The sequence below is a fragment of the Pantherophis guttatus genome, chromosome 7, assembly GCF_059756535.1.
Source record: "Pantherophis guttatus breed Tessera chromosome 7, ASM5975653v1, whole genome shotgun sequence".
NCBI classification, from domain to species: domain Eukaryota; kingdom Metazoa; phylum Chordata; class Lepidosauria; order Squamata; family Colubridae; genus Pantherophis; species Pantherophis guttatus.
This window is the reverse complement of record NC_142069.1, coordinates 2,714-243,868: the sequence shown is the minus strand read 5'-3', so window position 1 is coordinate 243,868 and position 241,155 is coordinate 2,714. Positions and strand designations below refer to the sequence as shown.

The following is a 241,155-nucleotide window of genomic DNA, read 5'->3' as shown; positions in this document are numbered from 1 at the left end:
AGAGTAAGTGGGGAGCGATGAGCCCCCCCACCCTCCCTGGGGGAGCTCCCCCACCGCTTCCCGCAGGGCTCCGCTCTGCCCCGAAGGCCCCCTCCCCCCCCCTCGGCTGGGTGTGCCGCCTCCGGCTTTTGCGTCACTGCGAGGGATCCTCGGAGGACCCCAAATCCCATCCGTCATGGATCCCCCTACTGTCGCCGGGGGAGGGGGGCCGGTTGCATTGCTTTTATGGCTGTAATGGGGGGGGGGTTACTTTTTGTAAACCGCCCAGAGTCACCGAGAGTTCAGTGTAAATGCAAATTTCCTAAATAAATACTCCAGATCGTACCAATTGTAGCTACCGATGCGCATTTCAAACTAGTTATTAAGTCTCCTCTACTATTCATCTTCTCATCGTTCCCATTACCCATCTCCTCCCACTTATGACTGTAACTGTGTTGCTGGTATCCTTAAGATTTATATTGACTGTTTCCTAATATGATTTGATTGCTTATTTGTTCCCTATGACTATCATTAAGTGTTGTAGCTTATGATTCTTGACGAATGTATCTTTTATGTACGCCGAAAGCTTATGCACCAAAGACAAATTCCTTGTGTGTCCAATCACACTTGGCCAATAAAGAATTCTATTCTATTCTATTCTATTCTATTCTATTCTATTCTATTCTATTCTATTCTATTCTATTCTATTCTATTCTATTCTATTCTATTCTATTCTATTCATTCACCCCTTGCGAGCTTCTCCTGTGTTGTTGCCGTGGCTGCTGCCCCTGTGACGCCCAGAAAAAGGAGATGGCTAAATAAATCAAATCATTGGGGAGGGAAGGCAAGGAAGGTCTTCGGGTCCCATATTGCTCCTCAACCCTCACCCGCCGCCGGTTTCCGAACCGGAGGGCAGCTCAAGGTGTCGCCTTTGACCTTGAAAGCCCTGAACGGCACAACTCCAGGCTACCCGATGAACCGCCTGGTCCCGCTAGGACGGGGGCGTCCTACTCCCGCGAATCCCGTCTTCCAAAGAAGTCCGAGTGTGGGGATCCTCTCTTGGGAACATCCTGTGGGGGGTGGGGGTGGCTTTGCTCTGCTGGTTGGCCTGGGGACCAAATTGGGGGGGGGGGGTATTCCACCCTGGAGGTGGCTGCTGAATTGACAGGAAACTCCCCCTCCCCCTCTCTTGCTCTCTGTGTTCCACCCACCCATCTTTTTGTCCTCTTATTGATATTTGCTTGCTTTCTCATTGTTTATTCTATTATTTTACTTATGTTTTTGTCTTTTAATTTATTCCTTTATTGTTGTGAGCCATATAGGGTAGCCCTACCTTGAAATAGGCACAAATAAATTTAAGGAATAAATGAACCTCTTGGCTGAAGTGACTTCTCTTGTATAGAGACATGCTGAGTTCAAAGGCTCTTCCCCAGTTCTTTTTTTTTTTTTTATTGAAAGAGTTTTACAACAAACACAATTTCCCCACAACCCCCCCTCCCAACCCCCCCTCCCCGACTTCCCAGAGCAGAACACAAGGTATTTCTATTAACCTTTAACAATAAACTAAATTGCATAACCAATCATTAAACTAACACCCCTAAAAAAAAATTTCTTAACCCCCCATATATAAAATCCTATTTCTTAAACATAATATTTCTAATATCATATATAACGCTTATACAAATAAAAGAAATCATTCATAAGCTATTTGATATTTTTTGGTCTGATACTTATTTTGTATATAATCAATCCATCTTCTCCAGTCCTGTATGTATCTTTCTTGTGTGTGATCCTTCAGATATGCTGAAATTTTAGCCATTTCAGCTAAATTAGTTACTTTCAATATCCAATCATCAATAGTAGACAAAAAGTCCTTCTTCCAATGTTGTGCTACCAACAATCTTGCTGCTGTTATCAAGTTCAAAATCAATTTAGTCTCTGCAACTGTACAGTCTGTAGTTATACCCAATAAAAACAACTGTGGAGTAAATTTCAGTCTCTTTTTAAGAATATTCTGCATCACCCACCAAATCTTTATCCAGAATGCTTTGATTTTTCCAGAAGTCCACCATATATGATAATAAGTTGCATCATCACAGTCACATTTCCAACATTTAGCTTGCACATTAGGATACATACATGATAACTTTTTGGGATCTAAATGCCATCTATAAAACATTTTATAAAAATTTTCTCTTAAATTTTGTGCTTGTGTAAATTTCACATTTCTAATCCAAATCTTTTCCCAAGTCTCCATCATCATTGGCTCTTGAAAATTTTGTGCCCATTTAATCATACAGTCTTTAACCAGTTCCGTCTCAGAATCTATTTCCAATAAAGCATTATACAACCTTTTAATATGCATTTGTTTCTGATCTCTAATTTGTTTTACCAAATTCTCCTCATTTTGCACAAAGCCAGTTTTTTGATCTTCCTTCCATCTAGCTTGAAGTTGACCAGCTCTTCCCCAGTTCTTGAGCCAATGCAAACTGGGACCAGGATTGCTACAAGAGGCAGTCTATCCCCCTAAAGCAGTCTAGGACCGCAGTCTGGGACCGGCCTGATGGTCTTGTTCCCAACAGCAAATCTCTCTAGCCCAAGTTGACATGTGAAATCCTGGGTGCTCTCTGAACTTCAGGGCATTTCCCTACCAACTAGGTAACATCATCAGTCTCCTGCAAGCCACTAGCAGCATCGAGGGGCACCACCTGCCCCTCCTTTCAAATGCCACCAGCCTGCAGAAACTTCTTCACGGGGGGGGGGGGGGAGAGGAGGGACTGGTGCATGGAGTGAGTTTAGCCTACTTTTCACTGGAGCCTGATTATTGGCTTTCTGGCTCCGTTGGGGCAAGGTTGGCACCATTCGTTCATCTGGGGATCATCTCAGAGAACTGGCTGGACTTTCTGGCATCAGCCCCACAAAGTTTTCCGGAAGCCCCTTTCCTGCTCCCAGCTCCCAAAGGCCGATTCATAATCTACCGCAGTCTCCTAAACGCTCTGATGGCAGGGCTGGGAAAGGCTGCTGGCCAAGGAGCCAAGGCTGTGCAAGAGGTCTGCTGCTCTGGCCTTCTTTCGTGGTCTCTCGCCGGGCACAGGAAGGGCAACAATTGGGATGTCCTCTCCGTTCATCGGGCTTCCCACCGCCCGCACTCCCTGCTGAGGCCACGGAAGCGATTTGGGGGCCCACGCGCTCCTTCAGCTCTCTTCCTTCGTGCCGAAGCGCCCATCGGGAACAATCCCGAGCGCCTCCTCAAAACAAGCCTGCTGCCTTCGGGGTCGGAGAGTGGGGCGCTAGCCGAGAGCATCGGGAGGCAGCCGAAGTACAGGAGGCTTTGCCCCGACTCGCCTCCTTCCTTGGAATGCAACCGCCTCCGTGGTTGCTGGGCTGCGGGATCAAGACCGGCGCCCACGGCAAGGTCCTGCCGGGGGAGCTAGAATCTGGCGACGCCAAATCCAAACACTGATGGTCCCCAGAACCGCGCGCTAGGCTGGGAAACCTGACAGGCTTCTCTGGCTTCTTGTCCAGTTCAGCGGGCCCCTCGGGGCCAGGGATGGCCGGCCGGGGAAGCTGATGGCTCGAACTTGCCTTCGACACACACACCTCCTTGCTGGAGGACAACTTGGAGCGGACTGAAAGGGGGGCCGGCTTAGAAGCCCCACCTCCAGAGTTGTGGTTCCTAAGAGAACTAGTCGGGTGTGGGGGAACAGCTGTGGAGCACCCGTTCTGAAAAGGCGCAAGGCGATCCCGAGCCAACAGAAAGGAGTGTTTAAATAGGCAGCGCAAGTGGGTCTGCCAGGATATTTTTTCCCCCGCAGCCGGTTTTGACGGTGCAGTAAGAGGAAGGCTGAGGAGGGTCTCGATACCTCTGAAAGCAGCGCTGTTTCCCCTCTCCTGGCTCCAGGGCAATGGCCGCTGGCACAACAGGACCAGAGGAAGAAGGGGACCTGTTCCCGCAGCTCCACTGAGACAATTGGGAATTCTTCCATTCTGGCTTTCGGGCGGCCAACGGGCAGCGCTCGGGTGAGACTCTGCCCAGAACTGGGAGCAGCCATTTTCCACTCCCCAGCACAAAGCCCCGAACCAAATCAACCAGAGCGCAGCTCCTCTTCCACTCTTCTTTGCGAAGCTCCAGCGCTTTATAGTAGAGCGCAAGCCACCACCCCCTACTCCCCCATCTGGCGCCCAAAGAGCTTCCAAGGATGCTAGGAGGGAGGAGGGCTCAGTTGTGCTGCAACGGTATTCTCCAGGCAAGTTTCTTCTCTCCCAGCGGCCAGGAAGCGCCTCCAAGGAGGGCAAGCGAGCCACCCGCTGCTTCACTTGGGTACCGGCTGCTGACGCTGGAGGGGGAGGCTCGTCTGCCTGTTGCAGGGAAGAGCAACAGCATCTGGACCAGATTTGCAGACTAAGGAAAAGTCTTCCCGCTAGTAAGATCTGCCCAACGATGCAACTTCTCTCTGGGGAGGTGATGGGTCCTCTGTCCTGGGAAACTTTTAAGGAGGGCTAGACAATCCCCCTCCAGGGTGGTGTGATTTTTTTTTTGCTTTAATTTATATGCCGCCCTTCTCCGGAGACTCAGGGCGGCTTACAATGCGTTAAGCAATAGCCTTCATACTTTTGTATATTTATACAAAGTCAGCTTATTGCTCCCACAAACTGGGTCCTCATTTTACCTACCTTAGAAAGGATGGAATGCTGAGTCAACCTTGAGCCTGGTGAGATTTGAACTTGCATTAATTGCAAGCAGCAGATGTTAATCTGTTAATAACAGTGCTTAAGTCCACTGTACTACAGGCTCTTCCTGCATACTGCAAATTAAATGACCTTTGCGGTGATTTCAAGTGTACCCATTGGATGAAACTAAGAGAGTTACAGCTGGATCAGGGGTTCCTTCTGATTCAGTGTCCCCTGGAAGCCCAAAAGCAGGGGACTCCTGTCGTTGATGAACCAGCCAATGGCAAGTCTCCACAGAGAGTGAATCACTTGGAGGGTAGCTTTCCCCCGTCCCCCAGCTTGCTAGCCATTCCTACCGCTTATGGAGGCAAATGTGAGTCTCCACCAGGATGAGAGAATCCGCAGGCCTTCCTAGTATCTGCCCTTGATCTCCCGGCGGGAATCCCTCCACTCCCCGACAGCACAGGCTCCATTTCCTCAGGAAGACCCCAAAGCGCAGAATTGCAGCTGTACACACTGTGCCAAGGAGAAGGGGGGGGGGGCTCTTCTTTCCTCAATCAGAGTGTATCCCTTGGGTCTCCGCTTGCCCTGCTCTCTCCCTTCCCAAGAGCCTGGATTCAGTCCTCCACCTCTTCCTCCTGCTGCTCCCAGCCCTCTTCTTTCTTTCGGCTCCCAGGCTCCCCCTCACTTCTCTGCTGGTTTCCGAAGTCCTGTGCTTCACTCCTCTCTGCCTGCCAGATTCTGCCCACTTTTCCCTGACAGGAATCCTCCAGGAGAGCCATTCTGAATTTCAGAATTTGCTTAGTGAGCGCACATCTTTCCCCCCACTGCCAGCTAAAGAGGCTGGCCGAAGGAGAGCTGAGCTGCCCTCAAGTCTGAGCTATAGCCCAACGGGGAAAGGCTGCCTGAGGCGAGGGCATTATCTTCTAGGTGTGGGTTTCACTGGTAAGCTTTGCTCAGCCCGCCACCCAGAGAGAGAGAAGCAGGGAGGCGCCTTCTGCTGTGCGCCCTAGAGAAGCCTCAACGCCGGCCCGGGATTTCAGATCCCACCCTGGGAGAGGGGATCCTGCCATCCTCATCTTGAGCTTGGATCCGGTGCAGGCTCAGGTCCTTCTGAGGGAGGCCACGGGAGCTGAAGGCCATAGCAACTTGGTCCTCCGACAGGCGAGGGAGAAACCGGTCCCAGCGATTGCCAACTGCCCTGAGCATCCTTGCGCGCGCACGGCTCCCACGCTGTGCGGCTCCTCCACTGCCCCCTCAGCAAAGGAAGTGTGGGAGGCTCCGAAGCTCGAGGGTCGTTGGGCCTACAACCTCCCCTCCACACTCTTGTGGGTCCAAGGCGAGACAGAGACTGGGAGGTGCTGCGACTCTCAGCAGCCGTCGGGGATGGCGAGGCGGGAGGGCTCCCTGGTTAATGTGTAATTGGGGCCAGATGGTCGCCTGGGAGGCAGCCTGTTCGGTGGAGAACCCTGGCGGGAGGGGCGGTTGGGGGGGGCAGTAATGAGGGTCAATTGCTGGGCACCCGGGGCCTCAGGAGAGACTCCTGGCCCCACTATTTGCTCATCAAATATTTTCTCGGCCGGCTTGGCAGCGAGTTGATCCGTCGGCCGAGCCCGAAGCCATCTGGGCAAGTTCAACGGGGGCAGGACGCCCCCGCCCCCGAGCCAAATCAAAATTACCTCTGTTTGCACAAAGCAACTGCGGATAGAGCGCAACAATAAAGGAACCTCGTCTTGATTCTCCTGGGCCGCCGCCGCGTTGATGTTTCTGCGACGGTGCCGGGAGGCGCGGGTGAGTGTAGAGGGGGAGCCTTCCCGCTGGGTCGCCCCAAGGGAGAACTGCGAGCGAGCTCCGGAAGGTGGGTAAGGGCCAAAGGGCTGGCAGCTGGTGGACTGTCTGGGTCTTTGGCAGAGAAGGGGAGGCCGGAGGAAGGCCGTCTCCAGAAGCGCGTGCTCCTGGCCAGTTGAGGCCCTCGGCCCTCGGGGGAAGGAAAGTAGCTGCGGGCGCCGCGCCTCAAAGGGCCGCGGGTAAAGATGCCGGGGGGCCGGGAAGGCGAAGACTCCGGGGTTGCTGTCCGCGCCGCGCTGGTGCTGAAATGCCAACTGCCGCTCGCCCGGCGGAGCACCTCTTGGTGGCAGCAGGAGAGCAGCCTGGAGGCTTGGCGCAGAGCGGGAGAGAGGGAGGGAGGGGGCGCCTGGGGGCTTGAGGAGGCGGAGGCGCTCCCGCTCAGGTACCAAATTCCCAGGACCGCATCCTGTGAGGTGGGGAGGTTTAAACTTTGCTCAGGATGGTGCCTCTCCACGTCCCCGTTTCCCCCTCGCAGCCTGGCTTCTCCAGATTTCAGAGGCTCCCATCCCATCCGCGCTGCTGTTGGCCTGAAAGGCTTCCTCGGCTGCAGAGCAGGAGCTCCTCTAAGAAGGTGAGTGTCTCCCTTAGCTCTGTGGGAAGAAAGGGAGTTTAGAAAGGACCAGCACAGGTCAGTGGGCACAAAGGTGGGGGGGAGGAGATAAAAGTACAAAGCTGGTGGAGTCTATGGGCGACAGTGGTGCCCGATTATCCAGGTGCCACATCAGAAGGCAAGAGGGACAACAGGTTCGTGGCGCCCTCACCCTCACTCCCGGCATCCCTTGGCCTGTGGGGACATGGGGGGTGGGGGTGTTGCTGATTCACCCTTCCTCTTGAAGGCCCAGAACCGATGGCCCTGTGGTGTCCAGATGCCGTCCTACCCTGTGGTAAGCAACGCTTTTCTGATCAGTTGAAGCCCTCTGCTGTGCAGAAGAATCGGGGAGGCTGCTTTGGTCTCTGGCAGGAGCAGCGGGGCTGTTGGTCATTGCAGCCAGGAGGCAGCCCTGGGAGGGGGGCTTTGGGGTGTCGCCCAGGACAGGTAGCTTCTCCCATCATTTCTCCACCCAGCAGTGAGTTTACTTTCTGGAGGAAGGATAGAGCAAGCGAGGCAGATAAATATCAAGGATTGGTAGAGGCAACACCTGTCCAAGGTCTAAGGGCCTTCCCAAGCCTGCCCAGACACATGGAGAGGAGCAGCTTGTCACCACAGGTGTGGCATCAGAGGGGACCGATTCAGCTGCAGCTTGCCCTGGCAGTTGGGGACAGGTTCAATGCTGACCCCACAGCAATGTGGCTTCATTCTCCAGTGGAAAAGCAAAGAAACCAGCCTCAGCTACAATGCTTCAGTGGACACAGGAGAGTGTGGGAGAGGCCTGTATTTGGCTCTGAGTGATCTGAGCTGAGCAGGATCTTTGGCCCAAATGGGCTGGTGGTCTGATCTGGCTCTCCTGCTCCTTGCAGAGCTCAGGAGAGTGAATCAGTTGGGGGGATTCTTTGTGACCGGCTGCCCTCTGCCTGATGCCAAGAGGAGGAAGATTGTGGAACTGGCCCTGTGTGGGCTGCGGGCTGCTGACATCTCACACCAGCTGAAGGTAGCGGCATGTGAGGGTGCGTGAGGAGGTCTGGGGTCCTCACGGTGGGAGGCAGTGCAGACTTAAAAGGAGAGACTGCCTGGTCCAAGTCTTCCTCTTCATTTCCCCCCCTCTGACCTTCCCAACGTGCCTCCAGGCAAAGGAACACCCAGGCCTGCCCCCTTCTCTTTACATGATCCAGGTCTCCAATGGGTGTGTCAGCAAGATTCTCACCCGCTACTACAAGGTGGGCATTGTCCAACCAAAGACAAGGGGGGGCAGCCGGCCCCAGATCACCACTCCTCAGCTGGTAGCTGGGATTGCCCAGCTGAAGCAAGAGCGGCCGTCTCTCTTTGCCCGGGAGATCAGGGAAAAGCTGGAGGCAGCAGGAACCTGCGCTGCAAGCAGGATACCCAGTGTGAGTTGTGGAGGGTGCATTGCTAAGACGGGAGCGCTCTCTCTTTCTCTCTTTGTGTGTGTGTGTGTGTGTGTGTGTGCATGCCTACCTGCAAGCAAGAGCAAGCACATGCAGTCACGCATCTATGTTGGGCAAAGAGAGCGAGCTGAACCCAGTCACATTTCCTCCCCAAAAAACTTGTTTCACCTTCTCTCACCAACCACAGGGACCATCCTCCCCTTCCTCCTCCTATGCTGAAGCCAAATTTGCTCCTGAGTGACAGCTCCTTTTGTCAGCGCTGGCTGGGTGCCACTTTTGCTTGTCTTGCTCTCCACTGAAAAGGGAGCTAACCCCTCCCTTTCTGGAACAAGCCAATTGCTTTTAAGGAAAAAGGGGCGAGAGAGCAATGCTAGGCTGGGAATGACAGAGCCTGGCTGGCTTGGCCAGGAGGGGAAAGTGCCCACACAGTGAGGCTCAGTGGCTCTGCCAGTGTCTGCCTGGCTGCCACTTGTCCTCAAGTAGGGTCTTTGCCAGGTGTCTAATCCCCGTGAGGCTTCCTGAGCCCAGAGAATTCAGAAAGTGGTTGCAGCCAAGAAGTGAGCAGGGCTAGGCTGAGCAGTGAAAATCCTTTGGGGCAGAATTCTCTCCCTGGAGAGCCAACACGCTCTGTAACCCAGAGGGTTACAAAGAAATGCCTCAAGAGAGTTGCAATCATTTATGGCAATTTCCTTCCTTCCTTCTTTCCTTCCCCCTTTCTTTTCTTTTCTCTTTCACTCACTCACTGACTTGCTCGCTCACTCAATCTCCATCCTTCCTGTCCATCCCCCAATCCACATTCATTTCCAGATATTCATTGCCTTTAAAATCCACCAATGTACTGGTAGACACACATGCACACACACATACACGAACACCCCCCCACACACATGCACACAATATCCTCCCACCCTTATTGCCATAATCGCTTCCTTCCCCAGAAGGAAACTGGACTTGGGGGCAGTTTAGGACACTAGGCTGGATGAGAGTGACACTACAACCCCAACCCCAGCATTTCCCCAGAGGCTTCTCCTTTCACTCCATGCCCTCCCACCCCCCAGCCATCAGAGGGATCTGCCTGGGGGTCCCTGCCTTTCTGGGCTCTGCATCCAGGCCTTCTGCTCCTGCTGCTTCCCGGAGTGGAGCCCCATCACTCTGGGTGCAGCCTCATTCTGCCAGCTCCTGCTAAACGTTGAGGGGCTCGGAAGTAAATTCCAGCAGCCAACAGCACCCCCCTTAACAGAATCTGGGCTTGTTATCCACTCCCTTTTCTTCTGTTCCTTCAGGTCTCTTCCATCAACCGCATTCTGAGACGCCTGGAAGCCCCAGGTGGGTCCCCCTTCCTGAGGAAAGTCCCACAGCCAGGTAAGAGGGGGGGAGGCTTTGTTTGGGGGAGGAATCTTCTTTATCTACCCTATGCAAAGGAAAATGTGCCTCCTCCTCCACCACCACCACCATCACCACCATGGCCTTGGTCAGTGGGATGGCCCTGTCTCCTTGTGGGATCTGCTCCACAACTCAATCTGGAGGAGCTCCTGCTGGCCTTGAGGGACAGGAGCACTGGGAGTCCTCCCGCTTCACACAGAAACTGCCCCACTGGCCCTCTTCTTGCTTGACCAAGAAAGGTCCAGGTTTCAGTTTTGGTTTCGGGTCTGACCATGTAAAACCTCTTGAGCCTCTTATTTGGAATGGCAAGGAAATGTGGGTCCCAGTTCATGAGTCACTGGGCGGGCACAAAGGCAATAAGGACCTAAATGATGGAGGCAGGTCTTGAGAATGTTATCTGGGAAGAGTTTGACCCTGTGACTCCTGAAGACGTGGACAGGATTCTGGGTAGACTGAGCGCGGCCACATGTTTATTGGACCCGTGTCCCTCCTGGTTGGTGCTGGCCTCTCGGGAGGTTACACTAGGCTGGCTCCAGGGGATTATTAATGCTTCATTGAGTGAGGGTGACTTTCCCGCCGTCTTGAAAGAGGCGGTGGTGAGGCCTCTCCTCAAGAAGCCTTCCCTGGACCTGGCAGTGTTAGCAAATTATTGTCCAGTCTCCAACCTTCGCGTTGTGGTGAAGGTTGTTGAGAGTGTGGTGATGCGACAGCTTCCTCAGTACCTGGATGAAACGGTTTATCCAGATCCGTTCCAGTCGGGCTTCAGGCCTGGGTACAGCACGGAAATGGCATTGGTCGCATTGGTTGATGATCTCTGGAGGGCTCGGGACAGGGGTTGTTCCTCTGTCCTAGTCCTATTAGACCTCTCAGCGGCTTTTGATACCATCGACCATGGTATCATGCTGCACCAGTTGGAAGAGTTGGGGGTGGGGGGCACCGTGTTGCGATGGTTCTCCTCCTTTCTCTCCGACCGGTCGCAGTATGTGTTGGCAGGGGGGCAGAGGTCGACCCCGAGGCGCCTTATATGTGGGGTGCCACAGGGGTCGGTCCTCTCGCCCCTTCTGTTCAACATTTATGTGAAGCCACTGGGTGAGATCATCCGTGGTTTTGGGATGAAGTATCATCAGTACGCTGATGACACTCAGCTGTACATCTCCACCCCGGACCACCCCAATGATGCCCTTGAAGTGATGTCCTGGTGCCTGAAGGCCGTGTGGATCTGGATGGGGAGAAACAGACTCAGGCTCAACTCATCCAAGACCGAGTGGCTGTGGTTTCCGGCGTCCTGATTTAGTCAGTTGGTGCCATCACTGACTATTGGGGGCGAGTCGTTGGCCCACACGGAGAGGGCTCGCAACTTGGGTGTCCTCCTGGATTCATGGCTGTCTTAGAAGAGCATTTGACGTCTGTGGCCAGGAGGACTTTCTATCAGGTTCGCCTGATTCGCCAGTTGCGTCCCTTTCTGGATCGGGACTCCTTACGCATGGTCACTCATTGCCCTCGTCACTTCCCGCCTGGACTACTGTAATGCTCTCTACATGGGGCTCCCCTTGAGGAGCACCCGGAGGCTCCAACTGGTCCAGAATGCGGCCGCGCGAGTGGTAATGGGAGCGACGTGGCATTCCCATGTAACACTCTCCTGCGCGAGCTGCACTGGCTCCCGGTGGTCTTCTGGGTGCGCTTCAAGATCTTGGTTACCACCTTTAGAGCGCTCCATGGCTTAGGACCTGGGTACTTACGAGACCGCCTTCTGCCACCAGTAGCCTCTCACCAGCCAGTACGCTCCCATAGAGAGGGGCTCCTCAGGGTGCCGTCGGTCAAACAGTGTCGACTGGCGGCCCCCAGGGGGAGACCCTTCTCTGTGGAGGCACCTGTCATTTGGAACGAGCTCCCCCCGGAGATATGGAGGATCCCGGATTTATGCACTTTCCGCCATGCCCTCAAGACCTTTTTATTTCAACAGGCTGGCCTGGCCAATTATTCCTTTTAATTGTTAATTTTAAATGTTTTAAAACAATAGGCGTGTTTTAATCTGTATGGGCCAAATTATTTAATGTGCTTTTACATTGTTTTTAAATTTTGTATTATGTGTGTTTTATCTTTTGGCTGTTCACCGCCCTGAGTCCTTCGGGAGTAGGGCGGTATATAAATCCAAAATAAAGTAAAAGTAAAGTAAAGTAAATAAAGGTCCTGGAATGGCTGAGTCCTGAAGGTGCCTATCCCGAGGGCTCAAATCTCCCTTCCAGGAGTCCCCAGTCTGGACTCCCCCTCCCTCTCTCCAGCATTGGGTGAGCAGCCTGGAGGTCCCGCTGCCATCACTTTCTGCCTGGTCAGTGACAGAAAGAGAGTCTTGGCTCCCTCCTGGCAAGGGAAGGCAGATTTACATTGCAAATTCCTGCCCCTGTGGCTTACAGGTGTGAAATGACTCTTTCTTCCATTCTTGGGCTAATCACACCAGAGATGAGCAAATGCAAACTGTGTCAGAGAAAAACTTTTTTTTTTAAACTTGCACATTCAGAGGCAAATTTTCCATGTTGCATTAGACACTAAAATGCAAAACTTCTGAGAATCAGCAATGAAACAACAACAAAATCACCACTAAAAAAAAACAGATTTTTTTTTGCTCCAGACCAGCCACAAGGTGGTACTGATCTGCTATAGATAAGAGGGAAAACTCTTTTTAAAGAAATGGGAATGGAATTCAAGTTATTGCTGGAGAGTACAAGATTCTAGGGAAATATTGTAACTTTATGAATACAGAGAAATATACTGTAAGACAGAATTGAGCTCAGCAGAATAAACAAAGATAAAACCCAATATTTCTAGCAAGCTGTTTCAGGAAACAATTGTCTATCTCGGGGACTCCGGGTTTTTCCCCATTTGTACCCCATTCTTCCCATTGTGCCTCTAGAGCTCTCCTTTGGCTTTAAAAGGCTCCAAACTCCCCCCTCAATGGCTGGAATTCTTCATGGGGGGTGAGACAAGATGCTAAAGAGGCAACTTTGCCAATTCTTTGGAAGGTCTGCTGGTCACCCATCCTTCGCAGCCACACTGCATCTGGCTGTGTCCTCATCCTATGGAATCCATAGATGCAACCAGGGCCATGCCCATGCCTCTGATGCATCATATTGCCTGTGATAAGCGGAGGGTGTGTTTCCTTGGCTGTAAAGGCCCGGGGCACCCACTGTTGCCCTGCCTCTCTCTTCCTTCCCCCCCCCCATAGGTTCCCCCTTGGCAGGGGAAGGGGAGAGGAAAATTTCGGCAGAGGCTCCTACCTTCCCATCTTCCTCTCGGTCTGGGCTGCCCAGAACTCGGAGCAGGACTGTCTTCTCTAAGGAGCAGCTGGAGGCCCTGGAGAGCGGTGAGTCAGGAAGGCATCGAAGGAGGGGAGGGGGCAAAGGTTTGAGGGGAGCACTTTATAAACTGCCTTCTTTTGCTTGATTTCTAATGTTGCCATAGAAGCTCTCCCGTAATAAGTAACAAAACACAGCAGATTAAAATAAAGAAATTGATTACTGCGAAGCCACAAAATAAAAATCATTAAAATCATGGCTCTAGGCTAGATTAAAAGAAATGTCCTGATGCCCTCTGACACTCCTGCCCCAAAGAACTGGGGCCTCTCACCTGAAGGTAAAGGCTTCTTTGATAAAGGCTCTTCTGCTTCTGAAGACGGGGGAAGAGGATCTGGCAGGGGCTCTCAAACCAGATTAGTTGAATTTTGGGGAAGGGGGGGATTGCACTTCATCATCCAGAAGCATCACAATTTTGGTCCTGTCACCTCAGGAAGAGCTTCATAGACATGTAAAATAGAGGAAGGAACAACTCAAATGATAAAGAGTCAGGGAGCAAGAAAAGGGTAACCCGTTTAGGGGGAAAAGCAGCAGCCCTGAGATCATTTAAGGCAGGGGGTCTCCAAGCTTGGCCACTTTTAAGACTTGGGAACTTTGTAGTTGGCTGGGAGGTGAAGTCCACAAGCCTTAAAGTGGCCAAGGTTGGAGACCCCCTGCCTTTAAGACATGGATGATGCAGATGGGAGAGAAGGAAGCTTGCAAGGGATGCCAGCCACGATCACATTTCTGGGAGCAAAGAGTGATGTGGCCCCTGCAAAACTCCGGCCTTGGCCTTTGCAGCCACTGGGCAGGACAAGGGCCCCTGGCTGTTCTTTGATCTGCTCACTCCCTCTTCCAGCTTTCCAGAGAAGCCAATACCCAGAAGCAGCCACCCGGGCAGAACTGGCTAGGCAGTCTGGACTGCCTGAAGCCACCCTTAGGGTGAGTCGAGGGAGGCCCTCATGCACCGCTGAGCTGGACAAGTCCCCTGATCTGGACAAGGCTCTCCTTTGGTTTGGGAGGGGGTGCATTTCCCAAGCAGGAAGAAGCCCCCATCTGATCCTCTTTGTCTTTATTTGGATTAGATTTGGTTCTCCAATCGGAGAGCGAGATGGCGACGGGAAGCCACACGGGCACAGCACACTGGCTCTGGGCTGACACCTGCAACCCCAGGTACTTATTTAGGATTGCAACAGAGACCCACCAATCCTAGAAAGAGGCTGCCCCAGGACCCCTACCCATAGGCCCATGCCCGTCTGGAAAGAGAAAGTGGCCCCATGCCCAACAGAAACTGTTAGGAGCCTTAATGCCAACCCCAGGCTGCTGCCACGGTCTGAGTCAATGCCCAGCCTTGGAGGGCAGCTGGTGGGCTGCCTCTTTTACTCTTTGCCCCATCCCAGCCCTCAGTGGGACAGCGTGGTTCCTCCTCCTCCTCCTCGTCTCTTCCCAGGGGCTGCGTGTGAATGGCGGCTGCCCACCAGGGTACCAAGTCTGCAGCCTCCCTGCAGCCCTCCGTGGCCAAGTAGGTGGGCACCAGCCAAGCCTGCCACTGCTGCTTCCCCTGCTGGGGATTGCTGAGCCTGACGGGGCTGTCCTGGCACCCTCCAACCTACGGCCCTGGTCTCTGACGCCCGGGTCACCGGACCGGCCATCTTTCCCTGGCCGCCCCTCCGGCCGGTGTGAGGAGGTTCGGCCAAAGAGAGAGAAGCCGCCTCTCTATTGAGTGCCGTTGAAGGAAAGAGCGGCGCGGAGCAGCAGAAAGGCCGACCTTCTCAGAGGTTTTGGAGTCGAGGCGGGACAGCGGGGAGAGGGGGAGGGAGTGAAGTTTTGGGGAAGCGAGGTGGGGTTAAAAGCGGGGAAAGCATTTCTACGCCTGCAGCAGACGGAGGCTCCCGGCTTCCACCCTCTGCCAACCGGGATGAAGCGGGCGATCAGCGGCGGCGCGCTCCAGTAGAGGGAAGGCCAGCGCGACAGCTGTAACCTCCCGGCGCCCGCCTCAGCTCCGGCTCTCCTCGTCGCCCGAGCGCAGAGCTCCGCCGCCGCCGGCCCAACTCGGCCTTCGGACCTCCTGGCCTGCCGCGCGCAGCCGCTCCCGGTTACCAGGGAAGCCCTCGCACGCGGGACCCCGCAACATCTCCCGCTTGGGGCGCCTGAGGTGTTGGGATTTGAGCAGCGCGGCTTCCTCCCTTCCAGGAGCGCGTCCCGAGGGCGGGCCTGTGCGCGGCGCGTCCCCCCCCAGGCTGGGGGAAGCGGCGACCTTGGCCCGCAAGGGCTCTGCGGCCGGCCTCCTCCCTGTAACCGGGCTTCGGTGAGTCCTCCCGGTTTAAATTCCAGAGGAGGGCTGGGTGGGGGGCTCCAGCCCCAATCCAGGCCCGCTGCACCGTAAGGGAGGCGGCCTGAATTGCAGTCTTTTAGGGCCCTGCTTGTGATTCTTTCTAAGCTACGGGATGAAAGCTAATGAGCGAATTTGATTTTTTTGTTCAGGGAGGGGGGAGGGGCAGACGGAGCTGTTCCACCGAACCTCTTTTCTGCCTCCGGATGGGAGAACCCAAAGATTCCCTTCTCAGGTCTGGGGGTAGCAGGGAAACCAAATCCATCCCGAGAGAGCCTCTAGATGATTGGGGACAAAAAACATCAAAATGGTTTGATTTTGAAGACCTGAATATACATTTTCAGGAAAGTAAAATTGCAGGTTAACTTATGAATAAAAGGCTAAACCGACGTTATCTGGGTTGCTGTGGGCGCATACGGAAATGATGTTTTCTGCTTCCTGCCACTGAACTGTGATAACACAACAGCTTATACTTCAGAAAAGGCAATTTGGTCACCGGAAGATGCCAGAATTAGTAAGAATGGTGACTCTTGAATGAATGTTCACTTAAAAAAAGGTGTATATGAAGTCTGTTTATGCCCAACTAAAATCCCGGCTGATGGGATTTTCCAGAAGGACTGAGCCCTGCAGCGAAGGACAGAAGGTGGGGCAGGCGGTTGCTGTGCAGCGTCAAGAAGGAGATTTGGGGGAAATGAAGAGAAGGAGGAGGAGGAAAGAAAGCAGGACCATTGGAAGAGAAGGACGAGGAGGCCCATGCAAGAGTCCCAGAGGGACAGAGTGTGGGTGAGGCAGCTCAAGAAGAGGCTGATGCATGGAAGAGGCAAGGAAAGAGGTTGGAGGGGCCTGAGGAAAGATAAACATGGGGAAATTACAGCCACAGCAATGGGGGGAGGCTCCCAGAGGGAGCAGAGCAAACCCAGAGGGAATGAAACGCATGGACAGGGCCGCTGGGAAAGCAAAGGCAGGGGGTTTATTAAGGCATGGAAACTGAGGGTAGGGTGGATCAGATTCTGCCAAACAGAAAAAACAAGCTAAGGGCTGGGGAGGGGAATAACTAAGGTTGACAACTGCCCTTGATCCCCTCCCCATGGGAAAAGGGGGAGAAAATTTGCCCTGTCCTTTCCAATAATGTTTGTAGCCCTTGACCCAGGCCAGGAGAGAGGCCCACTGGCTTCCTGAACCCCGGGGAAGGCAAACCCTAGGCCTCTGGGCAGAAGACAGGGGGCCCTGCACACACACAGCCCGGGGCTTTCCAAGGCTCAAATGGAATCTTTCTTTCCTCCTCTGGACCGGCAGCACCCAAGCCCGCTGTAAAGCTGGGCTGGGAAGCGCAAGGACCCTCGGGGCCGCTCAGAGTGGCCCTGCTTCCCAGGCAGAACAAACAGCCTGGTTTGGATTCATTTACAGCTCCCTGGAAGCCGCTTCGTCCCCTCCATGTGAACCCAGAGCAGAGACCTCTGCCCCACTTCCCAAAGTCAGGAGGCAAAGGAGAAAATGCAACAGGGGCCCAAAAGGGGTGAAGCTACTTCATTGGTGCAAAGAGCTCACAAGTGGCTCCCCACGGGATTTCGGAGGCGAGTGGAGGGACCCCTTTGGCTCATGGGGAAGCAACAAGCTCCTCCTCAGCTGCCGGGCAGCCTCCACTGAAGCATCTGGACAAATAATGGCGGAGCGCCCTAGATAGTGTGTCCAGACAGCCGCTCGGCAGGGGCACTTCTTTCAGACAAGACCTGTGGACAAGGAGGGAAAGTTAGCAATGTGCCCATGGCAGTCCTCTGACCCACATGGGACCCATGGGTGGGGGCCCCAAGAGCAAGGTGGTTGGGCCATCTCTTCCTCCCCCTGCATCCCCTCCATCCCAGGAACGTTTCTGGCCTTCCTTACCTTTCCTAGGCTAGAACTCCCAAAGACAGTCTCGGGCGATCTCCTCACTGTCAGCCACCAGGCAACCGCCCCGGTCTCCACGCACGTAGTAGCCATTGGGGGCTATGATGGCCAGCAGGTTGTTCCCCTGGATCTCCAGGTAGAAGTTCAAGGCAAACTTCCCCCACGGACTGAAGGTCCTTTCTGGGGTCAGGGACCAAAAGCTCTTTCCTCGGCCTGTGGGACGGAGGGAGGGGAAGGGGAAGGGGTTAGTCTCCCATCTCTCCCATCAGCAGCCTCTGGCTTCAAGGGAGGGGAGGGGATAGGAAGGAGTGTATTTCTGAGATGTTTGTACTGAAAGTTGTCCAAAACAGACCAAGATGGTTTCTGTGCGGATGTGATCACTAGGCGAGCAGCCAGAGAGAAGGAAGCCCCGCCTGGCCTGGCTTCTTTGGGGAGGAAGCCCCTGAGGGTTTCCCTGTGAAGCGGAAGGGGGACCCCACCCCCACTTACTTTGAAGGTGGTAGACGCCATGCTTGCAAGGCAGGATCTCCACAGGCTCCGGCTCCAGAAGGTTGCCCTGCAGGGTCTCTCGGCAAGGGGAGCTGCCCACGTAGCCGTAGTGCCCACGCAGCACCAGGAAGGAGCGATTGGCAAAGCGCAGCACAAACTCTTCGTTGGGCCCTACAGCAGAAAAGAACTGTGGAGGCCTGGGGGGGGGGGGGAGGGCTGGCCCAGAGACCGGGAGGCGGAGGGGAAGGAGGACTGGCACACAGAGCCTGGTGGGGCACCCAAAAGCTCCCATCAGCTAACCGTCGGCCTATGCAGAATCCCCCCCTCAGGTGGTGGTTTCAAAAGTTGGTAAATAAATGAAACAACAAATCAGTTGATGGACAGGAAAGTGGGTGGCCTATCAATTTAATAAATACAAACATTGTAAAAAAAAAAACATTTGTGCTGATGTTTGACTATGCTATGCAGACTTTCAAGTTAAAGATACATTTCTTAATGTATACCTGAATTTTTAATATGGGTAGTCCTCGACCTACAACCACAATTGAGCCCAAATTACCATTGTTAAGGAGACAGTCATTCAGTGAGGTTTGTCCCACTTTACAATCTTTTTTGCCACAGTTGTTAAGTGAATCATTGCAGTTGTTAAGTTAGTTACCCGGTTGTTAAGTGAATCTGACTTTCCCCATGGACTTTGCTTGTCAGGTGGTTGCAAAAGGGGATCAGGTGACCGCGGGGCCACTGTGGCCATCATAAATGCGAGTGGGTGGCCAAGATTCCCATGAAGAGATTCAAATTCAGCGGCTGGAGGGGCGTGCAGGGAGCCAGAAGGCACAGTGGTGGGTGGTTGATTGATGGCTGCTGTGTGAGGCGATCTGCGCTGTGATTGGCCGCTGCAGGTGTGGAGGTGCGGTTCCCTGTCTTCCCACCTTTTCCTCCTGTTGCGATTTACCCCAGGGTGCTCCGCTTGCCTGGCTCTCTTCTCTGCTCTGCTGCCGTGAGCAGAGGTTGGGTAAAGCTACTTCTTGAGGCAAAGCTAGAAGTTCCTGTCAGTGTCTCTGGCTTCATTTGGACGCCTGCCGCCCAAATTCCCTGGCCCGTTTGAATTTTCATCCCGCGACCCCAGGGATGCAGCAGCGCTTGTGTGTGTGTGTGTGTGTGTGGGTCATAAGTCTCTCTTTTCGGTGCTGTTGTAACTTTGAACGGTCACTAAACGAACTGTTGTAAGTTGAGGACTAACTTCCCAAGTCCATTAGAAGCTCGGCCGTTGCTGAAGGCATCTGGTAAGCAGAGACCCCTGAAATGGCAAGCCGAGGGGGGCCCTGCGGGGGGCCCGGGGGGACTTCACTGCTGCCAGGGCTTTGGAGGGCCCCCAGGCAGCCCTCCCCTCACAACGGAAGCGGGAGGGGATTCCTCTCCTCAGTGGCCCCCCCAGCCCCCCCCTTCAACTGAATCCCACCGCGGTTAGGCCAGGCGGCACCCTGCCAGCTCCCCACAACCGGTCAGAGGAGAAGCGCGGGGGGGGGGGACAACAACATGTGGGGGGGCCCTAAGGGTGCCAAGGGCAAGAGGGGTGGAATCTGCTGGGGAGGCTGTGCGAGGAGCAGGTTGGGGAGGGTGGGTGAGGGGGCACCGCAGGGCTGAGGGAGGCGGATGCAAGGGAGTGGGGCTGGGAGGGAGTTCGGAGGAAAACCTTCCCAGGCCAAATTCTTCCCTCCCCTCCAAGGCCAGGAGGGGCCACAGGAGCAGCTTGCTTCAAGGCGCAGGTCCTTCTTACCTGGGTGCGTGGCTCGCGCTACCAGCAGCCCCACCGGCAGGGTTCCCAGGTAGCGCCCCCCAGGAGCTCTCAGGAAGACCCTCCCATAATGCCAGAGGACCTGGAACCTGGTCTCTGCCTCCTTGGCCGCCCCGTTGGCCAGCACGCACCGGAAGGGTCTCTGGGGAGGAGAAATGCCACGGTCAGGAGGGGCATGCTTACTGAAAGCTTTCCAGGAGCTCTGCCCCACTGGAGGGCGACAGGCAGGATCTGCTCTCCCTCTGAGAGCGAGGGTGGCATCCGAGGACTCGTTCCTGGGGCTGGCCTGGGCCAGGCAGGACAGGTCCCACTGTGTGAGCAGAGGGGGATGGAAGGGGAAATTAACCTCCCACTAGGGCCAGCAAGAGAAGCATCTTCCTAGCAGGAAAATCAAGGAAGGAGGAAAAGCCTGGCCAAGGGAGGCTTCTTCACAGATGTGCTAAGTGCTGAATGGGGGACAGAAACAACACCGTAGGAGCCATGCAGGCTCTCCCAAAGCTGGCCTCAAAGGTCGGGAATGGCTCTTCCCACCTCCCAAGGAGGGGCCGGAAACAGCCTGGATCGTCATCATGTTGCCTTACTCAGAGTCAAGCCCAAGCAGGCCACTCTGCCCTAGGCAGACTATTTCTACTGCTCCGCTATTGCTACCCAACCCAGCCGCCCCCCCCCCCCCCCCCCCCCACACACACACGAGACTCAGGCTGACTCCCCAGGGCTTCAGCTCGCCCCCTTCAGCCTGTCCTGTCTCAGTTCCAAAGGGTCACTGCTGGCCCGGCATGTATCCCCACTTGCTCGTGTTTGGTGGGTGGCTGCCAGGCCGCTGTCCGTCCCTGGCTCAGAGTCCAGTGCTGGATCTCCCTGTGTGCAGCCCTTTCCCTGGGGGCTTCATCCTGACCTCCCACTTGCTGTGGGGATGAGGCAGCAGCAGCAGGGGACTGACCTGAGCCAGGTACTTGTGATGGACACCTTTTAACTGCACCGTTTGTGTGATGGAGTCCATTTCAAAGAGGAACGTGGACATCGGGCTCAGCTTCTTAGGACCAGCGTAGACTTCGGAGTCTGAGGAGAGAGAGAGAGAGAAAGAATGAGAATTGTAAGGGGAAGCTTTGCCAATTGGCTACTCAGTTTGTTCCAAAAGCAGCTGAAAGCCTCTGAATGAAAACCCCCCTCCCTCACGAAAAACTCTGGGGCCAGTTCAGAGAATGCGGCTTTCAGAATAGCTTTCTTTATTCATTTCTTTATTAAATTTCTATGCTGCCCACCTCACTGATACAGCGACACCGGGTGACCTACAATATAATAAGTTAAAAAGTGCTTAAAAAAACAATTAGGATAGAGAAGTTAAAAGTTAAAAACTAAGATGACGGGCAGCTTTGGGCACGAATCTTCTCTATCCCAATATAGCAGGCTCCTCGTAGGGCCCAAGGCCAGGTGGCACAGCCAGGTTTTCAGGCTCTTCCAGAAGGATGGGGGTGTGGAGGTGGACCTCCCCTCTGATGGGAGAATATTCCAAAGGATGGGGGCCACAGCAGAAAAAGCTCTTCTCCTGGAACCTGCCAACTGAAATTCTTCGGCCAATGGGATCCAAAGTAGGTCTTTTCTGCTAGTGCAGTAGGTAATTCCACTGGGGTGAGCCAGTTTCTCAGGCAGCCTGGGCTTGTTTAGCAATGGGGTCACATGTGCCATCCTAGAGGCCCCAAGAACTGCCCACCTCGCTGCATTCTCTACCAGCTGCAGCTTCCAAACACTCCTCCCGGGCAGCTCCTTAGGGTGTCTCATTAGAGACACTCTGCATGCAGGGAGGCAGAGATATTTCTGAGGTCCCAGCAGTCAAACTCAAGGCAAAGCTTTTGACTTCTTATTGTCACAGGGTGGCAGGAGAGCCCTCCTTCTGTCCCCATCTGAATTCTGAAGTGGCTCAGGTTGTAGTGACCTGACCAGGTAAGGGTGGGATGAATCCCTGCTCTCCAGGCAGCTGTTCCTACCATTATTTCCTGGGCTGGAAAAACAGGGATTTACTTGCCAGAAATGATGCTGACGAATCTATTGGCTCTCGTCCTCAGACTGACCCACGGTGGGCACCGCTTGATGACAAACCACTCCTCGTTCTCCTCTGGGTGGTCCCCAAGGCAGAGGAGCCCCCGGCTGCCCTGCGGGTATAAGACGTGACCCTCCATGTCCGTGAGGAAGGCCAGGCAACCGGGCTTCAGGTTCAGGTGAAAGGCCGTCTCCGTGGAGGGCATCGTGGCCAGCTTCTCTGATCTGGAGACAAACTTATGGGTGGAAGTCTCCAAGTGGCAGGTCCCCTTCCTGAACCGCAGGAGGAAGCTGCATTCCTCCAGATAGGGCACGGGAGCATCCACCCAGACCCGATTCAGTTCCGGGTCAGTCCGGGCGTAGAGCTGGCTGCTGGGGTTGAAGAGGACCACGTGCACGTGCTCAGCCAGCTGGGGCATCCACAGGTGGTGAGCGGTCAGGCCTCGGGCCACACAGAACACATCCTCACCATCAGACTCCAGGAACTTCTGGCTCTCCAGCTGCTGGAGGGTCCAGGCCCCACTCGGATGGACCTCCAGCAGAAACCGGCTTTGCTTCTCAGCCACCGGCCGTCCACAACGCACCGTACCATCTGTTTCCACCAGGAGGTACTGCCCTTGATGCCCAACCAGTGCCACCACGTCCTGATTCCCTTGCTCTGTGGTCACCCTCAGCTTCCAGGTCTGGGAGAGCAAAAGTGGCCAGTCACCAGCCCAGCTGAGCAGTCAGGCAAAGCCCAATCGCCCTGACGCCCTTCTTTTGTTGGTCTGCTGTTGAGGGTGAGGGTCAACTGGCCAAAGGAGCCTCCCAGAGCAGAATCTCCCAGCTGCCACTCAGCCGAGAGGAGAACCAGGCCTTTCCCAGCCTGGGTGCAGCCTCCCTTGCTTTGGGCTCCAACCCAAGGCTGGAGCTCTTCCTTCTTAGCTGCAGGTAAACTGGCTCCTCCTCCCACCAGCTCAGCCTGGGCGCTCCATGGAACCCCAAAGGGAGGGTCCCCTTCCCTGCGCTCCTCGAGGATGCCGGCCTCACATTGGTGCTTGGGTGGGACTCTCCCAGCTCTATGCCCCAAAGGTGGTCCAGGAGCCTCAAGGCTCTTCTGAGGGCCCCCTCTGCCTATTCAGCAAGGCTCTCCCTGTGGGGATGGTGGGTTGTGGGTGGGAGGGGCAAACTTCAAGGCACCCATGGGTGGTTCCTAAGGAATGGAGAACAGCTGCCTCCTCCCAACTCCCAATTCAAAATAATCAAATTCAATAAACGAAAATAAACACCCCCCTTTTAATTCCTCTGGTGGCTGCGGGAGCAAAAGGGGCCACTGCCTGGTTTGATGCCAGGCAGGGAGCAAGCATTGCTGTCAGGGGGGCTGCCTTCCCACTGCCTGAAGGAGCTCAGCCCCTTCCCTCTGCCCCCAGAGCCAGCCATCGGGGCTGGCAGTTCCTTCCCTCCATACCTGTTTCTTTCCCAGCGAGCTCCCCAAGACACTGACATCATCCGCATAGCACTCGCAGGTGAGATACCCCCCCGTCCAGTTGATGAGCCCAATCTGCATGAGGGTGGAGAGCAGAGTGGGACTGGCAGATTCCCCACTTCCACCCCTGGGTCTCACTTGGTCCAGGCTCTGGTGTGTGGGCCCAGGCAAGCCCTCCGGGTGGCTCTTCCCAGCATTCCAGGGCTAGAAGCCCCTGGCAGCTCTGCCCTTTGTGACCCCCTGGTTACCTCACAATGCGGGCACTGAAGAACCGCCTGGCTTTCCACTGCCCTCCAGGCTCCCAAAGGGGATGCCCGCCCGCTCTCCCAGTGGAGCCCCTCCCCGTCTCCAGAAGCAGAACATCCACACCTCAAGGCTCATTAGCTGGCTTGCACTCTTGGGGGGCAGCAGCGGGGCCGATGTGGCAAGGCAGTATCCTTAGGTAATTCTACTATGGGTCAGGGGGTGAAATCGGCGGCAGCTGTGACCAGGCGGCCCTGGGGGGTCCCATACCTCCTGGTGGCCTGGGATGGAATTGAACCCAAGGATCCTTGATGCCTGCAGAGAAGACCTGAGCTCTTCCAAGGGAGGCCGACCGCCCAACTGACTTCACTCAGACTGGAAATTCAGTAAGTGGGCAAATTCAGCAACTGGACGGTATTGAGCGGACATGAGCGATGCGCCCAGGAGGCTTCTGATGAGAGACAGTTTCTTGCTGGAATGCATACTTCCACAGCTATTCCGCCCGGTGGCCCTTCAGGTACCTCCAGATGGACACCTGGGCCTCAGAACGCTCTTCAGCGCAGCTTCAGCCAGCCCTGCGCCTCCAACCGAGTTCCTCCTAAGCTTTCATTCCTGGTCTCTGATCATCAGGGCTGCCGTCCTCCAGCCTGTCACGGCCCTTCCCGGCTCTCCAACGCAGCAGATGGGCAACAAGGAGGCCTCTCCCTCTTGGCGCTCTGCGAGGCGGCCGAGGACCCCGCCGGCTTCTTTGGCAGCTGCCATCCCCCACGTCGACTTCCCCCCTCCTGCCGCCCAGGGCAGCAGCCTCCGTACGGGGCGGGCCCCGGAATCCCGGCTCCTTCGGGTCCTTCTGCGCCGGCGGCGATGTTGGCCAGACTCCGCCGCGCCCTCCTCCTGCTGCCTCCCGGCCCTGGCGGCGTCTCGGGGGCTCCCTGCGGATCCCATTGCAGCTGGCCGGCGCCATCCTGGAGGGAGATGCGCTGGCCCACCCGGAACGGCCCGGAGCGCCTGGTGGCTCTTGGGCAGCCGCCTCCGCTCCTGGGGCTCCTGGGCCGCTTCTCCCGCTCGCGTCGCGCACCTGGTTCTGAGCGCTGCTCTGCCGCCCGGCCACGCCCCGCGGCCAAGTGCGGACGAAGGCGGGCAGCGCCGGGCAGGGAGCCCGCCCCGCCCCGCCCCGCCTCCTCCCTGCTCGGGCTGCCCGAACGCGCCGCGTCCCGAGGGCCTGAGAGCCGGAACCGGCGGAGGGGCGGGGCGAGGGGCGGCGTCCCGGCTCCCCGGTTACGTCGCTGCCCCGCCCCTTTCGCTCCCGGCGCCCACCGCGCGCCAGGGGGCGGGCCCGCGCAGGCGCGTGAGGGCGCGTCTTCCGGGCCGCGCGGCGGGGCGATGGAGGCGGCGGCGGCGGCGGCGGAGGCGGAGGCGGGAGGTCCGGGCCGGCGGGAGCTGCTGGCGACGGTGGCGGCGCAGGAGGAGCAGCTGCGCGAGTACCGGGCGCGCCTGCGGGACCTGGTCCGCGCGCACAAGGGGCTGCTGGCGGAGCGGGCGGCGCTGGAGGCCGGCCTGGGCGCGCTGGCGGGGTCGGCGGCCGAGGGCCCGGCGGAAGCGGCGGCGGCGGCCGAGGCGGCGGCGGCGGGCGGCCCCGAGGCCCGGCTGGGCGCGGCGCTGGCCACGCTGGCGCGGGAGAAGGCGCGGCTGGAGGCGAGCTGGCAGGCGGAGCGGCGCGAGGCGCGGGCCGAGCGGGAGCGGCTGGAGGGCGAGGCGCGGGAGGCGCGGGCGCGGCTGGCGGCGCAGCAGCGGGACCGGGCGCAGGAGCAGGCCGACCACGCCGACATGCTGCGCGAGCTCCAGCGGCTGCTGCAAGACGAGCGGGCGCGGCGGCGCGAGGCGGAGCTGGGCCTGGAGGAGGCGCGCCGGGAGGAGCCGCGAGAGCTGCGGGCCGAGCTGGAGCGCCTGCGGGGCCACTTCCAGGCGCAGCTGCTGCAGGAGGCCGGCAAGGTGGGCGCGGGGGGACCCCCTCCCCTCCCCCCCCCGCGGGCCAGAGTGACCGCCTCTCCTCCTTGCCCCCCCAGGCCGCCCAAGCCGACGAGCACCTCCGGATGGGAGAGCAGCGTGGCGCCGCCCTGGAGGCCCGGATTTCCGAGATGTCGGAGCTGCTGGGTGCCTACGAGAAGGCCAGGCAGAAGGACCAGGCCGCCATCCGGAAGCTGAAGGACCGCGCTGTCCAGCTGGACCTCGAAAACAAGACCCTCGCTGTCGCCGCCTCTGGCCATGCCGCCGTGGGCCTCACCCTGGAGGACGGCCACCTGGATGCCAACGTGTTGAGAGACAAGGTGGAGAAGCTGACGAAGCTGGCGCGAGTGGCTGCCGAGCATGCCCCGTCTCTCGTGGGGGATGTCGAGGCCCTCTGCCCGGCTGAGCCCCCGAAGGACACAGAGTCTGGAGACTGCGAGAAGGCCACCGTGGCCTATTATCAACAGGAGCTCAAGCAGCTGAAGGAGGAGTTTGAGAGGTACAAAGTGAGGGCGCAGGTGGTCCTGAAAAGCAAATCGGCCAAGGATGGGAATTTGGCCAAGGAGCTGGAGGAGAGCCAGGAGCAGCTGGCGGAGCTGAAGGAGAAGTACGTTTCCCTTCGGCTGTCCTGCGAAGCGGAGGCCAAGCAACACCAGGAGCAGCTGGAGGCCAAGAGGCGAGAAGTGGCTCTCCTCCAGCAGCTCCACCGCCAGGAGCTGGAGCGATGCCTGTCGGAGGGCCAGGAGAAGGTCCTCCGACTGGAGGAGGAGATGCACAAGCAGCGCAATCGGGTCCTGGCCGTCCTGGCTGAAAAGGACCAGGAGCTGCAGCAACTGAGGGTCCTGGCCGTGCCCTTTGGGCTGCAGGCCCCCAAAGCAGCCACAGGGCCAGGTAGTGGTGGCAGCAGCAGTGCCCACAGCGACAGTGGGGTGGGTGACGATGCTTTGGAGCACCTGACCCTGCCTCTCCCTGCCCCCAACGAGCCTACCTTCCTGCTGTACACGGAGCAGCTGGCTCGGAAAGAGGTGGAGATCTTGGCCCTGAAGAAGCAGAAGCACCAGCTGGAGATGGAGGCTCACCAGTTGCAGGAGAAGCTGCTGGAGGAAGGTGAGAAGCACCGAGAGGAGGTCTCTCTGCTCCAGGGCCACATTCAGAAGACCTTCAGGGACCGGAGCAGAGAGGGAGCTAACCTGGAGTACCTCAAGAACATTTTCTACAGGTTCCTGACTTTGACAGATTTGTTGGGACGCCAGCAAACCCTGACAGCCATATTGACTATTTTGCATTTTAGCCCAGAAGAGAGACAGGCTGTCCTGAGCCACGTGGGCAGAAGCAGCAGTTGGTGGCTTTCGGGGAAGAGATGAAACCCCCGCCAGCTCTGCTTGCGGGGGTTGGTGGGGTTGGGTTCATAATGAGGCTGGCTTCCCCATTCTGGCCTCAAGGCAAGCAGTAGCCATTCCTAGCCATTGGGTGGGGAGGCCACAGGACCAGCCAGGGCTCCCAGTTCAGACTCCAGCCGGAGTGTAATGCCTCGCTGGGCTGCAGGGATTCAATTTGGGGTCTTTGTTCTTTTTAAAGGGCTCCTTTCAGGAGTCTGGCCAGTGTTTGTTCCAATATTTGTGCCAAATGTGGACGGGAAATCCTCCGGACTCTCAAGCCGGCAGTTGAGGCCAGCCAATAAAGCATCAGCAGTTGAAGCCTGTCCTGTGAGTGCCTGGGCTTGAAGCAGATCCTGGCCTTTAGATGAAGTCCCAGGGCGTTCCCTCAAGCACTGCTGTCCATCTCGGGGCATGGAGATGCAACAGTCCCTGGGGGTTGGTGAGCTGCTTCCGGCCACTCCGGGCCAGAAGATGCTAAGATTTCCCCTTCCTGATCTGTACGCTCCTTGCATGCCTTCTCCCAGCCAAGGATTGGAAGGCAGGCCAAGGGCCATGGTTCCCTCCTCTCCGTTTCTTTGTGGAAGTCAATCTCTATAGCCTCCCATCTGACAAGGGTAACTCTAGGTGGCCATATAGGGGTGGGGGGTTATAGGGCAGGGGTCCTTGACTCCCTTCACAGCTCAGAAAAGACAGCAGCCCAGGGTTTGATACCTCCAGGGTCATCAGGCAGTTTTAGTTTGCCTGCTGGGTCTAATATGCACTTTAGTATCGTGTGTGAAAGGATGGATCATTACTGGCCACCTCACAGCAGTCTTTGGCACGGGAACTCGGCCGTCGTCTTAGCCTCTTGGAGATTAGTCCATTATAGCACTAGCACTTTGTTTATTTGTTTATTTATTTATTTATTGGTTCGATTTATATGCTGCTCTTCTCCGGAGACTCAGGGCGGCTTACAATGCGTTAAGCAATAGCCTTCATAATTTTGTGTATACCTGCTTAGTAGGGCTTTCGCCCCCCCAGCGGTGGTTTTTTTTTTTTTTTTTTTTTTTTATACAAAGTCAGCTTATTGCCCCCACAATCCGGGTCCTCATTTTACCTACCTCAAAAGGATGGAAGGCTGAGTCAACCTTGAGCCTGGTGAGATTTGAACTTGAAGTAATTGCAGGCAGCTGGTGTTACTTAATAGTACTTTAGTCTGCTGCACCGCCAAGGCTCTTCCACTTAGACTTCTATACCACTTCACAGTGCTTTTACTGCCCTCTCTGAGCAGTTTACAGAATCAGCCTCTTGCCCCCAACTGGATCCTCATTTCACCAACCTCAGAAGGATGGAAGGCTGACTTAACCTTGAGCCGGTGAGGGCTAAACTGCTGGCAGTCGGCAGAGTCAGCCTGCAATCCTGCATTCTAACCGCTGTGCCACCATGGCTAAACTCTGTGATTTCTTGGGGCAACATAAACATAGTTATATTTTGTCTAGATGGGGTTAGGACTGCATGTCTTGTGTATTTGGATATGCAGACATGAAGGTTTTCTGAAAAAGGTAACGGTGCAGGTTAGAGCAACTGTGAGGTCAGAAGAGAGCCAGGCGCTCTCGTTGCTGGGAATCTTGACCAAGAACTGAATAGCTCATGTGAGTGATCCTGTCTGTCTCAGAAGCACCCTCACTGGGGTGCATCACCCATCACGCACCTTCAGGGTAAAGCTTTGCCCTTCTGCTCCTGATCTGCCTCCTCCCTTTCAAAGGCCAGCCAGTTGGCGGCTGTTCAGGGCACTTGAGCTGGTCAGTTCTGAAGGTGCTGCTCAAGTCCTCTTAGCCAGTGCTTGTCCACTCCTGTGGCAGCAGAGAACCTCTGGGCTACAGTTACCGTTTTGTGCTCCTTTCTTTAATGTTTGGGCTCCCGGTGCAGAAGCCTTAGCCATCCGTCCTTCCGCCTCTTGCCTGCCTTTCTGGGGAGGAAAGAAGGAGGGCCCAGAGCAGCTGCAGCTTATTGGGCTCCTTAAGAGTTCTGCATCTGGGTGCCAAGCCAGAATATGGCAGGTTTTTAGGCCTGTGTAGCTGGTCTTTTCATTCTTTCCAGCCCAGAAGTGGAAACAGGCTTGAAATTCTCCCTGTCCAGCCATGCAAAAAGAATGGAATGGGACTGAGCCTGCAGCAAGGGAGAAGCCTTTGGGGTGGGATGGGGCGGGGATGACTTGGAAAATCAGTTATGGGCTGTGGAAGGAGAATAGAAGTGAGCCCCCAGGGCATCCCTGTGGGCAGGGCAGCAGCCTGGACCCCTCTATTTTAAGGCCAATCACATGACCTCAAGTGGAGTTAGGGGCAGGGGGGGGGGAAACTATCCAGAATCCCAGCTCTTCTCCATGCTCTCCCACCACCAGGCAGAGGTTTCCAGCATGAAATCCCCACACGTCCCCCTGTGAGCAGCTTGTCCTTGGGCAGCCCTTCCCAATGTTGCAACCTGCCCTGTTGTCATCCCTCCCGGTCAACCCCCAGAGTGGAGCTGCTGCTAAGGCGCTGGGACAAACCAGGGCTGCTGCTCTGCTGGTAGGCCTGTGTTGAGGGAGCTCGCAACAGGTGCCCTTGTGGTTCAGAGGCAGAGAGGGGTTCCTTGGGAAAGGGGCCTCCTGGCTCCTGCGGGAGGAGGGTTGGGCTTAGGCTACTCTGCCCCACCATGTTCACTCCACAGATCTCCAGCCCCTGAGCTGCAGGGCCCCTTCTGATTGGCTCAGTTCACATCAGGTATTTTCCTTCAATCACCAGTTCCTAGGTTTGCTCCATGCTGGCCACATCTGCCAAAATGCCCAGCGGTGAATGTGCTTGAATGATCCCGTGAAAGACCTGACAGCTGGTCACGCTGCGGTAAGCCCACCTGTGGCTGGATTTAAGAAGCGACCCATTGAGAGAGGTTGGCAGACTCCCATCCATCGTGCTCAGTGGCCCAATGTGGGCACCGTTTCGGTCTCCCATTGTGCAGCTTTTTAACTGGATGGCTTAGTGCCGAAGGTGGGCTGGGCTGCAGCCTGGATCCAGATGGTAGCTTGCTGGGCACGTTCTCCTTCATGGGACCAAACTGTGCCGAGGCTGGGCAGGGAGCTGTCCAGAGAGCCCAGAGCCTCTGCTGGAAAGAGGGTGGGGAGCCAGAAGTTCAGCAGGGCAAGGGAGCTGAATGCCCCAGGGAAGGCTTGAGAAGCATGCCCCTCCCCTTGCATTTGCTCAGGGTCGTGGCCAGGTGAGGCCTCAGAGAAGGGGAGCGGCAGGCTGTCATCAGATGCCCTTGGGGCAGTCTCCAGCCAGGCCCCCTTGCGCAAAACAGCTCAGCTGAGAGGACAGGGCGAGGCCAGTAGCTGAAGCTGCAGCAGCCCCATGGCTGAAGAAAGCAAGCGGGGCTCAGCCCTGCCAGCTGACAAGGTATGCCCTCCGGGGGCTGAGTGCATTCCTAGGGAGAGGCAGTGGTTTTGGGGAGGGTAGAGGTTGCACATTTTGCCAAACCTGGATGGTGTTGGCTTGGCAAAAGAAAGATCCTTCAGAGCCAGCAGGAGTTTGGTGCCGGGCTATGCTCCCTCCCTCTGTCTGCATCTGGCCTTGCGCAACAGTCCGTGGGGCTGCAGATGCCTGCAAAGCAGGCAGTGTGGACGTGTGTGTTGCCCAGGTCGCCAAACAGTAGTACGGATTTGAGTGGAGGCCAGTGCGGAAAGATACTTTCAGCTGAATTTCTGACTCTGGCAGCCTGCCTCCACAGTGGCCTCCACTTTTTCCGGGGAGGCTTTGCAACTGCAAACAGGCTGTTCCCACAATGGCTGCCAATTCCAGATGCCCCGCCCCGCCTAGAGAAGCTGTGCTAGGAGAGGCAGTGGTAGCAACAAGATGGGTGGGACGTCCCAGACCGTGGGTACAGACCCACCCAAGAACAGTGTGGATCTGTACATTTAGGATGTCTAGGATGGAGGTTACTCCACCCACCCATCCCAGAATTGAATGGCTAGCCTAGGCAGGACAAACCAGGGCATCCCTCACCTTGCTGGGCTCCAAGACTTCCCCCCCCCCATCACCTACAGACAGGCAGAGCTCCTTCCTTTCATTCACACAGCCTTTTCTCAGGCCAAGTTGCTGCAAGACCTGGGCACTCGCCCTGCAGCACCTTCTGCCAAGGTGGGCCAGGAGCCCACATCTGCGCTGGCACTGCACAGGGGTGGGCGGTTCTTCCAGGCCCATCACTTGCTTTCCAGGGCAGTCAGCTGGCCTCGCTGATTTGCTGTACCCAAGAGTTGGGGGGGGGGATCTGGGAAAGGCAGACCCACGTTTCCAAAACTGCTGCTGCCTGCTGTGCCCTGCTCTCCACCAGCTTCCGTGCCTCCAAAAGAACTTGGGACAATAAGAACCAGGCAGCCATGGGCCTTGAAAACAAGGCAGGCTTTATTGCAGATCAGCTTGGCTTTGTCAGCAACACATTTTTGCAAATTAAGGACTCGGAGGGAAGGGCAGTGAAATGCTTTCTAGACTTGCTGATGATGCAGAATGAGCATCATTGAGTGAGAGTGAGCACCCTAAAATACAATACTCAAAATGATGTTAACAGGTTGGAGATATTAACCTAATGCCAGATTTAGTTGAGAAAATGCAATTTTTCAGTAACAATCCAGTGCGCAGGTTAGGGAAACACTGGTGCTGGCATTTCACAAGCTATGATTCCTCGTGCACATCTGAATTCTTTACCAAGAGTCAGAAATGGGAAGAGGTGTGCGGCCTTGGGAAAGGCTTGCCAGGGTCAGTGGAGCTGGCTAGCAGACTTTAGGAAGACATTAACCGGATGATCCCAGCCTGTTCTCTGCTCTGGGCAAAGAAAGGTAGCCCGTCCTGAAGGGAGGGAGAAGAAGGTGCTGAGGGGAGTTCCCTGGGGGCACCCCTGGCCCAGTTCTGGTGGGCCTTTTCTTCTGGGGTGCTTTGGTTTGGACTGGATGGCCCCTCCCTGAACTTTCTGCTTCTTCTCTAGATCCTGGTCTTGGTGTGCATCTACCTGGTGACCCTCTCCCTCAGGTGAGCAGAGGGGCTGGCTAAGCTCCCCTGCCGGACTCCCAGGGGATAGGGGAGTGTTGCTCACTTCCCCGTCTCCAGCAGCCTCGGGAATGTGGGTGACAATAAACCACTGGGTCTGAATCTGGTCTTGTCCTGCCTTCTGGGTGGGAAGCATGAGACAAATTAACTCTGGGGCAGGGCGGTAATTCTCTACATCTGGCTCCCCTGCGAAGGAGGGTGGGTGCCTGTGCTTGACCCAGCCAGTAGGGGCTTGCTTGTGGGCCTGCTGGGGGAGGGGGAGGAGAGCCCGGTAAGGTCTAAGGACCAAGGCATGGGCTGCAGGGCAGGTGTGGGAAGGAGGAAGGGTCTTTTTCTCCTCGCTTGTGAGTGACCCCCCCCTTCCTGCAGAGTCTATGAATGAGTACGCCTCCTCAGGTGCAGGGCTGGAGGGAGGCCACTGTTCTCAGACGATTGATGGTTGCTGTGGGGGGTGGGGGTGTAGAGGAAAGTCCTGGGACTTCTGCCTGCTCCCAAGCCAAACTTGACTGGGGAGCAGAGGGAGGGAAAAGCCCAGCCCTGGGTGGATCTGTGGGGGCAGCTGGGCCCGCTTGATCCCACTGGGTTTCTCTTTCAGCCTGCTGGGCAGTGGCTCCATTCTGGCCATGGCCGTCCGCCGAAGACAATGCTGCTGTGACCAGGTTTGATGGGTGACTCCCAATGGCCTCCCCGTGTTTGGCAACCTGCTTTATACCTCACTCTTTCTCTGGGTCTTCACAGGGCACTGAATTATAACACAAGCTGGCTGGGTTTGTGCAAGAACACGCACCAACTTCAATGAACACAGGCTTGGCAGGTGATAGATCTTTAAACAGGCTGGTGAAATGAGTTGTCCGGCTAGCCTGTTATAGTGGGACTGAGGCCTGAAAGTTTGGCAGGGCATCCTTGATGCCAAGATGCCAATCCCTGCCATGGGCTCAATTGAAGTGCTCCAGAAGGAAGCCGCCTATCCCTGAGGACTGCTGCCAAGGGCAGAGTGCGGTGCAGCCTGTTTTCCCTTTGCAGTCTTTCTATCCTCCTACACAACTCTGATGCTGTGTGGTAAAACACCATAGAGAACCGAAAATGGAGGTCAAAGTGCTGCGATTAAAGCACAAGCAATTCCACCTGGAGACCTAACTTCTAGGGAAGGCCGTCTGCAAAAATGCCTAAAAGGGCAACAGTGGCCACTGTCCCCCTGAAGATGGACAGCCCCTATTCACTGCCAGGTGTAGGGCACAGGAACCAGCCGCGTGCCCAGGGCCTCTTTTGGAAACGGGTCCATTTTTATTAACCATGGGGCAATTCTGCCTCCCATGACTGAGCCAGCAACCCTGACAGGCTGAGGCTGCTGCCCCAAGCTGAGCCGCATGGCAGCCCTGCTAAAAGCCTGGCACAACTGGCTAGTTCAGATTGCCAGGGACAGACACGGGTGCCTTGAAAAAATGGGGAGGTATCTTCGCTTGAGAAAGGCATAAGGTGTAAGGACTCCTGCCTTGGGTGTGTGGGGGGGGACTAGAAGACCTCCAAGGTCCCTTCCAGCCCTAGGGTAGTAGGGCAGGCTCCCCTGTGGATGTTTGTCTTATCCAAATGTGGCTGCATTCAGCTGAGATCCCCCCCCCCGCCCCCGAGTGGTTAGGGTTCTGCAGAGATTGAAATTGAAGTCCTGGCCATCCAGACCTGGGAGGCTGCCTCCGCCTGGGCTATGGGAGCAGCCAGAGAAGCACCGCTTTGGGTGCCAAGAGGGACCACCGCTGGACAAAAGCTGTGCTGCAAGGGGCACAGAAAGGAGGGTGGCTCTGCCTGCTGGGTGGCTAGCGGTGGCTTCTCACCTGTTGCTTGTCCACAGCTCCGGCCTCTCGTCCTCCTCTCACTCGCGGACTTCCTGGGCGCTGCGGTGCTGATCCCCACCATGGCCCTCCACCTCCTTCCCACCCAGCACTTTTGGGCGGCCCACAGCTTCTGCCTGTATGGGCGGATGTTTGGCATGGTAACTCAGCCCCTCCTGGGGTGACACTGGAGGGATGGCAGGTCTATGTGTGGGTGGGGGGGGGGGGCGATTCACTGTTGGCCCAGCCCAGTCTGTGTTGGAGAGGGTGGCTGGTGGGTCAGTCCCGAGTCCTCCAGCCGAGGGCAGAGGGAAGTCTCATCCGCAGGGGAAGAACCCTGCAGGGGAAGAGCCCCACCTAAGAGCCAGAATGGAAGGGGTGGGAGGGCCGGGCCGTCCAGAAGCCTAGGGAAGAGATGGTTCCGCAGGGAGAGCTGCCTCTGTTGCAGCCCATGTGTGCTTCCCCTCCTGCCCCTCAGATGTTCTACGCCATCTCTCTGCTGATGGTGCTCGTCTACGCCTGTGAAGTGAACCGGGCAGTCAGAGGCTGGAGAGTGACTCAGGTATGGAGGTCTTTGACAATGGTGGGATTCAAATTATTTTACTACTGGTTCTGTGGGCGTGGCTTGGTGGGGCGTGGCTTGGTGCACATGGCAGGGGAAGGATACTGCAAAATCTCCATTCTCACCCCACTCTGGGGCCAGCCAGAGGTAGTATTTGCCAGTTCTCCGAACTACTCAAAATTTCCGCTACCAGTTGTCCAGAACCTGCTGGATTTCACCCCTGGTCTCTGGGGTGCGGCCCCAGTTCCCCACACACACACTTCCTTCGCCCTGCTGCTGCTGCTGGAGCCATGTGCAGGCTTGCCTGCCTGAGTGTGTGGATGGGCAGAGGCTGGAGGGGGAGTTTGCATCATGCCCAGGTGGCAGGAGGGCTCAGCCAGTCGGCCCTAATCTTGGCCAAAAGCCCTTGTGGCACCTGGGCTCCCTGCACCTCCAGTTCTGAAGTCCCCATTAAAGGTGTCTGTGTGTGTGTGTGTGTGTGTACGCACAATCACGCGTGTCCCCCTGAGGAACTGCTTGACCCCCATGGGGTGGGATTGTGCCTGGCATTCCAGTTTAGATGGGAGCTAGGCTGCCTCCGCCGCCTTTTCCCAAGGCCAACGCTCTTCTTCGCCATGCCCACAAGGTCAGCCTTCTGTTGGTGCTCCAAATCTCTCTCTCTTTCCCAGGAGAACAGCTCCTACTGCCCCAGGTTCCAGCTGGCTCTGCCCTATACCCTGGCTTGGTAGGTAGAGTGCAAGGGAGCCTGTGAATGGCCGGAGGGAGGTCTCTGGCCCTCCAGGACCCCTCCCCAGAGATTTCCCTTTGCCTCCCAGGTTGCTCCCTTTTCTGGTAGTTCTGGCTCTGATGGTCCTAAGCAGCAGGCCCCTGAGTAGCGAGGCCTTCCTCCAGCCTTTGCCCCAGGCAGGCACGGACTCCTCAGGGGCCTCCAACCTCTCCTGCTCCAGGTGGGCATCTTCCCCTCCCCTGGGTCCCAGAGGGTTAGGGTGGGGCCTGGGCTGGAGATCCTTCTCACCTTCTTCCTTCCCCTTGCAGCTGCCTGATTCTCATCCACCTTTCCCACAACTCCTGCTATAAGGTATGGCAGTCTTGGCCCAGCTGTATCCTCCACTCTCCCTCTTTGTTGGGCAGATAATGGTGGTTCAAAGCATCCCTGACCATTGATGGCCCACCGTCTCTCTGAAGAGGTCAGTGAAGGGCAGCCTCCATTGCCCCAGGCAGTTGGCGTCACTGGTTGGTTGCTGTTATGAGTTGGAAATGCCTCCTCCTCGGACTTCTAAGTAAAGCGGAGGCTGGGACTGACCGCAGGGGAATGAACAGCTGGCAAGTAGACCTGCATTTTGTAATTCCTCTCCGAGATCCCCCTCAGGAGGTCCAGGCAGTTGCAAGACCAGAGTCTCCAAGGGGTTCTGAGGAAGCGGCCATTGTGCTCAAATTGTGGTCAGTGCCTTTAAAAGGATGCTGGGTTTCCTTGCTTCTTTTTCTACTCCCTTTTGGAAATTGTTCACTGCTTTTTAGCCATTACAAACCTTTGCAGCAACAAATTCTACACCACTGGGTAAATTTCCTTCAATACTTAGCAAAAGGAGGTTTAAAGACAATTTTGAGGAATTAAAATGTATAGGTTAACATAGGTGGGTTGTTATCTCCTGTTACCCTCAATGGTGACACCAGGTCTGAAATGACAAGGAGGGATGTGTTTGTTGAAGAGATGGGAGGAAGAAGGGATTGCTTGTTGTGCTTTAAGAAAGGGTGATGAGTAACTAAATAGTGAGTGTATACTCACTATTAGACGGGAATATATAATATATATATATATATATATATATATATATATATATAAAATATAAAGATACAACAGGAAAGCCATTTCTTAATATATGCTTTTCTTTACCGTATTCCAATGCTGCTGCCCAGGCCCCCAGGCAGCCAAGCCCCCCTCTTGCCTCCCAGCACTCGGGCAAGGACAGCAGCATCTTCTTCCTGGTGTTTCTGGCCTTGGTTGTGTCCGCTTGCGTGGTAAGTGATGCATGTGGCCGTCCTGTTCTGTGGACTTCTGGGGGTGGGAGAAACAAGACAATCCTGGCAGATACTTTGGGGAGGGGGCTTGCTTACCAACGAAGACAGTGAAGGGCACAAGAGCGAAGAAAGCAGAAGGGTTTGCTTTTTCTGAAGCTCCAGGGGCTGACCGGAAGGAGCTGGTTCCAGCACTAGATCTAGGGGCTGGGTTGAAACATCTGGCTGAGGCAGGGGCTTTTTTTTCCTTTTAAAGGGCTGCTGAGAGGCCAGGCCAGCTCGCCCGCCTGCCCACACTCCCTGCCTGAGCCCAAACCAAGCCAGTGGCAGAAGAGCCGCCATCTTGTCCCTGGCTTTTGCCCCTCCGGCTTTATTTCATGGCCAATGAAGCCATCTCTGGTGCCAAGAAAAGAAACTCTTGGTCTATCAAGCTTAAAACGTTATTATTGCCTGGACTTAAATTTTGAGAGTTTCTTTTAGGGTGGAGCTTTACAATCAGTGGCAGAGCTCTGTCGGCGAGGCGGGTGGTTTTGTGGGGGACGTCCGTCCTCTCCCCATTGGCTGCCAGGGTGGGCGTGGAGCCTCTGGCTCCCCCAAGACCCCACGGAGGTTGCCCTCTGTCTCCCCCAGGATTGGATGTGGCCTTCCTGATGCCACTGCCCTCCTTGGGCAGGTTCTCTACTGCAGGGTGAAGAGATGGCAATGCCGGGACCGCCACGGGCTGCGGAGCGAGGGTTTTGCCAGCAGAAGCCATGTCACCCGCAGCTTCCAGCTGGTCCTCGTGTTCTGCTGGATGCCAGGTCAGTGGCCTGTGCCCGTTTCCCAGCTGACCTTCTGAGTCTGGCCTGCCTGCTGCCAAGCGCTTCACCCCCCATGCAGACTAGGCCAGCAGGCTGAGCAGAGGCAGTGATCGGCCGGCTTTCTTGTCTACAGCTTGCCTCCTCGTGGTGCTATCATTCACCCGCCTGCAGCTCTCCACCCTTTTTCCTCTCTTGGTGGCCACGGTGAGTTGAGGGGGAGGAGAGGGACCACCTTTGGTGGTCAGCAGACACCTGCAAGAGAATCACGGCCAGCTTCTCTGCCCTGCCCAGGCCCTGACTGCCCCCCTCCAGGGCTTCCTGCACAGCCTGGTCTATGGCTGGTTGAGGAGCAGCTTCCGCCAGGAGGTTGCGGGTGAGCGGCTCCCGCTGTATTGCTCGCCGGACCTGAAGGCCTCCTTCGATGACTCCTTGGCTGCGTCTGGCTAGCCCCGAAAGCCTTTCTGGGTCCAGCTGCGCATGAGAGGCAGCAAGTACCCCTTGAATAAAACAATAGAATATAATAGAGCTAGAAGGGACCTCGGAGGCCTTCTACTCCAACCCCCTGCTTCAGCAGGAGACCCTGTATCGTTTCAGACAAATGGCTGTTCTGCTAAATAAAATGTGCAGGGAGCTTCACCCCACGGCCTCTCTTCAATGGGGGTGGTGGGCAGCCCTCTAGTTATGGATCATCGCCGCAAAGTCTCGGGGCCCGCTTGGCTCCAGCCAGCTAGCCAGGCCTCCCTTTGAAGCGGGGGAGGGTGGGGGACAAGGAATCCCACCCTCTGAACGGTCAGTGCAAGAGAAGCAAATGCTGCCTGTTTGGGCTCTGAATGCGCGTTCCGTCTGGCACCACCCAGATCCCAAGGCCAGAGACAGGGCTGCCCTGGTAGGGTCGCTGAAGCTCCGGTTCTCCAGTAACCTCAGACCTGTGGGCACAGCCAAGCCTCCCCCCTATCTTGAGGGGTATCCTGCTGCCGCCGAGACTCCTAAAAGGGTGAGGAGGTGGGAGAGCATCGACACAGCCCCCCTGCCCACCCTTGTTTGTTTATTTATTATTCATATTTCTATGCCGCCCCTCTCTCCGAGGACTCTGGGCGGCTTACACCAAAGACAGTATACTAAATAGCATATTGCCCCCAACAATCTGGGTCCTCATTTTACCCACCTCGGAAGGATAGAAGGCTGAGTCAACCTTGAGCTGGTGAGATTTGATCCGCTGATCTGCTGAACTAGCAGTCAGCTGAAGTAGCTGCAGTACTGCACCCTAACCACTGCGCCACCTCGGCTCATAGCCTCCGCTTCCTCCTCACCTCTTGGGGGCCAGAACGAGTCTTTCTAGTCAAGGCTGAGGGGGAGCTTTTCCTCCCCTGGCAGCTCAGCCAAGCAATTGAAACACAGGGTGGGGGGCGCTCCGCGCAGTTCCTCCCATGTAGGCCCTGTGGCCTTCCAGTAACCTACTTGGGCTGGACACAGGGAGAAGGAAAAACCCTTACTATCGCACAAGCATCCACTCTAGGCTTAAATTTGGTGAGCTTTTTATTAGCCATCTTTCTGCTGACCAACAGGCTTGTCCAGGGTGCTTTGAAGAGACGACGGCTTCTGCTGCCCTTCTCTGAACAGACGGATTCCGGAACTGTGAACTGTGGTGGGATAAAAAGTGTAACAAATCTCCAAAGGAAGCTCAGTTGAGGGCCCTTCTGATAATTCAGCTTTATTAGCCTCTCTCGAGAACACACCACCACTGTACATCACACAGCAACACGTCAACTGCATCGTTCCACTTCCACCCAGGCTTGGCACCTTCTCCATTCGCCTCCCAGGACTCCTGTGCTATAAAGAGCTCAAAGAGCCCCCACCCCCTTAAATTGGCCCCCAGTGAGCTGCCCCCTTCAGCTGGCACTGGCCGTTTCCTGGCCACACAGAATGGCTCGGAGGTCCTTGGGCAGTGACCGGACCACAAGACCGATGTGCTGACACACTCGCTGGAGCGTCTCCTCTCTGGCAGGGAAGCCTTGGCTCCTGGCTTGGACCTGCATGGAGGAATCAACCAGACAGTGAGCCCCCTCCTCCCAGTCAGCGATCCTGGCAGGAGCCCTCTGAACAAGCACCTGGAGCTGGAGGTCGACCAAAAAGACTTCCCAATACACTTCCCCCCCCCTCCCCAGCAGGGGAATCCCCACCTGGCTGCTTTCCATGCAACGGCTGTATTTGCCTAGGGGTGGGGGTGGGCAGTCATCATAGGTGGAGCCAGTATGTCTATTCCTGGAACGGCTGAGATGCTACAGGCTATCTTGTGCTGACCCCCCCGCCCCTTTTCTGGCTCCCCTGCACAGTGACCACGGGCTGTTGGTGGTGGTGGGGTAGCTGGGTAGGGCTGAGGGAAAGCCGCTTACCAGCTTCTCTTGGAGCTTCAGCACCAGGTCCACGGCCTCTGCCTCGGACTTGTCCACCATCCAGGCCCTGATATTCTAAAGGAAGAGGAGCAGAGGAGGGCCCCCTCCTGCTCTCGCTCTGCCCAGGAGCGCCCAAACAGGAGCACCTGGCCTGGACCCCGAGCCTGCTGAGACTGGGTTGCTTCACCTCCCTCCCCACCCTGTTCTAGAGCCTTGCCCTACAGAGAGTGGATAGACTGAGACTAGGGGGCCTCCCCCATTCAAAGGTGCACCCCCCCAAGCAGTCTTCCCACCCACCGCTTCAGCGATGGCCTCCAGGTGCAGAGCTTCCAGCTTATGCCTCATCTCTTGGTGCCTCTGACGAAACCAGCCGTCGAAGTTGGGAGACTTAAAGAATCGCCTGTTGTGGGGGAGGAGAGGACAGGAGGCGGTGTCAGTCCAGAGGAGCCTCACACTGGATGGGCTTGGCCAGATTTCAGTGGCAGGAGCTGATTTAGGCCAGTTTTAAAGAGCGTCATCATGCAACCTGCTTGGTGACTCCATTGTGCAGTGTCTGGCTCTTCCCTTGCGCAAGACCTTCGCTTAAGAAAGGTGAATCCCGCCAACAGGGCCTCTGTTTTTGTCCCAGGAGGAGGTGGGATTAGGGAGCAAGACAGGGGTGTCTTGTCTCTGGGATAATTTCCCGGATGGAGCGGGGTGGGTGGGTTGCTCTGTGCCCACAGGTCAGGCTCTTTGACCCAGAGGAGGGGCTGTGTGGGGGGCTCAGTGTACCTGTAAAGGGCCAGCCAGTCACCCTTGAGCGCACAGGTGAGCTGGGGCCCGGCCTGTTCCAAGCTCTTCAGGAAGTCTTCCTGATGGAAAGGGCGGATCCGAGGGGGAGTCTGAGAGTAGATAGAAAGGGAGAGAGAAGCAGTCATGCTGGGCAGCCACAGAGCGAGGCCCACCCCAGCACAGGCAACCGGGAAAGGCCGTACCTTCCACGGGGTGATGGTCCTTTGCAGAGGCATCAGGCTTGCCATGTAGTGCTCCTAGGGAGGAGGAGGAGGAGGAGGCAGATGGGAGTCGGGCGGGGGGGAGGGGAGTTTCTCACAGGGGACAGTGGGGAGCCGTTCCTCTCTATTGCCATGGCTCCTCTCCCAGCCCCCCACTTACCAGGGGGATGATGAAGCTCTGGGTGAGCTCCAAGAGCTGGCGTCTCAGCAGGGCGCTCTGGGCCTCGGACGGGCGCTTCTTCTGGATGCCCTGTGGAGCACGGCAGGGATCAGCCAAGATCCACCGGCCCTGCGCTGCCCAACAGCGAGGCCCCCCACTGCAAAGGGGGCACCCAGGGTGGCTCCTCTTGCTCATTGGTTCAGGAAACACCAGGGAGGGGGAAACCAACCAGGCCCCACCTGCCCGGGAAGGGAGGGAATGGCCTCAGGAGAGGATGCCGCAGGGCAGGGAGGTGAGGTCTGCTGAGGCTGAAGCCTCCTTTCAGGCCAGGCCTCCTTTCAGGAAAGGCTCTGCTGGAACCTTCCGCCTAGCAAGCCTACCAGGACCGTCCCTCCCCCACCGCCTGTGTTCCTGCTGAACTGCTCGGGGGGGGGGTCTCAGGAGCCCAAGCAGCTTTGGCCAGTGGCCCACTTTGTGCCTAGAGGAAGGGGGAGCAGGTGTCCCCTCCCCACCCCCGTGCCTCTGGCAGGGCAGCCTCCCCCCACCCTTTATTCTTCCGACTCTGCAAAGGGAGGAGGCCCAGGAGAGCCTGCAGCCCATTGCAGAATTTTGGCTCTGACTCACTTTCAGGAGTGTCTTGATCAGTATCTTGTCCTTGTGCAAAAATGCTTTGTATGATGTGTAAAGTCCTGAGACAGGGCCAGAAGAGCCAATCAGAGAAGAGGCAAGGAGAATGGGGTGGGGGGTGGGGGGGCACCCTCCAAGCCAGCTGCAGAACAGGCTCTGCTTGGCTGAGGTTCCCGCCTGGGCCTCCCTATCCAGCAGCAGGAGGAGCTGGGAAGAAAGAGGGTCAGCGGGAGGCTCACCTGGCTTGGTGTCCAAGGTTTTCAGCTTGGCAAGTTTCTTCAACTTGACCTGCTTGGGCAAGTCCCCTGCATGGTAGGATCAACACATGGGAGTATCAGGCTGGGCTGCCATTGCCAGACCCCTGCCCAGGCTCCAGGCCCAATGTGGCAGCTTCCTGCCTGGCAGTGGAGAATGCCGGGCTGCCCCCCGGGAGCCAACCCTCCTCTCGCCTCTGGTCTCAGGCTTGGCTGCCTCTCATGCCCACACTACGGGCAAGCTCTCTTAGTCATCCCCACAGCTGCACCAAGAGGGCCCAGCCCTGCCTTACCAGCCATCCGGAGCTCCCCGAGGCGAAGGATGTGGGGCCAGTGCTGCAGCACCTTGATAAAGAAGGGGTTCGTGACGCCCAAGAGCACGCTGGGGCTGAGGGGAGCAAGCAGAATGGTGAGGAAGGGCTTCCTCCCTGGAGCCCCAACAGGCACCCTGTGCGGGAGGAGACTCACGGGCCCTGCGTACGCGTCGTGTACTCTTTGAACTCGCTGTCGTGAATAGTAAAGTACGGGCGGAAATCGCAGCAGTACTTCAAGGGCGCCAGGCAGCTGGGGGGTGGGGGTGGGGGTTTGAAGAAAACAATTCCTGTTTGAGAGCAGCCAGAGCTGGGCTGGACTGTGGGGAGGCGGGGCTGCCTGGAGAGGTCCCTTGGCCAGGGCCTATCGACCACTGGCAGCTTTGCAGGGGACTGGGTGTGAGTCTGGTACCTGGCTAGGGCAAGGACCACCTCGGAGGACATGGCGGGGGAAGGGGCCACCACCACCAGAGGCTCCCCGAGCAGAACGAGCTCCCACAGCAGCTGAATGTGGACCAGCACCGACTGGAAGCACCTGTTCCAAGAGCAGAAAAGGGAAGATGGCACAGCTGGGCATCGAATGCGAATACACCAAAAGCCGCCCTCCAGCACTGTGCTGAACCCCGCAGCCTCTAGCCCCATCTTTGGCCAGGTTCTAGGAACTTAACAAGCGTTCAGCCCCTCAGGGTGTGGTGTGAACCCTGTCTTGAGCGCTCACAGTCTCTTCCTCCGTGTTACTGTGGCCGAGGCTTTGCCCCAGGCTCGTCTGAGGGTTTGGCCAGGCAGGTTTCCTCCCCACCCTGGCCAGGAGCTGTTTTTGCAAGGAGCAGGGAGAGCCCTCCTCACCTGAAGAGGTCCAGTTCAGCAACACTGGGGAGGACGAGGGGAGCTGGCAGGAGGTTCTAAGCGAGGAAAGAAAGACAAGAGGAAAAGGAGGAACACATTGCTTCTCTGTCACACCACGCTTGGGAGGAGAAGCAGCCAAGGTCTCCGAAGGAAAAGGCTCAACGCTCCGCCTGGGAAGAGCCCAATCCGGCCTCTTATGGCCTGGACGGAGAGGAGCATCCAGAAGTAGGTAAGCCCCAGAGAAACCAGACCCAATTCAGAGCGGAAGGGGTGACTGCCGGAGAGGGATGTTGTGGCTATGTTTAAGCAAAAGCAAGGATGCACTAACCCAACCCCCCCCCCCCCCCCGGGCAGAACATCATCACCGCACCACAGGACACATAGACCAGGGTTTGTGGGCTGTCTGGACAATGGACTTCCTAGAGGCCACAACCTTAAAACCAGACAGATGCCACCTCCAGCACAGGGACCCCCGGGAAGGGGGTCCAGAGGGCTTGATCAGCCATCTGGGAAGTCTTTCCAAAGGCCCGTCTGGTCCATGGGCAAGCCCAGGGGGCACATCCCCCCCCCCAGCCCCTGCAGGCTCAGCCTTTACAGCCGCTCACGTCAGGTGGATAATCAAGCCAAAGCCTGGAAGAGGATGACTTCTGAGGAAGGGCCTCGCAGCAGTGCTGCCAGCAGAGAGACACGCCAGCCTTCCCGGGCAAGCTCCACAGGAGATTATTATTATTATTATTATTATTATTTATTTAATTTGTATACCGCCCTTCTCCCGGAAGGGACTCATGAGGCTAGAGGAGCCACTTCTACTATGGTGTAAGGCTACATTAGCAGAATCTTGCCAATATGAAGGCACAAATGTCTGACCTCCTCTGAACAGCCTCTTTTTCCCTCCTCGTCCCAAGGCCACCCGCAGGGGCCCCTGCAAGAAGGCCGCTTTCCCTCACCTCCCAAATCAGCGGCTTGGCAGGGCAGGAGTCGGGCTTGTCCACCTGGGAAGGAATCCTCACCTGCACCACAAAGAGCAGAGCACCAAATGGAGGCCCCTCCCTGAACAGAGCTGCGCTCCTGGCAGGAGGCGGCCACGGAAAGCAGCAGCACCCGGCAGGAAGCTCCCCGGCCCATACCTGAATAACCACCCCCATCACAGGCAGGTTCAGCGTCTGGCCAGGCACCGGGGCCGGCCACTGGTCGATCTCGCTGCACACTGAAACAAGCGCAAAGGGAGCGGCGGCTGAGGGGGGGGGGGGGCTGATGCAGCTCTTCCCTCGCTTGGCCCCAGGAGCCCAGAAACAAAGGGGGTCCCCGGAGAACCCCCAGCTTTCCCTCCAAAAGGGCTCCCAGCCGCGCACAGCCAGCCGGAGAGGTCCCAGCCTTGTGGTGATCCTAGAGGCCCGCCCCGGCCCGCCCCCCTCACCTGCCTCCAGACACGGGTCCAGCTTCTCAAAGTACTCCGGGGCGATCAGGTGCAGCAGCGAGTGGAAGAGGGTCACGTAGGGCAGCCGAGTCACCAGGACCAGCGACTGGAGCGGAAAGGCAGACACCCTGAACGGCCCCCTCCCCCCTCCCTCTCCACCAGGAGGGGCCCGGAGGGGAGGGGGGCGCAGGAGCCCCCTCGGCTGGGGCAGCCCTCCCCCGCCCCCCCCCGCTCACCTTCTGGAAGTAGCCCCTCTGCACGGAGCGGTCGCGGACTTGCCGGAAGAAGACGTAGCCGAAGAGGTGCGCGGGCTCCGGCTGGGGAGAAGCAGGGGAGCCCCCTCACCTCCGCCCCGCCAGGGAAAGCGGGGACGGCGGGAGGCGCAGGCGGAGTCCCCCCCCCTCCGGACGAGGCGACCCCCGACCCACCTGCAGGCCCGGCGGGGCTTCCCGGGTGCACCGCCACTCGACCTCCGCCGCCGCCGCCGCCGCCCGTCTTCTCCCCGCCGACCGGCGGAAGCGGAAGCTGAACTGGGTGTCCCCGAGGGTCCCTGGGGGCGCAAGCGAGGGGGGGGTCAGCGAGGGGGCCGCTCCACCCCCAGCCCCTCCACCCCCAGCCCCACTGACCGGAGTAGGAGTCGGGGAAGGCCAGGTAGCAGACGCTCGTCCTCTGCGGGGGGGGGGGGGAGAAGGGCGTTAGAGGGGCGCGGGGCCGCCTCCCGCACTCCCCGCCCCCTCCCCCCCCGTACCTCCTTCTCCGTCAGGCGGCCCTCCGGCGGGTAGATGCGCTGCGGGAGGAGCAGAGAGACCGTCAGGGCCCCCCCCGATAGTACGGACCCCCGCCCCTCCCCCCGCGACCCACCTCCAGGGCCTGCCCCAGCTCCAGGTCGAAGGTCACTGCGCAGACGCACTCCAGCCAGGCCGACAGCCGCCCCCAAGGCAGCAGCGCCGGCGGGGAAGGGGCGCCGCCGTCCGGGGCCGCCATCGCCGCCGGCGGAGCACGCATGCGCAGGCCGGGCTCGCAGACCCCGCCGGTTGGCCGTCCCGCGCGTGCGCGCGTTTGCCCCCTCCCCCCTCCAGGCCGCCATTTTGCTTCCGGAGCGGCGGCGGCGGCGGCGGAGGAGCGAGCGAGGCGGCCGGTCCGTCAGCGCCGAAGGAGCCGCCTGGCCGGTGAGGGCGCGTCCCCGGTCTCGGTTTGCCCGGCCCTTCCCTCCGCCGTTGCCTCCCCCTCGGCCTCCCTGTGCCCCGCGGGGAGCGCCTTCCCCGCGGGCCTCGGAGGGAGGGAGGGAGGGAGGGAGGCCGGAGCCCTCCGTGCCCCGCTGTCCCTGGCCGGCCTCCCCCTCGGCGGCTGGGCTTTCCGGCCCGGTCGCGTCTGGTGGCCGGCAAGAGAGGAGCCAGCCGCGGCGGGGCTGCCGGGACCCTCCCGGGGGAGCCCGGCCCTGTGCCTGTCCCGCGGAGGCGGCGGCGGCCGTTGGCAGCGGGAGCCCCCCCCCCCACCGCCTCCCGTGGGACGGGGGCCGCCCCGTTGAACACCCCACCCCCCCGCCAGAGGGAAATCCCGGATCCTGGCGCGACTTCCGGGTGGAAGGGTGCCTGGCGGGGCTGCCGGGGGCGACGCCGGCGCCCCTCCGGAGCCGGTTCGGGTTGGCGGGTAGCGCCGCGGGGGCTGCCTGGGTGCCTCTCCTCACCCACCCACCCACCCGCGGCCCTTCTTCTCGGCCTTCCTCCTCCGAGGCGCCCTCCCTCCGGGGGTCTTTTGCCTTGGCCTTCATGGGGGTGACTGCCCAGGGCTGCCGGGAGCCTGGGGGCTTCCTCGTCCAAGGGCGAGTGGTGTGGCAGAGCCGTTTGTGGCCCACCCGGTGGGAGGGCAGGAGAGGCGGGGGGGGGGGGCTGCATTTTCTTCTGCTTCTGCCGGTCCTCCTTCCTACAGGAGGCAGGCAAGTGCCCCCCCCAGCCCCTTTCTTTTCATCTCCCCAAGACCCAAGTCCTCCTCTTCTCTGGCAGCTGCTTTCCTGCATGCCCATCTTTTTCTGCACTTGCTCTTCTTGGAATTAACCGTGTTTTCAATTTATTCCATTTCTCAGGAGATGATAAAAAGTACCTCGGGTTCACTGGAAGCCTTCTCTGAAGTCAAGCTCTCTGCTGAAGCGGGAAATCAAATATCTCTGCCTGCAGCAAAGTTCTGTCTCGAAAGCTAAAGGCTGATCTGGATGAGTCCATGAAACGGTTTGGCGATTTATTGGATGCCTGGGAACCGCAACCGTGCATGAAGGAGAGGAGATAAGTAGAAGGTGTGCCTTGGAGGCCCGTTTGTTTCTGAGAGGGAATGGTCAGGTGTGTCTGGGAGGTGACCAAAGAACCCCTGGGATACTCAGTCAGGAGAAGGTGGTCACCCGCCTTTTGTTATCACGAAGGTTCCCGGGAGAACCGGCCTCTTGGCTAGCGAACCCTGAATTTTAGGAAGCAGAGGGCTTCCCTGGGAAGCAGTGGCGGGAGGCTTCAACTTCCAAGCTTTTCTTTTGGTAATCGTGGGAATAGGAAGCTGGAATGTTTTTAGGTGAAATACTGGCTTTTTTAAATTTTGGGCCATAGACTGCCATAAAGGAGTCATGTTGTCTGCTTTGTTTTCTTAGGCTGGTTAGAATTTAGAACTTCCATTAGGTCTGTTTGCGGTTGCAGAGGTGACTTTGAAATAGAAAAATCAAAGGGTCTCGAGCAATACTGGAATTTACTTTTGGCCTAAATGGGAGCCTGATTTTGTCCCCAGTGGGACAACCGTGCCTCAGTAGTTAGAAAAATGAAACGACAGGAGGAAAGGGAAAAAAGCATAAGGGATACATTTGGGGTTAATGATCCATGTGTAATTTAAAGAAATAGAAAATATTTTGAACATCTATATCCCATAGGCCTATCAATTGTAAATTTTTAACGAACTATCTCTGGATATGCCTCAAAAAGGCAGTTTGGGTTTGCTTGGACAATATCACTAATTAAACATTACTTCAGGACTCTTTGTTTCTTTATAAATTTTTTAGTCCAGTGCTATTTTGCAAACTTATGAATAGAATTTATCCAAGCAAGATAGCTTTTTTGCTATTCAATCTACCAGGTAACCAAACAACTGAAGTTATAATACAGAACAATAGAGTTGGAAGGGATCTGGCGGTATTCTAGTCCAGCCCCCTGCTCTTATGGTACATCATTTTGTTAGTGTTGGGAAATGTGGGACACAGATTTACAATGGATTTCATAAAGAAAGGTTTTTAAACCAGTTTTCCAATTTTCTCAAGAATTAACCAAGATAAAGAACAGATATTCTCATTTAGAGAATATGTACCAGTTGGATGTCCAGCAGGGTAAGCAGTCTACAAAAGTGAAGTATAATGCTATTTCATAAAATCAAATTATTTTTACACGTGTGTATTTTATTCAATATTTTCTTGGAAATTTAAAAATACAAAATATATATATAGAAAAGTTATAAAAAGTTATGAAAAGAAAAATAGGAATAACAGAATAAGGAAAGAGAAGATGAACATATAGAACCAGAAAAAAGAATAGTTAAAGAAGCGTCCTCCAATCTTCTTTGCAGCAGTTGCAAACTATAACACTGTTTCTGCCCTCCCAAATAACACAACAGTTCCATTCTTCTACAAATAGCCCTTGACTTAGAACCCTTCATCAAAAAAAAGAAAAAAAGTGATTTACAGACCCAGCCTCTGAACAGCCGTCGCAGTGTGACACATTTGCAGTGATCATCACAGCATCTCCGACAGCCACGCCTTCCCAGTTGGCTCCCTGCCAGCACAGAGTCGGGAAGATTGCAAGTCGTGGTCATGTGATGCGTCTTTTTCTCTCTCCCCCCCCCAATAATTTTACATAGATATATACATAGATATATACATACCGACATCTATGAAAAAGTGTAAAAAAAAATAATCGCCCCTTCCGCAAAAGAGATAGAAAATGAACCTTCATCCCCGACATTAACCATTTATTGCTGTTTCTTAAATTGCAACCAGTTACATCTTCATTCCATGTTTCACCGCTTTTTCTAAAACTCATCTCTAAATCTTCAGCTCTTGATGCTGATCAACAAAGATCCAATAAAAAATAATGTAATATATTGCCAGAAATTAAAGCAAAATTACCCAAAAGAGGCTATAGAGCCAAGCTATAAAAATGTGAACCAAATGTGTGATATCTTTGTACCGTGACAGATACTCGAAAACGCTGCCACAGTTTCAAAACCAAGGCCAATACTAGAACAGTTACACAAAAAGTTAGGTCAAGTGGATGGGGCAGCGTACTTAGGACCGTAGAGAGGCGCTTCTTTTCAAGCATTTCCTTGACGCAGGGTAGCTGAAGCCAAGCACTGCTTGGCGGGAAGAGCCCAAATGGAGGACCCCTTCCGTGTAAACAGAAACCTTCCCGGGGTGGGAAGGAGGATGGGCCTCTGGCTGGGCAGTTGCTCCGATCCGGCCAGTGGCTCTTACCCTGCTTGAATGACTGAGAGCCTGAGCCTGTCAGATTATTTTTCTTATTTATTTATCTTTGCAACCCACCAGGTCTCCCCAGGTAGTTTAGGAGAGAAACAGGTTAGCAGCCTATTGATTTCTTCGCTATGTATGGGAAGTGTGAGTGTATCGGCCACCTGTGTTAGAAGGAGCAGTTTCACCTCCGGTTTCTTGGGCTGCACCATTTGAATCACTCTTAGTTCAGGGGATTCAAAGTTAGAGGGACAAGGTGGCCATGCTGCAGCTTTCTGTGAGTAAAGGCGGACTTCCTTGTGAGTCTCCACCTTGAGAATTGTTCCTCAGTCTAATGGAACAACCTGACAAGAGTGCATAGGATAGCCAGTTGTGTATCTTCACCCAATCATCGCTATTCCCCAAGCCTTGAGTTTAGTGTGGTTGTGCGGCTTTGTTGTCTTGCTTTTGGCTGCTGGTGGTGTTCCTTTCAAGGGATGTTATCTACTGGGTTTTACTGTTGACTTTATAGTTTTTCTATATGTTTAGCTGCCCAGAGTCATTTGAAGTTGGACAACCTAGAAATTTGATTAATAAATAAATGTTGCTGCATTACAAAATAAGACTTCCATGGCCCATTATTAATCAATTTTACAATTTTCAGCTGAAAAGATTTAAAAAATCCTAGAGATAATAAAGATTTGTTTAGTAGGCTTTATGGTTATAATATATCTATATGTATATTTGTACAGTCTTACTTCCATAGTAGTATGGCAAGTGGATGGCCATATAGAATGAGTGAATCACTCAATGAGAATATTTGTAGCTCAGGGTTGAAATGAGGGGTCCTTGGTGCTCTCTGAGCTTGGTTGTTTTCTTGCAAACATTTCATCACCCAAACTAGGTAACATCCTCAATACTAGTGACTGAGCTCTAGCTGGATATAATTTTAAAGGGATGAGCCTTGGAAACACCAGATACTTTAAATGTTAAATGTCTCTCTCCCCCCCCCCCCCATTCTAAACTGGGAAGCCATGGCTAATGGAGAGGTAGGGACTGCTGGCTGACTGCAATTTGGCAGTTCAAATCTCATACCAGGCTCAAGGTTGACTCGGCCTTCCATCCTTCCGAGATGGGTAAAATGAGGACCCAGATGGTTGGGGGCAAGAGGCTGACTCTGTAAACCACTTAGAGAGGGCTGTAAAGCTCTGTAAAGCAGTATATAAGTCTAAGTGCTATTGCTGCTATCTTGAATTGTGCCTGGAAAACAACCAGAAGCCAGTGCAACTCACGCAGCTATGGTGTTACACAGGCAAAATGTGAATTACCCAGAACTGTGGGTTCCACCAGTTGTATCTTTTGAGTACTCCTCAAGGGAAGCCCCGTGTAGGTCCGGAAGGATGCCAAAGTCAACAGTCCTGAATCCACCAAGAAATCTAGGAGGGCCAGAAGAAATGCCCCCACTTCATCTGAGCTTCTGTCCCCAAACACTTCCAGGGTCTTCCAGAATTGGGCCTGATTGCAGAGTGAAAAGGCTCAGAATGAGTCGGATTCATTCACGGCCTTCCAAAGCTGAGGGCCCACCACCCTCCCCACAACCTTCCCTTGGAGGCTCGGTGAAAGTTGGATCCAGGGATGGCTCCTCTTGAGAAGGGACCTGCCTCTGCCCCCGGCCCTGACCTTGGCCTGTCCAAGCGATGGAGTCCCAGGGTTTGAAGGGAGGAACTGGATGGGGAAGAATAGGGTGGTTCAATCCTAGCAGGACTGAAGGGTTGTGGTGGTTTGGATCCGCCAGGCCTGGAAAGTTCCCTCCTCTGGCCCGATGTTCTTGTTCAGGACTGCTTGGAGTTTTTTCCTGAACTTGTAGCGTCTGTTGAAAGATCAGGTGTCCATTTAGCAGGAAGAATTTGGTACAAATTCATCTTATGTACCAGTTGCACCGTTGGGTGGGGTGGGGTGTCCAGACTGTCACTCCCACCCTACTGATCTTGTGAGGGGCTGCTTTGAAGACCACCCCTTGGGAGGTAAAGCATCTCCCCAGACATTCGCATTGCTCCTAGCTTGGCTATTTTTGAGAAGTCTTTGAAAATCCAGTTAGCCTTTTATTTGAAGGCTTTCTTCTGAGGTGCACATTTTTTTTCTCCTCCTTTTAGCTTTTACTGTGTTTAATGTTGTATGCTGCCCAGTGTTGTCTTATGGAGCTGGACAGATCTCCCAATTTAGTCAGTCAGTGTGAAGTGGAGTAGCCATCGGTGGTACTTTCACGCAAGAATTTGTGCGGGGCCCTTTTGCAGACATTTATATTGTATTCAGTTGTATGAAGGAGTCTACATTTCCTTTTGGTGGGTTATCCAGCCTTCTAGCACGGTGGGAAAGAAGGAAGCAGCCTTCGCCTTCAGACGAAGAAGCGGTGAAGCCTCTTGATTACGGATCATGATGAAAGAAGCAAGATTCACCTGGAGCCCCTGTACTGTTTTAAAGCTGAGGAAAGGGAGGTTAGAGAGACGAAGATGGAGAGGGGTACGCTCCAAGCCAGTCTTGGGGAGTGAGTTCATGAAGGCTGAAGCTTTTGAATCTTTTGCAAGAAAACCTTCCAAAGCCTTTTCCTGGGAAGTCTGCATGATTTGAGAAGCCTTTAACAGGCTGTGGTGAGTCTCTTTCTTAGCCCCAACGTTGATTTATGATGTAAGCCATACCAATTGTGATAGGCCGCCTGCAAAAGGAACTTCTCTATTTCCCTGGTCAGTTGAGTTGTGACTTGCGATTTTTTTCTAGTTGTACAACTAGAAAACTTTTTTGTGTCATGGTTATCAAATTGCAAAAACTTTAGTAGATTTGAAATCTACTAGATCTGAGCGCTGTCCCAGAATATCTTTCAGTGCTTTTTCATTCTAAATCTCTCAACAATGTGTTGAATGGTAGGAAAAGTCCATCTTACATTATTGTGCATGCAAATAATAATCATTCGATAAAAGAAGAATAAGGAGTGACTGCTGTTCAGCCACCTTGGATCTGCAGAGCAGAACTTGCAGATGCTCCAGGCAATGAAGAAACCTAGCCTTGATTTTTCCATGTTTATTTCAGGTGACAAACTTGAATCCGATTGTAAAGAGAGCTCCATCCTCTGCTCAAGTGAGCCCCTCCCTCCCTCCCTGCGATGGGCGGGCGGGGGGGGGCAGCCTTCTGTCTGCTCAGTACCATCACCACCACCATCAGGTCATGGGCTGAGGGCAGCTGAACTCCCCTTACTGGCCAGGGGCCCCTCTCAGCAAGCACTGATTTACTAGGGGCTCCTCGATTTACAACAGTTCATTTAGTGACTGTTCAAAGTTACAACGGCACTGAAAAAATTGTCTTATGGCAGTTTTTCACAGTTACAATCTTTGCGGTATCCCCATGCTCATGATCCAAATTCAGATGCTCGGCAACAGGTTCATACTTATGACCATTGCCGAGTTCCAGGGTCACACAATCACCTTTTGCAATCTTCTTTCATGAAAGTCGATGGGGAAACCAGATTCACTTAACAACCAGGCTACTAACTTATCAACTGGAGTGATTCACTTAACCATGGCAAGAAATGTCATAAAATGGGGCAAAACTCACTTGACAAACGTCTCACTTAACAACAGAAACTTTGGACTCAGTTATGGTCATAAGTTAAGGAGTACCTGTATTAAACCCCCAGCTGATTTGTTCTCATTAATCAGAGGCAGGGATGTTCTGGGTTCCTGCTCAATTAACCAAAGATGGGAATTTTTCCAAGGAGAAATCCATCTGTTACGCCTAGTTTTTCCTGTGAGAAGCCAGAAAGCAGTGGAATGCAGGAGCTGCGTTAGTGTCAGCAGAGCAGGGATAATGCCGTGTCCTCTTCCCTCCATCAGGTAGGTGTGAGTGCGGTCCCATCCCCATCCCCATCATGTTTTGGAAGTTCGATCTGAACACAACGTCCCATGTCGACAAACTGCTGGAGAAAGAGGATGTGACTCTGCGCGAGTTGATGGACGAAGATGACGTTCTGCAGGAGTGCAAAGCCCAGAACCGGAAGCTGGTGGACTTCCTCTGCCGGCAGCCGTGCATGGAGGAGCTGGTGCAGCTGATCACCCGCCAGCCTCCCCTGGACGTGGATGAGAAAGTTCGCTTCAAGTACGTATCCTCCTTCCGGCCAGCCCAGGTCAGAGGTGGGGGAGGTCCCAGGTGCGTGGCTGCACTTCCGCAGGGAGACCCAGCAGGGGTCCCACTGTCAGGCCACCCCTCGTCCTTGTGCTGAAGCACTCAGAAGGCACCTCTTGACCTCTGAGCAATCGGAACAGTAAGAAAGGATCCACAGTCCTAAGGAAAAGTAAGTATGCCCCAGTGAAACCTTTGACTTTTCAACATACCTCACTGGGCAGAAATTGGATCGTTTCAAAATAGTGATAGGTAGTGGGATATGATAAATATCAGCCGCTATTTACACTTTGTATTATATTGGGTAATTTAAACATAAATACAGATTTTGCATGTGAACAAAACAAGTATGCCCTTGGCTCTAACACCTGGCTTCACCCCCTCTGGCAGAACCGACCGTCTCCCAGTCCCTGAGGTCGACGGAGGCCTTATTTCAGCTGGGTCGCGTTTGAGGCCTTTCCCTCTTCCTCTCCCCCCCCCCCTCTCACACACACACGATTTTGGTGGGACTCAGATCTGGGCTTTTGACACCACCACCCCCAGCCGCTCCAGGGCCTTCCATTTCTCCTACCCACATCTTTTTTTTAGCCATTCCTCGATGGGTTTACTGGAATGTTTTGGTCACAGTCATTTTGCAAGTCCAAGCTTCCGCCTTCTGGCAGACGGCCTCAGGTTCTCCTCCAGAAGAGCCCTCTGGTCCAGGGAAGGGTGTGTCCTGCTTTCTGTGAGCTGCCCAGATGCAGCGAAGCAGCTCCAACCCGTAACATTTCTGTCACCAGGCTTTACAGGGGCTTCCCTGGTGAGACGCTGTCTTTGGTGTTTGTCAAACATTGCCTTTGCCTTGTCTGTTGGGATGCACTGTAGCGGAAGTCCTGGTCTTTGCCTGGGGAGGCGGGTTCCATGGGCCAACTCTGGCCATTGCTGGACCACCAAGGGCTCCTCTTGGCACACCTCCCACGTGGATCTGGTCTGGGCAGTTTCTTTCTAATGGCTGAGTCTGCCCTTTGACCTGGATCGTGGCGAGAGCTACATGTGGGTCACAGGGTGAAATTCTCGGAGACTCTTCCAGCAAACTGGCTTATGCTCTCAGGTGGGACTCACTGGGATGGCCTGGCTTGGGCCGGCTGGCAGTTGTTGGAAACTTTCTCCACGTCTAGCAAATCTTCCAGAGAGTGGCCTGATTAATGTCCGGTGTTTTCCAACCCCTTTCCGGACCCGGAGGCCACCTCTAGCCTTCTTTCCCAGGTCTTGAGGGGGGCGGGGGCGCTCTTTTGGTCTAGGCACATAGGGGTGGTACCCATTTCAACCACAAAGAGCAAACCCCGCTGAGTGCCTAAGATTTCTCTCATAGATCCTCTCCCTTAATGATCGATTTGAACTATTGACAAACTGAGGCTGTACATGTGGAATCTGCATTGATGTTGTGCTCCAATGACACAAGGGGCTGCAAAACGTAAACAGTGCCTGGTACTCGTTCAGTTTTCTTCACCTGTCCATGCTGTGGAAGATTCCTGGGAATATCTGCATATTGACAGCCGTGTCGAAGAATTCAGGGGCTTCAGTGGGGCGAGCTTCCCCCCCCCCCGGGGCTCGGGGGTATACAGAGGAAAGCGGCAGAAGGCTCATCATTTGTGGGGAGCCCAGCTGGGAAGGGGAGAAGGGCGGAGAAGGTTCTGAAGGAGGAAAGGCGCAAAGAAAGTGGACAAGATTTGGGGCTATTCCCTGATACAGGTGCCCTCAGACTGTGACCGGTCGCTTAGCAACCATTCAAAATTATGACGGGCCATGCAAAAGGTACTTGTGACCCGGTTCTGAAGCCCCTGCAGTCCCATGGCTGCCTTTTCAGCCCTTGGCAACCAGCAGCTGCATTGAGCTTTTTCAGCTCCACCACAACCACAATTTATGACCTTTTGCTGCTTTATGACTTGTGTTCGCTTAATGACTGGCAAAGGAGGTTGTAAAGTGTGTCCAGTCACATGACAACTGATCTACAACCGTTATGACTTAACGTCAAAATGGGCAGGCTCCACGATGATTGTAAGTCGAGGACTAACCCTGCTCTGCTTTCATTATGTGCTACTCTTTCCATTTTTTAAACTTGTCCTTTTTGTGGTGTCCTTGGTGCTCTCTAGAGGTTGGTTAGTTTCTTGCAGATGTTTCATTACCAGACTAGTGTGAGCATCTCAACTCTCTTTGCTTTTTTTAGAATTTCTCAAATCTCCCTGAACTGAAGGATTTTCCATCCATGGAATCTTTTCCCCTTTGCTTATTGAGGGGAAATCTCGAACCCTGAGCTGGCTTCAAGGAGGTCCCGTTCTGATTGCAGGCAAATGAAACCTCCGCCCTGCAATGCAAGGCCCTCCTTTTTCTACATTAACCGTCTAATATTATCAAGGGCTGTTCTGGAAACCCCAAAGGCGCTTTGTCAAAATGGAGCTATAATGTTATTGGAGAGATAAGATGCCTTGTCTCTCCAGCAATTCAGACACAAAAGATGGGGCCATCAGAGCCTAGAGAGAAAAAGAATCGGAAAACCAGATGGGGAGGTTGGGGCAGCCCCACTTCTCCTTTCGTCCTTGGTTCCAGGCTGGAGCTCTTTCTCCGGAGCCAACCAAAGCCCAGGTCCAGCCCCCCTGCCCCCCGCCCCCCACTTCCCTGAGCCTTTTTTCCCCCTTTTCTTAACCCTGGATATGTACAATAAAAACATTTTCATTTCTTTTTCTTGAATCGGCTTACTCGTTCTCAAAATATTCTTCTCTGTTAAAACGTCCTCCTAAGTAAAGCACTGCAGAGAGAAATCCCCTCCCCCCCCATGAGTGATTGGGAAGGATTACGAGACACCCGCCCCCCCTCCCCATTTTCCCCATGCCTGGCATTTATGTCTACCAATGCCCCATCCCCAGAACTCGGTGCCTCCTCCTTTGCGTTGCTCGAGCGTGTTCTTGCTGTGTTCCACGTGGCCTTCAAACCATGGGTGGTGGGCCTTGGCAGTCCCCCCTTGCCCGCTCTTAGGGAGACCAGACGAGGCCCCGCTTGTCCTCAGCCTTGGCTTGGCTTCTGCTCCTGCAGGTACCCGAACACGGCCTGCGAGCTGCTGACCTCGGACGTGCCCCAGATCAGCGACCGGCTGGGGGGAGACGAGGCCCTGTGGGATGTCCTCTACGGCTTCTTGGACCAGGAGCCTCCCTTGAACCCCTTGCTGGCCAGTTTCTTCAGCAAGACCATCGGCAGCCTCATCGCTAGGAAAGCAGAGCAGGTGAGGGATTCTTTCCTCCCCATACCGGCTCCTTTTAAGCCAGCCCCCCACCCCACCCCACCCCGCTTGAACTTGTTGAGAGGTGGTTAATGAGAGCCTTTTCCTCTGTGGCAGAAGGAAAGTCAGATGCTAGATTCCCTTTCTCTTCCTCACCAAGTAAAAAGGCTTTTTCCCCCCTGGCAATTATTTTACATTGCCCTTGCATTTATTGTGTTCTTTGGCCAGAGCATCTGCTTGTGCCTTGCTGCCTTCTGCGAGCTGGGTTGGACAGAGAGTTCGTTCCGGGTGCCCAATGCCTGGGGCAGGGATTCTGAAAGGACTCTTCCTTCTGCTCTATTGATGGTTTCCCTAAAAGGTCGTGTCAGTCGGTCTTCCTATATTGCTGATTTAAAAAAGAACAACTGCGCAGTCGAACTGGACCAGATCCAAAGGAGCTGTGAAGTGGGGTGCAGACGGTTCTGCCTTTGCAGCTCAGCGTTTCCCTGCCAATCCTTGGGAAAGCCTGAAGCTGCCAGAGCTGTGGAGGCAGAAAGGGTCCTTCGGCCTGTTTTTTTTTTTTTTTTTTTTGCTTTAATTTATAGTCCGCCCTTCTCCGGAGACTCAGGGAGGCTTACAATGCGTTAAGCAATAGCCTTCATACTTTTGTATATTTATACAAAGTCAGCTTATTGCCCCCACAATCCGGGTCCTCATTTCACCTACCTTTGAAAGGATGGAAGGCTGAGTCAACCTTAAGCCTAGTGAGATTTGAACTTGCAGTAATTACAAGCAGCAGATGTTAATAACAGTGCTTTAGTCCACTGTACTACAGACTCAACCGCCACCGCTCTTCAGCTCCCAGCCCCTCCGGGCTGGTTAAAGCAGCCCCAGAAGTAGTGGTGTGTGAGTGGGCTCTAGTGGTGGGGAACGCTTCCTTGAGTGAGGGGGTTATTCCTTTGCTTCTTAAGGAAGCTTTGGTTTGCCCCCTCTTCAAGAAGCCATTGCTGGACCCACTGTGCTGGACCATTTCTGTTTGCTTTTTAACTTCCCCTTCCTGGGGAAGGTGGTTGAGAAAGTGATGGTGCTGCAACTTCAGGAGGCCTTGAATGGAAGAGATCTGGACCAAGACCCACAGCAAGAGACCCCTTTGGTTGCACGTTTGGATAATCTCTGGCAAGGACGGGGTGGAGATTGTGCTTCCACCCTTTCGCCACTTGACCTTTTGGTAGCTTTCGATACCGTTGTCCCAGGATCCGCCCAGAGGACCGGGGGGGGGCACAGGGGGGTGGTTCGGCTCCTCCTTCCAGGGCTGATTCCGGTTGGTGGGGGTTCCAGCCATTGGCCCCTGCTGGGATGGGGGGCCTGCATGTCCTCTGAATGTTAGCTGTAAGGTGCACTTGCTTAAAATTAAGAGCTTTAATGAGGCCTCGCTGTCGTGGTGGTTTTCCCCAGGTGATTTCATTCCTGAGGAAGAAAGCCGAGTTTATCGATCTGGTGCTGAAGCATCTTGAGACGTCCGCCATGATGGACCTCCTGTTGCGACTGGTCAGCTGTGTGGAGCCGGCTCCCCTTCGCCAGGAAGTGCTGCAGGTCAGGGCTGCTCCTCTGCTTTCCCTTCCCTTGACTCTGTGGCTGGGACAGGACGGGGGCCTGTGTTGGGAGATTGCCCCCTTTAAAGAGGCCAGGCTCTTGCTCCGTGCCCTGGCAGGCTTGGGTTGGCCGGGTGGTGGGGGATCTTCCCCTCTGGCATTCAGGAGGACGCAGGATCTCTCGGGGTTTGGATTGGGGCCTCCTTCCCTTGGACGGAGCAGATGTGACAGGAGGGGGACGCTCCATAGCAGGGGCTTTCTCTGTGTAGGATAATTCCCCTTTGCTGGCTGCCTTCAGCCTGATTGCTGGAAATGGCAGTCTGTGTGTGTGTGTGTGTGTGTGTGTGTGTGTGTGTGTGTGTGTGTGTGTTGGCTTTCTTGCAGGGCTCAGTCTGAGTTGCTGAGAAGTGCCTGTTCTGGGAGCCCCTTTTCTCCCAGCAGATCAGCAGACTCGGCTGGAGATTGTTTTGCTGGTGCTGGGGCCAGGAAGGGGGGCGGGAAGCCCTTCTTTAGTTGCTGTGGGACTCGGCCTCTTCCAAGCCGGAACTTCTTTGGAGGAGCTTCTGGGAATAAAGCCTGCAAGGGGGCTGTGGCCATGGTGGTGCGAGATACACCCAAGGTTCAGATGGGGCATCGGGAAAGGTGTTGCGTTTACTGGTTCTTTTCCCCCTCATTTTGTCCTGCAGTGGCTGAATGACGCAAAACTTGTTCAGAGGCTGCTGGAGCTGATCCGCCCTCACCAGGATGAAGATGTGAGTGTCCCTTGACCAGCGGTCAAGGAAGGGGAGTGGCCCCTTGGCCCTCTATCCAGAAGAGAGATGGGAGGCCAGCGTTCTGAGGGAGCCCTGAGGGAGCCTCATCCCTCCCCCTCTGACCCCGAGGGCTCCTTCACAGGGAGGGGCCTTTTGGAGAGGGTGGATCCTGCTCAGTAGAGCCTCTGGGCCGCAGGTGGTGGTTGAAAGGTTGCCAGGACTCCAGCTCCTGTCCTGGCTGGACGCCTGCCTTCTTCCCCCAGGCCTTGAGAGGTAGCTTTGCCCTCAGGGGTTTGTCCGTCGTCTTCTTTGGTGAAACGCTTCTTAACTGTCGGTGCCGGTTTCCCTTGTCACACTAAAGCTTTCCTGGTCTTACAGTGGTTTGCTGAACAAGCCCACATCTGGTTGATTCACGGAACAAAGGATGGCTGTTACTGAGCTTAAATACTTCTGTTGAATAATAAAGAGATACCAATTAATAAATACAGAAATGCAAAATTGACACATTTAAAAAGCAGGTGTAAGGAAATAGTAGAATACCAACTGGTTGATACTTTACGATAGAATAAATGCACCAGAGACTACAACTCATTGTTAAAGCCATCAAAATTAACTAATGCATAACATAACAGAGGAACTTAGGGCCAGTTCAGAAATCCCATGGAGCATAGTTGCACCAAAATCCTCACCACATTGAACAACGGTGGTGAGGATTTTGGTGCAACTATGGAGGGGACCTGCTGCTCTCCCCCACCCACTTCCCATTTCCAAGGGGTTGGGAGGAATTTCTCAGGCCTTTGAAGAACCCTCTTGCCAGGAATGACTTGTTGCCCGGTTTGCAGAGACAATCCAATGCTTCTCAAACGTTATGTGATATCATCAGGCTGAGCAGAGATCAGAGCAACCAATTCCAGGAGGTGGCTGACCTGGACCCTCTCCTGGCATCCCTAGAGTCGTAAGTTCCTGAGAAGGTTGGGCGGGAGGAGAAACGGGGAGGTTGGGGGGGCTGGGGAAGTCAGGCTGCAGCTTGGCTAAGATGGGCCTTCCGGGATGAGTTGGGCTTAGCTCGTGTTGGAAAAAGAGGGAACTTTGGTAGTGTGACGTGGGTTTGGGCCTTGGAGCTCCTGGGAAGAAAGTGCCAGAGATGGGCAGGGCAGGAGGGTGTGCAGTTTGTGTATTGTGTGTGGAGGGCCTGTCCAAGTGCCTTCCCTCTCCAGAGAGCCAGCCAGGGCTGGAAGCCAAGGCGATGGAGGTCAACAGAGGAGGGGATTGCATGCTGAGAGACTGGAAAACAAACTGCAATCCATTCAGCAGGCTGCCTGCACTGGGATTGCAGGAAGTCCTCAATTTACGACGATTCAAAATTGTGACAATGCTGGAGGAAGGGACTTGTGCCACTTGTACCGGAGGTTGAAGCCTGTGCAGCCCCTCCTGCGGTCATATGGTCACAGATTGGGTGCCCTAATGAATGACCCACCCGAGGGACGCTGCAGCTCGCCACCTACCTGTCTGCCCCCGAGTCAAGCCCCTTCGGCTGCCCTACACGGCGGCGTCCATTGGCAGCAGTGCCGGGGCCTCCGCTTCATCCCCTGTGGCCACTTCTGTGGAGAAAGGATACCTCAAGTCCCGTGTGGTGGCCAGCCACGCCAGCACCGTTGCCCGAAGCCCCGGCTGCCCTTGCTGCCCGCACACCACAGCCTCTGCTGTGCCCCACTGACCTCTGCCACCTTCTGCTTTTCTCCAGGCCACGCGGTCCACCCCTTCACCAATCCTTGAGTCTCATTTCTTTGAGCTTCCTGCTCCGTCCCCCTGATCCTTTGGAAGCCTTCTGGTGTTCTCCAGATCTTGGGAGAACAGATGGGCTCTTTGGAGTTTGACAGACGGCCTCGCTCCCCTGAAGCCTCGCGAGAATGGGCCGGAGCAGAGGCTTGGGAGCCGTCTGAGACTGATGGTGGTCCCAGGTCTCAGCCCCAGCACTGATGCCAACGAGTGCCCCCGTGCAGGGTGGCCCACAGGGTAGAGACTAGTGGAGGGAGACGGGCGGGAGGAGTGGTAGCTCTGCTGAGGATTCCTGGGCAGGGCTGCTTTGTGCTGCCTTGCTGGGGCAGCTGAGGCTTCCTGGGGTGGCTGCAATTCGCACAGCCCGCGCCAGGCCCCCTCCCACAGCCCCTTGCAGCACCCTCTGTGTTGCAGCACCCTCTGTGCTCCTTACCTGGGACCCTCTTCGCTTAATGACTGCAGTTCTCGGTCAGCGATGGCAGCCAAAATGCCAGGATTGCAGTCACTAAGCGATGTGACGCTTTCTGATCATGTCTCTTAGCAGTGGAAACTCTGGCCCTGTCTGAGCTCCTAAATCAAGGGCCGTCTGTGACACTTAAATGTACACCTGTTCCTAGCAGTGGTGGCATTGCAGTATCCCACGGTCGTGCAATCACAATTTGCACCCCTCACTGTTGGATTCCGAGAAGTGAGGTTGCCAGTGGCAAGTGTGTGGCCGTGGGATGCTGCGGTCTCTCAGGGGGTTCTAGTTGGAAGTGCCACTGCGACCATCCTGAGTTGGCGTGACGTGACGTCACCTGTGTCATTTAGCTACAGAGTGGCTAGCCCCAATTTCTCCCATGATGCTGACTTGTGTTTGGTGTCTCAGGCAGGAGTGCGTGGAGCAGCTTTTGAAGAACGTGTTTGACGAGGGATTGACGGAGACCTGCGTTGTGAACGGGACACAAGTTTTGCTGACGTTACTTGAGCCAAGAAGAGCTGGGTAAGGGGAACGGTTCTGCAAGGCTCCACTGTGCTCCTTCAAGTCCGAATGCCTTTGCGGTTGACCGCTTCCTTCAATTGGGCATGCCGCTTTATGAAGCCCTGAGGTGGTTCCTTGCTTGCGTTATGTGTGAGCACAGCGGTTGAGTTATGCTGAATTCAATTTAGGAGGAAGGCCTTTGGCATGAGCCAAGGCTTTGGGTCATGCAGGCCAGTGTGGAAATGAGGAGGACTTTCCTGACAGAACAGTTAATCAGTGGAACGGCTTCCCTTCCAGAGTTGCAGCTGTTCCATCACTGGAGGTTTTCAAGAATAGGCCGGACGACTGTTTGTCTGGTATGGTATAAGGACTCCTGCCTTGGGCAGCGGGATGGACTAGAAGAAGATCTCCGAGGTCCCTCCCAGCTGTGATTCTAGGCACAGCCATCCCCAATGGCTTAGTCAGGAATTCAGCGGTGGGTCCGATGTTCTGATATTTCTTGAATCGTGTCCACCTCGAACATCGCTGGCTCAGTTTCAGTTTCGCCCAGTGTGCAACCTCAGGCATTGGTTCGCTCTGCAGAATTTGTAGTTGAAGCGTACGGCTCCTTTTCCCCAGGCAGCAGCCCAACAACGCTCCTGTGGAAAAAGATCTGAACAGAAGCCATGCATAGCCTTCCCTTAAAGAGCGATGGGTCAGATCACTCTCTAGGGCTTTGCCGAAGGATCAGCCCAGTGGGCTGCCTTGTGCCCATCAGGGGCCGGGCAGACAGCAGGACGGGAGTTTTGGGCTGAGCAGAAGGCAGCCTCCTGGTAGAAGGAGTTCCATCTGCTGTTCTGAGTTCAGGTCTGATCCTGCTCTGATCTGAAAGCAGCATGTTTATGGCAAAGGCAGGTTCTTCCAATTTTGCTGATTTTACAGGCATTACAAGATTTGATCGTTTAGTTTAGTTTAGTTTAGTTTAGTTTAGTTTAGTTTAGTTTAGTTTAGTTTAGTTTATTTGTATACCGCCCTACTCCCGAAGGACTCAGGGCGGTGAACAGCCAAACAATAAAATACATAGATACAAAAAATTTAAAAAAACCAGATAAAAACGAATTAAACCATTTTGGCCCAGACAAATTAAAACACCCCAGTAATTTAAAAACAGATTAAAATTTACATATTAAAAGAGGGAAAAGATTAGGCCAAGCCCGCCTGGTGGAATAAAAAGGTCTTCACAGCGCGGCGGAAGGTGCGCAGATCCGGGATCCTCCGTATCTCCGGGGGGAGCTCATTCCAGACAGTAGGTGCCCCCACAGAGAAGGCTCTCCCCCTAGGGGCCGCCAGTCGACATTGTTTGGCTGACGGCACCTGGAGGAGTCCCTCTCTATGAGAGCGTACTGGCCGGTGGGAGGCTATTTCTCAGCTCCTTGTCCCGTACGCCACGGAGACAGCAATAAAACACAGCCGGACACATCAACTGAATGGTGAATGCTGGTTTAATGCCTTCGTCAGATACGAGACAATGCCAAGCTACAAAGTCTTTCAAAGTTGGCGCTACGAGCATCCCCCTCGTAGTTCTTTATATTTCTGTGCCCCACCCCTCATTACTCCCCTTCGTAATGATCGGGGCGTTGTCCCATCAGTTGTGCCGTTGTAGTTTGGGATTGCATATTTCTGGTTGCGTAGGTCTGAGTTCTGGGATAGCGACGAAGTCTTGTCCAGTAACTATTTGGAATGGCGTATATCCAGTGCTGCAATGTACCGCATTGTTATACGCCACTTCAGCGAAAGGTAATAGAGCGGCCCAGTCTGTCTGTTGGTACGAAACATAGCTTCTTAAATAGTATTCCACCATTGCATTAGTCCTTTCGGCAGCGTCATTGGTACTAGGGTGGAACGCTGAATTAAGTCCTTGAGTGGAACCTATTAATTGAAGGAAGTTTCGCCAAATCCATGCTGTAAATTGTACCCCTCTATCTGAAATAATTCTACGGGGTGCCCCATGAAGTCGATAGATGTGCTGGACAAATAGTTTAGTTAATTTTCGGGCTGACGGGAATCCAGTGCAGGGTATAAAATGGGCCTGTTTGGAAAAGAGATCGATAACAGTCCAGATAACATTACAGCCATTGCTTTGTGGTAGGTCCACTATGAAGTCCATAGCTATCTCTTCCCAGGGTCTCGTTGGATTAGCCACGGTTTGTAGTAGACGGAGAGGTTTTCCAGGTTTGGGCTTCGCTTTGGCGCAGATGTTACAGCTATTGACATATTCTTCTATTTCCTGTCTCATCCGAGGCCACCAGAACTGTCGTCTAGCCAAATGTAACGTTTTCAGGAATCCGAAATGCCCAGCGGCCTTGACATCATGGCATTGCTGTAGTACGTCGTCTCTGAGTACCCTGGGAATGTACAGCTTGTCGTCTTTCCATGCGTATCCATTCTTCAGGACAACCAATTGGCGATGTGATGCTACCCAATCATCAGTTCATAAAGCTTCTTGAAGCTTGGTCTTCCATCCTTGTGCAAATTCGCTCAGTGCCCTATTTCCGACGGCTATATGTTTGGCGGGTATCATGGCTTGTACAACTTCATCCCTTTGACTGTGATACTGTGGCATTCGTGATAGGGCATCCGCCAAAAAGTTTTTCCCCGCGGAAACATATTTTAAGGAGAAGTTAAACCGTTGAAAATACTGAGCCCACCGCACCTGTTTAGGCGATAACTTCCGAGGGGTTTGCAGGGACATCAGGTTTTGATGGTCGGTCCACACTTCGAATGGCACTTTTGACCCCTCCAGGAGATGCCGCCAGGAAGAAGTGCCCACCTAACTGCGAATGCCTCTTTTTCCCAAATGGCCCATCCGCGTTCTATTGGGGTACACTTTTTCGATGTATAGGCACAGGGTTGTAATTGGCCTTGTTTGATTGGAGCAATACAGCGCCCACCGCTACGTCGCTGGCATCGGTTTGTACTACAAATGGCTTATCTTGGTTGGGGTGCTGCAAGATTGGCTCCTTGGCGAATAATGTCTTTAAAGTATCGAAGGCTTTCTGACATTCGGTAGTCCAGAGGACCTGTTGGCTTGGTTTTGGGGGGGAGTGGCTCCCTTTTGTCCGTAGAAGGTTGGTAAGTGGTAATGCTATATGTGCAAAGGCTGGAATAAATTGACGGTAGAAACTAGCGAACCCGAGGAAACTTTGTACTTGTTTCCTCGTCTTTGGCGCGTGCCACTCCATAACCGCCATCACCTTTTTGGGATCCATTTGCAAACCTCCCTTCGAGATTCTATACCCTAAATAGTTCAACTCGGTGCAATGGAACTCGCATTTGGATACCTTGACGAAAAGTTTGGCGGCCAATAGTTTTTCGAGCACTTGGCGGACCAAGCGTATATGCTCCTCTATAGTGTCAGTGTAGATGAGTATGTCATCCAAATATACCAAGACTCCCCGATAGAGATGTTCATGCAATACCTCATTGATGAGTTGCATGAACACGGCGGGAGCTCCTTGTAATCCAAAGGGCATCACTTTGAATTTATAGCTCCCAAGGGGGCAGTTGAACGTGGTTTTCCACTCGTCCCTCTCTTTGATGCGGATCCGATAGTAAGCCTCCCTTAGGTCCAATTTAGTGAATATTCAGCCTGTGGCCAATGTTGCTAAGAGGTCTTTTATCAATGGCAATGGGTATAGGGATTCGACACTTACGGCGTTCAGGCCAGGGAAATCAACGCATAATCGAAGCCCCCCATCTTTCTTTTCCCGGAAAAGGACGGGTGCTGCCATAGGAGCCCGGCTTGGTGCTATAAAACCCCGAGCTAAGTTATTGTCGATATACCTTCGCAACTCTTCTATCTCCTTGGGAGTCATCACATACATGCGTGGTTTCGGCAGTTTAGCTCCTGGGATCAATTCAGTGGCGCAATCGGTAGCGCGATGTGGTGGGAGGGTGTCACAACGGTCCTCGCTAAAAACGTCAGACAGGTCCGCGTACAAGTCGGGGACCCCTGGTACCCGGGTGTCCTTTAATCGAGGTTCCGTTTGTGGGTGAACACCCCGGGTCTGATCAGTTGGTCTTTCCTCCCTTGGCTCAGGGCCTAGCTCTAAGCGTAATTTTCTATATCCGCCCTCCCACCATATGGTAGGTCTCCACTTGTCCAACCAGGCCAGACCTAATATAAGGGGTTCTATGATGCACTCTACTACTATGAACTGGATGAGCTCCCAATGCTCCCCTATCTCTAATCTTACGGGTTCTGTCACTTGGGTTGCCGGAACTGACCCGTCCATTTGCTCAAAACGAGTGGGGACTTTTAACGGGGTCAAGCGTAGTCCCAGCTCTTTGGCCAGAGAGGCTCGGATCAGGCACCTAGTGCACCCAGAGTCTATCAGTGCCCCTCGGCAAACCATGGTATTAGTGTGGGGATGCCGGAGACTAACTGAATAATGAAGGGACGGATGGGGGCACTCACCGTCGGATCACGGTTGTCCTCTTCGTCGCTATCGCCCAGCACCACCAGCAAGTCACCAGGTCCCGGGGGGGTGCCCTCCTCCTTAACGGGGCTATCGCTATCCATTGTCACGGCCTGCGAAGCCACCCGGGACCGCTCGGGTGTTATCCGTCTTCCGTCTCTGCCGCCAGGTCGATCAGGTGTGCGTCCCGTCGACGATTGAGGAGGAGGAAATGGGCAATCGGCAGCTCGATGTCCAGTCTGGTTGCATCGGAAACACCGAAAAGGTGCCCTTCATGAGGACCCAGGGGTTGAGGTGGGCCTCCCCGAATCTCGGGTAGTGGATGGCCTATCGGGTGGTCTTCGTCTCAGCATGGTTCCAGTGGTCTCCTGAAGTTGGAACTCCCTCAATCCCAAATCCAGGTCAATGGCCGCCTTGAACCATTCCGTCAAACGGGGAGGTAAACCCCGATATACGCAAGCCTGCCGCAATTCCCTATCCAGGCCAAGGTGGAACTGGTGGACTAACATCCGCTCCGGCCACGCCCGCAGCCGCCCTGCAACAGAGCGGAACTCCTTCACATACTCTCTAGCTGGGCGACCCCTCTGCTGTATGGCCACCAATTCTCCTTCAGCTTGTTGGATGTGGGAGTCATCTTCAAAACGGGCCCGGAGGCCCTCTAGGAACAGCCCCACATCTGTCAACTCTCGAGCGTGGTCGCTGTGGAGGTTGGCCACCCAATCGGCTGCCTCTCCTTGCAGCACTGTGGTAACTGCCACCACCATGGACCACTGGGTAGGATAAAATTGCCCGTACAAGTCAAAATAGCTGAGGACTTGACTTAGAAAGATAGCCACCCTGTCTGCGCTGCCATCAAATGACGCTTGTAGTGGGGGCGGGCCCCACATTGGTTGAGGCTGCCACGGACCCTGGCCAGGAGGTCCTGCATATCTGGGAGCAGGGTGAGCCTGAGGTGGGGGCGGTCGCTGTACCCGGTATTGACCGTCCGAAACTCGCCCCGTGTTGGCTTGTTGGTTATCCCCTTGGAAGGGCTGAGGGGTGGGGGCGTGTCCTCCGCCCTGGCCGGCAGATCCCGGATCGGGCCCCGTAGGACGAGGATGGGTCTCTGGTTTTGCCCGTTCCGGACTTCGTGTTCTGCTTGCAGACGTACCCAAGCGCAATTTGGGGCTAGCCAACCGGAACTGGGTCGATCCGGATGTACCCGAACTGTGCCCCGTCTCCGCCCCTTCAGCCCATGGTTGCCATGAGGGAGCGTCTCTGAAACTACTCTCCCCAAACCGCTCCCTCAGAATCTCCAGAGTAGAAGAGCCGAGGCCGGTGGAGTAGCTCTATTCGCCCCCTTCGTCGTCATCCACCCAACGCCTTTGTCTCCAACGCCTAAACGGCTCAGCCGGGGGGGTGATGGTAGGGGCTTTCCCGCCAGCCACCGCCGGGCTGTGCCACCAGTCTCCGGATGAAGGATGCCCCTCCGTTGGCTTCGTTTCAACTTCACCCGCTCCTCCGCCCCCCTCGTCTTGGCTTGTGGGCCGTTCCTTCGGTCTCACCACTGGCTGCGTCTCGTCCGAGACCTCCGGTCGTGCGCTCACCTCCTCCGCCAGAGTCTCTACCAAAACCTCCACCTTGGGGTCCGTCCCTTCCGCCATGCCAGACGTCCAAACACACCTCGAGTGCGAAGCTAGAGCGAACGGAGCGCCAACTTTCTCTCAGCTCCTTGTCCCGTACGGCACGGAGACAGCAATAAAACACAGCTGGACACATCAACTGAATGGTGAATGCTGGTTTAATGCTTTCGTCAGATATGAGACAACGCCAAGCTACAAAGTCTTTCAAAGTTGGCGCTACGAGCATCCCCCTCGTAGCGCTTTATATTTCCGCGCCCCACCCCTCATTACTCCCCTTCGTAATGATCGGGGCGTTGTCCCATCAGTTGCGCCATTGTAGTTTGGGATCGCATTTCCGGCGTTTTTCCTAGCGTCCGTAGTTATCCTAACCCGACGCCCTTCCACCCCCTCGCGTGTCGCCTTGTCTATATCCCGTGCCACCTCCACCGCTACGACGTCTTGCTGTTTCGCCGTAGAACGTTGTGAGTAATATCCTCCACCGGTCCTCCACCGTTTCTCCTTCCCGTCCCTCCGTATGCCAAGCACGCCGGGCTCGACACTATTGGTGGTAGTAGGTAACCAGGTTCTAAGCCATGGAGCGCTCTAAAGGTGGTAACCAAAACCTTGAAGCGTACCCGGTAGACCACCGGGAGCCAGTGCAGCTCGCGCAGGAGAGGTGTTACATGGGAGCGCCATGTCGCTCCCATTACCACCTGCACGGCCGCACTCTGCGCCAGTTGGAGCCTCTGGGTGCTCCTCAAGGGGAGCCCCATGTAGAGAGCATTGCAATAGTCCAGGCGGGAGGTGACGAGGGCATGAGTGACCGTGCATAAGGAGTCCCGATCCAAAAAGGGACGCAACTGGCGAATCAGGCGGACCTGTTTAGAGCATCTGCTAGATAAAAATGTATCCCCCGCAATGCAGGATGGCCGGTTACTCAGGCCGACGTAGGCAGGAGGAAGAGGATGTTCTCGAGAGCCAGGAGGTTGGCTTTTGCCTCGGCTGCCCGGGTGCTGCCCCTTTGGTTTGGGCCAGGCGATGCTGTGTTCCACAGGCTGGCTGCCGCCGCCCGGCTGCGGAGGGAGACTCCCCTGTTTGAATCCGGTGGGTTCATTCCCTGGAACCCTTGGCAGCCTTGAGCTGCTGCACGCCTTTCATGGAGCCCTGATCCTCAAGAATCTCTCCAGAAGCCCCTTGGAGACCCTCGAAGTGGCGCAGGGGGTGGGTGGAGGCTGCACACACAAGGGGTAGCAGGCAGGCAATTGTGTGTTTGGGAGGAGCCCAGCTTGTTGTTGACCACTGTTTCCTCTTCTACTCACCTGCGGATGGTCCGCCCCAGAGGGCCCTGGGCTTGCTCAGACCGGCCCTTGCGTGCTTCATAGGCCAGAGCCGTAGAGAGGAGCGGCTGAAACCAGGGATGCCGCCTCTGCGTTATTAGCTGTATTTGGTCCCAGGGGATCTGTGAATTGGAGGAGGTGCTTTGGGCCACCCTCTCCTCCTCCATTGCCCCTGGCTTTCTCTTTGGGCTGGGCCAGTGGAGCCCCCCCGGCCGGTCTGTCTCCAAGGTGGCTCTATGTGCTCTCCTGCCCTTGCATGCCGCTTTCCCCTCTGCCCAAAGGGGCACCTGCTGTGCTCACCTGGCAGAAGCTCTTCCTTGGGTGGCAGGGAAACACCGTGGCTGGTTTGACACCGTATTTTAATTGATGACATTATCTTTAGCTCTGTCAAAAGGGTGGGAAGGAAGGCAGGGCCTGGTGGAATGGGGAAAAGTAAGCATCTCCTGGGCAAAAATGGGCCATGGGCCTCCCTTAAAAGGCCGGGACCTGTTGGGGCGAATGGTGGACTTTTCTGGCAGAGCAGGGTCTGGTGTGTGGCCAGAGGGGATTTGGCCTGAGCCCTCTCTGGCGCTTTCCTCTGCCCAGTGGGCACTTCTGGTTTCAGGTGTAACTTGCTGCTTTTCATTGATTTGAAAACAGAACCAGTTTGGTCTGCCTGTAACTGGTAAGGTGCTGGCCCAGCAGTGGGGGAATCTGAGCCCTCTCCCAGCCTGAGGCACCTTTGGGGCCGGTCCCTCCTCTCAGCCCTGGGAAGAAGGGAAGGGGCAGCCACCTCGGAAACATTGCAGAGAAAACTCAAAGATCTGAACCTGTCTCTATTTCTGCTTTACTGTTTTTCGTTTTAATTATCCTGCACGATGCTGCTTCCCCTAGGTGAGAAATTGAACTACATAAACTTGGAGGTGAAATTGAAGCAGGCCTGTTCTAAGGCACGAGCCATGGCTCCAGTACGGTCAGAACATGATTTGTTTCTGATGTTGGCTTATTTTTCTACCCACAGCTTGGAAGGACTTTCTGACTCCTTCTCCCAGGGGTTTGAAAAGTTTCACCCTGTCAGTAGCTGCATCTTGCAGGGCATCAAGCCGCGCCTGAAAGATTTCCACCAGCTGCTGCTTCAGCCCCCTAAGGTATGGAGATTCCCTTCCTCTGCCCGTCTCCCGGGGCTAATTCCTGCACGCTGGTCTGGATACGGGGACAGGAGAGGCTGGCAGTCAATGGCAGCCATGACACTCTCAGTGGGGTGGGGGTGGGGAAAGGGAGGGGCAGGCACTAGGACCCGGAAGGAAGGTGGTGAGGAAGAGGATGGAGAAAAAGAGATGGATAGACAGAATGGAGATATCCTAGCTGATAGAGAAATATTGGAAAATAAAGAAAGAAAGGATTATAAAACAGAAGGGAAAAATAAATGACAAATCAAAATTGAAAAAAAAAGTGAGCTAGAACTTTTTTGGATTTACAAAGAAAGTTTTATAAAACCTTTGAGATGGGAGAAAATTTGTATTCGATACTACGACTTGATGAATTAAAGATTGTTAGACGTAAAAGAAAAGAATTTGAAGTTGCCTTGTTCGATCAGGATTAAAATACAGAACATTATTATAAAATTCTGGAAACCCTTTATGGACCTTTGGCCGACGTTTGGAGAGAAACGACCACAGTGGTTGTATCTGTGAAGGGGTGGGGGGAGTGGCAGGCATGGGAGGAGGTGCCTGTATGGGATCTTATAAGGTGGGGGGGGGGCACTGTTGATTTGCCTACGCTTGTTGCGAGGAAGATCAGGAGCCATTTTAAAAAATATTTTCTTTTTCTATTTTTTTTCCTTTTTGCACATTATGTTTCTTTTTTCTATTTTCTTTTTTTTCCTGACTTCAGTATTAGCCGTTAGGATTATAGAGTTCCTTAATAAAAAAAAAAAACCTCTCATTTTTTAAAAAAGGAAGTTGACTGGCTCTGGGTGAGATTGTACCAGAGCTGAGGTCGATTGTGGAGAAGCGGAGGGAGGTTGGTCAGGAGGGTCTTTCCCAGGGGGTTTTACTGGTGTGAGTCGCAGAGCCTTCTCCAGTGCAGACCGCTTTCCGGGTGCCCTCCTGCCAGGTGGATAATGGTGGCTGGCTCGGCTCACAGGACAGGTCCCATTGAGAACGAGGCCTCCCTCTCGGGCAGTGATCTTCGGCAGCCCCCTGGCAGTGGGCGGCAGGGGAAAGGAGGCGCACACGGTCTCTGCTCAGGCTTTGTGGGGAGCCAGCTTGAAACTCTGGTTTTCCTCTCTTGGTGGTAGATGGCTTCTATCCTGACGACCATCGGGATCCTGGAGGAGCCCCTTGGCAATGCTCGTCTTCATGGCGCCCGCTTGGTCGCCGCCCTTCTTCACACCAACACTCCCAGCATTAATCAGGAGCTGTGCCGGCTTAACATCATGGACCTGCTGCTGGTGAGTGGGGGGCTAGGCCTGCCACTGCAGCACCTAGGAAATGGGTTTTCTGGGGATAAGATGTCGGTAGGCCTTTATTTTCATACCGGAGAAAGTGTAGCGGCAGGCTTAGGGGAGTCTCGGGGTGCTTGCTGAACCTTGAAAAGGAGGCTCCGTGTGCCTCCGTTGCCCTGCTATGATGGCTTATCACTGATAGGAATGAAGCTTCCTCCTCTGCCTTGTTTCAGGACCTGTTTTTCAAGTACACTTGGAATAACTTCTTGCATTTCCAAGTGGAACTGTGTATCACAGCCATCCTGATGCACTCGGTGCCTGGAAGCAAGCTGCTCACAGAGAGTGAGGAGGAGACGGATGGAAATGTCTCCTGGGAAAATGCTGAAGCGCCAGAGAACCTCATGCTGACTCACGTAAGTGTCCTCAGGCATTGACTGAGCCTTCTGAAGGGAGGTGGTAGCTGCAGCCATGGAAACCAGCCGTGCACCAAGGAGGCAGATATTCAGACCCTCAGTCAACCTTGGCAAAGAGCGATCGAGCAACCATCAGGAGTAGTATTTTTAGTCCTTCTTAGCAGAGTCTTCCTCCCCGTCCCCCTTTTCTGCAGGAGCTAGAGTGGGTGCTCTCGGGGGCTTCTGGTTCCCTGCCTGTCCTTGAAAGTGCTAAGGGGGAATCGGGTGGCTCTTCTTCTCAGATGCCCCTTGGGCTTCATCTGGCAGCCCCATCTTAGTGGGTGACGATGAAGGCAGGCAAAGCAAGGCCAAGGATGGGGGGGGGGGGGGGCGCAGTGCTTAAGCTTCTCTCTGCCTTGGCATGAGAGGAGCCCAAATCTAAATTGTGCTTTTTCAGTGACAAAAAGTGTTCTTGTCAGAAATGTCAAAATTGAATGTGACAGTTTTGTGGCAAGAATGCTATTAAATGCTGGAAGATGACAACTCCCTTATAGCCTGAAATCTTAATTTATAGCTGCTCTGTAGGCTATGTGTGGATGGTTCTGGGCAGAATAGGGAGAGCTGGCCCCCTGCGTTTTCCTTTGCAGCCCAGGAACTTCCTCCCTCCCTCTCTCTTTTTTCTGGTTGAAAACTGGCATCTTCCTTTACTTTCTCTTGTGTCCTAGCAGGCACCAGAAGACATGAGAGATGTCAGGTTCATGGCAGCAGAGCAGCAGCAGCAGCAGCAGCAGCAGCAGCAGCAGGACCCTAGGAGGAGGGACAGGCTTGGACCCTCCAAGCAGCTCCTTTGGCCCCAGCTGGTTTATTATCCGAAGGGGAAGCTCCACGCTTGACTCAAGCAGCTGTCCGTGTCTTGGGCTGCTCTCTCGTCTATCCCAGGGCTTCCCAAATGTGGCATGTGGACTTCAACTTCCAGAATTCTCATCATTAGCTATCCTGGCTGTAAAATTCTGGGCCTTGAAATCTGCCCGCCTAGAAGATTGAGGAAGAGAGAGGCTGATCTGGAAGATCCTGGTTTCTCTGTTCTTTGCTGAGAGAAGGAGCTACAGGCCCCAATGAGCTGAGAAAGGGACCCCAGGCCTGATTGCAGGGGGGAAGGGGGCCCCAGAGCAGTGCTGGCCTGCCGGGTTTTTGGACAGGCAGCCGCCATTGGGTGCCACCTCTCGGGAGCTATAACTGGAAGGTTAAATCCTGCAGCAGAGCGGTGGCAAAACTGACCTCAGTTCCCATGGGATGCTGAAGCAAATGTCCCATTTGCTCTCTGCCACCCCCAAATTTGCGTTGCCTCCTTTGGTCTTAGGTGTTTTTTTTTTTTTTTTTTAATTGGGAGCTGCCCTTTCTAACAAAAGGGGAGCCCTTTAGGTGACGGGGTTTTGTCATTTTTCAGTATGAATTAGCCTTGTGATAGTGTCAACCCATTGAGACTGGCTTCGGTCTCACTGGAATTTGGCTGCTCCCCCTGGTCTCGTTCTTGTATTCATGCTTGAAAGACGTTTCCACTCCTGGTCCTGAGACGTTTCTCCTGCCTTCCTCTTCCAGCTCTTTCAAAGGTGCTGCTTGGTCCAGAGGATCCTGGATGCCTGGGAGACCAACGACAAAATCCAGTAAGTCTCTGAGGCCGCCTGGCTTCTTGCCAGACTCCCAGGGACCCCGTGGCTCTTCTCTGTTTCCTCAGGCCTTTCTGCACAGGTTTGGTGCAGGTCTTTCCCTACTCTTCCCCCCCCCCTCCCCTCCCAGCAGAGACCAGAGGCGAGCCAGTGTCCTCCTGGGTGAATGCTGCTTGGGCTTTGGTTTTCAGTTGCTGCTTCTTGCTTCGGCTTTTTCAGGGCAGAAGGAGGAATGAGGCGTGGCAACATGGGCCACCTGACCCGAATCGCCAACACCATTGTGCAAACTGTGGAGAAAGGCCCCGGGCAGAGCCAGATCAGGGAGTTCATCAGAGGTAGGAGATGCTCCTGGCCAGTCCTCTTCCTAGAGCAGCCGGTGCCAAACCTGCGAGGAGGGGCAGGAGGCCACGCATGCCTGATTAAAGAGTGGGATGACGCCTCCTCTCCAGTGAGGCCTTTAGGCAGGGAGGGTGGGGATGGCATGCTCCGTGGGGGAGGAATGCTGCCCTTGCCCGCCAGGTCCAATGTCTTTGCTGGACCTTCTTCAGAGGCATTTTATTTGGGGTCCAGACTTGGCTGGCCGACTGCATCTGGTGGACTCCCAGGCTGGGGCCGACAGGACGACTTTCTGTTTGTTTGTTTGTTTGTTTATTTATTTATTTATTTATTTATTTATTTATTTATTATTTAAATTTTTAAACCGCCCTTCTCCCGAAGGACTCAGGGCGGTGCACAGCCAACACTAAAAACACACATATACAAAAAATTTAAAAGCAATTTAAAAATCTCTCAGTCCCAGCATTAGGAAGGGAAACACACACACACACACACACACACACACACACACACACACACACACGTTCATCAAGGCACAACCAGGATTTGCTGCAGCAAGTAGGTGGAGCAGAAACATGGGATCAATTGATAAATCAGTCACCTGAGCTTTGGACTATTGCAATGTGCTCCACACGGGGCTACCTTTGAAGAGCATGCGGAAGCCACCACTGGTGCAGAGCGCAACAGGGAAGGCAGTTCTTGGGGGGGCCCAGAATGGCTGGTGTTACAGCACTGCTGCACGAGCTGCTTCTGGGCTCAATTCAAGGTGTTAGCTTGTTAGATTTAAAGCCCTCCAGGGGGGCATGGATCCAGATTACTTGAGGAACTATCTCACCTCAACGGGACTGGCCCGCCCCACTCATGCCAGCAGAGGAAGCATCCTGCGGGCCAGTCTGGGAATTTCAGCTGGAGGAGTCGCGGGGGGGGGGGGGGACCAGGAGAAGAGCCTTCTCTGCTGTAGCTCCCGAGATCCGCTCCCATCCTCCTGAGCTTCCGGAAGGGCCTGAAGAGCTGGCTCTGCCGGGTGGAGCCCAAAGTGGGGGAGCTTCCCACTTGTCTGGTTGATGAATGAAGAGAAAATCCCCCTCCTTCCCCCACCCTAGGCGTGCTGTTCCCTCCTTCCCCATCTGTTACTTGCAACCGCAGTTGGATTGTAATTCTATTTTTTTATTGTTTTAGAATTATTTGTCTTACATGGTTTTATTGGTTTTACTATTGTAAGATGCCCAGAGTTGCTTCAAAGCAAGATGGGTGGCAAATGAATTTAACAAATAAATAAGTAAGTGAGTGGAGGGGGGTCCTTTGTGGATGTCAGCCAGCAACTTGGAGAGGCAGAATCCTGTTCAGGTGGGTTGGTCTTGTGCGCTCAGATTTCCCTGCTTTGAGTCGGTGGTAGGGCTGGATGTAAGCTACTTGGGAGCTTTCAGTGCCTCTGAGCAGTCAGCAGATCCTGGCTAAATCAGAGAGCCCAGAGGCAAAATCCTAGAGTTTAAACCCAGGTGCCCAGACAGCTGCAGAGCGTTGGCATCTCTGCGCACTGGAGGGCCAGCCGGCTTCTCTCTGGTCTCCTCCCCCTTCACGCTTCCTTCCTAAGAGCAGATGCCACTGGGCTACTCCGCACCCGCGGAGCCACTCTGATTCTGGCCTGCCTGAGGCTCCGACTCCTTCTGAGTCTCTTGCGTGTGGCCCTCTGAGCCCTGCGGCCTCTGCTTCCTTGCAGGTCTTCCCGAAGATTGCAGAGGTCGCTGGGAGAGCTTCGTGGAGGAGACTCTGGTGGAAGCCAACCGAAGGAACACTGTGGATTTGGTGAGACGGTCTGGTCTTCTGTCATTTTGAACCGGGGGTGGTGGTGGAGCTGAGGAAATATAATGGAAGCTGCCCCAAGAGGTGGTGAGAGAAGGAAGAGGTGGCCCAAAGGGCCGCTGGAGTTCATCTGTGGTTTCTCCTCTGTGCAGGTGACAGCCCACCACCTGCACTCCTCCAGCGAAGACGAGGAGGCCAAGGCCGCCTTCCCCAACGAAGTCTCTCTCCAGCAGGTAGCTTTTTCTGGGAAGGCATGCTCCCTTGGCCAGCTCCCTTTGTTTAGTTGGCTAGCTTCTTAGGCCATTCCAGGGCCGCCCTAGTTAAATGTTAGTTAATGGCTTTGTGAAGAGCTAGCAGGGTCAGGATCAGGAGTTGCGCAGGAGATTGCCAGCGGCTTCATGGAAGGTTTAGTGAGTCAGTTCATGTGTGGAAGGTAAAAGATTGGGGGGGGGGGGCGAGAGAGAGATAGAGAGAGGTGGACTAGGGGGCTCATATTGGGCCCTTTGGGATCCACCAAAGCTCGGATATGACTCCTGCAGACCTGCAGAGGCTGCCCCTGCATCATAATTTTAATGGAGACAAAATGGCATCATAATTTCCCCTGCCTATTCAAGGTCACTTGCAGCCTTTTGAAGAAGAAGAAGAAGAAGGGGGGAAATTGTGCTGAGCTGGTGAGGTTCTCCCATTTGCTGGGGACGGGTTGCCTTGGGCTGAGCCTAGACAAGTGCAACCTTTGGAAGCAGGTGGGGCACCTTGCTTTAGGCTTGACCCATGGATGGATTTTTGGTGGTTGATTGGTGCCTCTTTGAGGAAGGGCACAGCTGCCTCAAAAAGGGGTGGTGATGGTGGCCTCCAGCTGCTTTAGACAGTAGTTGATTGATGTCTCTAAATTTCCCTTTATGGGGGAGATTTTAGAGAAGATGGGGCTCCCATCCTGGGTGAAGCAGATTATCTGGATCCCCCCTTCTGGTCAGGATTCTGTCCTGGGCACAGGAGGGAGACCACATCGGTCCCTCTGGAGGTGGCAGGGACTCGTCCCACAGAAATGACAGCTACTTCAGCAAGAATATCCCACTGCTCTAATTTTATTTGCTTTCTTATTTATTTATTATTTGTGTCCTGCCTTTATTATCCACCTCTGTGTGATGCAGCCCTCTGAGGCCCCCCACCCCTCTGCTGTGCCAGCCTTTAGGAGTGCTTGGGATGCCCATTTGTGCATAGTACATGGGGGTGGGGGTGGGGTTGGATTTCCACCAAAGGATCCTACTAGGTCTGGATAGAAGGGCCCAAATGTGTTCTGACCAGACCCATCGCCTATTTGTGTGATTTCACAGAGGGCTGCTCTGCACCGCAAATCGGTCACCGGTTTTCCTCCTTCTGTCTCAGGCATTCTCCGAGTACCAGGTTCAGCAGATGACAGCCATTTTCATGGATCAGTTTGGCTTTAATGATGAAGAATTTGCCGATCAGGATGACAACATCAAGTAAGTCTCCCCCCCCCCCCCCAACCAAGATCCTCCTCCTGAGCTCCCTTGATCCCATCAGGAGAGCTCCCTTCGGCCCCTTCTCTGCCTGCTCTTATCGGGGTCATCCGGCCCTCTCAGAAACCAGGATGTTCGTTCGCTCTTTTGAGGATAAGCATGCGTAATTAGTTCGATTTATATGCCACCCTTCTCCGGAGACTCAAGGCGGCTTACAATGCTTTAAGCAATAGCCTTCATACTTTTTTGTATACACCTGCTTAGTAGGGCTTTTTTGCCGCCACCCCCCCCCCTCAAGTGGTGTTCTATTTTATACGAAGTCAGCTTATTGCCCCCACAAACCGGGTCCTCATTTTACCTACCTCGAAAGGATGGAAGGCTGAGTCAACCTTGAGCCTGGTGAGAATTGAACTCGCAGTAATTGCAGGCAGCTGGCAGTTAAGTGCTACTTTAACAGCAGTTTTAGTCCGCTGCGCCACCAAGGTTTCCCAGTGTGTGTTAAAGCCTGTTATCAGGAAAACCTCCCTTCAGAGTAAGATCTGTGCATGATGGAACCGTCTACTTGGAAAATGGCGAGTTCCCCGTCTTTGGAGGATCTGCATAGAGGCTGGTTGGGTGTGACTTAATTGGTTTTCTTGCGCTTCGGAGGAAGTGGAAGTAGGAGATCTTCCACCTTCACAATCCGTGGGGCTTCCTTCCTCGTCACAGGTTTCTCACGGGCATTTCTGGAAGCAGCCCCTCATGGCCTTTTTTCCCATCTATTCCAGCGCCCCTTTTGACCGGATCACAGAGATAAACTTCAGCATTGATGTAGATGATGACAGTGTAAGTAGTCCAGCACGCCAGCAACTCGGGGATTGCAAATGCTGCATGAGAGGCATGAAAGCAGCACTGAACCATTTTAAGACCCCTTCAACTCCAGGGAAGGTGCTGTGAAGCAGCAGCCTGGAGGTCGTGCGGAAAGGCCTATGGCACACTTGCCTCATGGTGCTCCCTGTTTGCGTCCCTTCTGTTCCCGAGGGGTTGCGTGTGCTTCCTTTCCTCTGTGGATCCAGAAGTGAGAAAGCCCATCCCCCCACCCCGCCTTGTAGAGTGGTGGAAGCAGTGGCATATTATTAATCCTGCTCAGAATGGGGGGCTCCTTGTCTGAGCCCGCTTGCTCAGGATTGTTCATAAACAAACAAAGCAGGCCCAACCTCTGGAGGCGACTGGGCAGCGCGCAGCAAAAGATGCCAGGGTTAAACAGGGAAGAGTGCTCTCTTCTTCTGTTCAGGGCCTTAAAGGGGAGAGCTAGCCAAAGTTCTCAAAAACTGCCTAGAATACCTGCCAGGTTGCTCTTTGCACGCCTGGCCTCTTCAAATGATTCTCAAAGGTGAATACAGGTAGCCCTCAACTTTCGGTCAGCAACCACTCCAAGTTATTATGATAGTCCTGGACAAATGGTGTCAGGGTGAGTTCCAGCCCCTCCCAGCACCCTCGCTGTCAGGTGACGGTGCCCATTCACACGTGTGACCAAGTATCACATGATGATCACCATTTGCAAGCTTCCTTGCTGCTTCCACCTGCCTGCCTAGGACACGCAGCTTCCCCCCACTGACTTTGGTTGTGAGGAGCTGGCAATAGATTGCCTCACTTGTCAGCTCTGGGATTCAGTTTCCAATGGCAACTGGGACCGTTTTATAATCCCGCTGCTTAGTGATCAAAATCTATCACATTTCAACATCACCCTTGTCACCTAAGTGGCTCTGGATGATTTACAATAAAAAAAGGTACTATAATATAAAAGCCTTAGTAAGAACAAGTTAAAAACACAATTTAAAAAGTTAAAGAGTTATGATATTAAAACTTGAAAGAATTCAAACATTTAGAAGATAGAACATCCTCATAACACCAGCCAACACCAAGGTTGCTTGCTCCTTCCTCTCTGGGCCCCCCATGCAAGTCAGCGGAGTGGGGTCTTCAAACTTCTGAAGGGACAGAAGATGGGCAGGGCGGAGGGGAGGGTCACCTCTCAGGATGAAGTGTTCATGGGCAGGGGGAACAGCAGAGAAGGCTGTCTTCCTGGACCACCCTGCCAGTCAAAACATACCTTATGGGGAGGGACAGAACAATGTAATTGGGTTGAGATGCTTCCCTCAGGTTATCTGGTCCCATGCTGTGAAGGGTTTTAAAGGTGACGCCTTGGTTAATGAATTGGACCCGAAAGCAAACTGGCACCCAGTGCAGCTTGTGTAGCAGAGGTCTTTATATCCTTTGGGACACCAAAGACGGCTGGTGCCATGCCATTCTGCACCAGTTGCAGCTTCTGGATAACTCTTCAAGGGTCACCCCTTGTAGACCTCCTCCCACCAATCCATGTGGAAGATGACCCAGAGTATGAGCGGCTGAAGGAAGGGCTTCCCAATCCAGGAAAGGGCATAACTGTCACACAAGATGAAGTTGTGGAAAGGCCCTCCTAGCCACGACTGCCCTCTCCTCTTTGAGCAGGAGTCTTGAGTCCAAGAGGACCGCCTCTCCAATTGTGCGCTGGATGTGTAAATTACAGGTGGTCCCGTTTACAGTCCCAAAGACCCCGGCCGCTTCCTTGAGTCCAACAAGATCAGGCTGTTAGTGGGTAAAAATAGTCTGCAGGCGTCTCCCGTGGACCTGCTGGAGCCACTCTTAGTCTCCAGTCGAGAGCGGATCCGAGCGGTTTTGTCCAACAGGTGCACTGAAAATTCTTCGGTGCAGCCCTGAAGGTAAACTTTATAGAGTCCCCTTTATCGGAAAGAGAACAGGAGATGCTAAATGGGGCTGCCAGGCAGCACTGGACATAGCAAAAGCAGAGAAAGGTCCGACGTTTTGGCTGCTCATCCTGCCGTGAAACCGATGATCGATTGGCTTCGTCCCTCCTCTTTCTCCGGGGAGGCTTTAGGCGTCTCCTGGCCATTTTCAGCTCCCCTGGAAACCAGGGGGAGCAATGGGAGAAGAGAGGCAGCACGGGCGCAGTCCTCTCCAGGACCTCCAGCACCTCCTTGTCTCAAGCTGGGTCTGCTCCCAGTTGCCGGCAAAGGAAAGATCTCCTGGGCTGAGCTGGTGTTCGTCTCTGCTCTAGGCCAGTGCATCCCTCTTTGAAACCTGCTGCAGTGAACGCATCCAGCAATTTGATGACAGCGAGGAGGAGGAAGAGGAGGAGGAGGATATTTGGGAGGAGAACGACACAAACTACGCAGCCCAAGTCAAGTCAAGGTCACGGTAAAATGAAAGCTGGAGATTTCCCCTTACCAGCTGGAAGAAGAGGGTGCATTTAGGTCTAGGGGTGGGTTTGCTTGTTTAGCAAAGCTAGAGACTGGCCATCTCACTGCAGCAACTCTGGGTGGTGATACAATCTAAAACATAAGAGCCATGTAAAAAAGATTGCATTTTACTAAAAGGCAGTTATAACAAGGCTAGAATAATTAAAGGTTAAAAAAACGATGGGGAAGGGATCTTGAAGGCCCTAACAAGCCCCACGAGAGTCGGCAGAACCAGGTCTGGGAGAGCGGGGGGGAGGGGCTCACCACTGGAGGGGGGATATTCTACAGGGTGGGTGAGTGGGGGCAGAGAAGAGAAGCTCTGCAGCACCCATCCCCTGCCTGATTGAGTGAGACAAGCCAATGAGTGTTTTTTAAATGTAAATCAAATAAATACTATGAGATGGTTTGGTCATATAAAGGGAATGAATGAAAACTGCAATTTTTTGAAGAAAAATAAGCTGGTCAAGAGGAAAGAGAAGACCGAGAAGGTTCTGATTGGGAGAAGTTGAATGGGATCCTAAGAAAGAAGATGTGGGAAATGTAATGTTGTTTTAAACCGCTTAGAGTCACTTATCTTAGGCAGGGCAGGCAGGCTCCCATGCCCCAATATAGAGGAGTTCATGCCCATTTCTGCCCTCTGGGGCAAACCTTGAATGGATTTTAAGGGAACAACAGGCAAAGTTGAACTCTGCCAAAAAAAGCTTCCTTGGATGCCTCTGCTGCTCAGCTGCCCACCTTCCAACTGTGGAGCTCTGCAGATGCTGCCATCATCCTGCCTCTCTCTCTGCAGCTTCTGAACTGGGAGGAGGGAGACCATGCTTCTCTCCCCCCCCCCCCCAGTTGCTTTGGCAGATCTGTGGGTTGAAAACTCAAGAACTCCTAGCCATGCTTGTCAATAGAATAGAATGGAATAGAAGAGTTGAAAGGAATCTTAGAGGTCTTCTAGTCCAACCCCCTGCTCAGGCTGAGAACCCTATACCATTTCAGACAAATGACAGTCCATTCTCTTCTTAAAAACTTCCAGTGTTGGAACATTCACAACTTCTGCAGGCAAGACGTTCCACTGATTAATTGTTCTGTCAGGAAATTCCTCCTTAGTTCTAAGTTGCTTCTTTTCTTGATTAGTTTTCATCCGTAGCTTCTTGTCCTGCCCTCAGGTGCTTTGGAGAATAGTTTGACTCCCTCTTCTTTGTGGCAGCCCCTGAGATATGGGAAGGCTGCTATCATGTCACCTCTAGTCCAGGGGTGGTATTCAACCAGTTCAGATCGATTCGCCCGAACCGGTAGTGGAAATTGCGGATGGCCCGCTCCAAGTCGTGCTATTTAGGCAGGTTTTTCAGGCCAGGCACATGCGCGGAAGGTGCGCGTGGCAGCAAAGCGCATGCGTGGGAGGCCGGGTGCATGTGTCGATGGGGCGTGTGTGAGTGAAGTGAGCGGGTGGGTGCGCTTACATTTCCAAAGCGGTAGGGAAAGTAAGTGAATCCCATCCCTGCCCTAGTCCTTCTCTTCATGAAACTAGGCACACCCAATTCCAGAAAATTCCAGTTCTTTAGGTTTTAGCTTCCAGTCCTCTAATCACCTTTGTTGCTCCTCTTTGCACTCTTTCTAGAGTCGCCACATCTTTTTTACATTGTAGTGACCAAAAATGGATGCAGGATTCCAAATGTGGCCTTATTTTGGGGAGTTCCCCACCTACCCCTTCATCCAAATCATTGATGAAGATGTTGAAGAGTACTGGGCCTAAAACAGAGCCTTGGGGCACTCCACTGCATACTTCTCTCCATGTAGATGCAGTTCCATTGAGGACTTCACGCCTGTGCAGTTCCTTATTATCCTTTTGTTTCCGGGTCATTTTAGCTTTGGAGGACTTCATTCTGTAGAAGGTTCAGGCGAAGGTAGCCTAGAAAACGGGGAACATGATGGCTGCATGGACTCTGGGGAAGAGGAGGCTGAGAAGGGGACAGCTGCCCATTCTGAGGATCCCTGGAAGGCAGAAAACCAGGCCACGGATCCCTCTTCTGAAGGTAATGAGATTTGGGGGACCGTAGCCAGATCTCGGGGGCATTTGCTACACATTCAGAATGGCTACACCCTGCAGATCCTTACTGTGGCTGTACAGAATTCTTATTTCTCAGGGCTGCCAGGTTGAAGGCTTTTGAGAGTGGGACCCCAGAACTATCGACTGTCAATCAAAGCAAGATCCCCCACCTGCCTTCATTCAGTTCCTCTGAATTCGCCAAACATGGCCGCCTGCTTATTGTACCTGGATGGGAGACCGGTTGACACTGGTGCGTGGGGTTTGTGCGCACAGGGCCACCCCAGGCCCTTGATGGAGATGTCTGCCCCTTGCAGTCCCAAGATGGGAGCCATGGCCTCCAGAGGGTTTGTTTGCACTTGCCTGCCCGTTCACCATGGAAGCTGCTTTCCCCACTTTCTCAGTGATCCCTAGCAGTTAGTGCCCCTGGAGTGTTGTGGTTGTCCAACCTTCCTTTACAAACTTCAGAAAACTGGAAATCCATTTCTGCCAGCTTGAAGCCTGGATTTAGGCTTAATTGTGAGGCGCTTTCTAAGAAAGAGTGAAGACAAGAGCTATCAAAACAAGCATGTAATTTTCAAGTTCCTAGAATGCTTTTCCAAAAGGCAACTGGACTTTCACGTTATTTTCTTTGAAAATGTTTAGCTTCTCATCCAAGAAGAACTGAAGAAGCTTCTTGGATGAGAAGCGAAACATCTTCAAGGAGAGAAACCAAGAACATCCAGTTGCCTTTTGGAAAAGCATCTTTGTGACCAGCATGATCTGGATGATGGAGAATCTCCACGACATTTAGCCGTGCCCTTTGCAATGAACACCCTTAGAATGATGCAGAATTATGAACGGTTTTCAAGGCATTTGTTATGAATCTTAAGAAACTTGGTGTGTAAAACACATCCAGCTGACTTCTTACGCCCCCTGGCCTCACCATTGAACTCACAATCTTTGCCCGTCCCTTGTTCACAATCACCCAGATGTGGCTGCTGCGGTCCTCTGAGGTAAGCATTGAGGCCCTTGGCCAGAGTCTTGGGAGCCAGGCAGAGGGTCACATCCTGGCCAAAGAGCATCCTGAGGGATGGCATTCAGCCGGGAGCAGGGAGCACATGAACTAAGCAGCCAAAGAGGCTGCGCAGAACAACGAAGGGTGAAGAGTGAGGCAAGAGGTCTGGAAAGGACCCTGGCTGGCCTCCCATATTCCAGATTGGGGGAGAGGTCTTATCCCTGTCTGTGTTTGAGTGTTTGAAAGTAGCCAGAGAAATGCCCTAGATGTAGTTGAGTACTTGTGAACCTCGTCTTCCTCCTTCTCCTCCTCCCTCTCACTTGAGAGCTGCTGGGTCTGTGGGATGGGCAGAGCCCCAGCCCCTCATCCGAAGGCAGCCTTTGTTCTGCACTAGGCGGAGGGGTGGGGATCCTTTCTGGCAACTGAGCTCTCCTGGGCTGCCCGATGGAGTCGCTGCCCACTGCGGCCCCTGCATGGCAGCACCGTGGCCTTTGTGTCTTGTAGGGTCTGGGTGGAGGATGGCCGCTGAGCCCGTGAAGTCCAAGCCTCCGGCCTCTTGGGTGGCCACAGACATCGGGTCCAGCGTGTGGGATTCCGTAACGCCCGGCACGAAGGCTCCCGAAGAGCGAGGCTGGGCCAAGTTCCCGGACTTCCAACCCTTCTGCTGGTAAGCGGCCAGGAGGATACCCGGCCACACCCGCTTGGCAGGCCCAGAAGGCTCAGGTCGGGAAGGTCTGCCAGGCGCAGAGGGTTGTTCCCTGGAAGGAATTCAGGGGTGCTCCAAAACTGAGGAGGGGGTATGGTGTGGAGGCCCCTCCGTCCTTCTTTGTGCCAGTCTAGATGGGGCATCGTATTCTGAAACGTTGGGCGGCTCTGGGTGTTAGCTAAAACATGGCACCTTCAGGGCCAATCCTGGCAGGGGGATCTATTTCGTGGGAACAGTTCTGAAACTCTGGAAGCAGCTAGAAGGCAGATCCTGGCCTCCTTCGGATCCTCTTGGGGTAAACCTTTGGGTTGCTTTTCTTGTGAAAGTGTCCAAAAGATTACATTGGGGCAGCTGTTGATTCAAAGGAAGGGTGAGCCAATGTGTACCCCCGTCTCAATGCCTCCTCTTTTCCAGCCTTCGCCTCTCCTGGCTACCCCGTGGTTTTCTCTCCCCTCCCTCTGGGCATTTCCCTCAGTTCAGGGGGGATCAAGCGCAGTCTTGGGGGCTGCATTTCAGCAGCTGTTCAGTCTAGTGTTTTAGTCACACTAGATGCTGTTTTAGGACCTCTTTCCAGAGCACGACACCATAGTCTCTTGAGACTGAAGGATGCCAATGATAAGGCAAGGGAAGAAGCGTGAACCAGCATGTCTTGCCACCCGTGGGCGCTCCTTTCCTCTCTGGGTGGGGCAGGTGAGGGCAACTGGGGCAAAGAGAGGAGGGGGCTGAAGAAGTGGAAGCAGGCAAAGCCCCATTGCCCTCGCAGGGGGCTTCCCAATAAAGACCCCTAGCCGAGGGCCTAGGCAGCCGTCTCGAGTCTTCCCTTTGAATGACTGCCCTGTGAGCAGTGCAGGCAGAGATTTTGTCTCTCACTTGTGGCAAAAGAACTGCGGGAGGCGGTGGGGGAGGAGGCATTTTGTTCCCCAAGGCTGCCCAGAGTGCCTCACCCGGAGCTGCTGCAGGGTTGTGGCCCGGGGGTCGTGCGCAGGGCCAGAAACACTTGGCCCGAGCGAGAGACCGGCTTTTCCCTTCCAGCTCCGAAGCGGCTCCCAGGTGTAGCTCCCCTGTGGATAATGATTCCGAGGGAAGTGCCGGGCAGAGCCAGGACGAGAACTGTAAGTGGCCACTGTCCCCTACTTTCGTCACTCCAACAAGGGAGGGAAGGGAAATTCTGCAGGCCTTTTGGGGGGAGGGGCGGTAGTCAGGTTTACCTTGTGCCGGGAGTCTCTCTTTCTGAAGGGAAAGGCCATACCTCCCTGGGAGTTCTGCTGGAAAGACCCACCCACCTCCCTTCCCACCGCCAGCTTTGCCCGCTGGCCAGCCTGCCTGCCTCCCTTTCTCCCCTGGCCCTGTTGCCTGTTGCAGAAGGCAAGGAACCTACCTGAGCTATAATAGCCCTTTGCCTTCACCAGTTGGCAGCTCAGGAATTTGGGCTATATTTTGATGTAGATTTAACACTGGTGTAGATTTAATCAAGGTGTGGCAGAAATTTAGACCGCTGCCAGTATCTCCCAGGAAAGGTTATTGAGTGGAAAGAAAATGGCTTGAAAAGAAGGCCAAGGCATTAGAGGTGAGACTTAGCCCGGGGTTCCCTGTCATTGGGCACCGGGCTTGCCTCGGCCCCACCGAGACAGCTCCCTTACGGCTGCTGACACGGCTGGCCCTGCCATATCTCTCTGATGCTCAAGCACTCGTTTCTTAGGAGGATTTGAGTTTGTCAGCTGGCAAACGGGTCTCCCTCATTTTAAGGCGACGCACGAAAGAGCTGGCCCTGGGCACATGCGGCCTGGTGCGCTGACCTGCGGGAGAAAGGCTTGCATGATGAGGCATTGCGTGCTTCTCCTTGTACAGCAAAGGCTGCCTCCCCTTGCGCCTGGAACGTCTGCGTGGCACGGAAAGCACCCTTGGTTGCTTCAGACAGCAGCTCCTCTGGCGGCTCAGACAGCGAGGAAGAGGAAGAGGTGGCCAGTGTGGTCACAGAAACCATCAGCACAGGTTCAGGCCAGGAAACCGTCCTGCTGACTGTGGACACTAAGAACGAAAAGGCCCTCTTCATCAGGTGCGGAAGTGGTTAGCTGGGGGCGAATGCCCAAAGACCCCCCTCTGGATGCCTGGGCAGTGGCACAGAGAAGCCTGGGAGGGCGGGTGTAGGAAAGCCCTCCAAAGCAGGAGAAGGGAAGGGTGCCATCCGTGGGCCTCACCTGGCGCCAGAAGCTCATTTACAGGCAAAGCCTCGTTGTGGCTTTGCTTGTAAGTTGAACGAACGATGTCGCCCAGCAGCCTCAATGCTCTTAAAAGTCATTTGTGACCCTTGAAGCACTTGGGAACTTAATTTTTTCCCCTTGCGTTTTATAAATAAATTGTCTACAACTAGTAGAAAATGCTAATACTCTTATCAGGTCCAGAGTGGAGGTGGAACCCCAGGAGGATATGGAAAAGCCCCTACCCCCCACCCCAGTCTAATTTCCCTTTCATCCTTCCTCTCCACCCGAAGCGTTGCCATGGCAGCCTCAATCCCTTCCTGTTTCTCAGATGTGGGTGTGAGGGGGCATCCCTGAAGAAGAGTTGTAAGCAATCAGGCCAGAGTTTTTGGGGGTTGGGGGGAGGGTAGAGGCTAGTAAATGTCTTTGCTTCTCATGGCCCCTAAAAGTTGAATGGGCTTCCGTGTAGAACTAGTTCATGTTCTGAGTTTTCTGGCAAGAATAGACCTGGCCCTGCTCTGATGTCCTTGGTCAAGAGGGGTTGTAGGCAGCCTCTGGGCCAGCCCAGGCGGGGCTGGTAGCATCACCCAGCAAGGAGGGAGGGAAAACACCCCGTTGGGTCCCCCTCAGAAGATCCTCCCTCCCTCCCCGGCATCAAGTAAATGACAGCAAGCCATTATCCAGGGATATGTTGAAGGTTCCCCCCCACCCCCGAGACGTTGGCCAGATCTGTTTGTAAAGTCACTGGCCGCAAGGCAGGTGACCAGGACAAGAAGCTGCTTCTCTAGGGATGGTCCTGGAGTGCGCCCACCCTCCCCCATCTTGGCTCCCCCCAACTGAATTGAGCTGCGATGCGGGGGAGGAATGGAGGCCCCGAAGTCTGCCTTCCTGAGCTGAACCTCAAGGCACCGTCTGTGGAGCCAGTCACTTCAGCAAGTGAGGGATGCCCAGTCCCCATCTGGCACCTCCTCTAAAGATCAGCAAGGGACCAGGTAAAGCCGAAGCAGACAAGTGACTATCCCCCGCCCCGCTCCACCTGATGTCTCTTGTGAGAATTAGTTTCCCACCAGCTTTTTAGAAAGTTAGGAGGTCTCAAGGCATCCAAATTGCTTGGCCCTATGAATGGGCCATGACACCCACCTTATGCTGTCTCTTCCTCAGAACATATAGCAATGGGGGCAGGATCGGGGGTCTCTGGAGCAATGAAGGGTGGCTCCCCACTGGCTGTCCTTTCTCCCATCTTTGTACGTATTTATTTTTAGTAATCAAACCTGCACGCTGCCTGTCTCACTACAGTAGTGACTCTGGGCAAACGGCCTTGGCCCCTCCCTGGCAGATGCCTCTGTTGGGGAATGTAATAAATAAGGACTGTCAACATCCGGAGGTCAGACAAATAAAAACGCCATCAGGCGGCAGAGCTCAAGCGATCAGAGTGCTCCTCGCAGGGTCGTCCTCACTACCTCAGATCCCGCAGGAACTTTTACTGAAGCTCAGTGTATCTGGACGGAAGGAACTCGGACAGAGGATGAGCAAACTGCGAAAGAGCCCGGCATTCACAGCGGACGCTGGTCTTAACGGTGCTTGGTTCTGGGTCAAAGGCACGATGGCCACCAGAAAGCCACTGGGGCTGAAGAACTGCCCCATAGACTCCAAATCCAAGACCGCGCGGCCCCAGCATATGTTCAGAGGGGCCAGGTTTTGAACAAGAGAGCCCTTAGCTGAGCTGCACCTGAAAACCAAAGGAAAAAAAGGAAGCGACACCTTTAACCGATAAATGTAGGGCAAAGTGAGCGGAACCTTAGGCTGAGCTTGCTTTCATCTGTGAGCAAAACACTGGGACCAACGAAAGCAGAGACCCTCTGGGGGAAAGGCCCGAGAAGCCGCTGCCCTGTGGGTGGGAGGCTAACACAGGCTTTGCCTATGCCCATGGATGGATCCGTTTATTGCCCAAAGTCCTAAAGGCTGCTTGGTCTGGCCATAGTGCAGGATTCTCACCAGGCTTACTTCATTCCATCGACTGGTCTCAAAAGTGACCAAAGGAGACCAATCGACCTGCAGTGTTCTCTGGCTGGTCACAAGAGGCAAGAAATTCTTTCAGGTTTCTATTCCATATTCTTCATGGTTTCAAAGAGGAACGTGATATGATGCCCGATCCTGAATCAGAAGTGAGTGTGCGACACCAGATGGGGATCTGAGATCCATTCTAGGATGCTTCCAGGAAAAAGAGCTGGCCTCAGTGGTTAAATGCTCCTCCAATCCACCGTACTGGACATTCCTAATGTTTCCAAATCAGGACTCTCATAGTTGAAGATTCTTCCATTCTGTCAATTCTCAAACTATTCATGAAGATGATGGTGCTTAGGGCAGTTCATCTTGGATCCTAGGGAATCTATCTGCACCCCTACTAGAGGACCCCTACTAAGCCAACACTCATGGAACAAGTAAGGAAGAAGGACAATAGCCCTGCGAGGTAGACTTCTTGTGGACCTGGGTTGGTTGAGGAACGCAAAGGCATTCTTCAACCCACACATAGGCCCCACCTTGGGGCCATTCCAGATGTGGGAAGTGGCCTGGTCTCCATGCAGCTCTTGTCAGAATTCCAGACCAGACCCTCGGACCCCCTGATACTCACCCGGTCTCTGCCCCAAAAGCTTTGGCCTCTTGCTTAGTACTTTACAAATGTCTCTGACAGATGATCATCCAGCCTGTTTGAAGATATCCAGTGAAGAACTGTGTCCTCTCTTTGAGATTTTTATTTTTACATTTTTATCCCACTTCCATGCCCCCACCCAGCTACTACTCAAGACCACAAACATCCCAATATGTCTCCCTCCTCCTATTTTCCTCACAACAACCACCCTGTGAGGTGAGCTGTCACCAAGCTGGCTATCTAAGGCAGAAATAGAAGTCTTCCTCTCCTGGTTTCTGGGCCAGCACCTTGACCACTACATCAAACTGGTTCTCCTCATCTAAGGTCATCTCCACCAACACATTGCAACATAGATATTCTTTCTTCCCGTGAAAGGAAAACATGCAGCAGGCACAGCAGGTGGGTCCCCTTCATCCATTCTGAAAATGGCAGGGCTTCCGTTGGTGTTCATGGACTGATAGCCTCCTTCACTGCCTATCCTAGACTTTTGATTGCTGATCCCTGGGCTAGTTGCCGCTTGAGTGCCTTTTGGCAGATGCTTCTCCCCTGTTGTGTCCCGCCAGCGTATCTGGCAGCAGATTTGGACAGTGAGGAGGTTGGGGAGGAACATGGGCCAATCCTGGAGTCTGGGGAAGGCTCTGGTGAGGGCTCTGCGTCGGAGGCAGAGAGGGAGCCAGAGCCATATGCCAGTTATCAGCTGCCTTTGGAGTCAGACGTCAGTTAGGCAATCAAACAGCTGGAGCCTGTTCCCAGTTTGCACATGTGCAGAGTTGTCAGATGAAGAGAACAGCTAAAGAACAAGGGTCGACTTGGGAGTAAGGTCACAGGTGAACGATGAATGGCCCCTCCCAGAGGGAATAAAAGAGGAGCAAAAGGGGAGTGGAGTTTGCAGGAGGCAATTAGTTCATTACTGCATTCTTGCCAAGTATTGCGGCGTCTGAAAGATATCGGCCTGGCCACTTTCCAAGCCTGATAAAGGTCGGTACTTGTGAACTATCTTGAAAGACTGTGGGAGAGGAAATACTTTGCTGGAGAGGAATTCACTGTAAATTAAATGAAAGGGGTTTATCGGGACGAGGACTCGGCTTGGTGCTGCTGGGGAAGCCTAGCTCAGAACATAGCCTTCTGGAGCTCAATAACCTCGGATTTCCTGAGTTCAATGACCTAGATTTACCTTATGAGCCTCCTAAGGAGCCTCCTCACCAGTGAAAGACTCTTGGGGGTTTTTCCCAAGAGCTGGGACATGTGCTTCTTTGACCTGGTCCGTGCCAATGTGAGGAGGGTAGGCACGGGGTCTGGGCCAAGCACCCAACAGAGTCTGAGGGAAGCAGAAGGCCCACCAAAAGTCCTAGAACTGAGCAGCATATTCGCTCCGGCTGCGTGTCAAGATGTCCTAAGACCTCAGATCCTCATAAGCCTACATCAGGAGGAAGCAGGACGCACCTCAAGGGAGCCGATGAAGGAAGAAGGCAGGCTGTTGTGCTGGGCCAAGCAAAACGTAACCAGTCTAGGGAACCACGGCATGGTTGGATTGGCTCAGTTGAAACCACCTGGAGCTTCCGCTCTTCTCAAGAGACTGGACGTTTGGGAGACCAGCAGTGAAGCTCACAACCCAGACTGGTTGGAAGGTGAAACCACATCCAGTTTCCCAACCTATGGAGCAGAGAACCACCTCTGGTGCTCAGTGCTCAGCGCCACCTGGCTGCAAGATGTCCTCCTACCTTTGCCCCTTTTTCACCCATCTCCAGGTTCCTGAGACTCCTGCAAGGACAGGGAGTGAATCTGATTCTGATAGTATCTAATTCCCTCAGATGTTTCTTGCTTGGACCAGCCAACCTATTGGCATCCAGGCCAGGCAGCTTCTTGGCTTCCCCAGAGCCGCTCAGCCAGGAGAGATTCAGCCACCAGATCTCAGCCGGTTACGGCCAAAGGAGTCTTGCGCCCACACTGCCGGCCTTCTGAGGTGCTTTCACCACATGCATAAGTGAGTTATTTGGCTAGGTTTCTGCTGATGGGCCAAAAGGAGAAGAATGATGCGAGGATACGCCTCTCCCGTCTCAGGTTCCAGCCTTCGGATGGGAGGAACTTGACAAGGCACAACACCCAGATGGGTCCCCAAATAAGTGCAAGGTTCCCTCTCTTCAGGCCCAGTGCTTGGAGCCACCTGAATTAACAGACTGTAACCCTGGCTGGGATTTTTGTTCTTTCAGTATCTAAGGTTCTGTTTTTCCCCTGCAAACAAGCATTAAAACTTCCTTCCCACAATTCACTTCCTTGGTTTGCCAGCCGATTTCAACCTAGGAAGAGTCCCACAACCGCCTCTTGGGCAAAGGCTTGTGCCTGCCCTCTGTCTTCCATGCTAAGGTGACGAAAACAATTGCCCTTCTGCCTGCCTCGTCCCAAGACCCTGTCTGAGCAGATTGACCCACCCTGGATGTTAGGCCAGCCGTTAAGCTGCCCTTGGGCAGGATGGAGGAATTGGGGCCTTCTGATCACGCTTCAGGGTCAGTTGCGATCTCCAGGAGGTTAAAGCTTGCACCAGGGAAGTGCGACCGTCAGCAGCACAGCTGCTTCAGCTGACGGGAACCCCAGCACCCCAGGAAGAGAGCTGTGGGGCTGCCGTGTGGGTCACAGAACCGCCCTTTAGAAAACAGGCCAAGTTTAATGCTCAGGCGAGACGGCAGCGCATTGACCCTGGAGGAGCCTGGGCTCGGCTGACCAAGACATCTTCCCTTGCCTCAGAGGCCCTGATCCTGGTGCAGGAGGGGAGCTTCTTGGGCTTAAATTTGTTCGTACGGCAGGTATTAACCTCAGAGCCAGCTTTTCGTCCTCTTCTCAGGCTTTCTGTCCCGCTCCTCCTTCCAGACTGGGGGAAGGAGATGCCGCTGTCACCTCCAGAAGCGCCATCAGAGCATCCGGAGCAGGGGTGAAATGTAAAATTTGTTACTACCGGTTCTGTGGGCGTGGCGTGGTGGTGGTGGGTAATGTGACTGGATGGGTGTGGCCAACTTTTTTTTGGTAACATATCAAAGCATTTTTTCTACAACCTCTTCAGCCAAAGAGGTTGCAGAAAAAAATGCTTTGAAAAGCCTCTCTGACAATCCCAGCTGCGCCGCGCGATCATCAGAGGCATTTTTTTTTACTTTTAAAAGCATTTTTTCATCAGAAGAGGTTGTAGAAAAAATGCTTTTAAAAGTAAAAGTAAAAAAAAAAAAAAAAAAAACTGATGATCGTGCGGCTCAGCTTGGCATGGTTGGGGGGGGCGGTGGCGCGCAGGGATTTTTGTTACCAGTTCTCCACCCGCCAACATCGCTACCGGATTGGGCGATCCGGTCCGAACCGGGAGCGTTTCACCTCTGATCCGGAGTTTCATCCGGGCAAGGAATCGCTTAAAGAGGAGGCGCCCCTCTGGCACTTCCTCTTGTGGCTGAAATTCTCCCCCAGGAAAATTGCCTTTGGATGGTGACCGGTAACCCTCCCAGGAGAAAGGAGGGCTGTCCCTCGCCTCCCCCACCCACCCCCTTTCTTTGTGTATCGACATCCTCCTCCTCCTTGAGAGCTGTGTAAACGAAAAGGACCATATTGGAGTGAGCCATCCTGGGGAATGGTGTGGGAGGCCTGTTGTTTTACTTGGGTTGCATTAAGCCTCCTTTGCTGAAGTAGCCCTTGAGTGGGACTTTGAGAAGATCCTCCAGACGCAAGGCTCTGGAGTTGCGGGGACACGTTTTAGGGGAACCCCGCGTGGCAGGGCTTTGATGCGGCATTTGTGCAGCCATCGCATCCTCCCAGTTAGTGCTGTGTCTGCTGTAGGAAGAACCTGCCACCCTGCCATGCCTTGGCTGAGGTGAGAGGGCTGGGTCTTTGGAGTTGCCTTCTGTGCCTGCGTCTTACTGTCACTGCATGGCATCCAGACGCACACACGCCTGCCTGCCCACATACACTCCTTAGCCAGCTGGCTCCTCTTGCCTCCCCCCCCCTCGCTGGAAGAGCGCCTGCCTCTGATACCCCCTTTGGCTCTCCCAGGAGCAGTCTTGAACGGAGCGTCTGTGGAGATTCTCCGTCATCCAGGTCATGGTTGTCCTAAAGGGGCTTTTTCAAGAGGCAACTGGACTATCTTTGTTTTTTCCTTGGAGATGTTTCGCTTCTCATCCAAGAAGCTTCCTCAGGCTCAATTTGGATGAGAGCTGAAGAAGCTTCCTGGATGAGAAGTGAAACGTCTTCAAAGAAAAGCCCCTTTGAGTCTTGAAAGAGATCCCCCAGCAGATCACTCCTTGCTCTGCAAAACTCTAGTATTCCTAGTATTTCCCCTCCTTTCTGGGCTGTCTTCTCCTTCCCTCCCCTGCAGAATTTACTTCAAAGCCCTGTAAATCAGCTTTGTAAGGTGCAGCCATCTCTTGTTAGGAGTCCCTCCTGGTATAAATGCATCCCATGGTTTCCATTGTGTTGTGTGCCCCCCCCCCGCCCGTCTAGTCACTTGTTAGTTTCTGCTCTTCCTCCCTGAGCCTCTTCAACAGGGAGGCATGAAGAAAGAGCCACCGGTGCGTCAGTGCTTCCTGGCCCTTGTAGGCACCCAAGGTTGGCTCTGGCGGGGTCATCTTTCCTTCTCGATGAGTGGGAAGTCAGTTCCCCTTTCTCCTGGATCAGTCTGGGGGAGGGGAGCGATGCCCATCTAGCGAGAGTGGAGGGTGTTCCCTTTCTTTCTTCCTGGGTTGCTGGTCTGGCTGTGTTGTCTCTTCATGTAAGGATGTAAGTCTTCTCTCCTGCCCTAGCCTTCACCTATCATGGTCCAGCCTTTAGCTTCTCGCAGTGGCCAATCACAGTTGATTCTGCAGGATTGACATGGTTGATTGACAGCAGGAAGTGGGGCTCTCTCCCATCACCTTCCTTGTTCCTCTGCAGTTGGCCATAGGAAGCAGGCAGAGAGTTGTCCTCCTTGAATTTTTCAGTGGGTTGACCTGAGTTTGCAGGCCCTCGTAGCCCTGGTGTCCCCTCCCCCGCTTCACCAGGAGCTCATGAGGAAGGACCAAGTTTGTTTCTCCACTGGGGTGGTTTGGGGCAATCGTTGGCCCTTTAACCAGCTTCGGTTCTTCTCACCCAGCAGTAACAACTCTGTGACTGTTGACAAGCTGGCGAGTCCTCTGACAGGCGAAGCCACCCCGGCACTTGACATCCTTCCACATTCTGCTGCTGCTGCTGCTGCTGCTGCTGCAGCTGTCACGCCGGAGGCCAAGAGGGACAGCAGGTGAGGGCAGGAGCCAGTACTGTTTAAAGCCAGGCGCTTGACTGCTTGCAGGCTGTCGCTGGGGATGGAGGCTGGGCCCGCATCTGAGTGGGGCTGCTCTTCCAGTTACGGGTGGGGCAGGGCAGGGCAGGGGAAGGCAAGGCAAGGAATAAGAGATCAGGCACTTTCTGCCATTTCAGTTAATCTCCTGGCACAGGATGGTTCCTTTGGCAGCTGCCCATCGGCCCTTCTGGTGGGTCTTGTCTTCAGATTTGCAGTAGGCCCAAAGTTGCTTGGCAAGCGTAGCTCTTGCAGGTCCGGTGATGGGACCAGGGGGTGCTGGTGGAGCCAGACGGCTAGGATTACTGTCGAAGCAGGAAGTTCTTCGGACTGAGAGAATTGGGAAAGGCAAACAGAGGAGCCTTTACTGCTCCAGATAATGGGAGTCCTTCACCTGCACGGGGACAAGAGAACCGCCGTTGTTTTGGGGCCAGGAGGTGACAGTGTGTCATCTTGAGTACAAATACATCTGTGCAACATCCCTTCCACAAACGATATACATTAAACAATTACACCTTGTGTAACTCTTCATTTCCTTCATAACGATCTTCTAGTACAAATACAATAACATTAGTTAAGCGTAGTCATTCTCATCATATAAAATAGAAGAAACAGAAGAAGACAATAAGAATAGAAAATACATTAGAATAGAGAGATAAGAATAAAATGGCACCAGGGAGCTTCTGAAGGGCACTGCCAAGCACCTGGCGGTCAGTACCTGGCAGGTAGCTTCTCAGAGTGACCTGCTTCCACACCCGGCAAGGCACCCCTGGGACCGAGAGAGACCCTCCCTGAACCGAAGTCTGGAGTGGTGGCAGGAGGTGATGGCCAGCCAGGTGAATTTCAGGCACGGCTCGGTCGTCCTCGTCCCCCAGCCCCCCAGCCAGGGTCAGCGCCTCGTGCAGCTTCTGCGTTGTTGTGTTTCAGTACATGTGACCAAAGTTCTGGTTTTGTCTTGGGTCAAAGAGTTGCTCTTCCGCATGAAGAGAAACTGAGCTGGGCCAAAGTATCGCTCGTTCTGAAGCGGTGGGACTTAGCCATGGGACCGTTTTCTTGAAGAGGGGAGGCTTGGTCTGGGCTCCCTGGGGTTTTACTCAGAAGGACCAAGCCTGATCTCCAGGGGCTGTGAGGGGAGACTTGGTGGCTACTCCTGCCAGCCCAGAAAGGACCCGGGCTTCCCCCTCCGGGTTCTGGCCAGCTGGCGGCTTTTGTTCTCAAGGCCGCAAGGAAACAAGCTCTCTTTTCCTTTCTTTCTTTCAGGAGGCACCAGGAAGGTGGGAATCTGGCTACCAGGATGATTTGGACCAATGGAGAAAAGCCACCTTTGCAGCAGCTGTTAACCTCTCTCTCTCCCCCCTCCCACTTTTCTGCAGGAATGAGGAGCCCCACCCGGGAACAGAGGCCCCACTGAAAGGCCCAGCTTGATATGGGACGGCTCGGAAAGTGCCTGACTGCAGCTGGGCTGCCCACGTGTCCATTTTAATCAAGGCTGCCTTTGAAGAGAACAGAGAGTAGAGAGCAGGTCCCTCTTCAGCCGTGGCTTGAGTGCAGCATGTGCTCCTCTTCCTCCAGCCCCTCCCCCTCCCCCAGCTCCATCCAGCCACAATTGACCTACCCCGGTGCTCATTCTTGGCTTGGCTCTGGCAGGCAGAAGGGATGGATGGGCCATGATCTCCCAGTCTTGCATCCGGGACCCTCTGCTCCAGGAAAGCACTGGATTGGCCCAGTGATGTTGGGAAGAAGCTGGTGCTGGAACTTCCCTGCCAGCTTTTTATCAAGCAATAACGCCTTATCAGGAACGCGACTGCTACATGAGAAGGTTTGGGGAGGGGAGTAACGGGCAGCTGGTGTCCTGAAGGACAGAATTTCTTGCCGCTCTTGGGAGGAAGGCACGCCAGTGAAGGGACTTAAGTCAACCAGCATCACCCCTGGGAACAAAGGTGACCTTGCAAGGAACAAGGTCCTGGAGTGTTTCTGGGGTGGGGTGGTCTCTGGAGACTTCCCCTTTCACGTACAGTTTGAGTTTTCCTTTGGTTTGTTTAATTTTGTAAAAATTTTAATAGAAGCCAGAACGGCAACACTTTGCACTTTGGATCTCATGCCAACCTTGAAAGTTGGAAGAGACATTTGAGGAAGCCATGCCAGTATGGCCTGGCAATGCCTGAGGAGCATGAGCCGTGCCCTAGATGAGATGTGGACTCCAGGGCAGCCAGAAAGGCTCTGTGGGGCAGGGGCAGTCTCCCCTTACCTCCGCAGCATAATGATGGGTGGCTGAGCTGCTGCAGAATCGAGACCGTGATGTTGGATAAAATGGGCTCCTTTGTGCCCCTCCTGGTGTTTCCAGGCTCCGTGCAACCACCTGCTCCTTGCCAAACCTCAGTGGGACTTACTGATGCTCAGCAATGGCATGGGTGACAGAATCAGATACTTCGGAATTGAAAGCTTTCCTGGAGTGGGTGAAGAAAACAAGCTTAAATCTGGCACCCCCCAACAAACACTGCTGTTGTTTTAAAAAACTCACAATGTGTTGTCCCATGTTTTTTGCAAATTAAAAGGGTTGGCCAGAGGCCTTTGAGGAACAAGGTCAGCCCACTTTTCTCCCGCTGGTGAGCTGTGTGGTTTGTGGTCAGGGAATTGGTGGGCGGAGGCCATGTCCTAGGCGTGTCATTTAATGGGGTGTAAATTATTATTTTTTTTCTTTTCAGTGGGGGGTTCTAAAAATATGTGTTGTTACACCAAGAATTCAAATCATCTGTTATTTTTGTAATTGCACAACGTTAAGCTTTGAATAGCAAATCCACATCTGATCATATAACCCACAAAAGTATTTTGTAACCCAAATACTGTTAACTATCTTCTCAAAATTACACTTTGTGTTACAAAAAATAAGGATTTTTTCTATATGAATCTTAACTAGCTAACCAAAAAAATAATCCATGAAATCAAAAACTAACAGAAAGCAATTATCTGAGTTACAAAAATGTTTCAGCGAGTTTCATCCAGTCGTGTTTTGATTCATTCGACATCAACCACCCACTTGCTTCTTGGCCTCTGATATAACCCTCATGTTTCTCTTTTGTCTACACTCTGCTTGCTCCTCTGTGACCTGTTTCACACCTCTTTCTATTGATTGAGCATGACAAGGCCACTGTACTACTTGTTTTGGTTCGTCAGTTAATTTATTTATGCTGTAGTCAGTTTGCACATCAAACTTGGCTCAGACCAGTCAGTCGGCTCCAGCAGATTGGATGTTCTGCCGTTGATTAAAAGTGCTTTTCTTGCACATACACAAAAATCTCCCAGCGCATCATCTGCACCCCTCAAATCAATTGATCTTTTGCATACCAGCTCTCTCCTCTTGAATATCACCTGAACAGAAGAGTGTCTGGATTATCATTTCACTGAAAGTGTATATCATACTGAGCGCTGAATGGTTGGCAAAACAGCATCTACTACAGCTGCCTTTTGCAGTCTGATTTGCTGCAGCTGGAACAACAAATGACACAGGCCTTCAATCCAGGAACATTTTACTTCGATGTTGAATCAGCAAGGGTAGTACACATCAACAACGTATCCCACTATCTGTCATGATCCCGACTAATGAACCCAAGCAAATGAGAACTCTGAGGCTGAGGTCTTCCTCTAAGAACTTCTTTATTGGGTAGATCATATTGGCACTATCAGATGGAACATATTTCCCATGGTTTCAGTGTAATTAAAATAGGAAATAACTCCCCAAAACTCACAGGTCATGGCCAATTAGTTTAATTGGCGGCTCTCCAGGCACTCCTCCCCATCTCTATCCACCACCTGTAGAGGTGACTTTGGTTCCCATGAGAAAGTTCTGTGTTTGGTCTAGCAATGTATTTCATTTTTCTCCTCCCCCCTCCCCTATGTGGCAAAAGTAGGAAAAAATTGTTTCTGCCAGATTCAATTAGAAGTTGGCACTATCATAAGTTTTGGAGAGTTTTGCCTTTAAAGCCATGTTTTGAAACCCATAATTGACAAAGCCTATTTTCAGTTCATTTCTATTTTCAACCAGTGTCGTTTATGGGACCAATTTCCAGGGGAGCCAGATCTGTGATAAGTTCTCCTGTCATTATTGCCTGTGTGATTCTATATCCATACACTTGATCAGTAGAGAGATCCTTTACAGCACTCGCTCAGTGAAATGAGAGGCTCAGCAATTGAAACTGATGAACGAAGGAGTTCTGTTGCAATGTCTACCATGTTGCTAGCTTTACCAACCCATTATTTGTTAGACAAGGTCTTCCCATCCAATTTTGTGATTGTCACAGAGGTAACTCATTCCTGTGGAATGTGCACACCAACCAGATCAACTTCGAGTCAAGCTTGACCTCTATCCAATGCATGACACCACCTTCACAGGCAGTATTAACATTTGTAGAACCTCCTCCAATGGCTTTCAAGTTTTTGTCAATGCCTACCTTCTTCACGAAATGCACCAGATTATCTGCAATCACTTGAGCAGGTTTTCCTGTTTTTGAGCCTTTCTCTGGAGTGAAATTATAAAGTTCTATTTCATCCTTCTTACAGAGCTCATCAAATTGATCTAAGGACTTCATAATTTTTTCTGGGCTCTTGACTTTATTGTGGTCAACTACAAGTCTCTTGCCAGCATCTATGAAAGCGGCTGTGCTAAGGGCAGCAGTGGCATGGAGACCAACACTGTATTTTATGCTCTCTACTGATCAAGCAAATGGATATAGCAACATTTGATATTTCTGATCTATTATATTCTGTCTTGTCTTTTGAAATCGAGGGCATTTTTGTTTGGTCTAAGTCCTCTTCATAACTTCCTCTTCATCATCTTCATCAGTCATCTGTCCATTTTCATCATAAGAGATATTTCATTTGTCAGTATCAAAATGTCTGGAATACTTCTGCTTATATTTAGCAAGCCTTTGTCTCTCATCGTCTTGCTGCTCAGGCACATCTGGCAAGCTAATCTGGTGCTATCCAATCTTGTCTCTCTGATCTTTAATGAAAGCAAGTTCCTTCAATGGTATCTTCATCTTTTTAGGGCAGGTACAGTTAATGTGAGCTTTTTTGCAGCGAGCAGGGAGGCCGAATTTTGCACACAGAACAATTTGATATTTGCAGTTGAGCATGTCAAAGAGCTTGTCAAGTTTTACAGTGAAAGTCTCTTTGACATCTAGCTTTCCTCTACCAAGTGATATGTTTTTGTCTTGATCCCAGCTCTCTTGGATCTTGTTCAAGAGTGTCACTAGTGAATTTATAACGGGGATCACAAACTCTTCACTCGTTCCCACTTTTCAAGCACTTATGGATATAGATCACTTGCAAGACTGGCTGCTGGGTAGCATCATCACTACTTTGTTCTCTTAATAGTAGGCCATATCTGAGACAGTCTCGTAATGTTGGGAGTTCAGATGGGAACAAGTCTCTACCAGTCCCAATTTGGTTGCCCATAAGAGTGAATGTCTTGTTCTTTTTTAGAAGCCATTACAGATCAGTTTTCACTCGTTTTACAGGAAACGAGGCCAGCAGTATTAACAGACAAAATGTTCAACAAAAAGACAAAGACAGCTGAACCTGTGAAATGAAACAAAACAAAATGTTAAAAAGTTATATTTATGTAGTTACTAACCAAGCAAAACCTGAGTTTCAATAAAGCCTACCAACAGCTAGCAAGAATAAGCCTCAGTACCTGCCATGCAACTGCAGCCATCCTGGTTAATAATGAGTTGCTGCTGCTTTTTCCTCCATGGAGTCCTCTACTTCTTTTGGCATTGGTGTGTGTGTGTGTGTGTGACAGAACCTGTCCACACAACTATAATTTGAGGATTCTTCGTATGATTTGTGGTCAGGAAGTTAAATACCTTTTCTTCCTGTAGAAACCTTTGTGATAGTTAATGTCTCCACCTGTTCTGCTAAATGTAATTTGACATTTATTTCTAGCTTACCACCAGTGTTGCAGAAGATGAGAATAATTTAATTCACTTATTCGACTCATAAGGCTGCCTAATCAAAAGACTCAAGGTGGCATATAGAATTAAAACAGCATGAAAAATGCAAATACTAAACCAAATACACAGCTAACTTTTACTGGGGAAATACAGATAAGTTCCAGCCATCCTTGATCAACCAACTGGTTTCTGGTTCATTTGTTTGAAAACCAAGTTGTTAAGAGGTTTTCTGAAGGGCAGCACCTTGGGACCAGATAAATCTGGGATGGGGTTGTAGGGAGGCAAGCATAAGGTGGCAGCTGACAGGCAGGGAAGTCAAAGATTCTGGGACCCATGTTAGGTGTCTGCTGTTACGTTGTTGTTAATTGTGAAGTCGTGTCCCACCCATCGTGATCCCATGGACAACGTTCCTCCAGGCCTTCCTGTACTCAACCATCCCCCTGGAGTCCATTTTATTATTATTTATTTTATTTTATTATTTTATTCAATTTATATCCCGCCCTTCTCCAAGTGGACTCAGGGCGGTGCACAGCCAGAACTAAAACACATATCAATACAAAATTTAAAGCTCATGCCTACTACTTCAGTAACTCCATCCATCCACCTCATTCTCTGTCATCCCCTTCTTTTGCCCTCAATCTTTCCCGACATTAGGCTCTTCTCCAGTGAGTCCTTCCTTCTCATTAGGTGGCCAAAGTATTTGAGTTTCCACTTCAGGATTTGGCCTTCTAAAGACTAGTCAGGGTTGATCTCCTCTAGGACTGACCGGTTTGATTGCCTTGCAGTCCAAGGGACTCTCAGGAGTCTTCTCCAGTACCATAGCTCAAAGGCTTCAATTCGTTGGCGCTCAGCCTTTCTTATGGTCCAACTTTCAAGCCATGCATTGCAACTGGGAAAACCATAGCCTTGACTATAGACACTTTTGTTGGCAGGGTGATGTCTCTGCTTTTTCATATGCTGCCTAGATTTGCCATAGCTTTCCTCCGCAAGAGCGTCTTTTAATTTCTTAGCTCCCCATCTGCGATGATCTTGGAGCCCAGGAAAATAAAATCTGTCACTACCTCCATTTCTTCCTCATTATTTGTCAGGAATTGAGAGGGCCAGATGCCATGATCTTAGTTTTCTTAATGATGAGTTTCAAGCCAACTTTTGCTCTTTCTTCACCCGCATCAAGAACCTCTTTAGTTCCTTTTCACATTCTGCCATTAGTGGTATCTGCATATCTGAGGTTGTTGATATTTCTCCCAGCAATCTTAATTCCAATTTGTGATTCATCTAGCCCCGCCTTTCTCATGATGTGCTCTGCATATAAGTTAAATAGGCAGAGCGACAGTATACAGCCTTGCCGAACTCCTTTCTCAATTTTGAACCAATCAGTGGTTCTGTGTTCTGTGTTGCTTCTTGACCCACATATAGGTTTCTCAAGAGACAAATAAGATGGTCAGGTACTCCCATCTCTTTAAGAACTTACCACAATTTGTTGTGATCCACACAATCAGAGGCTTTAGGATAGTCAATGAAGCAGAAGTAGATATTTTTCTGGAACTCCCTAGCTTTCTTCATGATCCAGCATATGTTGGCAATTTGATCTCTAGTTCCTCTGCCTCTTCGAAATCCTGCCTGTACTTCTGGCAGTTTTCGGTCCGCATACTGCTGGAGCCTAGCTTGTAGGATTTTGAGCATAACTTTGCTAGCATGTGAAATGAATACAATGCTGCAGTAGTTTGAACGTTCTTTGGCATTGCCCTTCTTTTGAATTGGAATGTAAACTGACCTTTTCCAATCCTGTAGCCACTGTTGAGTTTTCCAAATTTGCTGGCAAATTGAGTGTAGCACTTTTACTGCATTGTCTTTTAAGATTTTGAATAACTCAGCTGGAATACTGTCACTGTCAGCGTTCCAGAAAACCCCAACTCCGAGTAAAGACACGGAAGCAAGCATTTTCCAAAGTTCTCTTTACTAGAATAGGTAAACTGGCACATCTGGGAAAACCGAATCTGAAAGGCCCGGGTTTTCCCTCAGTAATTCAAAAACCCCAAAACCATCCCCTCACTCCCCAGTCGATCACATGCTCCAATCAACGTCCGTCCCACTTCGACCCAGCCCCCTGACCACTCCTTCTCCAGATGCTGGATCGCCCTGACCTTGACCGACAGGAAGAATGCTATTATGTCTACTAACAACCCCTCTCCTACTTTCCCACATGAGAATTGCTGAGCACATTGTAAGCCACCCTGAGTCTTCGGAGAAGGGCGGCATATAAATCAAATTAAAAAAAAAAAAAAAAAGTGGCAGCATTGAAGTTTATGGCCTAATATGGCTTCCAAAGCTGACAGTCACCTCCACTACCTTTGTTGTTGGTCAGACTTCCTATGGCCCATTTGATTTCACATTCCAGGATGTCTGGTTTGAGGTCAGTGACCACTCCACCTCTTCTTAATCTCTTTTGCCTCTGTTAGGTCCCTGCCATTTTGGTCCTTTATCATGCCCATCTTTGCATATCTCCAATTTTCTCGAAGAGATCTTTGGTCCTCCCTATTCTATTGTTTTCTTCTATTTCTTTGTACTGTTCATTTAAGAAGATATTCTTACCTCTTCTAGCTATTCTCTGGAATTCTGCATTCAACTGGGTGTATCTTTCTCTTTCTCACTTACCTTTCACTTCCCTTCTTTCCTCAGCTATTTGCAAAGCTTCCTCAGACAACCATTTTGCTTTCTTGCATTTTTTTCTTTGGGATGGTTTTAATTGCTACCTCTTGTACAATGTTACGAATCTCCATCCATAGTTCTTCGGGCATTCTATCAGATCTAATTCCCTAAATCTATTTGTCACCTCTACTGTATATTCATTAGGGATATGATTTAGTTCATACCTGTGGCCTACTGTTTTTTCCTACTTTCTTCAATTTAAGCCTAAATTTTGCAACGAGAAGCTCATGATCTGCACTACAGTCAGCTCCTGTCTTATTTTTACTGACTGAAGAGAACTTTTCCATCTTTGGTTCCAGAGCATAGTCAATCTGATTTCTGTGCTGACCGTCTGATGGTGTCCATGTGTACAGTCGTCTCTTGGGTTGTTGGAAAAGAGTGTTTGTTATGACCATCGTATTATCTTGACAGAATTCTATCAGCCTGTGCCCTGCTTCATTTTGTACTCCAAGGCCAAATTTGCCTGTTATTCTGGTTATCTTTTGACTTCCTACTTTAGCATTCCAATCCCCCATGATGATAAGGACATAATTTTTTGATGTTAATTCTAGAAGGTGTTGTAGGACTTCATAGAACTGGTCAACTTCATCCTCTTCAGCACCAGTGATTGGGGCATAGACTTGGACTACTGTGATGTTGAATGGTTTGCCTTGGATTCAAACTGAGATCATTCTATCATTTTGGGGACTGTATCCCAGTACTGCTTTTCCTACTCTTTTATTGACTATGAAGGCTACTCCATTTCTTCTGAGCTGATACCACTCTAATGGCAGAAAGCGAAAAGGAACTAAAGAGCCTCTTGATGCAGGTGAAGAAGGAGAGTGCAAAAGGTGGCTTTTGAAGAGTACTGGGCCTAAAACAGAGCCTTGGGGTACTCCATTGCATACTTCCCTCCATGTAGATGCAGTTCCATTGAGGACTCCACGTTGAGTATGGTTGGTCAGCCAGTTACGAATCCATATGGTGGTGATGCTGTCTAACCCACATTTTTCTACTTTATCTAATAGTAGGTTATGGTCTACTTTATCAAATGCTTTACTGAAGTCCAAGTAAATCATCCACAGCTGAGTGTCCTTTTGGCTTTGACCCAGTCACTTAATTCTTTCTGGAACTGCTCTTCCCTAATATCATATTGGACACTTTCCGACCTAAGGGGCTCATCTTCCAGCATCATATCTTTTTGCCTTTTGGTACTGTCCATGGGTTTCATGGCAAAGATACTGGAGTGGGTTGCCATTTCCTTCTCCAGTGGATCACGTTTTGTCAAAGCTCTCTGCTATGACCTGTCCGCCTTGGGTGGCCCTGCACAACATAGCTCATAGCTTCATTGAGCTACACAAGCCCCTTCGCCACGACAAGGCAGTTGGTCTATGAAGGGGCTGCTCTTGTAGGAAGGGGCAATTCAACAAAGATAAACTCACAGAGAGTAACACCCCAAGCCATTTAAGGTAACAAGTTTAACTCAAGGAGCAGCTCACCAAACAGAGGGGGCCACAAGATGTGCCCATAACCCTTACCTGAAGTCTGGAACAGCTGAAGTATCAGGTAGTGTTGAAGGTCAGAGCATATCAGAACAATCCAACAAGAAATGGTGAAAGCATGAGTGATGGTCAGTCTGCCAGTTCAGGAAAAAGCGCAATTGGTTTGTGGGGATGAATCTGTGCCACAGTTGCCATTTGATCTTTCAGCAAGAACCCAGAAAGACCCCCCCAAATGATGCACCGGTTCCCTCTGGGGAAGCAAAACCACATCAATAGCTAAAGGTGGCTGATTTTGGGGCACAGCTCTACTGAACCCAAAGCTACCCAATCTTGTTAGGGTTGGGCTGATGAGCCTCTAGTGCCGGGCTCTAACAGCCTCCAGGCCCTGAGACAGCAGACGGACAGCATGACTGGGTGCGGCAGGCATTGTGAGAGACAAATGGGTATCACCAGGAAATTCATGCTCCACCACCTTCCTGCTGCCGGACACAGAGCCAGGGGGGAGTGCGTGAAGGAAGAAGTCCTGGGACTGGCTTAGCAGTCCTGAACTGGACCATCCAAAGCCACAGCCTTTATTATTAAAGAAAGTCTATGTCCGAGGGAGACCTCAGATAGCCGGGGGTGAGTTCCTCCTTGTGAAGTGGGGCCGTGGGGTGCAGATGGGCCTGCTGATTATGTACTTGGCTCCCTGCTGTGTGGCAGTGGCCCTGCCCGAACTGCCTGACATGATAGCCAGGGTGGCAGTTGATACCCCCAGGCTTATGGTTATGGGGGATTTCAACCTGCCATCTGTCGGTGAAACGTCTATGGCAGCTCGGGAGTTCATGGCTTCCATGATGGCCTTGGACCTGACCCCACTAGTTCATGACCCTACTCACATGGGGGGACACACTCTGGATCTGATTTTTGTCTCTGGTCAGTGGCCGAGTGATCTGGAAATAGGGGATTTAGTCATTAAGCCCTTGTCATGGTCTGATCACTCTCTCCTTTGCATGGACTTTCAAACCGCTACCCCTCGCCGCAGGGAGACAGAGCCGACTAGATGGTTCTGTCCCAGGTGCCTGATGGACCCTGACAGGTTCTTGACGGAGCTTGGGCCATTCCCTGAGGCACTGGCTCACGGCGCGACTGAAAAACTGGTGGCCCCCTGGGATAAGGTGGCTGCTGGAGCTTTGGACCGCGTCATGCCTTTCCTTTGTGGCCTCTGACCTGGTGGCCGATCTCAGTTGGCTCCCTGGTTCTTCGAGGAGCTGAAGAGATGAAGCGCCGGAAAAGATGCCTGGAGAGTGATTGGAGGGCCAGCCGCTCCGAATCTGACCGAACACTGGTGAGGTCTCATATTAAGATCTACCTAGTGGCGATAAAAGCGGCAAAATTTAATTATTTTTCCACTCTTATCGGGTCTGCAGAGACCCGCCCAGCAGCCCTGTTTAGGGTGACCCGCTCCCTCCTTCAACTGGGAACGAGGGAAGATCCCTTACAGGGCAGGGCTGAGGATTTTGTGCAATTCCTGCATGACAGTCACTCAGATTTGGGAAGGCTTGGACTCTGATTGGGTAGATTCAGATAGGGTGACGGAGGTGGGTCTTGAGAACCCACTCAAGAGGGTTCTCAAGGGAGGGGTTTGACCCTGTGACTCCCTAGGACATCGACAGGATTCTGGGTAGGCTTAGCATTGTCACATGTTTATTGGACCCGTGTCCCTCCTGGTTGGTGCTGGCCTCCCGGGCAGTTACACAAGGCTGGCTGCAGGGGATTATTAATGCTTCTTTGAGTGAGGGTTTCTTCCCTCCCTTTTTGAAAGAGGCAGTGGTGAAGCCCCTCCTCAAGAAGCCTTCCCTGGACCCGGCTATATTAGCGAACTATCATCCAGTCTCCAACCTTTGCTTTGTTGCGAAGGTTGTTGAGAGTGTGGTGGCGCGACAACTTCCCCAGTACTTGGATGAAGCTGTCTATCTAGATCCGTTCCAGTCGGGCTTCAGGCCGGGGTACAGCATGGAAACGGCATTGGTCGCATTGGTTGATGATCTCTGGAGGGCTCGGAACCTCTGTCCTGGTCCTATTAGATCTCTCAGCGGCTTTTGATACCATCGACCATGGTATCATGCTGCAACGATTGGAGGGGTTGGGAGTGGGGGGCACCGTGTTGCGGTGATTCTCCTCCTTCCTCTCTGACCGTACGCAGTTTGTGTTGGCAGGGGGACAGAGGTCTACCTCGAGGCGCCTTGTTTGTGGGGTGCTGCAAGGGTCGGTCCTCTCGCCCCTTCTGTTCAACATTTATGTGAAGCCGCTGGGTGAGATCATCCGTGGTTTCGGGGTGAGATTCCATCAGTACGCTGACGACACTCAGCTGTACATCTCCACCCCGGACCATCCCAATGATGCCCTTGATGGGATGTCCCGGTGCCTGGAGGTCGTGCGGAACTGGATGGGGAGGAACAGACTCAGACTCAACCCTTCCAAGACCGAGTGGCTGTGGTTCCCAGCCTCCTGGTATAGTCAGCTGGCTCCATCGCTGACTATTGGGGTGAGATCTTGGCCCCCTCAGAGAGGGCTCGCAACTTGGGTGTTCTCCTGGATGTCTTTGGAAGAGCATATGACGGCCGTGGCCAGGGGAGCTTTTTATCAGGTTCGCCTGATATGCCAGTTGCGTCCCTTTCTGGACTGGGATGCCCTGCGCACGGTCACTCATGCCCTCGTCACGTGCTGTCTGGACTACTGCAACACTCTCTACATGGGGCTCCCCTTGAAGAGCACTCAGAGGTTCCAACTAGTCCAGAATGCGGCCGCGTGGATGATTATGGGAGTGACTTGTCGCACCCATGTGACACCTCTCCTGCGCGAGCTGCACTGGCTCCCAGTGGTCTTCGGGGTGTGATTCAAGGTGTTGGTTACCACCTTCAAAGCGCTCCATGGCTTAGGACTGGGGTATTTACTGCCTTCTGCCATTGACAGCCTCCCACCGGCCAACTCGCTCCCCCAGAGAGGGGCTCCTCAGGGTGCCATCGGCCAAACAATGTCGACTGGTGACACCCAGGGGGAGAGCCTTCTCTGTGGGGGCATCAGCCCTCTGGAATGAGCTGCCCCTAAATGTACGTATGATCCCCGACCTGTGCACCTTTCGCCGCGCCCTGAAGACCCTTTTATTTCAACAAGCCGGGCTGGCCTAACATGAATATGAATTTTAAATGGGTGTATGTTAGTTTTAATTTGTGGGCCAAACTTTTGTATGGTTTTTTAAATTTTGTAAATTATATGTGTTTTAGTATGGCTGTACACCGCCCTGAGTCCTTCGGGAGAAGGGCGGTATAGAAATCTAATCAAAGTCAAAGTCAAAGTCAAAGACAGCTGCTGTCGCACAAGCCTTGCTTTCTGCAAATCGTCTGCCCCGTATGATGAAGATTGTCATTCATTGTAGATTGCAAATCCAGGAAATGTATGAACAGGTATTTTAATGTATCAGAAGAAGAAAACTGAAATACATGATTAAATTAATATTTCTATTTTCTAGCTTCATTCTTTTAATATAATAAAACGATGTCAAAAATGAAATTGCATCTTTTGTGCGTGTTGAACAAAATCCCCCTTTGGTGTACAGGACTTGGCCTGGAAGAAACAGCCATCTTGTGATTATTTAAAACTTTTCCGCTGCCCGGTTCTGGACACCGCCCTCCAAAGGAAAAGCCCCCCCAAGTCAGAGTACATTGCCTTGGAAGGTCTCTGAAGTGGCCCTTAAAAGAGCATCCAGACCAAACTGATCTGTAGCAATAAGGCCACAGGAACACCTCAGAGAGGCATAGAGTCACAGCTAGCCAAAGCCGTGATGTGTTTTTTTTTATTAAATTCCATTAGTTTTTTTCTCTTCATATATATTTTTCCTCTAAGCACAATACAATACAAGAACTCTTTAGGTTTGACACAATGTACAGAAACTTCAATAATCTACAACTGCTCAAGAAGTTACAAAAACCCCCAAATTCACACCAGCCACAGCCTTTATGGTACCAATAAAAAAGTAGGAGGGGGAGGGGGCTCCATACTGTGGAGAGGGTCTAGGGCTTCTCCCATCTCCTCTTCAAAAGAAGAACGGAATGGAGAGGCTGCAGCCTGGGATTGGGTGCGTATGTGTGTGTGTGTGTGGGGGGGGGGGGGGGGCTGGTGGTGGTGCAGGAGCAGAGACCAAGTCACATGATTTGCTCTCGGGTGCTAGGCTAGCACATGGGGGGGGGGCAATGGGGAGTGTGGGGGAGGGCAGGCCATTAGCTATCCTGCACTCCAGGGCTAGCCCTGAGGATGCTGGAGGGAAAGCGAGGTCTGGGAAGTGAGTAAGAACCGGTGTGTGTGTGTGTGTGTGTGGGGGGGGTTTGTCACAAACAAATGTCTCCCCACCACCTGACTGAGCCTTCGACCAGGAACTGCTCATTCTGTCCACCGGCGGCGGCAGCAGCAGCAGCATTAACAGAGTACAGACACCCACCCCACCTTCCTTCTGCCTTCCAACCTCCCGGCATCAGAACTTCCAGCTCTGGGGCGGGGGGTGGGGGGATTGGTATCATGCTTTGCAGCAATCTCTTGCCACCTCTGCCTTGCAGCCAGACCCTCGGCCAGCTTCCTCGACAAGAGCAGAGCCCATTCTTGGCCAGCCAGACTTGCTCTGGAGGCAGCCGGGGCATGGAAGTCCGATGGCTCTGCCAACCTCTGGAGAAGAATGGAAGATGGGCCAGTCCCTCCCGAGGATCCGCCAGGCCGGACATGTGACGAACTCTCCTCTTCACAAGGCAGAAGAGGCCGGCCGCGCCTTCCCCGCAAATTGCACATGGCCAAGCCAGGTTGGGGTTTCCCTCCTGGGCAACACCCCCCACCTCCTTCTGTCCTGTGCTGTGCTGTGCAGGCCAGGTGTGGCATCTCAGGCATCAGACAAGCAGCTCTGGATACGATCGATCCACTGCTGGGCCAGCTGCACATCCTGGGCGCAGAAATTGTAAACCCGCTTTATTGTCTTGACCTGCCAAGAAAGAGAAGTGCGGTCCTGAGAAGGAGGGGCAGCAGGCACGGGGGCATCCTGCACCGGTCACTTTTCACCCTGATCACAACTGGCCCACCCTCTGTCAGGTGCAAGGGTCACTTACATCAAAGAAAGCTTTTTCATCCACCATCTTGGGGGCTCCCATGGTGGGGGTGCCTGGCGTGATGGCCTCCACCTCAGCCAGGTCTATCACCCCTTTGCACTCCGTGTCCAGGTTGCTGTCATAGTATCGCAGCTGGAAGGAAGGGAGGGAGGGAGGGAGGGAGTGGGAGGTAGGGAAGGTGAAAAGAAGGAAGGAAATGAGGGAGGGAAGAAGAAAGGGAGGGAGGGGGCGAGGGAAGAAGGAAGGAAAGGAGGAAGGAAAGAGGGAGGCAGGGAGGAAAGAAGGAAGGACCAGAGGTCAGAGCTATGCCAATTAACCACCCAGGCAGAAAGGGCCCCTTGCCCACCAAAGCACTACCAACCTCCCCCTACCTGATGCTTGGTTTTATCCAGGACAAACCAGCGCAACTTCCAGGGCTTCATGAAGGCCCCTTTCTTGTAGAGGGAGCCCTCGTAAGAACTGTGGAGGAAAAGCATCTCAGGAGGAGGAGGAGGAGGAGGAGGAGGAGGAGGAGGAGGAGGAGGAAGTCGATGGGCTCCATTCCGCCTTGTGCCCACCCAAACCCTCCCAAGCCACCCATCCGCACCGATTTTCACTCTCTGCCGTCTGGAACTGACTGTAAAGCGTGCCGGTGCTCTTACGGCCACCTTGCTTCCCACTTGAGGGGGTGGATGAGCTGCTGGTTTCACTGTCCAGGCTGAGGTTTAAGGTAGAGCTGCCACTGCCCGCCTCCTGCAGGTAGACGCCGAGCGAGCGCCGCTGATGCGACAGGCTGGATGCCATCAGGAGAGAACTGGGTGCTGCCTGAGGGAGACAGGTAATCAGCGGAATGAAGGCATTCTGATAAAAGCCACTTGCAAAAGCAGCCCTCGACCCCCACTCCATGCGCACAGCTGGACTCCTTACTTTACTGTCCAGCACAGAGCCCTCTGACTGTTGGAAAGCCTTCACTTTGTCCCAGGTCTCCTTCCAGCGTTCTGGCACCTGGCCCAGCTCCATCTCCAGACTCTGCACCTCCTGGAACCGGGATGGGAGTGGACAGGAATGGTCAAGGCTGCCTGCTAAATCACCTCTCCTAGAACCAGAGGATCCCAAAACCCAAATCCTTGACCAATTTCTGCTTGTGACTAATTGGATAAAGTAAAAGTAATTTGTTCTTTTTTTCTTATGGCCAACTTATTAAGGATTTCCAAACTTTGAAGTGTAGGTATATGCTGAATTTTGAATAAACTATCAAAATGTATCTCAATAATTTAGTCAGTCAGAGTAGAACAGCTTAATGGCCAAAAGCAAAAAAACAAAACAAAACACCACAACCCTCTGTAATTGTGTGCTTTCCTTTGAAAAGCTGCATGGAAACCACCAGGTGCTAAATCTCATGGCGAACATGAAAGGCAGCCCACTTTGTCTGCTTAGTTGTGGCCTTAACCTTCTTCCACTGGCATTTTGGGAGTCATTACTTTTTCCAAATATTGTTCTATTTTTCCTTGACTCCCAAAATATCAGAACAATTTTAAAAAGCATTAGAAGAAAGAATATCAATGATGGAATTGATGGAGGAAATTAAAAAGCAGAAGAATGGAAAAACCCTGGGACCAGGGTTTTGCAAGATGTACTAAGCAATACACTGTTACAAGTATTTAATGATTTACTAATAGAAGCCAAGGTTCCGAACTCATGGATGGAGGCATATATAACTCTTATATCAAAAGAAGAAACAGATTTACAACAAATAAAGAATTATAGATCAATTTCACTATTAAATGCAGATTATAAAATATTTGCATCAATTATGGCGGAAAGAATGAAGAGGTTGTTAAATGAATTTATTCATTCAGATCAAAATGGTTTTCTGCCTAAGAGACAAATTAGAGACAATATAAGAATTATACTGGATACATTTGTATACTACGAGGCACATCCAGAGCAACAAATGGCACTGTTATTTTTAGATGCGCAGAAAGCATTTGATAATGTGAATTGGCAATTTATGACTTTATAATTACAAAAGATGGATTTGGGGGATAGATTCATAAATATGGTTAAGACTTTTATAAAGACGAATCAGCAAGGGTAATAATAAATGGTGAAATGACAGAGAAAATAGATATAAGAAAAGGAACTAGACAAGGATGTCCGCTATCTCCACTTTTTTGACCCTAGAAATTTTAAACAGAAAAATAAGATAAGATAAAGAAATAAAAGGGATGAGAATTAAAAAAGAAGAATATAAGCTACAAGCATTTGCGGATGATTTAGTATTTATTATGGAAGAACCAATAGAAACGAGCCCAAAGCTAATTGAGCAAATAGAGGAATATGGAGAAGTAGCTGGATTGAAAATAAATAAAGACAAAAATTATAGTTAAAAATATGAGAGAAAAACAAAAGAAGCAATAACAGAGAAGTTAGATATTCAGATAGTGAAGAAAGTGAAATATTTGGGCATCCAATTAACTTCAAGATGTATTACAGTGAAGGAAGATCATTATTATAAACTGATAATCAAATTGAAACAGATTTGGAAAAATGGAAAAATTTACAATTATCTTTAATGGGAAGAATAGCATTAATCAAAATGAATGTGTTGCCAAGACTTGTTTTTCTTTCAAACAATTCCAATAAAGTTGGAGAAAAAAATACTTTGAGAGTCTGAATAAAATGATGTTTTACAGATGGCATATGCCACCGGAAAGATTAGCAAAAATGTTAAAGGATAAATCAGCCAAGTGTTGGAAATGTTCGCATTTGCCGGGATCATATTATCATGTGGTGGTCATGTATAGAAGCAAAAAACTATTGGTCTAGATATAGACATGGTTGGAGGAAATGTTACATAAATCTACAGTATTAAAACCAGAGTTTTTTTTATTGGGTATTCTGCCAGAGAGATATAGTAAAGTAGATGTGTATTTAATTATACATATAATAACAGCAGCAAGAATTGTATTTGCGCAAAATTGGAAGAAAAAATCCCGCCAGAAGGTGAAGTAATAAAAAAGATTTTAGACTATGCAGAAATGAATAGATTAACTTTAAAAATAAAAGATAAAGAGGAATTGGTATATTTCAAGACATGGGGAAGATTTTATGTATGGTTAGAAAAGAAATATGAATAAAAGATAATAGATAAATGATTTAGATAAATAGAAAGTTAAATGAGGGAGAGGATAAAAAAGAAATAGAAACCCAGACGACACCAGAGTAAATGGAAGAGGGGGATAGGAGGGGGAAAAAGAAAGAAGATTATAATGATAAATGTTCAATTATGGTGATAAAAGTGACAGATTGAGTAAAATTGAAAAGAAATCAAAAAGAAAGTATACGTTATTAGAATATTGGAGTTGCTCGGATACCAAACAAGGAGAATATTCCACAACAAAGGAGAAAGAAAGGAGAAAGGAGTAGAGGGTAAGAAGAGGAGAGGGAGAGAGGGGAATGGAAGAAAGGGGAAAGGAGAGGAAGAAAGGATAGGAGATAGGAGTAGGAGAGAAGGTGAGAGAGGGGGAAAAGAGGGGAGGAGAAGTGGGGGAAAGGAAGGGGAAGGAGGAAAGAGGGAGGAGGAGAGGAGGAAGGAGAAAGTAGGAGAGGAGAGGAGAGGAGGGAGGGAAGGGAAAGGAAGAAGAAGGAGAAGAAGGTTTGTTGTGAAATGAGGGAAAAGGAAGGGTAGAAGAGCAACCCCGAATGTAATTAAAATGCCTTATTTTTATGCTTTCTTTAAGAAAAATATGTATATGTATGATCAATTATGTATAAGAGATCGTAAGATGTATTTCTTATGTCTATAAGAAATACAAATATTTTTTCCCCAAAAACAACCCCCCCTTCTTCCTCTCTTCGAGCAGCAGCAAAGGAAACCTGGCTTCTAGGCTTGCGGGGGGGGGGGGAGATTGGGGAGGTAGAATGCTCTGAGGTCCCTAATTTAAAGAAGGAAGATACGTTTGCCTGTTTGACGCTCTGGTGTGCCATTTGCCTCAGAGGCCACTTAAGAATGTTTTGAGTTGTTATTAACTCCCCTCTCATTTTGAACTTGCGGGGTTCCCCCCCCCCCCCCCCGCTTCTGGGAAGCCCTGAGTGGTAACAGGGGGAACAGCCACTCTCACTCTGGGGCTGCGGAGGGGACCATGGAGGAAGGGTGCCCTGGAGCCCCGCCAGCCCTTGGAAGATCAACTGCACAGACTGAAGCGCCTTCCTCCAATCGACCGGGATGATGTGGGGCTTCCCGTGCCTGCCTGAGTTCTGTCCAAAGGCTGCTGCCCAGACGACGACTAGCCATCCCTCTGCAAGCACCCCCCACCCCCAAAACAGGCCCAGCAGGGCAGCTCACCTCCAGCAGCCGAGAGATGGCGTCTGGCTCCACCCGGCGGCAGCTGTCGTAACAGGGCCAAACTATCTTGCGATGGCTTTGGGGAGTGCTGGTGTCCTGCTGGCCAGCCTCCTCATTGAGCTCCCCCTGGTCCTGCACCAATTCCCAGTCATAGGACGGCCCCTCTGCGAGAGCCTCGTGGGTGTAGTAGTCCCACACCTTCAGGCTGGAAATGTTGCTGTACGGACGTAGGACCTGAACGCAAGGCAGGCAGCAGCTGACGCGCTGTCCAGCCCAACCCCAGCCCACACCCCACCCAGGACCACCACTGGCTGATTGGGTGACACTCACCTCCCCATCTTCAGGGGCATACATGTAATTGAAGAAGATGGGGGTCTTCTTGTTCAGCCGGTCCACATAATCCCAAACGGATCGGTAGGGCTGGGGGCCCTTCCGCTCCCCTTTCTCTTCATACAGGAGACCTGCAAGCAGAAGCCACTTCAGAGCTGGCCGGTCCTGGTGGCCTCCAGCCACCCATTCAGCTCCCACCCGCTTTACCCAGCTCCAGGCGCTCATAGTCAGAATCCAGAAGGAAGGTGCGGAAGCGGTTGGACACATAGTGGTAGCTGAGAAACTTCAGGTAATACTGGCTGAATTCAAACTCCATGGGAAACTGTGCATGAATCTGCAAGAGACCCAGAAGGTGATAAGGAGGAAGAGGAAGGGGAGGTTGAGAGAGGCAAGCCAGGACCAGCCAGCCTTTCTCTCTTTCTCTCACCTGATGGACACAGTCCAGAAACTGCAGGAAGATGGGTGTGAAGCCGTTGCTCTGGCTGGCCAGAGTCTGAGCCCCGCGATGGGCAAAGCGGTGCCCGAAGGACAGCCATTCCTTCTCCACCAGGAGACGGAAGCCCTCCATGGTGCGGTAATAGGGGTCTGAGAGCAGCTGCACAAGAGAGACCACCTGAGGGGGAAAGAGGCGGGTCAGGGGGAGCCTTGGGGCCAAGGTGGAGCCGCTTCTGGGAGGAGGCCTGCTGACCTGAGTGGTGATGTCCCAGCCGTCCTCGAGGCTGACCAAGACCGAAGAGCCCGTGTCCAGCAGTTCGACCACAAGCACCGAGATCTGCAGGATCTTATGGATCTGCCATAAAGAAAGGAAGGGTCGCTGAATAGCCACAAAGCTTCTCCTTCCAGCCCTTTCTTTCCTCCAAGCAACCACGCTCCCAGCGCCCCCAGGGCTTCCTGCAGCATGTGGACAGATGATAATTGTCCTCCCTGTAATCCAGAATTTATCCCTCCGACCCTCCCCTCGACTCCTGGAATGGAACCATCCTCCACCTGAATGGGACTGAAGCAGCCGCTCCTCCCCTCCCCTCTGCCCCCTCTTCAGATCCCGCAGCTTCTCTCTCCATCTTCTCCTCTTTCACTTCTTGGAGCCTCTGATTCCTGCCATCCTTTTCTCACAGTTCTCCCATTCATAATTCATCCCATCTCCCTGCACCCGATTGATGCCAGCTGCTCACCATTCCAGATGGACTCCCGCTAGGACCCTAACCCTAACCCCAATCCCATCTTTGATTAAATTTGATTAAATAAAAATAAATAAATAAATAAATCTTTAAGGCTGCCCAATGCCCGGTCTCTGTTTTTGAGGACGCCCCCCTTTATGCATTTATGTGGTTTATACAGCTGCCCATCTCACACACGTGATTCTAGGCAGTTTACAATAAGATAAATTACAGAATGCAAAAAACTGAACACCCAACAGTTGGGCATCATCTAAACAACGATCGACGCAGCTGGGAGTCGGGCTCCATCCCACCCGCACCCCCCACCTAATCTCAGAGGGGGCAATGTTCCCAATGGCCAGGGCCATGGTGGGAGAGGCTCCCCTTCTGCCCCTGACATGCCTGAGATGACGGCACCTGGAGGCTGCCCCTCCTGCTGGGTCAATAGCATGAGCAGGGGCAGTTGGGAGAGGCTCAAGTCGTGAAAGTCATAACCGAACACATGCCTATTAACCCTCCCCCTGCTGTGACCGGAAAGGAGGATCTCAGCCTTCAAGCCACCACATTAAACTGTAATTAGAACGAAGCCCCTATCTCAACCAGGTAGTAAAGCAGTCCAATGCCTGAGAAAAAGGAAAGTTTTAATAATATCCTAAAAACAGGGGCCAAGCATATCCTAGGGTCTGCCTGCATTGGTGACCTGCCAGAACCTCGGCCCAAACCGCTCTAGTCCCCCCCACGCCCCCCACTGGCCTTCGATGACAAGGGCTGCCTTGCTCACCTGGGGGAGACTGAGATTGCACAACCTTTTCAACATCAAGAAGGCAAGTGTGTGTGTGTCTTTAGTGCAGGCTGCCTTTCTGGTCAGAAAGACAGGCTAGGGCAGCCAATGGCCCAGGAGTCAAGGCCAGAGGGGAGGAGGCAAAGTGGTGAGGAGGAGGCTGGACCTAGGCTCTCTGCCACTGACCTGCACCAGCCACTCCGATTCTTCCAAGGAGCGCAGGTAGGTTGGGCTGGCCTCTGGGGAGGGGCTGCCAGGGACACAGGCCTTCATCAGCTTCTTGAAGCTGCTCTTGACCTGCCGCGTGTCAAACACCTCGATGGGCACCATTTCCCAGTGCTGCAAAGGATCCGGCTTTATTCCCTGGGAAGCACAAAGAGCATTTATTTCCACAGGCAGCTTTTAGCAACCCCTCCTGGCTCCCCAGCCCTCGTGGGGCGGAGAGAGGGTGACAATCTCCCCAGGCCCAGCCCAGCCAAAGAGTACCCGCAACTGGGACTTGTCTCCGATTATGTACAGCTGGCGGAGGAAACCGGCTTCCGAGGGAGACCCATTGGGCTGTGCCCCAAATTCTTTCCCAGCCAGTCGGGACCCAATCTCCATGTTGAGGGCGTAGCTGCTTAAGCGGCCCCCGGCTCGAATGCTGCCCCACTTGCCTGGAAGGAAAATGGCACCCATCACCATAGGAAATGCAGCCCCTTTGGAGTGAGCCGCTCTTCCAAAGCGGGACAGGATCTGTGGCAGGGGGACTTTCCTAAGAGGAAACCCCAAACACAGGGAGAAGCACAGAGCATGCAGGGAGGGTGCAAAACAGTTAGTGCAGAGACAGAGGTGGACGGAGGAGGGCCTGCCCGGCTGGGGGCTGGTGAGTTAGCCACGTGTGAGGGCCATATAAGCAAGCTCAGTGGCCATACAGTACCTCGGGGGGAGTCGGGTTTCCTTGATGCGGCACTCTTGGGGCTGGAGAAGGTAATTACCCTAGTTCTGTGACCTAGGGCTGAGAGGGGACACGATGGAGAGGCATCTCAGCAAGGGGAGACGGGGCAGGGGGGCACTGCTCACTCTCGGGGGGGGGCAAGGGGTGGGGGTGGGGACAAATGACTTGATGGAGGAGCAGATGAAATGAAAGACAAATGCCTGGGAGAGCTGTAGGCCAATCTGGGATCCCCCCGCCCCATCATCCTGCTTTTGCAAGGAAGCAGGATGTGCCTCCATCACTCAAAGCCACCCCTTCACCAGCCAGCAAACTAGCAAGCCAGGAGGACGGCAGAGGCTGCTGCGAACATCTCACCTCCGCGGCTCCCCGTGCCGGACCCTTCGTCTCTCCCGCCCATCACCTGCTTCATAAGGGACCCCAGCTTGGGCTGCCGCTTCTCAGATGAATCTGTAGCACCAAGAGAAGGCAGACATTCCCACCAGGGCTTGGGAGAGCAGCCTTTCCCTCCAGCCCCACCGGCAAACTCCCCTGGGAAACATACCCTCCTCCTCCTCCTGATCCTGCAAGAGGGCAGAAAATCCTCCCCACCTGGCTAAGCCTCCCCCTGCCACTGCTGGGCCCTTTTCCTGGGCAGGCAGTGTGGTGGGTAAGGGCAAGGTCCCAGTTGCCACAGGTCAGCCATTCCAGGTGGTGCCAATGCCAGTCAGACAAACAAGAAATGAGGGTGGGTTGTGCAGAGCAATGAAATGTGTGTGGGGGACCTGCCAACAAATGTGATGGAGACGCCCCAGCTACACGTGACTCACCCGGCCGAGGCTTCCTTCACCTGGCCTCACAGGGCTATGTCAGCTGCCACACCCAGAGTGGTTCCTTGAAGTGGCCACATAGGTTCAAGAAGAGCAGCTGGCCTCTCTTGGACCGGCCTCCAGCACAAGCCCACCCACCCACTCACCTGAGTGGCTCACATGGGCAGAGCTGAAGCCGCCACTGAGTGTGTTGCGCCCACTGGCATCTGCATAATGGGGCATGGAGTGGATGATGGCTTGCAGGTACTTCTCTTGCTCCAGACTGGTCGAGTCTGCCTGGGAAGGGCCTGAAAAGAGGCAGGAGGGGAGAACCTCAGGGGAGGGGAGGGCAGGAGGAGGGCACCACAAGAAGACCCCGCCCCAGAGGTACCTGTGGCAGGAGCGTTCTGGGACTTGAAGAGACCCACCACGCCCTTCCCGTGCAAGCCACCTGAACGCAGCAGCACCGCTTTGGTGCGCGAGTTCCGCCAGCAGACCACAGGGAAGCGGTTTTGCCGGTAGCAGCGCGAGATCCGCTGAACCGTGTTGTCCTGGATGCTCTGTGGGATGATCAGCAGTCCTGGGTAGCTGCGGAGGCAAAGCAGAGCCTGTAGCTCCAGCGCGAGTGCCTATCTGCAGGGACACCAGACGCAAACCGCCTGGAGAGGAAGCACCTTTTCCCGGGCTTCTCAGACCTACCAGCTTCAGCCACATCAAGCATTTCCACCCAGGCAGGCCTGTCCTGTGGTCTGGGACAATCAGACCAAATCTATGACACACACATCAAAGGTGGCACGACACAACATTTTGGGCGACATGCTAGCTTTCCCCAATAACCGACAGGAAGTTCTCCCCCCCCCCTTGTTCTTACATGGTTTTCGGAGGCTGTGAAGGCCACATAAGAATGGCGTGTTGTATGTCTTCCGGAGCCTCTGAAAATCATACGAGAACAGGGTGTGCTTTTGTGTCATTATCAGAGGCTGTGTAAGAACGGGTTGTGCTCTCGCAAAGCATCCAGACCCCATTGGAAGTTGCGCAAGTGGGTACTGCTCTCACGTGGCCCTGAAAATCATGAGAGGGTGGGGTCTGTTTTCACATGGCTCTTGGAAGCTGCAGAGGGCACAGAAGAGCGATCTCTGAATCTGCTTCAAGAACAGGAAGGCCGCAGGGCCCAGCAGACCCCGGGGAGCAACCACACTGTCCCTCAAGGCTCTTGTGCTGCTCAGGGGGGCCAAAAGGGGAGACAGGTATGTGGGGAGGGGAGCGGGGGGGGGGAAGGACAGGCATACTGACAAGCAGCACATTCTGATCATGTGACCGCAGGGGCGCTACAATGGTCATAACTTCAGGCAGTGGTTGTAACTCCCTTCTAACAGTCATTGAGCAGAACAGTTGTTAAGTGAGAATAACTCAACTCAACGATAGAGGAAGTGGCCGAATCTTCAGACTCAGAAGTACGGTGTTATTGACTGACATGGCAAATTGTTGTGCCGATTATGCCATGAAACCATCATAAGTAGAATGTGGAATGTAAAAAGACATTTTGAAACAAATTGTCATTGGCTTTGAGGAAAAAAGTGAGGAAGCAAGGAAGGAACTCCCCTCTCAGCAGCTGCACTTCAAAGAAGGTCAATCAAACAAATTCTTAAGAGGCCCTAGGGTAGGGATGTCAAACACGCGTCATCACTGTGTCGTTATGTGACATAGCGCAACTTTCCCTCCCTTTGCTAAACTGGGCTTGGGTGTGGCCAGTGTGTTATGCATCCGGGCCACAGGTTTGACACCCCTGCCCTAGGAATTTAACATCAGCACGTTTCAGCATTGCTGGCTCCATAAGGTGCACTTTTTTTGTTTCAAGATATGCAAAATAAAGATTAAGCATATTTCTGATTTTCCAGTCAGTAGGAATACCATTGAAGACAGAGTGATGACAATCAACTCTGACATACAACATCAATTAAAAGGAGACTTAAATAATTGCAAATATTTTTCAATTTGTCTTGACGGACTCCTGAGGTCATTTCATTGGTCTGGTTGGCTCCCATTCCCATGGAGGCATCCCTGGCACACCAGCGTGGCTTCCTAAAGCAGCTACAATGCCACAGACTTTGATGAACCTGGTTGGGGTGTTCCTTGATTTTCTTTTTAAGCGCTATCCAAGCTCCAGGGGCAGCAGCTGAGTGTGAGGAGAGAGCGCTCCTCCTGGCCTGCTTTTCTCCCACCTCTGTTCTGATCAAGAAGGGGAAAGAAGCCAGCCAGGCCATCTATGCTTTCAGGGCAGCTTGGAAGAGAAAACGCCCCCTCCCACTGGCTCACCTCCTGCAGATAGCATACATCCGGTTGACAGTGGAAATGCGGAAAGGCTCGTTCTTGGAGCGGGTCAGGCTGTTGCTCAGGGTGCCCAGGCCCAGGCGCTGGTAATCTCGGCAACAGGCTCGCTCCACCAGGTGGCTCATGGTCATCTTGTCAGAGGGCCTGATGGCAGCCGAGGGGGTCAAGGTACTCCTCTCCATCTCTTCAGACACTGCAGGAGTCAAAAGGCGCATCAGGGAGAGACCAGAAAGTATCCACGCCCGCCCAGCCCCGGGTGTGATGGGGGGGCAGCCACCCTACCCGAGATCTCGTCCTCGTTGTCCTCGGGGAATAGGTGCTGGCTGCCTCGCTGCTCCCAGGGAGGCGGGCTGTACTTCTTGCGGGTGACGTACTGGCGGCCAATGGTTTTCTTGGCATTTTTTACCAGGTTCTTGGAGATGGTCCTAAAAGAGTGGGCAGGAGAGATCACTCCCCTGTGACCCCCAGGCAGCTCCTCCTCGAAAGGCTCATCAGGAAGAGACACCCCCCTCCTTATGTTGGACTTGGGAGCATCTGCTTGAAGAGATGCCCATCAGCTGAGGAGCTGGGACCCCGAGCATCCCCCCCCCTTTCTGTCTCCCTCGTGTGGGAGCGCTAGGGCTGGCAAGCTTCCCCCATGAGCCTCTGCTCACTTCAGGCTTCTCAGAGCTATATTAATTGACACAGAAGAAGCTGAGAGAGAAGTCTGAGGGTGCTCACTGCCCCCCCCGACCCAAGGGAGTCCGCCAGGGAGACCCTCCCCCACCTGAGTGATGGGTTTTTGTCCTTGACTTTGGGAGGCAGAGCGGCCTTGCTGGTCTGTCCCACCGTAAAGGCAAAGGTATCGGAGACGTGCTGGGGGTAGCGCAACTTGCCGAGATGCTTCCGGAAGGTCTCTGCGCTCTCGGAGGCCACTTCCTCATCAAAGACAATGCGCAGCACCTGGAGGGCAGACCAAGGCAGGCTCAGGCTCCATTCCCCTGGCTTCTCTCAGCACTTACTTGAAGGGATTGAAAGGGTGGGGGGAGGGAGGGTCAAGGATCCCCAAGGGACATGCACACTCACCTGGAATGTACAGGAGCGCAACTGGAGCTGAGCGCAGCCCTCCTGGATGAACTGATCCAAGGGAGTCTGGGCTGAAATCTTCTCCTCTTTGGTCAGAGAGGCGATGGGGAAGGAGCGGACAACCACCTGCTCTCCCACTGGGGGAGGGGGGGAGGGAAAGGAGAGAAAGAGGGCAGGCCAATGAGAGCCAGGTAGGAGCCTTCCCTTACACCCAGGTGCTGATGTCAACCAGATGGCGCTGGGATAGGCAGAGAGCTCTGCCAATGGGGCCCATGTGACCAGGACCCTCCTTTCTTTACCTGACTCCCCAGGGGTGTGTGTGTGTGTGTGTTTGTGTGTGTGTGTGCGTGTGTGTGAGAGAGAGAGATGGAGGGAGGGAGAGAGAGAGACCAGATGTGCCAGATCAGCAGGTCACTGCAAGAGGGAAAGTGAGTGTCTGTCCCCAAAGAAGAGATGGCTTGTCCCTTCCTGAAAAGCCCCCCCACCCCCCAAATGTAGCCATGCCATTCCCGTCTGGACTACTGTAATGCTCTCTACATGGGGCTCCCCTTGAAGAACACTCGGAGGCTCCAACTGGTCCAGAATGCGGCCGTCCGGGTGATTATGGGAGCGACACAGCACACCCATGTTAACACTGCTCCTGCGTGAGCTGCAATGGCTCCCAGTGATCTTCCGGGTGCGATTCAAGGTGCTTGTCAACATCTTTAAAGCACTCCATGGCTTAGGACCTGGGTACTTACGAGATCACCTTCTGCCACCGACGGCCTCCCACCGGCCAATATGCTCCCACAGAGAGGGACTCCTCAAGGTGCTGTCGGTTAAACAATGTCGACTGACGACCCCCAGGGGGAGAGCCTTCTCTGTGGGGGCAGCTGCCCTCTGGAATGAACTGCCCCCGGAGATTCGTATGATCCCTGACCTACGTACCATTCGCCGTGCCCTTAAGACTCTACTGTTTCAACAGGCTGGACTGTCTTAAGAATGGATTTTAATGGGTGTTTTAGTTTTTAATATAGGGCCAAATCATTTAATCTGTTTTAAATTGTTTTTTAAATTTTATAGATATACATGTTTTAGTATGGCTGTACACTGTCCTGAGTCCCTCAGGAGAAGGGTGGTATAAAAATGTAAAAAATAAATAAATAAATAAATAAATAAATAAATAAATAAATAAATAAATGACAGTCCAACCTCTACAATTGTCCAGTTCAGGGGAAGTTATAGAGTTCTTTGTTGGGTTAAGGTTAGATGAACGTATATCAATTATGGAATTAACAGAAGCAATTAAGGGCCAAAAGAATGGGAAGACACCAGGACCGGATGGTCTACCAGCAAAATTGTATAAAGAACTGCAAGAAACGTTGTGTAATCCAATATTGGAAGTATTTAATGAACTTTTGCTAGAGGCAAATGTACCAAATTCATGGATGGAAGCATATATTACCCTTATTCCGAAAGAAGATGCAGATTTACAACAAATAAAAAACTACAGACCAATATCCCTGTTGAATGCGGATTATAAAATATTTGCTTCAGTAATGGCAGAAAGACTAAAATGATTCTTAAACCAATTAGTACATCCAGATAAAAATGGTTTCTTACTTAAGAGACAAATTAAAGATAACATGAGAATAATCTTGAATCCTTTGGAGTATTATGAAGCACATCCAGAGAAACAAATGGAGTTGATTTTCTTAGACGCACAGAAAGCATTTGACAATGTGAACTGGCAATTTATGTTAATTCAGTTAAAAAAGATGGACTTTGGGGAGAGATTTGCCAATATGATCAAGGCGATATAGCATAAACAAATATCAAAAATAATGGTAAATGGAGATATGACTGAGAAAGTTAGCATTACGAAAGGTACAAGACAACGATGTCCTCTGTTCCCATTATTGTTTATATTGACACCGGAAGTACTAAACAGGAACATTAGACAAGATATGGAGATAAAAGGTATAGAGATTAAAATAGATATTCAGATTGTAAATAAAGTTAAGAACCTAGGGATTCAGTTGACAGCAAGATGTGTAACAATTAAAGAAGATAATTATTATAAGTGGCTGAAACAAATTCAAACAGACCTGGAAAAGTGGAAGAACTTACAATTGTCACTGGTAGGAAGAGTAGCAACAATTAAAATGAACATATTATCAAGACTATTGTACTTATTTCAAACAATTCTGATAAAACTGGAAAAAAAATTCTTTGAGGAACTTTTTTTTTTTTTTTTTAATTTGATTTATATGCCGCCCTTCTCCAGAGACTCAGGGCGGCTTACAATGTGTTAAGCAATAGCCTTCATTCTTTTGTATATTTTATACAAAGTCAGCCTATTGCCCCCACAAACTGGGTCCTCATTTCACCTACCTTAGAAAGGATGGAAGGCTGAGTCAACCTTGAGCCTTGGAGAGATTCGAACCAGCAGAAATTGCAGGCAGCTGTGTTAATAACAGGGTGCACTAAACCACTGTACTATCAAGGCTCTTAATAAAATAATACACAAATATATTTGGCAAGGGAAAAAAGCAAGAATTAGCCTGAAAATTATGCAAGATATAAGAAGCAGAAGTGGTTTTGGATTATCAAACTGGGAGCTATATTACCAGGCTGCAGTATTAACATGGATGAAAGACTGGATTGTATTGAGGAACACAAGATTATTGACTCTGGAAGGACATGATTTACAACTGGGGTGGCATGCTTTTCTGTGGTATGGGAAAAATAAGATACATGGATATTTTCAGAGACATTGTATAAGAAATGCACTAATGATGGTATGGGAGAAAACTAAAGAACAACATTATTTGAGGATACCGGTCTGGCTTTCGACAATGGAAGCATTGATTCACCCAAATGTTATTAACATGGGAAATATTGTTAGATACAAAGACATTTTGAATGAAAAGGGGGAACTGAAAACAATAAAGAAAATGAGTGAGCAAGGGATCAATTTATCATAGTATGCACAAGTGCAGATACATTCTAGATATGAGAAAGATGTAAAATCACAGGGTTTTTATAAAGAATCAACAGAATTAGACAAAATTTTAACAGGAACAGATGAAAGATTAATAAAGAAACTGTATAATTATTTACTGGGCGAAAGCTAGCAGAGGAACAAGTAAAGGAGACAATGATAGCAAGGGCAAAAAATTTTGGTTATACGATAGAACTAGATAAATGGCAGAAACTGTGGGACAGAAATTATAAATTAATGATGTCAACTGCATATAAAAAGAATTTATATTAGATGTTTTATAGATGGCATCTTCCACCAGCGAGGTTGGCAAAGATGTTTAAAGACAAATCAGCTAAATGTTGGAAGTGCCATCAGATACCTGGATCTTATTATCATATTTGGTGGACATGTGGAGAAGCAAAGAAGTATTGGACAAAAATAAAGATATGGTTGGAAAAGATGATAAAACAATGTATTGAGTTCAAACCAGAAATATTTTTGTTGAGAATCTTGCCTGAAATTTATAACGAAAAATATATATATTTAATTATTCATGTATTAACAGCAGCTAGAATTGTATTTGCACAATATTGGAAAAGTGAAGAGATTCCTACTGAAAAGAAGGTGATTAGGAAAATATTAGAATGTGCAGAAATGAATAGACTAACACTAGCAATTAAAGAGAAAGAACAAACTGATTATTATATGATATGGGAAGCATATTACCAATGGTTAGAGGGGAAAAAAGGAAATTGGAAATAAAGGAAGAAGACAATAAGAATAGAAAATATATTAAAATAGAGATAAGAATAAAATGGCAATTGATAATATGAGTATGATGAGAATAACTATGCTTAATGTTATTATTGTATTTGTACTAGAAGATATGTTATGAAGGAAATGAAGAGTTACATAAGGTATAATTGTTTAATGTATATAATTTGTAGAAGGATGTTGCACAGAAATATTTGTACTCAGACGACACACTATTTAAGGAGAGATGGATTGTTTATATTTGTTTTTAATGGAAAATAAATAAAAAACTTCCAAAAAAAAGTAGAAGAGATAGCTTGTCCCTTCCTGAAAAGCCCCCCACACACCCTGAATCTAGCCATGCCAGTCCAGCCTCTACAATCATCCAGTTCAGAGGAAGTTATAGAGTTCTCTGTTGGCCACGGCCAGGGACACAGGAGCACTCACACAGGCTGTCCCGGTGTCTCCTATTTTTTACACAGAAGTAATGAATAATCATGGCAGGTGCTGAACATGCCTCCATTTTCAGTGGTTTGGAGGCTTTATGTGAGCTGTACTGCAATGAGCTGGGCCTCTCCTCACTCCCCGGATAGTTCCACTTATTTTGATCAACATGCAAGATATTTGGGCATTTATCTGACATCAAGATGTGCAACTCAAGGAAGACAATTATTATAAACTGAAAAAACGAATTGAAACAGACCTGGAGAAATGGAGAAACTTGCAATTATCACTAATGGGAAGAATAGCATTAATAAAAATGAATGTATTACCAAAAATATTATTTTTATTTCAAACTATATCAATAAAACTGGAGAAAAAATATTTTGAAGAGTTGAAGAAAGTAACATGGAAATATGTGTGGCAAGGAAAGAGAGCAAGAATCAACATAAAAATGCTACAAGATGCAAGAACTAGAGGTGGATTTGGCCTACCGAATTGGGAATTGTATTATCAAGCGGCAGCCTTAACATGGATTAAAGAATGGATTTCACTGAGGAATATAAGACTATTGACTTTGGAGGGTCATGATTTACAACTGGGTTGGCATGCCTTTTTATGGTACGGGAAACAAAGGATACATGGATATTTCCAAAGACATTACGTAAGAAATGGTTTGTTATCAGTGTGGGAGAGAGTGAAAGAAAAACATTATCTGAATATACCAATGTGGCTTTCTACAATAGAAGCGGTGACATACCCAAATATTGTGAATATGTGGAATATTGTTAGATATAAGGACATCTTGACAGATCGGGGAGAACTGAAACAAAAACAAGAACTAGAGAGTCAAGGGATTGAGATAGGTTGGTATACAAGACTGCAAATACGATCAAGATATGAAGCAGATCGTAGACAATATGGCTTTAACTTGGGGAAATATTGACAGGAACAGATGAGAAAATAATTAAGAAATTATATAATTATTTATTGTGGATCAGACTAGAAGATGAAGAAGTAAAAGAAACAATGATAGCATGGGCAAAGAATTTTGGATACACCATAGAATTGGAGAAATGGCAAAAACTTTGGGAAAGAGACTATAAATTAACAATGACAACAGCTTATAAAGAAAATTTGCATAAGATGTTTTAGAGATGGCATATGCCACCAGAAAGATTAGCTAAGATGTTTAAAGATAAATCAGCTAAGTGTTGGAAATGTCACCAGTTGCAGGGATCATACTACCATATGTGGTGATTGTGTAAAGAAGCAAAACATTATTGAGTGCAAATACAAACATGGTTAGAGGGAATGTTGCAGCAACATATAGAGTTAAAGCCAGAGATATTCTTACTGGGAATTTTACCAGAGAATTACAATAAAGAAGATACATATTTGATTATTCATATAGTAACAGCGGCTAGAATTGTATTTGCACAAAATTGGAAAGCAGATAAAATCCCGTTGGAAGGAGAAATTATAAAGAAAATTTTAGAATGTGCAGAAAAGAATAGATTAACATTGAGAATAAAAGTTAAAGAGGAGTTGATATATTTCAAGACATGGGAAAAAATTTATGATTGGTTAGAAAGGAAATATGAGTAAGGATATACAGATAAAATAGAGAACAGATGGGAGAAAACAATTAAAAAAATAGATACCCAGATGTTGCCAAATAAAAGGAGCAAGGGGAAGGGGGGCAAAAGGGAAAAAAATGAGATATTATAAAATGTACACAAATGATGAAATAAAAATAAATAATAATTGAATAAGAAATTGAAATGAGAATTAAGAGAATTAGAAAATCGTGGCTGCTCAAATACCACTTTAGATTGAACTGAAAAGGGAAACAACAAGAGAGAGGGGAAGGAGTAGAGAGAGAGGAAGGGAGAAGAGAGGAGAGGAGAGGAGAAAGAAGAAAGGGAAAAGGAGAGGAAGAAAAGGGAGGGGAAAGAGGAGTAGAAGAGAAGGTTAGAAGGGGGAAGAAGAGAGGAGTGGGGGAAGGGAAGGGGAAGTAGGAAAGAGAAGGAGAGGAAGAAAGAAGAAAGTAGGAGGAGAAAGAGGAAGGAAGAGAAGGGGAGGAAAAGAAGAAAGGTTGGAGTAAAAGTAAATGGTAAAAGAGCAGCCCCGAAAAAGTAAAAATTAAAAATGAAATTTAAAAGGTAAGATGAATGAAAAATTATGGATAATTGACTGTACATGTAAATGTGTTTATAAGAAATAAAAATAAAAAACTTTTTTGGCAAAATTTAGACTTAAATTGAAGAAAGTAGGGAAAAGCAATAGGCCACTCAGGCTCACTGAGCTCAGGCTCAGGCTCAACCCATCCAAGACCGAGTGGCTGTGGTTTCCGACGTCCCGATATAGTCAGTTGACGCCATCGCTGACTATTGGGGGCGAATCGCTGGCCCCTACGGAGAGGGCTTGCAACTTGGGTGTCCTCCTGGATTCATGGCTGTCTTTAGAAGAGCACTTGATGGCCGTGACCGGGAGGATTTTTTATCAGGTTCGCCTGATTCGCCAGTTGCGTCCCTTTCTGGATCGGGACTCCCTACACACAGTCACTCATGCCCTCGTCACCTCCCGCCTGGACTATTATAATGCTCTCTACATGGGACTCCCCTTGAGGAGCACTCGGAGGCTCCAACTAGTGCAGAGTGCGGCCGCGCGGGTGGTTATGGGAACAACATGGCGCTCCTGTGTGACATGTAGATGCAGTTCCATTGAGGACTACACGTTGAATGCGGTTGGTCAGCCAGTTACAAATCCATCTGGTGGTGATGCTGTCTAACCCACATTTTTCTACTTTATCTAGTAGTAGGTTATGGTCTACTTTATCAAATGCTTTACTAACATCCAAGTAAATTATATTGACAGCATTCCTCTGGTCCACTAATTTTGTCACTTTATCAAAGAATGCAGTAAGATTAGTCTGGCATGATCTGTTTTTGACAAAGCCATGTTGGCTTTTGGTTATTACTTGGTTTGCTTCTAGGTGTTCGGTGATTCATTGTTTGATTATCTTTTCCAGAATCTTCCCTGGTATTTATTTATTTATTTTATTTATTTATAAATATTTATATGCCGCCCTTCTCCCAAAGGACTCAGGGCGGTGAACACAAGTTAAAAAACATACAATTAATAATTAATTAATAAAATGAAACAAATGAAACAAGATTTGGACAGATGGAGGAAAACCAAACTGTCACTTATAGGCAAAATTCCCGCAGTTAAGATGAATATCCTCCCCAGAATTCTATTCTTATATCAGAATATACCAATAAATTTAGATAAGAATTTTTTTTCAGAATTAAATAAAAATATTAGGGAATTTGTATGGGAGGGGAAAAGACCGAGGATTTCTCTTAAAATCTTACAGGGAAAAAGGAACATGGGAGGATTCGGACTGCCAGATTGGGAAATTTACTATAGGGCAGCCAAACTAATATGGATAAAGGAATGGGTCACTCTGGAAAATAAGAGAATTCTAACTCTAGGAGGCCTAGAAGACTTACAGAAAGGGTGGCACGCATATTTATGGGACACAGAGAAGAAAAAGAAAACTTATTTCCATAGACATAAAATTAGGGACTCCTTAATACAAACATGGACGGGAATTAGGCAGAGATACTATGGAAAAGTCCCAAAATGGCTCTCCACGGTGGAGGCATTGATTTACCCCAATAGATGGGGAATGGAGAAACTGTGCAGATATAAATACGCAAGATCTCCGACCTCCGGGTGTTCCGCTGCGCGTTGAAGACCTTGTTGTTCCGCCAGGCAGGGCTGTCAATATAATAATTTTAAATTGGGGTATTTTAATTTTTCGAGTTTTAAATCAGCCAAATTATTTAATTATTTTAATTTTTAATTATTGTTGTGTCTTGTGTTTTTAAACTGGCTGTACACCGCCCTGAGTCCTTCGGGAGAAGGGCGGTATAGAAATAAAATTATTTATTTATTTATTTATTTATAAAGACATTGTGGACGGAGGAGGAAATATCAAATCAAATGATGTATTGAGAGATCAAGGTATAATTCTAGATTGGTGGACCTATCTGCAAATAAAATCAAGATACCAGAGAGATAAGGATGAATATGGTTTGGAATTAGGATATAATGGAATAGACAAAATTTTGATGGGAACAGGAAAAAAAGCTTTGGCCAAGCTATATAACTATTTATTAGAAGAAGAGAGAGCCAAGGATGTAGCCAAAAATCAACTGACAGCATGGGAGAGAAATATTGGGCATAGTCTAAACTTTAATGAATGGGAAGAGGCGTGGAACAAAAATTACAAATTGACAAATTACAAATTATTGCCACATATAAAGAAAACCATTACAAAATGCTCCACAGGTGGCATTTAGCACCTGCTAGATTAGCAAAGATGTTTCCCAATATGCATCCAAACTGTTGGAACTGCGGTCATGGTCAGGGCACCTTCTTTCATATGTGGTGGACATGCCCCGAGGCAAAAAGATATTGGAGTAGGATTCGGAGATGGTTGCAAGAAATAATTGGAGAAGATATTGAATTGACACCAGAAATATTTCTCCTGGCAATAGTAAAGAAAGGGTATGGAAAAGAAAAGGTCTATCTCTTGATACACATAACTACAGCTGCTAGACTGGCATACGCACAATACTGAAGAAGAGAAGAAGAACAGAAGAGCCTGTAGTACAGTGGACTAAGCACTGTTATTAAGAACTGCTGCTTGCAATTTCTGCAGGTTCGAATCTCACCAGGCTCAAGGTTGACTCAGCCTTCCATCCTTTCTAAGGTGGGTAAAATGAGGACCCGGATTGTGTGGGCAAAAAGCTGACTTTGTATAAATATACAAAAGTATGAAGGCTACTGCTTAACGCATTGTAAGCCGCCCTGAGTCTCTGGAGAAGGGCGGCATATAAATTAAAGCAAAATAAATAAATAAATACGCACAATACTGGAAAGAGAAAGACCCACCACCGGAAGAACTTATCATTAGGAAAATATTGGAGTGCGCAGAGATAAGTAAATTAACCCATGAAATAAATAATGATGAGAATTCATATTACTATACTGTGTGGGGAAGGTGGTACGAATGGATGAATGATAAAATTAAGGAAGGAGAAAAAGGTGCAGAAACCAATTAGAAATATATAGTATAAGTGACACCAGATTTTTTTTCTCCATGTAATTATGTATAAACACTGCATATCCGATGTTAAATAGAATTGTTATTATATTTTTATGTATATATAATAAAATCAATAAAATATTTTTTTAAAAAAACATACAATAATAAAGGAAAATCCTAATTAAAAACCAATTAAAACAGGGACAAATAAATAATAAAACCCAAGAATCAGAATCAGCCCATTTGTTGAAACAGCCAAGTCTTTAGGCCTCGACGGAAGGAGCGGAGATCAGGGGCCGTCCAGAGCTCGGTGGGTAACTCATTCCAGAGGGCAGGAGCGCCCACAGAGACGCTCTACCCCTTGACGTCGCCAGCCAACATTGTCTGGTCGACAGTACCCTGAGGAGGGCAGCCCTGTGACAGTGGACACGATGGTGAGAGGCGGGCAGGAGATGGTCCTACAAATACCCCGGACCTAAGCCATGTAGGGCTTTATAGGTAAGTACCAGCCCCTTGAAGTGGATCTGGAGGACCATTGGTAACCAGTGCAGCTCGCGTAGGAGAGGTGTTATGCGGGAGTAACAGGGAGCTCCCGTAACAACACGCACGGCCGCATCTGGACCAGCTGGAGCCTCCGGGTGCACTTCAAGAGCAGCCCCATGTAGAGGGAGTTGCAGTAATCCAAGCGAGAAGTAACCAGGGCATGAGTGACTGTGCGAAGGGCATCTTGGTCTAGGAAAGGGCACAAATGGCGCACCAGGAAGACCTGCGCGAAAGCTCCCCTGGTCACGGCCGTCAGATGGTCTTCTAGTGACAGCCGGGAATCCAGGAGGACACCCAAGTTGCGGGCCCTTTCAACGGGAGCAAGTACCTCCCCCCCATCAAAAGTGATGGGACCTCTAGAATTCAAGGTGCTGGCATCCACAGCCACTCAGTCTTGGAGGGGTTGAGTCTGAGCCTGTTCCTACCCATCCAGGCCCGTACCGCCTCCAGGCATAGGGACATCACGGAAAGGGCATCCCCAGGGTGGTCCAGGGTGGAGATGTATAGCTGAGTATCATCAGCATATTGATGATACCTCACCCCGAAACCACGAATGATCTCACCCAGCGGCTTCATATAGATGTTAAAGAGTAGGGGGGAGAGAACCGACCCCTGAGGCACCCCACAAGTTAGGGGCCTCGGGGTGGACCTCTGCCCCCCCCGCCCATACAAACTACGAGCGACCTGAGAGGTAGGAGGAGAACCACTGTAAGACAGTTGCTCCTACCCCCAACCCCCCGTCGCTGCAGTAAGATACCATGGTTGATAGTATCGAAAGCCACTGAGAGATCAAGTAGGACCAGGATGGAGGAACAACCTCCATCCCGGGCCCGCCAGAGATCATTCACCAGAGCGACCTGTTATCTTTGTTTATGAGAAGCCAGGTTTGTTTGTTTTACAACAAGTAAAGACTATTTATTTTTCTAACAACGTTCAGAGTCTGAGAGTATCTGTGTTGCAATGCTGTCTGGTCCGTCGCTCTACTCTGCAGAGGGCAGTTTACCCTCAACACTGGTTATGGGCCCAGTGCCAGAGTGCGTGTACCAGTTACAGCAATAAGAGAGTTGCGGCACATATTATTGCTCCAGACGTTCTGATACGTATTTAATCTCCTGGTGAGGATGGCACAAGGTCAAGCTTCCAACTTATCGCTGGTTACCCGGCTGGATGGCACCAACTACAAATCCTGGTCCACCAAGTGCAGTCTCCTGTTGTGCAAAGAAGGGCTATGGGATATAGTGCAGAATCCACCAGATGTGACCTCCTGGAATGCCGACGATGCCGAGGATGCCAGGAAGATAGCCGAGTTCCAGAGGAAGAATGAGAGTGCATCGTGTATTATTGGTTTGTCTCTAGACGATACCCAGCTTGTTCACATAGAGGGTGAACAGTCTGCTGCAAAATGCTGGGGAAATTTGAAAAGTCTTTATGTTTGTGACACTGTAGGGGCGCAAATTAACATTACACGAAAGTTGTTTCGCACAAGACTCCTTAAGGGTGGTGACATGTTAACACACCCTAATTCATAAAAAGCATTTTTCGAGAGCTACACCAGAAGGAGGTGGTTTTTTCCGAGCAACAACAGGTTTATATACTGTTATCATCGCTAGATGAAAGCTACGACGACGTAGTAACATCATTTGAAGTTCTCACACAGCAGGAACTAACTTTGGCCAATGTAACCTCACGACTACTAGAAGAGACCAGAAGGAGAGAAGAAAGAAAACAACTAAGGGAAGAACCTGAGGTGATTAATGTAAATGTAAAGGCAAATAACCATGTATATGCTGTAAAACATTGTTTTAATTGTGGCAAGAAGGGTCATATAGCCAAGTTTTGCAGAAGGCTGAAACCAAAAACTATGGTTAATGATAAAAAACAATGTAATGTAGCTATGTCTGATAAGAAACCAGTTAACCACGATTCGTGGGTTATTGATAGCGGGGTGTCGCTATGCATTGTCAGAACACAAAACTATTTTGTGAAAATGTTGCCTAGTAATAATAAGGTTTCTTTAGCAAATGGGTGGAAGCTAAAGGCATGTGGTGAGGGAATGGCAATATGCTCATATGTAAAAGAAAAAATGCATATGTTATATGTTCCAAACCTAAACTTTAATTTGATTTCGGTTAGAGTATTGGTTAAGCTAGGATATACAGTAACATTTAGAACCAATGATTGTTTAATTGAAAAAGGTGAAACCAAGATTATTGGAAAACTGAAAGATGGTTTATATGTATTATCTGGTAACCATATTACATGGTTATCTGATAACCATGTTATCAGTTTTAAGATGTTACAGAAAACTGTAAAATTAGTTGATGGGTTGAAGCTGAAACCATGTAAGCAGTATTTAAATTGCAATATTTGTAATCAGCAGAAAAGTAGAACAATCCCTGCTAATAGGTTTGACGGGTTTAAAACGAAGAGACCACTGGAAGTGGTATTTGCTGATTTAATAGGGCTAATGAAGGCTAGTTTAGGGGGTGCTTGCTATGTTCTCAGTATAGTTGACCATTATTCCAGGTATGGTTTTTGCTACCTATTGAAGTCTAAGGTAGATACTTTTCGGTATTTTTGTTCAATGGATTAAGTTTGTGGAGAGAAAAACAAATCAAAAAATAGTTACCATTGTAACTGACAATGGTACTGAGTTTGTCAACACAAGGTTTAAATCAATGTTAGATAATGCTGGTATAAAACACAAATATTCAGCTCCATATCGGACACAGCATAACTCGTATGTTGAAAGGAGAGGACAAACTCTACAAGCAATGATGAGATCAATGTTAGCTGATGCAGGTTTACCGGCTAATTTATGGGGAGAAGCCATTATGTGTGCAAATACACTCTTAAACAGCACCATAAATACAACCACTAACAAAATTCCATATACCGTATGGCATGGAAGGAAGCCAGATTTGAGCTACATACACACATTTGGATCACCTGCATGGGTACATACTCCAGTGCAGTTAAGGCATAAGGGCCAGAGTTAATATTTGTTGGTTATAATTCAAACCACAGGTCCTACAGATTTTGGGTAAAAGGAACAGCAACGGTAGTTAACAGTGCAAATGCTAGGTTTATAGAGCATGTAGGGTGGAATAAATTAGGTACTGAAAATGAGGTTATTATTGAAACTCAGACTGAAGCTACCAATGAAATGCCAGATATCCAGAGAGAAGAGAAAGACATAGTACAGCAAGAGGTTAAGGTGGAGAGGCAATCTGTAAGTCCTGAACTCCCAAGAAGGTCGAGTAGAGTAACAAGACCACCTGATAGGTATCAGGCAACTACAGTCTATCAAGTAAATAAAGTCCCTACTACATTTAATGAGTTGACCACGTTTCCACCTGAAGACCAGAAAGTGTGGAGAGGTGCAATGATTAAAGAACTACAATCTTTGCAGAATTTGAAAGTGTATGAGTCTGTAACAATTCCAGAAGGGAAAACTATACTCGGTAGTAAGTGGGTATATAAATTAAAAACTGGGATAGATGGGATACCAATATATAAAGCTAGGCTAGTAGCTCAAGGATTTAATCAGTCTCCTAATGATTATGATGAAGTATTCGCTCCAAGCTTAAAAGCCATTACATTAAGAGCAGCGTTGGTATGGGCAGCTAGAAATAAATATACAGTTACCCATTTAGATGTAGAGACTGCATATCTGCATGCACCATTACAGCATGAAATTTATTTAAAGAAACCCTCAGGATTTGAGGAAAATGGGAAGGCTGACTGTTGGTTATTAAAGAAAAGTCTGTATGGGTTAAAACAGTCAGGTTATGAATGGAACCAGTGCATTGTAAAAACATTGAAGAATATTGGATTTAAAGCAGGATTAGCAGATCCATGTTTATTTAAAATGGAAAGGGATGGTATAGTATCATTATTACTTCTTTTTACAGACGATATAGCTCTGATTACAAAGAATGAGCAAGAGGCCAACAGGATTGTTATGAATTAAAAGCTCATATCAGGATTAAAAATCTAGGGGAGATACAACAATACCTAGGTGTAAGGATCGAGAAAACAAGGGGAGGATTTAAATTATCCCAAACTGATAAAATTAATAATCTATTAAAACAGTTCAGAATGGAATTGTGTAAACCATCGAAGACACCTATGGTTCAAGATTATTGCAACACTGATGTGCAAAGTCCATTATTTGATAAAGGAATATACCACTCATTGATTGGCAGTTTATCATACATTAGCAATTGGTCTAGACCCGATATTTCTTATAGTGTGAACCAATTAGCTAGATTCAACACGGAACCTACAGAAAGACACTGGCAAGGAGCAAAACGTATTCTTAGATATCTGAAATATACTATGCATCATGTGTTGTATCTACAACCAGCAGAAGAGTTGCATGTAACCGCTTATGCAGATGCTAGTTTTGAAACAGATGTGAATACAAGAAAATCAACCTCAGGAATCGCTGTATTTCTGGGAAAATCTTTGATATGGTGGCGTTTAATAAGACAGAAGCATTTAAGTATGTCTACAATGGAAGCAGAGTTTTCTTGTTTATCTTTGTTATGTATAGATTTGATCAGTATTAAGCAGCTGATGCTAGATTTAGGAATAGATATACAAGATCCTATAGTAGTATACAAAGATAATCAGGCAGCGATAAAAATGGCGACAAATATAGCTGTAAAGACTAGAACAAAACATACAGATCTTCGATATCTTAATGTAAGAGAATGTATAAAGAACAAGATGATAGAACTTGTATATTGTGCATCAGAAAACAATGTGGCTGATCATTTCACAAAAGCACAGGGAAGTAGGAAACATATAGATTCATGTGAACAGTATGGTTTAAGATTGTAAATATATTAGTCTACCCAAAGGGGAGAATGTTGGATCCTTATCCTACGGTTGGGTAGATAATATGTACTGTAACTTTAACTGCTACAAGATGACTAATTGATTAAGTGGTTAAAACAGAAATAAAAAGAAGGCAGGAAGTTCATTCACTCCTGCTCACTCCTGCTCGTGATATTACTGCTAAAGATACTGTGACGGTGTTACGGAACTAGAACTGTAAGCAAACTTTGTTTTGTATTGAAAGTGTTATCTTTGTTTATGAGAAGCCAGGTTTGTTTGTTTTACAACAAGTAAAGACTATTTATTTTTCTAACAACGTTCAGAGTCTGAGAGTATCTGTGTTGCAACGCTGTCTGGTCCGTCGCTCTACTCTGCAGAAGGCAGTTTATCCTCAACTCGACCAATGCCATTTCCGTGCTGTGCCCACGCCGGAACCCCAATTGGTACGGGTCTAGGAACTCCATTTCCTCCAGGAACTGTGGGAGCTGTTGTGCCACCACGGACTCAACAACCTTCGCTAAAAAGCGAAGGTTGGAGACAGGCCGATAGTTATTAAGTGAGTCTGGATCCAGGGCAGGCTTCTTGAGGAGGGGTCGAACCACCGCCTCCTTAAGAGAGGAGGGGAAGACCCCCTCCCTCAAGGAAGTGTTGACAATTGCCTGGATCCAGTCCCCAGTGACCTCCCGGGCAGCTGAAACAAGCCAAGAGGGACACGGATCCAAAAAACACGTGGAGGCACCCAGTCTACCCACAATTGTGTCCACTTCATCGACGGAAACAGGGTCAAACTCAACCCAGATACTACTCCCAAGACTTACCCCAGTCTCCTGGATGGATTCTGCCCAGTCAGAGTCCAATCCAATCTGGATCTGAGTGTTTTTATCTTGCAGAAACTGTACAAAATCCTCAGGTCTGTCCTGTAAGAGGTCTTCCCTCGCTCTCTGATTAAGAAGAGAGCAGGTCACTCTAAACAGGGCCGCTAGGCGGTTTTCTGCAGATGCAATGAGAGCGGTGAAGTGATCCCGCTTCTCTGCTTCCATCGCCACAAGATAAGACCTAATATGGGTTCTTAACTGTGTTCGATCAGATTCAGACCGGGAGGTCAGACTGATAGGTCTGTAGTTTCCTGGATCTATTTTTTTTCCTTTTTTGAAGATGGGAACTACATCAGCTCTTTTCCAATCCTCTGGCAGTTCCCCTGTGCTCCAGGATCGTTGAAAGATATAGTTCAGTGGTTCTGAGATCTTGTCTGCCAGTTCCTTCAGAACCTTGGGGTGTAATCCATCCGGTCCTGGTGATTTGAACTCATCTAGGGTAGACAAGTGTTCACTTATCATTTTCTTCCCTATTTTAATTTGTATTCCTAATCTGTTTTTTGTGGTGCTGTTTTTGATAGGTTGGACTGTTTTTTCCTTTTGTGTAAAGACAGATGCAAAAAATGAGTTAAGTAGTTCTGCTTTCTCCCTGTTGCTTGTTGCTTCTTGTCACTTTCTCCCAGCAATGGGCCAATTGTTTCCTTGACTTTTTTCTAGTTTTTAATATGTTGGAAGAAGCTTTTTTGTTGTTGTTATTTTTTACTTTAGTCGCAAGCCTTTGTTTATTGTGAGCCTTAGCTTTCCTCACTTCATCTTTACAGGCTCAGGCTATTTGCTGATATTCTGCCTTCGTTATTTGCCCCTCTTTCCACTTTTATACTTGTCCTTTTTGTCTTTCAATTTGTTAGAGAGTTCTTTATGCAGCCATGCTAGTTTCTTTTGAGATCTATTATTTTTCTTCTTCATTGGTATTGTGCTACACTGGGCTTTTCCACTGTGCTCTTAAGACCCTGCTCTTCCGACAGGCAGGGCTAGCTTCATAACTGAGTTTTAAATTCAGAGTTCTTAAATTTTTGGGTTTTTTAGTTAATTGGCCTTAAATGTAATACTTTTAATAATTTTTAAATTTAAATTGTGATATTTGTATTGTGTTTTTCCCTGGCTGTACACCGCCCCGAGTCCTTCGGGAGAGGGGCGATATAGAAATAAAATTATCCTTATCCTTTTATAATCTCACTTTTCAAAATTTCCCAAGCTTCTTGAGTTGTTTTCCCCTTGAGGATTCTCATCCATGGAATCCTTCTCAAGCTCTCTCTAAGTTTATTGAAATTAGCTCTCTTAAAGTCCAAGACTCTAGTTTGACTTTGTTCTACTACTTGTGTTTGCATAATGTTGAATTCCAATATTGTGTGATCACTTGCCGCCAAGGTTCCTGTAGCTTCAACACCTTCTATCATTTCGTCTCTGTTAGTGAGAATTAAGTCCAATATGGCTGATTCCTTTATTCCCTTCTCTACTTTTTGGGAAACAAAGTTGTCTGCTAGGTTTGTTAGGAACCTGTTGGATCTTCCACCTGGTGCAGAGTTTGTCTCCCAGTTGATGTCAGGTTAGTTAAAATCCCCCATTACTATTGTCATGTGCTTCCTACATACCTTAGTTAGCTGACTAGCAAAAAGTTCATCTACTTCTTCTGTTTGGTTGGGTGGCCTATAGTATAGACCTATGGCAATGTCATTTCCCCCCCCCCCCTTTAATATTGACCCAAATGCATTCAAGATAATTTTCATCATTGTTGTGCTCTATTTCTGTAGAGATGTAGTTATTTCTTATATATAGTGCAACTCCACCTCCTCTTTTATTTGGTCTATTTCTTTTAAATAATTGATATCCCTCTAGCTGTATGTTCCATTTGTGGGTTTCATCCCACCAAGTTTCAGTAATGGCAACAATATCATATCTGCCCTCATTTACTTGAATTTTTAATTCACTCTGTTTATTCCTCATACTCTGCATTGGTGTATAGACATTTGAGTCCATTTTGACTGACCCTATGTTTACTGTCTACATAACCAGTGTTGTGCCTGACTGCCCCTGCTTTCTTGCCACCTGTTTGATTAATGCACATGGTATGGCACTTGCCATTAAATGCTTGGTTTCAAGCATTTAATGCAGGGAGATCAACCCTGGCTGTTCCTTAGAAGGTCCGGTCCTGAAGATGAAACTGAAATACTTTGGCCACTTGATGAGAAGGAAGGACTCACTGGAGAAGAGCCTAATGCTGGGAAAGATTGAGGGCAAAAGAAGAAAGGGACGACAGAGAATGAGGTGGCTGGATGGAGTCACTGAAGCAGTAGGCGTGAGCTTAAATGGACTCTAGAGGATGGTAGAGGACAGGAAAGCTTGGAGGAACATTATCCATGGGGTCACGACGGGTCAGACATGACTTCACAAATAACAACAACTGTGGTGGCGCAGGGGTTAGTGTGCAGTATTACAGGCTGACCCTGCCCATTGCCTGAAGTTCGATCCTGACCAGCTCCAGGTTGACTCAGCCTTCCATCCTTCTGAGGTAGGTAAAATGAGGACCCCGATTGTTGGGGGCAAGAGGCTGACTCTGTAAACTGCTTACAGAGGGCTATGAAGCACTGTGAAGCGGTATGTAAGTCTAAGTGCTATTGTTACAATGTCATAAAGACTGAAATAAAATTTAAAATAATATTGATACAATTAAAGAAGTAGGCAGAAAGTATAAATAACAAAATAAAAATGCAAGAGAGGCAAATGCTTGTCAGAAAGCTCCTTTGCTGCAAAACAAGCAGACACGATTCTAGGCTCCTTTGGAGTCGATGGAAATCATCTGAGCCAGAGCAGGTCACTTCCCCCATTTATTCTGCACTAGGAGATCCCATCTCAAGGGTCCAGTTCTGGGCACCCGATTTCAAGGATTCAGGAACTGATATATGGTTGATTAAGGGATTATAAACTAAATTCTAGGAAGAAGGATTGAGAGTTGGGAACATTTAACCTTGCGAAAGGATAGCTCTCTCTCTCTCTCTCTCGCTGTGTGCGTGCATCTGTGCGCACAAGAGAGATTCTATAAATACCTAAGGAGGGGGTCACCCAGGGGGGGTGATCAAGACTGGTTCTCTCTCTCAGCCAGCCTGCCTTAATTTGGGTTCCTGCACTAAGCAGACGGTTGGGGCTTGGGCTCCTTCATGGCCTCTTCCAAGGACCCCCTTGAGGTCTGCCTTTTAGGATGGCCTGTCTTCAGACGCGGGGACCTTTCTCCCATTTCCTGGCACTCTCTCCCAGAAGCCTGCACCGCTCTGGTGCCCTCTTACCTAGTGGGTCGGTGGGTGTGCCCTTGAAGATGATGCGGTAGGTGGTAAGGAAGACCGCTCCTTCAGCCGGAAGCAGAGGAGGCCCCCCGAGGCTGCCTCCAGAGCCTTCTTCCCTGCCATCGGGCACCAGGTAAACGCGCAGACCACCCATCACACTCTCCTCTCCAATCAGCAGGTTCGGCTGGAGGAGCTTGGGCTGCGAGAAGCAAAGCCTGCTCACCTCTAGCCAGAAGGCCGATGAGCCTACTGGAACTAAGGCTGCTTGCCTCACTCCTGCGGGCAACTCCTCCCCCAGATGCCCAGACTGGAGCTCTCACCTTCTGTATTGGAGGGAGCCTCTTGCTCTCTCGGTGCACGGCATCCAGGGTCTCGATGTGCATCTGGACAATGTCTGCGGATCGCAGGAGAAAAGGCAATGAGAGCCCCTCTCAGGGCCACCCCCATCCCCTCCCGACCATTCTCAGCTAAGGGTGCACCTGCCTGGGATCATGACATGTAGCCCCTTGAGGTGCTCATTGGTGACTCCGCTCTCTGTGCAGACCTTATCCACAAAGCGGTTGATGAACCGTACCACGTAATTGGCCACATCGGAGCTTTCGGCATCCTCAAAGCCACTTTCGGTGTCATAGCTGTCCGCCACACTGCCAGCGATGCTGAGAAGGCAGAGAGGTCCCTGAGCACAAACACCCTCCTCTTCTTCCCCTGCCTGCGCCTCCGCCCTGCCCTCGCCCAGCTCAGCGGGATGCTACCTGCTGGTGATTAAGCTGTTGCTGACGCTCTCAGCGTCTCCCAGTCCGGCGCCCCGCAGGAGCCTGTTCTTGCTTGTGTCCAGAGGCAGCAGGAGGTAGCTCATGCGGTTGGCATAGTGAATAGCTTGGCTGAAGACGGTGCTCTCTTCCTTCTGAATGAGCTCCTGCTGCTTCTCCCGGCTCATGGTGGGCCAAAGACGGCACTGCACGGCAGCGATATCCAGAGCCGACTCCTCCTCGGCCATCTGGGAACCAGGGAAGCAGTCTAGCTGATGAGCTGTGAGGCAGCTGCCTCAAAAGCCCCTCCCTCTCTGCTCCTTCCAAGCTCAGCCCTACCTTCTCAGCACAGTCCTCCTCATTACTCTCCAGGTAGAGAGCACGGATGTGGTTCTGCACGTCACTGTAGAACATGGCTTCCCAAAACTGAAGGTTGGTCCACACCAGGTGCTCCTGCACACAGCTGTAAGCAAACTGGGTGATTCCTGGGCTGAGTTTCTGGAGGATGGCAAAAGGAAAGGAAGGAAGGAATGTCTTGAGCGGAGGATACCCGTGTCCCTTCCCTCCTTGGCCACCGCAATCCCACCAATGCCAGCCCGGCTACTTACGCGGCAAAAGGCGGTGACCAAGGGTAGAAGCGCAGCAGCGACCCCATGCTCATCCACGGCATTGCAGTCCTGTGATGAGATAAAAGCAATGCTGCGGTTCAGCCCCAAGGAAGCCAGGCGCTGGGGTGGGGAGGGGTCCCCAGACGTCCAGCCGCACCTGCAAGCAGCAGTTCATCATCCTGACAATGAAGTCAAATTGCTGGTGGTCTAGCATGGCCCTGTTCTGCTGCACGTGGAGGTTCAGCTCCTGGGTGAGGCAGTGGCGAGCAGCCCGGCTCTTCATGGCTCGGAGCACAGCCGGCAGGAGCTGCAAGGCAAACCGGGCAGCGCTCAGCAGGGGCCCCGCATCTGCCCCCCAATTCTCCTCCCCCATCCAAACCTGGCAAAATGTATTCTGGGGGTTCTGTTCTGCTTTACACCACAGGTCACAGGAAAGGCATCCAGCAACTGATCTGGCTCATATTTAAAACCTCTGTTTTATAGATAATGGGCCCTTTTTAACAAATTCTACAATGAAAGTATTTAGTGCAAAATTGTCAGTGAATAAGGGTTCATGAATTGGAATAGACATGGTAACAGGTCAGCCAATGGGGACTGTTTGTTGAGCCAGACGGCTTGGAGCCTGGGCGTGGCTTAGGTTCACAGATCTATATCTATATCTATATCTCTATATCTCAAATTTATATTTTGGTATAAAATGGTTTGTTGTGAATGCGACTGCTTGAGGGCTTCTGGATTGAGCTGAAAGGCGAAAGGGATGCAGTATGCTCCCTCCCACATGCTGAATGTATGTATGTATGTATGTATGTATGTATGTATGTATGTATGTATGTATATATATATGCGCGAAAGGGATGCAGTATGCTCCCTCCCACATGCTGAATGTATGTATGTATGTATGTATGTATGTATGTATGTATGTATGTATGTATTTCTTTTTAGCCAGGTTCTTCCTACATAAACCAAGATTTTTATGCAGCCCTAGTTCAGTGAAATCACAATCCACTAGTTTCTAGGCTTTTTTTTCTGGCAGCCAGCAAACACTCAGCTGCCCATTGGGAGACTAAAATAGATCTATTTCGGACTTATAAGTCCTCATCAGTTATATATATATATATATGAAAATATATAGAAAAAAAAATAGAAAAAAAAGCCTAGAAACTAGTGGATTGTGATTTCACTGAACTAGGGCTGCATAAAAATCTTGGTTTATGTAGGAAGAACCTGGCTAAAAAGAAATACATACATACATACATACATACATACATACATACATTCAGCATGTGGGAGGGAGCATACTGCATCCCTTTCACGCATATATATATATATATATATATATATATATATATATATATATATATATATATGTCTTCTCAAGTTTTCGCAGGTGTGTGTATGTAAAAAGTTAAAATCTCGGGTATTTTCCCACGTCATTAAAAGTCTGTTAGTTAATATATATATATATACTCATATATATATGAGTGCTTCTGAGGTAAATATAGCAAATAAAGAATAATGTAGATAAAAGAAATAATGTGAATAAAATAGGAATCATACAGAGTCAGATATATGGGCTCTGGGGGACCCTCTCTATTCACATTATTATAAGGGGAAGACGTGCTTGGATACATGAACTCTGAGAGACCCTATCTATTCACATTATTATAAGAGAGGAAAGTGCTTGTTGGAAATTACATTAACAAACAGTTAAACCCCTTTAAGTGGTAATATATCTTCTGAGACCTAGATGTCACGGAAAGGACTGCCATATGGAAAAACATCTGAGTGACCTCACTGTGAATGACACAAAGACCTATATGTTACAAAGAGTTACTTAATCCAATAAATTTACCCAAGGACAGTAGTAACTCTCCCATTAGCAACTCCGAGTACTTAAGAAAAGTTGTGCGGCTAAGATAATTTTGTAAACTAAGATTAATGCTTTAAGTAATTAGATGAACTTATTATCCAGTGTATGTAACCATATAAGGAAAATCGGATGTATGATCTCATGATTAACCATATATGGAAAATGTATGATCTCACTGAATCCTTTGTCTTAGAAATGTATAAAAACCATTGTATCAGAGTTCTTTCTTTGTTCAAAGCTTCAGGTACAAATCTGGCTCTGAACCTTGCACAATAAAGCTGTCTCTGACTGACCTGGGAATGTTTTTTAGTCCTTCCATTCCACAACACTTCTGTGATTCTATTGCTTCTGTGATTATTGATTCTGTACTTCTGGATTTTGAGTTCTGGTTCTGGCTTCTGCTGTATGGTACTGTATATAAAAAAGCTTCTTATATAAGTGAATCCTGTTGAATTCTTTACTTGTATGCTGATTGGATTGCTGCAAACTCTTAACAGGTTATGGGCCCAGAGCACAACAGACACAGTAAGACTGAACTGTAATCAAGCTGAGGGACTGCCTGTGTTAAAAAAGTAAAAGGAACAAGGCAGAGAAGGCTTGCAGGATGGCTGTTGATTTCCAGGAGAGCTCTCTGCCTCAATTGGGACAGAAGAATTATATCATTTGGGCTTCAAAATTGCTTCCTGAAGGGTAAGGAGCTCTGGGATATTGCTGTTAATCCACCCTAGGCACCATTAGCAGCTTCAGATCAAAGGCAGCATGATAAGGCACTGGACTATATCATCTTAAGTTTAGAAGATGAACAATTCTTGAATGTAGCTGATTTAAAGACTGCAAAGGAGGTCTGGCTGAAATTAAGAAGTGCAGGTGAGTGAATCAGCATGCAATATTGTGCAATTATCGACAGAGCCCGACTGCAGCCACATGAGAATGTGGAGAAGCATTTGGTGCAAATGCAAACTTTTATTTATTGAGCTGGAACAGCATGGAATGAAGATTCCTGAACCTCAGAAGGTGCTGTTGGTATTAAATAGTCTTGATGAAACATGGGACATTGTTTCAGCCATTGTTGAGTGCAAACCAGAACAGGACTTAAGAATGGAAGCCTTTAAAGCCTGTTTGCTTTCTGAAGAAAACAAACACCATTTTAGAAAAAGCCACGAGGATGAATTCCTGAGGTGGGGGCCCAAGGAGCAGAGGGAAAAAAGCAACAGACAAGATGTCTGCAAAGACCACAGAGCCCAGCAAAGATTTTCTACAAAGAAAGACTGCTTGCAAGGAAGAAAAACAGATGGACAAGCTGCTGTTGCAAAAGTTAGCTATTGAAATAGCAGAGACAAATGGTTAATTGACAGTGGGGTTAGTCAAACAATTATTAATAATTCAAAATTGTTTTACAGAATGGATCCAGCTGGAGGTGATGCAGTAGCCTTAGCAAATGGCCAGAAAGCTAAATCACTGAAAAAGGCAGTGTGCTGATTCCATGTCTGCAAGAAAAGTTTAGTAACATATTATGTGTGCCACAGGTTGTAAAAGAGCCACAATTGCCTACCCCTGTACTAGGGTGAAGCCATGTTGACTGCTAATTATTTAATCAATAGGCTGTGGAGTTCCTCTATTAATAATACTCCATATGCAGTGCTATATGAGAGAAAGCCATCTCTGGCACATTTAAGAGTTTTTGGAAACAATGCATGGGTGCATATTCCAAAGGCAATCAGGAGAAAAGGTCAACCGAAGGCTAGGAAGCTTAGGTTTACAGGCTCTGAGCCTGGCTCAAAGAGCTATCGCTTTAGCGATGGGAGCAAAAGAAGACATTTCCAGATCTGCTAGCTTTGCAGAGCAAAATTGGAACAGAATTGATGCAAATGTTTGGAATGACCCACTTAGTGACAGTGACCCACTTAGTGCCAGTAACTCACTTAATGTTGGTGTCAGCGTTCAGGGAGGAGAAACAGAAAAAGAACAAGAAAAGGAGCCAAGAGAAGATGATGACTCAGATATGAAGCAAGAGAGGGTTGAAACACAAGAGCAGTCAATGCCACACAGGTCAGAGTGATGGAATAAGAGGATTCCACCTGACAGGTATTCTACTGGTGAGGTTAAGCTCTGTAATATGAGGTATGAGCCAAGAAACTATCAGGAAATATTGGCATTACCCAAAATTGAATAAGTAAAATGGAAAAAAGCCATGGACAAAGAAATGAAATCCATGGGTGAATGTAAAGTGTTCACATCTATGTCTTTGCCACAAGGTTGCAAAGCCGTAGGATGTAAATGGGTATACAAAAAGAAAGTACTGCCCAACAATGAGGTACAATATAAAGCAAGGTTAGTGGCACAAGGTTTTTCACAAAGGAAAAATGTGCACTATGATGAGGTATTCATGTCAACTGTAAAGAGCGAAAGCATAAGGTTGGCACTAGCGTTGGCAGTGGCATGTGGACATAAAATTTGGCATTTTGATATAACCACAGCATTCTTCAATGCAGAATTAGAGGAAGAACTTTACATGGTTCAAGCACCAGGATATGAAAGTAAAAAGCCTAACATAAGACCTCCCCTTCCAACTCTGTTATTCTATTCTATTCTATACTGTATATAAATTGAGCAAGGCCATTTATGGGCTGAAGCAGTCAGCCAGGAATGGGAATATCTGTTTAGATACTACATTGAAGGGTCTTGGGTTCAAGAGTTGCAAGGCTGATGGTTGCATATATACTGGAAAGTTACAAAGTGGGGATTGTCTATTAGCATTTGTGGATGGTCTTTGTTTCATTGCAAAGGATTTGTCACAGGTAAAAGAATTTGCTAATCAATTAGAGAAAAAAATTTGAATCAAAAGATTTGGGAGAAATAAAAACTATCTCGGTGTAGAGATACAAAAAACTGAGAAAGGTCATTATGTTTTCAGTCAAAGAAGGAAAATTGAACAGCTGTTGAAGAGATACGACATGAAGGATTGTAATTCTGCTTCAACACCTATGAGCACAGATTTTCACAACAATTTGGGGGAGGACAAAAGTGAAGCCTGCGATCAAGAGATATATCAGTCTGCAATACAGAGCTTGTTGTATCTGTCACAGTAGTCCAGACCAGACATAGCTTGTGCAATAAGCATCTTAAGTCGCTACTGCACCAACGCAATTGCATTGGATCGGTATAAAAAGGATTCTCAGGTATTTGAAGGGAACTGGGAACTTGGATCTTCAAATACAGGTCTCTGAAGAATCGAAATTAAAATGTTGTGTTGACAGTGATTATGCCAATGATGTAAAAACCAGAAAGTCTAATTCTGGGATTATGGTATTGTTTGAAGGGACTTTAATTGGTTGGAAGTCCAGAAAACAAACAACTGTAGCCATTTCTATGGCACAGGCAGAATTTATTGCTCTGTCTGAGCTTTGCTGAGAGGTAACTTGGTACGTACAGCTGTTAACGGATTTAAACGTAAAAGTAACTGAAGCTGTAACGGTGTTTGAGGATAATGCTGCTTGCATTAAAATGGCTACAGGTGACAGAGTAAAGAATAGAAGCAAGCATGTGGATATTAAATACTGTAATGTCAAAGAAACCATCAAATGTAAATTAATTAGCTTGCTTCACTGTTCTTCAGAGGACAATCTGGCAGATATAATGACCAAGCCATTGGATGGACTGCACCATGGGAAGAATATTATTTGGTTTTATGTCTATTTCAGTCATGAAAGGAGGAGTGTCAGTGTATGAGGGTTCATGAATTGGAACAGACATGGTAACAGATCAGCCAATGGGGACTGTTTGGTGACCCAGACAGCTCGGAGCCTGGGTGTGGCTTAAGTTCACTGATCTGTACTTCTGGATTTTGAGTTCTGGTTCTGGCTTCTGCTGTATGGTATTGTATATAAAGAAGTTTCTTATATAAATGAATCCTGCTTAATTCTTTACTTGTGTGCTGGTTGGATTGCTGCAAACTCTAACAAAAATGCACTCTAACATTACACGCTTCTGTTGGAAAATCTCAACCTCGGCATAGGCCTCACCCTTGTGAAGGGAAGGAGGGTGCTTTGGGAGCCCCACCCCACCCCCCCATCCCCCCACCCCCCGGTTCTCACTTTTTTGGCTTCTAGCATCTTGCTCTCAAAGACAAAGGAGATGCAGTTCCTGACCACCTCCAGTCGACGGGCACTGTTGGTCAGCAGCATCCCGTTCCGCTCCATGAGGGTCCCTGGAAGGGAGAAAAGCCAGCCTCTGTTTGGAGGTCCCGGGAAAGCACCCCTTCTGCCTGCCTCCAGGGCACCACCTGGGCCAAAATTGGGCATGAGAACAGCCAGCAGCATCTTCGCCTCATCCAGGCCAGCAGGGGCATTCAAGAGCCTCCTTGCTTTGCAATTTCTCTTTGAGCTGCTCTTTCCTGCAACTTTTCAAAGCTCCACCACCTCCTTTTTCTGAAGCTCAAAAAGGAGACTGTGGAGCTGGCAAAGATGCAGACAGAGGCAACAGTCAGGAGAGGAGAGCAGCTCCTTCGATAGGAACGGCTGGGGAATACGGAGGTTTCAGAGTTCAGAATGAAGGCAGGGAAGGTGAAACCAGGTCATTACAAAGCTGGCAGTGAGAGTGGAATAAAAGGCCATCCAAAGAATTTGCTGTCACCAGTTCTAGACCAGCAAGAAGTGACGCTAATCCAGATGGTAGCACTGCATCTCCTGAGACGGGGGCATCTGCCGAGGAGCTGCAGTGGCGCTGGGCAATTCCTCTCCTGGCCACTGGGGACTTTTTGATGACCACGGTATAACCCAGAAGGCGAGAAGGTCCTTACTGGATCCTGCCTCGGGGCTCCTGTCTTATTAAACCCAGCAGAAGTTGTCTAAAGGGAATATCGGGGCCTCTGAAACCCACCCTGCATGCAGAAGGTAAGGCCAACCATCTCTTTAAGAACTTGGCACCCTCTGACTCAAGCTGATCCTTTTAGTTATCAATTCATGCTTTAGATTTATATCCTACTTTTCTCCATTGCCCCAGAGAGTTAGGCTGGGTTGAGATCTCCTCAGGGCCTCTCCCATCATCAGTCATTTTTCTAAAGGCCTTCCAGCTGCCCATAGACTCGGCCTGGAGACATGCTCCAACAAGGGAGCCTCTGAATTCACCAAGGGGCCACGCTACCCCAGGGCTCCAACCGTCTCGGCACCAGCGGCTGGCACCCACGTACCCAGGGGTGGCCCAGATGGCACCATGGCTTTCTTCTCCGCCTTCACCAAAGGAGGTGCTGTCTGCTGTTTGGCCGTGGCCTGATCAACAATCCACTGGATGGTCCCTTCGTCCAAATGCGGGAACGGCCTCTGGTGCAGACGCAGGTGGCAGCCCTCCGTGGGCTTCTGTACCTTATGCATCGTCACTGCTGGGTAAGGGTTCTCCTGGACAACAGAGGCGGCAGCAGAGGTCAAGGACAGCAGCTGCCTGTGCTAGGACCAAAGCTCATCACCACCCAAGCAAGTTGAGCCCTCAAGAAGTTTCTCCAAATGTCCAGCCAAGGTCAGCATCTCTCCTGCCCCCGACAGAATCAGGCAGACTGATTTGTCATAACGGGACGGTCTGCTTGACAAGACTTGCCTCAGCAAGAACAGGGATGTATGGCTGGATGCCAAAAAGCAATCCACTCATTCGGAGTCTGTGTGAGACACCGGGGGGGGTGGGGGGAATCCCAGCCAAGCACTTATGCAGTGCAGGGCCTGCATCCCCTGCCCAATCCTTAAAGCAGGAACAAAACAGGAGATGCTGGTGCTCTCCGGGGAGGAGGAGGGGTGCAAAGATGCCATGGAGGGCATCTGACTGCAGGGCTAGCACACTTCCTTACACCCAGGGCTATGTCGGCATACATTTTTGTAGAGCTGCTCTGCCAGTTCCTTGACGTGGCGTAGAACCTTTGCCTTCTTTCCTTCATCGGCCTGCATCCGTTTGGCTTCACTGGCCACAAGCTAAGAAACAGGAAAGAAAGGAAGGTTTTCTTTAAGCACTCTAATGTGCGTGCACGCACACAACTCACCAATCAGCTGGAGCATGGAGGGGGTGCTCAGAGTCCTTCCGCACAAGCCTCTCACCTCATCGAACAAGTCCGTCTCCCTGTAGGGGGGCCCCCTCTCGGTCACAAAGCCTGCAAAGGCCATGCCCTCCAGCACCTTGGGGAGGAACTCGTCTTCCACCAGCCCCCTCTGCCCGAGGAAGGCGACCTGCAGCAAGGGAGAGAGAAGCCTGGGAAGAGGGCCTGTACTGAGGGAGAAGGCCAGAGGCCCTCAGGACAGCCCTCTCCTGAGACTGCGGAATCCATCACCCTGACTGAGAAATGGACCCATCCCAGCTCTGGATGAGGGAACTTCCATTCCTGATGAAAGAACCCCCCCCCCACCCCACCTTCCACCCTGTGGGCATAAAATCCTGGAACCTTAACTCCATCACCCACTCATAGGTGTTGGACACCTGGGACATGTCACTAAAGGCCCCCCTGAGCAAGCTTTCTATGCTGGGTGGGCCAGAGAGAATTCGCCCCCATGGCTGCTCTCTCTGACCACCCTCCTCTGCAGCTTACTTTGTGGAAGCGAATGACTGGCTCCGGGTGAATACGGATGATGTGCAGGCACCAGCGGTAGCCCTGCAGCAACTGGGCAAACAGGCGGAGGAAGACTGCCCGGATCTCCTTATCCTGCAGCCAGACAGGCAAGGGAGAAGGTCAGAGGTGAACAGGGAGAATCAGCCGTGGTCCTGAAAGACCCCTGCATCCCGCAGCCCCTTTGCAGCACTGTGCATTGAGCATCCCTGCAGCCCACGGAAGACTTGGGACGGAGAAGCCCAAAGCCAAGCAAACCAGATCTTCTGCAAAGGGCTCTCATTTACCTGCATCTTGAGGGAGGAAGCAGAGATGGTGGAGGGTGGGAAGGCCAGATCTGCCATCTCCAACTCTGGGTCCAAGACCTGCTCGGACAAAGTCAGTGAATTTGTTCAAATGGGGGGTGGGGTCCCCCCCATCGCCCTCTCTCCAGGGCCACAACTTGTAAAGCAAACACAACTTACATGTCTGATTGTGCTGTACCTCTTCCCCCTTCTTACACTCCAGTGAAATCAGGGAGCTGCCTGCCTGACCCATGCCCAAATGTCACCTGGACCTTGAAAAAAGCGCCTTTTTGCCAAGGTATCAGTTTTTGTCTATTTAGACCGAGATCACCTTCCTTACTCTCTACAGCAGTCTCAGAGAAAGTGATTCCGCCCATTCGGTTGTTCGAGGGCCCCAAGCCAACTGCACTGGACACAAGGCGAGGTGTCCTTTCAACTGTCCCCGTCCTGTGGCTTAAAAGTTCTCCTTGTCCACTTTCTGTGCAGTTAATAAAAAGAGGCTAAAAGTGACGTGCTTACTCTTTCCTGGCTGGGGCTCATCCACTGCCTCCCTCAGGCACCCTGAGCCTTAAGGGAAATATTTCTCACTTCTGGACCACAGTATGTTATTATACAAAGACATTTTTCCTTCTTCTGGAAACGTGGAACATAAATGGAACAAATGTGCTCCTCAGAAAAGGGGGGAAAAGTTTCACTCTTTAAAAAAATTAAAACAAGGCATAATTAGCTTACACGAGGTTCTTATTAGGAAGAAAGATATAAAATACTTGACTTGCAAAACTTTGGGAAGAATGTATTTCGGCACGATTTAAAAAATAAAACCTGAGTGGTTTTACATGTTAATCCCCAATTAAAACCAGAACGTGTATTGAGTGATGAATGTAGCAGATTTATTGGGGCGAAAGTTGAATTACATGGAATTGAAATTTAGGTTTTGAGACTCTGCACCCCAAACAACTTAAAGCAACCTTTACAAACAACTTATAAAACAATTCACAAGTTTTCCCTGTAAAAATTGCAGATTAGAATGGAATGACTTCTCCGCTATTATACAGAACATCAGATTTTTAAAATTTTGTTGGATAATTCAGCATTAATGGAGACAGAAAAAGTGGCAATTCTAGAGATTGTAGTTATTTTTCAGAAAGGAATATATCGTTTTCAAGAATAGATATGATTGGATCTCAAAAATGTGGGTCCTAAGATTTCCAAAGTTGAAATTTTATCAAAGGATTTTTCTGACCCGTGTATTTATTCATTCATTTATTAAATTTGTCACCTGCCCATCTCACTATCCAAAGTAGCTAACAATGATTCAAAAGCATAAATATTAAAATTAACAATAATTAAATAAAGGCTAAAAAACAAGAAGATGAACAGTGCAGTGGTGGACTTTTATCTCTCTCTCAATGTTCCCCCTCCAGCACAGGGTGCCCCCCAGTAGGGCAGCCAGCAGAGCCCAGATCTATAGGCCCTCCTGGAAAGCCAGATAGGTGCAGATGTTCCAAGGGGCCTTATTCTGTGCACATTCTGGGCAAATGTTCCTGCACTGAATGTCAGCCATCTGGCTGTGCCATCCAGGATAGGCTCTTCCTGCCTGCAAATTACACCCTGCACTCTGTGCTGGACTGACTCTGAGGCCACTCTGTATAGTTGGCGCTTTGGGTCCTGTCTATTTTATATATAACTAAAATAACAGCAGCATGATTTCAATATGCACAGTGGTGGAAAGATTTGATGTTACTTGTAATGAAAGAATAAATGGTGAAGTTGGTGGAGCTGGCTGAGATGACAAAATTGACAATTTGGATTACAGAAAAAATGCAGAGAGAGAGAGAATCTTGAATCGAGGGATTCGCTTGCAAGCCAAGAGGGGTCCTCGTCCCACCACTTCACAGCTAAATGCTATTTCTTGACACAGAAGTGGTGCCAAGAATGAACAAGGGATGAATAAATGTGGATTGGATGTTGAAGGTAATGGAGAGCATGCTAGGGTGGTTTGCTAACCTCGAGAAAAAACGAGGATTAAATTGATTAAAAGAAATACAGGAAGAAAAAGAGAATCAGCTGAGGGAAAAGAGAATCTCAAAAGTTGTGGTTGGATGGAATTGAGGAGATCCTGAAAAAGAAGGAAGAATTACAAAACAAAAGTTAATGAAGACATTTATGAGTGTAATTGCAACAAAGATGGTTGGCAAGGAAGGGAAGGTATGGAGAGACGTTACCTGTATTTCCTTTTCTTTGTCATGTGTTTTTATTATTTTCAGTCCTTTTCTGTATTACCCCAAAAGTGAATAGTATGATGGGTATAAATGTTACATATGTAGGCACAACTGTATTCTGGTTTTACCAGACTAAAACATTAATTTCAAGTTTGCTTTGTTTGAAACAACCTATTAATCTGAAGCCAAAAGTTTTCTCAACTCTTTCAGAAAGGTATGGGGGAAAATATCTTAAACAGAGATTCCATTACTTTGCTTTAATGATTTACTTTAATTTTGTTTTAATCAACTTGGTGACAGTTTTTAAAAAGAATTTATGAACCACCTTATATGTCCAGCAATTTATGTAAGACAGCTGAGCAAAAATACCTTGAAAATTTACAAATGTTCCCCAAAGAAATAAACAGAATTAAAAACCACCCTACAGCTCTCTAAAAGTAGAAAAACACCCGATCCTGCCACCAATTATACGACTCCAAACAGCTTCTGAAAGCGAGCAGCTGTAACCCGTCCTTGGTCCAGTATTAGGCAGAGAACGAGGGATGTTCCCCTTAGCACCAGCTGCCTCCTGCAGAAATGGCTTCTGAGGATCAAAGCTCCCTGTGCTCAGGAACAAAGCACTGGGCATGGCGGCGCCTTCGGTGTCCCCCCATCTACGTTGTGCCCCTGCCCGCTTTTACTCCCACTCGGACAGGGTTCTACAGACCCCTTGGGAGAAACACTTACCATCGAGAGGGCTTCACGCGTCTGATGGAGGAGAGGCTCAGGCAGCAAAGAGATGTGGATGCACTCTGGGATGGTGACCGTCCCTCCGTCGAGATCTGCGATGATTACGTCCAGCTGGGAAAAGTGACAAAGGCCTCTCACGTCCACAGCCTCCGCCGGGCCCAACTAACTCAAAGTTTCCCCATAAGCAGGACCCAGAACTTCTTCCCAGAAAGGGGCAGGAGGAGAACACAAGAGCCCAGAACGCGATCCCTTTGGTGCTCCCAGAGGGCCAAACTGGCTCTTATGGGATTAAGCCCAAAGCGTGGCTAGCTCTGCCGCTGGTATCCATGGCACTCAAGGCAAAATACAGTCATGGCAATTTGGCTGCTGCCAACTACTGTTTCTTCCCTGAATCGGCTTTCCTTTCACTGCCAGTCAGAGACCAACACCGCCACGTTTTGTGAGGCCAAATTCGGTAAGGAAATGTTACCTTTCATCTTCTATGAATTTTCTACGTGCACGCTCGCTGCCCCCCCCCCCCCCCGGCCTCCCCGGTCTCCCTGGATGGCTGAGCCCTGGATGTCAATCCACCCCCCAGGCATGGTGAAAGTTTCCTCCGTTACATCCCCAGGACAAGGGCCTCCGTGAAGCTGACCGGAAGGAGATTTGGAGCAGATGAGAGGGAAACTGCTTCACCCTGCGCTCATTTCCTCAAAACAGGGTGAAGATTAAATAATTGGGGGCTTTTGAGGGGACTGGATGAATTCAGGGAGGTTTCCAGGCGTTCAGTCTCCATGTCACCTCCAGCTGGGGGCAGCCTCCCTCCAGAGACCCACTGCAGGGGAAGGGTGATAGGAAAGGGGCAGCCCACCTCCTCATTAGCACCACAAAGCTATCTGGCCGGCCACTGTGAGAAACCGAGGGCTGCATCAAGCTGGGCTTTGGCTTCATCCAACAGGGCTATTTTCATGTTCTTATCCCAGCCTGTGTATTCACCCCAATCTTTCATCTAAGCTAAAGAGTCCTGCGCATTGTAATGCATTTTTGCAACAGGTTTCAGTAGTTCTCTTCTGTTGCTGTCTTTAAGCAAGGACCTCACGTGACCACAACTTGCAACTTCCTTCTGGCTTGCAACAAGCAAAGTCAATGGAGAAGCCAGCAGGAAGCTACAGGTGGCCGGAGGCTCATGAGTAGATGGCGGGTGGGAGATCTGTCGAGTGCCAGAGTTGCGATCCTATGACTGGAGGGGCCCCGTGGCTAGCTGGAGTTTCAAGGGCTGGTCATAAATACCACTTGTTCAGCACTGGCAAACTTTGAATGGTTGTTACGTCAAGAGTACCTGTGTAGAAAAAGCCCTGCCCAGAGGGCAGCTCAGGAGAAGAGCGAATGCCCTCCCAGAAAGCAGGAACAGAGAAAGGAGCTGCCCACTAGAAAACTCAGCCTGTCCCAAAGCCTGGGCTCCTAATCCCAGGTCTGCCATGCTTCCCAATGCCCAGGCGGACTCTCCACTCACCAGCTCTTGGGTCTCTGACTGGAAGACGGAGCTGACCCCAATGATGAAGGGGGTGGGTGTGCTGAGGACCTCCAGCAGCTGAGCTGGCAGGATGGGCACGTATGTGAAGCTGTAACAGAGAAAGCAGACCCTCTCAAGGAAAGGCTCTACGGCTCCTTGAGACCCACTTAGTCCAAGAGCGGCGGCGGCTGCAGCTCAGGGCAGAATGTGACCTGCTAGGGGCTGAGGAGCTCCAGCCGCCTGAGTCTCTCTTTACTGACCTGTACTTCAGGGGAAAGAGGAGGGCAAGCAGGGCACGACAGGCATCGGTCAGCCTCTGGTAGCTGCTGGAGAGGAAGAGGATCTTATGCTCAGTCAGGGCCGCACAGAAGAGAATCAGCACGTTCGTGATTCCTGGAGGAAAAGGATGGTCTCTCAGGCTCGCCACGGGACCTCCTGCACTGGGACGCAGCCACCAACTGAAGGACCCTCCCTCCTCCCTCCGACAGAGCCTCTTTCTTATCTGGAGACATTGCAGCCTCCCAGGACCAACCGCCTTGAGGTTTCTGGACCCTGGGGACAGTTCTCCCAAGAGCAGCAGCATGGAGGGCCAAGAACGGAGCTATCCCTGAACAGCCTGAGTGGCCTCACCTAGCTGCCGGAAGAGGAGAGCCACGCTGCAGTTGCTGACAGGGAGAGAGTCGCTGATGGGCGTCTGGATCACCTGCCTGTCGCCTGCACCAAGGGAAATCGTCCTCTGCAACAAGGGAGGGGAGAGAAAGACAAGGCCCCAGGGTCAAAGGCTGCAGAGGCCGAAGACCCAAAGCTGGTGGGAAATCAGCTCTTGGCCCTTCCTCCTGTCACAGGAGCGGCTGAAGTCTGAAAGGCAACCTGGCAGGACTCCAGAGAAGTTCTCAGGTGTGCTGAAAAACATGTCTCGCCCCATCAGATGCAAAGCCATGATGGCTGGTTGCTGCTCAGTCCCGTGGCTAGGAAAGGGCCTGTGTGGTCTGCCCCTGGAGAATTCCAGGCCCCGAGGATGCTCACCGGCCCCTTCTTGGCCCTGCAGCAGAAGGTCCAGTCTGGCTCAGTTTCCAGCTGAACACCCTGCCTGCCTTCCCCCAGCCTCACACATCCTCTCTCTCCCTAGCACACGCCAAAGGGGCCAGGGAGCTGCTCCTGGAGCCCCCCAGGCCTCCTTTTGGGGAAGAAGGCAGCCCCGAGGAGAGAAAAGTCGTGCATACCGCTGCTTCGTCATCCAGGTCAGGCTGAGATAGAGACAGACAGAAACAGCACAGTCAGTTAGAAACACAGCACAACACAGACTGATGGCCAAGCGACAAAGAGGCAGCAAGCACACACACACAGCAGAGGGCCACAAGGCAGCAGCACAAAGCGGGGGCGGGGGGGGAAGGAGGAGGAGGGCACTAACTGTGACAGCCCCCAGAAGAGCCTGCCTACCAAGAGAGTTCTGGGGGGTGGGCAAGGCTGCTGCAAGCTATGCAGAAGGCAGAGAAAGGCCAGAGCAGCCTTGCCCCCAGGGAGCTCCGGCTCCCACTTGTGGCACACAGATGCCCATCGCTGCCTTTCTCTAGCTCTCTGGAACCCTCCCAAGCAAACCACAGCCACTTTTAAGATGGGTGGCTATAGAAATTAAATAAACAAACCAGAATATAGCTGCTGTGTTATTTTTGGCAAATAACAAATAAAATAAATTAAACCGGTGAGTTAATAAACAATACATACATTTTAGAATGGCTTAGGGCCTGGGTACTTACGGGACCGCCTTCTGCCACCGATAGCCTCCCACCAGCCAGTACGCTCCCACAGAGAGAGACTCCTCAGGGTGCCGTCGGCCAGGCAATGTCGGCTGGCAACCCCCAGGGGGAGGGCCTTCTCTGTGGCAGCACCTGTCCTTTGGAACAACCTGCCCCCGGAGATACATAGGATCCCAGATCTCCGTGCTTTTCGCCGTGCCCTTAAAACTTTTTTATTTCATCAAGCTGGGCTGGCTTGACCGCCCCCCCCCCCTTAGATATTTTTAGATACTTTTAATTTATAAATTGATGTTAGTTGAGGTGTTTTAAATTTTATACCGGGCCAAAACTTGTTTAATTCTTTTAAAATTAATCTTAAATTTTGTATGTGAATGTTTTTATTCTTGGCTGTTCACCGCCCTGAGTCCAGTAGGAGAAGAGCGGTATAAAAATCAAATAAATAAAATAAATAAATAGAAGCCCCTCTAATGAAAAATGAAGACCCAGATGCAAAAAGACATTTGGTCCCTGAAAAGGCCGCAAAGGCAGTGAAAGAGCCAAACTCCCCTGCAGGAAGGAAGCCAGCCAGCCAGCCAGCCAGCCAGTCATTACAGCCACCCCACCCCCACCCCACCCCACCCCACCCCTGGCTTTCCTCAGTGCCTGGTCTGGAGAAACCCTCCGTGCTGCTATGCATCAGCCTTTCAGAACCACAGCAATGTTGACCAACAGAAGAGAAGTGAGGTGTGCCTGGGCAAGCATACCCCTCCCTCTACCCAAAAGACTCGCTCTGCCCTGGGCATAGGTCACTGGAGGGTCAACCATGTGGGGCAGATGTGGAACTCACCTGGGAGCCCCCCGTAATGGGGATGGTGCACGTCAGGAGATTCCCAACCACGGTCTCTAGAGAGGTGCTCAGTCCGTCCACGTAAATGGTGTAGATCAGCCCCAGGCAGTTCTGTGGGGAGCAAAGGACATAAGGGGGTGGTGGGGCTCAGCAGAAGGCACCCATCAGAAGCAAGGACCACCTTGATGGGAGAGACAAGGCTCAGCAGCAGCAACAGGGTGCTCTCCCAGGAAAGCATTCACTTTGCAAAGGGCTCAGAGAAAGTGCTTTGAACCAGGGGCAAGCCCAGCAATAAGGAAGGAAGGAAGGAACGAAGGAAGGAAGGAAGGAAGGAAGGAAGGAAGGAAGGAAGGAAGGAAGGGAGGGAGCCTGCCCTTCAGCAGCTTCCACCCATTCCAATCCATCCGAGGCTTAAGCCAGCAGCACCTCCCTGGGCTTCAGGTGGAAATCTGAACACCTGGGCTCCTAGGAGGAGGAGGAGGAGGAGGAGGAGAAGGAGGAGGAGGAGGAGGAAGAGGAAGATGCCAGGCATCCAGAAGCTTACACGGTATGACTCTCTCTCTGCACAGCCTTTGACAATTCACTCTAAATCAAATCAGCATTTATCATAGGTTGGCATAATAATTCTGAACGGTCTCAAGGCCTGGGACTCAGGGGAAGCGTACTGCATTGGTTCCCCTTTTTCTAAGCTTTTAAAGCTGTTTTTACTTGTATCTGACTTGCATTTAATTCATGTTGCTTTATACTTTGCTTTGCGGTTGCCTAGATGGCTCCTTTTATTTTGCATTTTACAGTACTTTCTCAGTTTTTGTTCAAACCGAACTTTAGTATGATTTATTGCCCCTCATATGTGGGGTGCCGCAAGGGTCGGTCCTCTCGCCTCTCCTGTTCAACATTTATGTGAAGCCGCTGGGCGAGATCATCCGTGGTTTCGGGGTGGAGTACCATCAGTACGCTGACAACACCCAGCTGTACATCTCCACCCCGGATCACCCCAACGATACCCTTGAAGTGATGTCCCGGTGTCTGGAGGCCGTACGGATCTGGATGGGGAGGAACAGGCTCAGGCTCAACCCATCCAAGACCGAGTGGCTGTGGTTTCCGACGTCCCGATATAGTCAGTTGACGCCATCGCTGACTATTGGGGGCGAATCATTGGCCCCCACGGAGAGGGCTCGCAACTTGGGCATCCTCCTGGATTCACGGCTGTCTTTAGAAGAGCACTTGACGGCTGTGACCGGGAGGATTTTTCATCAGGTTCACCTGATTCGCCAGTTGCGTCCCTTTCTGGATCGGGACTCGTTACGCACAGTCACTCATGCCCTCGTCACCTCCCGCCTGGACTATTGCAATGCTCTCTACATGGGGCTCCCTTTGAGGAGCACCCGGAGGCTCCAACTGGCGCAGAGTGCGGCCGCGCGGGTGGTAATGGGAGCGACATGGTGCTCCCATGTAACACCTCTCCTGCGCGAGCTGCACTGGCTCCCGGTGGTCTTCCGGGTGCGCTTCAAGGTTTTGGTTACCACCTTTAAAGCGCTCCATGGCTTAGGACCTGGTTATCTACGGGACCGCCTACTACCACCAATAGCCTCCCACCGGCCAGTACACTCTCATAGAGAGGGACTCCTCCGGGTGCCGTCAGCCAAACAGTGTCGACTGGCGGCCCCTAGGGGGAGAGCCTTCTCTGTGGGGGCACCTACCATCTGGAATGAGCTCCCTCCGGAGATACGGAGGATCCCGGATCTGCGCACCTTCCGCCGCGCTGTGAAGACCTTCCTATTCCATCAGGCGGGCTTGGCCTAATCTCTTCCCTTTTTAAATATGTAAATTTTAATCTGTTTTTAAATTATTGGGGTGTTTTAATCTGTCTGGGCCAAAATGATTTAATTTGATTTTATTTGGTTTTTAAATTTTTTGTATCTATGTATTTTATTGTTTGGCTGTTCACCGCCCTGAGTCCTTCGGGAGTAGGGCGGTATACAAATCAAATAAACTAAACTAAACTAATAAACTAAACCTGCCCAGAGAATTTTGGCTATCAGCTGGTTTAAAATTTGTAACAAATGAACTAAAAAATAAAGTATTCCGGGTGACTTCCAGCCACGGGGAGAAACTGAGCCATGTGGCCCCTTCTTTACATGTTCCTCAGGACTTGGCAGTCTTCTGCATTCACTTGTTCTACACTAGCCATTAATAGGCGCCTGATCCCAGTTCTGCCTCTGCCCACCCAAGGGAGGCTCTTCTGGGGTCCTGACTTGGGGTCTGGATGGGGAGGAGCAGAGTCAGGCTCAACTCTAGCAAGATGAGCGGCTCCTCCCCGATTCTGGACGGGGCTGTGCCTCCCCAGACGAAAGGGCCAGTGACAGTTATGCAGATCCTTCTTGGTGCACAAAGACTCCGCTGCCCGGAGCCGCTCTGCTCTCCTGAACCTGGCAGCCCTCGCTGCCAGGCCTGCGCTGCAATGAGTCCTCGCACATCCTCCCCCACCCTGCGGCAGCCCCTGCAAGCCTTGCCTGACTGGCACCACGCTGACCACCACGCACCCCTGCACACCTCCCCCCTGGGAAACAGCAGCCCCCTTACCTGCCTGCCCACCAGCTGCCTGAGACCTGCAATTTCCTGCCAGCTTTCCCACTGATTGTGAGAAGCCATAAGGAAGTTGCGACGGGCTCCTTGGTCCACACTTAACAACGCAACAAGGACGGCCAGGGTTGCCATTGCAAAACCAATGTGGTCATAGCAAAGGAATTTTGATCCTGGTTAACTGTTGTTGAAACGGAAGGCCCTGGAGCGGCTGGGGGGGGTCAAAGCCCAGATCTGAGTCCCATCAAGATCCTGTCTGTGTGTGGGTGATGTGGAACGGGCTCTGTGTGTGAGAAAGGCCTCAAACGCCACGCAGCTGAAGTAGGGCCTCTGTTGACCTCAGAGACCAGGAGACGGTCGTAAGGAATACCTACCTGAGGTCGTTTCTGCCAGAGGGGGTAAAGCCAGGTGTTAGAGCCAAGGGTGTACTCTTTTCACAGAAGAAAATGACATAAAGGTGGTCTTCGCTTATTGGCTACCCTGTTTAATGGCCATTCAAAGTTATGCTGGTGCGGAAAAAGTCATTTGTGTGCTTCACGGGCATCTTTCAACAAACAAGAGTCAATGGAGAAACCAGCAGTGAAATTGCAACTTGCAGTCACATGATGTCTCACTTAACAACCATGGTACTTAGCAAAGGAATTTCTAGTCCCAGTTGTGGTCACTAAGTGAGGACTACCCACATCTGTTAAATTTTTTTTTAAATAAATGATTGCATAGTCAATTTTTCATAGTTTTTTCCCAATTACATCACCTCTATATACCATTCAAATGAAAATAAAAAACAGATTTGCTCCCACATGTTAATGAAGAAAGACTTTACATGGGTTATACTTATTTTTTCACATGAGAATAAATAAAAACCACGAAATAAATAAAAGATGTTTAACCCAATGGGGGACTCGTTTGCCAACCTGGCGTCTCTCCTGGCCCAGTTCCTCCAGGGCTGCCTGGTCTCCCCGCTCAATCACTGGCCTTTCCCAAGCTGGCCGGATGGCAGCGGGAGTCACAGCTTGGGCAACAGAAAAACAGTGTTTGGAGTATTCAGCCGTGAGATCCGGCATGTCTTTTTAAATCACTCTTTGCAGGGTGAAGTCTTGGGGGACAAACAGGGCAGTGTTTTGGAGCTCCTCCACTGTTGACAAGTTTTTAGTCTCAGCCTAAATCACCTGGGGAGGCCTGTTTAACTGAAGGCTGGGGCTACTTTGGCTTAAAGCTAACCACTTCCTGCCAGGCTGCGTTTTTAGCGTGTGCACAACATCTCAGGCATAACGAAGCCTTTCAGGCAAACACGATTTCACGAGCCTCAGGCGGGGGTGTTAGGGAGGTGGTGAAGTGGGGGTCCTACACAAATTAAGACGTGGGGGTGTCTGGTTATGCTCTTGCCCTGGAGGAACCAAGGAGAACCAAATCTGATATTTTAGTTTATCTTAAAACTAAAATAGATAATTTTCTATTTCTTACTACAGTGTCGGTTGTGGGGATCTTAAGGATAAAAACTTGGAGTTACAGATCCAAGGAAAGCCCTGGAAAAGGGTCTTTCCTTCTCAAAAGGTACCACCCTTAGGCCCAGATCCTTAGGTGTTCAGGCTGAAATGTGTATCTTAAATCCAGTGTCTAGAGGCAGCGTACCATCGTCTGATCACAGAATTAGGAAGAACCCCACAAGTCCTCTAATTCCCTGCTCAGTGCAGGACTCTGCTGCAGAATCGGCTGTGCAAGTGGCTCCCCCAAGACTGTCATAGAAACCAGCATCTTAACCAGGAAAACCTCCGCTATTATCCACACCCATTGAAGGAGAGAGATGCACTTTAAAAATACTCAGTTCTCCTAAGTCAGAGGAAGGCAGAGCCTGGAAGAGCGCTGGATGAACCTGCATTTGGCTCAGCAATTCAGGAGAGGCTGGAGAGCCATGGATGGTTCTGCTTTCAGGTGGATTCCGGCATCGAAGTTGGGGCTGAATTCAGGGACCAACACCCCCCCATGTCCCCCCCCCCCCCCCGGGCTTCTTCCCGCTCGGATTCTGAAAAAAGAGTTCTGCAGCGTGACTTTGTGGTGCCTCCATCACTCAGACAGCCAACATTTCAGAACGCTTTATAGCCTTGTAAATGCTTTGTACGCCTCTCCTAGTTCTGGACAAGCTGAACTTTCTACATGCTTAACAGTATAATTCAAAAGATAAGAAGGGAGAGCCCAGGTGGCTGAGAGCTAACAGACGGTAAACTGTGGTTCACGGTGACCCACCCTAGGTAGAGGTTGGTTTGCCAAACTGCCCAGCAAGTCTTACCCGGAAAACCTCAGTGTGGTCCAGCCGAGAGACAAGCACCAAACTCTTCGGGGCAAAGAGCTGTGAGGGATGGACGAGGGCGCTCACCTCCAGCTCCTCCACTTCCTCCTTCCTCCAGCGGTTCTGCAGCTGCTGGGGGAGAAAGGACCAGTTACCTAAGTTTGCTGGCTGAGCTGCCGACCGGGGACTAGCACAGGGTGGAGGGAGTGGGATCCCCCTTGCGCTAGTCCATGTTCAGTGGAGTCCTTGCCCCAAACACGGTTCAAGATGAAAGGCCTCTCTTTACCTGAACGCTTTCAATGGCCTCCCAAAAGGTGAAGCAGGCACAGTAGTGGCGCTCTGAGTTGATGTCAGTCAGGACAGCAATGAAGAACGTGGGAGGGTTTCTCTCCCTGAAAAGCTGCCATCCACTTGGCTGGCAAAACTGCAGAAGGAGACATCATCATTAGGGCAGCCCCCAGCTCTGTCTCTGAAAGCCAGTTCTCCTGCCACAGCCAAAGAGAGCAAGGATCCTTCCTTCCCCACCTGGGGGCCTCCCGCCTGACCGCGGAGAGGGAATCCTTTCTTTGGCAAGGAAAAGGTCTCTGCCTGAGGAAAGAGGTGCCCCTCTCCCAGAAGCGTCCCAAAGACTTGAGCATGGGACCTCTCCCCTCTAATCATCACTGGTTGGCATTGACCCCAAAGAAAAGAGGGGAACCAGCACAATCCATTGCGGCCCAATCCACGGAGCTAGTCCGGAAGGAGACCATGGCTGATGGTACCAAAAGCCTCTGACAGGTCAAGCAGGCCAAGAATGGAGCCATGATGGTGCAGTGGCTAGAATAGAGGATTGCAGGAAAACTCTGCCCACAGCCTGCAGTTCGATCCTGACTGAACTCAAGATTGACTCAGTCTTCTATCCTTCCGAGGTCGGTTAATGCAGACACTGTAAACCACCCAGAGAATGTGGTAAAGCCCTGTACATTGGTATATAAGTCTAAGTGCCATTGCTATTGCTATATTCCTCATCCCACTCTTGCTGGAAACCATCCAAAGGTGGGGCCAATGTCGTTTCCATCCTGTGCCCAGGCCTGCATTCTAAAAGGGGCACACCTGTTCACAAAAGGGGGGGCGGGGCAGTCAGGCACTGAATGGAAATTGCCCAATACGGTGGGTCCAGCAATGTTTGGGGGGTGGGGGGGGAACTTGGGGCTCCCTAAGAGATGAAGGAATAATACACACACACGCACACACGGCAGCACACACACCCGCGGCTGTTCTGAAGATGCTCCATCTTTCATTTGGGGTAGAGAGTTGCACTTCCCCAAACAGAAACGGTATGCTATCAGGGGGCTCTCCTGGAGCCTTGAGGGGCTGCCACAGAGAAGAGGGGATTGACTTATTCCTCAAAGCACCCGAGGGAAGGATGAGGAGGAGGGGGTGAAAGTTTGTTAAAGAGAGATCCAACCTGGAAGTAAGGAGGAATGGATACTTACTTGAATGACTGCCTTTCTCCAGGAGTCTCTACCTGCCCTATTGGATCTGGCAGAAGAACTGGTATGCATACCAGATCTGGTATGCTATGGATCCCATCGATTGCGGGACCCAGGAAACACCCTAACCCTAACAACTAGCAGCCAGCACAGGTTTATTAAAAACAGATCATTGCCAAACCAATCTTATTTCATTCTTCAACATAGTGACTAAATTAGTAGACCAGTGAAATACTGTGGACATAATATACTTAGACTTCAGCAAGGCATTCAACAAAGTAGACCACAACCTACTTCTTCGTAAGCTAGAAAAAAGTGGGACAGATAGCTTCACCACCAGATGGCTTCACAACTGGCTGACAAACGGTACTCAACGAATAGTCCTTAATGGGTCTAAGTCTACATGGAGAGAAGTAAGCAGTGGAGTGCCACAAGGTTCTATCTTAGGCCCAGTACTCTTCAATATCTTCATAAATGACTTAGATGAGGGAACAGAAGGGGAACTTACCAAATTTGCAGATGATACCCTGTTTCCCCCAAAATAAGACATCCTCTGATAATAAGCTCAATCGGGCTTTTGAGTACATGGCAATAAGGCCAAGCACTTATTTCAGGGCCCAAAAAAATATAAGACAGGATCTTATTTTCGGGGAAACATGGTGCTAAACTGGCAGGAATAGCTAACACCCTAGAAGATAGGCTCAAGATCCAGATGGATCTTGACAGACTTGAACACTGGGTCCTATCTAACAAAATGAAATTCAATGCAGAGAAAAGTAAAGTCCTACACTTAGATAAGAAAAACCAACAGTACACATATAAACTCAGTGAAACCAAACTTAATAGCAGTGGCTGTGAGAGGGATCTTGAAGTCTTAGTGGACAACCAGCTAAATATGAGCCAGCAGTGTGCAGTGGCAGCCAAAAAAGCCAATGCAATCCTAAATTGCATTAACAGAGGGATACAATCAAGATCAAGTGAGGTACTAATACTACTCTATAAAGCCCTAGTAAGACCACACCTAAAGTACTGCATCCAGTTTTGGTCACCACACTATAAAAAAGATGTTGAGACTAGAAAAAGTGCAGAGGAGAGCAATCAGAATGATTAGGGGACTGGAGACTAAAACATACGAAGAATGGTTACAGGGACTGGGAATGGCTAATCCAGTGAAGAGAAGGACCAGGGGAGACATGATAGTAGTGTTCCAATATTTGAGGGGCTGCCAGAGAGAGGAGGGGGTCAAGCTGGACCCGGAAAAGACGCCTAGAGAGTAGTTGGAGGGCCAGTCTTTCTGAATCTGACCGGACACTAGTAAGATCCCACATTAGGAATTACCTAGTGGCGATAAAAGCAGCGAAATGTAGCTATTTTGCTGCTCTTATTGTGTCATCAGATAACCGCCCGGCCGCCCTCTTTAGGGTGACCCGCTCCCTGCTCCATCAGGAAGCGCGGGAGGACCCCTTGGAGGGTAGAGCCGAGGATTTTGTTCAGTATCTGTATGACAAAATCACTCAGATTCGGGAAGATTTGGACTCCGACTGGGTAGTCTCAGGGGGAGAGACAGGGGCAGGTCTTGAGAATGTTATCTGGGATGAGTTTGAGCCTGTGACCCCTGAGGACGTGGACAGGATTCTGGGCAGACTGAACGCGACCACGTGTTTATTGGACCCGTGTCCCTCCTGGTTAGTGCTGGCTTCCCGGGAAGTGACACGAGGCTGGCTCCAGGGGATTATAAATGCTTCGCTGGGTGAGGGTGACTTTCCCGCCGCCTTGAAAGAGGCGGTGGTGAGGCCTCTCCTCAAGAAGCCTTCCCTGGACCCGGCAATGTTGGTAAATTATCGTCCGGTCTCCAACCTTTGCTTCATTGCGAAGGTTGTTGAGAGTGTGGTCGCGCAACAGCTCCCCCAGCACCTGGATGAAACGACGTATCTAGATCCGTTCCAGTCGGGCTTCAGGCCCGGGTACAGCACGGAAACGGCATTGGTCGCGTTGGTAGATGATCTCTGGAGGGCTCGGGACAGGGGATGCTCCTCTGTCCTGGTCCTGTTAGACCTCTCAGCGGCTTTTGATACCATCGACCATGGTATCATGCTGCACCGGCTGGAAGACTTAGGGGTTGGAGGTACTGTGTTGCGGTGGTTCTCCTCCTTTCTCTCTGACCGGTCGCAGTCTGTCTTGACAGGGGGGCAGAGGTCAACCCCGAGGCCCCTCATATGTGGGGTGCCGCAAGGGTCGGTCTTCTCACCCCTTCTGTTCAACATTTATGTGAAGCCGCTGGGCGAGATCATCCGTGGTTTTGGGGTGAAGTACCACCAGTACGCGGACGACACCCAGCTGTACATCTCCACCCCAGACCACCCCAACGATGCCCTTGAAGTGATGTCCCGGTGCCTGGAGGCCGTGCGGATCTGGATGGGGAGGAATAGGCTCAGGCTCAACCCATCCAAGACCGAGTGGCTGTGGTTTCCGACGTCCCGATATAGTCAGTTGGTGCCATCACTGACTATTGGGGGCGAATCATTGGCCCCCACGGAGAGGGCGCGCAACTTGGGCATCCTCCTGGATTCACGGCTGTCTTTAGAAGAGCACTTGACGGCCGTGACCGGGAGGATTTTTTTATCAGGTTCTCCTGATTCGCCAGTTGCGTCCCTTTCTGGATCGGGACTCGTTACACACGGTCACTCATGCCCTTGTCACCTCCCACCTGGACTATTGCAACACTCTCTACATGGGGCTCCCCTTGAGGAGCACCCGGAGGCTCCAACTGGTGCAGAGTGCGGCCGCGTGGGTGGTAATGGGAGCGACATGGCGTTCCCATGTAACACCTCTCCTGTGCGAGCTGCACTGGCTCCCGGTGGTCTTCCGGGTGTGCTTCAAGGTTTTGGTTACCACCTTTAAAGCGCTCCATGGCTTAGGACCTGGGTACTTGCAGGACCGCCTACTACCACCAATAGCCTCCCACCGGCCGGTACGCTCCCATAGAGAGGGGCTCCTCCGGGTGCCATCGGCCAAACAATGTCAACTGGCGGCCCCCAGGGGGAGAGCCTTCTCTGTGGGGGCACCTACTATCTGGAACGAGCTCCCCCCAGAGATACGGAGGATCCCGGATCTGCGCACCTTCCGCCGCGCTTTAAAGACCTTATTATTTCACCAGGCGGGCCTGGCCTAATTTTCTCCCTCTTTCATAAAAGATTTTCAATTTTTAAATATCTTTTAGTATTTTATACATTCAATTTTAAAATTGGTTTTAAACAATTCGGGGTTTTAAATTTGTCGGAGCCAAAATTATTTAATTTGATTTTATTCTACTTTTAAATTTTGTATGGATGTGTTTTATTGTCTGGCTGTGCACCGCCCTGAGTCCTTCGGGAGTAGGGCGGTATAGAAATCGCATAAAATAAATAAATAAATAAATAAATAAATAAGGCTATTTTCTAAAACACCTGAAGGCCAGACAAGGAATAATGGATGGAAACTGAACAAGGAGAGATTCAACATGGAAATAAGGAGGAACTTTCTGACAGTGAGAACAAGCAACGAATGGAACAGCTTGCCTTCGGAAGTTGTGGGAGCTTCATCACTTGAGACTTTCAAGAAAAGATTGGACTGCCATTTGTCAGAAATGATGTAGGGTCTCCTGCTTGAGCAGGGGGTTGGACTAGATGACCTATGAGGTCCCTTCCAACTCTGTTAATCTGTCTGTCTTTCTATCTATCTAGCTTTATGCTCTGGGGTGCCTTTCTGATTTGAACCATACGCTTAGCACTGCTGTGAAGGTGTTCAGGCTTTATATTGGCTTCTGCTGATACTGTATTGCCTACTCGAGTGAAAGGAATAGTGATCCAGATCTAAATAAAAGCAGGCAACTCCAAATCAATACACTCTGGGAGTTGTTCTACCTCCCATCATCCTTTGCTCTTCCTTTTTCCCGGGCAGCAGCCTACTCACCAGTTCGATCCCCTGGGGGAAAGGGTTGTCCTCCCAGTCCTTTTCTGGAAACCGCTGGAGTATTTGGCCCTGGCCATCTCTGCTGCCTGGAAATGAAATTGGAAGTTTTAGCTCGTTCCTGAATCCCCTGGACTTGCATACTGTAGCAACTCCCCCCCCCCACAACTGAAACAGAAAAAAATGATCATTTAATCTGATCTGACAAGAAGTATAAACATAAGACATCAAATTATAAAAGTCCCAGATTTAGTCATTACAAGTAGTCCTTGACTTACAACAGTTAATTGAGTGACCGTTCAAAGGGACAACGGCATTGAAAAAAGCGACCTAGGACTGTTTTTCACACAACCGCTGCTTCCTCCCCTCCCCATGCTCACGGGATCAACTTCTATAGTAAGAGAAAGAAAACCTGTATAAAATGTTCTACAGGTGGCACTTCCCACCCACAAGATTGGCAAGAATTAGTAAAAAAAATACTCCCCAATTTGTTGGAAATGTGAGGTGGATCATATGTGGTGGGAGTGCTCAAAAGCCAAAAGTTTCTGGCAGCAAATAAGGAGCTGGTTAGAAGAGATGTTAATGTTTAAAATAGAAGTTAAGCCGGAATTTTTCTTACTGGGCATGACAGATGGCAAGTATGACAATAATGTAACCTATTTAATATTGCATATACTTACCGTGGCTAGACTAGCATTTGCTCAAAAATGGAAGTGTAAAGAAATACCCTCAGAAGAAGAAGTAATACACAAAATTTACAGCTGTGCAGAGATGGACAGACTCACTTTAGAACTCAAAGACAAAAGTGAATCAACATACTATGAAGTCTGGAATAAATTTTATAATTGGTTAGATAAGAGGAAGAATGCCAAAAACAAGGGATGACGAAAGTCTGGAAATGTATATATCAATGTATACAGTATTTATTTATTTATTATTTATTGGTTCGATTTATATGCCGCCCTTCTCCGGAGACTCAGGGCGGCTTCCAATGCATTAAGCAATAGCCTTCATACTTTTGTATATACCCGCTTAGTAGGGCTTTCGCCCCCCCCCCCCAGCGGTGTTCTTTTTTATACAAAGTCAGCTTATTGCCCCCACAATCCGGGTCCATTGGTATATTAATATATCAATGTATACTGAATTTGTGAATGTAATATAGGTTTATTAAAAACATGCATAGTTGTTTAGGAAGTAAAATACTGCATACTTGATATATAATGAAATAGGAGATATGTAAATTTGTATATAGAGCAAGGAATAGATTACTTATTAACTTGATTTAGATGCAAATGTTAGAAACCAGAGACGTTGAGCAATGTCCATTGTTTTACTTTTAAAACTAATAAAATATTTCTTTTAAAAAACTTCTATAGTAAGAGCATCAATGGACATTAAACTATAACTTAAACAAGTATTTATTGGATCCACTACATTTATATAGAAAAGGATTGTCTAAGACAGCATTTTGTTGGAAAGATAGTGTGTGCGCACACACATACACATAATTATTAATCAAATTTCTATACCCACCCATTTTATGAGACAAGTCCGCATGGTATACAACACCCAATAAAAGCAATGCACAGATAAAACACAATGAAAGATGCAAAAAGCAACATTAAAGTGAAATTTAATTAAAACTAAAAAAAATATACAAACCCCAAGCAGAGAGAGAATGAGTGATAGTGGAGCCATCTAAACAAGTCCCTGGTTCCTTGGAGCCCCCAGGCCTGATAACATAACCCGGCCTTGAAGGACATCCGAAACATCAACCATGACCAAGGTGGCCCCATGTTGGGAGGGAGACTACTTCATAAGGCAGGCAACCCACTGGCCCAGAAGCCCACCACCACCTGGCACCCTCAAATGCAGGAAGGTCCTTAGCAGATGGCATCCAGGCATGCCCCCTCCTCTCTGCAGATGTAATAAATGGGGAACTCAACCCAATGAACGGCAAATGAATTGACTATAGTTTGAGATGTTGAGCATCAGCAAACAGACAAGGACTGAGAGCCTTTGAGTCAGAAGATCATAGTGGTGATCGCTGAGAATATGAGAAACCAAGACGGAACAAGGGCAAAAGTGATTCAGGCAGCTCTGGCCTTAGTCTCCTTTCCTCTCTTCCCTCCACTCGCTTCATAGGTAGAAAAACCAATTTCTTCCCATTTCCCTTTGATTACTGCACATCCAGCATGAATTTATAAGTTGGCCTCATTAATTTTTACAATGCATGGATTCTTCAATATCCCAAGTGACATTTTAAGGCTCTCCTAATATGCCCTCTACTTAGCAGGACCAATTTCGTAGACTGACTTCCCTTTTTACTTAGATGCTTTGCCTTCTCAAACTGGGCCCGTCTGAAATAAAATGATGGTAGCTGGGGAGTTGGGGACCCCTGCCCTACAGGAATCATTTCTGGGAAGAAGTTCAGCATTGCAAGTTACACCTAGAAAACATTGGGATGTGGGCATAGTTGTGATTATTTTAGTAGTAGTGATTTTCTTCATGATTATGAAATAGGAACAAAAAGGGCCCCTCATTAATTTAGCTCTGCTGAAGTAGGTTTCATTTGCCCGATTTATTGAAATCTGGACTAGGATGTGTCCAATGGCAACCCTAAGTGACTGCCTGGGGCAGCCTTTAGCAATGATCCAAAAGGTTCAATGAGCCCAGAATGTCACAGCCAGATTGCTGGAGGGACAAGCCCACTGCTGGAGCAAAGCCAAATTTGAGGTTGTTGTGTTAGCTTTTGAATCCAGTTCAAAGCACTAGTTGTTACTTAAGGGGACATCAGCATAGCCCTGCCATCTCCCAGGCCCAGCCTTGCCAAATCTGGCCTATTCAACAAGGCCTGCCTAGTTGATCCCTCTCTATGAGGTTCATGGGACCTGGGTGAGGTGGCAGCCCCTGTAACTAGGCCCATGCCTAACCTGGAGGAGGGAACCGCATCTACTCTCCTTATAGGTTAAAAATGGTTAACCCCTTTTTATTTCTCAGGTCCTCAGCACCACCTTTTGGCTGTGGGAGCTTATCTCTGCTGGAAATGGGTTTTATGGATCTGGGTACTTGGGTTAGGCTACGTTCCCAGCATTTGAAATTTAACAGAATATTTACGGCTATTTTTTTTTTTTTTTTTTTACTTATTTATTTTTATATGCCGCTCTTCTCCGGAGACTCAGGGCGGCTTACAATGCGTTAAGCAATAGCCTTCATACTTTTGTATATTTTATACAAAGTCAGCTTATTGCCCCCACAAACCGGGTCCTCATTTTACCCACCTTAGAAAGGATGGAAGGCTCAGTCGACCTTGAGCCTGGTGAGAATTGAACTCGCAGTAATTGCAGGCAGCTGGATGTTAAATGCTGCCTTAGTAGGAGGCATTAGCCTCCTATGCCACTCAGGCTATAAATTGTGCATAAGGAATAGCCAAAGTACTCACTGTATATCAGCAGAAAGTAAACCTGCATCATAACTGCGGCAGTGGGTTGTTGATCTCTGATCTCTGTTAATCCCAAATTTTATAACCCAGCCGATCCCAGAACCACTCGGTCAAACTACTGGCTGCATTCTAATAAGCTTAGCCTCTCTTGGCAGTTGTGTAACAACCTCAGTAATTGTGCACCGACTTTAAAGACTGAGATTTCCTTGAGATCAGAGCCAGCGGACAGCCCAAAGAAAACTGCTCAGCCGCAGCCCTCTCTGCAGGGAGGAGCCTTCCCCTGCCTTAGGCCAAAGCTTAGAATAAGGTCAGCTGCAGGTGATTGGCTAAGCTTGGGACTGGCTACAGGAAGCATCTCTTCTGAAACTGTTCCATGGGATTATTTTAGGCAGCTAGACTTCACCTACCAGCCCAACAGCTCTATTTAAGGCACAGCTAGATGAAAAGGAAAAACCACAGAGGAACCAAGCCCTCTGCAGACACCCTGGCAGGACCTTCCCATCTGGCAGTTCCCAGCAGAGCCAACTCTGGTCCCCATGGCAAGCCGTACCTACTGATTACGTGCTATATTTTTTACCCAGTGCTCAGATCTCCCCATTTCATAAAATACACTGTGTTTCTATAGATAACTCTGTCCCGCTGGAGCAAAAGGACAGCAATTTACTGCGGGCGAGAATGTTCCTTTCCTCGAAGAAGGAGCAACCCTTGGCAAGGATGGAGGAGCCTGTCCATCCTGAGGGGCATCTCCTCCAAGCAGACCAGAAAGGCTTCTTCAGGCCTGGGAGCCAAACGGTCGGTGGCTCCCAAGCAGAGAAGGGAGAATGGCCTCAGGAAACTGAGGGCCACTTGTCTTGAGGCCACTTTGAAAGGGAAGCGGGTGAGGAAGGCAAGCCAGGAAACGCTTCATCAGCACGAGCAGACCTCCAGGGATCCATTTCAGCAGGCAAACAGCACTAAAAATATTATTTATCACTGCTGAGAAAGCAGGATTAATGTTCAGGCTATGCGTTTGGGATGAGGATAATCTGTCCCAACCAGAAAGCTGGAATCGAAAGCAATAGCACTTAAGACTTACATACCACTTCACAGTGCTTGACAGCCCTCTCAAAGCGATTTACAGAGTCAGCATAAATTGCCCCCAACAATCTGGGTCCTTATTTTACTGACCTTGGAAGGCAACCTTGAGCTGGTAAGACTCGAACTGCCAAACGTCTGGCAGCCGGCAGTCAGCAGAAGTAGCCTGCAGTACTGCATTATGAGCACTGCGCCACTGCGGTTCTCTGCTTTACTGCTCTCCTCCTGGCCCTTTCACAGGGACGGGGTGGAATTCATCTTTATTAAGTGGCAAGTGCATCATGCATTTTTATTCTCCTTTTCCTTAAAACACAACTAACAGCATAACAGAGCTGGAAAGGACCTTGGAGATCTTCTAGTCCAACCGCCTGCTCAGGCAGGAAACCCTATACCATCATCCTTCTAAGGCTAAAGCCTCCTTTTCCATCTTAGTTCTTTCTGTCATGAAATCCTAATTATCTCTATTTTGAGTTTATTAAAAGATGGTCTTTTTGATTGGAGGTGGGGCTGGAGAGACATCAGGAGTGACTGTGGCTGGGACATCCACCCTGTCTTCCAGGAGGCCGTGCCGGGGCTGCCCGTGACCCATAGAGCCCTTCGGGGCACTGGATCCATGGGCCATTTGCAGGAATGGCTTTCTCCACTTAAGGGCTGCCCAGCCCTCCTCCAGTCAACAGTAGCATCTGACAAGACTCAGGAGGGACACCTTCTCTATGGTGGTGCCCTCCTTCAGAACAACAATACTCCGGAAATTTGGATGGCCCCAATCCTGCCATTCGTTCTTTTCACAAGGCATGGCAGGATCTGATTCTTTTCCTGGGCACTGGGCAGGTTCTTGGGATTTTTAGCCGGGCAGAGGGAGGGGCGGCAAGATCTACTCCTGTCTTCCACGAATATCCATTATCATAGTATCCATGACAAATGGCCGCCCAGACTCATCCACCCATATTTAAGTAAGTATCTGCAAGGAAACACATCCTCCACTAACTACACAACTTCAGACACCTTTCATGTCTCCCCACAGACTTCTCCGGGCAGAACACGTCCACTTTACGACCACTCGTTGAGGAGGTTATGGTGGCACTGCCCCCAAAGTTATGGCCGTCACAGCACTTCAACTCCCCCCCCCCTCCATTTGGCCTCCTGCATGGTGGCACACTTCTCGGTGGCTGAGGCGGCTCTGGGACTGAAGCAGGTGCTTGGGGCTTTTGGCAGTCTCAGACAGCTGCCCCACCACCTCCTGGGCCTCTGCTTCAGGCTCAGTGCCACCCTACATCCAGTCACAGTGCCAAGCCTCAGCTACCCGACTGCCACCCTCTGCTCCGCAGGTCCCTCCGGCCTTGTTGCCCTGTGCCTGCTGGCCCTTTGCCACCCAGCCACCAACCCTGAGTCTGCTGCGCTAACAGACCCCTGGTAGCGCAGCAGACTAAAGCACTGTTATTAACATCTGCTGCCTGCAATTACTGCCGGTTCGAATCTCGCCAGGCTCAAGGTTGACTCAGCCTTCCATCCTTTCTAAGGTAGGTAAAATGAGGACTCAGATTGTGGGGGCAATAAGCTGACTTTGTATAAATATACAAAAGCATGAAGGCGATTGCTTAATGCATTGTAAGCCGCCCTGAGTCTCTGGAGAAGGGCGGCATATAAATCAAATTTAAAAACAAAACGAAAACCCAGCTGAGCCGACAAGCCCACTGGACTGCCTGGCCCTCTGCAGGGATGCTGCCAGCTGCAGGAGGCCTCCTTCCTGAGGGCCCTCTGGCCCTCCTCTTCCTCCCAGAAGACTGCTGAGGCCTCGTAAGCCTGGAGAGGAGGATGCACCTGCTGCTCTCCGAATCGCAGTGGCTGTTCCAACGATCCTTGGGAAAGGCAGGCTCGGGAAGAGGACCTGGTGCAGTCGGCAGGCATCTCGCACTAGGCCTGGCAGGGCCCCCCTCATCGGCAGAGGGAGGAAGACCACAAAGGGCAGCAGGGCCAGCAGAGGCAGCCCAAGGGACAGAGACAGGGCAGAGACACAGGGGCTGGGGAGAGTCAAAGAGGGGACAGCCCGTTGTCTTACCCAGGGAAGGGAAGGGCCAAGCTGGGAGTGTCTTTGATCAGAATGGGTCTTTACCTAACAATTGGTGGAATTGGACGTTGTCTTACCTGAACGTCCTTTTTCGGAACGCTGCGTATACACTCCAGCATAGGGTTAAACCCTCATTTCTGCCAGCAACTGAGAGAACCTTTATTTAAATAACTTCCTACTCTGTGCTCTTACCACGCCCCCTTTTGCACTCAGTTCCCCAGTCTTGAACGAAGACACAGCGTGAGAAATACAACAAGTTTATTAAACCAATCAGAAACAAAACACACAAACCAACAAAAAGAACCAACTGGGTGGGAAATGGAGTGTATACGCAGCGTTCCGAAAAAGGACGTTCAGGTAAGACAACGTCCATTTTCCAGAACGCTGCTACTACACTCCAGCATAGGGACATACCCAAGCCTAATTCCCAGGGCCGGGCAAACTCCCACTCCCCTCAGAGGGGCCTGAAACCACCGTCTGCAGAACTCTCCGACCAAAAGACGCCTCCGCCGAAGCGTAAGCGTCAATTCGGTAGTGCCGAATGAACGGCGACAAGGAAGTCCATGTGGCTGCTCTGCAAATGTCCAACACCGATGCCTGGGTAGCCCAGGCAGCCGAGGTGGCAGCACTCCGAGTCGAATGAGACTGAATTCTCGCAGGCACAGGGCGCGCCTGCCTCTCGTAAGCCGAAGAAATGCAGGCCTTAATCCAACGACCAATAGTGGTCGATGACACCTTCTTCCCCATAGAGGCTGGATGAAACGAAACAAACAACGCCTCCGTCTTACGAAAAGACTCCGTTCTGCGAATGTAGCGCCTTAAAGCCCTGCGCACATCCAGCGTGTGCCAAAGGACCTCACGGTGATGACTGGGCGACGGACAGAAGTCTGGAAGAATCAGTTCCTGCGAGCGGTGAAACCAAGAGTTAACCTTGGGGGTAAAAGCAGGATCAAGTCGAAGCACAACGGTGTTAGCGTGGAAAATACACAAATCCTTCCGTACGGATAAAGCCGACAACTCAGATATGCGCCGAGCCGACGTAATAGCTATCAGGAAGGCCACTTTGAACGATAGAAACTTCAAAGAAACGGAACCCAGCGGCTCAAACGGTAAGGGCCTGTAAAACCAGCGCCAAATCCCAAGAAGGGTAACGGTGAACGGTGGGCGGCCGTAGGTTTGTAGCTCCATGAAGAAACTCCCTCACCCACGGGTGATGGGACAGGGAGGTGTACGGGGGACAAGAAAGCACCGTGGCCAAGGCCGCCACCTGACGTCGAAGGGTAGCCGGAGCCAGGCCTTTGCGCAACCCCGCTTGCAGGAAACCCAAAACATCCTGAACAGTCGCGGATGTCGGATCCACATGGGCCCCCGCGCACCAGCAACAAAAGGCTCTCCACGAGGCCTCATAAATCCTCGTAGTAGAAGGTCTGCGGGCCGCCTGGATCGTCCCAATCACTTCGTCCGGCAAACGGCCCTTCCTCAGGATAACGCGTTCAAATGCCAAACGGCCAACTGGAACTGCTGGGGCTCGGGGTGTCGAATGGCCCCTTGACGCAAGACAATCCGATGGGGAGGGATTTGCCACGGGGCCGACGTCGAAAGTTCCACGAGGTCCGCGAACCACTGTCTGCGCGGCCAGTACGGCGCCACCAGTAGCACCTCCGCCTTTTCCACCAACAACTTCCGGATCACCCGCTGTATCAATGGCACTGGCGGGAAGGCGTACAGAAGGCCGGTCGGCCAACTGCATCTCAGTGCATCTGTGTCCTCCGCGAGCGGCGTCGGGAAACGAGAGATGAACCTCGGAAGTTGTGCGTTGGCCGGGCTGGCGAAGAGGTCCACCACCGGCCGCCCGAAACGAAGAGATGCTTCCTGAAACAGTCTGGGAAGCAGCTGCCACTCGGTCTGATCGATCACTTCTCTGCTGAGCCAATCCGCCCGAGTATTGGCTATCCCGGAAATGTGGTCCGCCCGGATCGATGCCAGGTGAATCTCCGCCCAGCTGAACAGACGCTCCGACTCGAGCATCAGGCTCCGCGACCTCGTCCCTCCTTCGCGGTTTACGTGCGCCTTGGCGGACGTGTTGTCTGTGAGTATTAGAACGTGACGGCCGCGAATCCGGGACTTGAAGTGTAGCAGAGCGAGGCGTATCGCACGTAGCTCCAGCAAGTTGATACTGTGAGTGCGCTCCGCCGGAGTCCATTGTCCCTGTGCCACCTGTGCCTCCAGATGGGCTCCCCAACCATGGAGACTGGCATCCGTGGTGAGCACAATCCGGTCTGGCTCCAGAAAGTTGCAGCCCCTCCGAATGGCTGTCGACTTCCACCAACGTAGCGATAGGCGGACTCTTGGAGGGACCAACACCTTTTTTGACGAATTGGAGCTGCGGTTTCTCTGAAAGGGGAGCAGGAGCCATTGTAAGGGGCGAGAGTGCCTGCGTGCCCACGGCACAATGCGGAAGCACGACACCATCTTCCCCAACAGCCGGGACAGCGTCAGCAGAGGTACCGACCTCTGGGCTAAGACCTGGTCCAGGAGTGAATGGATGCTTCTCACTCTGTCTTCTGACAGGAAGACCTGCCCCCTCCCTGAGTCTATCACAGTCCCTAGATGTAAAATCGAGGTTGAGGGAATGAGGTGGCTCTTTTCCAGATTGATAGTGAAGCCGTGTTTCCTGAAGGCTGAGATCACTTGCTCCATGTCTCGCACTGCTCGTTGTCTGGACGACGAAAGAACCAGCACATCGTCCAGGTAACAGAGCGCTCTGATCGGAATGGCACTGAGTGTTGCCGCCACCACTGCCACCAGCTTGGTGAAAGTACGGGGAGCCGAAGAAAGACCGAACGGCATCGCACAATATTGGTAATGACCGCCCGCATATTCGAAGCGTAGAAATTGACGATGCGAAGGCAACACCGGAACATGCAGGTAGGCCTCTCGTAAATCCACCGACTGCATCAGGTCCCCTGGACGAATGGAAGCCAATATTGAGTGAAGGGAGTGCATTTTGAAACGACGGTAACGTACCGTACAATTCAGGTCTTTGAGGTTGAGAATCCCTCGAACTCCCCCTGAAGATTTTGGCACTAAAAATAGGACCGAATAGAAGCCTGTCCCTCTTTGATCTACCGGCACCGGTTCTATCGCCCTGATCTCCAAAAGGTGTGAGATCTCCTCCTCCATCAGGTTGCGACAGTCCATGGACAGGGGCACGGGGCACCTCAGGAAGCGTCGAGGAGGTCGATCCAAGAATTCTATTGATAGTCCATCTGCAATCGTGCGACGAACCCACGCGTCCGACGTGGATTGGTCCCACTGGCGACGAAAGATTTGAAGTCGCCCGCCAACGGGACCTGGAGTCGGCGAGTCATTTGCCTCTGCGATAGGGCTTGGAGTTGGCCCCGCGGTAGGGACGCTTAGAGGCAGGTTGAGGTCTGCCACGGTCTCTGAATCGTTGCCTGTCCGTGAATCGTTCTGATTGCTGGAACGGTGGTCTGTAAGTGGAGGGGCCTCCCTGCCCCGAGTAAGCCCGAAAGGGCTGACGCTGCGAGTACGGGGTATAGCGCCTGTCTTGCTTGCGAGAGGAGGAAGGCATAATTTTACGTTTGTCTTTGTCCTCTACCAGGACCGGCTCCAAAGCAGCGCCGAATAGGTGGGAGGCCTTATATGGAGCCGCCGCCAGCTTCCACTTGGCTTTAATATCCGCCTTCCACGGGCGAAGCCAGAACAGACGACGTGAAGTAATGGAAGCTGCCATCGCCCGGGATGCAAACTTGACCGAGCTCAGCGAGGCATCTGCTGAGTATTCTGTGGCAGCGATGATCTTATTAATATCATGAAGCATACGCCGTTCCTCCGGCGGCAGCCGTTCTCGAAGCTGTCGTAGCCAAATCAGAGCTGCCCGATTAAAGAACGACATAGCCGTGGCCGTTCTGACCGTCCAAGCAACTGCTTGATGTGACCTACGGAAGGCCAGTTCGGTACGCCTGTCCTCAGATTTTAGACCTTCAAGAGGATCAGACGATACCATTGAATGAGAGGTGAGACTAGCTACCGGGGCATCCACAGCCGGTAAGTCCAACATAGCGTCCAACTCAGGAGCCGAACAGAACAATTTCTTGTCAAGGTTACTGGGCGCAGTAGACGACCCAGGTTGGCCCCAAGGCGCCTGTAACACATCCGTGAACAGTTGAGGGCACGGAATGAAGTCCTTTTCCTGCTTTACTTGTTTGAACAAGTCATCGTGCGGTCCAGGCTCGGATTGGGACGCCGGGGGTTGAGCCCCCACCGACCCCAAATTGGTTGTCTGTCGGGCCTTGTGGAGCAGGGACTTGAATAATGCTGGCCGGAACAAGCCCGTGAAAGCCGGGGAGTCAGGAGGTAGATCTTCATCTTCCGAAAATTCGAGTTCCTCTGGCGCCTCCTCCTCCTGATCCGAGGTGTCAGACGAATCAGAGTCCATGCGGGACGGGGAGCGGGCCCTGCGAGATCCCGCAGTTCCCAACCCTCCAGAGGCAGTCCCCGCCGGGGAGGTCAGTGCTGCTGTTTGAGCGCCAGCTGCCATAATAGATGCCAAGGCGGTGGAAAGCATCGACTGGAAATCATACTGAGGCGGGGGCGGAGGTTGAATCTCAGAACGAAGCCCCGCAGCCGTAGGGGTGAAAGTGGCAGACGGTTGGCGTCGTGGAGGTGGAGGGTGATCCAGACCCACTAACGAGACATCCGGCATAGACTGGGACACGCCCCTCTGCAACGCCAATGGCATGGGTTGGACCACCCTTGGCTCCGGATCCTGGGGAGCGCAAGAAGTCTGAAGCGGAAGACCCGTGTTCCGGCTTGATGAAGCAGCAGCAGCCAGCCTGGCTTTCTCGCATTGTTTTTCCAAGGCCTTATGACGACGGAGCTCGTCCTTGTCCACTGCAGTAGAGGACTTGGAGGACCGGGACTTGTGGCCTCCCGCCTTGGACCGCTTGGCCGGATGCTTCTTGCGAGACCTTGCTCTGACCGGGCTGGCCTCCTGCTCCACGTCAGAGGAGAATGATGAATCCGCCATCAGAAAAGCCAAGCGCCCACCTATGTGACCAGGGGGTGTGGCTTTTTTTTTTTTTTTTTTAAATCAATCAAAAACTCTCTGGATCTTTCCTCCCAGAGAAGGTGATTGGAAAGAGCTCCAACGGCTTGGTACAGAGAGCTCAGTCACTTCAAGGCCTCAGGCCAGGCCAGGCAGGACGGCTGGCGTGCGGGGCAGATAGCCTTTAAGCCGTCCCCCCCCCCCCAGCCAACAGGAGAACAGTTGGTGGGGCCAATTAAATCTTCCTGTCTTGGGGGAAGGTGTGAGCGGTGGCAAACCTTCAGATGTCACAGAATGGTCTTATGGGCGCCGGACCGCTCCACGTGGTTAGGCAAAATGGCGGCCGCCCAAAAATCAAAATGGCGGCCGCGTGGCTACAGCGTGGGGATGACTCGGTCCCACACGCGCCTCAACGGCCTCCGCCGCACCCCCGGCGCCTCTCCCTAGGTCGCCACGTGGAAGGGGGTCCCCGGCCGTTTGCTCCGTCGCAGGAGGGTGGCGAGCGATGTTCGGCCGCGCCGCGCCCTCCGCGAACCTCCTCAATGCCGGTTACAACAGCGTGGGGATGACGCAGTCCCACACGCACTCCGACGGCCTCCGCTGCACCCCTCCGGCGCCTCTCCCTAGGTCGCCACGTGGACGGGGTTCGCCGGCCGTTTGCTCTGCCGCAGGAGGGTGGCGAGCGATGATCAGCCACACCGCGCCCTCCGCAAACCTCCTTAAGGCCGGAACGGGGCCCACGCGGCAATCAACGGCTGGCCGAGACGCCGCCCGCAGGTACCTGACGGGACGGACGTCTGAGGAGCTGCGTGGCGGTAGCGCGCCCGCTAACCGCCGTTGCGATCGGTGTGGGGAGGTGGGGAGCGCAGCCCTCGGCCGAATTCACCGGCAGCCTTTAGTCAGCCGGATCTGCCCCGAGGGGCCAGAAACCGGCGGCTGTGAGCGCACACAGGCGCTGGCTGGGACGACCTGGGTACCCAGGCACGAACCCAGCTAACAGCAGGCAGGCAGGGAGGCAAAACAGATCGATTTACAAAGAAAAAAACAAAGGGGAAACCTTACCAAACCGAAAATAAAAAGGGGGCTTAATCAAAAATAACCAAAGGCCTAACGCTTACCTCGGAGCACAGAGAAAAACCCTCTCAGTCTGGCAGCAACTGAGAGAAAGACTGGGGAACTGAGTGCAAAAGGGGGCGTGGTAAGAGCACAGAGTAGGAAGTTATTTAAATAAAGGTTCTCTCAGTTGCTGGCAGAAATGAGGGTTTAACCCTATGCTGGAGTGTAGTAGCAGCGTTCTGGAAAATGGGTTAAAGACGGCAATAGGGCGAGCCGGGACAGCCATAAGTGACTCAGTCATCAAGCAACAGAAATTCCAATTTACACTCACGGTTGTAACTCAAGGACCCTTGTATTTTTATTTCAGGGCCCACACTGTCTGCTTCAACTAGATGCCGAAAACTGATGTGGTGTTCTAGGTATGGCATAACTGAAGCAGAATAGAGCGAAATGAAGATCTCACCCAAACCTGACCTGATATTTCTGACAAAGCAGCCAAGGATGCCATTTGCATTTTTGCACTAGCGTCTCAATGCGGTTCAAATTCCGTTTATGATCTGACAAGATATCAATTCATTTTTATTAGTGCCAAAAGGCCCAATAACAAGTTTCAAAGGTAATCTAAACCTGACATAATTTTTTATTAACAAATAAAATATATAATAAATATTGCATAACAGACAGACAATATGCTAAATTAAATGAAGAGCCAGAGTTACAAGTTACTATACATAATGGTTCTCACTTGTAGTGGCTACAACCAACTTGGTTTGCAACCTCTAATACAGGAAATTGGGCTAAGTAAACCACAAAAGAGACAAGTAAAAATTACTGCTTATTCTATTTCTTAAGAGCCTGCAAATAGCCAAAGTTTGACCAAGGATGATGAAGTCAAGGTAACATCTGAAGGCTGGTCCTCATCTTTTTATTAATAAAGGAGAATATCTGTAGCTCAGGGTTGACATGAGGGGTCCTTGGTGCTCTCTGTGCTCTCTTGTTTTCTTGCAGTGCACTGATGATGTTACCTAGTCTAGGTAGTGACATGTCTGCAAGAAAACAAGAAAGTTGTTTTTATTTTAACTGACATCTGTATCCTGTTTTGGGGGGGTTATTTTTGTCAGCATGGTGGTTTTAATTAGGTGAGCTATATAAATCAAACGAAAGCGTGAATGAAAGAATGAATAAATAAATGAGTGAATGAGTTAAAAACGGGAGGGAGGGAGGGAGGGAGGGAGGGAGGGAGAGCGTGAGCAACACCTTGGTGTCTAGTGTTGTTTCACAGATTTATTTCAGTGCTCTATAGGTTTTGTATTTTGCTATATCTTTAAATTTCATTTTCTTTAAAATTAAAAACTGGGAAAACACTACCTCTACTACTAACAAAATTCCATAAATAGCCTACACAATTACCCATTTTGTTGAAATGACATGCACAGAGACACACAGCAAAAGACAAAGGCCATTGTTAAGTGTAATCTCGAGCACACGTGTCCAAGGGGTACAAAACAAGAGGTCTTCCCTTCGCCACAATGCAGTTAAATAGGTTGGCTGTCACTCTGTGGGACCTCTGACCTGGGAAATGCCCTCAAGCCATAGGTGGGAAGCTTACCTGGCGCCCTACCAATCAAGAGGACCCCTGCATGGGAAGCGATCACAGAGAGAAGAAAAAGCCAACTGCCAAGGCCGGGAACGAAGGCGGGAGGAGGTTCAGAGCAAGAGAGACTCTTCCCTGTCCTCACCACAGGGGTCTGCACTTAGACTAACTTTATTGTCACTTCAATTGTACACCAATTGGCATACATTAAAATGAAATTTGCATACAGTTCGCAAAGGTCACCACCTCCAATAGACACTACATAAAAAGGACAGGCAGACAAGACAGACAGACAGATATGCATATCCACATACCCACATAGGTGACACAGAGAAATAACAAAGTCTAGTTTGGATGTATAAATGCACATGGCAAGAGAAACGAATCTTGCGAGTTTACCAGATGGGTGGCACAGGGAACAAAGCTGTTACAGAAATTGTTAGTCCTGCTAGAAATACTTTGAAACCTCCTCCCAGAGGGGAGCAACAGAATCAGACCGTGAAGTGGGTGTGTGGGGTCTCTAACAATGCTTTGAGCTCTAAGCACAGAGCACTGATAAGCAGCATCCTGAATAATGGGAAGTGAGCTTCCAATAACCTCCTTGGCTGTCCTCACCACTCTCTGTAGGAACTTTCTACCTGAGACGCTGCCGCCACCAAATCAAACAGGGATGCAGTTTGTTAAAACACTCTCAATTATGCCTCTGTAAAAAGTGGTCAGGACAGGAGAAAGATGTGCTCTCCTCATCCAATACAGGAAATGCAGACGCTGGTTTGCACGCTTCACTCAGAATGACATGTGGAGAGACCAATTCAGATTGTTAGTTATCTGCACTTCCAGATACTTAATTCTGTTGACCACCCCTACAGCTGCACCCTCGATTCTGAGTGGAGTATGACTTTGCTGGTTCTTTCTAAAAGCAACAATCTCCTTTTTTTTAAATTAACATTTAGAACCAGGTTACTTTTATTGCACCAGTTCACCAGAGCCTTCACCTCTTCCCTATAAGCATTTTCATTGTCGTCCCAGGTAAGACCCATCACTGCTGTGTCATCTGCACGCTTCACAATATGATTTGTAGCAGATTTGGCACAGCAGTCATGGGTCATCAAGGTGAACAATAGCTGACTCAAGACAGAGCCCTTTGGGGATGGGAATTGGAAACTTTTCTTCCAACTCGCAGAAACTGGGGCCCATCACTAAGAAAATCAAGTATCCAGTTACATAAAAGAGTATTAAAACCTAACAGGCCCAGTTTGTTCACCAAATGCTGAGGAATGATTGTGTTGAACGCCAAACTAAAATCAAGAAACAGCATTCACACATGAGTATTCTTCTCCTTCAGGGACGCCAAGCTAAGGTGAAGCACACAGGAAAGTGCATCATCTATAGAGCAGTTCTTCCAATAGGCAAACTGTAATTAGTCAAATGTAGGGGGAAGGCATGAAACCATATACAGTAGAACCTCTGGTCACGAATGCTTGTGACCATGACCAAATCGGGTTCTGACCAAAAAAATCACATTTTTTTTTTCACGGCCAATTTCCCCTTCCAACGCCATATTTTTAGCAAGTGCCAAATTTCCAAAATCGGTTTGCGACCAAAGTTATGGAACAAATTATGGTCATGACCAGAGGTTCTACTGTAGTCCTTTACCAATCTCTCAAAACACTTCATCATAACAGAGTGCAACCGGACGGTAATCATTAAGGCATCTAGGCTAAACAAATATACAAAGATGATGAGAGTAGGATCTTAATAATAGAAGTAATCTTAAATCACAATCCAGTTATACTTGTAGGAATTTATGCCCCAAATGAGGGGCAAGAACAATTTTATAGGAAATTACATAATATAATCGGGAAGATAGAAGGAGATATTTGCATCTTGAAGGACTTCAATGCTATAGTCGACAGAAAATTAGACCATAAAAGCGATAAAGCAAGAAAAGGAAATAGAAAAATACTACCCAAAACTTTCTTTAAAATGGCAAAAGGAGTTGAGTATACAGGATAGCTGGAGAGAGCGAAATCAAGGGAAAAATCAATTTACAGATTATTCGAACAGACACAAATCATGGTCCAGAATTGATATGGCTTGGATGTCAAGAGAATTAAATGTGGAGGTGGAGGTGGAGGAAGTGGAAATAGAGGCTAACTTTTGGGCAGACCATAACCCAATAGGAATTAGATGGAAGGGACAAAAGAAAATGACTAGATGGACCCTAAAGAGATCAATTCTAAAACATGAAGAATTTAGGTTGAAGATGGAAGAACAAATGTGTTTGTTCTTTCAAGAAAATAAATAAAAATATACAAAAATTATGGGACACTGCGAAGGCATTTATGAGAGGCTTTGCAATTGCATATATGGCCAAAGAAAATAAAAAGAAGAAACAACCACAGGGAAATTTAGAGGAGGAATATAGAAAACTAGAGACACAACTACAAAAGGAACCCCAAAAAGGAGACTTTAAACAACAAATGGAATTGATTAAACATAAGTTGAATATTCTCGAAAAAGAAGAGCTAGCACAACAAATAAAGTGGAGTAAGCAAAGCTTTTTCGAAAATGCAAATAAGTCAGGGAGATGGCTAGCATATAAACTGAAAAAACAGAAAGAAAAAAGGTGGATTAGTAAATTACAAAATGAAGAGGGAGGTATATACTACCAAAATGACGAAAAGAAAAATATAATCCATGATTTCTATAAAAAACTATATAAGAATGATGGTAGTACAGAAGAAAAAATACAACAAAGTTTCAAGAAAGCTGAACTACCCAAAGTCCCAGAAGAGATAAAAAACATGCTGAAAGAAGATATAAGAATGTCCGAATTAATAGAGGCAATTAAAAAGCAGAAAAATAACAAAACGCCAGGTCCCAATGGGTTACCATCGGAACTATAGAAATACAAGAGTCCTTAGGAGAAATACTAATTGAGGTATATAATGCGGTATTAAAAGAAGCAAAGGCACCAGCCTCATGGGCGGAGGCAAATATTATTTTGCTTCCAAAGGAGACTTTTAAAAAAAAAAAAAAAATTTTTTTTTATTTGATTTATATGCCGCCCTTCTCCGGAGACTCAGGGTGGCTTACAATGCGTTAAGCAATAGCCTTCATACTTTTGTATATTTATACAAAGTCATCTTATTGCCCCCACAAACTGGGTCCTCAATTTACCTACCTTAGAAAGGATGGAAGGCTGAGTCAACCTTGAGCCTGGGGAGATTCGAACTTGCAGTAATTGCAGGCAGCTGAATGTTAATAACAGGCTATTAGTCTGCTGCGCCACCAGGCTCTTATGAATTAGTCAGACTTAACACTAATCCAAAATTATAGATCTATATCACTGCTGAATTCGGACTACAAAATATTTATGGCAATAATGTCTGAAAGACTAAAAAGATATTTGAATAATTTTGACGAAAATGTTTTTTTGCCAAAAAAGCAAATAAGAAACAATATGAGGACAATACTAGTGGCATTGATATTTCTAGACGCACAAAAAGCTTTTGATAATGTGAATTGGGATTTTATATTGAAACAGTTAAAATATATGGAATTTGGCAAAAACTTTATAAATATGTGTAAAGCAATATACTCCAATCAAGAGGCAAGAGTCATAATAAATGGGGAAGTAACACAAAATTTTAAGATTCAGAAGGGTACGAGGCAAGGATGTCCGTTATCGCCACTATTATTCATATTAACTTTAGAGGAATTAACAATAATAATAATTCGGAAAGACAAATTAAAGTACTGGAAATTAAGAAAGAAGTGTACAAACTGCAAGCCTTTGCAGGTGATTTTGTATTTATTATAAAAGAGCCATTACAATCTGGTTGGCTGTTTATGGAAGTACTGGGTGAATATGGGGAAGTAGCTGGGTTGAAGGTAAACAAAGAAAAAACCAAAACATGACTAAAACACAGAAAAAGGAACTGACAGAGAGAATAAGTCTCCAAATAGAGAAAAAAGTAAAATATTTAGGAATACTAACGGTAAGATGTGTAACAATTAAAAAGGACAATTACAATAAACTAAATGACCAAATTAAGGCGAATTTGGAAAGATGGGGAAAGCTGCAACTCTCTCCCTTATAGGGAGAGTTGCAACAGTAAAAATGAACATCTTGTCAAAAATATTGTTTTTATTTCAGAACATACCCATAAAATTAGATAAAGAATACTTTAGAAATCTGGATAAAGTAATGTCTATTTGGCAGGGGAAAAGGCCCAGAATCAAACTAAAATTATTACAAGAAGCCAAAGAAAGAGGAGGATTCGGATTACCAGATTGGGAAAGATATTATCAAGCAGCTGCACTCACAGGGGCGAAAGAATGGATAAATTTAAAGAATAGGAGGTTACTAACATTGGAAGGATATGATATGCAAATAGGATGGCATGCATTCTTGTGGGATGGAAGACAAAAAACACACCAGTACTTTCAAAGGCATCAAGTCAGATGAGCTATTCTTGAAGTTTGGACAAAAATAAAGCAACAGAATTATTTGGAAATTCCTGTCTGGCTTTCTATATTAGAGGTGCTAGCTAGTACATCCAAATTTTATCAACCTGGGAAAAGTTGTCACATACAAGGAGATTTTAAATGAAGGAGGGGAATTAAAATCTAGAAAAGAATTAAAATATGAAAGGGTAGAACTGGAATGGTGGGCATACCTACAGATTAAATCATGCTATATGAAGGATAAAAAAGAATGGGGTATTAAAAAAGAATTGACGGTGTTAGATAAAATCTTATTAGGAACAGACGAAAAGGCAATAAAGAAAATTTATCAATATCTATTGGAATATAAAATGGCAGAAGAACAAGCGAAAGAAACTATGGTAAAGTGGGCTCAAAATTTTGGTTATAATATTAATAGAGATAATTGGCAGGATCTATGGGAGAGAAGCAGGAAACTAACATTGGCCACTATGTACCAAGAAAATTTCTATAAAATTTATCAATATCGAAATCTCGTTAATCTTGTGGGTACCTCCTGCCCACAAGATTAGCAAAAATGAACAAGAATTTATCACCACAATGTTGGAAATGTAATTTAGTGCCAGGATCTTTCTACCACATGTGGTGGTTATGTAAGAGTGCAGAGAAGAGCAACAAAGATGATTAGGGGACTGGAGGCTAAAACATATGAAGAACAGTTGCAGGAACTGGGTATGTCTAGTTTGGTGAAGAGAAGGACTAGAGCAGACATGATAGCAGTGTTCCAATATCTCAGGGGCTGCCACAAAGAAGAGGGAGTCAAACTATTCTTCAAAGCACCTGAAGGCAGGACAAGAAGCAACAGGTGGAAACTAATCAAGGAGAGAAGCAATTTAGAACTAGGGAGAAATTTCCTGACAGTTAGAACAATTAATAAGTGAAACAACTTGCCTACAGAAGTTGTGAATGCCCCCACACTGGAAATTTTTAAGAAGATGTTGGATAACCATTTGTCTAAAGTGGTGTAGGGTTTCCTGCCTGGGCAGAGGGTTGGACTAGAAGACTTCCAAGGTCCCTTCCAACTCTGTTATTCTATTCTATCCATAAAAGGGGATTATAGCAAAGAATCAATATACTTAATGCTTCATGTGATAACAGCAGCAAGGTTGGTTTCTGCACAATACTGGAAAAAGGAAGAACCCCCCCCCCCAAGAAGAAATAACAAGGAAGATTTTGACATGTGCAGAAATGGACAGGCTGACACTAGAACTCAAAAACAAGAATGAGACAGAATATTATAAAATCTGGAATAAAGTGTATTATTGGTTGGAAAGGAGAAAAGGAGTTGGAACAAAAAAAGATTTAGGGTTTGTAGAATTAGTACTGGATAGTATTAATAAATGTAAATAGTAAACAAATAGTAAATAGATAGTAAATGAAGACAAAGGATATGTATATAAGAACAAAGTAGCAATGTATGTTAATTAGTAATTATATTTGTTGTTATGGAAAGAATACATATGGATATGTTAAGACCAGAATGGTCACACTGTGTCCAATATTTTTAATGTCTATTGAATAAAAAACGTTTTAAAAAAAGCATGTGATGATAGGTTTTTTGGGTACAATGATTGCAGTCTTAAAACATGATGGAACCACGAGACTGAAGATGTCTATGACAACAGTGGCCAGCTGGTCAGCACACTCCTTAAGTACTCGCCTAGGGATATTATTAGGGCCTGCAGCTTTTTGAGTGTTGACTTTCCACAGGACCTTCCGAATGGCAGTTGCATCAAACCTGCACACCTGTTCATCAGGAAGGGGAACAGCCTTCCTTGCTGGAACGTTGTTTGCGGCCTCAAACCATCCAAAAAACATATTTCGCTTGTTTAGAAAATTTAGGAACAAGCAGCTGCCTCACACACCAGGACAGAAACTCAGCAGGGCTTGTATGAGCCAGCAAAGCTCAAAAGAAGCTTGTTCACTGAGTCTTCCTTAATGTGACAGGATGTCATAATCCTCAAGAGATGCGGGCAATAGAAAAGCCACCATCCGTATTTCGACTCGGCACCTTAGGCCAGGCAATAGGATTGCGATCTTAACTTTCTCTTGGTGCAGACCAAGGAAACGCATCACACGTTCAGCAGGAGGAGGGAACCTGTCTTTGCAGCTGGTAAAATGAAAGACCCAGAGACTTTCTCCCAGTTTTCAGCATCCAGGGCTTCACGGGAGGATAAAGCCCTTGGCAAGAATCAGGTGGGAAATGCCAGCCTCCCAAGTGGGACCATGAGGCTCTACCCAGACCTTTTAAGGTTAAACATTCTGTGAGGTCACAAGTATTCTTTTCCAAGTGATAGGCAACATGTTTAATTGCATTGTGATGTCAGAATGCAGGAAGTAAAAGCCTCTTATTTTTATGGCTCTATTTAAGGGAAGAGAAGCAGCCAGCAATAAAGTGAACAGATACAGGGACAAAATGTTTTTAAAGGGCTCTGGTTGTATCTGGATCTGACACAACTCTCCTGAAGCACAACTCAAAATCTTTTTGCATCCAAACTTTTCAAAATGCACCAGGGAGCCCACCGTGTGGCAGCACAAAACGAACCTGGCCTCAAATTAACAGAGGGATCCATTCAACCCTCAGGGCTGCAAAATCTCCACTGCTTGTGGGCCTGCTTGGGAGATGTGGGTCTGGCTCAGCTGGCACAATCACATTGCTCCCCTCTATTATGCATGATGGGATCGAGCCTTCTAAGCAGTTTATGGATTTGCAGGTTTGGGTTCTTGTTGCACATCGCCTATTTTTGAGAGCAATTTTGATGCAGTGAAATGGGGAAACTGAGTCCTGCCTTGGACACGAAGAGAGCCAGAAGGCTTCAGGCAGCTCGCGCCCCCTCAGGCACTAGATCAGCCAGTTCTCAGGAACCAAAAATGACTTGAACAAACTAAGGAGAGATTTTACAGGTAGTCCTCAACTTACAACCAGTTGCTTAGCAACCATTTGAAGTTACAACAGATCCCCCCCAAAAGTACTTACAACCCGTTTTGTTCCAACGGTCACCCCCCCCCATCATGTGGTATCATTTTGCGCACCTGGGAACTGGCCGGCATTTATGGCTCTTTGTGTCATCACACAGTCATCTGACCACAATTAATGACCTTTTTTTTTTTTTTTTTTGCCAGAAACCGGTGGTTATGGTTTACAGGAAAGAATGACTAAACTGGGTTCACTTAGTGATCATGATATTTACTTAATGACCACTGCAAAAAAAGTAATAAAATCGGGCATGGTCTGATGGTGACCTGCTTAACAATGTACCACTGTAATTCCAGGCTCGGTCAAGTCAAGGAGCACCTATAGTTACATACTTAGAAAGTTGCTTTTCAAGATCACGCCACTCACTCTTGTGTGCTTTAAGGCAAACATTTTATCTTAGGTTTGCAGGTACTGCAGGGCAGGGGATTCGGCCTCTCCACTGTCTCCTGCGACTGTCTGTACTACTACTACACGGCATTTTTCCTGAAGTCCTGCAATAATCCACTTCCCTGTAATTGGATCCCATTATTTCTCCTGGAACAACACTGTACACATCTGCCTGCCTGCTGCATGAATGACATGCTGCATCATGACATGCATGGTGTGAAGAAAGCTCTGGAGTCTCTCACATCTTCTCCGGGCTAAACTTTATCAAACCCTCAGCCAGTCTTCAACTGGGTTTCCTTTCTCGCTGGTGCTCTCCAAATGGAAAGGGTCAAGGACTCCCATTATTTTAACACTGCCATTCTTTGGAAGCAGCCAGTGTCTCGGGCATGATTTTCCTGCAAATGCAGCACGCTCTTTGTGTTTAATCTGAAGTCCATCAAGACATCCAGATCCACTCCCACACGTACTGCTGCTCAAAATGCTCCTCCAACCAATCCTCATGCCTTTAATTTTTCCTACCCAAATATAAGACTCTGCATTTGTCCCAGTCAAAATCCTTCTGGGGGCTTTTTAAGTGATCATCAGCACCATGAATCACCCCTGGAAATATCCTGGAATCCAGAAATGCCCCAAACTGCCCACACCACTGCATTCTGGATCACCTGCAGCTTCTTCAAGGGCAGCCCCAAGTACACAATGCTACAACAATCCACATTGTTGTGTGTGTGTGTGTGTGTGTGTGTGTGAGAGAGAGAGAGAGAGGGGGGGGGGAGACAGAGAGAGACAGACAGAGAGACAGACTCTGAGACTAAGGCATAAGTCTTTATCAGCAAGGCTTCCTGGTCCAGAAATGGTCATGCCTGAGGCAGCAGAAGAACCTGTGCAAATGTCCCCTTACCACAACAGCCACCTGCTCTTTGGGCAGGAGCAGTGAGTCCAAGAGAACCCCAAATTGTGCCTCCACTCTGACTTGGAGGAGTGCACCTGTAGGCAGAGTTAACGATGGAAAATCAACAGAGCCAGGGTGCAGGAGGGCAGAATCTGGCAGCAGAGTAAAAAAGAGGGATCAGTCTAGAGTCCCTAGTAGCCATAAGCAAACTCGGTCTAATCCCTTTTGAATGCCATTGACCCTTAACTAATTCCAAGCAGGTGCTAACCTTTATTTGAGAAGATTCCTATGGTCCTAGTCTTTTGTGCCTGACACAGGGACCTCACAGCTACTCAATCTTTGACAGGATTTAACTAAGATCTTTCCCCACCCCCCTTCCTGACCTTCACAGCCTCTGGCACTGAGGAAGGACCTCAATAGCATTATGTGGCTCGCCCTGGGTAGAGATGTATGACTGAGTATCATTGGCAAACTGATGTTACCATACCCCATGTCAAGAGAAATTTGGATATTGAAGAGCTTTGAAGTTTTCAAGCAGAACAATAAGCACTCAGAAACCGACTGAAAGCTGGTGCCATTCCTGAAGTGGTGATGTCACATACCAAACCTAGCTGAGCCTGTTACTAATTGCACTGCCGCATTGACGAGCAGCCAGAATTTCCAGATGGTCTTCAAGGGCAGTCCCACGTAGAGTGAATTGCACCAATCCAAATAAAAAGCATGATTAACCATCAATAACACTTCCTGATCTAGGAACACCTTAACTGGTACCTAGGATGAAGATGTACAAACCTCCTTCTGTCCACTTTCGGGATTCTCTTTAAAAGCCCGATTTTAAGGGCTTTGCAGCACCCCAAATTTGTGTGTGGCACTCTTCCTCACTGGAAGCTTCCTCCCACTTATGATCCACAATTCTTGGTTAAAAAGGGCAGCTGGAAGGGCCAGGATTATGGTCACACAATGTCTCATTTTACAACTGCCTCATTTAACAAAAGAAATTCTGGTCATAAATCAAGGTTCCCTGTTACCACAATTTCTCATAGGAATTAAACTTCCTTCTGAGGCTTATCCCATATATATCTTAAACTTTTTTAATGTTGAAGAGCTCACTGTTGCTTGATACCGAAGTCAAAACCTTGCAAGTCACCTGCAGAGTCAAATAATAATTTTCTAGTAGTGCTCACAATTCTTTGGGGAGAATCATTTAGATTCCACAGCAAAAAGTTCAAAATGTAAGCACAATGATGGAAATGGAAATTGGGAAAGTCGGTCTCCACCCGCTGCCCCAATTTTCTTAAGTTGTCATTTCAATAAGAATGACCTCCAAGTTTGTCCTATTGAACCTTTCTCAACATCGTATCAAAATGTTAAATACCTAACAAAAAGCAACACAAGAATTCTTCCAATGTTAAGTAACAGTCTTGAAGTAACACTCATTTTAACAATATTTATTATTCCCTATAGATTCTCTGCAACACTTAACTATTTATTACTGTCAATATTAATTTGAAATTTACAATTGAAATACTCAAATTTTCATTGAATTATTTCAAAGTACTTAAAAGAATTCAAACAACACGTAAGATTCCTTTCCTTATAAATGTCCACTGATTAAACAATTTATTAAATTTAAATGGCAGCGGACTCCCAACAACTTTGATACTACCTGAAATATACTTTATAGTTAATGGAATAACCCCAAAATGTATATTCTGTTAAAGAGTATAATCAGCTATTATATGTTATAGTGATGTTGTTTAATAATTTTCATCTTATTTCAGTAACAGGACAGCAGCTGATAATCATAGATTTAACTCTAACCACTTTAATTTCCAAATTATTATGTATCATCATGTCTACGTCAGAAAAGACTCAAGAATATAACTTTGCCCAGAAATTTGCTGAAATTTCTAGAGCTGGCCCTGCTCCTTCCATCCTCAGATGATCCATCTGATCATCTTTAGCACTGTCTTTTGAAGATTTTCCTTGGTTTTCCATGCCTGTTTCTATCTTCAGTGATAGAGGAGTGTTTATCTGACTGGTCTGTTAGTCAGCAGAAGGAATTCAGTGAACTGAAAGCACAGATCTCAAGGCCTTAAAACACCACTTGGGTTTGGCAAAGAGAATGTTTTACCTAATTCTAATGTCTTTCTCACTAGTCATTTTTAATTATTTTTTAAATACATAGAAAAAAAATGAACAAAATCAAAACCCCAAACATTTCTTATTTAAGTAGCAACATAAAGTACATAAAAGTACATGGATAATTCGGGAAAATATAATTGAATTTGTAATTTTAAGAAATATCCACATTTTTTTTTCTATAAAGACAATTATAGAAACAGAACTTTTGGGGACAGCTTTCTCGGTAGGGCTAAAATACCAAAGCTCTGTATGAATAAATATTTTTTTGCTGCTGTATTTCAGTCAATGCTATTCCCCACACTTTTAAATATCGATTCAAGAAAAGTTGTGCTGCAGTTTTCCAACCTTCTGCTATATTAAATCCGACTGCTAATAAACTGAATTTTCTCGGGTTGCCTCATTTCCTCCCTCTTTTGTGGTTAACAGAACATCTTTGCTCCAAGCACTCAGTGGCTTCCCGTCCACAAGATGAGCCTGTCAGATGCTGCTGCTGCTGCGGCTGCGGCTGGCCCAGAGCTGCTAGGTAACCCTTGCTGATGACTCTTCTTCAGGGGAATTTAGGGCGGCAGGAGCGCAGCTGGGTGTTTCGCCTCACAGCCAGAAACTTAAACCGGGCCAAGCACGGTTGGGCAGCAGCTAGATCGGGATTAAGTAGCAGCCCTCGGGATCATTTGAAGCGCGTCTGCAAAGACGTAGCAGTTCAAGCGAAAGGCCTGAAAACCTGGCTCCATGCTCAGCCTCCATGCTGTGTGGGCCGAGGCAGGGCGAGGGCAGGCATCGCTTTCCTGTCATCCCCGGTCCCTATTGAGCTGAACGGCTCACTTCCGGCACCAACGGTTTTTTCTGTTCTGTTCATAGCGAAAGGACCGAAACCTGCCCCGTCCTGCAGGCTTCGCCTGGGGAGCCCCGGGAAGAGCATCAACCTTCCGTCCCTCATGCCCCCCACCGGGCCCTTCCAGTTCACGGCCTCCCGCGAGGGCCCGGAGCCCCTCTGCCACCGCAGACCGGACCTTCTTCCCCCGGGCCGCCGCCCGCGCACCGTTCCCTCGGGCTCCCGGGGAACCGCGGCTCAGCCGCCCGCTCGGCGGCGAGAGATGCTCCGCGGCCTGGATGCTCGCGGCCTTCCCCAGGAGCTCTCGCTGCGATCCGGCGGCGACCGGCGCCTCTTCTTATCAGCGCCCGCCGAGCGCCCCGATGCGAAAACTCAGCCCTGGAGGCCATCTGGGCCGCGCCGCGAGAGGCCTCCGGGGCCTCCCCGAGACCGGCTGCCGCTCGCCCGCCCGCCCGCCCGGTCGCTCGCTCACCGCGCTTGCCCGGGCCAAAGGCGACCACCACGAAGTAGTCGGCGAGACGCGCCATGCCAGAGAAGCTCCGCGGAGCCGCCGCCACCGCCGGAGGAGAAGGAGGAGGAGAAGGAGGCGGCGGCCGACTTGCGGATCATCGCCGTCCAGGCGCCGCCAGTCTCGCTCCCGCCACCGCCGCCGCCCCTCCGCCCCCGGCCGCCTCCAACGCCGCCGCCGCCATCTTGCCCGAGAGGCGGGAGGCCGGCCTGCCCAGAACGAACGCAGGGCGCAGGCGCAGCTCCAGGATCCAGCCAATGGTGGGCAGCTCCTCGGGGAAAGCGCGGCCGGATTGGTGGCCCGGATGCAAGGGGCCGCCCCTTCCCGTGTCCGCGCGGAGGTGGCGGGGGCTCTTCAGCGAGGCGCTTCCGCCCGTCCTCCGCGGCACGGGCCCTCCTCCCCAGGGGCGTTTCCGGCTCAGGCGCCGCCCGCCCCCTCCTCCTCCCCCCGCCTCGGTGCTGCCTGCCGGTGTTGTGGGGGCGGGCAGGCCGGGGAGCCCCGGGCTGGAGGCAGGGCGGGGGGGGCGATTTGGGCGGCCCCGCTCGGTCCTCTCCACCCGGAGCCCCTCGGCCTCCCCAAGGAGCGGAGCGGGGCCCTCGATTGCCGGGCTGCTTTCCTGCGCTGCCTCGTGGGGCCGGCCGTGGCTGCTGACCGGAGGCCTCCGCTGCCTGGCCTAGGAGAAGGCCGAAGCCGCCCGCGTCCTTTCCTGCCTGGCGCTCTTTTGCCACCGGCCCTCCGCCCGGGAAGGAGCCCCGGAGCTGCAGCGGGATCCCTTGGAGGAGGAAGAGCGAAGAGTGGCTGAGGAACATAGGTCCCGGAGTGAGAACCTTCCTAACTGAGGACAATTAGCCAGTCGAACCAGCTTGCCTTCAGAAGCTGTGGGTGCTCCATCCCTGGAGGCTTTTAAAAAGAGACTGGACAGCTGCCTGTCCGAAGGGGTACAGGGGTCTCCTGCTCGAGCGAGGGGGGGTTGGACTAGAAGACCTTGAGGGTCCCTTCCACCTCTATTCTGAATTGAAATATTGAGTCCCTGCAACCATGGGGGAATGGGATGCAAAAGCCGCTGGGTACCGGCTGCTGTTTCATAATAGGGGCCACAACTGGGCCGATACCTTTTTGTGCAGCATCATAAACTGACTTCTGGTAAGTGGAGGTTGTAATGTGGGCACCAAATCTAACACCGTTTTCATGGCTTCTGTGAAACCTTGTTATTCTATTTTGTCCTGTCCTTGAGAATGCCACTTCTCAAATTAGGCTTGAGAAATTGTAGTCTTCCTGGTTATTATATTTTACAATATCACTTCTCTCCCATCTAAGTTTTAATTGTATATTCAACAGCTTTTGTTGAGTAGCTAGCTCAAGAGATGCTGCTGAAATTCCTGGTGAAAAATAGCTGATAGCCAGTGGAGTCCACAGGGGAAGAGGAGGGTCAGGTTAACAAAAGCAGCCTCGTGACATCACAAAGCGGGTCCTTTTTGTGGGGGCCCCCTCTGGATCCCGGTGGGTTGCCTCCAGAGGCCACCTGCTGGGAGACTGTGGGCAATAGACCAGCCACTGAGAGAGCAGAGCGACGGACTAGACTGGACAGGAGTCTGATCCAGCAGGGCACTGCTTGTGTCTTTATGTCCCACTCGCATATTTATTTCTTTTTTTATTTCTTTTTATTTATATGCCGCCCTTCTCCGGAGACTCAGGGCGGCTTACAATGCGCTAAGCAATAGCCTTCATTCTTTTGTATATTTATACAAAGTCAGCTTATTGCCCCCACAACTGGGTCCTCAATTTACCTACCTTAGAAAGGATGGAAGGCTGAGTCAACCTTGAGCCTTGGCGAGATTCGAACCTGCAGTAATTGCAGGCATCTGGTCTTAATAACCAGCTTAATAACAGGGTGCCTTTGACCACTGTACTACCAAGGCATATATAAGCACAGGTGGAGTTTTGTTCTAATGAACGTAGCAAGATCTTGCAGATGCTGCTGAAAAGAACCACATTGCCAATCTCTTCACTTCTTAGGTTGCTGTATAAGAGTTTCAGGTTTGTCATCCACTTCCATTTTCGTTATCAAATTTTTCCCCTAGCAGGATGTGCTATTTACATTGGTTCTATCAAAAGTCCTTTTTGAGTGTTTTCTTTCAAAATCCTCAGATTGGTCAATCTCCTAGTGTATTTTTTAACCTGTCGCTAAATTTCATTGTTTAGACAGTTTCTTTAAACTCAGCTGCAGTGGACCTTCCTTTCTATTTCTACTTCTGAAACTGGAATTGCTTTGCATGGAATAATGATTTTGCCACCAAATGTTCCTGATTTACTAGCTTTGTAAAGTTGAATCACATGGTTTTTTGTGGGGCCTTACGTTTTTCAATGAACTCTTCTCTTTATCTCCCACAACTAACAGGGACCTTTTACTTAGCAACCATTTCATTTGCCTCAAAAAAAATTTGTTAAAGCCTTTCTGTAGTTAGTGTCCTCCATCCTGCTGGGTTTTTTTTTCTGTTTGATTCCGTATTATTTTCCTCCTTTCATTTATACTACCCTTTTTGCAACCCCCAAGATAATATGAGGCTTACGCTAGAAACGTAGCACTGAAGCTTCCATTCAGTAGGAGCAAAAACTGGTTGAATCTAGAAATTCATTTCTTTTTTGGAAGCCACTGATTGACTTTTCCCTTGCAATCTAGGGAATTTGAATAGTGAGATAAATGGCATATAAATTTAATAAATAATTGAGCATTTTGATCCAATCCATGTGGAAGGGTCACAAGGTAGAACAGTTGTTATTTTATTTGAATAAGAAAGATATTAGTATCTTGTTTTTGCCACAGTCAGAAAACTTCCTGGTTCACATGCATTGACTGCCATTGCTGCCTCAGTGGGGCTTTCAAATGGTCTGCTCCGGGCCCCTGGCAAGTAATTGGGGATTTCTTTAAGAAGAGAATTGGATAAATTGATTGAGGATCTGTTTCATTACTAGTAAGAGGAGGTGTCTCGGGCCCTTGTCAAAATCATCCCTGAGCAGCCTCCCAGGGTGTCCCCTTGATTTGCAGAGGACTGGGGAGATGAAGCAGCAAAAGCAGGCAAAGAATGTCAGAAGAAGCACAAGATCTATCACACTGGTGATAAAGCAGGTAAAATACTCTTAGTTCTCTCTTCTTGCTTCGCTGGATTGTTGTCCACTGGCCCTTATTCAAATGGTTGGTTTTCCTGCGGATAAGAGTTCTCCAGGGGTTTGCCTCTGGGCCACTGTGGCCAGCTAGCAGAATGTGACTGTCCGTCTTGCCATATTATTTGGGATTCTTTTGGCCTTGTAATCTCTAAGGAATCAGGCTGCTCCTCAGTGGATCCTCAACTACCTGAGCCCACTGGTGGAGGCTGTTTGGTGGCTTGCAAATACAAGTTTTATAAATAACTTGGAAATTGTATCAACAGTTTGTTTTGATATATTGATCTATATGAATACAGAGATAGCCTTGACAAATATGCAGCAGCTCTTAGGAAAATTTGAACGTAGCCCAAAAAAACAGGAGGAAGAAACTTTAGATTACTCTGCCTTGGCTCTGTCTGGTATAATAGGGAGAGAGAGAGACACTGCCAGGCTTTCAAGATTCTTGGTGCTCTCGGAGCTCCTACTGGCTTCCCCATTGACTTAGCTTGTAGGAAGCCTCCATGAAGGTGCTTTTAGGACCTCAGGATGCTGCAACTGTCATAATTGCAGCAAAGTCCATAATTGACACTTACCAAGTGCCTGTATTGTGATCATGTGACTGCAGGGATGTAGATCTGTAAGGCCTGGTTATAAAAGCCTCCTTGTTCAGTGGCGTCCCTTCAAATAGTCACGGAACAAGAATAGTTGTAAAGCAAAAATAACCTGTACCCTTTTTCTGCATATGTTTGATCTGTGTTCTCATTGTGTAATTGTTTTCCTGCTTTTAATGTTAAAGCCATCCAGATTCTTACGCAGTTGGGCAGCCTATAAGTGGATGGATGGATGGATGGATGGATGGATGAGTGATAGATTGGTGCCTCACACCTAGCCACAATAGTGAGCTGTTGCAGAAGTTCCATAGCTTTTGGGAGAGTTTAAACTGAACATCTTTCTTGTAAACTAATTAAGTCAGAACATTCCCCTTTGTATTTAACTTTGTCAATCTTAGGAGTAATGCCCCTGTTTGAATGTTGGGTCAGGCAACCCTTCATATGAATCTGAGTTTACATGAGGAAGTGCTATGCTTTTTCTTAAATGTGATTTGTTCATTAAGGCACTGATGGCTGTGTTTTACACAGGAGGTGATGCCATTGCTTGGTTGTGCACTTCAGGTGATTTGTGCCACCCTCTAGACTGGCCAAACGTCTTTCTCATTCAGCATTGCCTTTGGATCAGAGGCTAATGAGTGTTGCTGTGACTTGTGTGCTCAAAATGTCCTGTTTCCTTGCCAATGGATTTACTTTATTGTACTGTTTACCGCTAAATTATGATCTTGTTAACCGCTCTGAGAACATGTTAAATAAAGAGGAACCTGTAATTTTTAAACCAACACTGAAGAGACAAGTAAATGGGTTTCATGGTTTTGTAGCCAGGAGAAACCTGGAATGAGAAAATAAGAAGGCTGTGCAGCTCTCCCAGTTGCAAAGGAAGAAGGTGTTTAAGGGTGATTAACACCCTTTCCCTGTGAAAGAAAGCTCTGCCACATCTTTGTACGTGTGACCGTGGACGGGACAAATCGATGAAGTTGTTTGACAATTCAGGCTTTTCTGAAGTTCTGAACTCTGGGAAGACCAGAAGGGAATGGATGCCAGGCACGGCTGGCTCTTTCGCTTTGCAGATAGGATGAAATTGACTTTTCACAGAAGCATCAGAAGCCTTTTTGAGATAAAATGAAGGCCAGGTCTTGAAATAATTGCATGTCAACAGTAAACATGTCTCTAATGGCCAAAGGAGGCCAGAATGGAAGTCCAGCCACACCAGGGCTATCCAGGGTCTCCATTATTCCGCTTGCTGTGAAACAAAGCTGCCCCCCGCCCCCCGCCCCCCCCCGGATCCTGCAGGTGCCTCTTTTTCCTCCAATATCCTCACGGCATTCATGAGCTCCCTTGTTCGGATACTTTGCGAGTGCAGAACAGAGGTTGCAGCATCTGCTAAGCTTTGCCCTTGACGGCAGAGGGAGCAGCAAATACCAGTTTTTTTATCCATTCAAGGGTGGAGGAAGACCCCGGGAACTGGGCGTAGTGAGCAAAGGCCAGTCCTTGGAAGAGACTGACCAGAAGGCCTGTGGTGAAATTGCAGTCCATCTCTGCTGTTAGCCAACAGCCTGAAACAAATGGGCAATTTGGCTGTGAAAGTTACCTGCTTGGAGTTAAGGGAGGCGCTGTCCTGCTGCATTTCTTGAGCACTTATGCCAGGATTTGGGGATGATGCTCTGCTTCACAGGCTTTGAAAAGGATTTTTCAAACAACTGGACAGGTGGCAGTTATTTCGGTTGTAGGTTTTCTTTGCCACCTGAAATGTCCCTTGACATTTATCTTGAGATAAAAGGCAGCCCTCCAGATTAGCAAATGACTTTTCTTCCCATCTTCAAATAGGACGTGGAAATTCGGCATAATTCCGTGGAGTTCGGGTTGTCCGACGGAGTTCCCCTCTCACGGATGCCCTGCAGCTGCGCCAGAGCCACCGGCACGGGAAAGTTCTCTGAGCCCTCGGCGCTAGCCTTGGACGAGCTCTGTCATCCCGGCGCGGGAGCGGGCCGTCTTCGGCCAGCCCTTCAATATCCCGCTGGGAACTACCCGAGGGGCTCTGGATGCTCTCCCGGCAGCTGCGCCGCACCGGGGCCCGGAGGAGCGGAGGGCTTGGAGCAGAGGCGAGGCAGCGCGCGGTGGACAGTCCCGGACTGGAGCTTCTGCCGGGCGACGCAACCACAACAAGCCTGGACTTGTTGCGGGATGGGAGCGCGAGGGCGACGGCAGGCGCGACCCGGGCAGCGGGGGAGCCACGGCCGCCTGGTTTTCGCTTCCCCGCGCCCAGGAAGCGGCTGCCGCTGGGTAAAAGCCGCGCCGGCTGGAGGGAGCGCCTTCCCTCCGAGGGGCCGCCCGTGCGGGCCCCGCACCTCCTGTCCAGGGCGGGCCGAGCAGAGCCGTGGCGTCAGTGGCGGCCGGGCGCCCCGCCCCGTCGAGGAAGGAGCGGTATTTAACCCGGGGCCGGCCGGGTGCGACGGCAGAGACGGGCGACTAACCCCCGCGAGAGGGTCCAAGAACGGCGGCTCAATCCCACCTCGAATCTGGAAGCTATCGCAGGGAGTGGACAGCGCGGCCTCCGTCGCCGTTCCCGGGCATCTCTCCAGAGCCCGTCCCGTCTTCTGCCGCCATGAAGCGCCAGTCGCCGGCTGGGCAGAGTTGCATCAGCCGCCGCCTCCTTCTCCTGCCGTTGCTGCTCCTGCTCTTCCTCCACCTGGCCAGCGCCGAACTCGGGTCGTGTTGCCCTCCTGCCCCGTCCGGGCGCGGGGCGCTGCTCTCGTTGCCCAGGTAAGCTCGCTTGCTGCATCTCCACGCGGCCCCTGGAGCCTCCGATGGCCCTCCCTAGAAGGGCTCCGCTCCCGGCAGGGCAGGCTCCGTCCTTCACACTCCGGCGGCCAGTTCCCGGGTAGAGTGGAAGGCGACCAGGGCAATCCCGGACGGGAATCAGTGGTACCGGGAAGACATCCCCCGACCCACACATACGCCTGCTCTCTTGTCCCTTTTCCAGTACTGCCAGCATTGCCTGCTTCGCCAGCGCTTCCTCTTGGCCGCTGGTTCAACGGGTGCCAAGAACAGAATTTTCCCCTAGGGACCCAAACCCCGAGGAGAGCTTCGTGCAGGCCTGGCGGCCGTGAGTTACAAGCTTTCTTTGACCTTTTCAAGGGTTAGCACCAAAAGTAGACCAAGCCCTGGAATTCAGCTGAGCTGCCTTCTTCACAAAGGGTCTGTTGCACAGCCCGTTGTGTGCATGCTTCAAGACTTCATTGAGGAACCGCAGTGGTGGTTACTTCTTTTTCCCTCTGCCCTCCCCGACCCCCCCCCCCACTGCCCTGTACAGATGCTGAGTGCCTGCTGAGGGGCAGTGAGTAGGTGTGGATGGGAGGGGTTGAATAATGGACGCTTGCCAGTTGCTCTTACTGAGTTCCAGAGCTGCCTTGTGTATTCTGGCCACCATCCAGGACCTTGTTAAATGTCCCCGAGCCCTTTGAAATCAATGTATTTGCGCTTAAGTAGCTCAGCAAATTAAGAAAGCTGGAATCCACTCCTAACTTGGAATAAACCCACCCTATTGGCTTTAGGGCAAATGTGCATAGTAGGGCTGCTGTCCATCTTTCAACCCTCAACGCATGACCAAACCCTAATGTTGAATTCCATGTTCTTTCACATTTGGACATTCATCCCTTAGGCTGTTGGTCTGCAGTGGAGTTCAGCTCACTAAGGAGTATCAAAAAAAAAAAAAAAAAAAAATGGCATAGAAACAAGTCCTAAGAATCACTCTGAAACCATTGGAACCACATAGCATTTCTGCCACCAATGATGCAATATCATTACAAAATGAATCGGCTGTTGAAACTGGAAGTCTTCTAAGGAATCCATTCTTTGACATTTGAAAGCCAGAAAGGAGAAGGCAAGACAGGTCTATGGGGAAGAGCCCTAGTGTGTCAGCCCCACTCCCCCACCCATTCATGTTCTCAAGTGGGTCAGCTTCTGGGACACAGCTGGTGGATGAGAGACCTTCCAACCTAGCCTGAGAGGGAAGGCACAGCTGGGACCCTCGGCAGAAGGGAGGTTTTCCCCTGTCACTGTTGGGACAGAACGTGGGGGCAGTGCAAGGGGGGAGAAAGTGGGCTTCTCCATCCACCCCTCCTTGTTCTGCCTCCACCCGGGGCCCTCCTCTCCAATTCTTGAAGGTGTCTTGTAGCTGTATTTTACATCTTTCCTAGCAATGACAGATGCACCACTTCCAATAAAAATATTTGTCCTTTTTTATTTTATTCTCTCCCCACCATAAAAGATGGTGCCCTATTTAAGTTAACCAGCCATTTAATTTTCTTATATGGATAGAGAGCTGTTCATTCTGTACCTCAAGAATGCTTCTAGAGGGAGAAGGTTGATACATGGCAGTCTTGTAAATAGACTTTATGTCTTGTTGGGTTGCGCATAACTCAACGTGTGCAAGTGATATCAAGCAAGGTGTGGTTGCCAAGCCCCAGGGCCTCTGGTACCTTGGCAGGACAAGAATGTCTTCACTTGGAGAAGAAGGAAGACGAGAAGAAATCAGAGTTTTAGCAACAAGGATGGAACCAGGGAGTCTGTGGGAGACTGCCTCGGTCTGCATAATTTGTCTGTTGTGCATTCCACGCTGCCATGCTGATTGCAGGATCAGGATCAAAGGCTGCCATCAACAAGTGACATCAAGGGTGCAGAACCCTCTTTCCTTTCAATGGGCTCCATGCAAACATCAGGTGCCAGCCCAGGAGTCCTTGGGCAATTTGGAGGTATCTTTATAGCTTACAGAGTTTGGGTGAGGAATGAACTTCTGGTTCCACTCCCCTGATGCTTAGATCGCTGTAGGTAGGGAAATGAACCTGAACAAATGTTTTTGAGCCAAGCACTCAAGAGGCACAAGTGATGGTACATGGCCAGCAGGGGGCCAGCCATTGCCTCCTCAATTCAGCCAACCCCGAGAACAGACAGGGCTGATGGTAGGAGCTGGACAAACTGAAGCATTGCCTCTTCCGTTGGGTAGCACAGGAAGCTGGACTAGTAAGAAAGGCCACATCTTCTTTTGCTACAGGTTGTAGGGTTCCTAAAGCTCTCAGTGCTACCATCTATGATTGAACAGGAGGTGAACTGCAATGTATCTGCTCTCTCTCACATTAAGAGTAGTACATTGCACTCTGCGGGGCCACAAAGGAAGCAGTGGGTGCAAGACCAGGCTTGCTGGAGTCAGCTTCTGCTTCTCATGAGTCAGGGCAACCTACTTTCTTGAGTTGAGTTGAGTTGGAGAATAGCAAGCACAGAAAGGACTTTGCCTCTGATCACTTCCCTGGTTAGAATCTAATTTAATGCCCTATAATCCAACTGTTAAAGGGATCCAGCAATGACACTACGAGCAAGACTTTGGTCACCCTCTGGTCAAAGAATCAGGAGGAGCCTGACAAGATCTTTTCTGACTAAAGACATAGGCTAGTCAACATAAAGTAGTGCTCCCAGACATCTTCTGATTTTTGCCATGGCTCTCCTCCTTAAGACAAATCAGCTCCTCCTTAGCAGCAAACAGAAAAGGATGCAAACAAAAGACTGAGTTTTGGCTAGCGATGATGGTTCTGCAAAGATCTTGTTATTTACACATTAAAAACTAAGCATCAGAATTATGTATTCCATACATTCTTTTGAGGGGCCTTCCCACCACTCCATTTTCTCCCCACCAGCTCTGTGACATCGGCTAGGCTGTGGGACTTCCAGCTCCCAGGATTGATACCCTAATGGGGTATCCCACCATCGGGACACACTGTGCTCTCCATCCACCTCAGTGGAGATTTTCACCAAGACAGCTGGAAAGGTCTCCAACTTCCCTGGTTTCCCTAAAGCCTGCAGGTCACGCAATCTATTGCAGAGGGGCTCTGGCAGGAAAGGATCGGGTTGCTGACACCGGATGGAAGAGGAAATACTTGAGGGGCTGCCACAGAGAGGTGGGGATCAAGCTGTTTTCCAAAGCACCTGAAGGCCAGACAAGGAATAATGGGTGGAAACTGACCAAGGAGAGATTCAACCTAGAAATGAGGAGAAACTTTCTGACAGTGAGAACCAGGGGTGAAATGCTCCCGGTTTGGACCGGATCGTTCGATCCGGTAGTGATGGCGGGCGGTTCGGAGAACTGGTAGTAAAAATCCCTGCCCCCCGCCCATGCCCAGCTGAGCCACGCGATCATCAGAGGGTTTATTTTTTACTTTTAAAAGCATTTTTTCTAAAACCTCTTCGGCCGAAGAGGTTGTAGAAAAAATGCTTTAAAAAAAAAAAGCCTCTAACATCAGGCAACTCAGCTGGGATCGTCAGAGCCTTTTAAAAGCATTTTTTTTACAACCTTTTCTGCCAAAGAGGTTGTAGAAAAAATGCTTTTAAAAGTTTTTTTTTAAAAAGTTGGCCACGCCCACTCAGTCACATTAAACCCACCACCACCACCACCACCACCAAGCCATTTCCACAGAACCGGTAGTAACGAATTTTACATTTCACCCCTGGTGAGAACAATCAACCAATGGAATAGCTTGCCTTTTGAAGTTGTGGGAGCTTCATCACTTGAGACTTTCAAGAAAAGATTGGACTGCCATTTGTCAGAAATGATGTAGGGTCTCCTGCTTGAGCGGGGGATTGGACTAGACGGCCTATAAAATCCCTTCCATCTCAGTTAATCTGTCTGTCTGTTAGAAATGCCTATGGTCAGGGACTATGGTCAGGTCAAAGCCAAGGAATCGCTGGCCACATTGTCCGGGTGGTACCATCAGGCACTGAATTGGAGGGGTGTCATTTTTCAGGAAGTTTTTTTCTAGCCATCCTGTGGTTCCCTGAAAGATGCGTCTGAATGGAAAAGAGGAGATGCTTGTGAATCAGTTTGATGTCCTCTCTGGCTTGCAGCAGAAGGGTTTGGCTGGAACAGGGGGAGTGATGCAAGGAAAGGCACAAAGAAGGAGCTTTCTGTGACTGGATATGGCATGAGATGCACAAGAGGGCACACCCCGTCTTCCTTCCTCACCCTCAGCACGGTCTTGGAAGCCAGGCATCCTCTGCTTTAACAGACACAGGTCACAAACCCATTGCAACTCTGCCAGCCCCTCCCTAGGTTTTGGTGAGCTATCCGAAACGGTGCTGACTATGAAAAGCCTCTGTGTAAGCTGGCTTGGGTGTGCAGGCTCATGCCTGTGATGCAGCTGGTGTTTTTGCACGCTCTTCTTGGGTGGCTACCAGTGTACGTGTCATGTGGCAGGTAGCTTCTTTCCTCTCTGCACGTGCTCCTCCCTCCTTGCTTTGCCCTCTGGCCATCTCCCAGGCTCTCCCATCTCTTCCGCAGCCCAGGCTCCCTGCCAGGGATTCTATCATTGACCTCGCTTTTTTCTCACCTTGGCCTCCCCTTTCCAGCCTGGCCTACCATCTTCCACCTCCTTTCCTCCTTTTCCACTCCTCCCCCTGCCCTTACTGCCCTGGAAGGAAGGCAGTTCAGCCGGGCCAGAAAGGGATTGAGTGGCAAACCCAGGGCCCGACCTCATGTGAGGCTTGCAGAGCTCCAGGGAGCAATTGGTTTTCCTGGAGAGCTCCCTCCTCTTCCTGGCTGTGGCTTAAGGACAGGGTTAGCACTGCTCTGGCCACCGAGGATGAGGAAGAAGATACTCTGCCCACTGCCTTGAAATGAAGGAAAAAAAGAGCACTTGCAAAGTCAGTATTTAAACTTTAAATTGGTTTCAAATGGCTGTAGTATCTTGTTTTCCATTTCGATACTGCTATCTGTTTATTTTTTCTAGATTGGGATACAGATTCCATGCATGGAAAAGTATACTGTTCTCTGTCCATGTGGAAAAGCAATTTCTCCAGGTTCTCAGCAACAGGGTGCTTTTGAGAGAGGCAAAGCCACGGCCATATCCATCTGAAAATGCAGCCTAGAAACACCAGTTTTAGCTTCTTGGTCCCTGTAGAGGGTGTGGCAGAGATTGGTTGCTGGGGTGCTCTTCCAGGCCCACCAGAAGGAAGCCGTGTTGGCCTCGTCTCAGGGAGAGCCATGCAGTTTCTCTTTCCCCTCAAGAGCAAGGATGAGAGTGATTTGCCCAGCTGTTCCCAAAAGAATGCAGACTTTCTGGGTCCTGATCCTAAAGGATCTGCCAAATGATTTCCCCATTCTTTCCCACAGAGGACAGGTCAGGATTGGCTTCCCTTGGTTGGGCAGCAGCAGACGCATCGGAGTACAATTCTATCTATGATGTTTTATTTTCTTCTTTCAGCTTTTATATTTGCAAGAACTTCCTGATCAGCCTTGGCTAATGGAAAGGCCAGATGACCCAATCTCAGCTTCATCTTTAGAAATCTCATTAAAAGTTGAGAGGCCGAAATAAAGACGAAAAGAGCCAAAGTGCCAGGATACATTAATTGGGGTGGGGGGGTGGGGGCAGCAACTAATACCAAGTCAGAGGGGCCAAATTAAAGGTTTTTGCAGCTTTTCTCCAACACACACCAGCCTCAGGAAACTTGAAGTGTATTGATAGCAATGTTAGATCCACCACCTCATACTTTGGGGGAGGTATGACAAATGCAGCCTTTTTTTAAAATTCCCGCTTGACTTCAGCTAATGCCTGCCTGCCTGCGGCAATTGAGATTGATACGCGGGGGGGGGGGGGGGATATAAACTGCCATGAAAAATAATTCTGATATATAGGCAGAATTCACAAAACTCACAAAACACCTTATGATCAGTACTTATCATGTTGTATCCCCAAGACTAACCATATTATGGATAGCCTGATCTATACCCAATGGATTCCCCAACCTTTCAAACTCAGTCTATCAAGATCTAGAATGGGAAAGGAATGTTTCCCCTTTCTCACCCAGAAGCTCCTGAGCCCAGCATCCCTCCACCTCCAGCTCTTCTTTCCTTCTTGCACATCCAGGGTCCCTTTAAGAGTCTTCTCTTCCTTTGTTGCAGGAAACCTTCGGACTCAAACCACCGTTCTACCTGGCTTCCCAAGAGGCTGCTGAAAAAGAACAGGCTGTTTTGGCTGGCTCAGAAGCAGCCTGGGATGCCAGACAGCCTGCTCCCCCTCCAAGAGCTCCCCAGGCCCAGACTGGACCCCCTGCAGCTTGGCTATGGTCCTCTGCCTTGGCCTGCACTGATGCCAGCCCTTCATCGAAAGCGCCGCGCTGCCCAACTAATGCGTGTGGGTTGCGCTTTGGGCACATGCCAAGTGCAAAATCTCAGCCACCGCCTTTGGCAGCTGAAGGGCCAGTTGGGACGCCAGGATTCCTCTCCCATCAGTCTCCATAGTCCCCACAGCTATGGCTGAAAGCAGAGAGTGATGCCAGGACCAGAAAGGCACCTGTTCCTTGCCCTGAACATTTCCAGCAGCCCTCTCCTCCTCGACACCTGCTACGCCCCCCACTGGTCTTCCTGCTGGACCTACATATAGGGCATTCTCCTGGTGGGTGGGTTGGGAAATGGGCCTTGAAATAAAGTCAAGGTGGGGAGGGGGCTGCTGCTGGAGAGGCTTGAGCAGCAGAAGTCCCAGTTGTCATCTCTCAGGAGGTGCACTGAGGGCAGCTGTACAATTGCCTTGCTTCATCCTTCATACTGGCAAGAGGGAGATGAAGGTTTATCAATAGATGGGATCATACCATATTAACACTGGCAGCGTCATAGAAGGAGAACCAGCTTTGGCTTTCAATGAATCTCTTCGCTGCACGCATTCTCAAAACTAATAAAATGATCTAAGCATGGATTTTATCTCTGCGTGCACCACCTCAAAGCTTGGGGCTGTAAGAGAGGATGAACCATGTCAAAAAGGAGGCATCCCTCCCCCTCGGAATGGCTCATACGGGGGTGCTGCTACTATTGCCTAGGTAACGTGTGAGTGTGCAGCTGTGCAAGTGTGCTTGTGAGAAAGTGAGACTGGCTGGCTTGCAAGGGAGGGTGTGCACCTCCTCAGCCCCTTCTCTCTGGCTTTGGTGCGTCACTTGAAGTCATCAGCCCCCCCCCCCCAGTAGTATGGATGAGGGTTAATGCAAGATGCGTTTCAAACCCAGAGCTGGTCCTTGGGTCACCCGGTATGCAGCTTTTTCTCCCAATTGTCATGTGAAGGTAGAATTGTGTGGAACTGCCCCAGCAAAATAACCTCAGATAGTAATCTGATTAGTGACAGGAATCCAGTGCAGATGATTCTCTCTTCTAGGCACCAAAAAGCAACTGTGGGCAGTTTTCCATAACAAAACCTGCCTCGGGAAAAGTGGAATGTTGAATCTTAATAAAAGATGTGAAGATAACCCTATTGGCACCCATGTTGTGTTGCTCAACAGCAGCTCATGCTTGTTGGTCTAGTTCACGACATTAGACCAGGGTAAAATGGGCTTTGTAGTTTGTGATTCAGGGTATATGGAAAAGGAAGTTATCTACATGGTAGGCTGTATCCTGTTAAATCACAAAACTTGCTAAGCTATCATAGGTTTATGTGTTTGGGTACTCAAGTATGTTGGGTTAGTCTGGGTAAAGTGAACTTGATGGGGGGGAGGCACTGGCATTCAAAGGCTCAGCATGTCTTTTGACCCCCAAAGGCTTCCATAGTGCATGCAGTAAAATAAACGTTTTGAAGTTTTAGTAAAAAAAGCAAAATGGCAGAAAACTGCATTTTTTTGAGTGGGAGTAAACAATCCTGGGAACGTAGGGGATGCGGTGGCTCAGTGGCTAAGACGCTGAGCTTGTCGATCAAAAGGTCGGCAGTTCAGCAGTTCGAATCCCTAGCGCAGCATAATGGGGTGAGCTCCCGTTACTTGTCCCAGCTTCTGCCAACCTAGCAGTTTGAAAGCACGTCAAAAATGCAAGTAGAAAAATAGGGACCACCTTTGGTGGGAAGGTAACAGTGTTCTGTGCGCCTTTGGCGTTGAGTCAGGCCGGCCACATGACCATGGAGACGTGTTCGGACAGCGCTGGCTCTTCGACTTTGAAATGGAGATGAGCACCGCCCCCTAGAGTTGGGAATGACTAGCACATATGTGCAAGGGGAACCTTTAGCTTTACCTAAACAATCCTGGACTTCTGAAAGAGGAAGCCCTAGCCCTAACCCCCCAAGGAACAGCCAGAAGGCTGTTCAAGTCAAGGCAATGCCACATCTGAGGGCTGAGCTTGCTGTTTTGTTTTGAAGGGGCGAAAGTCACAGCCCTGATCTCCCTCCAAGTGGGCTTCTAGAAGTCTCCAGAAGGGTCCTTATTACCTGGAAACCAGGTTTGTTCTTCCTGAATCCCTCAGGAAGAAGCAATTTCAGCATTCAGATTGTGCCTCCGAAGTAATGAACCCTGAACATAACAGCCCCCTCAGTTGTAACAGCTGGGTTCTGCACAAGTGGCATTTCTGAACATCCGCCCCAATCAGGCGGATTGCCAGGGCCCTCCTTGGAGACAGCCAGGGCTGAAAGGCCTTTTGCACACACTCATCCCAGCATGCAAAGATCTAGAAAGCTGCCTTTTAAGAAGTGGGATGAACCAGGCAGTGCACAGGGCCAAATTTCCTCTGAGACAGGTTACGCCTGTATAAATTCCCTTGAGCCACAGACAAATCTGACCATCTGGAAAATCTGCCTCGCTGGTCAAGGGAAGGGTCAGATGGAACAGAGATCTGGCTTCCTTGGAGTGCTAGGTAAAAGTTCTCTGACAGCAGAACTTGTCCCTGGGTCCAAGGGCCACGACCGCTTTGCTGGCTAAGGGCTTTCTGAGAACAGTCAAGCAGAGGGGCTGGGAATTGACTCAGCGGTTTCCTGCATCAACAAGATGTTCCTGGCAAGGGGACTCAGGAGGAGGGTCCCACCTGGGCTGACTCACCTGGAGGTTTCTTTCAAAATCCCATGACGCCGCTGCTCAGAGGCCATGACCAGGAGCCCTTTTGCCTAGGGGATTTCCCCCCCACCTTTCCAACCCCAGCTGCCTCCCCTCCCATGCAGCTTCTGTAATGTCCCAAAGATGCCCCCCCCCCCAACATTCTGCAGGCTGGAAGAGAACTCTGCCCTAATGAGGGAGGATCGCCCCTTTCTCTCGTAATCGCAGACTTCGCTGCCCTTGATTGACAGGTATCATCTGCCCTTCTGCCTGCGGGCCTTTCCTCTGATGCCCATCAGTTGCCTTCCCCAGTCCTTACAACGGGAAGCCGTACTGCCGCGAGCTGTTATTTTCGGGAATGCTTGGAGCCCCAAAGGCGATGGGTGCCAAAGCCAAGCACTTGGAAGCGTGGCCGCCACAAGGAGAAGCGGCTGGCAGGAACAAAATATATATTATTATTATTATATGTATATGAAATCTTAATCTGTTCACCGCCCTGAGTCGTTCGGGAGAAGGGCGGTATAGAAATTCAATAAACAAACAAACAAACAGTACTCTCTGCTCGGCTGGCATATCCTGCCGCTTCCCCTGGGCGGGCGAGCCCTTCCCAGCACCAGTTGTTTTCCATGAACTGGACTGGAGGGAGGGTGCGTGCGTGCGTGGAGGGCAAAGGAGAGCCAGTGTGGCAGCCGAGGCTCCCTCTTCCTCCTCCCAGGGCGGCCGTAAGGGAAACGCTGGAGGGAGCCGCGATGCGCGCCTTCTTCGGTGCCTGAAGGACAGAAAGGCGGCGTAAATGGAAGCACTTGGTCCGAGACACCAAGGCGAGTCTGGTTTTCGAGAGGGGCTCGGTTGCCGCACGTAGCGAGGAGCTTCGGGCTGCCCTCGCGGCCAGGGCCGATGCGGTGCAAGATGCTGCAGCCCCCGGGCTTCCCTTCTGAGCCCGTCTGCTGGCCCGGCGTCGTGACTGACGCTTTCTAAAGGAAGCGAATTGTATTTTATTTTGACCTCGGTCTTCGCGCCGCAGCTGCACCTCAGCCATGCGGGTTTGCGAGTGGTCGTGCGCGCCTGGCACGGCCGCCGGTTGGCTCTTCCGAAAAGGCTCCTGGGTCTCCTGGCCATTCCACGCAGAAGCCGCGGAGCCTGGCCGAGGGTCGCCCCAACGCGTCAGCCGGCACCACGCCGGGAGAAAGCCAGCCCCGCCTGCGGCCCCGGACGCCACGCCCCTTCCGGGCTCCGCCCACCGGCTGCGGGAACGGCCTCCCTCCCTCAATGGTCGGAACCGCGGTCATGTCATCATCGCGCGCCGAGGCGGGAAATTCGAGGAGCGGCCCTCTGTTTCCTGGCCCCACAGTCTCTGGGCGGCCCGCCGGAGGTTCCGGCCTTGGCGCGATGGCCCGGCGCGGAGGGTGAGCGCAGTTCCGACTCTGGCGGGGGCTCTTCGTGAGGAGGTTAATGCCCGGTTTCGAGGGCGACCTCGGGAAACGCCAAGCAGGGCGGGGCGGGGGTCGGCGCGGCTGAGCTGCTCCCCGTTGTCCAGCCGAGGGTGTTGGGTATGGGGGGCGGGGGGCGGAGAGCTTCGACGGGAGGTGGTCAGTTCAAGGTCTTGGACTTTTTATTAGGGAGCGGCATGTCTTGCATTACCTGCCTTTCAAAGGGCCTCTATGCTCCTGGAAGTGCCTTTTTTTCTTACAGCCGTAGATTTTGTTTTGGGCCGTTTAGACACCAATAGCCCTCTTACGGTCTGTTTTACAGCTCATCATCTTCAAGCAGCGACGATGAATTTGAAAAATGTAAGTATGTAAAAGTTAACCTGCAGAAGTTCAGAAAGTACTTTTTTTGGAGTATGACTTTCAGTTCTGTTTGCCTATCTACTTAATACTACAGGCAGTCCTCGACTTATGACCACAATTGAGCCCAAAATTTCCGTTGCTAAATTAAACATCCGTTAAGTAAATTTTGCTCCAGTTTACGACCTTTATTGCCACAGTTGTTAAGTGAATCACTGCAGTTGTGAAGTTAGAAACACGATTCTTAAGTGAATCTAGCTTCCCCATTGACTTTGCTTGTCAGAAGGTTGCAAAATGTCAGACCTGCTGCAAGTTAAACATCTAAATAGAAACGATCCTGGGCTCCATTTGTTGAGAAAGATATAGTCAAATATTGCAGTACTGCAAAGCCAGAACTGAAAATCATACGCCAAAATCCCTATGTTCAACTTTTCCCTCCCTCAGTTACCTCCCATTGCCCACACCGTGTAGCCAGTTGGGTTCAGGCAGGGTGTTTTTAAACGGTCAGTCCCAACTTGTACAGGATAATATGCGGCTGGTATGCCGGATGACCTTGAAGCAGCTTCCCAAATAGATATTTTCTTTCCCCTCTTGCTTTCCCCCCTTAAATATGAGTAAGTTGCTAAGCATCTGAATTTTGATCACATGCTGCAACAGTTGTAAGTGTGAAAAACAATCAAAAGTCACTTTTTCCAGTGCCATTGTAACTTTGAACAGCCACTAAATGAAGTGTTGTAAGTTGAGGACTACCTGTATTCACTTCTGAAGAACCTTATAACATAGGTCCCTATGCTGTTCTTTGAGCATGGCTTAGATGAGGATGGTCTAAAAATCTGTATAAATGCTATGTTTTTTCTAGATTTTTACCACTTAATCAGATCAATATATTTTCTAACCTATTAATGGAAAGTTGATTTTGTTAATTATCTGGAGCATTTGTTCTTAGACGATTTAACTTGTTTTTCTTAATTTTATTTAGGTAGGCTAAGTGAGAACAATATAAACTGCCAAGAAAATGAATAACTTTTAAAATGTATACACATAAACACATGTCCCACCTTTATTATTTTTATAAATAACTGAAGGAAACTAACATCCTCCTCCTCCACAGCAAGAACCCTGTGAGGTGAGTTGGGCTGAGAGAGAGTGGCTGATCCAAGATCACCCAACTGACTTTCATGGCTGAGACAGAACTAGAACTCACAATTTCCTGCTTTCTAGCCAGGTGCCTTAACCACTAGACCAAATTGGCTCCGTAAAACAATGAAAAATAAGTAGGAGTAGGAGCATGTTATAACTTTTATCATGTAATAACTGCACTGTGTGACTAATGTCTTTCCTTGCCCTATCTGACTCTGTTATGGTCAAAGTAGCCTCTTGTGGCATTCTGTAGATAAGGAATCTAATATTGAAGTTGCCAATGTGGGAATCCAAGTGCTTGCAGATCAGTTAGATCTGGAAAAAGGAGCACTCAATGCTACAGTAACAGTTTTTTCTTGTCTCTTGCTGAGAATGCCAAGTATCTTCAATGACATAGAACAACTTATGACTTGATTATATTTTATTTCTTTATTTGATTTTTATAGCTGCCCATATCAATAAGGCACTCTGAGAGGCGTACATCATAAAATTTAAAAACAATTTAGACCAGGGATCCTCAAAATATGGCCCACAGGCTGGTTATGGCCTGCCAAAGCAATTAATCCAGCCCGCGCAGCACCACGAGGCTGCCCCGCCCACATTGCCCCGCCCACCTGCTGGCCCCTGCCCTTTGGCTGAGCGCAGGCCTTACTTTCGCGGGCAGCCGCTGTGAGCAGAGTGGTGCGAGCTCATTAGGCTGCAACTGGAAGGTAAAGCCAATGGCGGAGGAGGGAAATCTGCTCTGGGCCTGCCGCGCTAGGCTGAAGGGCCACCTCAGGGGGGTGGGGGTGGACATGGCGAGACTTATCCACCTTTCACTGCTCTGGGCTGGGCTGGGCAACAGTTCAATTTCCTGGCTGGCCCCAAGCTCTGATCCCTGCCTACTGTTCCCTTTCTCCCATGGCTGATGAAAAGAGAAAAGTGAGCCGCTGCCGAAAGGTGGGCAGCCAGGACTCCAATGGGGATCTGGCTTTCCCCACTCGCGGTGGCTGTTTTTTGTCTGCTGGGCCTGGGCATGATTTACCACCTTTACTCGGCCTTTCTAGCTGGCTGCTTTGCCTCCTTCGAGCTGTGTGGCTCTGCCGAGCGGCAGTGGAGTTGCCACCCAGAAGCTGCCAGGGGTAGAGACCCCCGATGATATGCCTCCTTCACTGGGGCTGTTCAACAGGGAGAGCAGAGCCCCACCCTGTTCTGCGAGGCAGCAGCTCCAGAGCGCTTTTGGGGTCCTGCCTGATAGATGCAGTTCCTTCAGACAGAGCCCCAAGGTTGCGGTCCCTTCCCTGGACAGAAGGCAGCCTTCTGCCTTGCAGCCCCCCTCCCCCCCCCGCCTCTCCATTCCGAGCTGAGGGTTGCAGCCAAATTCCGGGAAGGCGTGGCTCGTGCACCTGTTGGCAAAGTGGGGCTGGCGAGACACGAGCGAGCTAGGAAGTGGGGCCCGCAACAGCCGCCACTGCCTTCTCCCCCCCACCGCTGCTTGGCATCCTGTCCTTCTCCTGCTAGGCTGCCCCTCCTTAAGGAGGACAGCCGTCTCCGCCATTGGAGAGGGAGTGTTGTGGCTCCGTTACCTGAGCCTGTGTTATCGGCAGGAGAGGACTCCAAGAGTGAAGAGGAGTTGGCAAGGCCTCCCTCTCCAGGCCCCTCCTCTTTTGCAATGCCTTCGGTGTCCGCCGAAGGGCAAGAGATAGGGCCGGGGCCAAGCACATCCACGCAGCCACAGGTGGACAGTGATGAGAGTAATGAGTCTTGGCTGGATCCACGCCAGCGTCGCAGAGATAAGCGCACGCAACAGAAGAAAAGGCGTGCCCGAGATTAGGCTGAGTCACTGGACCACACCCCACAGGGTATAAAAGGGAGCGTGGTGGCCAGTCAAACCTTGTGACGAACAAAGATGAAAGCTTCCACGCCATTCTGCATTGCCGGACTTTTGCTATAGACTTTGCTGGATTATCTTTGGATTTGATTGACTCTATAATTATTGAGCTGTTTCCTTTGATGTACCAGAAGTGGGGAGAAGTTATCTCTCCTCTTTGTAAGTAATAAACTCTTGTCAGGCAGCCACTAGGTTGTTGCCAAGTTCCGTTATCATAAGGAAAAGGATTTTGCCGGCTGGTTTGCTCTTTAACTCTTGAACGTCTGTTGGTGTGTGTGCGTGTGGGACGGGGACAGAACAGGGAGGCAGGAAGGGCTGGCTGGCCAGCAGATCAGTGCTGCTGAGCCCCCGTCTTGGGGCTTCCTTACCACATCCACTCCAAGCAATGCCTGCCCGGTCCGATTCTGCCTGCCAGATGTGCGGAGCCCTTGCCCGAACGCGTTCTGCACATGTGGAGGAAGCTCCAGGGCAGCTAGCGAGATTCCAAAAGTGGATTGAAACCGTCGCGATGCAAATGGAATGGAACTTACCAAGGTTTCTCTTCCCCACCCCCATTTGTTCTTCCAGCACACTTTTCTTTCCTGAGAGAGAAATAAGAGAGAGAGAGACAGAGAGAGAGAGAATGTAATGGAATTTAGCAAGGTTTCTCTTTCCCACCCTCATTTACTCTTCTAGCACACTTTTCTTTCCTGAGAGAGAGAGAGAGAATGGAATGGAATGGAGTGGAATTCAGCAAGGTTTCTCTCCCCCACTCCCAATGGCTCTTCTAGCACACTTTTCTTTTTTGAGAGACGGGGGAGTGGGCGAGAGAGGGAGAGATGTAGATTGTAACCTCCCTGGGGCTGAGAAGAATTGCTGCAAAACTGAGTTTTCTGAAGTGAACCACTAGACTCGTAAACAACTTAAAAAATTATCTAATAAAAAGAAAAGTCAAACAAAAGCAAATAAAACACCCCAAGGAACAAAACAAATTAAGGTTTAATTTGTGTGTACTATTTATGAACTGCTAAATTGGCAAAATGGACTGCTAAATTGGCCATGCCCACCCAGTCACATGATCACCTAGCCACACCCTCCCAGCCAGTCCGCCCCCCCACCCCCCAACTGTCTGAGAGACTGCGAAGTGGCCCTCTGTTCAAAAAGTTTCAGGACCCCTGGTTTAGACTATACAAAATAAATATATATAGTACCAAATTAAGCTATTATTATGGATGGTGATACTATGGAGGCTCACCAGGGAATGGCCTGACCATGATGGGAGAAACTAATATCTCCCCCTGTTCCACAGGACCCTACTACTGTTCTGACAGGGAAAAAATGGTCAGTTGTATGACCACTGTTATGCGTTGGGCTCTGGATGACTTGGGACAGATCCATGACTGTTGTAGTGGCCATGAACTCTGAGATACCTCAGACCCCATACTCAGGAAAGGCAAGCTCAAGTGTCCCAAAGCCATAACCCTGGAGAACACCATCAGCTCAGAACAGAATCAAGATGCTCAGGTAGAGAAGCTGCTACCGTGTTTCCCTAAAAACAAGATATCCCCTAAAAATAAGCCCTCCCCAAAAAATAAACCCTCCCCGAAAATATTTAACCGCATGCGCAGCTGGTTCCCGCCATTTCCCCTGGTTAGGGTTAGGGAGACAGAGGTCGAAATCAGGTAAGATGGTGGTGTGGCCTGCCAGCAGCCTGCGCGGATCGTGGCTGATCCCGACGAAGAGGAGGCTGGTGTGTCGCGCCAGCAGCCTGCACAGCCAGCGCTTGTGTCGGACAGCGAGGAGGCTGAAGGGGATGTGGTGCCAGAGGCAGAGACTCAGCCAGGGCCTTCAGAACCTCCAGAGGCTCCTTCAAGTGGAGAGAGCGAAGTGGGGGAGCCTCTCCTCAATGCTCGAGCACGCAGGACTGCCAAAAGGCAGGAGTGGCTACTCAGGAGGAGGAGGCCTACTCGAGAGTAGGGCTTGAGGATAATTGGCCACTCCCTTAGTCTATTTAAATCGCACGCAGCTAGTGCTTTCTTGCTGGAAACAACTTGTATTTATTATCAGAGTATTTTGGTTTATCATATCTTGTTTTCTGGGCTGGTTGCCAACCTTTGCCGGTCTTGTTTATTCTTGCTACTTAATAAATTTGATAAGGATCGTTGGTGTATGTCAATATCCTCGGAAATCCGGAGCTGGGGCAGAACAGATGGCAAGAGGAGACCTGTCTTGCTCCACGTGCTCCAAAATAATAAGACCTCCCCCCAAATAAGGCCAAGTGCTTATTTTGGGGTTCAAAAAAATATAAGACAGGGTCTTATTTTCGAGGAAACGGTATGCATCCGGGAGGCTGGTACAACAGCAGTCCCACCGATCCCTCTTAGTACCTAACTTAATAAATAGTGCCTCACATCTGGAAATCTGAGGAGCAGGGCCCCTGGCTGTTTCCCAAGTATCTCAGATGATTGCCACCACCCCCATTGCCCTTCTCTGGGGTCCTGGCTGGTGTTGGACCCAGAACATCACTGGGCATGTCTCAGAGAATGCCTCCCATCCCAGCCAGATCCTCTCCGACAACCAGGGCCTTGAGAGTCTGCCATCTGGGACTCAGGAGTGACTTCCAGATGCTGGAAGAAGATCCTGTGGCCAGTCTCCCATGAACATTTCACCCATGTTTCCTGTCCTATCTCCTCCTACCTGTTGTTACTGGAATGTTACAGCCTGCTCTCCCCTCTCCATAAGAATCCACACCTGGGCCTGCACCCCTTATCTCAATCTTCAATGTGGGCTCCCTAATACTCGAGCCACTTTTGCAGTATTAGGCACTCTGCGCCTCTGGTTCTTCAGGCATCACCACACATCCCACATCTAACACCCACACCGTGCCAACAGTCACTCTCCTGTCATCAGACTGCTGTGGCCAAAACTATATGACCCAATAACTAAAAAAAAAAAAAAAAACCCACCCTCACTGGTGGGAAATTTGAGTAAAATCACCCACCGCTAAACTTTCTTCTACAATGACTAGTCCCATTGCAATTAAATCCATCCACCTCCTGGATGGTGATGAATGCTGATTATAAGTTGATGCAGAATGTTGTTCCCAGGGCCTTCCAGATCTCACCCAGGGGAAAGGCAAGATGGCTACCCAACAAAGTGGCAGAGGGAGCTGCAAGCACAGGGTCCCACAAGCTAGCCCTGCTGTACTAGCCCTGCCTCAGCCACAGCAAAGTCCCCATTGCCACATGTCCACAGTGGAAAAGGCAGCCCTCGTCTGCATTCCAGCAGCATCAACCCTCCTGCCTGGAAGCGCAGGCCAAGAGGGCCGTGTTCCTTTGGCACTGGCCTCCCTATTGCATGGAACACTTCTGTTGAGAAATGGCTGATTTGCACAGCTGATGGACCCACAATCCAGCTGCCAGCACCAGTTCCCACAGCCAGTTATGCCTGCAACCCAGGGAAGGGAATGGACCCTGGGCACCAGACACCAATTCTGGTTTATATTTGCGTGATCTCCAAGCTTTTTTAACCTACAGGTAGTCCTCGACTTACGACCACAATTGAGCCCGAAATTATTGTTGCTAAGTGAGACATTTGTTAAGCCCCGGCCTCCCCATTAGGCCCCAAAGAGCCTGAAAGGGAAGCGAATTCTTAATTAAATTAAATTAAATTTGCTTTCAAGTTGTCTTTTGGAGACTTTAATCGTTTAAGCCAGGGGACTAACTTTTGCTTCCTTCTGTGGCTTGTTTTAGTTTTGTCTAGAATGAGAATCCCCAGATCTGCTTCATGTTGCACACCAAGGACAAGAAATAGCAGGTGTGTCTGAAATTTTGTACTTTATATTGATTTGGGCTTTCTGAAACATTCGGTTTTAAACATTTTAAGATCTGATTGGACAAAGGGTGTACGATTTATGTTTAGTAAACAACATTTTAAAAGAGCTGTATTAACTTCTACATAGTTTTTGCAGGTAGCTTAATAATTTTGTAATTTATTTACTTATTTCACCAATGTATATAGCCACCTGTCTCAGTGTGATTCTGAGTGGTTTACAACAAAAACAAGCAGAAAATGTAATAACAGTAAATACATGAGCACAGAAACAACTAAGAAATATTGGAAAAAGTGCAGTATATTTATCACCGCCCTAACAAGGCCCTTTATATTGCAAGCACTCTGTTGATTCAGCTGATTTTCCAGGTGAAGTAAAAAAACCAAGAATTTTCCCAGGGGTTGTGGGGAAGAGATCTTTTACTGACTTTCATGAACTGTTTTCTGTTTCTTTTGGTGATCGCCTAAAAGTGCATGATGAACCTCAAGCCAATAATAGCCAAATGGGCTGTTTATTCCACATTTCATATTTAAAACTTTGTTACGAAGGTGAAAGTGAGACTTACTTGCTTTTGTAAATTTAATCTTAATATGAGGTAAATGCTTTTAACAATGGAAAAGATAATCAAGCGGGTAGGATTTTAATCTCTTAAAGCAGGGCAGGGAAGAGCACCCAATTTGGAGCCCTGTGAAAGAGGGGAGGTTGGTGAAGGAGAAGGACTGGCAGAGCCAGGAGGAGGGGTGAAAAGAGGGATTATCCTGGTTTGAAAGAGGGGGTCAAAGAGGCCTTCTATGTCCAAACTGAACAGCCCTCTCTCAATGGGGGGGTGGGGGGGGGGAATACAACCTCATCTATTTCCAGTCACCAACACAGTCCCCTCAGCAGTTCCAGGAAGACTCCACACCCATTTGCACCACTCAGATGATCCTGAGGACACAAATAAACCTCTAAGTGGCCTCAACAACTCTCTAAAAGCATGCAAATGATTAGCTGTCTGCAAGGAATATAAATCCTTCCATTCCCCGCCAACCAGTCAGAAATGAAGAAGCTTCTTGGATGAGAAGCGAAACATCTTCAAAGAAAAACCAGAAAGTCCAGTTGCCTATTGAAAAAACATCTTTGGGGTTATCCTAGCATCACTAGGTAGCCACACACACACACACACACACACACACACACTGACCCTTATCTAACTTACCAGGTGTTGGCCATCAGTTGAGACGATTTCTGTCCCCTAGGCTTTTAGCAATAAATCAGTTACACATGGACCCCGCCTTTTGCGCCTGACATTTGGCTTGGGAGGGACTTTGGGACCTCTTTCAGGTCCAAGAAGGGCCTGCCTGGGTTTAGCCCAGTGATGTAAAGGTGAGCCTTTCACAAGTATTGGGCTGCAGGGCCTGCTAACTTCCTAGGATGGAAGGTGGGGGAAGGGAGGAGTTTTAAAAATCCTTATTTGCTTCCAGAATTTAATTCTTAATTCTATTTTTTCCCACTTCTCTCCATCTGAAAAGTTCAAAGGAAAATTTTTTTAGCTCTCCTGAAGAGAAGTATGGACCTGCAGCAAAAGGCAAGTGAGTCAAAAAAAATGCTCTGCTTTTGGGAGCAGGGCTTGACAAAGTTTATCTGCTTTGTTGTTTCCCAGATTCTTAAAGAGGGAGAGTGCTGGTTCAGCGCTCAATTCGGTACAAGACAGCCCCTTTTGTGCAATAGTCAGAAATGCCAACTGAAAAGATTATAATTTTGAAGTACCTTCCTCATCATTATGACTGCTGTTGGATGGCACTCTTGCAGCCATGCTAAAGGGCCAGAGTCTTTCAGTTAAATTCCCTGGGAATAATGCTAAACACCCTCTCCCCATGCCCTCCCTCTCCCCCTCCAGTAATATTACCTAGTGGAAGGGTCAGCAGGCTGCATTGTTTCTGAGGAAAAGGTGCCGGCAGACTCTCGTTTGAGGGCTCCTTAATGCTCTCTGAGTTTGGCTGTTTCCTTGCAAACATTTCATTACCCAAGCTAGGTAACATCATCAGTGTTAGTAGGAAGTGGGGTTTGCCCTGCTTTATATTCTAATGGATTGTCCTATCAGTGGGTGGTATTAGAGATTCTTGGGTTGAACTGTTTACCGTTAGCTTGTTTGGCAGTTCCTTGATTGGGGTATAGTTTACCTCTTGATTGTTGGTGTCAGGGCCTCTGATCAATCCCTAGGAAAGAAAACCCTTGACTCCATAGATTCAGAGAAAAGATATTTTTACTAGGAAAGAACTGATTGCAGCAAAAGTCAGGCAAGGTCTGAAGCAAAATGTGTGTGAAGAGACAAATTGAAACTAACCCCACAGCCCAGCCCAGCCCCAGTAGCCAGGCAACCAGAGTTTAGTCATCGGCCAGGAAGATGTTTTGAGAACGTCTCTGGTCCAGGTGCATTGCTCCTCCAGGATGGTTGGCCGTCAAGGTGTTAAACAAGCTGGCCATTCTGAGTCCAGGCCTCCTCATTGCTTCTCAGAAATTCCACTTTCATCTCCTGCACGCTTCCCCTCCCAAGTACCCATTGCTTTCACCCCCCCCACCCCATTTCCATGGCAGCTGGCAGCTAGCTTGAAAGAAAATGAAGATGCAAGTGACATTTGGTCTGATCTTAAGAGTCCCCTTTGTCGTTTGCTGTTGACATGAATTTGAAATAAATGAGACACCATGATCATGGGCTAACTAATTTTATGTAAAATTTATGCCAGGCTAGGTTATGATGTCAAGTTAACTTTGGCTGATGTCATAAAACTGAACAGGGATTATGTGTGGAAGAGGTACCGCCAGGAAATGAAGCATTGTAGGTATACTAGGGAGTTGAGAAAATAGGAGAAGGGAGCAGCCAGCCATTTCCACCAAGAAGAACTCCAGGGAAGCTCTGCTCTACTTACCTTATGAAAATGCCCAAATTGGCTTAGAAGACAGGATTTTGGGGTTATGGGTGGCATGAAAGTTTAATAAATAAATAAATTTTGAGAATGTTTAATTGCATTGGATGGAAACTAATCAAAGAGAGAAGCAACCTAGAACTAAGGAGAAATAACAATTAACCAGTGGAATGACTTCCAGAAGTTCTGACTGCTCCAATACTGGAAGTTTTGAAGAAGAGATTGGACAACCATTTGTCTGAAATGGTACAGGGTTTCCTGCCAGAGCAGAGGGTTGGATTAGAAGACCTCCAAGGTCCCTTCCAATTCTGTTGTTCTGTTCTATTGCAGAATCACGACCCCTCCACGCAGCAAAAGCCTCCGATGTTGCTGGAAGGGTGGCTGCCTGCTCTGCTGGGTCTGTTTTCTCTCCACTCCCATGCAGTGACCCTGACAGTGAGGACGATCCCGTCTTTGTCCGAGGCCCTCTGGGGAATCCCTCCCATCACCTGCCCCTTGCCTCTCCTTGGAGGGGCTCCGCTGCTTCCTGGGGGAGGCCAGGCGCTTTCCTCCTCCAGAGCCAGCGGCAGAGCTCAAGGGAGCCGGAGAGCTCCGATGAGGAGGTGGAAAGCCTTGTGGTTCTCATGAAGCAAAGGATGTTCTTCCCCGAAGCCAAGAGGGCCGGGAGCCAGCAAAGCCTCCGTGGTAAGAGGCGGCCCTTTCCTGGGCTGATTCCGGTGTGGGGCTTGGCAAAAGCCGTGCATACAGGACGGCTTTTGTAGGAGTTGTGGTGGATGTACATTGTTCAGGAACAGAAGCAATAAGCCTCTCAGGGCTGTGTGCTATTGTGGCAGCCGTTCCTTTTCCTAGACCCCTATGGGAGCATGTGAGCTAGGGGGGAGAACGAGTGTGGGTGGGGGCCATAACCAGTACCTTGGAATAAAGTTCCTGGTGATGGGAATATTGCTGGAATGCAAGCAATGTTTGGTGTTGGGTCTTCCTGCCTTCAGTAGCAGGCCAAAGGAAAGCTGTTTCTGTAGAATTTCAAGATAATTTTGAGTCATGGGAGGAGGGAGGGAGGGAGGTGTAAATCCAGCCCTTTTTGAGTCCACCCCATTGTTTCACCCACTTGGGCCATTTTGCAAATGATGATAAAGGCCCAGCTTTGTTACAGTGCCTGTGGTTTGTGCAGGCTGTTACAGCTAGTCTCTTCGTCCTGCTATGGAGGCAAAGCTGCTTATATACTCTGCTCTTGGTCTCCTTGCTTGGGGCTTGGGAATAGAAGAGCTGCCTGGAGTGACTTAATCAGGAAGCCAACGCAGTCCTTTGCCTTTCCGCAATTCCCATCTGGTGGGCCAGGCCTGGTCAGGTTGATTTGCAGCTCCGTGCTGAGCGTTCTCTTTGCAACTTGCAGAGGAGAGAGGCCTGGGGTCTTCCCTTGAAAGCCCAGCCACAGCTGCCAAGAGAGAGGGAAGCCTTCCCTCAGCAGCCGGAATCCCTGCTCCTGGCACACCGCGTTCCCCTGGGACTTCGAAAAGCAAGGCCCTCGTGGATATTACTCAGTCAGTTACTCGGATGCAAATAAGGTGAGTCTCTACTGCTTCTTTACTATTACTTTCAGAGTCCAAATGGCTGGCCAATTTTTCACACATCCATTAGGAGAAACATTTTTGCAGCGAGTGAAGAAAACTTGCAAAGTGACTTTGAGACTTTGCTGAAAACTTTTTAAGAGGCTGACATCTGTCAGTGGGTGTTTTCATAATTTAGCACTGTTTGGACCTGGATCCTTCTAGATATATGATTTATTTCTCTGTTTGTTTATCAAGCTTATGCTGCTGAATAGTAATTGACTGTAATTGATTCATGCTGGCCAAAATAGAACCACTGTGTTTTCAACAGATCAAAATAAACTACAACAAATACAGTGCAATACTATTTTCTGAATTGCACAATAGGGTTCAAGATAGCACCCAGTTACTCCCCAAAGATCCTCCTCAGCCTTCACCATCATCAGGGAAGCCCTCCCTGGGGAGGCCAGCATCATTTCTAAAGAGACAGGAGAATCATGGTGAAAAAATGAGTCTGGCTTGTGATCTTCTAGGAGCCAAGTTGTATGGATGCTTGGTTCTTCCAATATTTCATTTTGACTACTAAAGGGTTCCCAACGTAACCGACGACCCCCAGATTTCTCACTGGGTCTGCCTGAGGCAGTGCCACCCAACTCAGGACTAGTGGCGGAAAAACCTTGTCACCAAAAGGCCCAAGTATCCAGAGCCACTCTGTCTTGCCTGGGTTGACTCGGAGCCCATTGCATCCATTCAGAGTAGTGGGAGAGCCACCCCTGCAGACAAAGAGATGATATTTATGTATTTCAGAAAGGAGGGGGAAATAATGCATGCACACATTCCTAATGACATAATAGATCTCAGGTTACTTCCTGTCCATCTGTTAGCCACAGAGAACCATGGTTTTAGTTAAAGAAAATGTTTGCATCTCGAGGAGTTGTAGTGGGACTGTTCTGATAAAACTTTACAATGGGCCACCGTGAGTTAGACATTGCAAGGCCACATTCTTTTTGTCTTAAACTTATTTATCTGAAAACTGATTTTTTCCCACAGCACACACAAGCAAAGGAATACAAGTGCCTTTAATATCCCAGTTTTGGCCTGATATTTCTGTTGCAATACATAATATTTGAAAATATGGGGGGAGAGAGAGAGATGAAGGAAATAGAACATGTCTCTGTGTGTAGCGTGGTTAGAAGCAGGCTAATGTTCATTTGAGGAGATCTGTGGCTTCTCTGCTCAGGCAATCATGGATGGATCTTGAAAGTTGCTCAGCCATGCCCAGTTCTTCGGGAGACATTCATTATTTAAGTTTTCAACCTGCTTTTCAGGGGAGGGGTGGGAAGCCCACAGCCGTGTTATCTGAGGCAAGCCTTTAAGGCAAGGGTGACCGTGTCCTACCTCCCCAATGAGGAGAGGAGGGTGGGATGCTCCTCCAGCCTTCTCTTGGCTTTTCTCTTCCCAGGGGACCCTGCCACGTCCAGGGCTGTTTCTTGCAGGAGTTGTCAGACCCACAATCCCAATTTGCAAAACATTTCCGGAGCAAAAAAGAAGGACTGGCTCAAAGGCTGTATTCTTTTTACAACCATTCTGTCTTTGAAGAAAAGGTAGGGAATTTGGGTTTTATAGGTGCAGCTATCCTTAGCAGGGGGTCCACGTTGCCTGGCTCAGCTTCCCAAAACCTTTGTTTCCCTTTCACCATGGTTTCCTCTCCTAAGCCTGGTGTCCTCAGCGAAAAATTGGAAGCAGAAGCAATAGCAATAGCACTTATATGCTGCTTTACAGTGCTTTTATAGCCTCTCTAAGTGGTTTACAGAGTCAGCGTATTGTCCCCAACAATCTGGGTCCTCATTTTACCCACCTCAGAAGGATGGAAGGCTGAGTCAACCTTGAGTCGGTGAGAGCTGAGCCCAACTTTTACAGCTTTGGAAGTCTCTTGTTGCCTATCATTTCTCTTAGCTGCCCGAGAGAATGGAGATTACCTGGAATAAGAAGATGCAGAAGACAGCAGGGTGCTGTGTTACTGGCCAGCTGAAGGAGCCAGAGATGCAGCGTTATGCCAAGATAATGCTGTCAGAAAAAGTCTGTGATTCTGCAGGTAGGCCTTCTTGCTTCTCTGACTAGAACAGGTGTGGTCACAGATTGCATGGACGCAAAGGCAGATTCTCTTCTATAGAGGAGAAGGTCTGTAGCTCAGGGTTGAAATGGGGCGTCCTTGGTGCTTTCTGAGCTTGGTTGTTTTCTTGCAGTTTTCTTCATTCCCCAAACTGTGCTGATGCTGTTCCCTAGTTTGGGTCGTGAAACATCTGCAAGAAAACAACCAAGCTCAGAGCACCAAGGACCCCTCAAACTCTCCTTTAGCACTCTGAGTTGGAAGGGGGTAGGATTTCAATTTTGTGTGAAATAGAAAACCATTCCTCTGATTCCTTTCTTTTTTAAAAAAATTTTTAAAACCTTTATTGGTAAAAAAAAATTGTATATGGTAGAACTGTCTTGGCGATATCTCCACCATAAGCACAAGTCTCTTATGTATTCAATATACATTACTACTTACTAATTACATACGTATACTTAACCTCTTATACACACTTACACTTCAATACTATATTACAAATATTGCCTCTTGTTTCCATCTACACATCCTTGTTCTTATCTGTTCCGACTTCTATTCCTTAAGTCTAATCAAATTTCATAGTATTCTGTCTCTCCTTTATTTTTCAGTTCTAGTGTCAGTCTATCACATTCTGCACAGTCAAGTATTTTTATTATTTCCCTTTCTTTAGGTATGTTTTCACTCTTCCACTGCTGGGCATAAACTATTCTTGCCACTGTTATGATATGTTAACCCTTTACTTAGATCTTCTTTTATAATTCCTAATAGGAATAATTCTAGTTTGAGTTCCAATCTCTGTCCGGTCATTTCTTCCAACCATATTTGAATATTTTGCCAATATTCTTTTGCTTTTCTACATGTCCATCACATATGGTAGTAGGTGCCCGGTATTTGGTCACATTTCCATCATTTAGGTGATAAATTTTTATACATTTTGGCTAGCCTAGCTGGTGGTAGGTGCCACCTATAAAAACATTTTATAGAAGTTCTTTATATGATGTGGCCAGAGTTAATTTCCTGTTTTTGTCCCACAATTTTTCTCACTTTTCCAATTCGATACTGTATCCAAAATTCTTTGCCCACACCATCATTGTATCTTTAACACACACTTCCTCCATTTTGTATTCTAGTAAAAACTTATATATTGCTTTGATCATTTTCTCTTCTGTCCCCAATAGAAGTTTATCTGCCATTAAAGAGCCTGTAGTACAGTGCACTAAAGCACTGTTATTAACAGATTAACATCTGCTGCTTGCAATTACTGCAAGTTCAAATCTCACCAGGCTCAAGGTTGACTCAGCCTTCCATCTTTTCAAAGGTAGGTGAAATGAGGACCCAGATTGTGGGGGCAATAAGCTGACTTTGTATAAATATACAAAAGTATGAAGGCTATTGCTTAACGCATTGTAAGCCACCCTGAGTCTCCGGAGAAGGGCGGCATATAAATTAAAGAAGAAAAAAAAATTCTGCTGATGCCCCACGTTTTCACATCTTTCATATAACTTGTCTGAATTTGTATCCTGTTTCCCCCAAAATAAAACCTCCCCTGATAATAAGCCCAATCGGACTTTTGAGCGCATGGCAATAAGGCCAAGCGCTTATTTCAGGGTTCAAAAAGTAAGACAGGGTCTTATTTTCGGGGAAACACGGGTAAGTATGACCACTTATTCACTTGTTCAAAGGCTGTTTGGGCATCTAGGAACATCAATATTGCTTGCGTCTCACTATGTATTTCATAATATTCTAGCGTATCAAGTATTCTCATATTCCTGATTTGTCTTTTTGGCAAAAAGCCATTTTGATCCACATGTATAAATTCATTTAAAAACCTTTTCAGTCTTTCAGCTATTATTGACATAAATATTTTATAATCTGTATTCAACAACAAGATAGACCTATAGTTTTTAATCAAAGTTAAATCAGTGTTTTCTTTCGGAATCAATGTAATATTTGCTTCTTCCCATGATAGTGGAATCTTTGCATCATTTAACACTGCACTGTATACCTCAAGCAACACTTGTCCAAATGTGTCTTGTAATTCTTTATATATTTCTACTGGCAACCCATCCAGGCCTGGTGTTTTGTTATTTTTTTGTTTTTTTATTGCCTCTATTAATTCTGGCATCTTTATTTCTTCATTTAACTTTTTTTTCCCTGAAATTTTAGGCTGTGAGGCTTTCCTTAAATAATTTATTGTTTTATCTTCTGAATATCTTTCTGTATCATCGTACAGTTTCTTATAATATTCCTGAACTATATTCTTTTTCTCTTCATTCTGATAGCACATCTCTCCTTCCTCATTTTGCAGTTTATTAATCCATCCTTTCTCCTTATGTTTCTTCACCTCCCTGGTTTATTTGCATTCTCAAAAAAGTTTTGGTTAGTTTTTTTTATATCTCTCACAAACTCCTCCTTCTCAAGCGTATTCAATTTATGTTTAATTAAGTCCATTTGTTGCTTTGGCTCCCTTTTTTGAGATTCCTTCTGCAATTCTGCTTCGGCTTTTCTATATTCTTTTTCTAGGCGTTTCTGTCGCTGTTTCTTCTCCTTATTTTTATTCGCTATATATGATATAGCGACCCCCTCATATATGCCCTCGCCATATCCCAAATATTTAGTAGAGATGTAACTTCTTTCTTGTTTTCTTAAAAAAAATCCATTTGTTTTTCCATTGTCAGCCTAAATTTTTCCTATTTTAGGATTGACCTATTTAGTGTCCATCTTGCCATTTTTTTTCCTTTCCAACAAACCCTCATTGGGTTATGATCCGCCTATGTATTTGTATCAATTTCTACTTCTTTCACTTCTGCATTTAATTTCATTGACATCCATACCGTGTCGAGTCTGGACCAGGACTGATGTCTATTAGAATAATATGTATATTGTTTCTTCCCCTGGTTTCTCTCTCTCCAAGTGTCCTGTAAATTTAATTCATATACCATTCTGAAGAAAGTTTTAGGCAAGATTCTTCTAATTTTTTTTTTTAATTTGTTGCTTCTATAATCTAATTCTTTGTCTGTTATTGTGTTAAAATCTCTTAACATACAGAAATTGTCACATTCTATGTCTTGAATAATATTGTGCAGTTTGTTATAAAACTGTTCCTGTCCCCCATTGGGGGCGTAGACTTATTATTTCCACGATCAAAATCCTACCCTCTTCATCTTTGTAAATTTGTTTGACCAATATTGTTTCCTTAATATACAATGTTACCCCTCTCTTTTTTTGTTGTAACAGTGATACAAATAAGTTCCCCAGTTTGGGGTATTCTAATACCTGTTTGTGTTGTTCTTTTATGTCCACTTCTTGTAGCGCTATTATATCCAGATTGTAGCTTTGTAGTTTATGAAACTACCTTTTAGTTTCTCCCTTTTAAATTCTCCCTTTTAGCGGGAGAATTTAGTCCATTAATGTTCAATGATAAAATCTTACTTTCCTCTTGCATTCCTCTGTTCATATCTGTCAGGGCATTTATTAATCCCATGTTTGGCTCTGGGACTAATTACCCTGGTTTAGAGAAGATGGGTCGTGGCTTATTCCAAGTTGCAATATTCTGATAAAGAAAACGCGAAGGAAAGGTTTCTAATAAAACTCATTTATTTGTTATAAAGAAAATAAAACACCTCACTATCTAAGAAAAAGTTAATTGTTACATTTTGGCAAGCGAGATCTCCTGCCGGTCCAGCCGGACCTCGCTGGCAGGAGAACAAAGGAAAAGTGTGTGAAGGAATGTGGGTGGATGGACATGCGTAGTAGCTTCTGATAACAATTCTTGGCAAGGTACGGAAAGTCTGATAGTCCAGAAATAATTAGCTCAGCTGGTAAATAAAATAACGCAGTGACAATATCTTATATCTAGGTCTTGTTGTTCTTGTTATCCTTGGTTCTTTAGGCCTTTCCCCATTATTCTCAGGTCTCTCCCTTTGTTTTTTTTCCTTCTTTCTAAGGCGTAGTTCCCTTTCTTCCACGACAGGTATTCTTTTATTTCCCTCTCTTCTGGTTCTTCCTTGCTTCCAAAATGTTGATTATAAAATTCCTCTGCTTTGTTCAGAGAGTCCGCTCTATACCTCTTTTCTCACCAGGTGACCATTATACCTTCCAGTGTCAGCCATCTGAAGTTCACATTGTATTTAGTCAACTTTGATGTTAAGAACTGGTATGGTCTTCTCAGCTCCCTAACTCTTCAGCTTTAGAACTGTCAGTTGTTTCCCTCTGTATTCTATTGGATCGTCCTGTGTCCTGTGCAGTACTTCATCCCGAATTGAAGTTCTTCACGAACTTAACTTGTACTTCTTTTGGTAGATTGTGTCTCCTCGCGTAATTTGTGTGTATTCTATAGGTCTCATCTATTTCTGTTAGCATTTCCTCCTTTTCTGTTCCAAGTGCTTTCGCTATTAGTTCTGCCGTAATAGCTGGCAAGTCTTCTCTCTAACGTTCTGGAAGCATATGTAATGTGCCACTTTTTCTGTTACGAGAAAGATAACTGTAGCCTCTAATTCCTTATTCGCCTGAATTAATTTCTCACTCATTTCATCCACTCTTTTTTCTTCTCTCTCCATCCTTTCTTCCATCAACTGTTCATTTTTGGTAATTTGCTGTTGGAAAAATTCAAATTTATCATCCACCTTTTGCATTTTTTCTTTAAGTTCTCTCGTGTCATTTCTTACCTTTCCTATCTCATTTTTTCATTTCGTCGTGATTTTTAGTCATAGCTTCTTGCATTGATTGCAACATAGACTGCAGATCTTTAAACAATTTGGACCTCTCCCTTTGGACCATGTCTTCTATTGATCTCTGCGTTGACGGACTAGATGAAGCTGATGATACCTGAGCAGTTTGCTTCCTCCCTATCCCTACTTTAGTTAAATTCGTAGTACTTGTCATCTTTAGAAATTTTTCTGCAAAGTTGGACTCCAGCCAACACTCCCACCACTTTTTCACACCAATAGAACCCTCCACTGCTCGTTACTTGAGTTATTAATATTAGTTGTTAGATATCAGACTTATTCTATTTATATAAACCTAACTATATTTAACTTGTTGGTCTAGCACCATATATACTATTATCAATACACATAAGGATAATACCGCTGAACTTAGTATATACAATCCTAGTAATACTTGTAATATTTACAATAGTCAAAGTGGTATATCAAAAATACTTCTGATAATAGCAGTGATATTGATGATAACTTCTGGATTCCAATAGCTTCTAAACGGTTATTGAAGTTCAGTTCAGTAATTTTCTAACGTTGCCTTCTGCTCAGATCAAATGCTCAACATATGGCTCTATATATTTGTATCTCTTATATATGATCCCTATTTGTCCTCCAACACAGATTTGTAAACTTATCACTTCACCAATGTTCCTAAATCTACAGTTCAACAGGCACTTAAAAGGGCTTTCTTTCTTCAAAATTTCCAACTTACATGTATATACCTTCCTTGGCCAGTAGATGTCTCTCTAGAGCCTTGTCTCAATTCTGACACAGAAAGTGCCTCCTCAGTGTCCAAAGGAAAGGAGGACAGCCGTTTTCTCCTGTAAGTTTGTCTGATCTCCAATTTCCACACTATTCAACTTTTCGCGTAACAGCCCACAAAGTTTTCCAGCTCCAAATCCAGTTAGCTTCCGTTGCCTCTCTCCTTCTATCCCCTGTCTTTATAGGTCTTAAGATCTTAATAAAGCTCCACAGTCTCCTACGCTGCTTCTTCCACCGGGGGGGGGGTTGGGGGGGGGAAGAAGGAGAGAGAGAGTCCACCCCTCCTATTAGGAGCCTCTTCTTCTCTTAAATCAGCCAGGGATTTCAATCCACTTTCCTTCCTGTTCCACTCGCTCTTTAGAAGCTGGAACTCTTTTCCACCAATTCCGGTCCACCGACCGCTTCTCACACCGCTATCTTTGTCCTGCTGTCAGCTCTACAATTCGGCCATTGCAGGCCATCTTCTTCCCTGTCCGCTCTCGTTGAAAATTCCACTGCCTCCCAGTCTGGACTGCCACCTGAACTCAGTAAATCGGCTAGCTTCCTCACAAGTCATCCCTCAAGGATGGCTGGAAATCAGTTGTGTTTCACGGAGCACCCGTTCACACAACTTTCCAAGCTGATTGCTGGCTCCACCGCCCCCCCCCCCAAATTCCTCTGATTTCTTATCATCCAGGAATGGTAGGGGGAACCAGGAGGAGTTGCAGATTTGCAGTTCTTATTTTAATACAATTTGGGCAATTGCAGTGTCCAAGCCATTTGGCTCTTTTACATTACCTGTCCCCCACCCCTCCAATATTTATGCGAATTTATGCTTCCTGTGGGTCCTTCAGCAGCAACCAGGCAGTTGTCCTTCTAAATTGAGGCAACTTTCAGCTCTGCTGTATTGGGAGCCTCATGTAGCTTGCTCATTTTTGTTCTTAATGAATGGTGGCAAGAAATCAGGCCAATTGGTGGAAATTGGCCGCTTGGTTAAATTATCGTTTCATGGATTTAAACCGCAACAATATTCTCTGCTTTACCGTTTGTATGAATAAAGATACTATATTACTAGTTCTGCCCACCTAGCAGTCAGAAAACAGGCAAACGCGAGTAGATAAATACAATAGGTGCCACTTAAGTGGGAAGGTAACTGCGCTCTGTGCGCCTCTGGCATATAGCCATGCTGGCCATATGACCATGGAAATGTCTTCAGACAATGCTGGCTCTTTGGCTGTGAGAGGGAAATGAACACTGCCTCCCTAGAGTCGAACACGACTGGACAGGAGAAGCCTTTACCTTTTTATTGTAAGTTCACAAATCCTATATAATTTAGATGGTGCTTTTTAATTGTTCTTGGCTAAATGTTCAGCTCCAGTATAAAGCATTAACTGGAACATTATCGTAGGAGAAGGAGTGGCGGAACCTGGGGGTGGAGTCAAAAGAGGAATCGGCCTAGAGTCTCTATGTAGCTCCAAACTTAGTCCAACCTCTCTTGAATTCTGTTGACCATCACCTAACGTCAAAATATTGCTAAGTATTAGTTGAGTAGATTCCTGTGCTGAGGCACGAGTAATAATAGATCAGTTTAGTTGGGATTTCATGTGTGATCCTGGTCTTCCATACCTGACAGAGTTAACATTTTATACTTAGACTCGGAGCAAAATGCATGTCATACAGACCTAAAGAGAAGTTTCTTTGTTCTCTTATTTCATGCCACGGTTAGATCGACTTCGGGATACTCTCATCCATGAACTGTGTCATGCAGCGACGTGGTTAATCCACGGTGTTCGAGACGGGCATGGGCGATTCTGGAATTTATATGCCAAGAAGTCTGCTATGATTCATCCGGAGCTCCCAGTGGTCTCACGGTGCCACAACTATGAGATAAAATACAAATTTACTTATGAATGCTTACAGTGCAAAAACACGTGAGTGGAGAATTTCCTTTCGCCTAGCAGTACTTTTCCTTTTTTCTTTTTAATTCACGGATGCTGCATCATCTGCCGTTTGGTAAACCATTCTCCCAATAGCTCCACTCATCTGGTTTATTTAGATGGAGTCCATTTCAATTTTATCATTTTGAAAAATGATTAAATGTATCAGAATGTATGCATTGTGCTTTTCTGAAACTGGGATATCTTGTTCTTTTTCTTGCCTGCCTGTTGAAATGGTTAGAAGTGTGGTAGGAGCTAAGGGGTTTGGGGTTGGAGTCTCCCCAGGCGCTGGATCCCAGGGGACCTTCCCTTGGAAGGGAGGCAGCTCAGGAGTTCAATTCATGAATTGACCCATGTGATTATGGGCCATATCTACAAGAGGCTCCATGTTGTACGTGTTTTCTTTTTTTAGTACTTGGCACAGCTGAGATACGATGTCGTATGGAAAAGAGGGCAAAGACTTGCCTTGTCACCTGAAGTCAGCAAACTGCTGGCAAGGGAGAATCAGAGAGCCACAAGTGTTGTCTGCAGCAGTTTTGAGGCTGAAGACCAGAGAATTCCACGAGGTGGCTTGAATAGTCGCTCACTCTCCAGCTGCTTTTTCGCCCATCTGGTTCCGCTTGTGACACCCATCTGTCCATGCTCTGCATACTCTCCAGCCCTCCATAAGTGCTCACTCTGGGCACCTGTAGCTCTGGCCCACTGGCCTGCTTTGGGGCTCCCGCCTCTTCCCACGCCACAGTCGCTTAACAACCTGGGTGGTCCTCTGGTTATATTGGCAGTTGGGACTGCTGGAATTGTCATCTCTAAGTGAAGCAGTCGTATGATGGAGATAGAAAGTTTGGTCCCAACCGCTGTGTCACCTGAGGAAAACCTGTACAGTGAAGTAGAATTTTAGTATTAAGGATACATGATAATTTCTTGTTTACAACCAGTATTTTCAAGGTAGAATTATGTATAGAGTTTTTAATGGCCATTGTTTATGCTGGAGATATTAATAGTTTGCGCTCAATCACCTGGGATGAAGTAACTATATTTTCAGTATTAGAAAACTGTCAGAAATATTTTGTTTCCTAGCAATAAAAATACATTATAATTTTCTAGTGTAAAAAATAAATTAAAAAAAATAAACCTCTTACCTGAAGGTTTTGCTTCTATAATTTCAGCTGTAAATGCATGCCGCCATCGCCTTTCCTTAGCAGCTTTCTGTCTTCAAAGACACCTCTTGCATTTGCCTTTCAGAATTGGGCGCCACTCCAAATCCCTGGACACGCAGCGTTTTGTCTGTGCTCTTTGCAAGGGGCAGCTTGAGCTTTGCCAGCCCAAGCTCAAAGATGGCACCCCAGCCAAAGCCCCACTTGCTCCATTTGCAAAATACGTGAAGGAAAACTATAGCTCCGTGAAGCACTCTCAGCAAGGCCTGAGCCACGGAGCCATAATGAGGAAGCTCAGCGCGGACTTCGCCTCCTGCACTTGATTGAACGATTGTTACGGCAGCTCCAGACCAATGGTTGCAAAATGAGGTTTTCTGATGCAGAGGAGGAGACCGAGGCCGATGGAAAACCATTGTCATAATTCAGCCTTTTAAATGTTATTTTGTATGTTTAAATATGTATTTGTATGTGTTCATTTTCTCCTAGGGCTTCGAATCAAGCATATGTTATTAAGTACTAATAAACTGATCTGCTTGTATTTTATTTCTGATTACAATGATGTGAGTATACAGTAAATATTGCTGTGGTTCCCTATAGTGATAATCCCCAATATGTTAAATTCTATTAGTTCTAGCCTATTTCTAGAAATGCACATAATCTGCAAATTAGGTATTTTTCCCATCAAGACATCTGTAATATGAAAAACTGGAGGATTTGGACTTGGGCCCCAGACTGGATGCGTTTCTCCCATTTGATAAGAGCTGCTTGTAAGCAATCCTTGATTACCGTCTCTGAGGCAGGTACTCAAGAGGTCAAACCTTCCACCTGATGCTTAATTAACCTTGCTGACCAGCATGTAATGGAATAACTTATGAAAATATTTGCTGAATCCCATATATATTTAACAATCTATTAAGAAAATCACTGGACCAAAAACGAGATAAAATCAGCGTAGCAAAATTAACTCTGGATAAATTATGTGGGGTTTTGGTCAATTTCTTTATTTTGGTGCAAGTCAATCTTTATGGCTGGTGGCTACATAATTGACTCCCTGCAGTTTTCCTATCAACAATTTTCAGATACGGCTTGCTATTATGTTCTTCCTAGGGCTCAGAAAGAATGGCTGGGTCAATATAATGCAGCTGGTTTTGTGTATATTGCAGGAATATATGATCTGGATTCTAGTCCAGCGCCTTGAATCCAGTGGTAAAATCCAATTTTTTTTACTACCAGTTCTGTGGGCGTGGCTTGATGGGCATGGCAGGGGAAGGATATTGCAAAATCCCCATTTCCTCCCCACTCCTGGGGGAAAGATATTGCAAAATCTTCATTCCCACCCCACTCGCGCCAGCCAGAAGTGGTATTTGCCAGTTCTCCGAACTACTCAAAATTTCTGATACTGGTTCTCCGAACTACTCAAAATTTCCACTACCGGTTCTCCAGAACCTGTCAGAACCTGCTGGATTTCACCCCTGCTTGAATCACCGCACCAAACTGGCAATGTAGCATTGCTTTCCAAGACTTTACACAACCACGTCTTTGCAATCTGTTCTCTAGAGTCTTGTCTGTCTGCAGTTCCTCTTTATTCTGGGAATCAGTGAACTGTATTGGACTGGAATAGCCCCCATAATTAATAAAGGGTGTCTCAAGTCAGTGCTCGGATACAAGTAACCCTCTGTTTAAGATTGTAATTGGGATTGGGAATATGATTGAAAATTGAGGCAGCCATAGGACCAGAAGAAATTTTCTGGCCTGTTTTGTGACAGTTGTTAAAGGCTTGAATGGGTGCTTTTTGCCAGAAGCAGCAGCAGCAGGGGGGAAAAAAGGCTGGAAACCAGCAAAAATACGTGACACAGTCTGGGGGTGGGGATTGCGACCATTTACAATGGCTGGGTTATTTATGGGTCATAAAATATCGATTCTGTGACCATCATAATTTTGAATGGTCATAAAACGAATAATCAGAAGTTAAGGACTGACTACAATAAAAAAAATGAATTACCTCAATTTGAGCCCAAGGAAGGCAAATTCATATTACAATACCACAAATCAACACTGCTATCAGCTCCTCAGTCCTAGATCTGGTGAAATTTACTATTTTAAATGACATTTAAGAGACCGAATTTCTTTAAGGCTCCCACATCCTGGACTGCACAAATTATTCTTCCCAAAACACATACAAATTGTATTGCCCTTTTTTACCCCTCTGCAGGTGCCCAATTATATGAATTAATCCCATCGCTAATGATATACCGTGGCTTTGGGAATTCTTTTATTTTAGACGCTTTAGCTGTAAAGGTGAAAAGCAGAACACTTGTTTCCTCAGTTTGCCAAGGCAGAGAAACGCTACCCCCAGGTCTTCTCCCTCAGCTATGGAGGCAGTGCAAAGGCCTCTTCTGGGGTCCCTGCCAGGGCTACGTCAGTCTTTCTGCTGCTGCCATTAAATGCCCTTCGTGCAAGCCGTGCATGCTACGGGAGCCGTTGTGCCGGAGGGCATAATGGTTCTCCCACGCTGGTCTTCTGCATCTGAGTTGTTGACCGTATCTTTGCTGGCCCTTGGAGACTTGCGAGAGATTCTGGCTTTTTGTTCATGGCTAGATGGAGAGGAAAGCCTCCCTGAGTCCTGGTAGGCAGGCTGGTCTTGCCCCTGGCTCTCCTCTGCCGAGTTAGCCAGCTGTGCGCACGGGACAAATCTTCCCCAAATTGGAGTTCCTGAAGAAGCTGTTCTTTCTGCTCCTGGAGCTGATGCACAATGGCCTTTAGGCCCTGGGCTCTCTTGATGAGGTTCAGCAGTTCATTACGCAATCTCCCATTTTCAGCTTTTATCTGCTTGGTGTGTTGGATGAGGCTGCGCACGGCTTCTTTCTCGGCCTTTTTGGCCAAAGTTTGGACCCTCTGCTGGGACTCCATTTCATATTCTGCCTTCTTTTGCAGGAACTGGCTCTTCACAGTGTGCATTTGCTCGGAATGGTGGATTTTCATAACCAGCAGGTCTTTCTCCAGCTCCCGGATACGGGCAAGCTGGTCCGATTGCAGCTCCTTGAAGGGCCTCAGTTCATCAACCTCCTTGTTCATGAGGGAATACTTGGTCTCCATCTCAATCAACTGGCTCCTGACCTCCTTCTCTCTGTCTTTGTATTGAGAGGTCAGCTCATCCTTCTGCTTCAGGACAGAGGCCAGATCCGATCGGTTCTGGTCATTTAAGGAAATGATGGCTTTCTGGCAAAGGAGAGCGCGTTTGGCTAAGTAGGTGAGGTAAGCTTTGTTGTTTTCTTGGATCTCCTGGGCTTCCTTATCCAGGAATTCATTTTCATCTTGAAAGTGATCCACTCGATCTGAATAGGTGTTGATATGCTCTGTCAGGGTGGCATATTCCTTCTTCAGGTTTAGCTCTCTCTCGGTGATAAATTGCCCAGAGGTGCTTTGCTGCTTGGCTACACTTTTCTTAACTCTTAGCTTGTTTTTCTGTTGCGCCATGCTGTCTGTCAAATGAAAGGGAACAGGGTAAAACACAGTGGTTGTGTAGCTTGTATGGAAACAACAGGTGGGAGAGTATGATTAGAGATGCTATGAGATGTTGGGGAGAAATTAGGCTGCACTGGGAGGATAAAGGAGAGATGACAAAATAAATAGTGGAACAAACAATTGGCCGTGCATTGATTGGCACTGTCTACAGTTTTAGCAACCAGTCGCTCCAAACGTTTGGCTTGCGCGTCCCTCTCGGCCATTGCCGTGGCGGCGGTGGGGAAGATGCGTGCTCTGCCTGCTCCGTTCTTGCTGGCTACAGGTGGGGCTCTGTGCTGCCGCCTCCCATTTGTTTGCTTGCTGGTCGCATCTGAGGAGCGAGCTGCATTCAGGCTGCCCGGGCCCCCTGCCACGGGGGGAGAGAGGGAGAGGGACAGGTTTTTTAAAATTAATTATTTTATTTTATTTTTATATATATCAATATCAATACATGAACAGTGAGGCATCTGGGCATCATTCATTTAAATACAAGTAGTAATGACATTTGTTATTTAGATCATACTTATATAATTATGTTGTTATACGTATTTGTGATAATATATAGGCCCTCATTTTTTAGTTGTTCAACATTTTAGTCAATGACAATAACAGCTTTTAGTATATTATATAAAAATAGCCACCTCTATCTGCACTGTTAAATAAGCGGAAACTGCGAATGCAGCAGGGTGCCTGACTGTGGAGTGCTCATTTTTTGGAAACCTGGTTAATTACTTTCCCAGAATCCCTAGAAAGGGATGGGCGCCCTTTGACTTGCTTTACACTAGGAACAAAGGCTGGCTTTCCCTACCTGAGGTGATTTCTAAAGGGCTCAGGGTGGTAACCTATGAGCAGATAATCATATGTTATATAATTTTGGAATAAACTTCACTTCTGATTCAAGCAACTGACTGCACATCTTAAAGTTATTCCTGGCTGAGAAATAAAGCTGAATTCTTTCTAACAATTCCTAGAAGACATATGGTGGACTCAGGCTAGCTGGGGCACTTGGTATCTTTTTAAAAAGTGCGTATGTCCCTCATGTTCACTTGACCTCATAGCCAAACATCCAGTCAGCGTCTGAGGTATCATCCATCTTTGCTGTTGAGGTGACCTAAACTTTGTCCTGTAGAGTCAAATCTCCCAACCTGTCTCAGTGCCGTAACTTCTGAGAAAGTCACCCAGGGAGGCTTCCCAGATAACATGGGTTTTCACATCGATTTTCTGAGATCAAAGATAATTGAGACTCTGGGGCAGTGATAGACCACTGACAGACTATTGAGCTATACCGGGACTTATTAAAAGCAGACAAGATATTTCAGCAGGGGGAAATAATGGGTTTCAAAAGGAAATGGTGTTGATGTTTCAAAACATTTATGATATCATGACAAGGAATCACGGAGATAATGGATTTAATGAATAACATAAATGGGAAGCTAGAAAGTGCTCCACAAGGGATAATGAATAATGATCAAAAAGCACAGGAAATAGAGGCGAAAATAGAGAGACCAGTTGAAAAGATAGAACAGACAAATCAACAAATAAAACAAGAAGATAAGAAAGAGAAGGCAATAAAAATTTATGAAGCAATTTAGGGAAAATACATGCTAAAAGACCAAAAAATGATACCGGATAAACAGAAAGATATCTTTGATATCTTTGAAAAGAAAATAGAGATTTGGGCAGATCCTCTGGAGGCTTGGCAGCAAAAGATAGTAGAGATGGAAGAAATACTTAAGCTATCCAGGAAAGATGTAGATAGAGATGAAGACCCAAGGGAGGAATTTGGGAGGCAAATTAAAAAAAGAATAAGAATTGAAATATTAAAACGGGCAAGAGATGAGGGATAGAGGAAATGTTACGTAACACAAGATTGGCTTTATTAGGAGCTAGAACAGAGGCAGAAACAAGAAATAGGGGGAATATTATTATGCATATTTTTATATAATATACTAAAAGTAATAGCTAGGTATATAGATTAGATGTTGAAAGATGGTGACATTATATTTGTTGTAATGATATTGTTAGTGTCATTGGAATGGGGGACTAAAATGTTGAACAACTAAATAAAGAAGGCCTATATATTATCACAAATACGTATAATAACTTTATAATTATATAAGTATGATCTAAATAACAAATAATATTAATACTATCATTACTACTTGTATTTAAATGAACGATACCCAGATGCCTCACTGTTCATGTAATGATATTGATATATATATATCAAATAAATAAATACATTTTAAAAAACCTTTCGGGGAGACACCGCCCTTCCCTCTCAGGTGATGAAGTATGATGGAGTTTTGAACTGGCTTTGCAGAGAAAACCTCTCACCTCTGCAATCAGATTGAATTACAATTTAATTATAGTAGAATAATAAGAAGGAAGCCAATGCAAATTAAAGCTGAATTCAATCACACTGGATGATTGTTATATTCTGTTCCATCAGAGGGGTGATTTGCTCCGGATGGGGATCAGATTCATCCTAAGCGAGCAAGCCTGTAATTTGGAAATACTTGCCAATTACACTCTCCCTAAATTCTCAGGTGTGTGTAGAATAAGGAGGGCGATATTAAATTCACCTTCTCTGCTTGGATGGGGTTAACGTAGTCTCTGCTGCCAGGCTTTACCTCCCAGAAAGCAACAACACCATCCTTTTTTTAAATGTCCCGGCACAATTGAAAGTCTGTTGTTCCTCCACCAAGGGAACTCAAAATAGCTGCACTGTAATGGTACCCCAAGCGTGACACCAGAAGTAGTAAAAGCAATTGCAGTATTTCTCACATTCCCTCAACCAGCCAACCATAGCGCTAGAAAAATATTATTTACAGGAATGAAATTCCATTATAGTTCTGCAATGTCTCTTTTTTGCATGACCGACGGTGCATCAGCTTCATACAATCTATCAGCAGATTCCCTTTGTCTCCATGGGCTTTTAAGGAGAGTACAGTCATTCATTCCCATAATTTGTAATTTCCCACAACGAATGTTGAATTATGAGCAAAGAACTGAACCTGCTAATAAGCAAGGTATATCACAACAACCATATATTTTGATGTGTTTGTAAGGTACTGGTTTAATACAAGTTAGCTTTGTATTGTTATAAAAGTGATATCGGGCTTATCTTTTGCATGAAGCTGTTTTATTGTTGAGGTACTTTCAGCAGAAATTCAGTACCGGGTAAGTGGAAACCAAATGGAGATATTCAAGTACAGAACAACTAACGTCAGGCTACACGCATGGTTGGAAAGGAATGGGTATTAGCAGGTCATAAAGTTTATCTGTATGTGGAAACCTCCATTGCAATTCTGGAAGGCAGGTTGAAATATCCCAGGGGACCTCCACGCGATGCCCCAGGAATCCTGTGAAAAGCACCAACCTGTATCCTAAAGTTGCTTTCCTTACTTCTTAAATAATTGTTTTCAGATAGGAGTCTATGAAACGTGAAGAAAAGGGTCAGGAATCAGGAGGGACCAACTAACCTCTATGGAAGGTTGTGCGCATCCATGGAAATGGAAGGACTTGACATCATAAGGAACAATCTGTGGAGTCTTCCCTACTTTTGACGCATCTAGAACATCAGAACATCGGAAGAGCTCTAAGACCACATTAGCTGAATCACTTTTTTGTGACCCAGAATGGCAACTAGGTGGACAGAAAGATATTTGCCCTCTTCCACGCTCAACGTCCAACAGCTTATTAGGGGATGGGGGTTATGACCCTGAGGGTAATATGGGTAGGCTGCTCATCTGAATCTTCCACGAGTATGTTCTCTCTTTCCTTTGAAACAGATCTAACTTGGCAAGCATTGCCACATCCCACCGCGGGGAGCTCCTTAGTTAAACTCTACATTCTATAAATAAGTTCTTGTTCTGCTAATTAATTCTCCTCACTTTTTGTTTCAGTGGATAATACAATGAGAAAAAAAGGAAAGGGAAATTGTCCATATTGCCATACTTTTTGGAGAATAAGATGCACTCCCCACCCCCCAAAAGAGGGTGGAAATGTTGGTGCGTCTTAAACACTGAATACAGCCATTTTTGGCCTCCTGAAGACCTGTGCCCACATCTTGTTTTTTGCAAAAACAGGTTTGGGAGACCATCAGAGTGCTCCTGGGAGCTGGGGAGGGCAAAAACTCCCCTGTTTTTGTAAAAAACAGGCCTGTTTTTGGTCTCCTAAACCCCCAGGCTCCAGGTGTCCAGGTGTCCAGGTGTCCAGGTGTCCAGGGTTTAGAGTTTAGGGTTAGGGTTAGGGTTAGGGATTAGGGTTAGGGTTCTCTCTCTCTCTCTGTCTCTCTCTCTGTCTCTCTCTCTGTCTCTCTCCCTCCCTCCCTCCCCCCCTCTCTCTTTCTCTCTCTCTCATATATTAGGATTGGACTCATTATTAGTAGCTAGTAGTTCATTGTTATCAGTGACTCCCACTGATTCTAAACTCCTTTTAAGCCTGGGATTGGTGACTACTGAAATTTAAATATTCAACATTGGTCTCAGAAATTGAGAACCTGCAGAGGTGAAGACATTAGGTGGTCATCAGTCATTACTTTAGGCTAAAACATATGAAGAACGGTTACAGGAATCGGGCACGGCTAGTCTACTGAAGAGAAGGACCAGGGGAGACATGATAGCGATCTTCCAATACTTGAGGGGCTGCCAGAGAGAGGAGGGGGTCAAGCTGTTTTCCAAAGCACCCGAAGGGCAGACAAGGAACAACGAATGGAAACTGATCAAGGAGAGATTCAACCTGGAAATAAGCAGGAATTTTCTGACAGTGAGAGCAATCAACCCATAGAACAGAAGTTGCCTTCAGTAGTTGTGGGAGCTTCATCACTGGTGACTTTCAAGAAAAGATTGGAATGCCATTTGTCAGAAATGGTGTAGGGCAGTGATG

General features: G+C 49.5%; 9 protein-coding genes across 28 annotated transcripts; 5 read left to right on the top strand and 4 right to left on the bottom strand.

The window, feature by feature from the left end:
• Nucleotides 1-17,046: 17,046 nt before the first annotated feature.
• FSCN3 (fascin actin-bundling protein 3) lies at nt 17,047-23,441 on the bottom strand. 2 transcript variants are annotated; one of them, XM_087873522.1, is made up of 7 exons: nt 23,202-23,441; nt 21,741-21,867; nt 20,658-20,776; nt 19,700-19,859; nt 17,923-18,093; nt 17,431-17,646; nt 17,047-17,276 (listed from the first exon to the last, which is right to left on the bottom strand). In XM_087873522.1, exons 1-6 carry the CDS (start codon nt 23,298-23,300, stop codon nt 17,441-17,443), a joined length of 882 nt encoding a protein of 293 aa, XP_087729648.1. In that variant the 5' UTR covers nt 23,301-23,441; the 3' UTR covers nt 17,047-17,276; nt 17,431-17,440. The 2 variants fall into 2 exon arrangements, with proteins under 2 accessions (XP_087729648.1, XP_087729647.1); XM_087873521.1 differs by lacking the exon at nt 23,202-23,441 and having other exon boundaries at nt 21,741-22,821.
• Nucleotides 23,442-23,939: 498 nt separating this feature from the next.
• GCC1 (GRIP and coiled-coil domain containing 1) lies at nt 23,940-27,166 on the top strand. The gene is made up of 2 exons (XM_034430045.3): nt 23,940-25,454; nt 25,529-27,166. Exons 1-2 carry the CDS (start codon nt 23,940-23,942, stop codon nt 26,831-26,833), a joined length of 2,820 nt encoding a protein of 939 aa, XP_034285936.3. The 3' UTR covers nt 26,834-27,166.
• Nucleotides 27,167-29,178: 2,012 nt separating this feature from the next.
• Nucleotides 29,179-37,742, top strand: LOC117672981 (uncharacterized). The gene is made up of 12 exons (XM_087873520.1): nt 29,179-30,258; nt 31,841-31,884; nt 32,498-32,561; nt 33,749-33,889; nt 34,207-34,290; nt 34,959-35,014; nt 35,106-35,237; nt 35,326-35,368; nt 36,208-36,309; nt 36,980-37,106; nt 37,240-37,310; nt 37,398-37,742. The coding sequence occupies exons 1-12, from the start codon at nt 30,214-30,216 to the stop codon at nt 37,551-37,553; spliced, it is 1,065 nt and encodes a 354-aa protein (XP_087729646.1). The 5' UTR covers nt 29,179-30,213; the 3' UTR covers nt 37,554-37,742.
• Nucleotides 37,743-38,791: 1,049 nt separating this feature from the next.
• On the bottom strand, nt 38,792-45,193 carry DENND6B (DENN domain containing 6B). 17 transcript variants are annotated; one of them, XM_087873510.1, is made up of 20 exons: nt 44,968-45,132; nt 44,855-44,893; nt 44,733-44,775; nt 44,535-44,656; nt 44,343-44,423; nt 44,107-44,212; nt 43,817-43,896; nt 43,637-43,699; nt 42,690-42,745; nt 42,256-42,378; nt 42,001-42,096; nt 41,826-41,920; nt 41,518-41,583; nt 41,276-41,340; nt 40,652-40,741; nt 40,474-40,527; nt 40,271-40,380; nt 39,797-39,899; nt 39,500-39,574; nt 38,792-39,136 (listed from the first exon to the last, which is right to left on the bottom strand). In XM_087873510.1, the coding sequence occupies exons 1-20, from the start codon at nt 45,109-45,111 to the stop codon at nt 38,996-38,998; spliced, it is 1,752 nt and encodes a 583-aa protein (XP_087729636.1). In that variant the 5' UTR covers nt 45,112-45,132; the 3' UTR covers nt 38,792-38,995. The 17 variants fall into 17 exon arrangements, 13 of the variants coding, with proteins under 13 accessions (XP_087729636.1, XP_087729633.1, XP_087729639.1 ...); XR_015728824.1 differs by lacking the exon at nt 44,733-44,775 and having other exon boundaries at nt 39,287-39,574; nt 44,968-45,193; XM_087873507.1 differs by lacking the exon at nt 44,733-44,775 and having other exon boundaries at nt 44,968-45,193.
• PPP6R2 (protein phosphatase 6 regulatory subunit 2) lies at nt 45,143-96,303 on the top strand. The gene is made up of 24 exons (XM_034430084.3): nt 45,143-45,275; nt 46,190-46,396; nt 52,459-52,720; nt 55,814-56,000; nt 57,432-57,569; nt 58,255-58,320; nt 59,163-59,275; nt 60,968-61,081; nt 69,456-69,582; nt 70,734-70,886; nt 71,114-71,293; nt 72,872-72,936; nt 73,159-73,274; nt 74,996-75,081; nt 75,231-75,311; nt 76,465-76,562; nt 77,327-77,384; nt 79,654-79,793; nt 81,692-81,858; nt 83,371-83,533; nt 84,605-84,684; nt 85,421-85,628; nt 93,519-93,662; nt 95,075-96,303. Exons 3-24 carry the CDS (start codon nt 52,494-52,496, stop codon nt 95,124-95,126), a joined length of 2,763 nt encoding a protein of 920 aa, XP_034285975.2. The 5' UTR covers nt 45,143-45,275; nt 46,190-46,396; nt 52,459-52,493; the 3' UTR covers nt 95,127-96,303.
• Nucleotides 96,304-107,663: 11,360 nt separating this feature from the next.
• On the bottom strand, nt 107,664-193,692 carry SBF1 (SET binding factor 1). Of its 2 annotated transcripts, XM_034430107.3 has the most exons (43): nt 193,433-193,688; nt 166,917-167,002; nt 161,780-161,917; nt 161,494-161,622; nt 156,624-156,734; nt 155,264-155,287; nt 154,671-154,776; nt 154,301-154,433; nt 154,041-154,149; nt 152,546-152,659; nt 149,601-149,678; nt 149,296-149,409; nt 148,811-148,939; nt 148,589-148,687; nt 147,922-148,126; nt 146,828-146,940; nt 141,021-141,170; nt 140,864-140,932; nt 140,595-140,753; nt 140,259-140,503; nt 139,990-140,162; nt 139,827-139,900; nt 139,510-139,705; nt 120,685-120,821; nt 120,386-120,561; nt 119,902-120,044; nt 119,605-119,812; nt 117,680-117,876; nt 117,456-117,596; nt 116,858-116,950; nt 116,486-116,563; nt 116,053-116,222; nt 115,753-115,929; nt 114,317-114,418; nt 114,056-114,241; nt 113,836-113,962; nt 113,629-113,759; nt 113,299-113,532; nt 109,878-109,988; nt 109,558-109,775; nt 109,343-109,430; nt 108,972-109,103; nt 107,664-108,847 (listed from the first exon to the last, which is right to left on the bottom strand). In XM_034430107.3, exons 1-43 carry the CDS (start codon nt 193,485-193,487, stop codon nt 108,749-108,751), a joined length of 5,757 nt encoding a protein of 1,918 aa, XP_034285998.2. In that variant the 5' UTR covers nt 193,488-193,688; the 3' UTR covers nt 107,664-108,748. The 2 variants fall into 2 exon arrangements, with proteins under 2 accessions (XP_034285998.2, XP_034285999.2); XM_034430108.3 differs by lacking the exon at nt 155,264-155,287 and having other exon boundaries at nt 161,494-161,625; nt 193,433-193,692.
• A 78-nt stretch (nt 193,693-193,770) lies between these two features.
• On the top strand, nt 193,771-207,498 carry ADM2 (adrenomedullin 2). Of its 2 annotated transcripts, none has more exons than XR_015728823.1 (2): nt 193,771-194,611; nt 206,168-207,498. XR_015728823.1 is itself a non-coding variant. In XM_034430114.3 (2 exons), the coding sequence occupies exons 1-2, from the start codon at nt 199,826-199,828 to the stop codon at nt 206,523-206,525; spliced, it is 516 nt and encodes a 171-aa protein (XP_034286005.2). In that variant the 5' UTR covers nt 199,692-199,825; the 3' UTR covers nt 206,526-206,673. The 2 variants fall into 2 exon arrangements, 1 of the variants encoding a protein (XP_034286005.2); XM_034430114.3 differs by lacking the exon at nt 193,771-194,611 and adding an exon at nt 199,692-199,983 and having other exon boundaries at nt 206,168-206,673.
• A 2,804-nt stretch (nt 207,499-210,302) lies between these two features.
• On the top strand, nt 210,303-233,304 carry LOC117672985 (uncharacterized). The gene is made up of 10 exons (XM_034430115.3): nt 210,303-210,446; nt 210,793-210,830; nt 217,569-217,632; nt 219,160-219,215; nt 220,885-221,238; nt 221,948-222,119; nt 223,564-223,705; nt 224,058-224,196; nt 231,397-231,601; nt 232,850-233,304. Exons 1-10 carry the CDS (start codon nt 210,310-210,312, stop codon nt 233,082-233,084), a joined length of 1,542 nt encoding a protein of 513 aa, XP_034286006.3. The 5' UTR covers nt 210,303-210,309; the 3' UTR covers nt 233,085-233,304.
• Nucleotides 233,305-235,020: 1,716 nt separating this feature from the next.
• Nucleotides 235,021-239,800, bottom strand: LOC117672948 (coiled-coil domain-containing protein 166-like). The gene is made up of 2 exons (XM_034430038.3): nt 239,648-239,800; nt 235,021-236,243 (listed from the first exon to the last, which is right to left on the bottom strand). Exon 2 carries the CDS (start codon nt 236,236-236,238, stop codon nt 235,231-235,233), a length of 1,008 nt encoding a protein of 335 aa, XP_034285929.2. The 5' UTR covers nt 236,239-236,243; nt 239,648-239,800; the 3' UTR covers nt 235,021-235,230.
• Nucleotides 239,801-241,155: the final 1,355 nt, after the last annotated feature.

Coding starts and splice junctions, on each gene's coding strand:
- SBF1 (XM_034430107.3), bottom strand. CDS start 193,487: ATGGCGCGTCTCGCCGACTACTTCGTGGTGGTCGCCTTTGGCCCGGGC. Junction 148,940..149,295: donor CAGTCATTCGCTTCCACAAA/GTAAGCTGCAGA, acceptor CCCTTGCTGCAG/GTCGCCTTCCTCGGGCAGAG. Junction 109,776..109,877: donor GCTCTGTGCTGGACAGTAAA/GTAAGGAGTCCA, acceptor TGTCTCCCTCAG/GCAGCACCCAGTTCTCTCCT.
- ADM2 (XM_034430114.3), top strand. CDS start 199,826: ATGAAGCGCCAGTCGCCGGCTGGGCAGAGTTGCATCAGCCGCCGCCTC. Junction 199,984..206,167: donor GCGCTGCTCTCGTTGCCCAG/GTAAGCTCGCTT, acceptor CCTTTGTTGCAG/GAAACCTTCGGACTCAAACC.
- LOC117672985 (XM_034430115.3), top strand. CDS start 210,310: ATGGTCGGAACCGCGGTCATGTCATCATCGCGCGCCGAGGCGGGAAAT. Junction 222,120..223,563: donor GTTACTCGGATGCAAATAAG/GTGAGTCTCTAC, acceptor TTCTCTTCCCAG/GGGACCCTGCCACGTCCAGG. Junction 231,602..232,849: donor TGCTTACAGTGCAAAAACAC/GTGAGTGGAGAA, acceptor TTTGCCTTTCAG/AATTGGGCGCCACTCCAAAT.
- LOC117672981 (XM_087873520.1), top strand. CDS start 30,214: ATGGCTGAAGAAAGCAAGCGGGGCTCAGCCCTGCCAGCTGACAAG. Junction 30,259..31,840: donor CAGCCCTGCCAGCTGACAAG/GTATGCCCTCCG, acceptor CTTCTTCTCTAG/ATCCTGGTCTTGGTGTGCAT. Junction 36,310..36,979: donor TGGTTGTGTCCGCTTGCGTG/GTAAGTGATGCA, acceptor CTCCTTGGGCAG/GTTCTCTACTGCAGGGTGAA.
- FSCN3 (XM_087873521.1), bottom strand. CDS start 22,173: ATGCCCCAGCTGGCTGAGCACGTGCACGTGGTCCTCTTCAACCCCAGC. Junction 20,777..21,740: donor ATTCGTCAGCATCATTTCTG/GCAAGTAAATCC, acceptor CTCTCTCCTCAG/ACTCCGAAGTCTACGCTGGT. Junction 17,647..17,922: donor TGGCGTCTACCACCTTCAAA/GTAAGTGGGGGT, acceptor TCCGTCCCACAG/GCCGAGGAAAGAGCTTTTGG.
- PPP6R2 (XM_034430084.3), top strand. CDS start 52,494: ATGTTTTGGAAGTTCGATCTGAACACAACGTCCCATGTCGACAAACTG. Junction 52,721..55,813: donor GATGAGAAAGTTCGCTTCAA/GTACGTATCCTC, acceptor CTGCTCCTGCAG/GTACCCGAACACGGCCTGCG. Junction 77,385..79,653: donor TTGATGTAGATGATGACAGT/GTAAGTAGTCCA, acceptor TCTCTGCTCTAG/GCCAGTGCATCCCTCTTTGA.
- GCC1 (XM_034430045.3), top strand. CDS start 23,940: ATGCATACTTCCACAGCTATTCCGCCCGGTGGCCCTTCAGGTACCTCC. Junction 25,455..25,528: donor TGCTGCAGGAGGCCGGCAAG/GTGGGCGCGGGG, acceptor TTGCCCCCCCAG/GCCGCCCAAGCCGACGAGCA.
- DENND6B (XM_087873507.1), bottom strand. CDS start 45,193: ATGGCGGCCTGGAGGGGGGAGGGGGCAAACGCGCGCACGCGCGGGACG. Junction 42,097..42,255: donor GTGGTCCTTGCCCTAGCCAG/GTACCAGACTCA, acceptor CCCACCCCCCAG/CTGCCTGGCGCCCTTGAAGT. Junction 39,575..39,796: donor TGGAGGCCATCGCTGAAGCG/GTGGGTGGGAAG, acceptor CTCTTCCTTTAG/AATATCAGGGCCTGGATGGT.
- LOC117672948 (XM_034430038.3), bottom strand. CDS start 236,238: ATGGCGCAACAGAAAAACAAGCTAAGAGTTAAGAAAAGTGTAGCCAAG.